Raw genomic sequence first — 288,358 nt, 5'->3', positions numbered from 1 at the left:
TTTTGTTTGAACCTTCTCACCGCTAAAGGAAAGTGAAAATGTAACAATTCCCTGCAAGCAAATGAAGGCAAATGCCTTGCGTTGTGACTAAAGGCAAACTCATTTCAGGCAGAGTTTTTCTGGCAGCAAAGCATATATGAGTCTTCTTCCTCTATATTTTTTTATCTCCTTCTCTATATTAGTTCCACTTATCAGTGAAAGCAAACAGGGTTGGGGGTGTGATGGTGAATTTCTTCATGATGGGGGTGGGGAGGACCTGGCTCAGGTTGCCACGGGAGGTTGTGGCTGCCCCATCCTTGGAGATGTTCAAGGCCAGATAGGATGGAGCCTTGGGCAGCCTGGTCCAGTGTGAGGTGTCCCTGTCCAGGGCAGGGGGGTTGGAACTAGATGATCTTTAAGGCCCCTTCCAACCCAAACTATTCTTTGACTCTGTGGTGAGCATTTCAGTAGCTGCACCTTAGCTGCAAGAGGATGGTCACTGCTGGGTGTGATCCTTCAGAGCAGGAGCTGCCGTATGGGCACAAGGTGCATTGGGGTGGGAGGATTTCCTTGTAATAATGCTGTTGGTGCACCCAGGTTCTGAGCTGCTGCTGCTGTCGGTGTGCGGAGAACTGAGACACAGGGACTTGCAACTTGCAGATACGATCCTTCTGTTCGCTGCTGCAGGATTTGCAAAGGAAGTAGGACAGGGTGGCTTAGTCCCATCTTGCACGATCTGTGTGCTGCCAAGGGAAGAATGGAGGACAAGCATCTCTTTTTAAGCCAAGAGATTATTTCCTGGCTATCTGCGTTTAATCAAATCTAAGAGTTGCTGCTCGAAATGGAAAAAAACCCTTTATGCCAGGGAGATGGTGTCATATCTCCTGGTACGTATCTAATCCTACTGCTAGGTCTTGGTTTTTGTTTCAAATTCTTAATGAAATCAAAGCATATCCTGGGCCTATCCAGGGAGTGGCTTAGTTCGTGTAGCCGAAGAACGATCACAGGACAATTTTCTAAAAACAATAGGAGATGAAAGAGGAAGTTTAAACCACTTCCCAGTTGAGAAAACACAATTCTGCTGATTCACATCTATGCAGAATGATAGGGTTTTTTTTCTATTGCCCAGTCGTTCTCAGATCGCCAAGATTATATTAATATGCGAGTGCAATAGGACACTCCCAGATGTAAAGTAATCAAACGCAAATTCTTTAACTATAATTATCTCTTCAAATTTCATCTTAGGTTTCAGTTCTTAGCTTCCCCTCCTGCCATACTCTTTATACAAATACCCGGGTGTTATTCAAGGATGCTTGGGCAGAAAAACCACATTTACTGATGCACCACAGATTCTGAAAGGGTGTATCAACAGCAGGGATACCATTCATAGTTCAGAAATTCAGCCTGTGCAGGATGTGAATGTTTAACTGAAATAACCTATTAGTTAAGTAAATTGACCAGGGCTGCTGTGAACAGACAGAGGGACTTTTTGGCCTTTATAGGTTAGCTCTTGAGTCCTTCATAAAAGCAACTGCTGGCCAGTCTTTGTCCTTTTAACCTAAGGAGACAGGTCACAAAAAGAGAGTTTGAGATGTAATGAAAGCAGCACTTTCTGTAGAAGATACACCCTCCATAAAAGAGGAACCACAGACATTTTTGCTGTCGGGTTTCATAATACTGAAGAGGATGGAAAAAAAATTCAAATCCATCTGGCCTACATAAAGAAACTGAGACGATAAATAAGCTTTAAAGTCACGTTAATTGATGGCTTAGGATTCAATGTGTAGCATCTGGAAGGAAACACAATCGCATACATTCTGATTTGTCTTGGCTGATATCAAAAGTAAAAATCCCATTCACTCTACAGGGTCCTTGTTCTTTAGTCTGAAAGAAGAGCCTGCTTGGCTCCTGCTATGACTGGTGCCATACTGGGAACCAGCACAGAACAGAAACATGTACTGTGCATCCTGTTTGCCAGGAATGGTGAGGCTCTGCCAGGGAGCCCTGAGGAGCAGCTGAGTTACTTCAGCTATGGGGGTTGTCTCCAAGGAGGACCAAGTCCCTCTTGGATTTCTTCTGAGCAAGGAAGAGAGACTCTTGCACAGAAACTCTTGACCATCTCCCATGTTTTGCACGGCCATTTAAGTTTTATTTAAGGTTTGTTTTAACATAGCACTGCTATCGGATTTGACACCTACTTGGATAGCATAATTGAACATCAGAACCTCTCAGCAGTTGCTGAAAATCTGCAGAGGCCGAGAGATGGGACTGGAATAGTCCTTTCTAAGAAACAGCTTTGAAAGCCATTGTATTGGTTTCTATGGGGACTAGCAACAAAAATATTGGCAATGAACCTATCAGGGGAGTTTATGGGAAACACTTGATACCGTGGACATGACTTCCTTTCTTTTTATTTTTTTTCTTAAATAGTTGCAAAAGCCAAGCATAAAAATACACTTTTCATGAGTAAAAAAAAAAAACCCAAAAGAAACAGTTTGCATTTATTTTAAGTTACGTTATTTGACTAAAAAGAGTTCAACAGTTGCTGCAGGAACTCAAGAGTCTAAAACTGCTACTTTTTGCAGGCGTTTCTTAATATAGCTGTCACAGCTAATATTAATGTTGAGGGTAAACATGAATCAGATTATGCAGCAGAGAATAAAAGTCTTCACTGACTTGCAACATTTCATTCAGAAAGAATTTTTTTAACTCATATCAATAGGAATTACAGTAAATCTAAGAGATGTGTAATACTGAAACCCTGGAACATTATACGAGCTTGTGGATTCCTATACCTAATAGTCAGAATAAAACGCCAGTTGTATTGTTGGTTACTACTGTGCACTCAGCACAAACTATCCATGTTTAAACGCTGCCAGATCGTGCTGTGTTGTGACATAAACAGGGCCAAACTTAACGTACAGCTTTTACAAAACCAAGATTTGGGAATTTTTAATTCTCCAGGAGTTCTATAGGAGCTGAGGGAGCCAAAATAATTTCTGGCAACTTAGATTCATCCTGACATAGGAATGATGTCATTAGCTTGAGTCCTGGGAGAGGTTCTGTGCTCCATGCTCTACTATTCGTGAGATTCCTTTACAGATATCAGTTGTGCAGAGAGCCAGGAAAACAGTTTAGAACAACTCGAGTCCTCCTTTTGCCTCAAAATAGAATTCTCTCCAGGGATACACGTCCATATCACAGTTGTTGGTCAAGATTTTTAATGCACAAGGCTATTTGCAGGACCTTCTGAAGGCTTCCAGTATTTGTGTAGCTTTTCTGTATCTCTGTGCTTTGTTATCTGGGTGTTATTTTTCCTTTCTTGACTCAACTCATGCATAATGATCAGGTCTGCTGCTGGCCCTTACTGTCCCTTTTCCACCGGTTTCAAACTTAAGGAGTCGTGGGCAGTTCGAGTTGAAAGGTGGGAGATGTTCTGGTGGCTCCATTGGCCTTTGGCTAGGACCAAAATGTATCCAGAGCCAAGGAGTGAAAATTAGCAGTAGTTGATCTTCTTGGGAGACAGAGAAGTCTGCACCTTTTTGTGGGTGAAATAGCTCTTTAGTTTCAAAGAGAGCCTGGTTTTGTAACCTATCTTACCTAATGCTAGTATGAGCTGACTAGCTGTCACCTAACTACTAATTTGTGTGGCATTAAGGTAGGATATTTTATTAAATGAGTCTTTCAATATGATATTCTGAGAATAATATCTAAAATGCATTGTATATTTTATGCTTAGTGAAATTATGTTGTGTACTTTTTCTAAAAGAAGTTGGTTTTTTGTTTTTTGTTTTTTTTTTTTTTTTTTTTTAGACTAAAGGGGAAGATGAAATTTTGCCAGTGAAATTCTTTGTGTAGATACCCTGGTGGATTTTTATTTGCTTTTAATAAAACTGCTAGGATATGTCTTGGCTCTCATGAAGGTCTTCCAGACTGACAGATCTGGAGAGCAGGACAATGCAGGTATTGTCTGTGATGCTACCCATCCCATTTGCACCTCACCCATGCTGGTAGAGGTTACCAGTCAGTAAGGGACTCTTGCAAACTTCAAAATCTCAGTGTAATATGGTGTTTATTCAAACTGGCCCCCAAATCTGCAAATGCATAGTGGCTTTGTGAGGGGGATGCTCAGGAGCATCCAAACTCAGCAGCAAAGAGGTTAGCATTTTATTTAAGGTCCTATCTGTACAATTGAACCAGAGTAACCTCAGCTCACTCGGTGCTTATATGGCACCAACACCCCTGGAGACAAGTCTGTGTGTCTTTATGAATATCTGCTCATAACAGTAATATAAAGTCCAAAGCTTTTGGGTTTGGATAATGAGATTGTTTTTCTTACCCAGCGGATGCGATACAGTAGTGGATAATCTCTCCTATTATGGCATGGATCCCCATGCTCGCTCTAAAACGCTTTGGCAGCCCTGCTCTTGCAAGGCTCTGGCTACCTAGCTGGAGTGTCAGAGCTGGAAAGTGGTTGACTCCTCAGCAGAAAGGGAGAACCTCATGCGGGAGGTGATCCCAACTCAGGGGAGGTCGAGTTGTCTGTATGTTTGTCTCTTTCTTGTCACTGTTTTTTTAAATGTCTCCATTTTAGAATGGCTCTTTTCGTAGTGAAAGCAGAGATAGAGGAGTTGAAAAGTCTGGGCTTTAATCCTAATGGTTTCCTGTTTGGACAAATCACTTGTTCTGTGTGCATTTCATTTTGCTTTTTGGTTTTCTGCCTTGTTTTCTAACTCACCAGCAGTGCATGTTTAGCTCTGAAGGATGCTGTTCAAAGCATGGAAAGATTTTAGTAATTTTAGTCTCCAGATGAAATAATCTATGTGATCGTAAAGAATTGTATTTAGCAGTTAAAGTTTATTTAGACAGGAAAAAAACTTTATTTAAACTTCTGTATGTGCGGTTTTATATAGCTGTTGTAAACCCTACATTTAAAACAAAGGGGGCTTGTTAGTTACTTTGCCATTGATTTTCTCTGAATCTGATCAAATCCCAAATGGTAAGTGCACTACAAACACCCACGTTTTCGTTCTTTGCTTGTTGGACCTCAGCTTTCCAAGCTTCTGAAGCTGTAATTCTCTAAATTGAAGTGCTTTGTATTCTCATGTGGTCTAGAAACTAAGTGAAAACTGTACAATAATTCAACTTCTTTTTTTTTTTTTTTTTTTGTGAAGATGCTTGGTAAGTACACTGGAAACCCTAGCAAAATTTCTTCCTGTGCTCTCTTTCTCCACCTTAGCCTTGGTTCCCAAATTCTCAGCTCAGGTACTAAGTCCTGCTGTCCTTACGTGCCCTCTGTCCGGGCCAAACTCCTACTCGCAGCAATGGCCTTTTGCTTGCTGAAGGACAGAGTGCCCAAGCCATGAGACAGGGCTGGTTTGCAAGGACGCTGTGATGGATCCTAGCACTTTGTGACAGCAGGGCACGCTGCTTGGGCTCTGCGGCTGAGCATTCTGCATCCCACAGTTGTTCTGCACTTTAACAAAGGTGGCAATAAGTTTGGCAGCGAGATTGTTGTCATTGCCTGGGTGACACGCTGTATCTCTCTGCGTGGTCTCGTTCTTCAGGAAGCATAGATTCCTCTTGGCTGAGGTTCTTGGGCTAGGGAGAAACAATAAAAATGCTGGAAAATGCCTGGTTTGACCAGTGCACAGTGCGTTAACTTTCTGGTCTGATCCAGGAGAGGGAGCTAACTTTCTAGCCATCACAGCTGGCACATTGTGCTGGAGGAGGGTTTCCACAGCTGATATCCTATGTCTGACTGATTATTCACATATGCTGTCCCCAAAGGAGAGTCATCTTGGGAGTGTAAACCACCCTCTCAAAACATTGGTTACCTCTGTCCAGAGCAGTAAATATAATTACATGACATATTCTTGAGAGGGGAATATTTATTGTTACTGTACTTTACAATAATTTGAGCACTGTGATGTATTGTTTGCTCTCTTCCCCCACTCTTCTGCCTTTTGCCTGTTAAGGAATATTAGCAGGATCTGAATTTAGTAGTTTCTGTACTGCAGAAATGCTGCTCCCTGTTGCACTGCAGGGAAGCAGGGCAGGTTTGAGAGCTCCTATGCTTGTAGCTTGCTGCCAGCCTTGGTTTTCATCCAGATGTGGGGTGAAATGTATGGGAAGCAAAGCACACTCACACCAACCCCCAGCTTGTGGATTCCAGCTGAAAGAGTGTGTCCACGTTTCCAGGCAATCCTACAAACTCCTCCTGCAAAGCTTCTGCCTTGGTCTGCTATCACTGCAGCCTCTGGATTGGGCTGACATGGGACAAAAGAAATCCCTGCTTGTTAAAATAAGTTAAAGAGGTAGCAAAAGAAAGAAGGAGGATGGGCTGGGGTGTTTTATGGGCCCACAGAGGTGAAACGTGCAGGTGATTGAGTCAAGCATCTGCAGAGAGCTGTCCTGGGGAGGCATTGGCCCCGGGCGTGCGCATGGTGCTCAGCCCACAGTGACGCGTCCCCCACCATGGGAAAGCCCGTCTCCCTCTCTCTGTGTTTGTTCTCCATTGCTATCTCCCTCTATCTCTCTTTCTCTCTGTCTTCTTTCTCTCACACACAAGTTTTAAGCTGCCATTGTTAAGCAGAAGACTTTGAAAACCTGCCATGTGTGCAATAGAAAAGATCAGACACTAGAAGGAAAATGGAAAGAAAACTACAGCACTGGGCTCTCATGTGTCTGAATTACTTGATGACTTTGATCAATAATAATTAGTTTTCATCTAACCTTGTGATTTTGGGTGCTTGAGGTTGGAGAAAATTTGGGCTGGGAAGAGAGGCTCTTTTTGCTCTCTGCAGAGAGCCCAGCATCTCTCAAGGCAAAACCAACTGAGTGCAGAGCAGATGGAATCATTTTTCTGTGTTAGTTGTTTTAATACAAAAGAATATGGGGAAATTAATATGGAAAATAAAAATCAATTTACTGCATATTTAAAATGAGCAGAACATGAAAGTTCAAGAGAAAGGGGAAGAACTTTTAAAGCCTTTGAACATTGTCATGCTTGTTTCACAACAGGCTGGTGTTAGTAAACAAGCAAAACCAAGGGCAAGAGAAATTCTTCATGTCATGTTATTCAGCAAGAAATTTTGGTCCAGTTTAATGAGGAGTAGGGAAACACTGTGGGCTTGGATGCAGCAGTGTGGTATATTAGCACAGAGGTGTGTATAAGTTAAGTTGATAACATAACCTTGAGCTATCTGCGGCAAGAAAATAGTGTGGGGAGCTATCAGTGTTCTAGATGAGCTGGAATGGTCTGAACTGTGACAGCAGTTGGCTTGGAAACGCATCCCACCTCAATGGAAAGTGGTAATACTTTAATAGTTGTCTTGAAAGCTGTATCTGTGAAGAAAGGCACTTTAAAGCTTCGTGGAGTTAATTGCAGCAAACAGTTTATTGAGCTAATTAGACCACTTTTTCTGTTAATTATCCAGGAAGACTGAGCATTTTGCTGAATTATTTATTTGGAATTATTTGATGAATAGGGTGTGCAAGTGTCTTTCAACCTCGAATTACCTCCCATGGCTGCCACTTTAGGATTCACTCTTCATGCTCTTGAGAGAAGCGCTATGGGTTTGTTCTGCTACAGCTACAGTCCCCAGATTTCTAGTTTTCAGGAAAGCTGGTCACATACTGAAGTGAATACATTCCAGAGAGGGACCCACATTCAAATGAGAAGAGCAGAACAAGGAAACAGTCTTATGTTTACTGCCATGATGTTTTGTGCCCAACTATAGGTGGGGAGCTCCGCTGATGGCAGTCGTGGGTAGCCTTTGTTGGACAGACCAGAACAATTCCTCTCCTGAGTCAGAATGTTGGACTTGGCAGTTATTTGATCATATGTGTCTACTTTGTGAAGCCAACCTTGTCACTCTCTCGGCTGTCACATCAGTTGGAGTTTGAGATGCCCTTTGCTGGGCAGCTTTTTTCCAGGTGAGGGATGGTAATGAGAGGTGTTTATTGTGAGAGTGCGACTGTAAGAGCTGTCTAATGCGAAGGCTGCTGCTGGCACATGAAGTAGGTGGATTTGGGCACAACGGTAGAGTCTGGCCCAGGGTTGTTAGCCTGTGCATCATCCCCACGCAGCACTGTGGGTACCCGACTTGAAAATCTGCTCTGCGCTCACCAGAATCCACCAGATTTCACTGCCAGTGTCGCTCTATCGGATTCTGCCCGCTACATCACAGCTGTGAGGCTGAGGGGATATTTTCTGGATTATTCAGTCGCATAACTGGCCCTTTAAATTAGGCAATAGGATTCCAGACACCAGTTATGGCAAAAACGCACGATGTTCATCTCCATTATCTCTGTTATTTAAGGCTTTCAGAAAACCACTAACCTTAACTCCTACACTCGAACAAGCACACACTAGCACATAAGAGTTAAGCCAACTTTTTAACTCCTAGTCATTAAGGATGTCAAAACATTCTGATATATGATATAAACTCATTATGACTGGATTTTGTTTTTATTAATGTAAGGGTTAGGTTGTGAAGAACAGAAGATTTTTTAAGCCTCTTACTCCTTAGAGACAATATGATTTGGTGGTTTAAAATTGTAACATTTTAAAGGGCTCGTTAAGCCCTAATCAGAGTACATTAAGCGCTAACATTTTTAAAGTGCATAATAAGACCTAAACATTTTAATAGCATATTAACTTGTAACATAAACCAAACACAGTTGCACTGTTGTCTTTTTCCTAGTGTTTTTCCTACAACAAATTCAAACAAATAGCCAATACTTTCAGTTAGAAAGTTGAGGTTTTTTGGTTGTCCTCTCTGTTGTTTTTTAACAAAAAAATCAGGAAATGTCTATATAAAAAATTTTCTTTGGAGTGAAATTTTAAAATTAATGCAGAAAAGTTTGCTTTGAGGGTTCCTGTTGCTAAATGCTCACACATAAAGAATGCTGCCAGAGAAAAGGATTATTTCCAGTGAAATTATGTTTTGTACTGGGAAAATGGTTTTGTTTGAGAAGTTTTACTCAGATCTGATAATTTGGGAGTCATCTGTGAACAATAACTGCGGGATGGGCTCTTGTCAATGATAAAGGTTTCTGGAAAATCTGGAGGGAGGGGTGTATTTCTTTGATTTTTTTTTTTTTTTTATTAGATTTTAAATATCATTTCCTGCGTGTGATTCTAGAAAAGAGAACCAGGTTCATTGATACCCCAGCGCAGCAATTTCCTTTGAGAAAAAAATAAAAGGAAAGTACACTGTAGCCTGTGAGTGTCTCTTCTTAATTGGTTAGGAACCTCTTGATGAGTGATTCCAGGCGCACCTTCCCTCCAGGGAGCTGAGCGCACCACCTCTGCAACTATCCCAGCCCCTCCCAGGTTATGGCAAGGCATCTGAGCCACCTTTTGGACCATCATCTTCCCCGTGGTGGTGCGAGGGGAAGTTGTGGCTCAGTGATTTCAGCTCAGGTTTGATTGCAGCTGCTCCTGCTTTCCTACGGTGACTGTGACCCCGATGCCTTCTGTGGTGGTGGCAGGAGGAGGATGACAGTCCCTTTAGAAAACAGTTTATAAAATGAGTTTGGAGACAGCTGGGTGAAGCTGACTGCATGGTACTCAACCGATAGTGGGCTACAGCCTCTAAGTCACAGCGATGAGGTCCATAAACCGCTGTATCTGTGCGATTGCCTCTGCTTTAGTGTCCTCTTACCATGAGAGGACAAGGTACCTTGCCTGGAGAAGAGGAGGCTGAGGGGAGACCTCATTGCTCTCTACAACTACCTGAAAGGAGGTTGTGGAGAGGAGGGAGCTGGGCTCTTCTCCCAAGTGACAGGGGACAGGACAAGAGGGAATGGCCTCGAGCTCCGCCAGGGGAGGTTTAGGCTGGACATTAGGAAAAAATTCTTCACAGAAAGGGTCACTGGGCAGTGGCAGAGGCTGCCCAGGGAGGTGGTTGAGTCCCCTTCCCTGGGGGCGTTTAAGGGATGGGTGGACGAGGTGCTAAGGGGAATGGTTTAGTGTTTGATGGGAATGGTTGGACTCGATGATCCGGTGGGTCTCTTCCAACCTGGTTATTCTATGATTCTATGATTAACTCAGTGGCCTGAAGATGAACGCCTCCTCAGAGCTGTACATTGCTGCAGTGCCTCTCGGCGGCTCCCTGTCTGCAGGCAGTGAGTGAGCTGCTTGGAGGGTCTCTCCTTCAGACATACGGAAACCTTAGCATAGAGTTGGCAAATGTGAATCAGCTCCAGTCTAGGTCTGGCAGGTAGAGTCTCACAGTAGCTCTGAGAAATGGCACTGGCAGACCTGGACACCCGTGGAGGGGAGTTTTCTCCAGCAGCTGGGGAAAAGCTGGGCAGTGCGACAGCAGCCAGGGACTTGTCTGCAAGGGAACCAAGTTCAGGTTGAATTTAATACGCAAAGAGACTAAGGGAGCGACGTGGGTTTGCCTTGTGTCTGGGCACTGCTACTCTGATACGAGAATATCTCTTTGTTTGTCTGTTTATTCATCCCATGTAGGAGTTGGAAGTAGTTAAAATATAAAACCCCATCTTTATTCTGGGGTAAGAGTGACCACGGGGAGGAAGAAGTAATTCTAATGTAACTACAGAGGTTTTCCTACACCTGTGCCGTTGGACCATGTAACTGGGAAAGTGCTCCTGCGGAGACAAAATCCAGTTAGAGAGAGGCAAAATCTTAAAACACTGTAGACATCATCTGTAGAAATAACACTGTATAATCTCTAATAACGATTAATTTTCTTTTAGTAAATAACTTGAGTCATCAAAATGAATAGGTTTCGTGTTTGCATGAATGTAAATGAAATGTTTGCATCCGGCATTAAGATGACTGATATCTTGTAAAGTGTGAGAAATCTGAAGAGGGTGAACCGGGGCTGGGGATGTGTTGCTCTGCTTGTGTCGTTGTAGCCCATGATTTGGGGAATGATGCAGAGGATGTTCTTCAGGCCTTTAGCCCTTTGGCATACAGAAGGGAAAAGCAGTGGAGAAAGTCTGAGAGTGAGCTCTGGTTACACCTTGGGCTACATCTATTCTGTTTTTTCTCCAAATCCTTTCCTCAAACCCATCGGTTTTGCCTGTACATGTCCAAAGAAAGAGACATGAATCTTAGTTTAGCTGTGGATCCCTTGTATAATTAAAATATTGCTATTTAGACTAATCTGGCTGGGAACTACCAGCCTAGGATCCCTTGGCTCAAGGGAGATCTTTGGACAGGTCAACTTATGTATTTGTTCTGCTGCTCCTGCTGTCCTGCCAGGGGAGGAGGAAGAGGAGCAGGTAGGTAGTGTACTGTAAGGGAGAACCTTGTTTGGCAGGGGGTCACCTGTGTCAGTGGCACCACAAGGAAGTGACAGATAGGCAGCTTGAGTCATCAAGGATTAACACTGACTGGTGGCTGAAGGGAACTGATATCTGATAAAGCACTGGTGAGGGAGCGGCTTGCTGATTTCCTAAGTGACACTTCTAAAATGTGATAAAATCTGCACTGCGTGTTCATCCTTTATTATTTGTCACTTTTTGCTCTGAAGCAGTGTCACTATGGAGCAGTGGATACTATCTTCATGTCTCTGGAAAAGAGCCGTGTCATTCTAGCATCACAAAATTGTTGCAGTTAGAAAGGAACGTGGAAGTCACCTCATCCAAACTCCCTGCTCACCTAGGGTCACCTAGAGCCAGTTTCCCAGGCCCATATCCAGACAACTTTCAGATATCTGAAAGAATGGAGATTCCACAACCGCTCTGGGCAGCCTGGTACCATTTATGAAAAACATCTCAGCATGACCTGTCCTCTGACAGCAGTGGAGTCCACAATGTGTTGTTACAGCAGGAGCCACAGGTCATCTAATCCCTGCACCCTGGGGGCTAGAAGGATGGCACTCTTCGTATCAGCCTTGGCCCATGGCAGCATTGCGTTGCTGCTGCTCAGCTTTTCCCATGTGTGTAAGTGTGTTTTTTCCCAATTACTCTTTGGTTTTAAGGAAGACAGCTGACCTATGATAGGATGATATTTGTAGACTCATTCCTGAGATGATCAGATACTTGGAAATCATCTCTGTGTGACTGCAGGTCTGCTTTGGTGACTTAGTCTATAACCAGAGCCTTAAGGGATGAAGCACGCAGGTTCTAGATTCTCTGGCATCTGATTTAGCCCGTTCCACATTGAAAACCCAGCAATTTGCCATAGTTTATGGTTCCTGAAAAACTGCGTTTTTGGTTTAGAAGACTTGAGGCAGACTATGCAAAGACTATAATTTGTGGACGATGCGAGTTGTATATCTTTTAAAGGCTGGAGATGTGGCTGCATGAGGTGGAAGAGACTCAGTTGTGCAGAAGTGTTTGTGAGTTCCTGAGAAAGAGGGTTTAAAAAGAGAGAGTGTGAAAGATTAGGAGAACCTGTTTGAAAACCCAGCTGCTTTCTGTACGGTGTATGCCCCACTGAGATCATAAAATTTCTAAGCTGCTAAACTGAGCAGAGTACCTGGAGCACTTTCCAAGTCCGTAAAAATCATCTAAGAAAATGCTCTAAGTGAACTCCACAGGGACTGTGGAATAGCATTGCACATGGTGCATGTACCTGGATTAACTGTACTCTTGAGGATGAGCCAATCGTACATGCTCATAGCCCTTCTTACTTCAATAGGAGTATTTGTGGATGCGGAGTGCTCAGCCCGTGTTTTGACAGGTATTGCTTCTATCTCATTGCATAGTTGCCTGCAGGTTACAGGTATTGTTTTTGTAGAACGCAGTGGATATGCCTAGCAGAGAAGAAAGGCTCACACACTCTGCTGCTTGTTCTCTGAACTAGCTGGATGCGAGTACAAACACATGAGCGTGGTGCTAAGCCCAAGCCAATATACCTGCCTCCTTAGCTGGGCTTAACTCGGGTTCAGGACTGTGCTGAAGTGTGTGCCCTCTAAAGCTTAGGTAACGTCTGAACAGCAAGGAGAATCAGCAGAAAATTCTTATGGCTGTTAATCCACGAAGACCTCTCCGATAGCTGAAACACATGAGGAGACTGAAGTGCTGTTATTTAGACAGCAATTGGGAGGCATTTTTGTTTGAACTCTGATTTCATTTGAAATACAAGAATATGTTTTTGGGTACTTGATTAGCTTGACTGCAAGAACTGATGAAACGGAAAAAGGTGCAGAGAGGGGAATAACAAAAGGTTTGCCAGATGTCTGTAAAGTCTAAACTTTGGAAAGACCTATATAATTGTCTTGCATCAATATCTTTAGGAACCCAGTGGTTTTACCTAGCTCGGCATAGAATTGAAGCTTTCGGTGGTGGAAATGAAACCGAGATATGATACTTTCTAACAACATGTATGCTTACAATTTGCTATTGTAGACAAAAATCACCCTTGGATTCTTCAAATTTGGCAAATGAATCTAGCTTTTACAGGCATCGCTTACTGAGATGAAAATGTGTGATCCAGCATAAAAAGCGCGGAGGCTCTGGCATGATATTGAGTGCTGAAGCTTATACACCAACTTAGAAGCATGTTTCACACCAGGTTGAAGAACATGTTTGAATCTCCTCCTTCCAGTGCACTTAAATATATAAGGGCTTTTGACAGAAAGAGTTGATGGGTAGAGATGGAAGAGCATCACAGTTCTTAATTTGTGTCAATAAGTTGCTTCTTTTATAAATAATATAAACATATAAAATGTGGGGAGTTTAGGTAAAGCATGCAGCGTATAGAACTGTAACAGCTTTTAAATAGAGTGCAATTTCTTTTTTTTTTTTTTTTTCTTGGAACGAAAATGTTGATGTGAAATTGAGAACTCCTTTCGGGTGCCTGCTGGGCTGGCAGGATGACAAGTTGTTTGGCTTGACTGTCTCTCTCTTTTGCTCCCTTCACATTGTTTACAGACAACACACTCCAGCTGACTGTATTTAAATATCAACTAATGATGTGCAAGAGGATTTGTAAAAGGGCACCACAGTAAAGAATCTCCATGTCTTAGCTGGTTAGGAATAGACCTTGCTGTGGGCAAAACACACAGTACTGTCCTAAGCCGAGTGTGTGGGACACAGAGAGAGGAGGTAGGAAGAGACAAAAAGTGCTTTCAGCCAGTGCTTTCTGGTATCTGATTAGAATTGAGAAAGTGGGTGACTCCCAGCTTTTGCCTCGGGTTGTACACACTGGTGTGAAAGGTCTTCTAGATGCAAAGTGTTTGCCAAACTCAGGGAGGAGGAGGCACTTGCCACAAGGTGCATTTTAGAGTGCACACTGTCAACCTGGATCTGGGCTGCATTCATGGCTTAGTCCCTTTCGTGTCCCTAGATTTAGGTGTTGAGGTGGTTTAAGCACAGATTTTGCTGATGTGTGTGCTTGTCTTAGCCCAGCTTTGCCTGTAGTGTGGACTGGAACTTGTGCACCTTGTAGGGACGCTAAATCATCCCAGGGCTGTTAGTCCTGCGATGCCTTTGCCATGGAGTTCTTGGAAGGAAGGCAAGTTCTGCAGCTGGGCCAGCTGTCTGGGAAGGACTCCTCAGTGTCTCAGCTTGAAGTGCTATAAGATATGATCTCAGACACGGGTAGCTGTGAAATCAATAACGTAAAGTGCGTATGGCTTTGAAGAGGAGGGGCTCACGTTTAGGCCAGGTAGTGCTGCTTACATAAGTACCTGGGTAGGTCAGCACGGAAGCTTGTGGGAGATTCCTGGCCACTTACAGGTTAGGAGTTACAGTGTCGGCTTTGCTGCAGCCACCATAGAGGAGGTTAACCCAGGCAGAAGCTTTGCTTTGGTATCAGCCAAAAACCCCTTGATATTCCTTAGCTTTTAAAATATATAAAGCTTTCTCTTACTGATGGCATGTTCTTTCTTTCAGTTATATACCTTTTCCCGTCAAATTTGGGTTAAGTAGTGTGATAGGGAAGGTAAATAACTGGGAGTCCGTCAAGTTTTTACCTTCTGTTATCCATGTGATGTGGCCTTCTGCCTATACAAAGATGACTGATGACTGAGCGTGACCTGGATTTTAGTGCTTCATCTAGAAAATTCACTCAGTTTTGCAGATTCATATCGGATTCTCTAGCTGTTTGGAAGAAACACCATTAAGAATCTATTTCTAGTAGTTCATCTGCTTAAGAAAATTATGTGGTAGAGGAAGGAAAATAGAAGAGTTGGATCCTGTTGCGACTAAGGAAATCTTCTCAGGGAGCCTCGTCTACCAAATGTGCTTATCAGTTGTCAGGAACTGCAATGTGGTTAGTTTACAGTCTATTATGCAAAGTTGCATGCAATGTGTTAATGATATTGGAAATTTAGTAACTGTGTTCTGCGCTAATTAGTAGGGCTGAATATCGTATTGCTCATCCTGGATCACTTTCAAGGCTGGGGCATATTTTTTCAGTGTGTTCTAGCTCTTGTCATTAAAGCGTGTATGTACAAGCCAGCATACCTTGTGAACTTTGGAAAGAAACTCAAAGCCCCCAGTGTTTTATTACGTCTGTCACATTAGGCAAGGAAACATTCTGGTGGTTTGATAAAGAGATTATTGTGGAAGGACAGCTTCTGTGGTTTAGGGAATAGAACTGCCTAGAACCCTTTTCCATCACCTGTGTTAAATTTAGGATAAAGGACAATGCTCTGTATTGGGAATAGAGCTGAGAGAGAAGGTTTTGGCACAGTGAATCTAGCTATACCCTCACAATTAAATGTTTTGGTCAGAGGTAGATTAAATTAAGGGTTATGTACTATAAGATCTGTCATATGTATTTCTATTAAATATTTTTTTCTGGTGTTAAAAATGAAGCATACCTGTCCTTCATGAAGTGGCTGAGTGGGGAAGGGTGGAAAAGGGTTAGTATCGCAGTAAGAAGAAGCAGCTATTTGGAAAGGGTCTTACCTCAATATTAGCTGTACAAACTAATGTCAAATCTGTTATGTGCTGGGTTCTCTCAAGACCGCTGTGAAATGCAGATGTCTTAGCAGTTAAGCATCTTTTGGGAGTTGGATAGATACTTCACTTAAAGAACTAAGAAAAGTCTTGTTGCCTGTTCCAACAGCTTGAATATTAATCTAGACTCCCCAGCCTTTTATAAAGTACGTAGGCCAATCTAGTGTAAGGATTGAACAGCCCCCTGGGAAGAACCCTAGAAGCTGAGAGGAGACTTGAATTGACGTTTCAGATTAACAAACCAAACTGGATCACACAGAGACTTTGAAATACTTACAATATCTGACGCCAGATCTTCATGTGATGCATGCTGTGCTACAGTATACGAGCAGAGCCTTTTTGACCTCAGCATGTAGCAATACGTGTAGGGAAAACACATCAACTTTATCGGTTCTGAACGAGTTACTAGCGCTTGGGCAGAGATTTGGAGGTTTTATTAACTAATGCTGTAACAATTTTAGCTTCAGCATTCAGGAACAGTTAAAAGAACAAACGAAATATTCAGATTTAGAGGAACAGAGAACATGTCAGAGTGTATTGTTATGTCACTGCGTAAATCCCTGATACATCCACATTTTGAACCCTGTGCAGTGTTCACTCTCATCACAGGAAGGAGAGAACAGCTGCAGGAAAGCAAAGGCAGAGAATGGTTCACATAAACAGAAAAACCAAAGCGCTTAGGAATTAGCAGCCTGGTTGTGTAGGAGGCAACTGAGGTCCTGAGTGGCCTGTAGAGGTAAATAGGGGGTAGCAGTCAATGTTGAAGAAAGAGACGTCAAATTAATTATCAAGGGGCATGTTCAAAGCAAACAGAAAGAGCTTCAGCACAATATGGAACCCTGTGATATGAATTGCGTTGGATGCCAAAAGCTGACAGGTTTAAAAAGTGTTAGAGAAATTTATGGAGGAAAGACCCACCCAAGACCATTAAGCAGGAGGATACTGCTTATGGTTAGGAAGCTGGAGCAGTGACTGTAGGCTGGGAGGCTGTACTGAGGAAATATCACTGTGCGTTCCTCACTGCTGCTGGAGCCTGGGTACAGGACCTTAGTTTGATCCAGTAACATTTTTCTTACATCCTATAGCAAGTAAATACCTTTCTATCATCTGCAAGACCATAGTCTGTCCTGTGGTATTATAAACCAGTAGTATTTATTTGCTGATAGTGGAGGTGAGCTGACTGGAGGTGCATTTTTTTCAGGAGCAAATGTCAGATGTTAATTTGATGTATCAAAAAAAGAAAGGGCCGGGGGGGCGGAGAAAAGGTAGCAACCAAAGACTTGGTGACTTGTGACTTGGTGAGCACAGGCTGATGCGCTGCCTGTGAGCACGGCCTGATAGGCTTGTCTTTATTCATCACTGTCTGTGGGGCAATCACTTGGATGAAAGTGTCTGGAGAGGCAGAGTTCTTAATTCTTTTATCTCCCATTACATCTATTGTTTTAAGTGGATAAACCCAGAAAATAGTTCCCCCAAAACAAGTATTAATGCATACCTGCTGTGTCTCTTGACATTCACAGACTACTATAGCGCTTGAGAGCTTCAGAACTATTAGGATCAGAGTCGAGCTTCAGCAGAGCCAGAGAAATGTATTTTGCTTTTGACCACCTTTTTCCTGAGCATAAATACAATGAAACTACTCTACAAGATTAAAAAAAATGCAACCCCAAAGATTTCCCCTGGTACAAGGGAATTCGGCATGAAACAATGTCACACAAAATGACTACTGCTGGTGTATGGCCCAAGGTTAAACAGTCATTTAATTTTATCTTGTGTAATAAGTTACCAGATAGCAGTTAATAATTGAAGAGAATCCCATATTTCACAGCAAAAGGTGTATATATATATATATATATATAAAAAAAAAGGAGAAAAAGTAGAAATAACTTCTGGGGAAATTAGTACATCTTTTTCATTGACCTGTGAGTACATAAAACAATGAGCTTTTGATTCCATATGTATAAAATCTATGGAAGTGTTAACAGACGCTTTGGGAAAAGGCAATAATGAGGAGAACAATGCAACAGAGTGCGCTGTGCGGCTGAGCCCGAAGCAGAGTGGCGCAGGGGGGCTGCGCTGAGGGAAGGCTGGGCTGGCCTCTAGTGAAATCCCTGGCGGTTTGTCAGGCAGTTTTGTAATTCCCTCCCCGCCAAGCTGGTATAACTCAGCTGTGTTTCACACTTGCTGGGCAGAAAAGCAGGCAGCTTTGTTGGTTTTTCACAGCAGCCATCTCGGTGAGTTTTCATGCTACAGAAATAGGAGTGGACCATACTCAACAGGCTCAAGCTCTACCCTGAAAATAATAGGTTCTAGCTGTTGTCTGGAGCATGAGGGCTCAGGCTAATTCACCAGCTGAGGTGCTTGATGTCCTCATCTAAAAAACCCCCAGTGCCTAGCAGGTACTGCTTGCAAGGAGTAGGCAGGAATGGGAGATCAAATTTACCCTTTACACTGCTCCCCATGCCACAAGGATTGTCATGGGAGACTCCACACATCTCTTCCTTGCTCTTCCAGTGTCTTTTTCGCGACTGGAAGTGTGTTGGGACAGTCTATACCATCTTACTTTCTTCTCCTGCTCTGCCTGCTGCTCAGTCGGTCCTGAAGAGCCTTCTGAAATGTCCAGGGTATTTCCCTTTATTTTGCTTGATAGATCCTGCTCCCCTACTACAGGATAACCCTGTCTTGTATATGCTAGTGAGTTCCTTCCAAGAGGGTACACATGATGTTTCAAAATAAATGAATAAATCCAGATTCTGGCAGATTCTCAATATTCAGCAGTGATTTTTCATATCAGAGTTGTTCTGAGTTTGGGGCATTTTTTTTTTTCTTCACACCAATACATCTGTTCCAGTAAAAATGTCATCAGATCCAGGGTGGGGTCAAGTGAGAGGAAGAACTCCACCCAAGCTTAGTGGTTAGGACACTCATCGGAGATGTGGGAGATCCAGATTCAAGTCAGTTTTCCTGGTTCAGAATGGGGACTTGAACCTGAGTCTCCCACAGATCAATGAATACTCTTACTGCCAGCTGTTGATTTGGGGATGCAGGGCTTGGTCTCCAAGGATATTTGAGAGTTCTTGGTTTTATTTTGTATTGTGTTGAAGACAAATTTCAAACACCGGAACTATTTTGCATGCAATGGAACAGCTCTTTTCCAGACAGCCCTAATTCCCTACATGGCAAACTTGGCCACGGGTCTGAGAAGTAGGCATCTGTCATGGCTTTGGAAACGAACATCCGGAGGCAAGGTCATAATCGGGCCATTGTACGTTAGAAGAATGAACTTTGGACTGTGTGCGTTGGATGTGCAAGGAAAGCTGTCAACTGCTGGCCTACTGCACATGGACATCGCTCCAACCAAATGCCACATGTTCACAGACCATGAGTTGCCCCCAGTGTACTTAGTGCTTTTCTACACTGCAGATATTAAGCTGCTATTTTATAGAATCATAGAGTGGCTTGGGTTGGAAGGGACATTAAAGATCATCCAACTCCAATCCCCCTGCCATGGGCAGGGACACCTCCCACTGGATCCAGTTGCTCCAAGCCCCATCTAGACTGGCCTTGAATCCCTCCAGGGATGGGGCAGCCACCACTGCTCTGGACAACCTGGGCCAAGGCCTCCCCACCCTCACAGGAAAATATTTTTTCCTAAAATCTAATCTAACTCTCCCCTCTTTCAGCTGAAAACCATTCCCCCCTTATGCTGTCCCTGCACTCCCTGATCAAGAATCCCTCCCTGGCTTTCCTTGAGTCCCCTTCACTACTGGAAGGCTGCTTTAAGGTGTCCCTGGAGCCTTCTCTTCTCAGATGAACAAGCCCAATTCTCAGTCTGTCCTTGTATGGAAGGTGCTCCAGCCTTCAGTTCATCTTTGTGGCCTCCTCTGGACTCACTCGAACAGATCCATGTCCTTGTGGCTTCCTGCCCCGTCTTTCTTCTCTGGATCAATGTAATTCATAAGTGATGGAAAGTCTCTGCAGTGCTTTGAGACACAAGTACACTGAAATGGCCATTTAAGCAGCTTTGCTTGAGGCTTTCCGGCAAGCCAACAAATAATGTCAGGAGCCGATTGAAAGGTTGGTTGCGTTTGGGAGCTAAAAGCAAGTTTGTTGAACAAATATAGATACTACCAGTTCTGTGAAAATTTCATCTTTGACTAAATCTGTTTAATGTCCGACAGTGGGGTTTATTCTTTAAAAAAACCCAATAGTCCTGTTTCATTCTGGTGTTTCTAGGCAACCTATACCTGCTTCAGACAAGCTTTCTTACATGTGACTATGGGTTTGGTTTTTTTTTTTTTTTTGAACAATGAAGGAAAAATTCTACTTTACCTTTACTGAAAAAACAAACTTGCACAAGCCTGTAATCACACCTGGAGTATTTTCTAAAGAAAAATGTTCTGTTTTGGAACTAAACTAGATTTTGCTGAGCTAACACTTCAGTTTAATGTATGTATTTTCAGTACTTGGTTAGTATTTAGTAAGAGAAACTGTTTTCATTTCTGAAAAATTATAAAAGATTCCAGGTAAAGGGAGAAGAAATTATAATGTGATGAGAGACATTGAGAAAGCACATATAACTTCATGTTTGTAAAGCTGAACTATAGAAACCGAGTGACTGCTTACGTAATAGACCCAGACTCAGCTGGGGAATGGCAATCCGTCCCCGTTTATCTTGAAGATCTATCGCTTTTAATGAGGGATAATAGCACTCACAACAGCCACATACATGCCTGGAAAAAGCCCATGTGTGTAGGTGCAAAAATTTGCCTCGCCTAGGGCAAATACACTTGAAAAATTGAATGCTGTGGTTGTAGGTTGGTTTTGGCAGAATCACGAAGAATAGAAACCACCAAACAATATAAATATCTTGTCAATTATAATGCTGTATCTCTTTAACCCTTTGATTTGTTTTTTCCAAAGTTTTCATTGTGTACAGCACAGTCATCTTCTGACTGCTGTATTGGAATTGCAGCCAGTTGGAATCATAGAATCATAGACCAACCAGGCTGGAAGAGACCCAGTGGTTCACTAACCCATGCCCCTTAGCAGCTCGTCCACTCGTGCCTTAAACCCCTCCAGGGAAGGTGACTCAACCCCCTCCCTGGGCAGCCTGTTCCACCAGTGCCCAATGACCCTTTCTGTGAAAAATTTTTATCTAATGTCCAGCCTAAACCTCCCCTGGCGGAGCTTGAGGCCATTCCCTCTCGTCCTGTCCCTGACTAAAGGCACCTCTTGGTACTATTTCACTTTTGTGCTGCTGAAGTTGGGTCGGGCTGGGGCTCAGGCAAAGGTTGTGCAAGAAGTCTGGGGCGGGATGTGAGTCTGGCTGGGCAGCTGTGCTGTCCTTCCTTGCAGGGAGCGCTGGCACTAGACCTCGTGATGTCTGGGGGAGAGAAAAGGAGAGACAGACACTTGCCAACAGCAACTAACCTAGGGAATCTCTGGTGAGAGGCACCTCCCAGACCAGTTCCACACCACCTCATTAGCATCATATGGCCATGAGGTCTGTGAGCACATCCCTGGCTGTTCAGCTTATCCATCAGTAGTGGAGTGGCTAGGAGTGTATCTGTCTGATGAGATGCCGAGACATGAACAGAGAGGGAAGGCTGATGGTGAGCATGAGGCTATGGCTTCACCTCAAATGGCCACCAAACAGACTCCCCAAACCTCCAGCAGTGAGGTTTTGCAAGGTGATGCAGCTGGGTGCTTTGCTTAGTCCCACCTATTTGCCTACTGGAAGAGGGGACAAGGGACAGCTGGCTGCTCTGTGTGATTAAACTGTCCAGCCCTGATCTTGGAAAGAGACTCTTTATTTGCCTTCAATGACAGTCAAGTCACTGCAGATCTCTGTAAGGCTGACGTCCTAGTTGGTGCCGGTGAGCACAGCTACTCGCAAAAAACATCGTTACTGGCTCTGGCTTTAGCAGGATGATGTGCTAGCACAGCAGCGCTCTCTGAGGCTGCTGTACTTTAACAGATGTACCTGCTATCTCAGTTTTCTACATTTGTACAAAGCGACAGTGCTGAAGGTTTGGTTGCCTTCTATTTGTCAGTTTTCTATCACAGGGATTTCCTCTATATGTGGCTGGATTGATACTTCAATATCCAGAAAGGCTTTTCTTTCTGAAACTGCCCTGTGAAAGCAAGTGTGTTTCTTGCCTCCTCAGCCAAATAAACTGTTAAATAGCTAAATCAAATCTGAGTGTTTGAACAGCAGCAGCAGAGAAGCAGGGTCTGTGAGCCTGTTTGCCTCGAGAGGACCGTGTCCTGAACCGGGCTGTTTCACGACTGCACGAAGGGTTTCTGTGACAAAACTTGTTGGGAGAACAGACAGATACACAGTGAGAGATGTAGCCCAGTCAGGATGTTTGCCTACATTTCAGATGTGTTTTAAGCAGTTTCCAGATCAAGTTTCTCATTTTCAGTTGAACGCTGATTTTTAACCTTCCCTCTCTTTGTCTCAGTTACTGTACTTTTCTATGGAAAGGCCAAATGCAGAGATCATATTTGTTCTTAAAACGGTCTTTTTAGGGCAAAAAAATATTCCATTTTCTGAGGTTTGCGTGTTATTTCTTCTGGAAGCATCTGTATTTTTCCTTTCAGTAAGGACAACTCCTCTAACAACCAATCCATTGTCACAACACTGCTTGTGACAATGGCAGGTGACAGCTGTAGGCTTGATTTGCTTTTTTTTGCATATCTATATTGACGACAGCTATTAATTAATTATCTATATCTAAGAAAACTGATAATTAATTTTGCAGAACAATGTGAGAACAAAACACAACATTTGTTAGCGTGTGGGTTTAGAGAGAAGAACTTTTGTGTTTGCTTCTTGTATAAGCCAGAGCAGTAGAAAGCTTTTCCACTCGAGAGCCCCTGTAAGTACATTGTATTTAAGACAATTTTGTTTTTTGTAAGATGGTTAATTACTTTTGTTTAAAAAAATACATAAACAATTTAGCTGGGTTATTTAAAATCCATTTGCTTTCATTATAGGAGATGTTTAGCTCCTTGCCATTTACAATGTATTTCTCAAAATTGTTTTCTCCTTTCTATCTCCTTGCCAGCTGGATCTTTATTCCAGCATTGCTAGCTGCCTTTTTTCCTGCCAAAGACTGAAACATTTTAAAATTACATTAAAATGATTTAAAATTAGACTATATGAGTATAATTTGGAAAATGTGTCATATTGATTCAGCCTAATGTATCAGGCCTATATTTTAGATACATTGAGTATATTGTAATATTTTATCTGACTGTCAATAACTCAATAGAGCTAAGAAAAGGGGAACGAAAACAAAAAATGCTCCAGTGGAGCAGGATAAAATCGGAATAGTGTAAGTATGGGAACAATTAGGAGCTGATTCTGCATTATTTTTGCACCAAAATTTCTCTTTATTTAGCAAAGGTTTTTGCAGATACAGCTTTACCTAGGTAACATTGTCCTCTCAAGCTAAAGAAACAAGTTTATTCATTAGGGTTTCACCTCGGAGTGGAGATTTCCATTCCTTAACACAAACCGAGGAGCCACGCTCTTGCGTTCAGGACTGTTTACAAAAATGGACTTATAAGAGAAAACAGCTTTCTCATTGTGGTTTTCCTTGTGGTCAGCATCTGCACGAGAGAAGGAAGGGTACGGAGGAAGGGTAGGCACATTTCAGCACAAAGACAACAGAGCAGATCCTGCGCTGTTAGGTGGGTGTAAAGAGAGCTAACTGCCAGTTTTAAATGAGTAGTTACAAGATCATAATGCAGAGAAGAGGATTTGGCGCTGTATAAATAAAATTATTCCAGGGAGGTGGGAAAAAAGCAGTGTACTGTTTGTGCTTGTAGATTTAATCTGCTCTTGCAAGGCATGTCCTGCAAGAGACAATCTTGGGGATAAATCTTCCTGTGTGACTCTAAGCCCGCTAAAATAAGATTTACACCTCTGTAGCTCATCCAAGGCTTGTGTTCCAGCTGCCAAGCCCTGAGAAACCTCCTCATTATTTTCCAGGATGGGTTTATGCACCAGTTTGCCATTACTTGAGCTAAGATTATCAGATGCATATCTCTCTAGAGAACCTGCATCACGACACATATGGAGAGCAGTGAGCTAAGACTGTACAACTGCTGCTCTGGCCCCTTCTCAAAGGGTCCTTGGGTCAACAGATGAGGGACTAAATGTAAGAGCTATGCACAAGACGATTCTGTGGCCCCTGCAGTATGAACTGTATGGGATTCCACCCATTTCTAGTGAAGGGCGCCTCAGAATCCCTCTGTCTGGAATGCAGTCCTGCAGGACAGGTATTGGTGAGGGGTGAGGCCCTTTGCAGGCTCCTGTTTGGATGAGTTTGGGGGTGAGTGAAGGGCTGGGGCAATTCAGGGGGGCAGCTGGCAGGTGCTGCTGCCTTGTATCACCCACAGCGTGGTGGGCACGCATTGCAGGGCCAGTATCAGGGCACAGCAGCTCCTTCCTGAGTTTGGCAGCAGCAGGTTGCGTAGGCTGAGTTCTCCCCCTGTATGTGCTGTGAGGGGCTCGCATGATCAATAGAAAAGTATTGATACATGTGAAAGGCCTGCCATTGCAAAACATGAAATTACATAATACTAGATCTTTTGGATAAATAATTTGCAATATTATTTTACCCAAAGGGCCCTGTCTTGAGCTCTTTTGCCTCGCTTAGATTCCCACTGACATTGAAATTAGAGTTGAGGCAACTGTGTTTGGAAACTTTACAAAGAAAACATATGTATCCAGTTTGCTCAACATGGGTGTCTGAAGAAATGTTAAAAGGTGTCCAGATGCAAATGTTTGTTTATGAAACACTCAGGAGAATTTCACAATGGCATAAAAGAGCAACCTAATTTTCCATTTGAACCTTTATACATCAGATAGACACGGTGTGGATATCCACTCAGCACCTGTCCTGTCATCTCCTTCCCACCAGATGCTGCTTCATGAGGTTAGCATGACAGCAGAGCCTCATCGCCTGCAGCATCGTGACTGCCTTGTGCTAATCCAGGTGTGGGTTCCTCCCGAGAGAGGTGTCTTCCTGGCTGACCTGCTCCATCTGTGTTCACCAGTGCCTGTGGACCGATGTGGAGAACACAGGCCAGCTGATGCATCAGGTTGATTTTCACGTGGATCAGTTCCCAGGTCTGCCCCTTGGCGCAGTCACACAAGGATTAGTGCTTGCACAAGAGAGGAGAGAACATGGTCAGACCTACCCCATGCAGCAGCAGCCCACGCTTGCTGTTCATTGAAGCTACCATGATCTTGGCTTGGTGTCAGTGCAGGTAACACTGGAGCTAGGGTTTAGCACTCAATGCACCAAGAGGTAGCTTCCACTCTGATGATAAGAACTTCATCAGTGTAACTTACTACAAAGTGTCTGAAGAGGACATGATGGCTTTTTCATTGCACCTTAACTTTTTCTCATTGCTAAGCCCAGGGAAAAGCCCAAGAAGCTGGCACGCATCAAACCTAAATAAATTCTGACAGCTTTTTGCCACGTTGTAGGAGAATTATTTCTTAGTTTATCTCTGTTCTTTTTTAGAATGTGGATCTAGTTGCAAAACTATGATACTGCACTTCAGCACGTATTGCAGAGTTTCCGGGATCACGTGTCGCTGCAAACTTTCACTTCATGCCAATGTGCTGTACTCCAATGGGTGAACTTTCTAAACTCTATGTACTGAAAGCATGGAGATATTTTGAAATAAAACCCCAGTGGATAAAAATAATCCACTAGTATTTTACTCCCAGTTAACCTTTTGATGACAGAGGGTATAGAATTGGGCAGTAAAGCTGAAAGTCTAGTTAGTCTCAGGAATATTCAAGGAATAGCTCCTCTTCTGTGTTAACAAATCAGAGTCTGCCCCTCAGTAAACAATCTCTAGGTTCAGGGAATATATAGAAGAGAGCCGTAAATACTACACAGTCACAGGTCAAGGCAAGTGGACGTTTGGTGTGCTTCATAGTTATTGAACTGTAGCTAGAGTCCTAAGCTTGCAGATGCAACCGAGTTCATGTATTCTGTAGGCCACCTCGTATTTTACTGTTAGGCTGGAAAATAGTCTCTTTCCCTGTCCCATCCCCTCTTTCTGGCTCAGTCACTGTTTAATGATTCAATGTAAAGCTGAACAGTGGCTCCCAGCAGAGCTGAGAAAGCCCTCCCTCCAGTGTCTTTGAGGTAGCAGGTACATCCCTGAATTTCACAAGTGGATTAAACCTGTTTCCCTCCCACGCTACCATTTTGGTTGGATGCTGTAGCCACTGAGCTGTTGGCGAAGATGGAGGGTGAAGACAATAGTCTTGTAAGAGGAAGGTGACCATCTTCTGTGGGAAGACTGCTCTGTCTGCAGGAAGCACTCAGTTTGCTTTCTTGCATTTTGAAAATACAGTTGTATTTTTAAAACTCTATAGGAGATGTCAAAGCCTCTCCTCTAGGGACCTTCTACCATGGTACTGACCTGTGCAGGACTTCATACATGAAAATACTTTTGAAGGACCAGATCCTGAGCTGGCGTGTATTTGCAGGTAGATGTTGAACCCCCACTGTTGCATTAAGCCTTTGAGGCTTATCCAGTGTGACCTCCAGCAAACTGGGAACTGGGGTGGGAACCTCCCAAGAACATGTTTTCCTGAGAGTGCTTCTGGCCTTTTGGATTCCAGTGGAGTATGAAAATGTTAGAGGCAGAGCTGATCCTCCTGTCTTGGGGCAACTCGGGGATTTGTTTTGGTAAGCTGCCAGTAAGAGGTGAAGGTGAAAAAAGAATTACAAGGGACGTGATGAGAAATCAGTTCTGTAAAGGCGGGTGGACTCTTTTTTTCTCTGTCAGTTTGCTGCCCCTGCTATTTGTATCATTTAATGCAAAAATCTTCCCAACGATCTTCTGTTTGGTGAGGAAGACAGGATCATGGACGTGCTTTGCTGGGCTGCCGATTCCCCTGACTGTGCGGGTGCTGATAGGATGTTGATACCTGATGTCCCAGAGCAGCGTGACAGTTAAAATCAGCATTCACCAAAGAGTTTATTTCCTGTTCTAATCAAATATGGTATCACTGATGTCTGATGACAATTGCTGTCTTTCTGATAATTCCCACTGTGGAAAGCCTTGAGTACTCAGTTATAGTTGCATTCCTGGAATCATTTATTCTCTGCATAGAGATGCAGTAAGACGTTTGCTTCAGTTAAGCCGAGACTGAACCGTGCCCCAGGGAGTCAACCAGCCAGCTACTGTATCTTTATCAAACTGACACTGACAGCCTTCATCCTTGGTAGGGAGAGGGAATACCCTTCTCAGGAACATGATATTCTTTCAGCATCACCGTGTAAGGTGGAGCATGCAGTGTCTTGCTGGCTGGGCATGAAGGGATGGAAGCCTGCAGCCCATCACCTCTGGCCCCACCAGCTGTGGCACTGCAACTGTGCTGCAGGTTCTAGGGAGCACAGGGATGTATTTGGACAGCTGGAGAACACGAGCAAGGGGAAGAAAAAGGGCTGTCTCCAGGCAAACACGTCCTGATTTATAACGGAACTATATTTATGCTAGTTGTAACCACATTATTCAGTGTGATTGGGGTCAAGAATTGAACGAGGCTAAAAGAATGCAAAAAATAGTTTCAAAATTCCTGTTATAAATAAAGACCTGGTTTAGAGGTTTTGTGAGAACTCCAGAAGTTGAAAGGGTAGCTAAACCCTAGTGTTTTCCAAAAGCCAGTGCCAAAAAAACCACATGAAAATTCCTCTCAGTGGAGACTGACTACATTCAGTTTATTTTTTATTTTTTTGTGTTTGTCTGTGTTTCACGCTGCCCTCGCTATCATTTTATTTCGTGCTATGTATGTGCCAGCTCACCAGTTCAGTATTAGCATGTTGTAGTACCAGTCAAGAGCAGAGACTTGCACTCCGTAGTTGCCAGGCGTGAATTCCCTTCCCGTGCCCCAGCAGCTGTCAGTCAAACAAACAGATGACCATTCCCTCCAGTCTAACGCTGTCTGTGTTAGATTTTTGCTGGAAACGTATGTCCTTCCCCTGGCTGCATTTTGGGAGACTGGCCTGGCCACCTGACTATGTGCTACCCCAAGGCAGCTTTTGTCTGAAGCCTCCCTACTCTTTGTCTAATTTTTCTTTATCTTCCTTATTTGCTTGTGCTCTGTCTGCTGTAGGATAATACTGAGCCCATAGTGAAACCTCTGCCTTGGCCTGCTTTTGGGATGTGAATTTGACTGTGTTTAAGGCTGTCAAAAACCATGTTTCTCCCATCAACGAGCGCTCTCCTGACTTCTCTTCAAAGTTTCTAAGTGAATATGAAGTCTTCCTCATTTTCCAAGACTTCTCTTTCCACCTACTCCTGTCTTCTTCTTCCATGGTTCTCTGAAACATTGACAAATAGTCCTCTATGATCGACTTCTTATGGCTCCATCACCATAACTAAAGAAGTTGTTTCCATTTTGACAAGAAGAATCGGAATGTGGCTTGTAAGCTATAGCAAAGTGACATTTTCTCTTATAGTTAACCTTTGCTCTTCAGTTAAAGCTGTATCTCTCACCTAAGCCAAGGGTCATAGATAAAACATCCCTAGGTTTTTTTCCACCTCTTAAACTGGGTTGCATCAGTGAACCATTAACTTAGTAGATTATTTACTGCTAGCTTTATGGAAGAAATGCATACTGTACTTTTCCTGCATTGCTTAGGTTTGATTTATGTATGGCCTCAGTTCTATAGGTTCCCCACCGAGGCAGGGCCTTCATACCAGAACAAAGTAAACAGGCAGCTGAAACTTGCCTCAACAGTAGTCAAAACTTACAGTAATTCACATACTTTTGCCCTCATATCTTTTCTGTTTAACACGCAGCACTAACAGTCCCAGTTTGTGCTGGGGAAAAACTAAGTACAGCACCATTAGACTTGGATAAGTGTTAGCCCCAAGGGAAGCTGCAAAGGCTGGATCTGAGTTGTGCCCAGATACTACGGGAAGATGTAGCCAATTAATTATAGCTCCCCAATCTAAGGACAGGTTACAAGCTGGCCCCAGCACTGATTAGAGCAATATTAGAGAAGTGATTACAGCATCTTGGGGGCTGCTGTAATCAGGACCAGTGGCTATTGGAGCCGGCTGGACCACGGCTTGTGTTGTCCTTCTGCTCCTCGGTGGCCTTGCAAGGGGCTGCAGGAACCGGCTGCACCAACTCGCTGGCAGGAGAAAATGTCCAGGCTGAAGGCGAGTGGGTTCTTTCAAAGGAGGCAGCATATGGAGTGGGGAGGCCGTGAGCTGACTAAATCTTCATCCCCCCATTGCGCAGCCCAGCAGGAAGAGATAACAAAACAGGAGACATCCGCTGGCAGTGACCAGCTTTTCTGCTCTCCGACTAGCAAATGGAGCCTTCCTGGCACGATGATTTTCCACTTCCTCCCAATCTCACCAGCCTATCTTTGAGAGTTAGATTTTACAGAAATTTCTGGGAGGTGGACTTCCCTATTTCTTCTTCTGTGCGCTCCTCTGCTGTTGCCAGACGTTATCTCCCCTCCCAGCGTGTCGGAGCTCCCCAAAGCAAAGGGAGCGGAGTGTGAGGAAACCAAGGGATTTGTCTGACTCAGCTTCATTTGGTCTTTCAATCAACTAGAAACAAACGTGATATCCCCCTCCACTCCCTATTGACTGCGCCTATGTGTGTAGGTCAAGCATCTGGAGCTGGATTTTTCCAGTGGTTGGGAAAGAGCTTAATCTGTAAGAGGAGATTTGGAGGGAGGTGTGAAATGAAGGGAATGGGTTCTTGATGCCCTTACAGTGAGAGCCGGGAGGGGTGATTCACTCAGCTCTGCTTGTAGGGTTCTACTGCTGCTTTTTAAAGGAGGCCAGAGCTCCTCAAGAAGGGGCAGTACAAGCCTGCTATGGGCGCCCTTATGCTGCTTACATTGACTTCAGCTGATTTCTTGACAGAGCAGGGCGTAGTGCTCCTTTCGGTCATGTTACGGGGAATTATAGGCTTAATCTCTTCTGACTAGCAAGTTGAGTTCTGCACAGCATTGCTGTTTTGCTAATGGGGATAGCCGGCTCTGTTTAAAGGGCGCAGGGTAGGAGCTCAGCTCTGCTGCTCTGTAGCACACGGTCTGATGATGCCATAGAGGCTCCGCATGCTCTGAGCACCCCCAAGGGGCTCCAGCCCTAACTGCTTTCAGAAGCAGATTCCCTGTGGCAGCAGACAAGTCTGGGGACAGCGCTGCCAGCTGCTATCTTGCTATATCTAGCATGCCAAAAGTGGCACAATTTCTGAGGGCAGAGTGAAGGAACGGATGGAGAAAATGTTGGGTTCTCTCTGTTTTCCTGCCCTGCACAGCTGCCTTAAGCACATGGCTGCTGTGTGTTGTGCAGCACTGTTCAGCTGGAACCTGGGGTGTCCAACTGTGTCAGGGCTGTCGCTGCTCTGTCTTTAAGCAGCAGATTATACTACAGAGCCCAGAGGCTGTCGGCAAGCTAAACTTTGTCTGCTTTCCTTCCAGCGCCCAAGAGTACACCACCCTCTTGGATGCAGATCCAGGATTTCACATCTCTCAGCTGTATTGTTTTCTTGCCTTCTGGCCTTTGACTAAATGCTGCTGCCCAGACTACTCAGCAGCTGAGTAGAGTCTCATGTCCTTACACCCTCCAAACCTCCTGAGACCTCAGGAGACATCTCAGGAGCCTATCTCCCTCATCCTGCACTATCAGGACGTAGGCATGCACTGCTTGGACACCCCTTCTCATGTCCTGCACCCCATGTCCTGCACCCCATTTCCAGCTCCCTTGCCAACAGCCCCTCTCTCCCACTTTTGGCACTGTCCAAAAGCAGTGCAGCCCCAGATACTCCTTCCAGACAGCTTAAGAGAGTTGAATGGAAGGTTATAATCTGAGGCTAATTTAGAGTGCTGTATACATTTCCTTTCCCCACCACTTCCAAAGGATTATCTGCACCTGGCTGTGTGGGAGAAGACATTGTGCTCTCAAATCCCAGTCCCCCTTTGGCCACCCTGCGTTGTGCATGGAGATGCTGTAGTACATGAGGTGGAGAAAGCTGGCTGAGAAGGGAAACAGAAGCTCTTCAAGTGTATGACAGCTTCATTCAATAGAGCTTGTTCCAAGTCAAACTTAAAAGTTCAATTTGTTGAATGGATGTAACACCCTTCTCTTCCCTCTCCCAGATGAGATACTCTTCACACAATATATGACAGACTGTATCAGCGAATCTTAATCTAGCTGTGTGCCACAGTGAATTGTTAGGTGACTTTTAAGAATCTTAAAAGTACTCAGTGGATCAACTTTAAACTAATTTTAGTTATGCTAGTGTGTTTTTGTGCATGGTTTCTGTATTTTGGTCCCAGTTTGTGCTTTGGTTCTGTGCTTCAGCCCTGACCTTGCTCAGCTGTGCTTGTTTGTTGCTTTTTAAAGACTCCCCAAGATGCAGCACTTTGTGTCGTGCCGCATGGCTTATGGTGAGGGCGTAGAGGAAACAGTTCACTCCTTTCCTTCATGCTCACAATGTTGTTCGTAATCAGTGTCAAGATAAGAATCTGCTAGTGTTTTTCCAAAGGAATGAAGCTATAATTTTCCTCTGCATGACTTTAGCACTGAAGAGGAGTTTGTTTTGCTCCTTATTACAATAGACCATTGCCGGGTTGAGCAAGAGATGAAAACTTTGAGGTTAGGCAAGGTCAGGAAGGGAAAGCCTACGCGACCTTTAAGTATGCTTAACAGGTGTATTTTAAGTACCTTTTTCCTTCTCTGGAAAACACAAAGAATCATTTTCTTCTTCTCCTGTGGTTTTAAACTTCCCATTATTTCTGTTGTTATTGTTAATATAAAACAATTCTTCTATTACTAATAGACAACATAAAACAAGTCTTCTATTCTGTGCCTCAGCGTGTGCATTATTTTTAGCTGCTGATGATCTCTTTTGTGAGTGTACAATGGCATGAAAAGTCTTCAGCTGGAGGACAGGACTGAGGGATGCAGTAAAAGTAACATCTGTGTTGGCAGCTCTGTTCATGGTGGTACTGTCCTCTGGCAGCTCAGGTCCCTGGGGTGCATGTGTAAGAAGTCCTTGAGACTCCAGGGTAGCTTTTGGGATAAAAGCAGGCTAGTCTTTGCACCATTCTTCCTGCAGGATTCAGGGTATGGCCTAGATATTTTCAGGATTTTTCTTCCAGAATTTTATAAAAGGAGAACATTGGGTTTTTTTTCAAGAAATCTGATGCTTCGTGTTGACCCTCACCTCCCACAGAGGATTGGGCTGATCAGATTAATTGCTCAGACTATGCAGGCAGCAAACTTCACTGTGTACCATGAATAAGCAATCTTAGACTCCTTAAAGCTTCTCCTTATTATATTTATTGACCTTCAAAAGTAAGGATGTAAATCTGTATTGAAAATGCAGAGTTTAAAATTCTGGACACAGCGTTTTTCTTCTATGGTTTTAAATTTACTTTCATTTATAACCTGTCATTTCCAGTGAAGTTGGTAGATTTTACCCTAATGGAGAAAAACACACACACAGAGATTCAGGATTTGCACAGAATTCAGTCCTTTGTAGTTTTTACTTTAGGGACCGCAGTGATCTCTCTATGTCAAAGCCAGGAGCACTGCGCATCATCCTTCAAATACCTACTCTCCTGAAACAAATGTCGCTCTTACTCTTGGAGGCCAGTGGCTTCCAGTGGTCCTGAGCTTTCCTTCTCTGCTGCAATTTCTGCAGTTTTTCTTCTGTGGAAACTTCATCATTTCCAAGCTCACCATTTCTCTCAGTCACTCACTGTCTGTCTTTAAAAATAGTTTCACTTACACATTGCTCAATCGATGCTTTTCTTATGTTCTGCTATTTTTGGAGCTGGAGTTTTAGACCTGTGAGATGGCTCTGAGTAGGGACTATTGCTAAGAACCAGTGAGTTTGCAGTAGGTGAGCTCACTCATGCCCCCAAAGCGGGCTTGGGTCGGGTCTTAAATGCTGAGCACCAGCCCTGGAACTGCACCAAATACTCTGAGAATCGATTTTTCAGTATGTTGGTATGTTTTTCTGTTAGTTTCCATTTTTCCTAGGCTTGGAACTATGGCAGAGACGGTAACTGAATGTAAAAAGTATGGTGGGAAGCCTCAGACTGTTCGTGTAGAGGGCACCTAGCGTGCCTGAGCGGCAGGAGGCACGTGTGCAGGCTGAAGGCTTGAGTGCAGAAATCCTTTTGCGTATGTATGTGTGCCACGCCTGGTTAGCATGCAGGATGGACATGAACGAAGAGCATGCCCTTGTCTGCGTGTCTATTGTCCCAGGGGTCGTGTCATTTAAAGCTGAAAATGGTTAATAATGTTTTCTATTTTATTTTGGTATAAATAAGGAAGTGCAGTGCGGAGCCATCTTTCCAGTCAGCCATTTTCATTTCCCCTTTTTTCCAATCCGCCCTTGGACACGAGAACTCCTGTGAGTGCATGCAGCTCAGGAGAAATCCATGGTCACTTCAGAAGTCGTATGAGTCATTTAGTTGACCAGATTTTACTGGAAGACATTGTTCTGATTTCGGTAACAGAAGTGTGCAGATAATAGAAATTATACGTATTTGAAATATCTTCTTTTTAGTTCAATTAACAGCAGGATCCATTTTAATTTTTTTTTCTGCTACTTTCACACAATCTTTCAAATAATTCTTTCCAGTTCCTTAATTTTTACATTTCCCTGCAAATTTATTGCTATGACTCTTACCCGATTACATTTGGAGTCAGCCTGTTGCAGTGGTGGGATTACATCAGTTATAGTAGAAAAAGCGGCGACTCTCGATGCAGCGATGAGGGGCAGAGGTGGAAACAGCACTGAAAGATGAGCTGCATCTCAGCTGGGGCAGCAGGACAACCGCTCAGCTCTAGAGCAGTTCAAAACAAAGGTTAGGAAAGATGTGTTCAGTTATTGAATCCCTCTCACTGCTTGTGTGACTTTAAATAAGTCATGGACCCCCGAATGTGCTTTTGCACAGGATGGGTTGTGCCTCATTTTATCGAGACCCACATTAAAGGTGTTTATCTACAAAGGCATGTAGTGATAGGGGTAGGGGAAATGGCTCTAAATTGGAGAGGGGCAGATTTAGACTAGACGTAAGGAGGAAATTCTTCATGCTGAGGGTGGGGAGGCCCTGGAACAGGTTGCCCAGAGCAGGGGTGGCTGCCCCATCCCTGGAGGGGGGTTCAAGGCCAGGTTGGATGGGGCTTGGAGCCCCTGATCCAGTGGGAGGGGTCCCTGCCCATGCTAGGAGATTGGAATTAGATAGGCTTTAAGGTCCCTTCCAACCCAAACAATTCCATGATTCTATGATCCTGCACTGCTGACGCTGAAGGAGCAACCTGCCTTTAGGATACAGGGCAGTGACCTTCATGGGAAGTCAAAGGTCCTGGCTGGAGAAGGGGAAGTGCGGTCATGAAGAATGACCAATGCTTGACTTGAATTCCAGTGAATTCAGCTGCATTAGCATAATGCTTCATTTAAGGGAGAGCATGTAACATCTTTGCAAAGCATTGGAATTTCTTGTGGCCTCCAGCTGCACTAGATGAGATCTACTTCTCTCCTTGTAGTGTTGCTGTATTGCTAATAGTATGACTCCTTCAGTTTATTTCCTGGAGGACCAGATATTTTAAGCTAAAAATCAGGATTCAAATCCAGTGAATAAACCATCTGGTCTTTCCTCAGGCAATCAGATGAATAATCAATGATGTTAATCAAGCGAACAGATGCTGAAGGATTAGATTTATTTATTTATTTCCTCTGGCAGTACAAAGATTCCTTCTTAGCATGGCAAAGTGGTTTTATAGTGCCTTATTCAGCCCTCAGAACAACATGAATTGTTCTTTCCACGCGCGGTGAGCATACTTGCCTATGGTATGCTCTGTGTTGTGCCTACTGAACATCCCATTGACTTTTCCCTGTGCGCGGTAGTTGTGATGTTTCTCAGCTTCAGGTCGTTCTGGGCTAACTTCACTAGAGTTGAGCAAAGTTGAATCTTGGCCGTATTTCTCTCCATGTGTTGTAACAATCTCTTCCTCTTCCTGCCTGTCATGTCTCCTTGCAGGCTGTGACCACTGGCCTCAGCTGCTCTGGAGCTCATTTACTGCGATTTTGCAGCTCGCTGACAGGCTGGGTGCAGCAGCAAACTGAGGAATATGGCAAAACTCAGAAGAGAGAAACCAGGTTTCTTTGAGTTTCTTGCTTTAGTAAATTTAAGATCAAATATAATTAAGAATGATAAAGCTGTTGGCAGGGCAATCCACGGTGAAGATGCATTTGTCACCAAAATAATTTGTCATGTTCTGGTCATTCTTGGTGACAACAGCAGTCAGCTTCTGACTAAACTGGCAATAATCAACAAATAACACAAGGGCTGAACGTGGCTATGTGATGGCTTTCACAAGGATAGAAGGTACAGTTAATACTAGAAAGTTTTTATTTTAAAGTTTTTCACATTCTACACACATTTTGTTCATCAGTCTGGGTCCAGAATTCTCTGTTATGAGGTCCAAATTAATGGTGACATCTGAAAGAAGCACTTGTTAATTTTTACAAGGTCTTAATTATATTCTCAAAGGAGTAGCCACGAATAGGCACAACCTACACAAATGGAGCATAGACCAGTGTTAAAGCTGCACTGGTTCTGTTTTCATTGACTACGCGGCCCATTCAAATCTATTGGAGATCTGAGTTCATTAGCAATTGCTATATCTGAACTCAACCACAGTAGCCCGAACTTCAGATGCCAGAAGTCAAACCACAGCCAGACTCGAGAACAGAAAGTACAATACATAGAGAGGAATTTTGAAATGCTGCTTTAGTGAACTTTTCATGGCAGTGCAAATGATGTAACCATTTAAGGAGTTTGAGGTACGCTATGTCAGTTGCTGAAATGCTTAAAAATAACCCACAGCACGCTCATTTTCACCGAGTGGGAAATCAAAGTGCAGAAAAGTGAAAGAGCTTGGCTGGGGAAGCACAGTAGCCTCTAGCAGGTCAGGACCGTATCCCAGTTGTCCAAGGCCCGGTGCTGGTGTTAATCAGTACAGCCTGTTGTGTTCTGCGCAGCGTCACTTCTTGGATAATAATTGCAGTGTGTTGTCGTTTTTCTGCTTTTTCTCAGCTGGGAGGGCTGTAAGAAATAACTGTTTTGCTCGCGAGGTGACAGTTTTCCTTACTTCTCACTAGGAGAGATGAGTTACCAGAAGTGCCCTGCAGAGAGAACAGTACTCGTTGCTGGGAAGTTACACTTTCAAGTGTCCAAGCCCAAAACCACAATGTACTATTTGCTTTAGACAGTCATGCGATAACGCGCTTCTCTCTGTTGTAAGCCATTAAAAATAAAACAAGGATGCAGAAAATCAGTGTTAGAACAGAAGGAGCACCCTGGCTTTCCACATAGCTAAAGCAGCAGGGTGGCAGCCCCTGGAGCTGAACTAAAGTATAATTCAGGGATTGTTTTCTTTTTGCCCAGCTTTAAAGATATCGTCACACGATTTCTCTACTTTTTAAAAATTAATTGCTAAATCAGTTCTGAGTGTCCTGTTGGATGCTGATGTGTGACTAGGAAGCAGAACTGCAAAACTCTGCTTGGCTCGTGCCTCCTGTTTACCTTCCAACTTTTGGTCAGGTTGAAAGCTGAGCTTACAGTGGCCGTTGTATCATTGGGCTTGATCTGCAAGTTCTTCAGGGCAGGGGTACTGAGCTTGTTGTAATTCAAGTGAAGTAGGATGGCTAAGGGCAATTGATGACGAGCCATGGTTTCATCTGTATTATGGCATGCTTGATGTGACAGTTACCATCCTGGACAATTATATCCTAAAAGCAATGGTTTCTTCAACTAACATTTGGTGATCCAGGCAGCTGATGTGAAAGACTTCTGCCATTTGTGTGCTGGAAGTAGGGAAGGAGTCATATAAGGGTCATAAAAGGTGGTTATTTCTTGGGATTAAAAGAGCTCTTCTTTGGGTACTGTGAAATAAATCATGTCTGCTTCCCAATAAGGATGTAATCCAGTGAATAGTTGTCAGTAATTTGAAATAGGAATGACTGTCTTCAACTGCATAGAACCTCTCTCCTCTGGATAAGAGCTGTGCACTGCAGGTACTCTTTGTTTTGCATATTGGGAGTACACTTCCAGAAACGGGCAAGTTGCCTCCTCCTCCTCATGGGGCTATGAACACGTTTCCAAGGCAAATGACTGAAAATCGTGTAGCTCCAAAGCAGCTTCTAAAAGGATTTCACGCTGTTTGCGCAGATGGAAACTGCCACGGCCACCACTTCTGCTCTGTGGGCCGGCGCGTGTCGATCTGTGCAGGGACAGAAATTACTATCTCATATTACCATAACTTTCATGTGACCATGAAAGGGGCGGATGCTGCAGCCCAGCAGGTGCAGAAGATTCCACGATGCGTTATCTCTAGCCACGGACTGTCCTGTTTCCAGGAACACTCTTCTGATGAAGGAGATAAGAGCCTGCCAGTAACTTCTCTTATGTGAAGGAGTCAGTAAAAGTGTCTTGGTCAAAATGGCTTTGTAATTGCATTAATTTCTAAGAAACACATGAGGAAATATAGATACGGTTGCATCTCGCATCCTGCTGTTTTGCATATTATTCTTAGGTAATTGTATCGTGTTTGCTATGTAGCTGATAAATTAAATGTAGTATGAAACGGTAAACAGATAAATCAGTCCTGCAAATACAAATGAACAAACTCCCTGAACCCAGTGAGATACTAGCAGGTGTGAAGGTGGTCACTTCTTTTCAGGGCTGAAAGGATTACCTTACAAAAAGTTCAGTTTTTGCATGATTTGTATCTTTTTTTCTAGAGCAGGATGGATGGAAGGGACCTTACAGTGTCTGGCAATTAGTGTACATTAGGAACTCCCCCACAATCGAACTCAGATCAGCACAAATATACTGAAAGAACCATTTATATGTTATTCTTTAAAATAATTGGAAAAGAGGCAGCTTTTAAAAATTTCAAGCCCCATTCTTTTGTGGCTATCTCTAAGTTTCTGGCGTCTTTCCAGGCTGGAACTGAATGAATGCTTGGGGTTTTGCAAGCAGGCAAGTGTGGAAACTGAGGGATCAGGGCCTGATCCAAAGGCCATTTTTTTCAGTTGGCCTGGATGATTTTCATTGGGCCAAAGTAATTAAAGCCATTGAACCACCCACCAATGTCCAGGCAACACTGAGATCTTGCAGCATGCAACTAAGCAGATTCAGCTCTTCCCAACAGCACATTTTGCTCTGGCAGACACCTCCAGTGCATTTGATGTTGTCCATATCAACCTTGTGGGGGAATATGGTGCCTGCAGGCATACAACTAAAGAAACCCCATTTTTTGAGTTGGGATCCACGTAAGTGAATGGAAGGTCATTGTTTCTAGACCACATTCCTGAGCTTAATCTAAGCAGGCTGTGTTTGGGGGTTCTGGGGTCAGTGGGGAGTGAGGCAGGGGGTGTGCTGCTCTGTGGGGACAGGTAGCTGTGGGAAAAATCCAAACAGGGGATTAGTGTTGCAAACTGGTGTTCAGCCTGCCTCAACTCTAGTGTTGGTTATCACTCCTTATTCCACTTTTCTTCTCTTGGATTTCGCTTGTGGTATTCCCTCCGGAGCGCATCTCCCAGAGGGAGAGTCTGTCCATCGCTTTGGCCCCTGGTTGGAGTTGGAATTTGTTCTTCCTATCTGTGCTCAGCTCTAACGCCGTGGGTTGGGCTGTGTGCTGCTTCTGCTGCTCTTGAAAGCAGAAATTCATCTTGATCCTGGACATATTGCACTTCTGGGCCAGCCCTTGCAGAGGATTCTTGCTGCCATATGGAGTGATGGGAAGGGCTGGAGAAATAGCCAGGGGTCTGAAATACGCAGCCAGGAGGCTTGCCAAGATGCCTGACTGCTCCGGAGGGACAGGCTAGTCCAGGCTGTCAATGCCTGACAGCTCCTGAGTGCCCAGACACTCATCCCGTCCCAGAGGTGCTGGAGGAGACCCGAGAGTGGCTACAGCCTTGCCGATCAGCTGGTTCCGTGGAGGACAGCCACAACCCCCAGATCCTGCTCAGGCCACATACAAAAGCTCTGTGTGTTGCAAGAGGAATACAGGCCACCCTTGGGAACCCCTGATGGAGAGCTTCCCGGCCTCCTGGCCCCACAGCATCACCCTGAACTCATCACTTTTGCTGGGCCAGAGGCCTTCCGTGAGTTAGCCTGAAATGCTAATACTTGTTTTCCTCTTGCACCAAATAAGAGATGGACAATATCTAATTGTCAATACCCCTCCCTTGAGAGACGTGCAACAGCATCGCTCCTCAGGGCATACTCCCCACTGCTGTATTTAGAACAGTTTGAAAAGACCAAATTTTAAAAATAACAATCTTTCCAAACCCCTCCCCGCCCACCAGCGCTCCTCTGCCAAATTTCGGTTTGAAGCAAAGGGAAAGGGACAAGTTTCTACACTCTGAACGGGAGTTCAAAATGGAACCTGAGCATCATAATTCTTGCAGATGTACACTGATAACGGAAAGCAGGGGTGGTGATGGCATCATGCCCAGAGGGGCCCTTTGTTGTAGATGCTTGTGTTGTTGCTTCTTTTTGCAGTTTATTTTAAAGGTGAAAAAGTCTGCTTTCTCCAGTGTTTCAGCCTGCTTTCCTCCTCCTCAGCTTATTGATGGAAATTTTAAATAAAGCTACACATCAGTAAGTCTGCAATATTATTAACTGCAAATCACTTGCACAGCGAGTTCGGCTGGTTTTCTATTCATAAAACTCCCATTTTCTGTAGATGCTACTTATTAGCATTATTTGCTAACATTTGCCACAAGTGGACAGTTGTCAGACTTCTGCTTCTATAAGTTTTTGTAAAGACAGCATCATCTCTCTTCCTGGATTTGATAGACAGTGTTTGCCCTGCGTATGCATACTAATTCTAAAGTGAATCATAGGATCATGGAATGGTTTGTGTTGGAAGAGACCTTGAAGCCCATCCAGTCCCCCCCTTGCCATGGGCAGGGACACCTCCCACTGGATCAGGGGCTCCAAGCCCCATCCAACCTGGCCTTGAACCCCTCCAGGGATGGGGCAGCCACCCCTGCTCTGGGCAGCCTGGGCCAGGGCCTCAAATACTCTTACTGTCTTATAACCCTTACTTTAGAAAATCAAAGGAGGCTGAGATGCCATCATTTTCGTGGTAGTGTTTGTGTTTCTCCCAAACTTAGGTGATTAGGACTCTTCTGTGCAGGTTGTTCCAAAGGCTCTGAAGGAGGCTTGAAATTGGGTAGAATAAGAATGGCTTTGAATTTGCGGGTATGGATGCTGGGTTGCAAAGTACTCATGCCGATCAAATTTAGTGATGTGAATTCTGCAGCTTGGAACCAGCCATCCTTGTGCAAACTCCACTTTTGGACTGTAGTATTTATTCAGCTCAGGTGCAGGCAGTCGTTTCTAAAGGTTGTAGAGTATGTTTGTGCCACCATGACATCAAATAATAGATATTTTGCCTAATCTCATGGCTAAACCATTATTGCAGGTGAATTCTGGCCTCACTGAATCCTCTGCAGCACCAGTGAAATCTATGCACTTCAAGGCAGAACTGAATTTTTAGATTCTATAAGGCTACAACAATTACCTTTTACCCATGCACATGAAATACTGCATCAGGCAAATCTATAATTAGTTAAAACTAAAACAAAGTGCATTTCTATTGTTAGCAATATTGCATAAAAGCATCAGTGCCATAGCTGAAAAATCAAAGCCAAGATTCAGAGACAGTTGCTGCTATAAAACTTTTGACCTTAGTTACCGAATGTACATACAAACAAATAAACTAACCAGACAGAGAAAGTCCCCTAGGAGCAATCATGATTTGCAAAATTTTGGGGGCTTTTAGCCAACCTGTAAATTTGATGATATAAAAAAGTTTGCCTGTGTATGCCAGCTCATTAATCAGTGCCCTTTTCCTCTAGCTGAAAGGCTGGTTTGTAGATTTGCCTCTACCCAAGGCATTTGTTTTTGCATCCTTTCCAGTAAATATTGGTGGCTCGCAGGCTCCAGTGCTTTGCTGAAGCATCACGGACAGCACAGTGTATCTTGTAGCGATAGCTCTGTCGAAGGTCCCAACTCCTTCCCAGATGTATTCTTCAGATACTACTATTCTCTAGAACACCTAGAAGCTTTGTGTTGGCTTAGAATATTACTGTGCTTTATTGTTAAATTTGGAACCCCTTGGATAATTGGTTCCAAATACATTTTTCTAGTAGTGTTAGAGTTCTTTGATGATAAGAGTTGCTTGTTTGATGGGTCTCAAGTACGCCAAGTTAGTTCTCAATATTCCTATGTTAATTCTTCTGCTTATTGTTAACCTTGGCACATCTCACTCGGAGTCCTGACAGTTATCTTGCTGAGGGTTTGTATTTGTCTGCATCATTCGAGTCTTCGTGCAGTCAGCTGCAGTCGTGCACCAGTGATCAACAGAAGTGGTCATGATTGAACCTCTTCTTTCATCTGCAGCATAGATTTTGTCTTGACAGCGTGCTCGCCCTTTGACATACATATTTGAGGCTTAAGCTTACTACAGGCTAGGGTATGTACTGACACATGCTGAGGACAGTTCACAGTAGAATGTCAGAGAGTGAGAACGCCTTCTTAGTGTCTGTGAACATACATAAGACATGTTAAGCTGCTTTCCAGAGCTTTGTTCCCAGCTAGCATTGCCTACCGCCTCTCAAACCAGGGCTTTGTGGCTCTTGGCATGAGCCCTTAAGCTGGAGAAGAATCACAAATGTGAGCCTCAGTTATCGGCCATAAAGCACCTACGCAGCGCAGCTGAAATCAGAGCTGTGGTGCCTCCGACATCCCTCTTCAGGATGCCTGCCGGGGTTTGAGTTCAGATAGCTATATAACATGCTGATCTTATCCCATTTCAACACACACCTACTCAAAGGATATTGCAATTGGCTTACATAAGAACTAGACAAAACATTGCCATTTAAAACTCGCTTACGTTGTTAGAGTGTGAAGAGAATGATCCCTTTATTCACATTTTAATTCAGATGCTGTGTCACAGTGAGACACAAGTAATGAAATAGACAAGTGGATGTTAGGAAACCAGCTCAGCATAAAAGAGTTAACAGAACGTCTTCCCGTGTTTGGGGCATGGAGGATGGTGTGGAGGATGCACATGTGAGGCTGCCTGTGGCTCTAGACCCTAATCACTGGGTGTAGAAGTGACGAAATGTAGTGAGAAATGATGTGACTGTGGGACAGTCTGAGGGAAGACCTTATTGCTCTATACAATTACCTGAAAGGAGGTTGTAGTGAGGTTGGTGGTGGTCACTTCTCCCAAGCAACAAGGGGTAGGATGAGAAGAAATGGCCTCAAGTTGCACCAAGGGAGGTTTAGATTGGATATTAGAAAAAAATCTCTTTACCGAAAGAGTGGTGAAGCACTTAGTAAGCTTGGGGGGAGTAGTCCCACATCCTTGTAGCTAGTTCCTATGCCCTGGAGGCAAAGCTCGAGAAACACAGGCTTTATTCTGGAGCAAGAGCAAAGGGCCATCTTCTGGCCTTTACCCACTACTCTTTATTTCTTGAGTGTTAATCTGTATTAAACCTTTTCACAAGCTATTTTTGAAACAAACCACCTCACCAAGCTTGAATATGGGAGCCCTGTGAGCTAGACTTCAAAACAGCAGATTTCTATGACAAAAGGTTAAAGTGTCACACATAAGAACAACCCTTTGCCTTCAGAAGATGAGACACAAAGCAAACTACATTTTGTCTGCCTCACAAGCCACACATGGAGCTTACATCAATAAGCCTTTAATCGTATGTGTGTCTTTGCTGGCTGTGCTGCAACTCGTTTGGGCTGTATAAACTCTTCAGAGCCCCGTCCTTGTATATTTGTGTGAAATGTCTTGCACACCTACAGAACTGTATATGAAAAATAAATCCTAATCCTCATCAATAATCAAAGGAGGGAGCAGCTGCAGGCTGTACTTTGGCTGACCCTGGCCCAAGTCAGCCGAAGAGAAGAAAATAAAACCCCAGTATATGGCGCGGCGAAGCAGTAGGCAAGTGCCTCGGCTCCTCTCTGAAATGATCTCCGTGCCTGCAATGCTGCAAAAGCACAGAGGGTCTTTCTTCCCATCAGCAGCAGGGTGTGGTACCAAGTGCCCCTGGTTCTGTGGATCCTCGTGGTCCAGGCAGCCTGGGAAGGGCTGCGGCAAAGTGTGTGATTGGGTAGGGCTGAGGGCAGGCGCTGGGACTATCTCTGGCCCCGGAGAGGAAGAAGCAGGCTGGCTCCAGAAGCGCTCCCATCGCATGATGCAGCTCTGAGGATGTGTTACTCCTTTCACATGGGCATCACTTGGTTGAAGCCAAACTTCCTGTACAGCCATTTCCACAGGCTGCTCTGTGGGATGCTGGCGTTCTCGGGATGACGCAGGGTGTGAAATTGCTCTACTTTGTCTTCACTGCCTGCCAGTCTTTGGCTGCTTTCAGTCCTCACAGGGACAGTGGATATGCACAATTTCACATGTTCCACCACAGCTGAATTTTCCATACGAATCCCCACTTTACAGCTCTCCTGTGCTCTCAAAGAAGAGAAATTATGTTCTTGCCAGTTCGACCCGTGTAAACTTCATCATAAGCTGAGTTTGGGAGAGAATTAATAAATCCCAGTGCATGTTTCCTGGGAAGGAATTCTAGTCTGTTTTCAAGGCGATGATGCAATCTCACTGATGGAGCGAGAATAGCTTTTCCTTCAGTCCTTACCTTGGGCTGCACATTAGTTACGTAGAACAAGTGAAGTATTCCCAAGAACACCGACAGAAGGCCAGTAATTTTCTTTCTCTCCTTTTCCCACCATTCTTAAATCTTCTCTGCTCTCCCTTTCAGCTTTTAAAACAGCATGTACCACTGTTTTAAAATCTAAATCCTTCCATCAGACCTTTTCTGCTGGCTACGCGCCTGTCTTCCTCCTGCCTGCTGTGCTGAAAAGAACGCTGTGATCACGCCAGCAGCCGTTGATGGGGGGGCGAGTTCACAGGACTGGCAGCATAGGAACACTGAAATTGCATTGCTACCCGAGAAGCAGTGCAAACTAGCAAGGACTAGTTACACTTGTAGAGAGTTTCAAGGTTTACCAAGTTTTCTTTATGGTATCTTTTCCTGTGCACTTGTTTTCCATTTTCCCTAAGTTGGAGGTAGTTTAGCATTTATTTCTTAAGGTTGCATCCAAAATGACACAGATCTTTCAGGACCCAAGGACAATCCATTTCCAGTTAAAATAAGGTTTTTTTAAAAAATGGAAATAGTCATTCTTCTGGAACTGCTCCTCAAATACATAAGGCAGTGGTGATATGAGAAAGTAGGTAGATCGCACTCACTTTGGGCAGGGAAGCAGTTCAACAGTAGCGTTTTTAACTATTTTGGAGTTTTGGTGGTCTGAATGTGCTTGGTAAACTTTGTATTGAGTACATCAGTGGTGTTAATTAGCTGTTCAAGCTGGAAAACTACTTCACAAGCACATAAGCACTATGTGACATCTCTTTCAATGTGCCGCAGGTTGTTATTAGTGACTTTGTTGGCTTTTGTTCTCTTTACTGTTCGTTGGTCTGACCTGTGGACTGGCTCTCACTTTGGGATAAATCTGCATCGCAGTTTTAGAATATAGAATTAAACTCCGTGTCTCATTTGGCTTATTTCTTTGTTGTGCAGCAACCAGTACCTCACTCAAACTGTAAATGTACATTGTTAAAATCTGTATGGAATAACATACGATTTAAGTGCTTTGAGATCAGTATTCCCCCTCTGGTCTGTCCTTGCTGCCTCGCTGCCTTCTAATGCTGCTCACTAACTGAAACCCCATTTGGGTCTTAACTCGCTGTTTTGCTTTTCTCATGTAATGTCCCGGGGATGCAGGTGGTCAGTGAAGGACAGCTCAAAGCCAAGTCTAGCAGAAGACTTCTTTGTCTCCAAGATAATCTTCAGATCTTCATTGTCGTTTTACCGCAGTGGCGAAGGCCAACTGGCCCATTTACAGTAGAGGGGGGAGACAGACTCCTGTCGTGTGGGGCTCACTTTATCTAGGAAATACAGGAATTTTGTAAAAGCAAGTGGAAGATAAAGAATTCACAGTTGGAACTGATCTGGAAATGAAATGTACTTTAATTGTTAATTTTGTACAAAAGGCTGCCTGCAGCAGCAGGCTTTGAAGCAGACTCTTCTGAGGTCAGCCTAAACCAGCTCATGGGCCTGATCAGAAAGGGCCTTTGCTAAACATTCCACTATTAAACTGAAGCTTTAGCTGGTTTAACTGACCTTTGTGTGTAGATGAATGTGGTGTAAAAGTACAAGACAGGATATCTACTGCTGCTGTACGTATGCCGTCACTGGTAGTTGAGATTGCGTGAAAACAGGTTTTTGAAAAGCATGTCTGAGTTTTACTTTCGATCCTCATCCATGTTGCTCTTTCTTTTTACGCACCTACCCAGGCTCATAAAGTTAAGAAAAAAAAAGAAAGTCCTTTGCATGAAGTAACAAAGCTGGACAGCCAGCAGGCCTTGGAGAGGCTGCTGGGTTGCACCTTGTAGCTCATTAGAGCTCAAATAAGAAATGGATTGAAACAGAAAAAACGCTTCAGAATTCTGGGAAAGGAGGAGTTCTTTAATTGGAATTATAGGAACAGCTTTGTCTGGTGAAGGAGTGCTACCAATAAAAACGCTCACAGCATATAGTTCTACTGAGAAGAAATTTGTGGCAGTGTTCGTGCCCTTTCTGTCATTGATTTGTATGATTAGGCTGGTGAATAAGTGTATTTTCTTGGCGGTAGAGGTCATGAAAACCATAACCAAATGTCTGGTGAGTTGCTAGAAGTAGGTTTCAAAGTGAGTAAAATTAAAATTAGGGTGACAATGGGACTTTGAATCTCACATTGTGTGCCTTGCTTTGGGTGAGTCCCGGGGAATGCACAGTGCAGAGTGCCTTAGTGACAGAGCAGCACTAAATAATCAAATTAATTTGCCCAATCTCTGAAAGCTGAAATCTGCAAATCTAATTTCCTGTAGAGGATTTCGGTATTGTTTACAGCTGTACTGTAAAGCCTATATGGATGTACAACAGGAGAGTCATCTGGCCTTAAATGCAGTTGATGGTTTGGCTCAGGAGTGTAATAAAACTGTCAGCCAAATTCTGCCATTGAACATTGAGTTATCTGTACTTGACAGGAGCTTGTCAGTGATTTCCAGTAAAAACTCCTAGAGGCCTAATAATTGTAAAAATGCTGAAAGAGAATTTTCACCCTCATTAAGAGTCAGAAATGAGTTGTCCCTACAGCACAGAGCTACCCCTCTGCTCTGTATATTCCTTCCCATCCCATCCCATGTCCATGATCTACCTGTGGCACCACCATCTCACTGCTGTTTCAGCCAGGAGGGTGTATTGGGAGCTGTAAGTATCCTTGTTTTAAGTAGCAAAGGGTGAGAGCTGTAACGAGTCCCCCAGAATTGCTGTGTTACCTGGCACAGGCACTGCTGTTGCTTCTGAAGCTCTTAGCTGCAAGGACACCCCAGAGGAAAGGCGCAGAGTGAGCTGGCTGGCCCTGGCAGTGTCTCTTCTGGAGTATGTCCCCACTCAAGACCACCAGCTCTGCTCCTGAGCTCGCAGAGGGCTCTCCCAGGCTCCCTCTGTTACCTGAGGACTGGATGATGCATGCACCCACAGGGACAACTCCCTTCAGGAAGAGGAAGGAAGTGGCTCCAACATCCCACATCTCGGATAAATGTTGTAACCGCTGAGCTAGTGAAGGGAAAAACAGGTGCTGCCTCTGCCAGGTTTGGCAGAAAGGGTCGGTGTCATTGCAGAACCAGCCTGCAGGCAAGGATGTGGGTAGTGGGCACTGCTCCTTTGCAGTCCGCAGGAAAGGACACAATATGGTTAGTGTCAAAGATTCATCCTTCTTGGCATTTGCTATAGGCTAATTTAGATTTTTGTCTTCCCTGCACACTTGTCGTTCCTTGGCGTCTGTGTCTCTAGAGGCGTACAGGGAGCTGTACTCAGGGCCACAGGTTCTGCTGGATTGTTGATCCCCTAAAAGTTGGCACTACAATGGTCTTTTGTGGATCTAATCTTTGTAAGCGTGAGCCTTGTTTGCAAAAGCAATTTAAATGATCAAGTACCTAACAGTGCTCCAAACCATGGGAAGAAATGCTTTTTACTCAGAGCCTTTATAAGCACCTGTAGCATATTTACTTCATGAGAGGGAAGAATATTCCTATTCCATAGAGCTTAATCCCAGCAAAGCAGACAACAGGTACTCAAGAGATCAGAGGGGGGAATCTGAATTTATTTTACTTATATTTATTTTCTTTTTGTCCACATGTGTTTGCTTCTCAAAAATTTAAGGCCATAATTTAGAACAATATAAATGATAGAAGCACCAGTAATTTAACAGCCTTTGCTGTTGTCATCTGTTTCTCAGTTAATCCTCAAGACTCCCTTCATGCTGTCCAGTCAGCCTCTGGAAACAAGATTTTAAACTTGACCAAAGAGCTTACAAAGGAAGTATATGCCTTCAAAAGAGGCTGAGCCCCAAAGTATCGGCTGTGTTTCATTAGTGTCGTAGAGGCACATAATCAAGCTGATGAAGACAGGGAAAGTTTCCATAAGAGCAGCAGTACTCAAATGAGACTGGAAGAGTCGTCATCATTGTTTGAATCAGACACAGCCCCTGAGCAGATCACTATTATTTTCTAGACTTGTTGCACTGCTTGAGGCATTGTGCGACTCACAAAGCCTCTCAGCCACCTCTTTCCCTGCAATTTCTCCATCATTGTGGAATTTAAATAGCTTGTTCTTCTCAGACAATAGATTTGTCTTTCTTCCACCAATACTGTATTTGTTATAAATGACATCTTTGCTTAAACAGAAGGGTCTTGATTAAAAAAGGGCAACAGTCAAATTTCCTTTATGAAACAAAATAGAATTCATTTTAAAGAATTAAACTGGGTAGATTTCAGATATTTGCATTGCAGCCAGACTTGCAGACTTAGAGGAAATTCAGTAATTTGAGGAAGAAGTTAGTTTAAATGCAATTGCTACTCATCTGTCTACCCACCTATCCGTCCATCTATTTTAATTACAAAGTATTTTCTAAGCATGGCAGGATGGCCACAGCTTTTATGACCAGCTTCAGCTGCAGCAACAAGGCACAAAGTTTAGTGGCAGGCTGATAAAGACCATATTTCTCAATCTGGAAGTGCTAATCTTAACTTGAGATACACTAGTGATTCTGCTGGGAGGTACTTGGTGTTTTTCTGAATCGCTAATTGCATGTATCCCCTTGATGATTCCAGCAAAGAAACAGTTGGGAATCTTTTCTTGAGTTGGGCATTGCGTTGAATTGAGTTAAAGTTAAGGGAGTGTTTTGATACCTCTGTTCTGAGGCGTGTTGGCTAACACACAGGGATGGAGAAATGGCAGTATGTGCTTTACAGCCAGCAGTCTGTGGTTTACGCCCCATAAGCTGGAGATCACCCACGTTTCTGTTTGAGGCAAGCCTCAGCAAATTCAGGCTTGCAGGATTTCTTTGTATGGTGTGCAGTTCCAACGTGCTGAGTCCTGTTGGAGTGTTCAGGCTCATGTGAACTAGGAAGTGTCCAACTGATGTCAAAAGGAAACAAAAATAATTCATTTGGAATCTGATTCAAAGTTTGGTAGAGCCTCATGACTTCAAACATCCTTTTGGTCAGATGGATCTTTCTACTGTAACAGCGACATTCAACACTACTGTTTGCCTAGATGCATTTGTCTCACCTAAGTCAAGCAGGAAAGATCTTCCCAAGGCAACCTCCTGAGCTGTGAAGGACTGCGGTAGAGTTTCCCTTTTCTGTTAATTTTGGGGTGACCAGCATCCTAGAGGAACATGCCAGAAACAACCTGATAAAGCACAAGCTCAGATGAGCCTGTGGAGGACACTGTGACAGTGCCAGCTGGAAGACCCAGTTGAGAGTAGGTGTCAAAGCCTTCAGAAGTGGTAGCAAAATGCAGCTGCCAAGACAGAGGGCAGGAGAGAGAGGAGCTGCCACTTGCGCTGACAAGTGCGGAGTGAAGGTGCTGGCTCCAGCTGTTCATCAGGAACTGGGGCAGCTGATGTGTGTGACAATAGGAGTGTTTGAAGAGGGGCTTAGCAATGCTTCAAGGTAGCAGGAGGAAAGGTTTAGGCTCTTTTGTCTAATCCCTCATTTCTTAAAACCTCGTAAGCGTGCTTGTTGGTGTGCTCCTAATGCCCTTTGCAGTGGCTGGTCCCTGTCCCACCTCCCCCTCCAAGAGCACGCTCTGCACCGGCACGCTGCAGGCCTGTGGTTAAGTGCTGCAATCTGGTCCTGTATGAAATACTCTGCTCTTTAGGTTTGTGGTACAGCAACTTGAGCAATCCCAGCTATGTGCGTCTTGTCATATGGTGCTTTAAAGTAGGAACACACTTTCCTACAGTTATTTTTCTCCTGTAACATAAAAAATATGCTAGATCTGCCGCTAGAGCTGAGGGTTTTCAGGCTCCCTGACGCTGAGGGGCAAATGCATTAGATGAGGAAAAGCTTTTTGTTCCCAGGAATATTTTGAAGACGTTTTTATGTAGTTAACATGCTGCCAGGATACATAGGAACACCTATAATAAATACCAAATGGAGGAGTCTTCTCTAGGAATGAGATTTTTCTCTATCACCTTTTTTTTAGTTTGTTTTGAAGCAAAATTATTCTCTTTGTACCTGCATGTCTACTTTTTGAGAGACTGATCCTACTGCACTGGAGGTGAGATCTGCGTGACACTGTGTGTATCGATTTGCTCCTTGTTGTTTAAAATTACAGATGAATTCAACCAAAAATTAATGGAAGAGACATGAATATTTCTGTATAATCTTTGTCAGTTGAATATGAAGCGTTGATGTTTGTTGGCTTGCTTCTCTCTGATCTGCAGAGGAGAAGGTTAGGAAATATCTTTGGTCTCATCTTTCCTGTTATGATAAATAACTGATCTGTGGTCAGAGCCGTAAAGTTCATAACCTACCCAGAAAAAACTTAGGAAAAAACCACTGCTGCTGCAACATTATGTAAAGTGGAAAACCTATTTTCCTGGGGAGGGGTGCTGCTTAAAGATGATTTCACAAAAGAGGAAGCCCTTGCTGTTTATCCTGCTTGATCCAAATGTGCAACATTTCCTGTGGCCAGATCTGCAGTAGAATCAAAGGGGGGAGCAATTTTCTGTGGTCTATTGCTTCCTATAGCATAGACATACGAGAGAGAAAGAACCTTACCATTTGTTATAAAACTATCCCTAACTCTCCTTATCTACTTAATCAATTAAAAAGAATGATGCATTGGTATTCATCCCACAATGTCCAACTGGTAGTCTGTTCTTCACATCTGTCTAGCAGAACCGCTATTTATTTTAGGTGACAGAAAGCAATTTTACATATTCTGCAAGATGGAATTTGTCCTTAAGCTTTTGCAAACACAGAGAGTAGACAGCAGATAAAATCTTTGCTTGCAGGAGGTCATCAAATGCTTGATTGTGCAAAATACCTAAATCTTGGGGTTTAGAAAATCAACATGACTATGTAGAGCACTCCAGAAGTTAGGAGCCTTGTCAATAATCAAGATGCATGATTGAATCTTGCAATCCTGTGCAGTCATTCAGGAGTGTATGTAGTGCCACACACACACAATTATATGAAGAGAAAATTGCTTAGGTTACAAGGTCAAACACAGAGCAGATGGTAAATGGTATAATGAAAATTACCTTGTTTCAAGGTCTCGGTGTATCTGAATAAAATTACAGTCTTTAATTTGCACCCAATGCGGTTTATCTGGGAGGGCTCCTACCTGGGCCATCCCGTATTCAGCAAGGCAGGAAAAGGCAGACTGCTCTCTAAACGGACTGGGTTACCTCTGCAGATTTTACCAAGGAAACAAGCCCTGCCTCGTGCAGTAGAGAGCTGGCTTTCTCCTTTGTTAAGGACTGAAGTTGCAGTCTGTTGAGGAGTTTCTTTACAAAGTCTATGTGTGTGCAGTTAACCACAGCCATGTGCAGGGAATGTAGTTCTTCCCGTTTCCTTGAGCACTGAGGTAACTGTGCCTCTGGATCCTGGTGACTGGCACCCCCTAACTACTGAAATGATTGATGAAATCAGTTGCCAGCTAGAGTCCTGGGTGGGTAATGCAGGAGACAGAGGCGGGATTCCTGGATTCCTCTTGTGTCTGACTCAGTGTGTGATCTTCAACAGCAAATGTAAGTCAAATCAGGGCATGCTCTGATCTGTCATGAAGGCAGTTATGGGATTAATGAATGTTTGTCAAAGCTAGTTTAGTCAATACTACAAAATGCAGGCACGAGGAGCTGTTGGATATTGGGTCCCATTTTATTGGGGACAGGCTGACTGGATGCTGCAGTGCAAGGCAATGCTATTGTTGGTCTGCTGAGAATGTATGTCCCTTCTCAGTACAGGGCTTGCAATACAGGTTTTTTTTGTCCTCCTTTTCACTTAATTGGCCACCACCATCCATGGTTGTCTGGTTTCATTCCTTGAACCCTTTTACTTTTTCAGCTGCATCCTCTAGAGGTCATCTCTCTTGGCTCTGGGTCTGCATCCCTGCTCCACACCTCACACTCTGAGGGATGGACCCAAATAATCCAGGGGTAGAAATATAAACACATGCACCAGCTACTTTGCGCTAAGTCCAATTCTTTTGAGACAGGTCAGATTTACTTTTCGTGCTCTGCACGGCTTACAGGACTGGCACCACATTTCTAACGTTTCCCTGAGGCATCAGACTGACTGCCGCTGTGCAGAACAATGGGGTAATCAATGCAGGCACAGTGGGGCTGTCTAATTTGCCTGGAATTGAGACAAAATCCATGAGAAGAATTGGGCCAAAACACACATTCTCAGAGTGAGCATCCACAACGTGTGGTCAGTCTGGTGCTCTGGGAGGGCAGCAGACTTGTAGAGCAGCCCGGCATGGGGAGCTTCCGCGGGGCTCCTCTGCCTATGGCCCCGCAGCAGCCAGGGGAAGGGAGCTAGACTGCTTCCTTCCTTGGGTTCTCAACAGTTCCAAGGAGGAAAAACAGAAGAAAATGCTCTTTATTGGATACTGCCTGCTCAGTGGTTATGGGAAGAGTCCGAGAGGCAGAATTTAGTAATGAAACGAGTGTGCAGGGCATCCCACAGCTGGCTTGTGTGCATCATTGGCTCCTAAAATCCAAATGCCACCTTCCTGCCAAGAAACAATATTCTCATTCTGAAAACATAAAAATGCTGGCAGCAAGTGTCTAAATCTGAGACAGCCTAAATGTGGATATGTTTTGCAAATTGTCAAAGAAAAAGCATTTGGATTTCATTTAGATATTGACCCTTTGCATTTTAGAATGTTTCTTATGTAACTGTTTTCCCCTTGGTAAAGCATTTTCAAATGAAAATGAAACATTTAATTCCAAAAATGTTTGCATGGAAGTTTTGAAATAGTAAAACATGGCAATATGTTTGGAGTCCTGAAATAAGTGATGTAAAGTATTCCTATAATCAAAACTATTCCAGAACTTAGTCTGGTATCTGTATGGATCACAGTAAAACTGAGCTGTTTCTGTATACTATTCCTCTGCCTTTCTCACTTACTGCTGTTGCTGACATTCATCAAGACGATTTGGTGTTACCTATTTTACATTAGTTAACTCATCAGTTGGAAGTAGGTCAGAGATTAGGAAACATTATGAAGTTATCAAAAAACTGGCATGTTAGGATGAAATCAGTTAATCTTTAGCCTCACAGGATGGAAAGAGGAAACGTAATTGCAACACTGAACCGTGTTTTACAGTCATTATCACTTAGAAAGCCCTTCAGATAATTCTATAATTAGCATGGGACATGTAATGGAGGGAAAAATACCTGACACAAGAGGAACTTGGTGAACGTTTTCATTCACAAGTGGGATTTAGCTGCCACGGGAGTGCAATCTGCCAAATCAAAGCTCCTTTGGGTAAGGAGTCATAGCTCACGATGTCTTAGGGCGGCAGACGCCTGGACCTTGGCTGGGTGGCATCGCTCAAACGGCTGCTTGTGCTCATCGCTGAGCAGCACGTGTGACTGGCTAGGAGCAAACTGGAGTCATCAAATGTCAAGTGAGACTTGTTCCAGTCAGGCAACTGGCTGTGTTTGAGTCTCAAAATACCTTTCAGCACAATTACTGCTTCAGTCGGATCACTGCATTAAAACTAACTCGGTTTATCGCACATGTTGATGTTTATATAGTGCCTGTCATCACTCACTTAAATGGATAAGAATATGGATGGAGATTAATTCCTGCTCTGTATTTTGTCTTGAAATATAAACAGTGCTTTTAACTACTAATTCCTGAAGTGTGACACTTTGTGAAAGATCTGTCTAAACCTTAACAATAGTCACTGGTGCTTAGTTCAGGATTGATTTGCTCCAACATTATTTATGCAATGAACAGAGCGTTTCAGTGATTTCATCTCTGCTGAGGAAACTCAATTAAGTTTTCAAGTGTTCAAAATCCAGGTTCTAATGCTGAATTGTGTAAATAAAAGGTGGCAAAAGAAAAGATGGCTTCGTGGTTTTAGCAAGATAAGAAAACCACGTTAGATTTCTTCTGCCATTTAAGAACTTCAGGATGTGCCTGCCTATAGTTTTCATGTGGAAAACTGCTGTTTATTTAAACTGTTGTGAGAAAATTTCTGTCTTTGTAGAAAATGTATTTTTTTTTGTTGGAGAAAAAAAAGATGAAAATCTATAAATGGGAAGTAATTATTGTGTCTGAAGGATGATAAAAATAATTTTCAGTATTAGTAGTCATATTATGAACTTGGGCTAATGGGTACAGGTTGAAGACTGAGCAGCTCTGGGAAGGGGAGAGTTTGGGAGTAGCATCACCACAAGTGGCAGATCATACTTGAAGTTTTATTATACCAATGTAGGGGCCTATATTTCCAGAATTGGATACCTTAACAAGGGCTTCTCATCCCTGGGCTGTGAAGAATGTGTACAAGTGCCCAGTTCAGACTCCAGATCATCACCCTAAATTCACAGATCTGGGGTTCAGAGCTGTAGTTGTTTGTAATCAGGCAGCCAGAGAGCTGGAATCATCCTTCTGAGCCATGTCTGGGCAATGCCTCTGTTTCCCATCTCTAGGATATATTGGTGGGAAAACTCTTCAAGTCTCATTTCCGGCTTCTGCAGGGAACTGTATCTTCTAATCCTCCTCACGTTTTTTCTTTCCTCTTGTCTTACTAGCATCCTGGTCTGGTTCTCATCTTCTCACTACTAGAAACTTTCCTTTGGATATTTTATACCTGTTTTGGATTTTTTGGTTGTCTTAGTTTCAACAGCTCTTGCAGTATCTCCTTCTGGAGTACCTACAGGGAGTTGTAGCTTTAACTTAGCTCAGGGTGGGGGGAAATAGAGCCAAACTCGGCTCAGGATAGCAAATATAATTCAAAATAAGGCCACTTTATCCTTCTCACCACCAAGCCTCAGTCACTTTGCAAAGTGCTGCCAGCTTCGCTAGCTGCACCACCTCCTGCTCTCCAGCGGTAGCAGGGATCCAGGTTGGCTGAGGAGGTGGTATTTCCTGCTTGTGAAACATTCCAGTGTAAGGAGGGGGCCCTCTCTCACATAGTCTTCTCTTTAGCGAGTTATATCAATAAATTCCAACCAGAAAATGCCAACTGCATACCATTATGACCACAATCTCTCCAGCTAGAATGCTTGCCATGCTGCCAGAGCGCAGTGGAAAGGCGATGCTCTCCACTGCTGCATCAGCCGTCCTCCCCGAGCTGCTCACTAGCATATCCTCTCATTCAAACACTGATGAGGCGTGTTTCAAACATAACAGGAACCAGATGTTGTGTATTCATTGTATAATTGCACAGCTGAAAAGAGGTTACAAATTGGCTAGATAGTCCTAAGCAGTAACCGCGGGAAAGGGTTCTGTGGAGTCTCTGCGGGACCGGGTTGGATGTAACCATTCAGGGCTGTGGATTTGGCCATTTGGGATAGGTTAACCCTCATTCTGACTCACCTGTAAATCTCTTAAGTGATCTGTAGAGTGTGCCCCTACAAGATGCTACTTGACTCTCCAGGTGAGCTGCACGGGCCCCACAGCTATTTGCTCCCTGACCACGTTTGGGGTTGATGCGCGCTGAGCACACGCTGCGTGGCACGTACAGGGACGGGCTTTGGGCATGACTAGCTCTCCGGACAAACCCCTCCAAGAGTTGTGGTCGCATCTAACCTCTGGAGCTGTGTTTTCAATTCACGCGTTTGTGTGTGTCTGTAGACAGGCAGATGGTTGCAGTGCTCGTATCGGCTCTGCGTTCGAGTGTGTTTGTTCTGCCAAAATAATAGTTTGTCACCAATAGCAGTTGCTGACAGTGTCATCAGTAATCTAACATTATTGGCTAAACAGGATTTTTGATTGCAGGGTTTTTTTTCTCCCAAAGATTAGCATTTTAAGAATAGGAATATTTATTCAGTGTTTGATACCCAGCCAGAGCAGTTGAATTTTCACTAGAAGAAATAAATCCAGCTAACACTGAGCAGAGATGCTTTGTAAACTGCGCCAGATAACTCAAAACCTTGACCAGTCCCAAAGTGCAGATAATTTATGATTTGAAACCTCATGCTATCACCATAGGACCCAGGGAAGAAGTTCAAGGGATACAACATATTTCTTATTAGAAGCAGCATAAAATGACTCTCTCTCCGCTGATGACGTTCTGATGTTTGTTACCCATCCAGATAATTCAATGAAATCTTTGCTTGAACTTGTTGACAAAGTTGCTTCAGTATCTTCCTTTAATACTAATTGGACAAAGTCAGGGCTGATGCTTGTGAATGGTGTTTGTTCACCGCTAGCGATTAACCGTTTAATTCCTAACTGGAAGCCGTAGGGTTTCACGCCCTCAAAGTATTCGCTCGGTGCAGCTGCTGAATGTCAAGGTTGGAAGGGAGGTGTCAGCAGATTGATTTCCTTTAGATTTATCTTGGTGGGGAAGACTGGCAACTAATAAGATTCTGATTGTTCCAAAAAAACAATTACGTATTGAACACGCTGCCAGTTGCTATAAATCCTGGAACTTCTCAAGAGATGGCTCCATTATTAGCAATGTTTTTGTGGAAAAATGAGAACCACAACATTGGCGCTGGGAAAATCCTGGAAATTGATAAAAGCGAGCTTTTTGGTTGGAGGCGGAGTATCATTTTGGTTCTCACCTCCTGAAACTGAAAGAGGCCCTGTGTGGTTTTACCCAGAGGAAGCTCAAGCCCAGCCTTGTTTATTAAGAATTGGAGCTACAATGTTATCTCCCCTGAAGAATCAGGTTCCACGCTGGCATGATTCACCCCAGCTGGAGCCGGAGGGCTGGCTGCTGGCCTCACTGGGTGTAGCTCTGGTTTTGATGACATAGGCAGGGAGTGAATCTGCCCCGGTCTCCCAGAGTTTCACAGGCAGCGCTGCTCTGGAAGCAGCCCTGAAGCTCAGGGGTGTCCCGTGGGCACCGTGAGGAGGGGCTGAGCGAAAGGCAGAGGCCAGCTCTGGGTTTTGCATCTCTCTCCTCCTGCTCTCCTTCCATCGACAAGTCCCTCTTCATGCCCGGGGTAGATGCAGAAATGCTTTCTAGAAAGGTATTTAGGGAGCAATTCACTGATAGTAATTAGAGGAAAAATGGATTACGCTCCGAGACCACACGAACTGCATTCCCAACCCCTGAAAGTGCCCACAATACGATGGAGCCTTTGAAGCTGATGAGCTATGAGAGGTCTCTGGAGTAGACTGCATTTTCCCATTAGATCACATGCACAGCATTGATTCTGAGTGTGTCCCACTGGGGAAAATTGTCTTTTACTTCCATGTCTATAAGAATGCTCAGAACATAAGAAAATGAAAAGCAATAAATATGCAAACAAGCCTGTTAGAGCAGTGAAAAAAAAATATCTAAAATAGCAGTAGTTATTCCATAAAATGCCTGGCATCTCCGGGATGACCTCATGCTTTTGTTGTGCTGGAATGACCTGCATCATTCGCTTCTGGTTGTGCGTCTCAGGGTAACCTGGTTTTCTCAAAACCACCTCCAGATCAGAGAAAAGTCCTGGCTCCATTGAAGTGAATGGGAATTTTGCTACACGCAGAATCTTATTCCCAGATTTTCAGACACGAGGAGATGAAAATTTGGCTCTTAACTCCCCCTTGGGATTCTTGAATTAGTGGCTCAACTTCCAAAAGCTCTGACACCCACTGATTTCAATAGGAGCTGCTGGAGCTCTGTGAAAAAGAGGTTCTTCATTTCCAACACTAAATATGGATGGTGGAATCTTCAAATTAGACTCCTATTTTTGAAAATCTTGGCCCAAACCTTTATTAATACCACACTACCATGTGTCCTGCATCTATTAGCAAACATAACGGCATTCAGATCCACATCTGCTGTATTCTCTAAACGTGGGAAACAAATATGGTCTTTTAATCAGATTTAGATGAAAAGCTCTCTCTGAAATAACGATAGCCAGTTATGGATAGTCCTTAATTTGCTATTAGTTAAAATATTTCCCAGCAGCACAGGGGACAAGTGGTATGTGAGTGTACTGTTCCCAGAGAGCTCGGGTAATTGGTGTAATTTCAGCAATTCCAATTTTAGAGGAAGTAACTGATCCCAAGCTGTTACCTAAAGTAATTCTTACTGACAGTATTATAGGCTTGAAACATTTTCTGCTATGCCAATACCACAAACTAGCTGTGCAATTACAAATGTATTTGTCACTTCTGTATTTATGTTATTAACACTGGTAGTTTTTTTAAAAAAAAATTATTGCTTAGGACAGTCTCTGCTTTGGTCCAAAATAAAAATAAAAGGGAGTTTGATATGTTATTAAAATCAGCATTAAGTCAGACCTCCTCTGATATCATCTCGCTAGAATTAACCAGCTAAATAGGGCTGGCTCTGATCTGAATTTGAAGGGGAAACCTCGTGGTGTAATGTAAACGCTGGGGAAGCAGCATTACTGGTTCTGTAGGTGGCCTGAGTCAATGCCCCACGCTGCTTTCGTGTCACCCTGGGCCACGGAGGGCGCTGGCTGTGCTTTTAATAAAACTTCTGTGGGACGTTTTGCAGAAGAATTAGTCCAGATGTTTTAGCTGGATGTCAGTTTGGCTATCCTCTGCTTATCTCTCTAGAAACAGCAAGAGTTAGGGTTGCAAAATGTTTTCCATTACAATCCTTGCTTTTAGCTGGCTCCTATTTTCCTGAACTGTGTAGTTCTGCTTGCTGGAAGTCCTCGAGTCCGGCCTCCGTTGTGCAGGGGGGACAGCACTCTCTGCTGTGGTTGAGCAAGAGCTCTGCAGCCACCCCTGTGTGAGGAGAGGAACTTTTACATGCTCCCCACTGTAAAACGAACCACCTTGTTGTGAACAAGCTCCGTTGTGAACAGGGCTCTAGTAAATATCCTCCCTCCCTCCAAACTGGCTGAAGTGTGACGTTTAAAACCTGGCACAAACCAGACTGTTGTGGCTAAAAGATGATTGGAGCTGGATCTTTATGCCTCTCATTTTATACGTGTGTGAGCAGTAACCACAGGGACATCCCAGGACCTGTTGGTAGCACGAAGTTGCGCGGCACGGGATAGGGCTGTTAGGACCTGGCTCTGGCCAAAGGAGCTGCCTTCGGTGTCTGCTGCCTCAAAAATAGCTCCACTTTAGTAGGATTATTGCAAAGTAGCACCAGGACTGTCTCCTACATCCCCTAGGAAGCAAGAGACAGGGGCAGTGAGAAGGAAACCACACAAAAGCCTTGTTGTATTGCTACATCAGCTTTCTGCATTTTATTACTGGAAGCAGGGTCTGGCTCCTCATCTGCTTCTCATCAAGGCTGAACCCTGTGGTACCCTTGTATGTTTGGGCCGTTTGAGGCTACCATAATAAAAACAATAATAAATAACAAATAAGCAACTGGAGTCTGAAGCTGTGGGAGGAACTTCTTCCAGGTCCTAGTGGAGTGAGTGGTGAAGTCCCAGTGGACAAGGAGAGCCCTGGTGGCTGCTCCAAAAGGCCAGAGGCATCTGCAGGACTCTGTCACACGGCACATTGAAGCACACTGTGTGGTTCCTGCTCAGCACCAGTGGCTCAAAGCAGGATCAGACTATTGCTCAAAGCCAGCTGCCCCACGACATTGTGTGCCCCCGCTTCCTACCCATGGCTTTGGCCCACACGTTGCAGGAGATCTTATCTCCTTGAGCTTTCTTTCATAAGACTGCTAACTCTTTCACCTTCCACCTTGTCCCTAGCTTGCAGGGAACTCCCAGTGTTGCTGAGGGCATCCTTTTGTATAAATAATGTATGTGCCTCAGTGGCTCCTACATATTTCCGACCTTTTATTGTTGTGGTGTGATGCAGAGAGGAAGCATTTACAGCTCAACCTGTATTTCATTTCAAGGCACCGAGTTTCCCTGCTGTTTGGTAGTGAAATGCATTTCGGAGCACCGCGTGGCACTGTGTTTGAAGGTGACTGTGACAACAGTCTTCGCTTTGAGGTGTTGGAGTTCTCCTTTTGGGACAGAAGGTGGGTTCAGCTCTGAGATGGGGGCTGCACCCGAGCACGGAGCTGGGTAACTGGCAGACTCTGCCAGCAAGAGCAACAAGGGACCCGAATGGAAACGAAACCTGGAAGGTACCTGACAGACTTTTCCTTTGCCGCTCAGCAGTGGTCAACAGTCAAGTTTGGAAGCTATTTGGCAGGTTGAAAACCTAAAAACCAGAGGCCACACCTTTAATGGCAGTTTAGAAACACGTATAAAGCATCTGGTTACCCCCGTCTGGGAAGCTGATCCACAGAGAGCTGAAAGTATCTGGCAAAGAAACACATTTTGCCTTGGGCTTGATCTGGGGAGGGGAAAAAAAAAAAGTAATATTTCCAGTTTTTTAATTGGTCTTTGGCAGCCATGGAGCACTGCCTTACACTATTAGTATGATTATAGGCTACTGCGTGCACAGCAGATGAGGACTTTTGAATACCTGCTCCATGCCTGGTTGGTGAAGACAAGCAGCGTGCTGGGCTTGAGCAGAAGTGAGGGCCACGTTTATCTCTCTAGTATTTCAGCTATAAAACATAGGCACGTTCACATTACATCAGTACATACCATGGTGATGTGCTATTCATTGGGTGACATCGTATTCTAGATCCTTGTACCAAATTTCTCAGTGGTAATAGCAAGAGTGAAGAAGATGATGAGGGATTTTTAATATATCCAGGTGGTAAATAGATAAGGCCTGTGTGAAAGATGGCTTTTCAGTTTCTTCTTGCTTTACCAGTGCCGATTCCTTTTCTCAGCTTTTTCCATTTTAGAGGTCTGTTATTACTGGATTTTTGCTGATGGAGCACCAGTGTAAGTGGAGGTAATTTTTTAAGGATTCAATTGCTTATGAACAATTTTCTACACACTTTTAAAATGAATTATGTAATGCTGTACATAGATTATCATATTTCAGGGTTTCTGAGAAGCTGAAGGCAGAACCTTAGCACTCAACAAGTGGCTTTTGAAAGGAGCCTGTCGTTGGCTCAACCCAAGCTGGTTTGTACATTCTGCCCGTGTGGTCCTTATAAAGAAATCTGGGAGGCTGGGCAGGCATTCTGAGAGGGCTTTGAGCTGATTCCTTTGAATGAAAAGAAACGAAGCACCCAAGTCCCATCGGTGTCCCGAACGCTGTGCCCTCCACGTGCCCTCGATGAACAGTCCGTATTAATGAAGGGCACATGTTTCTGCTACCCACATCAGCATCTCCCAGAGACTCCCAAGGGGAACTTGTGCAGGGGAAGATGCAAGTGAGTGAGATGAGTCTGACATACAAAACCAGAAAAGGTTATGAAACATAGTTTAGGGCCTCTGAAAGGTTTCCTCACTGAGAAACACAAAAGCAGCTCTGCACAGTAGCGTAATCGTAACAGTTGATTGGCCATAAGCCACAGCTCCGTGCTGTTGCAATGTGTATGTTCTGCTGTTGAGACATGCCATGATAGGGAGCTTTGACATAGCCACCAAGTAACAGCACTAGACCTGGACTGGGGTCCTTCCTAGCTTTGAATATGAGGTAGAAGCGGCTGGAAACAGAACTGCCATAAAATACAGAAGAACAGCGGGCTGGGATGAGAGGGACCATGGCTTAGCAGAAGAGGTCTCCCTGCTGAAAAGAATAATAATGGATTATGAGTAAAAATCGCCTCAGAGAGACACACAGTGTCCACAGGGCACTCACTGTTGAAGCAGCACACATTCACGTGTCACATGCCCAATTCATCATTATTTTAAAGCCATTTCACAATTGTTACTATTATAGCCCACTGTAATAGGCTTAGATGAGAACTGTGTATGGCATATTCATACTTGAAATGACCTGGGGAGAGAAGAGCATTGACACATTACAGTGAGAGTACAAGGAATGCTACAAACTCCAGGTGAGGTGGAGGGCAGTATGGAGTCCTCTTGCAATTGCTAAGCCCAACACAGGCGGATGCAGTGCCAAATCTTATTTTTAGTTATTTTTTTCTGGGAGGATGACTAAGTTATTATCCCACTGCTGCATTTCACCTTTCGAGCAGCCAGTTCTGCTTGAATGTATTAGCACTTGGGAACTATTACTTCCTACTGTTTGTCGGCTGTAGTATCATGTGTTGGTGGTTGCACCCAACATTTGATGAAGACACCAAAATATTTAAAAAAAATACAGTTAGATTATAGCTCACCCACACTCTTATTCCACTTTGTGTAAAAGGCCAATTAAATACCATTAGGTCACATCAGGAAAGATATCACAGCTTGAATTTGCAGCCTAGAATTAGCCAGGCTTCCATTTTGTGGTCAACTCAAATTCTGGGTCCAAAAACTTTGCAGCTGAAATGGCGATTAATGTCAGCATAGTTGCTGTAAAGAGGCAGAAATGAATAATCTCATTTCTAGAAATAAGGACTGGATCGTATTTAGGAACAATGCCTCTGTATGCCTTCTACATATTTGGTGAACGCGGGGCTACCAGGCTGTTAATCGGGGATGGTTCTGGAGCTGTTGATTTACTTAAAGCATCATGACACTTACTAATGCAGTGCAGATCTCTTTTTAAGGCATGTGATGTTTTCCAGAGCTGTTGAGCTGCTGTAGTTTCTCAATGGCATCAGAGAGATGCAGGGAGCTAGCATTAATGTCCAGCGCTATATAGATGTATCTTCATAGAGGGTTTAATTAATGTTCAAATTAATCACAAAGTACTTTGTTTTTTCGTGAACCCGTATGTATTACATTTCAATAGTCCGATGGGAAGTGTTCCACTTTGTTTCTCGTCAATATGGTGTATTCAGATTTTATTGTCTGTGATAAAAGCAGCTCAGCCTCTTTATTATCCCAGGGTTTTGGTGACAGTAGGGAATGTATCACAGCAAAGCTAAAGCCTAGCTGAGAGCAATTTTACTATTACAGGCGCAATTACCATCCATTACAAATTCCAGGAATGAGCGCAACCATAACTTTAATAGGTGACTATGTTGCAGCAGCATAAAAAGAAAAAATGGCATCTCTCCCTCCCTCTGCTCAGAAGAACAAAGAAATAAATAAAAGACTTTTGGTTGCACGCTCTGTATGAAACCCAGGCAGTCCTGAAGGCATTTGGCTCCTCAGTGGAAAGCAGCCCGGGCTCCTCCGTCTGTTGCAGTTTCACTTGATTTAGAAGACTATTTAAGGCCCTGGTGTGAGGCAGTTAAAATAGAAAGAGGCACCTGTGCGGAGCGCTGTTGGTTTCAGTGACTCCGCTTGGCATCTCTGGGCTCCGTTCCCACAGAGGAGCCGGTGTGCCAGGGTCCCGCCTGACCCTGTGCAGCCCCGAGAAAGGACAGAGCTTTGTGTGGAGACTCGCGCAGCTCTAGACCCAGAGCATAACTGAAATTGAAAGGTATTTGCTTTTGTTGCTGTTTAAAAAGCAGCAAGTGAAGCTTAACTGAAGTTGTTTGCGTTTACTTTCTTTCCATAGTTCAATTATTGCTGCTTTAAAGAAAGCAATTTTTTTCACTAGAACTGAAACTGGGAGCAAGATCCCAGTTCACGAAAGCACTTCCCTGTCCAGATAGCACCAAAGTACGTTCCTGATTTTAAGCAATCACCCAAATATCGTTGATTTGCCATCTCTTAAGAGAATTGTTCAGGTGCATGGATAAAATGAGTTAGAAACAAATATGAAGTTGGAAAAAAAATCAATAATTTACATTGCCCATAACTAGAAAAGAAGCAGAAATGCTAACTAAAGAAGAGAGAAAATGCTGGAAGTTCAACTGATTTTCTTTTTCTGCAAAACTCTTTAATCTCAAAGTTAATTAGTTTAAGAAGTGCGGACACAATACTATTCATATTCTGTTATGAACATCTCCTCATATCACACTCATGCATAAAGAGTACAGAGAGCAAGTTACTCAGTGAAGTTTCTAACACCTCACTTGATGAGGATTCTCATTCTCTTACAACTCCACTAATTAATCCAGCTATTGTGCGAAAAGGGAAACTGTCTATACAGGTTCTAGACGAGGATTTCCATACCTTCATTTTGTAACTTTTTAATTAATTTGTGTTCTTGAAGTAACAATATTAATTTAATTTGTTGCAGAGATTTAATCACATATGACACCTTAGCTACCCAGACATTTGTATTTGAATAACTGTATAAGGTTGCTCATTACAGCAGGATCTCCAAATATAACAGACTGGTTTTCCTTCCCAGACATCTGTCCTCCTGTCCTCAAGTAGCCTTTTGTGATTGTTTGGCACTGTGTTGAATTTATGGAATTATGACCATGTGAAATACAACAGCGTTTCTGAAGGAATAATGGAGAAGTTGCCTTCTGTGCTTGATTTTCCAGTAGGGAACCAGCAGCTCACACAAGCTCTTTTTTCCCTAAGGCATTGTGGCTGTGAGTGGCCCCGGGCAGGGGCTGAGTGTGCAGCTTGGATGAACGGTCGTGCCAGGGATGGATGTGGGCACCAGCACTTTGTGCTCCACACAAAACCGTGCCTCGTCCTGGTGTCACTGCACACCTCTGTCCTTAGAAGTGAGCTCTGTGGCCACTAAATACCATTCATGAACAGTATGAGAACAGAGAGTTGATGGTTGAGACTCCTCACCATGCTCACGAACATGTTGTCGTACATCCCCGTCTACAAACCAGGGGTATCAGCAGCCACTGAGCTTGGCTGAAGTGAGGTGGTGTGCTAACGTTAGAGAACGTGGTATATAACACAATAATCAAACCTGTGCAAGAGTCTGGGGTCACTGCCCAGGGGAGTTGTGGCTGCCCCATCCCTGGAGGGGTTCGAGGCCAGGTTGGATGGGGCTTGGAGCCCCTGATGCAGTGGGAGGTGTCCCTGCCCAGGGCACGGGTGGGATTGGATGATCTTTAAGGTCCCTTCCAACCCAAACCATTCTATGATTCTATTACGATAGGCGTTCTCTGAGTAAATGACACAGAGACGTAAATGGTGAATTTTGATTTGTTTCTCATTCAAAGTATTCAATGAACTTTGCCTGAATGCATTTGCAGGCACTCTGCCTGTTGTCAGCATTTACATCTGTAAATGTGAAAACCCAAGGCGTAACTCAGTGGTGTTAATTCTTATTTCACTTCATGGGAAAAGAAACAGAACAAGGAGTTGAGGGCTTTTTTTTTTTTTCTCCTCCTGTGTCAATAATCCAACTAGTTTAAATGTATATTTATTTTATGTTTGAAATAATGCAAACTATTCAGAAAGCTATGAGAGCTATGAAAAACACAGGGCTTGGAAAACTGGCAGTTTTTGTGGTTTTGGGGTTTTGAGTAAAGTTTCACAACCAATCAGCCCAGAATAATGTCCGGTAAAGGCATTTCTGCTTGTTAGCCTATTTATTTATTTACTTTGGCAGTGTGAGCTGAGACAAGACACATTTGGAGGAAGGTCATTGAAAATACTCCTGATCTGTCAAAGGGTCTGATCCTGCAGAGAGCTGAGGACCTGCTGTCACTGGGGAGGTGCTCAGCACCCCTCGGAGCTGGCAGCGTGTGCTCAGGAGCAGGCTGGAGCACAACCTGCTTGCTTGGGCAACGTGGGTGCTCGCAGCCTTCCCAAGGAATTTGCTCAGAAATTAAACCAATGTTGGATCCATTTGATGCTTTACTTTGGCGGCTGCTGGTTTCTGTGTGTCTCCTTCTCTGCTGGTGGCCCTGATCTCATCTGCTTCACTGGGGATCTACCCTTTGCTTGATATTGTCCATCTTCCAGCAGCTTCCCACCCCAGCGCCCAGCCTGCCCCAGCGACGGCGCCTCAACTATTAACCGAGCGCCGGCAGAGGCTTCGCAGGGACTGGATGCCGTCTGTGGTTCCTTGTTCCCCCTCCCCAGAATGTGCTAACTTAGTGCGTTATGATATTTTGCTCTTGGGTTTAGGTCCCTGGGATGTCAGGATGAGTTGGGTTCAGGAGAGATCTCCCTTGGGGAACATGTTTGCTCAGTGGTTTGCTCAGCTCATTCTGGGAATTTCCAGTGGGAGAGGCTCCCTCTGCTCAGCCATGGAGGGCTGGAGGATGGTTCCAAAAGGACTGAGGTGCTCCTGGGGAGTGCAGGAGGCCCTGGGTCGTGGGGTCAGTTGTAACCCTGTGCTCCACCTGCTTGTGTCTGCAGCCGTGCCGGTGCCCCAGCACCACAGCTTCCCCACACACGCTGTGTTTCGTCGGGCTGGGACAGGGTGTGCAAGGTCCAAATCAGGAGCTCTGCGGCTTTCAGCCGTGTCCCTGCACGTGACAGACCTGTCACAAATATCCGCCAGCAGGAGGTCTCTAGAAGGGAACGAAGTTTTGAAATGTAAAGGCTGCTTCCCCGGTCTGCGCGGTCTCTCCGCCCTGTTGGTTGGGTCCCCATGGACGTTCCCGCAGCCGTGGGCCAAGGGAACAGTAGCATCCCAGTGAAGATTTGTCGTTCCCTTGTGCCACCACCAGCCTTGCCGTGTGGTGCATCCGTGCTCCAAGCAGAGCACACGAGGCGTAGGGCCTGGCCGTACTGTGGCCATGACAGGCTGTGCCGAGCCAATGAGGCAAGAACCAGCCACCACTCTGGCTCTGGAGGATCCCAGAGGAGAAGCTGGCAATTTTCTGAGAGCACTGCCACCTTGTGTCGGTCCATCCCGCACTGTGTGATGCCAAGTTCTGGCATGGACCGGCAGATATGTTGCTTGCAGAGAGATCAAGAGGTCGTTTCATGGCCTGAGGCAGCTGTTGGATGCTCCTGACTGTCCTCTTTAGTTGCGTTGCTCTCATAGCTTCAGGAGCAGAGCCTCTCCCACGTGTAAGTCAAGGGCAAAGCAACCATTCCCTTTGTATCCCGAATGCTTATAACGCAGGCTGGATATCCAGACAACAAAAAGAGTCTGGAGTGCCATCGGCAGCCCCATCTGGTACCTGACTGCTCTGTGCAATATGCGAAGAGAGGCCAGATGAACTTTTTTGTTGGTTTGTTTTTCTTATTTCTAACCTGAAAGGTCAATTCTAGTGTTCCCCATCATTTCCTCTGTGCACAAACAGATTGTTGGGAGCTGCATGCTTCCATCGCGCACATTCTGCACTACATTAGTTTAATGGCACTGTCACTATGAATTGCAAACTTTCTCAGCTCCCCCCTGTGCTGGTGAAACATGGTAACATAAGGAACATCTGTTCCCTTGCCCTTTGCTGGAAATGGGAAACATCATATTGCATTTTTGTTATTAGCCTTATTTGGATGCCAGTGGTTTTGTTTCTAAACACATCAAGGCAACTGAATAACCTTAATTGAGTACTACAGAAAAAGCATGGTTTCATGCAAATGCAACTGCCAGCATAATTATTAGGACAATACTGAACAACTATTCCTGAGATCGGTTCCAGTTCCTTGGTTTTTATATTGCTCCCTTGCTGCTGAATTTCATTATAAACATCTCCACACAAACCTATCTATAGTTAGGCAGTAAACAAGTTAATTTTTGACATTAAAAAGCCAAACAAACCTAATAAATACAATGCGCACTTGAGCCTTTATTTATACACACAATTAATTACCTAATCTTCGCTAGGAATCCCTCCACAGGTAAATCTCTTGTCTTGTATGACTTCAAACAGTCCCCAGGACTTCTAGTATGCTTCGCAGCAGACAACAAATTCCCGCAGCTCCTATAGAAAATGACAGTATGTGTAAATGGAATCAATTAATAAATCCCAGATTTAATTATAATAGATTCATTGTTATTGTGTGACCAACCACAGCATGCAATGGGCAATTAAGCAAAACATATATGCAATTCTGTAGTCGACCCATTATATAGAATCACTTATTATTAAGCTTGAAGGCAAGTCAGAGACCGAGCATACAGCAAGGGGACAAAGAGTGGCACAATCTATTCCAGCAGTTTTGCCTGCGTCGTCCTGCATGGAATGATGTACATCTCCTTCATGGCAGACACACTTTTAATGAGCCTTCAGGAAAATCTTTTACCTTTATCTTATCTCCTTTACCAGCTCACTGGAGCATTCCAGAAAACTGCTAGCCAGGTGGGGCTTGCTCAGTTTTTGGTAGGTTTGCCTGGATTTGAAGAGATCTTATGTGAAGCCTGAAAATCAGGCTTGTGGTGGGGAAAGATGGGGGGCTTTTTACCTTGCAGTAATTAAGTTTTAATTAAGTTTTATTTTCTTTTTAAACTCACAACAGAATTTAAGGCTGCTTTGAATTGCCCATGAAGTATGTTTGGACTAATTACTAGGAGAGATGTGCTCATTGTCGCAGAGCAGTTGGCTCTAGTGTCACACTGGTAACGGTTTCTCTTTAAGAAAGGCAGACTCTAAGACCAGTAGAGGTTTTGCAGGTCGGGATTGTGTTGTATCAGCAGAACTTTTGTGGGGAAGCTTGCACAGCACGTGCCTGCCCTGTCTGGCTTAGTTTGTAGTCTTTACAACTAATAACATTTGCTCCAAATTTAAAGAGGCGCAAAGGTCAGCGGCCAGATTTAGTCTGGGGGTATCTTTACTGAAGTTGGTAGAGGTGATAAACATGGCCTGATATTTGCTATTGTAGGAGCGAGTATGAGAGCAATTCTTCAAGTGTTTATTTTCATTTTTTACAGTCACAGAACGAGGCAATTTGCAGCAAAACATTGCATGCAATTCTGCTCTCAGAACGTAAGTCACAAAGGATGCCAAGCTCAGTTTTGTTTAATTAATACGGAGCTTCCTACCAGGTTTGTGTTCTCTTCCATCTCCCCCAGTATCTCCTGTCTGACAAACACACTCCCTGGATATTATAATTGGTCTAGTTATTTGAAGTGGAAGCCTGTATAGATGGTTTGTACTGTAGCAGTGGTGGTTTATACTTTGGTCGTGCTTCTTAAAACTCTTATTCTGCTTAAGCTTTATCATATCCCTAGGTATTACTGTGCAGGTCTCCCAATTAGTGTGGTTTCATACTCATCTGATCTATTAAACACATACCTTGACCCCAATGCAGTCTTGTCTGTGCCTCTAACAATTAAAACAAAGGCCAAACTGCCTGTCAATTTTTGGATGAGTTGATATTAAGCAGGGTAAAATTTGTGCATGTGTTTGAAAGGAGCCAAAGAGTAGGAAAATACAGAGTGAGTGCCATCCTGTCGAGGAAAGATTGGTACGACCGGGTTTGTTCAGCGCTTTGCTTGATGTATTTTATTCTAACAAAATTGTGTTAGTAGTTTTGCAGTGGTTTGTAGTTGAGTACAGCCTGTGCTAGGCTACATTTGTGAGTTGTTATTAGTAAACAAGCCTGAATGCACCAGTCGCGGAGCCGAGCGTCTGTTTTCCATGCAGTTCAGCATGGTATGTTCCCCATTGCCACATTTGGAGCACACAGACCCGAGTCCTCTTGGAGTTCAAGTCTGCTGCCATCTGCTTTACAAACTGAAGGGAAACTTCAATGCAGCCAAAGCACCCCAGTGTCCTAGACACTAAATTGTTGGAGAATCCCCCATTTTTTAAGTCTTTCCAAGCAGATTCATGTCTTGGGGATGGATCTGAGACGCTTTCTCTCCTCTGACCAAGCCAAATCCTGAGAGTTTGCCTGGAGTGTGACTCATGTACTTACAGGCCAGTGTCACCACTTGCTCTACGTGACACCCAGGACATCCCTGAGTTCCCCAAGCCAAACAGGGGGGAGAGGATTCTCATGGAGCAGCTCCCCTGCCCCGTGCCAGGCCGGTACCCCAGCGCCACGTGGCTCCTTTGCAGCCCCGAGCAGGGGTGCCAGGCTGAGCCAGAGTGCCCCAGTGAGGGTGGCTGCCACTGCCAGCACCAGTTACTCCACGGTGGAGCGGGGAGAGAAGAGGAAACGAGCCGTGACTCACAGTCCCCACTCTCCCTGCTTTGCTTTTGAGGCAGCAGAGCCACACACAGCCCCTCACTCGGGGCTTGCTGCTCTTGCACAGGCTACTCCTTGGTGAAATTCATTGCATCTGGTGCTGTTCATTTCCTTTTGGTTTTTATCTAGTCTTTCTGGGCTTCCTGTGAGCACCTAATGCCAGTCAGGACAGCACAGCACTTGTTGTCTGCTCAGAGTTTGCTGTGTAGAAACCAATAGGAGCTAGAGGTTACAGCAAGGGGCTGTGATCCAGCTCGTGTGAGTTTTGGGGCATTCCCCCTGTGCTTTGCCATGTTCTTGTTCTCCTAGGAGGAGCATTACTGGGGAAGAGCTGGGGCACTGAGGGACCTCAGTGAGGTCTGTGAAATGGATCCTGTGTTTCTACAGGAAAGGGCTATGGGAAGCAAGCAGCAAAACCAAGAAAGTCATTTGTAAAACGTGGATTCTACATTTTCTTCTCTCTGGTCTCCCCTTTTGGTTATCTTTCGCTCATGCTGATAGAACCATTCACTTAAATATTTTCAGCTTTTGCCAGGCCTGTGTACTTTTCTTTTTATAGGGCAAGATTGTTTGCCAGGCAGGTTTTCCTCAAACTCTCCCAGTGCCAGTAATTAAGGGATTACTGTAATTACCTCACTGGTGCAGATATTGAGTATTAGCACTTAGGCTGCATGTGCCCACTTTGCTTTCTCTACGGTGACGCTGGGCAGGCTGTGGCTGAACTCTGCCCTGAATGAGCACAGTGTCATTAATGACAGCACTCCCACAATGGGCACTTTTGTGCTTAAGAAGCTTTCTATACCTTAATCCAACCTGATGCAAGCTCCACATGCAAATGTACTACAGGTACCATTTACCTCACAGCATTAACCAAACACAAAAAGAGATTCAGATCGCACTGTAAAGTGTTTAATGAGCTGTGGGTCAGGTCCCTGGAGCTGGCCAAACTCCACCGGCGGCAAGTCAAGCTGTAATGCTCTCCTTTCCCTGTCCTGTGCCTGGCACTAGTCTGAGTGCTCTGCTCTTCCCAGTCTTGAGAGTTCTCCTCGTTTACACCAGCCTTCGGGGGCCACAAGGAGTTGAAAAACATTGGAGACTCTTTGTGGGTCCCCTTTCTCCAGGCAGCTGCAGCAGGCGTGGCCACAGCAAAAGCACTGGTCTGCCACCCCGGGTGGGTACCACACACCTGCACACGCGAATCCTGAGCAGAGGACTCACCTTGGAGCGAGTGCTGGGAGGGAGCAGAGCAGCTCTGCCGCAGCCACTGCTTTCTGGTTCAGTGTATCCAGCACAGCTGCCTCTCCAGGCTGCTCTCAGGGACTGCTGTGCCTTCCCACATCTGGTTCTTTAATGCCTGGCCTGAAATGGCCTTTCTCCTAATGGCAACTTTTCCATTGCACGCAGGCTTCTGAGGTGATGATAACATTATGTTTCCTTGCAAGCTGTGTGTGAGAGGCTGTGTCTTGTTTTGCATTTCAGCTTCTATAATTAAGCTGGCGATGAAACCGTTCGGGACCTGAATGCCCTTCTGCTGAGGTCCATACAAAGCTCTGACATTCATGGGAATGATGTCTGGTCCTCAAGTCCCCCTGCAGATCATTCTTCATTCTGCTTTTTGCCCTGCTCCCTTTCTAAACCAGCTATAAAAGCATTTGTGCTGTCAGACAAACCGTGCCTCGTTCTGCACCAGGAGAGAGACCACACTCTGAGCGCATGTTCCTCATTCGCAGATGACCAGCCCAACGCAATAACGATGCCTGTAGAGAAATAATCTCCACCATTTCTACAGCCTTTAATTTTGTGTTTGTCTTTCAGCCATGGAGGCTGTATGTTATGTATGCCATCTCTGCTTGCTTCCTGTTCCTGGCCAGCTGTGGATTGATGATAGCATCTTCAAGTTGTTGGACTTCCTCTTCTTGTCTTTAATCTCTTTTGGTTTCAAAATGGCCCCCACACTTACAGTTACTGACCACAGCAGGCAGATAGCAGCAGCTGGGAGCCAGCAGACAACACACAGCACGTTCTAAAAACAAAGACAGATCTGTTCTTTAGGTTATATAAGAGGATTTAGTGCTAAGATTTAGTGAAACTCAGAGTAAGTTCTGAAATGTTTGGCAGTTGATGCCTTCAGCGTGCTAATTCCTGACATTTTCAAATTGGTTACAGCTTGACTCAGCTGTACCTGTAGGAAAAATGACAGTCTGTAATGTATTTACACTGCGTAGTGTATCATTTCAAAAGAGGATTTTGTACTGCATGAACTTACTTGACTTGCAGTAGACTCCCTCCTATCAGACCACGCGTGCCCTGCCCTCAGTCTCTAGGCTGCAAAGAGGAAAAGCAACACATGTTCTTTAGTTAACACCTGTGCTCAAAGCCAGGCTAAACCAAGCCTAATGTAACCTTCCACTTCTTCAGAAGCAAAGCCACAGGTGATTTTGCTTCCTCTTCCTTTCCTTTCCTTCTTCATTAAAATCTGGTTTCACAGGGCACAGAGCCTGGTTGAGCTGCAGAGCAGATGTTTTGAAGAGAGTCCTGGCCAGCAGCCACTTTGTGTCTGTTGCTGGTTGGGTTTTGTTTAAGATAGAGAGGGAAATGCACCTTATTATGTGTAGGTGTTCCAAGATGCATGAAAAGTAAGAACAAGTCAGGAACTGCAGAGTTTCTTCAGTCAGGTGCTACAGCCCTCGCCAGCTGGGACTGCAGCCCATGTACCACTTGCATAGCTGGAGCATCCACATGTATCAAGGTCATGAAGATAAGAATCGATCAGTTTGCTGTTAGTGTGCTATTATCTGCTGTTTCTTGAACTGATATTTATGTTACACTCAAGCGACTCTGCTAATGCAGTTTTAATTTTACATTGTTATCATCAGAGTCTAAACCTGGGGTGGTGGCAGCAATTTTTGCTTCTGAGTCTGCGTATGAGATTTCCTTAACCATTACCTATCAGTGTGTTTTCAAGGCACTGTAGGTTCTGGCTTTCCTCTCTCCAGTCACAATCTCCGATTGCAAACTCGTTTACTTACATGTTTTATTATAAGAGTTTTATTTAAAGCTGCTATTATATGCTCAGTGTTTCACTGGGAGAGAAGCTGTGTTTGTGATTTGGGAATCGTGACCACAACCAGGAGATCTATATTCATGATGTTCCCCAGGTAGTTCATCTTAGGCCTCAGCCCTGCAGGGTCTGAGCGACTTGGGCTAAAGCCAGTTGGAGGCTGGTGTGATCAGTATCATGGACTGGTGGAGGGTGGTAGAGGGGTTACCTCCTCTAATTTATCTCCTCTAATTTCTTATCTCCTCTTATCTCTTGCTTCATTTATAAAATGGGGACTGTGTTGTAAAAGTTCCTTTATCAGCTTGGCTTTAGGGTTGTTCAAGCAGCTTTGGTCCCAGCCATCTTCTGCTGAAACCCTCATACCTTCTGGGCTCCATCCCAAATCCAATCAGGACAAATCGGGCCAAACTCTCTCAGATTTTGGGGAGAGGCTGGGAAAGATTATGCTGTGCAATTCTGAGGGCTAAGTTGTCCTTAGATTGCCCCAGAGCTAACTGGCAGCCGCAGCTGGACCTCCTGCCCCAGTGTGCCTGCAGCATAGCCAGGCACAGGATGTGATTCATCCTGTGCAACTCTCAACTCTCTCCTCTTTTTTGCCTCTGAGAGCCAAGATGCAGATTTTCCATCCTACACTACATTTTGACTCAGTGGGCGCCTCTTGTCTAATGCTGCCTGCTGACACAATAGCTCCTACATTGATTTCCCCTGGTTGTGCAGAGCAGCTCACCCAGCAGGGAGAACGTCAGGATAGGGAGATGCCAACCAAAGGAGGAGGCAGCAATGGACAGAGAGCTCAGCCTTGTCTCATTGGGCTGATAAATCCACTCCCCCTGCCCCAACCTGGTCTCTGTGACCTGCTGATGCAGAAATCAAATTGTCGTTGGCAACAGCCCATGTTGGCCTGAAAGCCACAGATTAGCTTCTGAGAAAGCCTGACGTAACTTTTTGTTCCCGTTACCAGGCCTAAAGGGAAGACACCCCCCATACTCCTCCTCCCTCCCCTTGGTTCAAGGATTTCAATGAAGTAGGTGGTGGTGGTGGATATGATACACGTGCTTGAATGGACACAGTTATACATGAGCCAGGGAAGAGCTGGTCTCCTTTCCAGGATGCCTCCTCCTTATTTCCCATTGAGATTGTCCATATGCACACTCTGTCTTTTCAGAGATGCTGAACCAGTGGGAGCTGTAAAATCTCAGCTTGCATTTGCGCGCATATGTACTTTGGTTGCCACTGAATGTTGCATCAGAAAAATATTTAATGGTAGGGAAAGAGAGAATACCCCTGCTCTGGTAAGAGCAATGTGTTCTCAAGAGCTCAAATCTGCTACCTTTGTTTAAGCTAAACGGTGTTGTGTTGTGTCATGTTGTGTTGTTATCAAAGGCTGAATACTGATTTTTGCCAAAATGGTTTAAGTCCAGCCTTTCTGTACTGGCTTGGGGAAGGCAATCTGGATTTATCCCATTGATTGAGAGTTTCAGAGCAATCGCAGCTTCACACTTCCAAAGCCATTGCATTTAATCTCATTAATAAGAAATGAACATGCGAGCAATGTAGGCCCAGGACATATAAATCACTTTCTTTTCCAGCTCATTTAACCTTGGCCAATGGCTTTATGCCTCAGTTTGCTCCATTTCCAAAAATGTGTCCCATTCCTCTCTTGATGCATGGCTTAGGCTCTCTTCTATCACTGACTGTCAACTGGGTAGTATCCCAGCCCCTCCTAATTGTGTAATTCTGCCTCAGTTTAAATATATTATTCCCCTTTTCCTTTCAAATGAGTTATCTAAGAAACAGCATTGGCACCGTGAGGTCCCTTTAGCTTTCAGGTTTCTGTGTGACTTTTGTAGAGGAGTTCTAACTTTTTACTAATTTATATCTCCCTCACACTCGCCACCCAACGTGTGCAGCTGCTGTTAGAGCCCACAAGATGCACATGCAAGAGGGAAGGAGGGGTCCAGTTGCTCTTTAATATGAAAAACCCAGAGCTCAGTTTGCTAACACTGAGAGAAGCTGCAGAGATGCCTCCAGCTCGGCCTCGTGGGTTGGTGCTGGGGGAGCGAGGCACCTGTGGTCTCCTGCTGGCGTTGAGGTTTCAGATCGAAATGTGGCAGAGGCTCTGCCAGTGTTGTCATGTTTGTTCTTTGGTGGCAGCTGAGAGCTCTGAGCTCAGAAATGTCAAAGTGCGTTTGATGGGAACAGCAGGAGGGTGGGCAATGGGAGAAAAGTGTCTGTGACCAAAGAGACTTCTGAGATGAGCTGCTGGCATTGAGGCTGTAATGACAGCTTGTCATAGCTAGGCTGGTCTAGGGGTGTGAATGTTTCAGTATAAAGTCCTTAAGGGATTTATTACTGTTAAACCAGCCAGATTGTTGAAAATTAAACCCATACACTGTGTAAAGTGATGCTACCTCCATAAGGAGATATCCTGTGTCATGCTGGGACTCAGATCCTCTGTGAGTGGGTCATGATGCTGCTGTGGAGCCTCCACATGTGTGCGGAGGGGAGGGGAGAGAGATGCATTCCTCTTGGTGCTTATTCTTGCGTAGGAAGTGTGAGAAGATGCTATGATTAGTACTAATGTGTTTTAAATGGAGCCCAGCCTACCTGAGGTGATCAGTGCACATATTCCAGCGCAGTGGGCTGTGTGGGGTAGCTGGCATCATGCAGCGTGCAATTATGCAGCTATGTAGCGTTCCCGTAATGTATTGCTGCTCTAGAAGGCATGGTATAAATCTCTGGGTTTGCTGCAAAAATGTCCATTGTTGCTGTTGCTGCCAGCTTGCCAGGCTGTTTTGTCATCTGCTCAAAGCTTGTTAGAGCCTCGGAGTGGTGTGCAGCAAAAGCTCTTGGTGAGATGTGTTGTGTGAATTACAACCCCGATAGTTATCAGAGGGTGCATGCTGAGGTGTAGCATTAATACTTATATGGGAACAGCTGTCTTGGCTATTGGCCAGGGCGCAGCCTTGACGTGTTGGATGTTGGGAGGGGAAAAAAAAAAAAAGTTGTCCTTGTCCCTAAGAACTCAGTTTCTATATAAAAAATATTAAAAATATTAGATATAATTTTAAACGCATGAATGATTTAAAGGAATAAGTAGAAGAAAAGTGTGGGTGGAAGGCAATGCTGTAATAACATTTTTCCCCTGATCTTAGTGAAACTTTGCCAACCAATGGCTGATTTACATATTCATTCATAGCTGGGTTTTAAGGATCCTTTTTTATTCCAACTTTTTACACAGATAAATCTTAGCTATAAAGTAATCTCCTTTTGTTTATACACTGATAAAATGTTAAGTAAGAATTCTTAAAACGTTTTCGTGCTCTGTAGAGACAGGGGGATGTAGCAACACCTTATTTATAAATATTCTTCCCTCTTCCTGGCAAGACTTCTAATTCCAGTGGAGCATGACAACATCTCCTTCTGCTTTGATAATGTCATGCGTGCATGCGCCTGCCGTTAGTTGCAGGACAACGACTTCGCACCCAACACAAATAGGCAACAACTGGCAAAGCCAAAAATAAGACTCTGTTTACGTTGATAATAGTTTTCCTCTGTGCTTTGTGTGCTCCTTCTGGTGGAGGAGCTGATTCCAGCTTTGGACCAGTTTGCAGCTGATCATCTGTTCAGGATGGCTTTTGAAGTCCTGGTGTGCCATGGGGTTAGAATACATATGAATTCTCCCAGTGCCATTTGCAGATGTGAACAATAGCTGGCTTGGCAGAGGTTTGATGCTCCAGAAGTTCTGTGATGGCTCCTGTGCCAAGTCCTTGTGATGAGCACCCAAAGGTTAATCTACGCACTCTTCTGCATCCTCTCTTTTCTTTACATGTGCAGCAAGATGAAGCTTGCCTCACTATTTGCTTTTCTAAATTAAGATCTCTTCTGGCAGGGCACCACTCAGGAGCTTACAAGAACACCTCTTGAAATGATACATGTTGGCTGTGAGGAGCCAGAGACTGATGTAGACACCATCTCTACACGTTAGTGTCAGCACAGGAGAATGTGGAGGTACTTACGTGAACCCTGTCCAGATTGTACTATTTCTCTGAGCAGCAGACTTTGACCTTAAGGATTAGAAGTGAGACAAGGAGTTAACTGTTTCTAATGAGTATCTGTGGAATATGCAGATAGTGAAAAAAAATTGCCTGGATTCCCATGAGGCTCAGTCCTTCACTTTGGTTACCAGGTGAGGAGAGAGTGAGAAAAATCTTATTACCTTCCCTGACCTTCTCCCTTTACACCATGAATGAGGGATGAGAGGAATATCAGCCTTCCTTTGATTTGCCAGAATAGTTCATCTTCCCCAGAAGAAAGTAAGTGCCATTTTTAAGCTTGTAGCCGTAGTAAGCAATCTCCAGTAGTTTTGTTCCCCAAGCAGAGCAGCAGTGGGTTCTGCACGTCAATGTTGTTGACAATCCAACAGAAAGCATAGAGAGCAGAGGCTTGACTCATTGCCATGGGTGCAAGAGCTGTTCTTTGAACCCACTGCACTCATGGGAACAGCTTTCTTGGAGAGGTGACTCATCACTGGGGAAGTCCAGGATGAAGTACGGACACCGCCTTCCCAAAAAGGACAGCTGTCATCTCTTACACAGACTCCTCCCCAGGCTGTCATAGCCCTGGAAATGACTTGGTGCTTCTGGGAATGAGCCACGTGATGCAGATCTCAAGGACGTCTCTCCTCAGTTAGTTCTGAATTACTAAGACTGGACCCTCGGAATGGCGTCTTTGCCAGTAGGGGCTTCAAGACAGTTTAATGGGTCTTTCTTAGGAACCAAAAGAATTGCATGGGGATTTCCAGAAAGACCTAAGGCTTTTGTCTTTTTCATACTTTGCAGAAAACTGATGTACATTTAATCTACTTAGTTCAGGAGTGTCACATTGTCCATGGCCAAACCTTGGTTACGTAAGGTGACAACAGCAGAAAATTAATCCATCCCTTCTCATCAACAGTCATGCTGCAAATAAGCCAGAAGACATTGGGGAAATTCCAGTAATCCTCAGAGATTTAGGGGGGAGCACAGGTAAACCTCAGAGAGAGACACCAGCCTTGGACAGAGAACCACAAAAATGAAGAGTCAAAAAGAACTGGTGAGGGCAGGGAACCGTGGAACAATATGTGTATCCTGGGACCAAAGCTTTTTGGGAGTTTGTGGCATGGAAGAGTCAACTTTCAAGTGGTGGACAATCCCTGTAGGTGACTTTGAGCTTTAGGCATCTACTTCATCAGTTGTGGTGAAGTTAGAAGGATGAAGAAGAAAGGAGGAGCGTGTAAGACTAAGGGTGGAAAGTTCAGGTGAATGGTACAGAGGGGCGTGCATCCACCATGAAGAAGAGTATCTGGAGGGCAATTAAATAAGAGATCAGGAAGAATAAATCTTGAGAGAGCACAAGGCCTGGGGGAAGCACAAGGACTGTTGAAGGATGAAACCCAGGGCAGCTTCCAGGGCTCTAAGTATATGAAAACTCACTTGGCTGCAGAAATTCTAATCTGGAGATGGTTGGCAGCTGGGAGATGGAGAGCACTCAGGGGAAATATTGTATGTGCTTACCCTGTGCTCATACTTTTCCCCAGGCATTTTGCTTTTGCCCACTGTTGGAGACAGGAGCTGGATGGACCTTTGGCCTGGCCCAGTGTGGCTGCTCTTATGTTCTTGTGCTCTCGTGTTGTGAAAGAGTTGGAGCCCTTGTGGTAAGTCTTGCGTTCTTTAGCACACGCTGCAGGACAAACCGCGCTTATCACGGCGCCGTTGCTGAGTCAGAAGGGATCTTGCTGACATTCCTCATTGCTTTGCGCACAACATGCGGAACGTATTGCAAGGAGAAGGCTCTGTGTTTCCCAAAAACAACAGGGCTCTTCACCAAGATGACTCTGACATAGGTACAGCAGATCGCTGCTAGCATCCCTGTTCCCTGCAGCCAGGCTGCTCCAGCTCTGGGCTCTGGAAGGGTGGCAGCAGCTTCTGTTGCTGTTTTGGTTCAGCGCCCAGGCTGCTGGGTTGCTGGGGCTGCCTGGGGAACCTCTCCTGGGACATTCCCACACCTCTGGCCCACTGCAGCCTGGTAGCCTCCATGCTTCAGGCTGCCACCCACAATGTGCTTGTGAGGCTGTTTCAGTGCCCTGAAAGGATGGAAGGATTGATAGATCCTGTTGTTCCTCTCTCCTTGCTAGCGTCTCGGAGGCTGGTGATAGGAGAGCTTCCTAAGCCTCCTCTTGGGACCCTTTGGCTGCCTCACACCTCCCTCACTTCTTTGGCCAGGTACTCGGGACTATTGAGGTGGCAATTATCTCTCATGACTAGTGCTGTCCTGCCTATCAGGGCTGGCATTACCAGCAAGGTCTTCATTTTTCCAAGAAAACTGTGGTGCTTTTAAAAAATAAGTGTTTCCCAAGGAGGTGAAGGTACTGTTAGAATCTTCTCATAGTTCCACTCATCTTTTCCTTTCTCTTTTTCCTTGTTTATTTATTCCCACGGTAATAATGACAATATTTCTGTCTATTAACAGGTAGGAACAAAGCAAATCTCTTTCCAGAGTGCAAGGAGAGCCCAGGGAGTGTTTATACACATATACAGTGATTTCTTGCTTGATGTATGCACACACATGCACTTGAACTGCATCTATCAATGGTACATTTTGTCTAAGGTCAATGTTTTTCTCTGCAAAGCCCGGACCCTGCTTAAGGGAGAAACAAGCCCTGCCAATAGCTGGATTCAATTTATAAGAAACTAGGTGGAAATAATGATGAGGAAATGAGAAAAATAAGCTTTTGATGAAATAATTAATGGCTAGTTGTGACACAATCTCACAGCAGCAATCCAAGGCTCAGGGAGATCAGAGGAGCCCATCTGCTGCCAGACAATGCTTACCACGCTAAGCCAAGTAGCCTCCTGTTTGCAATTTAAATTCATAACCATATACACGGACTGCAGTTGGTGGCGGCTTGTTTGTTTTAAGTTCTCTCCTGACAAAGTAGCAGCACTCCCTTCGCCTCGCATCTGAAGGGGGAACGGGCCGGCGGGCTCCAAGCAGTTATGTAGCGTGTAAGACAAGTCCAACTCTAAAGCAGCTAAAGCCAGGGGATGAACGTTTCAACATGTGTGAATTATTCTTCTTCCACCAAACTCAACAGAGCTCTGCTGCTCTCAGATCTGGTCCAAAAGACTGAAACCAGTGATTCTTAGCTGGAGATGTCTGGGGAAGGGAGGGACGTCTGAAGAGCCTGCAAAAGGTGCAGAGGAAAAGCAATCCTTTTGTCGACAGGCTTGCATTTGCTGTCACCAAGTCCTCCCCCCCATTGCTGATATTTTTATGAACCCACAAGCGGATAAAGTTGAAAAATACTTGGTCCAAACTATCTTTAGCAGAGGCTCAGTTCTGCTCTTTGAGCTGATGTCTCCTGCGCGGAGCTGTGGGTGAACTCGTGGCAGTGGGTTGGTTCTGCTCAGGAGCCACATTTGAAGGAAACCTCCTCATTGTCCCCACTCACCCGATTCTGCTTGCGCTGCAGCGTGGTCTCGGTGCCGCCAACGGGATTGCTCTGCCTGAAAGCCAACGGGCAGCACACCAAACGGGCTCCGACTGCTAGCTGGGGGGTTCAGTCCCTCTGGCCAGCCTACAGCAGGTCTGAAACCCCTGAAATCGCTGTGATACAGGTACAAGGATGGCCACACCATCTATTTCACAGCATCCTTCTCTGCTCCTTTGTGAGGTGTTGCTAGCTGAGCTGCTGCCACCGTCCTTTGCTCTGCTCCTGGGTTGAAGGCAGGCTGACCCCGGCGGTGCAGAGTCTCTGTCTCCCCGCTTGGCTCTGGGGTTACCTCCTTTCCCTGGGCTGCTCTGTGCGTCTACCAGCCCCAGCAGATTAGTGGGGGAAGGCATGATGGGAGACAGTCCACCCCTAATCACTTCCAGAGGTCCCGTTTCCAGCTTGGTCAAGGCACTGCTGAGTCATTTTCATGCAGCATGAGTTATGGTTGTGTTTAAAACCTCTTTACTACCCTTTAGTAAGCCAGAGCTCAATCTCGCATTTTTAACATTGCTCTTCTAAAGGGCAGATTTATATCTAAAACAGTTTACACTTTGGTTTCCTCCTAAATAATAACTAACGTTGTTCTTCTGAGTGCTTTATAGCATCAGCTAACTGGTCCTGACAACACCCTGGTTTTCCATATGCACAGCAGAAACCTTGGATGAGCTTCTTAAGTCTGGTGGTTTCAATTCTTGTGATTTTATTGTGAGTCTGGGGTGGGCCTTTTCTCCAAGGCTCAGCTCCTGGAAGCACACAATCACATGACTCTCTCACTTTTCATTATTTTTTTTTTTTTAAACAATAAATTTCTGATTCTTCCCGTTGCAGGGAAAAGCCTGACAGTGTGATCCAAAATGCACTTCAAGGCTTAGAAGCCAAATGCCAAACAAGAAGACAAACCATGTTGCCATATTTATATTTCTGAAGTTTTAAGGCAATCTAAGTGTGCCCTGGGTCTTCTGAGCGTGGAGGGGCTTGGCAGTAAACAAAGCTTCACATTACAAAGAGTCAAAGGCAAATAAAGTCTTCAGGGATGCTAATATTCTCCATCTCCCCTCCCTTTCTTGCTTGTTTCTGATTTTTGTCCTGCATGTGCTTTGCTTTCCACATTGTGAGTAGTCACGTTCCTCACAGTGGTAAGGAAAAGCACACAAATAAATCTTTGCTGGAACAGAGCAAATGTTAAATCAAATCAAAATTTTACAAACAAATAAGATCAAAGTTTTAAATTCTTCCATCTGTTACTGTGTGCTGGTGGAGTGCAACGTGCAGCAGGGCGTACAGTGTGTGACTCTTAGAGCTACTGTAACACCACAACCATTGCTGCTGCTGCCACTACTAATAAAATAGAATTGTTGATTGTTAAGTAGAATGTGTATTTGTGATCATCTGCTTGGAAAGGTGGAAGAAAGCATGCAGTAGGCTTTTCTTGCACTGCAGTGCTGCAAACCAGCTCTTCCACATCATAAAAGGAGCTGGATGACAGAAAGTGATCAGCCTATTGATTTTGTATCATAGATTTTTTTTCCTTCTATTTCCTTATTGGTTTTATAGTGACCCATTTAATTCCTCACATTATTTCTTGCTGACAGGGTCTTGGATCAGAGACCGTAGCTCTCTGATCTCAGGTCAGAGCCTATGGGACAGCCACTTAGCTTTGTCTCTCCAGGTTTTTAGTCCTGTATAATACTCACTGCTCTGAAAGTGCTATTGCTATTTCATTTATTAATTCTGCATGGGAATCTAATGCTATTTTAATTACTGCATGCATGTATTTATTCTTTAGCTATTAGAAAATCTCTGTTAAACTTTGAAGTCCAGAGCTTCCCTGAAGGAAATATTTCCCAGCCTGCAAGATCTTAGTGATACAAGATCATCTTGATATTTGTTATAAAGCATATTTTTCTTAATTTTCTCCCATGGCTTCAAGACAAATATTTCTGTGGCTCCCTGAACAAATCCCTTGTCCCTCCAAGCTGGATAGTTGCCTCCCTCTTGCTTATCCTCAGCTGAACAATATCTTCTCCTTTCAGTATTTTAATCATGCTTGCTGCTTTTTAAACCATTCTCCCTGTTTGCTCACATGTTTACGTGCTGAGTAGAAAAAAAGCATTTGAGGTAGACTCAAAAGCAGCAGTGGTTTCTGTCTTGTGGTGCACAGTTAATGTGTTACCGCACCTTCACATGTCAGAGCGCCAGCAGAAGCCGCGGAGGAGCTCTCCACGCCAGCCCATGGAGCTCTGCCATGGCCAGGCTGTTGGGAGAGCTGATGGGAGAGCCAATTGCCTGTTTCAAGTGTTGACCACAAACTCATTTAGACAGGTTTTGTCTAGGAATCCTGGGATTCCTGTATTGCCATCTGCCTGGGACCAATTCTCTTGCCCACTTCCCTTAGAATGAATCTGCATGAGTAAGGTTGCTTTAATTTTGTAAATCTTTATTTTTCTTTCAGTTTGGAGTGTTCCAAGGCAAATGGACCCTGGTTTACACTTGCTGTGTCAAAGGCAGCCCGTGCTGTGGGCAGAGCAGAGCGAGACCAAGCAGAGTGCTGCTGGCAGTCCACTCTAAAAGAAACAGAGAGCAAAAATGTGAGAGAACAACCAGGACATCTAAGGGGAACTTTTCCAAACGCGGGAGCAGAGGCATGGCAGAAAGAGGAGAGCCTTAATATGTGAGTAAAAATCAATGAATTATTCTAAAATGGCTGTACTGAAGTTTTACACTGAGGAAAGTGACCGAGACACTAGTCTTGAGTGACACCAAGCTGAGACTCTGGTCATTTTGCTGTTATCAAACCAGTGAATTGCTATCAAGTACATGAGACCTACCAATGGGTCCTTCCTAGCTGGGAGGTGGCTTTCTGCTAGAGCCTTTCCTCTCCACTTCCAACAGTGTCAGCTCCCCTTCCAAGAGGGAACTGAGCTGTGTTAGTGCGTCTACCTGGTGGTGGTGTCCGGACTGCAGAGTCAGCCTCCGCGCAGGAAGCAGGCTAACATGTCTCTTGGACAATACAAGGCAAGGAGGGAGTAAATTTATATAGGGATTGTTTATCATTAAAATTGGGTATCTAATCAGATGGGCATTTTTTACATGCATTCTAGCACAGAAAGAAAGATGGGGTATTAAGTCAGAAGGCTGTGGTTACATCATACGGACTGATAACAGATTTATGAACTGATAGGTGCATGTTGAGATGCATCAGATAAGTGATGGCTCATTTTTATATTTGTATGTTCAGCAAGGAGTACGCAGATTGAAAAGACCAGTGGATGGAAATGTTTTCTCCAGTCCCAGGCAATCATTCAGCCTTTCAGGAAGGAAACACAGAGGGGAAGACTCAGCTGAAGACAGGGCTGGTGTTTAGCTGCCTGCGTTTTAGCAGCTCCCTACCTGTGGGCCTCAGTTGTCTGTATAAAACGCGGGATAATGGCACTTGTGTACCTCACAGGGTTTCTAGAGACAGCTGTGTAAGGGGTGTGAGGTACAGGGGCAGTGTGGTAAAGGAGGTGGTTCGTATGTACAAGGTAACAGCTAATGCAGTAGGGGAATGGTTCCAGAAAATACCTCGCTGAACTGAATCATGGGAAAGGGATAGATATGGTACAGATTCAACTGGCTGTGCTCCGCTGTGTCATTCCTTGACAGATTTACCATGCAGTTTTCATTTGTTTCCCACTCTCTAGCCCTTCAGAGAGTGGTTCCTGTTGTGATGATTTAACACACACAATGCAGCAGCTCAAGACAGCAGATTGAGAGATTTATGTTGCTGATTCTGCAACAAACGCACCCCGTGCCAAATGTGCTTTCAATAACTTCCAGCGTTGTGCTGAGATAGTTGGTCAAAGGCATCTCAGTGCCAGACAAGGACAGCTCAGTCATACCTGGGCATCAGTTTGATCCACTGTGTTTCATCCACTTTTATTAATTGCAGAGGCAGTTTGTTTCACTTAGAGCTTTACTCCTCCAACAGCTATGGAAGCAGTTTAAATAAGCTGCACTCCAGTATTTGGACATTGACCTGCTTTTTACTTGTTTGTTTAGTGAAACTGCCACATAACTGACCCAGCAGAGTCAGGAGTTATAAACAAACTTTGACTCCAAACTGTGTGTTTAGTTCAGCTTTCACCTTGACACAAAGCCTTTGCTTTCTGGAGGCACAGAGACGCTCTCCGCTGCACATCAGCAACTGCCTTCCAGTAAAACACAGCTAGAAAGAGGCAGATAAAAACCCGATGGCATGCAGATTTTTTTTTTTTAAATAGAGCGTGTGATTAACTTATAATCTATTTCTGTTAATTAATTTAAGTATTAAGGCTCTTCGTACCTTTGTGATGCATAAAGCAGCTGTGAACAGATTGGTCTATGATGTCATTTGTGTCACTGTAAATCCAAAGTAACTCCCTTGAAAACAGTGCTTACAGTAGGTTCCATCAGCGTCCCTAATAATTAATTTGTTTTTGTTCTTTATATGTGAAAGTGCAAGTCTTGTTTGTAATTTGTGATTTTTTTTTTGAGGCAGAATTATTTGCTGAGGCAGTAAATATTTAAATCCATCTAAATATTCTAGAATATAAATTCTCTTCTGTTGAATATTTTCATCTGAACAGGCAGTGCCTACCTTGAAAATGTAATATAAAGCTTGGAATCTCTTATTTAAACTTTTAAAAGCAGTCCAAGTAAAACTAGTTATGGTACCAAAACTGTGGTCTCTGGCAAATAAGTAGCAACTATAAGTGAATGATGAATATCAAAAGCAGGAAATGACCATCATCAACTGTCCAACGTTACCAATGCCTTTCAGAAATCAGTCTTTCAGGAACTTGAGGAGGCTTCTTGTATAGGGGCTTGGAGGAGCTTCCAGTGATGCAAATGTCTACTTGGACAAATAGACAAATCTTTAAAACTGTATGTTTGCACCAGTAACTTCATTCAGAGACTTTTTTCCTAAAGGGATTCCCTGCAGGGGAGCTCCAGCCTGAAACTTGAGCTGGCCAGAGAATGGAAATTATGTTTCACAGACCATTTTGAGATTTTGAAATTTGTTTTCATTCCAATTCAGAACAAAACCTCAAAATGTTGAAATTATCCACAAAGGAAAATTCTACAAAAATAAATAGTTTGGGCTTATTTAGATCATTACAACTTTAAAAAGTGTGTATATTACATAAAATCAAAAATCTAAACGTTTTATTCCAAAATTTCATTGACATTTCTCCTTCAAAAAAGGTTGGTAAAAAGAATAGTTTCACAACGCATTTTGATTGTGACAGAATGACATTTTTGAAGGAAAGCTACTCCATTGAATAATTTTCCATCTGAAGTTCATTAAAGTTCCTGTTGCCGTGTTATCCAGACCTTTTGGTGTAACGCAAAAACCTCTACGAACAGCCTAGTGCCCAAGCCATGAGCTGTAAGAGAGCTCTCAAAGTGTGAGAGGATCACCTTGAGGTTGCTCTTGCTGCCACCAAGCCCCCCTACGCAAGACATCCTCTCCCTGGTAGGAGAGCAAACAACCAACCCAGCAACTGGCATCAACGTTGGCTCCTTCCACTGAGAGGAAATGACACAGATGAGGAAAACTGTCACTTACGGAGCTAAGTCCATAGTGAACCGACTCTAGGACTCTTTAATAGATAGTAGTGTCAATAGCCTGTATTTCAGAGCTCAAAAGAGATGGGGGAGGGATGTGCTTTCAGTGCTGCTGCTGACTTTTGGGAGACTTGTGCTTTTCCAGGGTTAGCTGAACAGAAGGGAGTTTCATTTTTTTTTATCCATGTCCAAGTTCGAACTATTTGACACCCTGAATAGACTTCTCTAACTTCTCTTCTTCTCTAACTGAAGACCATCCAAGAGGAGCTTTAGATAATACAATAAACACTGGCCATACTGCATTGCATCAGGACAGCAGCAATGGAGAGAGAAGCAATGAGGATTGCAGCGCATTGTTCAGTGCAAAGGCAGTGGAGGCGAATGCCCACCTGTACTGCTCGCCCTCCTCGGGAGCCTGGACAAAATGAATGGAGCTAAAAGACTTCACGGGTGCTGCTCTAAATCTGATGAGTGAAACATATTTGGTGTGTGTCACAAGCAACGACAGTGGCAAGTGATGAGGTTATTGGATGACAAACCTGGTCGTGCAGGTCTGGTGAGATTCTTGCCCTGAATGCTGTGCCTGACGAGCAGGAGCTGCGTTTTGGTCCCTGTCGTATGTACACAAAGTCAGCATGTTGCCTGCAAGTAGGATGTTTGGGCTCAGAGCTTAGTTCTGCAATATGTTTTCCTCCTTGGGATATTTCTGAACTGCAGTCAGCATTCTCCCTGCTAGAAAGTGAGATGTAGGAGCCACCCTCTCTTGTTGAAAACTTGGTAGAACGCCTGTACAACATTATGGTCACCAAACTATGTCTAAGCCTAATTGGTTGCATGTGGGGTTGATTGCTTTAATATAAAGAACTGAATACACTGAAGACCTGCTAGAGGTTGTGGAAAAGATCAAAGAAGGTCAGATAAAAGGCTGAGTATATCTTCAGTGAGAGCAATCATAAATGCTGCGCTTCGGTGGAAGGGCTCGTGCCAGCTCAGAGCTGTGGCAGCGATCGTTCCTTGGGTGCGTGGAGATCGGCCTCAGCAGGGCTTGCACTTGACAGTGTTTCAGTCCTCTGGGAAGTGAAAACCCGCTTTTTGAGGAATTCATAAATTGAATGTCTTGAACAATTGTCAAAGACTCTGTAAAAGCACCAGGAAAAAGGCACCGACCTTCTTGGTGGTGCTGCAACTCACCTGTTTCCCCGAAGACCAACCACTGCAGAGCTGTTACTGTCGTGTTGTACCCCCATGCAACAGCTCCGCTTGAAGGCCAGGAATTCACTGCCCTCTCTGCAGAGCTACACGTTACCTGGCTGAGGGTTTGTACAGGAACCAATGAGCTTTTACAAGGCTCAATCTGTGAGATGAGGAATGCAAGATAGAGCTTATTAGACAACACAAGGCAAAGGATCAACTCCCATACCTGGGCTTGGTCTCCATTTAAATTTTTGCAGCCGTAGCTATGATGGTCAGCAAAGAGAAAGGTAGCACACCTCTACACAGTGTAGCTCTACTAGCAAGAAGCCTTTTGTAAATAGCTGAGTCTTCACCGCGCTGGCAGACTGGGGGTGTCTTTCTGAGCCTGTCCTTTCCAGGCTGGCACCTGCGAGCTGGCCAGGTTGTCCCCAACGGGGGCAAAGCAAGGAAGGGTGACCAAAAACTGGAACGGCATCGGGCACCCTCGTGAGGAAGCTTGCCTGCATCTCTCCTCCTGCCTCACCAGCAGCCACCAGTGAGGCTGCAAAGAGGGAAGGGCAAGGTGCAAAAGCAGAATCTTGCCAGATGCCAGGTTTGATCTGCCCCGGATTTCCAAAGGCTTTTGGGGCTATTCCCATCTGTGTGAAGGACTCTGTGCCTGGCCCTGAACAGTTTAGAGCTGGTCTTCTGTGATGGGCTCAGGCTGAATTATCTTCTCCTCTTACATGTACAAGGAACTCTTGAGATGTGCCTAAACACAAGCCCTGTAATTATGGTGCGTGTGTTAGCACATTAGACTAAACTGAGCCAAAGGGCCTTGCTGAGGTACTAGATGATGCTGCGTTGTGCTCTTGCATTCTGCAGTGGCCCCGTCAGAGAGGACACTGCCACAAAACGAAAAGCTTGGCAGCACGCATAGAGAGCACCAGGCTGTTCATAGTGTCTACGTCCCTGCTCAAAGCCCCTCCAGGTCCAAGGGAATAAAGGTTGGATGGACTAAGGCTGTTCAAACACAAGCACCCCCGATTGAATTCATGAGCACATTTTAAAGCCTTTTGTTTCCTCAAATAACACTGTGTATTTAGGTACCTGGAAAAGACCTGTGCCCACTTGGCACTCAACAGCCCGCAGCAGCTCATTAAGGGCCCGCCTGGACTCCTGGCAGAGGCCAGGGCTGGTGCCAAGCACTCCAGAAATTCCTCTTAAACTCCAATTCTGTTTGTTCTCTCGTCTTTGCAGAGCAGGCCATCTACAAGCCGCCTTTTGAAGGGCCCCTTATTAAAAACCACCGAATGCTCCATGGCGCTAAGTGGTGACTCAAACTGGTGTTATTTTTCCCCCGTGAGATGCTTGAGGAAGCTGAGGTGGTGTGGCTGGAGTGTCCCTGTGACCTGTGCTCGTGATTTGAAATGGCTTCGACCTTCTCAGCACAGGGCAGAGGTGCCAATGCCTCTGAAGTGCCGAGCGACAAGTCCATTATGAGCAGAAGCGGTGAGTTATTCAGCCCTTTTTGTTATTAGCATTTCATTAATTAATACTAATTTAGCATAAGTGCCATGATTAGCTTGATTAGGACTAAAACGGAGGGGAAAGTGTGGGATACTTGGGGGTCTGCTCTGGTTTAAGAGGGGCTGGTGAGCTGCTGTGTGGCTGGGAAGGGAGCTGCAGCTCTGTTGCTCCCCTGGGGCTGGCCGGGGTGCGTGAGCACTGAGCAGGCTGCTGCTGTCTCTGCAGAAACTCTCTCTTCGAATCCTCAAAGGCAGCGTCTTTCAGGCTGCCAGCCCTTTGCTTGAGAGCAGAGAGGTCAGGGTGGATCAGTGTTTGTGTAGAGCACGTTGAAGAGGCGGGCAGAAACCTGCTGGAGAGGAGACTCTTGCTTTTCATGGGCCAGGGGAGCCTGAGACACCGTCATGGAGCTTTTGGCTGTGGTGTCCCCTTGCAAACGAGCAGTGTGCAAGATGGGCTCCTTCAGAGACTCTCACGGCAACTGCAGAGTGTCCCAGTGACATCCCTCGTCCCCAGCTTCTACCTGCTGCCATCAAGTGAACACCCTGGAGGTGTTCAAGGGCAGGTTGGATGGGGCTTTGAGCAACCTGGTCCACTGGGAGGTGTCTCTGCCCATGGCAGGGGGGTGGATCTGGGTGGCCTTTAGGGTCCCTTCCAATCCAAACCGTTCTGTAAGATCCTTGTCTGAGCTTTTGACACAAACACCAGGTCCTCCTCTAGCCCCCAGGGTAGAAATTTAAGTACCACAATCAATTTTACAATGGCCCCTGCCCACTGGGGGCTGATTAGAAAAAAGGGCAAAATCAAAGTGCAGGAACTTGGATGCATCCCCTCTCCAGTCTGGCTGGGGAAACCTGTCCCTGTGGCTGAGGTGCTCCGGGCACCAAACAGGGGAGCTGAGCACTGGTACTGCTGCTCGTAGGGTGGCCCAAGCCCCTCCAGAGAAACGGCTCCTCCAGTGCCACTGTCAGCTCCGCTTGGGCCAATCCTCGCGTTTTCATCAAAAAACGTGATCACCACTAAGAGCCGTTCGGCTGATGCTGCATTATCTCGTGGTGTGCTGCAAAGTCCAGTCGAACTGAGAAATTGCAGGCTGAAGTAGCGGTCCAGGGGACGCAGCAATTATGGATCTGCTGTCTGATTGCTGCTTTCTTGCAGCAGGGATGACTCCTTGACATTAGGCCTATGGAGTCTGCCCGTTAATAGTAGTTTTAAATGGTCAAGAGGTTACGGCAGTAAGGAATGTTAGTAAAAAATGTCTCTGTGGAGTTTAAACAACCAGTATTTTAGGCAGGGCTTGGTGGGTTACTGTCCCTGCACAAACAACTAGAATGTGAGAGTCTGGGCTGGGAAATACTTAAACTGTTTGGAAAAACTTGTTTTGTGCAGCTTGAGAGTGTCCCTGGAGGCTGTGGCCCAATGCCATGGCTCCTGGTAAAGGCTGGGCTGCAGTAACAATGAAGCTTTTATGGGGAAGCTGGAGTACAATCAGAAACTTTTTGGTCCCGAGGGATTATGGGGAGGGGAGTTCCTGGGTTCAAGATGTCTGGCACATTATGCACATTTCCACCAGGATTTGGGGGTGTTCTATGGCACGCAAGGTATGCAAATTGCTAAATGTGTTTTCAATTTTGCTGTGCTGTGCTGTCTTTGTTGGGTGATCATTTTTTCTTGAGTGTCGCCAGAAGACAAGATGGGTTCATAGCACGAGAGGAAAAGAGTAGCTGTCTCACAAGCAGTATTGACCTCTGAAGAGCTTATATTTTTGATTCTCCAGCCACGCTCCTAACTGGGTGGCTGCAGATTATTTGCTGATTAAACTCACTCTAGAAGGAAGTGTCCTGAACTGAAAAGCATCTTTGATGGACCACTCCTTACCAAGGTGGTCAGATGTATGTGCGTACAAACTATCTCACTCCTTGTTGCTATTACTAAACCTTAATCATTTGCCTACCCAATATAGCAGATATAACCAAGAGGTCTAGCAAGAAGCTGAAGTATCCATTCAGGTAGTGTTATGACATCAATTCAGATTTTCTTCGAAGGCACCACTCTGCTGCTAATTAATTTGAGGGTTTTGTTACAGGAGAGAAGGCTATTCCTATTAAATATAGAATTTCATTACTAATGGTGCTAAATGACAGTTGGTCTTGATGATGTTAGACTCCCCCATTTCGTGTGTCTTCCACCTTCATTTGCTGAGGTTTAACCTCAGACCTGCCTCCCGTTTGGAAACACTGAGTGGCCCTTAATGACAGCAGCATGAACAAAAACCTATAAAGGTAGGATTTGTGATTTACATGGGGTTAATTACCACAACAAGCATGTTTATTCACTTCTCTAATAAATCCTTGGGACAGGATCAAGTACTAGCTTGACTAGATTCAACCTGTGCGTATATTTTTCTTGCAGCCATTTTTGCAGATCTGTATACGCAGGATGGAAAGAGACAAAGTATCTCCCATCACTTAGGTGATAACTCACGGTCTGTGTGCTTTTCTGCCTGTAACGGCATCAGCATTTACTTCAGATCTGATACAAAATACTTTTTATCATGACTTTTGCTTTCTTGCCTTATTTTTTATGGGCGATGAGATCATAAATGCATGTTAACTGCAGCAGTGTGATCTATTTCTCTGACACGCGAACTCTAGGTTTGCTTCTGCTGAACTAGTAAGACCTCATCATTATATCCATGAGGTTAAAAACCTGCAGTGGCAGGGGCTGGTGCAGGCCCAGGCCTGCAATTTGAAGCTGTGCCTCGGCGAGGGTCCTACAAAGTCCATAATTTGATTAAATTTTACTGGTGGCAGTAAGTTGAGGATGCAAACTATCAAATAGTGTGAATAGCTTGGTTTCATCCATCTGATTTACAGAAGAGGCAACTGATGCAGAGAGGTGAATGGTGGCTTTGGGATCCTCTGGGTTTAGCTGATGGATCACTTGAATGATATTATGGGGACCAATGTTATTTAACACTGCCCCCAGTCCAATTGCATTTGGATATACACTGGATGCAAAACTTTTCTTCCTCTGTTGATGCAGCTTAGCTTTAGCTGTCTTCCAGGGGTTCAGTGGCCACATGAAAGGGTTGACTGCAGTGTCCCTGATTTGCTAGAAAAGTATTTGCAGTGGCTCAGCACTGTTCCGTACAGAGACCCCCTGCTGTTCCCTAGGAATTTGTGTCAGACAGAACATTTCGTACAGTGCAGAAGATTTTGTCACCTTGATTCGAAGGAAGTTGTTTGTGTTAATGCTTAAAGGTAATGTGAGACAAGGCAAGCTCTTTACTTCAGAACACACGTTGTGCCATTGATGTGCACAGTACAGTAAATAATACAGAGAGTCCACGGTGGTATTTACACTCACCACAAATGCATTTGCAAAATAAGGTTATTTGCAATCCAATAAAATAACCCTGCTTTTAGGCAGAAACCCTGTGTGTTCAGTGAAGTGCGCTCCTCAACTTTTCTTACCATTTATCAACCCAACGCATTCCTCCCCATTTTTTTAATGCCTTCCATTTATAGTTAAGAAAAACCTAGGGAAAACAAACACTCTATTCCTGATTGTTTATTCACCAGTCTCTTAGGAACCATAATTACGTCTCCCAGGAATTGTGTGTTTTATCATACTGTATATCTTAAAGAGCCACTTTAGGTAAAATAACAAGGAGTGCCTTATGAAGGAAAATTGGATTCATTTTAAGACTTTTTTTTAACCCTCCAAAGAATGGCTCTTTGTTTACTTCTTTGGTGCATGTGGCAACTTGCCCAAGTAAATACTACGCTGCATAAATACCAGAGATTGGTATTTATGATATTACATAAACATACTCTGAATAATGACTCATTGTTGCAATGAAGAAGAACACAAGCAATATAAGTTGCAGTCAATGCATTATTTCTCATCACAGCATTAAGTGCTGCTGAAACGTTGTAGTACAAAATGATAGTCGGATTGGAGAGGAAAAGTCCTTGAGCAGGTGTTGAGCACATTGGAGTTTACTGACCAACACAGAAAACAGCCAAACCAGGAATGAGGATAAGAAACACGGTAGATTAGTGATCGATAGGCAGGAGTGGGAATCAGTGGTAACGTATATTTTGGGGTTGGGCAAAGGGTTTATTGCTCTTTAAACTAAAACCTCAGCCAGTGCGTTCATGTCGCTGTTACAGGGAGCCGAGCCCTCCGTGTTCGTTCTCCTGCCTTGCAGTGATACCTGCGGCCGCTTATGGCAATCAGGTGTTGGTATCAGTTCTTCATTCATGGAGCCACGCTGTCAAGCAACTTTATTTCTTAGAATCTTATCCAACTGCAGTTTCATTAAAAGTTTACCTGCATATCAGCAAAATTCTGTGTGACAAGGAATGGTGCGAAGGAAAATGTCCCTGTGCCACGCTTTGCACCACTGCCAAATGACGGCTCCCCTGCTGCATGGGGTTCAGAGCTGAGAAATCGAAATCACAAAGGGAAGACAGGTATGCCAGATCTTCTCTTTTAAAGACATAGGGGTCTTCACAAACATTGTTTTTCAAATCCATGGTTTCATCTAAACAGTAAAAATAAAATACACTCAAACGCTCAAAGGGCCACTGAACCACCCCTTTAAAAAGGATGGTGAAAATTGTCACCTGTAATAATGCACTAGCCTAGAAGAGTATTTTTTTTTAAATTCTCCTTTTTCCCTGAAGCAGTCAGAGCCCTTCAGGAGCAGCAGAGAAACCCCAAAGGCAGAGCATGTCCACAAAGTGAGTGGTTGATCTCCTAAAACGCAGAAGTTTTGGGGTTCTCTGTGCTGGGTGTATCCTGCTTTATGAATGCAGGTTTGCACGTTGTGACAGAGGGGTGGCTTCTCGTGTTTGCTGTGGTTTATCATCATCGTATGACATTTCCTCTCTGGGTGTTAGTAAAGGGATGTATCGAGGAATATCCCTTCTTTCCTCCTGCTCTCCCACCTGAGAAGGTAGGACTGGATGTTCCTCGCAGCCTCTCAGAGTTCATGGTTTTATGGAAACCCCTGCACTACTGCATGGTTAGTAGCTATTTATTGCGGTTATTAAACTGTACCTTATTCCTCTAATTTTTACTAGTTCCTGGTTTTACTTCTTTAGTCAAAACCCACCATGTTTAAGCAGAGCTGTGTTTTGGTGTTGTCCTGGGTGCCGTGTGCTAATCCATCTCGTATGCCAAGTCTTACTGGATAAATGCAATGCTCACTGAATTTTCCTTCTTTGTGCTTCACATTTTTTGTACAGAATAGGAGAGAGCACGGATGATGTGAGAAGCGAAGGCTGCCGGTCTACAGGGAGCAATGTTTAGAGGATTTGTTCTGAGCAGGACCCAAACTCATGGCAATAGTTTGCTGAGGCTTTGCCAGAAAACCTGGGAATGACAGCGATGCCCTCTGTGTCGTTCTGGATAACAGAAGGTTTATGCTTGGGCCACTTGCAGATGGCTGCCTAAAGCACCACGGGGCCGGGCAGAAAGCTACATCTTTAAGGTTTGTCCTTATTTCTTATTTTCCCAGAAAAAAAAAAAAAAAAGCAGTAACGCATACCAGCAAACTCGAGAGAACACGAAATATGGTCAAATTTCACATGCAGTCACAGGTCTATTTTAATTTTCTTATCATTGAATCAGTGGCACTGCCCAAAGCCTCCAGTTTCATGGTGTTTGGTGCTCTTCAAACATGTGCTGGAATATCATGCCGAGACATCGCTACTTTATTTGGATTTTGAAGCTGTGCCTCACTACCAGTTGTCTCAAAACACATATGGGAACCTGTCTCAGGCAGCTTTAACCTGAATTCTTTTCTAATGTTGTTTGGGCTCTGCTGTTCTCTGTTCCCGGGAGATGAGACGGCAGACTAAGGTCAGCACCAAAGCCTGATAACAAGCGAGCCCCATCCAAGCCCCACAGAAGTCAGTGGGAAGGCTTGGGTGGACAGCTGTGGTTTTGACTCAGACCCAGAGATGCTAGAAAATAACAAGGGGGACAGAAGGAAATAGCTTGGTCAGCTTTGGGGATTATTCCTCCTGTCCTTTGAAAGGAATAAATATATGGTTTTTGTTATGAATTTCTCTGAATAGTTGTTTGTGCTCCCAGTCAGCCATGTCAGAGCAATGTTCCTGTGTGGTGGAGGCAGAGCAATTCTGAGTTTGCAGGTTTAAACATAATTTTTCAGTATAGTTCAATGCAAAGCACTGTAAGTCATCAGTTTTCTCTCAGCCATGCTGGTCTGCTCTGCGTGAAAGCATCCACACGCTGTGCAAAAGTGTGAGGACCAGACTGACAGAGAATGCTTAAGTAGCTAAGTTGGTTATTTATTCATTTCAATGTATGTGGATCAAGACATTTTTCTGTGATGCAAGGCGGCTGCCAAACCTCTGATTAATTTGTAACTCTTATTCTATCTTGTCTCAGTCTTCTGTTTCACAGAAAAGGATGCAGACACAATTTCACTGCCGGCTGCCTTGAAAATCACAGCCCTCCGGAGCATCTCCCAAAGAAGAAAGCAGGTAAGAGGCTGCATTTCATTGCTTTAGTTTTGCAGGAGTAAACTGCACACCCATGTGCCTGTAGAAATGCACAAGAAAAATACTGTCCTAGGCAAAATGTACATACATGGGCCTTGGGCACAGGCAGCACCAACAAATGAGGTCAGGTTTATGCTTTTCAGAAGTCTAACTATCTAAATAAGGCAGTTACATTTTGGCCCCTTCTCCTAACGATTGCAGCACAAGTGAGTAACCGGGTAGACGTAGGAGGGAGAGAAGGATGAGGCAAAGCCAGCATGTACCAGTCATTGAAATGGCTTAGAAAAGGATCTTACAGCTTGAAGACAGTATCGCAGCCGTTCAGTGGGGCTGCTTCCTTCTGCCACTCCCCACACATGCAAACAAAGCAAATTCTATCTCCCGATTTCACCCCTTGTTGTTTGTTCAATGACAGGCGTTGAAAAGCCTGCTGAAAAGCACACTGAAAAGGTACATTTTTAATTATTTTTTCAAAGACCATTTCTATTATTGTTGTTGTTCAGGAAGCAATAAGATAAATAAGTCTGCAAACCAGAAAACCTCAGGTGTTAATTAAGTTATCTGGCAGGTGAGAAGTTGACCTCTTTTCTTGGCCAGTTCTAGCTGGGCCGGGACCCCCCCATCCACCACAGCTCACTGAAAACACCTGGCCTTAGCTTTGCTTCTTTGTGGTCTCATGGCTCCTTTTCTTTCAGCCAGTTGTCTGTTTGGATGTAGGGATCAGAGTGTCTTTGCCTGGTAGGTAAAATAAAAATGCACAAGAGAAGCTTCTTGAGGAAAGGCAAACTGAGGACTGTGTTCTCTGTTCTGTGTACGTATGCGTGTATCTGTATATCTGGTCCTGACATTCCTTCTACTTGTTGGGTTGTGATAGGATTGTGCTCTTGAATTTCTAAATAGAAATATGCTGAAAAAAGTGCTTTCTCACTCAAGCTTTGCAGCTTGTCCTTTCCGATGCAGATGTCTGTGAAATGACTTGCGTACATTTTAACACAAGACCAGATAAAGGTACACGTTTATATACTTCCACACTCCACAGAAGCTTCTGTTGCTCTACACCATCAGCCCAACACCACTGTGCCTGCAGGCAATTAGTGTGTTATCCACAGAATATTTTCTTTAACGGTGTAGAAGAGTTTATCTTAGGAAAATAAGCCCCTCAGTGTTCTCGTTGGATAACTCCAAGTGAATCACTGGTCATTCCTGCTCACCGGAGAAATTATTTCTTTCCTATCTACAAGTGCTCTAAACTCACCCTGTGATGTGAAGAAAACAGGCAGCGTACTTTCGTTTGTTTGCATCAGCATGCAAATGTTCTGCAATCGTGTTTTATCTGACAAGATGATTAATTGCATCTGCACGAGTGCAAGTGGAATTCAGATCTATCTCCCATCCCTGAACTTGGCTGTAGTAAAGGGGGGATGTTGGTTTGGCTCTGAAAAAACACAAAAGCTTGGCTTCTGTCAAGTGTGGAGCTTCAAACTGGGTCTATTGATCGAGTTCCATGTTTTACCCCTTTGCTCCCATAACCTTAACTACCTTTTTTTTACAAAAAATGAGATGAGCCTCATTGATGATATTATGTGAGTCAGGGATGTGTCAGAGACCAGAAGTGTGATAGCTGTTCTCCTGCCACCGCAGGCATCCAGCTACCATGATTTATGTGCCATCGACAACGGGGCATGCTCAGACTTGAAGGACTAGTGCTGACCTTGCCTGGCTAATCGTTTCTACACTCCTTGTTTTGAGTGCTCCACCTTAAGGTTTCTCATGACTCACTTTCTCTCTGGAGTGAACAAATAAATCCTGAAGGACTCTGTACACTTCCAAGTCTGTAACCTGTCCCCTTGTACTTGCCTTGTTCCCAGCAGCAGAAGCTCTCCAGGTAGTAGTGCTCTTTGTTACGGTGTGACCTCAGCTGTAGCCCTTGCAGAGCTGAGACGATGATGGTGATGAGGTTGTTTTAATCTCCTGCTGAATGGCAACCCAACACTCTCACAGCTGCTACAAGGAAGGGATAAAGCTCCTCTGCTCTCTGGAGACAGGGAAGCTGGACATTTATAGTTCACCTACCAAACAGGGAACCTCAAATGTTCAGATGGAAACCTTGACCATAATCAAAAGTTTATTGAAGCAAAGTAAAGCCTGATTATATCTCATAGGGTTGCATCTACATTGTATAGATATATCTTGGGATATACAGATATATCTGGCTTGGGATAGGCCAGCAAGGGTGAGGGACACATCAAAATGTCATCAGAAAGAAGAAGGGAGGCCTGATCTAACATGCTAAGAGCATTGCTGCCCTAGTGGTCCCTGGTAGAGACACATCTAATGGGATGGAACTTCACCACAGCAGTCACAGGGGAGCAATGTTAGAAGTAGGGCACTATGGGTTGGTCCAGTGTGAGGGAGTAACTTCAACTGCAGGGCTATGATGCAGAGAAGGATGTGGTTCTTTTAATTCCTTCCCCTTGTCCCTTTGTTTCCTTCCCAGGCACACACAAAATCTTCCTCTGCCCCACCCTCCCAGCTCAATTTTTCTACTCTCTTCATCCTTTCCCTGTTGTAGAGACTAGCTCACCAGTCTATACCCACACCCTGTGCAGGAGGAACTTACCCACATTGAGTTAAATTTGCCTCCTTTTGGCTATTTCTCCCTATCTGGGACCCATATGCCGAGCAAAACAATTGTAAATGGGGTTAGTTCATTCCCTTGGCATGGGGTGGCCGGAGACAGGGCCGGGAATGGGTTCTTCAGAAAAGGTTGTATTTCACAGCTGCGCCCTTCAGTTGTGCCGGAGGGACTCATTGTCATGAATTTACAAAGCTGGGTCGCACCACCAAGCTGTGCGTGGGAGCCCAGGTTATGAGTCTCTTCTCCATCAGACAGGAGGTTGCTAGGAAGGTCTGGGAGTCATGGACACACAGAGCACAACTGCCCAGGACATAAAGGACAGGACCTGTCCTGCCATTAGCTTTTAGAGCCAAAGTCTCCTTTGCTTCAGATGACTCTTTAGGTGTGTGTAAGGAACCACAGAAAGGTCAGGGCTAGATTGCTTCACACCACTGAAATACGAATTCATACATTCATCCTAGAGCAAGGCTTGTGCAACAAGACAAAATGGAATAACATCAAAGCTGGGAGCAAGATCACCACAGAACATACCCTGACAGCCCCCGGGAAGGTGATGCTGAATCTGCCCTCAGATTAATCAGGGATTTTTCGTTTTTGGCACTGACGTGACCTTAAAGCTTTCCTTTGCATGCTAAAGATGCCACCGTTGACACCAAGAGGTGCAGTGCAGGAGGACTACATCTCTGAAAGGAAGTTCCCAGGCGATGTGCCAGTACTCTGCAAATAGATAAATTTATGGTCTTTCAGGTACAAACAGGCATGATTTGTGATCCAGAGGAGGATGTGGTTCTTTCCATTCCTTCTCCCTGTCCCCTTCTCCTTCTGAAGCCCATGTGAGCATGGCCCAGTGCTGTGATCGTGCCGGGGCTGGTAAACAATATTCCTATTCTGAATTACTTGAGTAGCTTCACCAAAAATTAGTATAAGCCCCAGAAGCACAGGCTGTTAATCGTTCTGCAAGATACTAAGCTGACTTCACTGCTATAATTCAAGAAGCCCAGTAACTGTAAGGCTTGCTCAGATCTCTCTGGCTGAATCTCTGCTCTTTTGTTATTGACTCCAGTTTAAAATTTCATGAACACTAAGCAGTTTGTAAACTAGGGAAAAATTCCTCTTTCTGAATTTGCAGTCTCTTTTCCCATACTGATCTTGCACTGAAACAGGCTGTGTTTGGGATGGGAAAGGACTCTCAAAGTTCTTGTGCTGTGCTGAAAAAATCCATCTCCCCAGACAGGTGCAGACAGCCCTGAACTTGCTTTGCCCACGCTCTGCGATGTTTGGCTACGTGCCGGCTCTACAGCCGTGCTGCACGGCACAGCGCCGGAGCCTTGCCATGCGCTCCCAGTGAGACCAGGCACCTGGAGAACAAACAACATTTTTCAGCAACCTCCTTGGGTCTGATGGTGAGGAGCGTGACAGCTCTGTGGTCGGGTGGTACCTGTGACACTGTGACCGCGCTCAGGTGTGCAAAGCCGGCTGCCATCCGGGTTGCAATATGAAAAAGATTACAAATTAAAGGCTCGTGATGTCCAGCAACAGCCCCGAGGAGTGCTGGAGCCGGCGTGCCAAGCGCAGTGATTTATAATGAAGCAGCAATTTATAGCCCTCTTCTTCTGACTGTTTTCTGTCAGCCAGCTCGAAGAGGAGCGTTTGGCAGGTTCTCGTTGGGCCCATGGTTCATGGTGGTGTTTCTCAGGGACTGTAAACAGGGAAGTGCTTTTCATATGAGTTTGGCTATTAGTTAGGTGTTTTTTCCGCTAATAAGAATACAAAACCTCTGCGTATCAGGGAGCAAGAGAGGGAGATGTGGAAACTGCTGTGTGCATGATAATTCGTGATGTCTAGTGCTCAGGTGTTTCTCTACCTGCCTAGGACTGCACTGTACGGCTTTGCTGGCTTCCTCCTCTCAAGCATCTTAAAATGCCTTGTAGACCGCGCCTTGTGGGGAACAGAAATACACTTATTACACCAACTGATAAACAAACGTATAGATAAATCAACAAACCTGTTTGGGGTCTGTTTCCATTCTAAAGTAATCATCTTCAGCAGAAGAAACAATTTTCAATGGTAAATAAGGGTTAGGAGGTTGTGGTGCGCTCAGGTAAGCAGAGCAGCATCCTCTGGTTCTCCCAGGCTGGGGGAGGCAGCTGGTGCCCCATCGCTGCTCCAGCCGGGCAGGCCGAGGCACTGCGGGTGGGTTGGCTTTGCCAAGGCTCTGTGCCAGTTTTGGAGATTCAGAAAGCCCTGATCCAGGACTCCCAGTCTTCACTAATTCCATAAAAACCACGTTTTCTCCTCTTGTGGCCAGCATTGTCTCAGCAGTATTTGTGATCGCTCTCATACAAAGCCATGTTTTTCCCTGGGCTGTTAATGTTGGCATATAGGTGTTTTCTATCAGCCTTCTCCAACAAATTGAAGTTGTTCTGAAAGTAGAATTAAGTAAGGAAGATTTACTACAGCTTAAAAAAGCCAGTACTTGCAAAGTACACCCCCAAAGGGATGCTTTGGGATCCAAAGTCTCATTGCCTATCATTGTGCTGAAAATTCTTCCATAGTCAAAGCCTTTCCATGTTTCTTCCTAAGATATTAACATGGATTTAATCATGCATTTAAACAGCTAGCGAGATAAAACTTGTTTCTAAATGATGAGTTGAGTAGAAGTGCCATCAAGTTATTTACCTTGCATTTTCAGTGGTATTTTTTTGGCCATTGATAATTATGCAGGTTTCCTTCCTTCCAATAAGAAGGATAAACTTTTGAAGTCTTTCACGCTGGTCTTGGGAGAATAAGAACAGTGTATGTTGTATGGCTGTATGTTGTTAACCTAAAGATCATTAGAGACAGTTGCAACGTGGCTCCTAAAGCTGAGTTAGTGGAAGTAAGTGACACTTTTCCCAACTTTCTCAACAGGAACGCCACTTGCCTTTCCCACAGCTGGCTGTGTCCTTGAACTGCAAACCAAAGCATCCCCTGGCATCCCTCTCCAAAGCCTCCTGAGCCACAACTGCTGTGGCCGGGGCCGTTGCTTGGTGGGACCAAGCTGATGAAAAGCTGCTCGTTGTTATCCTGTTGTACAGGTGCACCAGAAGCTGCTGTGAACGTGGGAGGCTCTGAGCCCCATGAGAAGCGTGAGCGTGTTTGGGGCAGGATTGTGCCTCAATAACAGCCACACATCAGCAGTTTGTGGCCCCCTCCCTGGCGGTGCCCTCCAAATTCAGGGGACTCCTGCGATCCTGGCCAGGATGGGGCTTTAGATGTATTTTAGAAATACAAGTTTCAGATTATGGGTTATCTCAAACTTGTTGCCCGCTGCAGACCATCCTAAAGGGTGGGCAGAGCCTCCTTTGTCACTGCCCTCTGAGTACACAGAGCACTTGGCTGGCAGGAGCGAGCCCGGGTCCCGCACAGCACTGCCACTGTCACAGCGTCCTAAGCTCTTCCAGGGCTCCTCTGTCTGAACTCGGACTGAAGTTGTGGAGCAGAGTGAGCCAAAATGTCATTTCAAGGGACATTTTGACTTCTAAGTGACCTGCTGTGGCAGTAGCTTTACTTGGAAAGCCAGCTTTTTACTTATGGACTTTTTTTCCCCTTCTTTGTAGTTTAGTTAAAGTACTTGTGAGTCTAAGTGGACAGCTGCCTTCTGTATAAGCAAAAATCACCCACTGTCAGCTGCAAGCAGGAGGCTGCCTGGTCTGCGCTGCTACCCAGTGCAGCCGGGACCAGCTCACCTGCAGAGCAGCGCGTCCCGATCCTCAGCTTCGCAGCAGCCATCTGGGGTGCTTTGTGCCGTCCTCAACGCCCTTCAGCCGCTGCCAAAACCCTTGTGAGCCCGGTGTCGCGGTGAGAGCCCTCGGGAGGGGGGTCTGGAGGCTCCTGGCGAGCTTCCTCGCGGGGCAGGCATCACCTGGCCGCTGGGCGCCCGCTGCAGAGGTGAGTCGGGCAGGGAACCCTGCGAGGCCTTGGCACTCGCCGGCGCTGAAACCTGCCGCCTGCCTCTGCCCAGCTCGCCCTTCCTGCCGCCTTTCCCCCGGGGTCCTAACTCCCGACTTTGTTGCTCTATAAACATAATAACAATAATTATTCTCTCATTGGACACATAGCCATCTTCTTTGTTTGCAGGCTTAGATAAATATCATTCAAATCGTGGAGTCTGATTCATGACGGTGGCAGCCCTCCAAAACCTCCTTGCCCATGGAGAGAGTGTTTGTGTGAGAGAGATAGAGAGTTTCACTGTACGAAGTGCAAGAAACTGGAAGCCAAGTGAATTAAATACAAAGCAGATAATTATGTGTAATTCATTTACTGACTAATGATTGCACCTGGTACGGAGGTTTATGAATTCATTTGACTCTGCATAAGTTCTCAAAAACAATCTCCCTGCTACAAGATAAAAACTAGGCTGGTATTTCTGACCAGACCGGCATTTACATTAGTGTTATTGTAAGATTCTGCCTTTTTGGCTCATTCCTTATTTTATCTCACGACGTTGTGCTTTTCCTGGGTTCGCCTGGTGTCTCTTTGGCAGTGATGATTGCTCAGTGCTGGTCGAGGCTCGGTGACCCTTCAGAATGAAGCCATCACTCTGCTCCTGAAAGCCGCCCAGTGCAATTAGCGTGGCCCTGATCTCCCATCAGCTGCAGGCAGAGCTTGCCACGGAGACTGCGCCTTTGGCGGGGGGGTGGCAAGTTACGGCCCCCCTTCCTCTCTGCTGGGATCACCAGCAAACTGGTGCTCTTGCCATGGTGTCACCCGGTTGTCAGCGCAGCCCAATGCCATCAGTTCCTTCCAGCTGAACACCAGCAGGCACTGTCAGCATTCACCTGGGTTGATGTCAGCTTGAAGGCCCATAGACAAAGCCTTTTAATGGGTGAAAAAGCTCGTGCTAACCCACTGGAACCCAGCGGCAATGTCTCAGAGTTGATGTCAGCCTCAGGACAGCAGCCGCTGTGACTCCGTTTGCTCCTGACACACTCGGTCCCTGCTCCAGAGCGTAGGTCTGAGCCGTGCTGGGCAAAGCAACCTGCCCGAGGCCTTGCAGAGTGCTGCCAGCAGCAGAGATGCTTCCTGAGGTGATGCTCTTAGCAAGGGGCGGAAGGGAAGGAGCTTCAGGAGCCCCTCTCCTATACCGTTAACGTGATAATGGCAGCTCACCTTAATCACCCCCCTCCCCAATAACACTCTACACTCAGCGAATTGTTCAGGTCCTCTCTGATGGTTGTTCATCAAATCAACAGACCACCGACTGTGTTTCCTACCAAACCTCTCCTGACCAGCATTTAACTGGGATTCATTTACGTATTCGTCAGTTTAAGCACAGGGGCTATGAGAGGTTTTGCGCGTGGGGAGAGGGCTTCATCCGCAGGCACTGGGTGAACGCAGGTTTCCAGGAGATGCCATTTAAACTGACTTTGGGAAGGGAGCAAAGCAGGAATGACATATAGGTGAGAGGGGAAGTGATTTAGCAGTTTGAATAGAGGCTGTTTAATAAGTTATGAGATGATGACACTGAAGGAAGTAAACTCTATAAGGGTATTCCACTTGCATAAACTTTCTAGCATGATTTGCCATTGAGTGTTTTATGTAACACGGTGAAGCCGAGCTTGTGGCTGCCCATAAAATAGCTGAAGTGTCCGATGTTGCTCCCGTTGTTGCAGGAACGTGCGCTCAGAGGTGCCTCCTTGGAGCTGTCTGAGTCTCGGTGCCTGCTGATGTTGGGGAGCAACCCGAACTTACCGTGCACTGAGCATCCCCGCACACAGCACCGAGGCTGTGGGCTGCTTTCTCCATCCCTGGCAGCCAGGTAAGGAAAACATCAGCAACAACAACCAAAAAGAGTAACCCCGTGCTCTGCTACTTTTGATTTGAGTGATTTCTAATTAGAAAAGCCCAAACCAGCTCATCTTGTTCACACGAGCATTCCCATTGACTAAAATGCAGTCAGCACCTGCTTTAATTTTGAGCCTATGCAATCCTTTTCCGATGAGGATCTGGCAAGCCAGAACAGATTGCAGTTTATGAGAGACTTGCAGTATGATAGTATTTTACATGTAGGTGGGTCCTCATTTTAGATAGCGAGATGCAGAGCCAGTGAGCCTGATTCATAGCTGCCTTACTCCGGTTTTTCAGTGGAATAACACCTCTGAATCATCAGCAAAGTTGAAATAACAAACGATAAAATGGGGGCATTGTCTCTAAGTTTGCAGCATGTGTATGGAAATGACGAGCTCCTTCTTGCAGAACCACTAGGCTATATGGATTTTTTTCAGTTCAAAAACCTATAAAGAATATGGCAATGTGTCTGTGCGCTCAAGTTTTACATGTCAAAACCCCAATTAAAATCTAATATAACAGCTAGCGTGGGACTCCCACAGTGTTTCGATTTGGTTTTTTTAGTCAGAAAAAAAGGATTTTTTGAGAAGAGAGCTTACGCAGCTTCTGAAAAGATGCAATTTTTGGTGCAGTTCATTTCTATGCACCAGGTGAGCACTGTGCAAACCTCAGGAATAGCGTAAATTAAAAATCTAGTCCTGGTTTCATGTGAATCTATGAAGATGCTCTCTGAGCAATTGAAAAGAACAGAGTAATTGCAATCTTTTTACAAATAATGCTTTGGAAAAGGCAACTGAAGGCAGTAAGCAAGCTTGCAATTAGTAGTTCTAATTACAAAGTAAAAACAGTGTAGTACCGTAAGTAAAGGCCAAATTGAAGTGATGCAATAGGAACAGTAGAACAGCAGCTGAAGACGGACAGATGATCCAGCAAGAGAAGTACTTCTAAATTATCCATATTTTCCCAATAACAGCAACAAGAAAATGGTAAAGTAAGAGCTGTGCTTTGCTTTGTTAATGTAACTTTTACAGTAACCCCATCTCACTGCCACCTGATGCTTGTGCTTCTTTTGTAGACCAGAGTCTCCCTTGGATGACAGTCACAGTTGCAGCATCAGGTTCAGAATTGAGCAGCTGGCAGAAGCACAAGCTGATGTGGGAGCCTGTGGCTCAGACACTGGGCTCAGACCATCTATGTCATTTGGCTTTATCGGGGGGCTGCTCATGACTCCCTACCCTTTCCACCCCTGTAAGCAGGTATTGAATGCCACAGCCTCTCCTTATTTTTGAGCTGGAACCCATGTGCTTTCAAGGTAAGGCAGATTTATGTTAGAGGCAGGTGATGAGCTTGAACAAGGACCAACTGAAGTACAGCACAGGGGACTGTGCCCAGTCATCTGTGGTGAGTTTTGGTACGCACACGTCCTTAGCTCCATCCAACTGTGACAGTGGGAAATGTGGAGCTCCAGCTTATGGAGCAGCCTCGCTGTAGCTCTCCTCCGAAGGAAGCGTGGGGAATAGCAGAGCAGGAGTTCATGCTGCACGCCTTGCAGAACTCTCAAGGTCCTGGATGCAGCTACAGAAGATGAAGAGACATAATCCCCGAGGGAAATGTTTTTATTTATTCTTCTTGGGTGCACATACAGCAATCACCCGTGCAGCATGATCGGGGATGTTGAAAACCATTTCATTATGTTCTATAAATAAAGGACTGATGTGGTTCAATTGTATCAATTATGCAACTCTTCCAAGTGGTGTAGTAAGGGGTAAATGCAGGCAAAGGGCACTCAGGGCGCTCCCTTTGTACCCACTACTACTCCGGGCACTTCTGGTGCTTACCTGCTCCGTGCATACCACAGAGAGATGAATCTTCCCACTTTTATTTACCGCTGCACCACTGACTCCTCTTTGGTCAGGAGCTTTTCCTACGCACAGAAAACAAAATGAAACAGAAAATGGAAGTCAAGACACTGCTGTGTGTTAGTCTGTTGTGCAAGATACAAGTGTGGCTGTACAGTAATTTCAAGCAAAGCATCGGTTTTAAACAATGTTTAAACTGACACCATTATTATGCAATATAATTAATTATGGCCAGAAGGGCATTTAAGGTTATTTGGCGCTACCTTTGTCCATTTTATGATTACGCCAAGAAGAGGATGACTAAGTCGTGCCTAGACTAATTGTATCCATTTGGTTTTATCCCTCTTCTCCACCGTCCTAAGCCACTTACGTTCTGAACTCTAAGGTTTTTTGCAGGATTTGGGTGCATTTGTGCTGAGTACAATGGAGCTCAATGCTGACCGGGCAGCCTCAGGTGATATTGCAATAGAAGCACTAACAACAGCAGTAATAATTACAGACAGCCAAAGGGGTTAAGGACAAAACAAATGTCACTTTTTTCCTGCCACTGTTACAGTTACCTGTGAGAGATTTATCCTTATCTGCTCCTGCTCTGTGTGATCTAGGATGTATTTGTGCAGCTGGAAGATGCTGGGTGACGTGATGTCCCCCAGACATGCTGTGAATCCAGCAGACACCTCCAGGGAGCAGCTGAGGAGCAGCACCAGGCCAGCAGCAGCCACCGCACCACTGCACTGGTCGGGGGGGTGTCTGTATTTAAGGGATACACGACACAGCTCAGCTGCCCGGGCTGATGGAGCGGGGTGCCCCAAACAGCCTCCTGCTCTTCAGCTTGCCCTGGTTCCCACAGAGCCCACTCAGTGCTTTGTGCACGGTGCCTGCCAGCGGTCCCCAGTGCAGACCAGTGACTGTGGTGCAGATGTGGCGCTGTGTGAGATGTGCTCCTCTGCACCAGCAGTTTGCTGTCAGGTCAGAGCCGTGGCAGGGATGGCAGGTTACCTGGTCTCTGGAGCCAGGCTGGTTGCTGTAAGAGCCCAGCTGTGTCTGCATCGCGCCGTGTCTGAGCTGAGAAGCTGGCCGGCTTTCACACACCAGCCAGAGAAGCTGCCCCCGGGTAGTGGCGTGTAAACTGGCTGCTTTGAGTGTTACCTGGCAGTGTCAGGATTTAAAACAAACAAGGAAGCAAGCAAACAAACAAACAACAACACCAGAAAACCAAAACCCCAATGACAACAGATCTACCCCAGAAAGGAATTTGGTGATGCATGGTCTTGTTTGGCTACAACAAAAGGCTCAAGTCTTCAGCTGATGGCTGGAAACTGGATTGCACTTACATAAAATAGAACTGCCTGCAAGGGCTGAATGCTGTAATTAACGGGCAGTTTTAGAAATTATTGGCTAATGCCTTTTAATAGAAATACTGCCAACTATTGTTGTTAAAACTCAGTTTGTTCCTTCGGTAGTAATATAAAATGACTCAACACGGCTTCACTGGGAAGAGATACCTTTGCCTGTTACATATCATTACCTATGATTTTAGAGTGGTTTAAGATACAATACACATTTTGAAATTTAAATATATTACCATAAACTAACTAGAGGGCCACCTGCCATCACGATGGTGGTGGTACAGCCAGGGCTGTTCTTCGTAACGTGGCGTTGCTGACCCAGTCCTGCTCCCAGGGCAGCCCAGGCAGCTTGGGCCACTGACAGCGTTTAAGCAGTCATAACCATAAAGGTTTCTGTAACTGGAAAATATGTTCCTGTAAGCCTGAGCAGCTCCATCTGGAGCATTTCACTTGCAGTGTGTGCACTAACACCCAGAGAATTAATGCACATTTTCATGTGGAGAATGAATGAATGAATACCATATCACCCAAGAACATTCTCACCACGCTGCAATAGTGACCAAAAGGTTGTTTCTCAAACCTTGTCACCCAGAGGTACCAGCTGAAAAGTTTCTGTTTGATTGCTAAAGAGAAGAAAGCAACAAATATTGGCAAATCGTAGATGAGGCACCATGTGGATGTTGCACTCCTCAGTTCAACACACGCCTCCACTTCAGGAAAAGGAGAAGCCAGACCTGCAGACACACTAACCACATCCCAGTTGGAGAGTTCCCACTCACCTGTTTGGAAATGAACTCCAGAACCTCACTGCTTTCTATTTACTGCACTGAGAGCCAGTAATCGTTTTGTGCTTCCAAGGAGTCATTAATTGCGCTCCTATTACAGCATTTTATGATGCCTTTTAATATACGTATTTAAAAGAAAAGGCAGCCATGCAAAGATTGACCTCCTGACACAAGAAGAGGAGGCAAAGTTGTCTCCCTGTTCAGCAGGGAGTAGTACAAAGGTTAGAAACTGCTTAAGTCTGGGAGGGCTCAGGAGCGTGGGTGTCTGACCTGCCAAACCAGGGTCACCTCACCTTTCTTGCAGCACTGGGCTCTTGAGGGCAAGGCTCAGGCAAGCAGTCTTGGACAAACACAGAGCTCCCAAAGTCTGCTTTCTGGCTTCACCCATCATCAGGTTTAAGCACGGAGACTCTCTGCATCCTTTCAAGGGCAAGAGGCGATGCCATCCTGGGGTTTCTAAAGGCAGGGACTTCAGAGCACATTGACAGTTAGAAATGCTGGTGGTCAGCTCCCTCCAGTTGTGCCTGAAGTGAGGAGGACAGGCTTGTTAACATTACCAAAGGGATTTGGGTACCCCCCATCCCACAGGCTTGAAGTCGCGCTGACCATGCTTGGAAAGGTGGTGAAGCTGGTATATCAACAAATAATACTGAGTGTATTGACTTTCCCTTCCTGCACTGCTGTTTCTGCTCCATCCCCTCCACTGATCCAAGCATTGAAAGACAATTTATTCCCTTGTCCAGACCCCAGGTATCGCTGTACCGGGAGTGTTCTTGTACACCAGCTAGGAACAGTGAAGATGCGAGCACACCTTCTCTTTGCAAATGTTACCGTGTCCTTCCACACCTCTTTCTTTGCTAGCTCCTCTCAGCCAGCAGCTGACACTGCAGCTCCTGTTCCATAGCTGTTTATAGGATCATTTGGATACTACATCTGCTCCATAGATGCAAGCCCCCTGGCTGGGTAAGCACCTTGGGGTTTGCTGCTTGCTCCATGGAAGAGCTCAGCACTGCGATGCCCAGGGACTCCAGGACCTCAGGACTCAGCCCAGTAGAGCCTACAGCTGGTCCTGGTGAGGAGTTGGGAAACATCCCCTGGGACGATGGGCTCCACACAACCTGAAAAGGAGGAGATGCCTGAACTCCCCAGGGAACCCTTGGTTCCACCCACAAGGGCTCCTGTGGGACCTCTTGCAGGCTGTGTTGTGGCTGGAGCTCCTGCTCCTTCTCCTGGGGCCCTACAGGCCTGGCCTCGCTTCTCTTGAAGGTTTTCCATGTTCCACCAACAACCTCCTGTGAAGATGGAGGATGCTGAGTGAACAGAAAGCTGGGTGGGGGACACTGGTGCAAAAGAGGTTTCCAAAGCTGAAGGGAGGCAAAGTTACCTTGTGCTGGCACTGGCATGGCTCAGTCCTGATGCCATAAATAAAAGGAAGTGCCTCGGATGTTTTATCTTCTTGTGTGGTAAACTGCACAGGTAAAGTCTGAATAAGCCTCTTTTGTCAATTTTATTACCTTTCTGATATAAAAATACATAAACTTAAGCAAAGAGGGTGTGGAGATGTGCCAGGCCAGCCTGATTCACTGAGAGCTGCACTGACAAGGGAGTCATTTTCTCCTCAAGCTGAAGGGATAAAACAATAAGCTTCCAGAAGTGCAAAGCCCCTCCAGAAGGAGCTGGTTTTTACACAGGAGGATCTAGACTAAAAGAATTAAAACCAGGACCAAGGAAAACCTAAATATGCCATAAAAGCTTTGTACCAGAACTACTTTCTAGTTTGATGGGAAGGTTGCATGCAAATAACAATGGAGAAGTAGGAGCGTGGCAGGGTAACAGCAATTAGGAGCATTTTAATGATCATTAAAAAAAAATCACAAGTAAATGATACGGTCTATTAAGTAACTCTTCCTAGGCTGAATATAAAACAGACAACAAGAAGCCAAGCTTTTACTTTGCAATCAATCTCAGCAGTGAGTTCTGGTCTTACCACTTCGATGCCAACCTGGGAACTTCCAGTGGGCAGCAAGAAGTAATTAGCGTTGGGCGGAGGTGAATCAACCACTTTCCGTCATGAAGCCAAGGAGAGACCCTCAGACCATCTCCCAGCGGTGAGTGGGTGGGTGAATAAGAGTGTTACTTTCTTGCTAGACTCCAATCGGGGCGCCACGCCTTGTGATAGTATCTCTGTAATAAGCAAACAGCTTTAAATGATGTTGTGTCACTGCGAACGAGGCCGGAGGGTGACCCAGCAAATCAGGTTTCATGAGTGCACGAGGGACTGCAGCGTGCAGGTACGTGTACTCACCTTGGGACCCAGGAAACCTGTCACGGAGGGGGTTTTATGAGGCTTTGACCTAGCAGCAATTTAGAATTTATTGAGGTAGCTTAAAAAATTAAAATGTGCAATTTTGAATAATGCTTAATTAACAAAGCGATTCAAACTGGCATGGTCAGTCAGGCTCCTCACGACTCAGCAGGTGCCTGTTGAGAGGGACGACACGTTTGAAGAGCATATTTCACTAATGTTGACAGGAGGGACGTTCTGGCCATAGGTTAACCTCCGTATTTTTGCATATATATCCGAGCCTGTGAGACCTTGCAGTAAGTATAGCCTTGCCACTTTTTTTGAATCTGTAATCAAGTTGCTGTTTCAATTATAACAAATCTTGCTGAATCACTTTTTAAATCAGCTAACGATTAAGGGCTTTTAAAAATCACATATTTTAATCTTGTGATCTACCTCAAACTATTAATAAATCCTAAATTTAATATTAATAAATCCGAGAGCACATCAACCTGGCAAAGCAGCATTTGTCCCGCTCTGGCCCCACAGCCCAAGCGGGTGGCTTTCAAACCATTTATAATCTTACTTCCTATGGCAGGATTTACCCTCAGTCGTACTCCAGACCCCACGGAACTCAGCCTTCCGCAGCCCAACACAATGTGTGTTTTGGCGAGAGCCTGGCCCTCCCTGCTGACTGAACGACTCAAGCTCTCTGGAAACGACCGTGCCTGCCCCTCGGACTCCATGCAGATGACCTTACCCTTTCTTCTTTCTGAATTTTTCTTTTAACTCAGACAAACTGAATCCTTGCCAGTTGCCAGGATCCAGTGCTGCTGGACTCTACTGTCCATTAACACAGCAGTCTCATTCCTCCTCTTTTCCCATTTCCTTCCCTCAGAGCTCCTGCCCTCAAGTAACACAAAGGCCATGGCAATAATGGCAGGAAGATTGTCCTTGGTGGCGAGGCTGGGAAGAAAGAAATTCCCAGCAGAAAAGAAATAGGTGTGTCCGGGTTCGGTTGCTTCTGAGTTTGACCTGCTCAGCCACTCCCTACCAAAATTCCCTCATCCAACACTGCAGGCTTAGGCTGAAAATCTCACAAACTCAACACATGTAATCAACAGGCCACTTCTGAAAGGGATTAGACAAAGTATTAGCAAAGATGAAGATGTCTTACATAAGATAGCAGTATATTTTTTCTGGGAATATTACGAAGCAAGTCTACAGCGAAGCCATGTTCAGATATGGGAAGGTGGCTAGGAACAGCCAGCTTGGATCTACTACAGACAAATCGCACCTGGGCAAGGTGGTTGTCACCTGGGCTGGAATGATGGGCTGGAAAGGGGAGACAGGGGAAGCAGTGGATGTCACTCACTTTGTCACTTTAATGTAGCCTTTGACATTGTCTCCCATATGATCCAAACTGGGGTAGTGTTATCTGAATGGACGCAGCACAACCTGGTTGAAAAAAGCTCACAGCTGAGCCAGGAAGCTCAAGGGACTATAATGGTCAACAACTAGACATTTAATTGGCACTAACACTTGCCATTCCTCAAGCGACGATGCTAGGGCCAGTCTGCCAGCAACCTGGATGACAGCAGAACGGTTCCTCAGCAAATGCGTGGGACACTGAATCGAGCCTGCGGGTCATTATGCTAGCGGACAGTCCCATCCCTGAAGATGTCAAAAAAGGACAGACAAAGCCTGAGCAACCTGAGCTGATGTTGAAATTAGCTCTGCTTTGAATAAGCTGGAGGGCAGCCTTCCAGATGTCCCTTCCAACCAATACTATTTTGTGGGTTGGTTTGGGTATTTTTTTTTAATAGCTGTTGATCAAGGAGGCCTGGCTAGAGTTAATGATTCCTCAGAAGGAATGGAAGCTGTTATCTCTATAGCATCTCCTGCCGATTATTTATTTATAATACGAATGAATTCTGAGTATGCATCACAATTCCAGACAGTCAAGAGCCTTTACTTCAGATATCACATGTTTAAGAATGAAACAACTGATTTTTTTTCTCCCAGATCTTCAAATTGAGGAGAAAAGGGGTCCTGCCATTAACATGCAGGAGTCAAATATGCAAAAAACTCCTCAGAGCGAGTCTGAGAAAGACCATTTCTTGGCTTTATTTTGGATATGTACAGCTCTCATGCATTCTTGTGGTGGCAGCTTAGCATAGAATCATAGAATGGTTTGGGCTGGAAAGGACCTCAGAGCCCATCCAGTCCCACCCCTGCCATGGGCAGGGACAATTCCCAGTGGATCAGGGGCTCCCAGCCCCATCCAACCTGGCCTTGAACACCTCCAGGGATGGGGCAGCCACCCCTGCTCTGGGCAGCCTGGGCCAGGGCCTCCCCACCCTCATCGTAAAGACTTTCTTCCCAACGTCTAATCTAAATCTCCTCTGTTTCAGCTTAAAACCGTTATCCCTCATCCTATCACTACACTCCCTGAGAGTATCTCTGCATCAGGTTCTGTGACATCAACACAAAACCTGAGCCAAGAAGGGAAAAAAAAATAAATGAAAGCAAAAACCCAAAAGCAAAAACCCAAATGGATTTGCAAGTGTCTTCAGAAACAAACAAGTAGAACCTCTTATCCAAACAAATCATGTGAGACCGTGTTTATGAAGGTTTCGCCAAGAAGCTTGCTTGGAGAGACTTCTCCAGCCTTAACATAACACTACCAGCCTGGACAAGTGCTACAAGAAAACACCTCATTAAAATGCTGTTGTGGTGTTTATTTATAGATAGAAATTACTATCACACCCACCATACACACTGATCTGGCAGCTGTGATGGACAAATTGGACTCAGCACTCCCTGCCCTCAGCCAAGTCCCCCCCAACCGCTCCCTACGTGGCATCTATCGGTGTGACAGCAGCGTTGCTCTGTATGAGCCTCTCTTTGCACTTACCCAGCCTTGCAGCGCTCTGCCAACATGCAGGTGGGGTATCAAAGATGCAACAGCCCCATCAAGAGCCAGACACGCCTCTGCGGGGCTTTGTCCAAGGTATTCTTGGGCATGACCATCAGTCGCTATAGAGTAGACAGGCAGCTGGAGTCTGCGTTTGCCGACGGGTCCAAGTGGCCTTGGAACGTCCCAAGGATAATGCCTCCATGGATCGCAGGCATCAATGCAACAGCCAGCGTAATAACCTTACAAGAAAGCATAGAGTGCGTCTCTTCAGGGGTGCAAAAGGGAAAAAAGAAAAAAAGACTGGCAAAAAAAAAAAGAGGTTAGATGAGGTAGCTGGGACTGCCAGGGGCAATCTGAAATCAGTTTACATTAGAGCAGGTTGCTCCTGATTTTGCTACAGCAGTTGTCATGCTTGGTAAGAATAACAAGCTATTCATACAGCAGCAACCATTGTGCGGCTCAGTGGAAACGAATCCAAGCAAATGCAGTGGCCAGGATGGGACTTCTTTTTTTCAAAAAAAACCCCCACAGATAAAATGGTTATATAAATAAGTTTTCACTTCAGGAATGTGTGAGAACAATTGTTTCCCTGTATGAGGACTTTGTTTCCGGAGCACCTGATGTTTTACCCTAAATCTGGATGTTGGATTGAAATGCTGGCACATCTATCCCATTGCAGCTCCTACGTCCTTCGTGCTATCTGGCCCCTTCGATCTCCAGTTGTTGTTTTTTTAATATTTTCAAGCTCATCAGCTATCTGGAGTTCCACCTTTGTGCATGCCCAGAGCTGCCCCAGTCCTGACAGGGCCAAGCAGCTCAGCCCAATTCACACCTAAGTCTGATCAGGATCCAGAAACTGGGCGTTGCTTTGCCTGAACCCCCTGAGGGCTTTGATCAGGGATTATATGTTACCTGGTGACTGTTTCATGTAAAATGCATAAACAGTCCTGGGAGCAGAGTCCAGAATCTCCAGCTCGCATGTGAATGCCCGAATGAGGAGGTTAGGCAGCCGTGCTCCCCCACGTGCACTTGCTCCTCAGCCCAATGATTCAAGGGCGCGTTGCTGCCGAGCAGCAGATCCTCAGCAGAGTCGGCGTGAGGAGCGTCCAGCTCCCGGCCTCGTGGTTTGGGTGCTCTGCTTAAGGGCGTAGATGGGAACAAACACCCCGAGGAGAACAGTGACCCTGTTCCTTACCTCCTGCCTGCTTAGACAGTTTGCAGTCACAGAAAGTCTGTCTGCATTCGCTTCCAGGGGAGCTGTGGGGCTGGGTCACCGCAGCACTGGCATTTAAGGCTTAAAATTTCCCTGTTGGCCACCACAGTGAATGCTTTGGCCCTTGTGTGGAAGTGCCAGACGTGCCTCGAGCAAACTGCTGGCTCTAAAGTCAGAAGCTGGACACTGGGAATCCAGAAACACAGCGCTGAATAGTGAGACATCAAAGTAGTTTGAGTATAACTTCAAAAATGTATAATTGCCAACAGCAGCCCCAGTCACACAGCCGGGGCACTGAGGTGTCGGGGCACACACACCACAAGGAGTTTCAGGAACTGCTCAGGGAAAGCCAGCGGGAATATCTGTACTGCTGCTATCGCTACAGAGGAGCAAAGTCTCCCCTACTCCAGCAGCACAGCAGCTCCCTCCCTGCTGAGGCTCATTGGTGCATTTGGCTCATCCAGGACCTTAGATCACTAAATAGCAAAATGCTTCCAATCTCTATTTGCATTGCTCACAGATACTAGAAACATATTCATGAGCTGAAGAATTATTTTATCATCAAAATGCTAAACTGATGACATTCCTCTGAGGAAACATCCAAATGGACAAGCTTCCCTTGGAACCAAACTCGTTACACTGTGCAGCTCCGTCTGGTTGCTTTCCATTTTTACCACACAGATTATATTTGCAATGGTAGAAATCGATAATTCTGCCCTGGAGCAAATACATTGAAAAAATGCTTTGTATAATGCCATATTCTGCTCTCAAATGCAAAGTAAAAGTTGTTTCTAAGTGTCACTTGCTGCAGGCGCTGTGCCACAGTGAATTTCCCCTTTTACTGCAGTGCTCAGAGTTCCTTTGGAAACCACTCAGCGTGCCCACTACACACAGAGAAAACACCAGGAGAGAGCCACAGGCCAAGCCACTTCTCACTTTCTCTCAGGCTTCTTTCTGTCTGAGGTGCCAGGACAAAGAGCAAAGCTCTTCACATTGTCCCCATGCCCCACGATTTGGGGGCAACACCTCCTTCTGACACTCAGAAGGGTGAATAAAAGAAAGAGAATGCTGGAAAAACACCTCTGAATTGTGTGCTTCAGCCAAAACGAGCCCCACCAGGTTTTTACCACGAGTGCCACAGCTCACCTTCGGATTTCCTTTGCCTTCGCTATCGCAGGTAACATCAGGGACTCTCCAGCTAAAAGCAGGGGCAGCACCAAGCGAGCTGCAGGGCACCCCTGCTGCCGCCCCAAGGGGCTCCTCCACAGCTCCACAAAGCAGAAGCAGAATCACAGTCACTGGTGGGTCCAGCCCCGAGACCACGATTAGCTCTGGAGGGCCACGGACACCGCAGGGCTGGTGCTCGTTGCCACGGAGGGATTTTTATTGTGCTGCCCGTGTGTACGCAAGGACCAAGGGGAACAGCAGACGAGGAGAAGTCTTAGCACCCGACTCCTGAAGTAGCACAGCCTGCGTGGGGAGATCTTTGGGCTCCTGAAGCACAGCTATATGTCCGAGTACCTCCAAATGTGTGCAAACATGGTAGTTTATGAGCAAGTGCTCTCTTATGAGAGGAGCTACAGGCTCTACAAAATATACAGAAGGTGGGTATACAAGAGGGCTCACCTCTGCCATAGGTGCAGCGAAGTGCTGTGTTTATGGGAAAACAGGAGAATTTCTCTGAGGCTGGTGATCACCGGGCCCACGAAGCTGAGGCAGCGTGTCTCCATGCTATTTCCCACCAGGAAAGCTGGCTTGGTCCAGCCACAGCAGCGCAGAGCTGCGATTCACAGCACGGTTTGCAGGGCATTAGTATGCCACCCCATGCAAATCAGTCATGGCTTCAGGGGAAAACTAACAGGTGGTCAAGGGGGAAAGCTCCTGAGGATTATTCCTCCCCTCCTCCTCTGCAATAATAGGCTACCTATGATTTTCTGAACCACCTGTGTGTTTTCCCTGGCATTTTGGCTCTGGGTTAGAGCAGAGCATGTGTCTCCACAGTGGTGTTTGCTGCACTGGGTTTGCTTTTCATTAAACACCTCTCATCTGTGTGCAAAAGACTGTACAGTCCAGGAGTTCACTGTCATGGTGCCGTTGAGGAGTGATATGGCAGCGATGACTAATGCTCGGGATGGGGTTCAGGGAGTACTTAACACTTTCTAGCTAATCCCACTGCTTCAGGAGAGTCACCTGATGTCCCTGTACCCCAGTGTTCCCATTGCTGTAAGGGGGAGAAGTAAATCCTCACTGCTCTTTAGAAGAAGAGTGCGGCACATCAGTGTTGTTAAAGACTCCTGCAACTCACTCAGCATCTCAGAAACATCAGAACTTACCCAGAACAAAGCAAAACAAGAGGGAATAGCACAGCAGTAGGGACAGGAGCAGAGAGCTCCTCCACCCTGGGTGTATACGACTGTCAAAAGTGAGTAACCAACACGTGCATCTGCATGTGGCATCACCAACCTGCAAAGGCTGCCAGCTACCAACACATAGTGCTGCCCCTGCCTCGCCGTGTGATGTAGGACATGGCCATATGCTCCTGCAGAGCACCGTGCAGGCATGGGATCTGTGACCGTACGCTACCAACCTCTAAACCTTGCTTCAGCTAGAAGATATTTGTCCAGATAACCAGCTTGGCCAGATTTTATTAACGTAAGCATCAGCTCCACTATTACTGCTGTTCTGGGATGAACACCTCGCGCACACCAGATCAGTTCAAGGATCTCTGTGAACTGTACTGCTTGCCAAGAACCTGGCTGCAGCCCATCGTGTGGGTATGGACACACAGGGCAGCACCAGCCACGCCTGCTTCCCCAGGACACCCATGTGTCCTCCACTCCCCTCCTCCCCTCCCCTTCTGTCAATAATACAGAACAGTAAGGCAAACACGAAAGCTCTGGAGCATCCAAAATATCCCTCTCCTGTTAACTAGGAGCCCCTGGTGCTGCCTTTTGATGTGCGTGAGCACTGAGTTGCATGAACCCTCTTTCCATCCCTCTACAAAGACCCCGCAACAGCTCCCAGATGTGTTTTCACTGTATATTCTCCTGTTTGCTCACGTTGGCACCTGCTGCTTAGCCTCATCACCTTCTGTTGGTGCCAGAGGGGCAGCTCTGTAGAAAGCCATTCTATATTTCTACAAGAAATCCATTCCCCACTTCCCCACTCGTGTGGGGCTGCCTTGGATGCTGACGGGCCCTGGTGCCCTCTAGGACTACAGAGCTCAAGCAAACTCTCTATATGGCCCTGGCACTGGAAAGATGCTCTGAGCTCACAGCCAAACACATCCTGCTCCACAGGGAAAATCTTTCCTCACCAACATCTTTCACTTGCCCTGGTTAACAGGCAGTTTGGGCTGCTGGAGCAGAGGTTGTTGATTTGTTAAAGGATCATTGCCTTTCAAAACTGCCTTTCAGGAAGCTAGGAAGTGTAGTTTGCAATCTGCATGGTTTCTGTTTCCAAAGGTGACCTCATGCACACGCGTGTGTGCCCCCTCTGCTGCCTTCCTGCAAGGAATAAGGCCAAACACCCTCACAAACTGGTGCTGCGGCTGCAGGGCAACGGTGCCGCACTGTCTGCATCACATTCTCTATTTCGAGGACTGGATGTGTGACATCTGAACTGCCTCAGGCTGGTACAGTTGAAGGACATGAACACCAGGGGTTACAAGCGAGAAGCTGTGGTGAGCTGGCAGCTGGCACAAGAATTGCTTTTTTTGATAAGCACTTTAATTGGCTCATTAATTGCGAACTCTTTTCTAAATGAGTCCTACCTGCAGCCAGCAGAGGAACCACGAAGGACGGAGTTGGGCCCTTTTCCAGAGTTCTGCTTGGTGGCTAAACACAAGCGTTGCCTGGAAAACGACCATATTTTGCAGGAGAGCAAAGACAATGACAGGGCAGGGGTTGCAACCCATGATGTGCACATGTGCTCAGTCACTTGGAAGAAGAATCATCTCTAGCATCCACGTTTGAATTTTAACCGTGGGCCAGGTTCAGCGGTGACGTAGGTGGTTTTGTAATTCACACCAGTAACTTAGTGGGGTGGTGGTAAGCGAGTCAGCTAGGCCACAGCTCTGGACTGGCACAATTCCATAGGGAAGATGAGCAGGTCTGAGCCTAAAGGAGAATTTCCCAGGAGATAAATAATGTCCTATCTGATATTTCGGACTTGGTTGCCTACAGTGTCCTGAGACAAACCCTAGCAAAAATACAAAAAGGGATTTTTGTTTTGTTTTTGCTGTTGTTTCCCAGTTACAAATCCTCTCCATAGATTTGGAGATGTTGCAAATAATCTATGAGAATGTGGATTACTTTCAAACTGGCATTTTAGTCCAGAACAGGACTGGAAATAATGGTGATGGCAGAAAAGCTGAGCCAGGCTGATTCGTTACAGTACAGTTCTGTTGTACTTTAGATTACTCATTAACACACAGCAAATGGGCCTCTGCCTTGACCTTTTTTCATTTGAGCAAATATACTCTTCCTGCCCCTTGTAAACAGCAGTTACTGGTAACTGAGCCATGTACTCCCCTCACAGCACCACAGTTAGGTTTTTTTCATCCGCAGCAAGGATTTTAGTCAAACTGAATTTTGCCAGGCTCACTAAGGCTATTAGCAGTATTATTAGTCTTAATAATACCATCGGTAATAATAAGACTCTGGATAACCTTAAAGCTGAAAACATCTAAGTACTTCACAAATATTAATTAACAAAACTCAATAGAAGGTCTGAGAGACCAGCAAGAATTGTCAGCCTCACTTCAGAGCTACAAACAGAGCTACAGCAAGCAGAAGTGGTTGTTTGCTTGATGACTTTCAATTAATGGCTGTTCCTTTGGTGTGGTGAAGTGCCAGGTGCCTCTGGCAAGGCTGCAAGGTTAAAAGCAGCAGCCCACCGCGCGTATCTGGAGCAGGAGAAGTCACTAGTAGGTTTAGGACCTGGAGTCACAAGGATAGGTTCTGGCTTTCAGTAGCTGCACTACTCAGAATGGGACTATCTGATATGCCCTAGGTGTCTTGTGCCTTTGGATCCATAACCTATGGTCCCTTGGGCGCTTTGGAAAATCCCACTCCTCATGATCTGCAATGAAGCTGAAGACCAGGAACATGCCTAGAACCTGCGCATCCTGACAGACTAGGGAGTCCCACTACTCTGTCAGTCTTTACATTAAACCTTTTTGAGTGGAGGAGGCAAACTCTGACAACCACAAGAGACCCCAGTGCAATAGCTGATGACTACTTCTCCTACCTAATTATTTCCCTGACTTCTCTCTACTGGTATTAAAGCTCCGGTGGTGGCCAATCATGACAATGGCACCAAGGAGCTTTCAGTGTTCATCTTGGCTATAAGTTAATTTGTCCTGCAGGTATCACCCAAATCCACCCTGAACAATACAACATCAGGCAGCTGGTAAACAAGGTGAAAGTTTCATCTAGATTCTTAACCAGTGATGTCTACGAGCCCTTGTAGCAAGGGGCAATTAGTTGTATTAATTACAGACTCCTCTGAGGTACATTATGCCACACAGTACAGAGGATTGGGCGTACACATTGGAGTATTTGGGTAAAAAGAAATACTACTGAATCTCTTGTGAAGCTGTTGAGTTAACTCTGAGCAGTGAAGCATTCAAGTCTCAGATGGATAAGGTGAATATATCAGGAGTTAGTGCTGGAGGCAGAATTCTCCCCAGCTGCGTATCCAACCATCTTCAAACCTACCACTCTCAGCGTATTTGCAAAGTCACGGTTTGGAAACCACTGAAGAATGAGCAAGAGCCTCTGACATTCAAGGTCCCTGAGCTGGGTCTAAGCATGGATTGGAAACAGAGGTTAAGCTGCCAAATACTGCACTCATCCATCCCAGACGGGCCACAGCCACTCCTGTCCCATCACCAGAAAAGCTTCATTTCCTTCTTCCTCCCCACAGCCATCATCAGCACCTGGTTTTTTGCAGATGATTTCAGCTTTAGCTCTACTGCCTTCCCTCCTTTCTTTTCTCATTGTGCCCTAACAATCTGTTGTTGCAGATCTACTTTCCCATGGATGGTCAGAGCCTCACCAAGCAGGGCAAAGCTGTGGTCAGTGAGATCTCCTGCCAGGGCATGTTATATGACACCACTGTGGGCAAGCGGCTGCCCCTTCCTCCCCCCCAGCTACATCTTCCTCCTTGTGAAACCACCCCCTCAGAACCAGAAGAACTCGCTCTGGGGTAAGGTGCCTGAATAGGGCTAACAGGAATTGGCCCTGAAACTTTGTTATTAGAGCTGATAGAGGAGCCCAAAGAGGTGCTGCTCAGCTGTACCTCCCACTAACGTCACCAGCATGGAAGGTGCTTTGCATGCCAAAATATTAGCCCCAGCATTATCACAGGACAAATCATAACCATCATAATAAAATTTTGCAATAACCTCAGTTTAATTAATAGTAAAGAGAAAAAAGTCTTGCCAGGCCAGATGGCAAACTTCTAGTTTCTCACGTGATGACTGTCAAAATACCATCTCCGCAAAAGAACACCACAAAACATGTTTAATAAACCTTGGAAGTGTTTATCAAAGCAGCAGTAAAGATCCTGGCTGATCCGCCAGGATCTGTCCACATAAAGGGGCCAAATGCAGAGTTGGGTTTTAAAAAGTCAACACCAATGAAGGGCTTAAATTCATAAAACTAGACTTTAACTGAACTCAGGCACTGAAGTTCAGACTCACAAAGCCACCTGCATTCTATGGTCTCTCCTTGATTCACGCTCAAGTTTTCTGCTTCCGCATCTGCCCAGAACAGCATCTCCAAGGAGATGCACTTGATACTACCCTCCACAGGCATCCAGAGACAAGGCTCCTCTGAACACCCCAAGACATGGGGTCTTGCAAACCTGCTCCAAGAACACCAAAGGCAGCCTGAAGCTCCTCACACCACGAAGCTCTGATCACTTCACTCTAAAGCAGAAGCTGCCCACCAGCAGCAGGATGGGGAGAGCAAACATCCTGTTAGTGGAAGACACGGTTTCACTCTGAAGAGCTTCACCAGGAATAGCTGATCGACAAGCAGTTAGACAGTCTCACGGGAAGTGAGAGACAAGCACTCTCAGATTGAGGAACGCAGTGAACTCAGGTCTCCCACTTCCTCAGTGAATGCTCTAAAATAAAAGAGAGTGACTTAGAAGACAGACAGCAGCCAGAAGGAAGGAGCACTGCTCTTTCACTTCCAAGGTATTGCTGGCACTGTCTTTGGGGAGAAGACTCTCGGAGACCTTGCAGGACTCAAGCATGAAGTCCCAAGTGAGGTGTCTGTGCTCTGATGGGATGGCATGGATGCAAGGGTGGAAGAAGATTTCAGAAACACCTGCATTTTCAGTCTGCCTTCTAGACATCAAACATGCCTTGTCTGAGAGAAGCATCTCAAATGTCTAAGTCAGGTCTGGAAAGGTAGAACGAGGGGTTTCCATTTCACCCCTGCTCTTTGGGTGAAAGGATGCGGTTCACCAAAGCTTAATAGGTCTTTCATCTAGTGAATGGGCATGTCCTACAGGAATTTGTCTGGATCTTCTACATTTGTGTCTTCTGGTGGGACAGGACACTTTGAAAAGTTTTCTCTCCTTTGTAGAAAGCAGGAAAAAAATGTCTTGATGCTTTCACACTGCAGTAAAACCCTCTCTAAAGGGTACTAGGTTCTGCCTCATCAGGGTGAAAGCGCATTGTACTTTCATGGCCTTATGTGCTATCTTGCAATAATAATAACAACAAGAAAACAAACCTTCCATATAGAACAAAGCAATAAAGTGCATCCGCTTCAAATGCTGGCTGGTAATTCCACATAGAGTATTGTCATGAAAAAAAGGCAACATAACACAATTTTTCCAAGCTGTTTCTCTTGGCAGATGGCATTTCCATTTCAAGCCAAAAGGCTGAAGTGACTGACACCACTCCTGACTTTAGCTGAACCCTACCGGAGCTGCTGCAGCCACTGCCGAGTTCTGCTTTCATGTTGCTGCTAGCACAGGGAGTTTCAGAAGAATTTTGGATTGGCTGGGATACAAGCCTAGCAGGGTGCTACAAATAGAAATAGCAGAAGAAGGTAGTAGAGTAAAAATACGCAGCGCAAGATCACAGGTAGAGAAGCCACACAATCAGGGAGCCAATGAAAGGGACGGGCGCGCTGCTGCTCCCCAACACTTGCTGTGGTTTGGAACGCACTCCATTTCCAAATCCCTGACTGAATTCCTCCTTGCGTTAACCTTGCCTCCTTTTTTCATATTGACATTGGTAGCCATTCTGGATAAAAAGGCAGCTGCACAAGGCAGGAGAATGGCTGCTTTTAAATCCCCCTTTCAAGGCACCCCGTGCGTTGCAGAGTAGTTCACACAGTCACCATGCTAGGAAATTCCACCTCACAACAGGTACAGAGGGGCTGAGCAAAGAACCCTGCACCTGAACCCTCCTGACCCTTGGGAATACACGCTCCTAGTCTGGGCTCAACCCCTTCATGTGGTCGCCCCGTGTCTAAAACCCCGGGTGCTTCAGGCGGGCTCTGCCGACGCACCCGATGCCTGGGCTCGTATTCCAAGGTGCAGACCACGTCCAGCTCTGACCGACTCCCATGGGATTCGTCAATCACATTAAGGAATTTGAATATGGATTTAGGAGCCTAACTTCTGGTGCTTGGGGTGGAAAACTGTAGCCAATAAGACTGCACAATCCTATTACCATGACAGCTCGGGAATGTGAGAACTCAGCAGTTTGGAATAAGGCACCACATTAAAAATAGATTAAACTGCAAACAGCGCTTAGGGCCTACGGCGCCTCGGACAGGCGTCTGCCAGCTCAAGTGCCTCGTGGGTAACCGCTCGCGAGTGAATCAGGTGCTGGCTGAGGGTGCCCACAGTTGCCTCAAGACACAGACAGGTTTTTTTTCTTCCAGAGACACGGTATTATCTTTTTTTTTTTTTTTTAGCACCATCTGAAACTCAGCAGCTCCAACCCTAAGGGGATCCATGCAAGCCTCCTGCTCACTCTGGTTCCCATGGCACTCACATCCACCGAGTTTCACTTTGAATTTTGGACTCGCAAATCTCCAAACTCAGCCTAGAGTGATAAACTGTGCCAAGCCCGGGCTCCAACTGTGGAGCAGGACTGTTCCCCTTTCTTTTAACACTGCTGGAAGAGACAACGGAGGAACCGAGTTGCCCTGCTGTGACACAGGAAAAATATGATCAGCACCCAGTGCAAGGTGTTGGGGGAGCTTATTTCCTGGTCTGTTTGCAGCCTGAGGGTGAAACAAAGGGTGAACCCATTTCGAAGTCACTTGTCCCTTTGGTTCTCTTCGATATGTCCAGCAATGACCACAGAGATTTGCTGACCTGCCAACGGTCACTTCTGGCACTTGGTGGGGTTGCATCTCAGTGGCTCTGTGTTTTCTTCTCCGACAGCTCCCAGAGGACAGTGATGCTTTTATGCTTAACGTATGCTGTCAGTTTGTATTATATCTTTTCTTTGGAAGTATCTTCATAAGTGACCAAAACAAAACACAGTCCCAAACCCCAAAATGCAAACACCAAGGAAAGCTGAGGAGGGCTGCACACATGACAAATGAATTACTGCTCCTTCAGCTGACACGGAGTCAAAAGAAGCCATAGCCCTACCTGCTTTCCAAGAGCAATCTGCTGTGGAGTGGCGGTTACTGGTCATGAATATTACTGCCCTGCATTTCTGCTCGTTTTCTTCTCTGGTCCCATGATGTGGTGAGGCCCTTGATGGAGGCTTTTGCTGCTGTATCAGCATTTGTGGCACAAAAACAATTGAGACAATAGAGGAAACCTTCGGATTCCACAGCTGGGTTGCTTAAAGACATAAATGACCAAGCACAACCCCAGCGCCTAACTGTCCTCCTCCTCCTCCTCAATCCATCCTCCCATGCCTGATTCATGCAGCAGTCACAGAGTGACAACAAGGGTTACAAGTCTTGTGTACAGAGCTGACAAATGTCTTGCCCAAAGCAGACTGGATGTATTCTCATGTAATGGCTCAGTGTGCTGGAATAATATTACAAGCATGCTCTGCCCAATTTAATCTTCAGCTGGGTATAGTAACTCACCAAATATTGCAATACCTTTGACAGATTAAGAAACTTTTTTTTTTTATTATGTGGCTTAATTCCCTACATATCTCTCCTTATTCTCCCTGCAGGATTGTTTGGGAATGACTTACACTAATAAGATCAAGAAAATAATGGTATATGCTAGGTATATGAACGACTAACTCTGCTCCACCATAAAAACAATGCCAAAACTTTGGGGGGATTTCAGAGTAATTCCATTTACGGAGATACAGAAAATGTCATTGGCCAGGTTCTGGTAGAATAAATAAAAACAAGTAAACAATAGATGGGGATATATCTCCCCTGAGCCCCGAGTTTTTCCAGAGACACCCCCTATTCCCTGTGTTCTCCACAATCCACACATTTTAAGCTCCAGAAGGCACCTTTTTTCATACGTAACTTTAAAAATTTACACTAGGCTTTATAATCCTAAAATACCTCTGTGGCATGAAGCCACATATGCAATACGTGGGTGGAAAAGCTGTCAGCATAGCGGAAAAAAATATTCTGCTGAAACTCAAAACTTTGCAGAAACAGCTGAGTCACCCTTTCGCAGTTAAGGTAGCCTGGGCTTGTTCCCCTCTCCGGTGCCTCTGGATGGTGCCTGGCACACCCCTCCAGCCCCTGCCTGCCATGACTCCAGCACACTTCCAAACAAGCCTCGGAAGGACTAGGCTGATTTCCCTCACACAGTGTCTCTTGTCATCCACGCAGAGGGACGGAGCAAATCCTGAACCTCCTGGAGGCTCAAAACCCCTGGGTGCACGCGGCAGGGCAGGCAGACCCGCACTGGCCAACTCATACACACCAGCTCTGCTCTGGGGTGCAGGACGGCACTCAGCACTATCGCCAGCGTATGATCCCATCGCAGTTCTCAAGGCAAACAACGTTTTCCTGACCTCCTGAGAATTAATGCTTTTTTTATTAAAAAGCACGAACATAGTGTGAGATTGAAAACCCACCTCAAGAGCACAAAGCCAAAGGAGTGAGAGAACAACTTGATAGAAAGTTCTTCTCAAATTAGTCTTCTCCTTTTTATTTTCTTTTCCTCCTTTTGTGTTTTCTTTGGGGTTTTAGGTCTCCTGATTCTCCAGTCAGCATTATTGTTTTGGCTGAGAAGAGGGAGCTGCCTATGAGCCATTTATTAGCACATAAAATTACTGAAATTGCAAAGGTCCAGAAGTCCTAACTGCCAACAGATTATAGACTCTACTAACGCAGTCACATATGAAATCTATAAAGCTCATTTTAAAAGGAACTCTAGCACAGCCTATACATTTTGATCCCCAGAAAATATAATTTGGCTTCAAAATCTTTTGATCCTTTGACCTGCATTTAATCTGAAAGCAAGATTTTCCTGAAAACTTGCAGTTGTGTGTCCAAATCAGAAAAGTCTACGTACACATAAACAACAGCTTAACTTGGATGTGCAGCAATGTGCCAGACTTTCAGCACGTAAGAATAATTTCCCTGCAAACTGCAGCAACAACACATACTCATCCGCTGCACCGTGCGCACACGGCCGTGCAGGCGCTGTCACTGGGAGTCGCAGTTGCAAGGTTGCAGCTGTAAAATGGCAATAGCAGAAGGTAACCTGTGCATTTTAATCCCTGTGACGACAAGCACAGTCTCACTGGCAAACCTTCCGTAAAAGCTTATCTCCTAGTTTCATGTTACGTGCCAGGATAGCTGCTCGCCAATTTAACTTGTACCCCTGTGCTTCCTCCTGCAGTGGGAGCAGATGTTCCATATCGTACATCACCAAAGGCTATCTAGGATGTACACAAACCCCAGATTGAATTGTCCCCTTACTCTGCTCTCCCATCCCACTGGAATTACTGGGAGGGACACTTGTGATGGAAGAAATGCAGGGAAGTGTTCCCCTAAGTTTCAAAATTTTCTGAAACTTTTCTCGTTGTTCTCATATTTCACAAAACCCAGCAGTCCTCCAGCAAGAGCACTTTGCTTTTCACGGGAAATGACTCTGACTGGGGCAAAAATATGCTTTTCCAAATAAACAGATTATGTTATATAGCATGAAAGCTAAAAAAAATAAAGTCACCTCAGCCCGCCTACGCCCTGCCTGCCATCACCCAGCACACACACACACACGTCCAGGATTTGGCTAGATACCATTTCAAGTGCCATGCCCTCCAAGAAGAGACGTCAGACAGCTTATTCTCTCTCAGGCTCTCTCTTTCCTTCTCCTGGGTTCATCTCCTTGAGTATTTGCCCCTAGTCCAGTTAGACTTCATTCAACTTTTGCCACTGGCAGAATCAAACTTGGAGTATCCTCACTTCTGCATCCTGACTGCACCCTTTATTTCTTTTCGCTTCTCTTACTTTCCCTCAGCATCACCCTTCCTTCCGAACACACCGCTCCGTGTCTCCCATGGCCTCGTTTATACTTCCACTCACCGGTGGCTGCTCGCCGCCGGCCTGCAGTGACCTGAGCTGCAGCACTGTGCTGGTGAAGGGAACCCTGCTCATTGTTCACGTTTGGTGCACACGGCAGCACCAGAGACAGCATTGCCAGCCTCATGTTAGAGTCTTGCTGTGCTCATTTGCTCAGCCCTCTCCCTCAGTTAGTGCGGAGCACGGTGCCTGCTGCAGTGCGAACAAGCAGAGCTCGGACACCAGCTGAGCTCCTGTCACCATTGGCTGCATCATTATCATTTGCAAAAGGGAAGAGCGGCCACAGCACTATGCAAACTTTCTCTCTGTACCCAAGAAAGAAAAGGTGGACACAACTCGGTGTCCTTCCACCAGTAATGCCCAGCAAAACCAGGGAAAAGGCACCCGTAACCCGTACTGGGTGTGGAGCAGGCATCTGGCACAGTAGCATGCAAGCCTTTAAAAACCATTTCTCAGTTATAAGCACAAAATGCAAACACCAAAAAATATACCGTTCAGCTGAGCCCCAAATGTTCTCATTGCTTGATACCTTCTCCTACTGGCTACCGAAAGGGGAAGAGCAAATTTTACTTGATTTGAAGAGTATGGGAAAACACGCTTTCTCTCTCAGCCGGTGGCTCATGAGATCTCGCAGGGATAATCCAGGTCACTGACGTGACGCTGAGGAATATCCAGCTACTGAACAACAACGGTCATGACGAACACCAATCGTGTCAAGAAACATCTGTCACTGTTTAAAATTCTGAGGTAATCATCCATATACAAATCAGCTAATAAAAGTTACAGTTATATGACTTATAGCTAAAAAAAATCAGATTTCCTGCACCACTTGGTAATCAAATTACAAAATAAATTATGTGAGCTAAATTAAAAATGTGAGTGACATATTTCACATATTATATAGTGACCTATATATTGTTACGGGCCATGGGGAAATATCCACTTGGAAATCACCTTAGCAAAGGCCACCTTTAAATGGGTTTTATCAACTTGGAATACTTGACGTGATATTTGCAAATGTTATTGCTCACAATGCAAACACCAAGCAGTATACCTAGAGCTTTATTTATTTACATTACCTACATGTTCACTTAAAATCAGAACTTGATGCTTTCATGTGGTAATCATATATTGGCTTTTTCAAATAAATGTTGCCAATAGAGTTATTACATACATTCCTTGTTTGGCAAGCCAAAAAAATACAGTGCTATTCTTAAAACTGTGGTCTAGGGAATCAAATCCTAGTTTTATGGCCATCAATAGCAACCCCCTTTGCCTCCAGAAACAACTGGAATAAGCCAATTCTCTAGCCAATAACAAGATAGGTCAAGAAATTTTTGGTATGAAAACTCTGGCAATCCCATTCTTTTGATATTGAACATGAGTTCCAGTAAACACAGGAGGGTTGCTGACTGGAATGAAGCAAGCAGCACTGGCACATCGCCCTCCGAATTTTATATTATTTTATGAGAAGTCTAAATGCTAATTTGCACAATTATGAATCAACAACAGACACTCATTTCAGCCTGACTCTGTCATCAGGGTTTTAACTGAACTGGCACGTCAATAAAAAAAATGTGAAAATCACTTTTTTAAAAGTTAGCGAATATACTTTCTCAGTCACCAAACTGAACTCGGTTCCACCAAAGCAAATTAGACCCTAACGTATAAATGACAACACAACGAAAGTAAAACGCGTGTGTGACAGATGACTCTAAGCTCATATTTATAATAAAAGCTAGAATGTGTGACACTTGGTGACCCACAGCAGGTCTGGCATTCAGCCCTGGTCTCACAGTTCCTGGTTTGGGTGTACTCACTGGTATTTGCTCGCATCGCCTCCTCTCCCCGAGGGACCTCAGTACAAATCACATGGTGGATCCAACACATATCAGCAGCCTAAGATTTATTCGGTTCTTGAGGCAGATCCACAGCCAGATGCATTAGAAGCTGTGGAGGGAACACCCAGAGTGAGAAAATAGAGGTATGAAAGTTCCCTGTTATTCTTAAAAGCTCTGAACACATTTTCAGGCATTTATTCAGTCAAGTTATTCAGTCAAGTCTTTCCCTGAATCCGATGGGATTTTGCTAGAGAAAGTGGTTTGAATGCCTGAAGTGGGGTTAAGTCCTTTATTTATTTTAAATGCAAGTAATTAGAAATCACAAAACGGTGCTCAGAAAAGGTGCTGTGCTAATCCCTCTCCACCACCACTCGCTACTCAGTGGAGCTGCATGCGGAAAAGCATCTCGCTGCCTGCTACTGAACAGCCTTGCATTTTGAAGGAGGAGACGAGGCATCAAACTACTGAAGGAAGAGGAAATGCTGAAAACTAGGGGAGGTCTCATATCTCTCTGTGGACCAGGAACTGCTCTTGAAGTATGTTTCCCTGCTGCACAGAAAATAGAGTCAGGCCAGGTAACCAGAGCCAGCTTCCACCGCGTGGGCCCAATCCTGTTCCCACCGAAGTCAGTGGCAGAGCTCCAACCTGTTTAATGGGAACGGCAACAAGCTTTCTATCTACTTCATATAAATGGCGATACACATCTCCTCTTTGACATATTTTGGGCTCAAAGCCATTGGCTGACACTTGTTTGGTTCTCTGCACGTATGTGACTCATGGGATAATATAATGCCTGATTTCCATTCTGCCAGACCTGTCTTTCTCCGCGGTTAACTATTAATTTCAGAGGCAAGATGCAATACTGCAGTAAAATAGGATGGTGTTAAACTAAGAAAATTGCACTTAAATATTTAGAGTAAATGAATCAGATTCCCTTTTGTGAGGATTCCCTTCCAATTAAAGAGGTACACCCATGTAGTCCTCAAGACATCAGCCCATTGCTCCCACATAGAGAGGGAGTTTGTGGACATCTCTAGTGAAGTACTTGGCAGGCAAGGGAGTGTAAACACGCTGCCTTTGCCCCGCCAGGACAGCTTGGAGAGAAACCTGATAATGGAAATTACACACACAAAAAAAAGTATCTGTATTCCAGAGAGCTGACTTTTGTTTCAGGCTACCTACACAGAGCCAAGTTACTCTGGATATACAGGTACTCAGTAAACTGTGAGCACAGGCTGAGAAAGGTGGAAACTCTTCAGGATAAGGGCTGACTTTCTCTCTTTGGATCCACAGCCTAAGTTTGACATAGTAAGTAGAACCATAAAAAAAAAATTATTAACAATATAATCTGGTCTGGAAGGAAGTATCTCTGCAGACATTCTGATTCTTCTGAAGTTTCTTGTGATATGCTTATCATTACTAAGTACTGTCTCGGCTTAAAAAAGCAGTTACCTCAGATACGATACAGCAAATCAAACTGAAACACAGGTATTTCCATGCAAGGTGTGCGTTTGTATGTGATTTCCTTTGTATAAACAAGATTACATTACTGGGGAAGAGAGAGACGTCCAGAAGCAGATAGGTCAGCATGTAAAACATTATTTTTCACCTAATCTATGACACCAAGAGAGGGTGGTGGGCCTGTTCCTCCACCCTTTCCTCAGACATTTGCCATTCTTTTCACCACGGAACTGGGTCAAATCCAATTCACCCAGTAAGGACAAAGCACTGAGAAGCACTTGCTTTCTCCTAACAGCATCTTCCACCTCTTTCAGTGCGGAAATTCATGTCGAATGCTCCAAAAACTGTTCCTTCCCTCCACCCTCTGACAGAAGCCAATGAGGCCGACTCCTCAGGGGCAATTTTGCCTGTCGCATCGGGGAAAAAAATACCATCACTGAGCAATCCTGATGCTCCTTTGCCACCCCTGACCCGCTGCAGGACTCCGCCGCGACTGCGAGCAACCTCTCAACTCTGTACCCAGCGCTCACAGACAACTGCTCCCTTCCTCCCCAACAAGCCATGACTCGCTCGGCCTTTCAGTCGCTGCCCACCCCCATGTCTCACCCCCTCCGTGTCCCCAGCCCTGCGTCTGGGCCTGGCGAGGGTGGAGAAGGAAGAGCTGCCCAGCCACCCTTGCAGAGCAGGGCAGGCAGAGGCTGGTGGTAAAAGGAACAGGCTTGGTGGGAACCTTTCAAAAAGCCACCCCGCGGTCGCGAAGACAAATGCTGCTGAGGATCTACACACCCACAGCACCCTGCCCAGAGCTGGGGCTGCTCGAGCCCTCGCCCGAGCCAGGATAAACAGCCGCAGTGTGGGCTGCGTGTGTGCGGGGAGGCGTGGGGGAACCGCACTGCGAAGCCAGCCCCGCCACGCTTACCTGTGCGTCCCCGGCACCCGCAGCAGCACAGCCTCCCCTGCCAGCCCCTCCGGCAGCACCAGCAAGGGCTGGCAGCCCATTTCACAGCAGCGTGCTGGGAGAGATGGTCCCCAGAGGTCCCTTCCAGCTCTCCTGTGCTGCTTGGAGTAGTGCATAAAAGTCCTTCACAGCGCCCAGCGCGTACAGGGCCCACATGCCGAAACAGGCCGGGCACGGGGCACAAATGTGACCGAGGCGCTGCAGCGCGGCTCGCTTTGCCTCTACTGCTCGGGCAACCAGCCCTCAACTTGCCGCCCTGAGAACGTTTTTCACCTGGGCAAGGACTTAGGGACTTGGAGGCTCAGCTGTGCGCCGGGGGAAGGGCTGAGGGGAAGAGAAAACGCAGAGCTGCAGCTGGGAGGGCTGGAAAGGGGCTGCCAGAGCAAAACACGGGCTGCAGAAAGCACAGAGGCTACAAAGAGAGCTGTGCTGCTAGAACTTTGTTCAGGACGTGGCTGGGGGCCTTGTCGAAGGCTCAGCCCACAGCTAGAGACTAGGGGACGCTGCTCGCTTTGGCACCGCGTTTAAGGCAAGTGTCTCTAAACTCTATTCTGCTATCAATAATTTACCTTTCATACTATCCCAGGGCATGCTGTGTTTATACAACTATTGAAACACCTGTGTGGTAGATCGGTGATCTTAATTTTGAATCACAGAATGGTTGATTCTTCTGCCACTGAAGGAAGACTTGTTTAATCTACAGTTCATTTAAATTAATGGAAAAATCTGCTTTGTCTGAGGCCATAAATGATTTGCTGAAACTACACACACACACACACACACAGAGTGAGTCACAGCTCAGAACATAACTCAAACGACCAGGACTGTATTCCCATGCTCTAACCACTAGATTACAGTCCCTCCCACATATACCCTGCAATAATCTTTGCTCAAATGATAACAGCATTTCCCCACTTTACACGTTAGACGGCATTACTCAGTTAGGCACATCATACCTGACAGAAGAGCAGCTCCGCAGGGCTGGGGGAGGAAGGAAGCACAAGTAAAAGTCATTATTTTTGCCTGACACCACTAGCACTTAACTCTTCCCTTGGAAAATTACCAGCTCAAAATTCCCCCATTTACACCTAACTGAGAAATAAAAACCTTTACCCTTCTGTTACTGAAAGGGGAAAGCTGAGAGGGGCTCTTTATCAGGGACTGCAGGGACAGGAGGAGGGGGAACGGTTTGAATTGAAAGAGGGGATATTTAGTACAAAGAAATGTTTTGCTGTGAGGGTGGGGAGGCCCTGGCCCAGGTTGCCCAGAGCAGGGGTGGCTGCCCCATCCCTGGAGGTGTTCCAGGCCAGGTTGGATGGGGCTTGGAGTCCCTGATCCAGTGGGAGGTGTCCCTGCCCACAGCAGAGGGGGAGGAACTGGATGGGCTTCAAGGTCCCTTCCCAATCAAACCATTCCACGAGCCACACTTACCTCTTACCCACCCCAAGTAGTGAGTGCTCGCAGACCAGCTATCCCCGTGGATTTTGGAGAAGCAGCCTTACCTTTCTTCACCCTTGCAGAAAGGGATGAACCCCACCTGGAGGAGGCAAAGCCCCTCAGCCCCAAGCTACATCTCGTGGCAGGGTGGCTGCCAGCCCAGGGCACCAAGCGGGACTCACACGGTGCTTGGGGAGCCCTGGGGAGGGAGGACACAGCCTGGGCACCTCTGGCTCAGGCACTTGTGGCTCCAAATCTCTCTGTGGGGCGTCTAATGCCTGTTGATGTGCCAGCTGGGTGAGTTCAGCATTCCCAGCTGGATCACCCTCCCTGGGACGAGGCAGACGCAGGTGCTGCTGAGGGCGATGAGATGAGGGGCAGCTTTTTCCTCACAGGCTTGAGGCAGCCAGGTGCGAAGCCCTGGTGGAGAGGAGGGTGTAAATTGCTCCTGAGGAGATTACTATTGGACTCCAGAAGGAAATTTTTCCCCATGAGAACAGTTAAGCATTGGAATAATTTCCCCAGGGAAGCAGTGGACTCCTCTACAGCTCACACAGTGCTGGGCCATCTCATTTAAGTGATTTATCACCCAAAAAGCCTGGACCAGGTGATCCTGGAGGTCCCTTCCAACCTGGCTTCTGTGACTCTCTGAGGAACGGGCGGGACAGCACCAGTAGCTCTGGGTGGTTGCAGGTCTGGGACGGAGCCTCCCCTGCTCCCCCCAAGTCTGAGCCCTTGCCTTCCTCATCCCTCTCATCCCTCCTTCCAGCAGTCCTGGGCAGGCGGAGCAGGGGTGCAGCAAGGGGTGACTCACAGGCACACAGCTGGCACCACCAGCAGTTAGGAAATTGCCCTTCTCTTAAAGGCAACCAGGTATTTATTTATCTCTTTGGGGCAAAACCCAGGGAACTGGGCTCCTGTTTGCTCTGCAGGCCTGGCAGGGGATGCAGGTGCCGGCGGAGAGTGGGACACATCATCTGGAGAAAATGGATGGCTTCCACCCTTCTGCTATGGAATAAGGACTGGAAACACACAGCAAAGGGGGCAGTTACGGTAGAATATATGCTGTTTATTTATGAAGGTAACCAGGACTTTGGACAAACTTTATATGCAGTTCTCCCCCCGCCCCCCAATTAAAAAACCCCACTGATGTGTGTGCATATACATACATGTATACATACCCAGACACGCACCCCGCACACGCAGACACAGGCTTTCAAACAGCTTCACCTCTCCACCTCGACCTCCTCTCCCGTCACAACTCTTCCAACCAGACGAATTCTTCTGCAGCTACGACACAAGGAAGAAACACTCTGCACGCCTACCCGCGCTCCCTGGAAGGGGGCCTGTTTGTTTGTTTGTTTTTCTCTCACCCCGGGAGAAGCTCCAGAGTCCAAAGGTGCTGCGGGCTCCTCGCCCCAGCGCGGGCGTCCGGCAGCCCCGTGGCCCTGCTTGGGGTTGGGAGGCAGCGGCCAGCCCTGGGCACCACGAGGAAGCCAACACACACTCACACTCACCCACACAAATAATAAAATAACGTTGCAGCACAAGGGCATAGTCTCTGTCACCAGATAAGAAAGTCGTGTGATGGCAAAGATCAAAGTAATGCAATAAAAATAAAGTGTAGCTAGTATACACAGAAAGGCTTTCACATTACATGAGGCACAGCTTGGGCAGACAGGGACGTGGAAACGAGCTGACTGTCCTGGAATAAAGCAAAATACACTGGAAGTTCATAGTAAATACCCGCATCGATAGGTATTTATTCATTTGTGCTTCGCCACGTCGTGACATACAGTACAAGACACTGTTGCTCTTCCTTTTGATGGAGGGAGCTCGCCACCCTCCCTCGCGAGTCCCAGGCTGTCCGTGTGTCCAGCAGGGCAGGAACAGGGCTCAGCGGAGGCCGCCCGGCCAGGCTGGGACAGTCCTGGCAGCAGTCCGGCAGCTGCCCCGTGCCTCGGAGCTCTTGCAGGCGTCTGGCGCCGCACGCCTCGGCCTCGAGCCCCCGTCTCCTTGCCAGTCTCCCCACAGCCGCGCTGCAGGCCATCGGCGGGTCAGACATCCCATCCTGCACACCCACACGTCCATCGCCCCTTTCGCCTCACGCCCTGCCAGGCTGGAGGGAACAGAGAGCCCCAGAGCTCCCGCAGCCAGCTTTTAAGGCACATCTGGATGGCCGTCCGTGATTTATTACTATTATTATTATTATTGTTATTTACCCTGTGTAGACACGTGGGCTTTTGAGTTTCCTCCTTCCCCTCGCCTCTCTCCTTAAAAAAACCCACCGCGCTCTCAGCTTATTCGTGCGTCATCCCTAAGGCACAAACCTCTCAACACTACAGCTGCCCGGCTTCTCGCATCGGTCGTTAATCGTCGAAAAAGCCAAACGAACGGAACGAAACCGAACCCAACCAAGAGAAAAGGAAAGGGCTGGAGCCACCGTGCTCCCCGGCCCGGGCCGGGGGCGAGGGCGCCGGGGGCGGGCGGGGAGCGTCCCCGCCGGGCTAAGCGCAGCTGCCCATGGCCTTGACCAGCGAGCTCTCGGGCAGCTGCCTGAAGATGCCGCGCAGAGTCTCGAGCTCGCGGGTGAGCTGCTCCACCCGCTTGCGCAGCCGCTCGTTGTCGGTGGTGAGCTCCAGCACCTTCTGCTGCGTCTCCACGTTGCGCTGCTTCGCCTTGTCCCGGCTCTTGCGCACCGCGATGTTGTTCCTCTCGCGGCGCACCCGGTACTCGTTGCTGTTCTTGTCCACCGCCTTCTTGGCTTTGCCGCGGTGGTCGGCCGGCAGCAGCTTGAGGCCGCCGGGCGGCGGGTGGTGCGGGCTGGGCACGGGCGTGGGGGGCGGCGTGGGGTGGCCGGGCTGGAGGTGCACGGCGGTCTGCGCGCAGTGCGCGATCTGGTACTGCAGGTGGGACGGGTGGTGGTGGTGGTGATGCTGCTGCTGCGGAGCGTGGTAAAGCGCCGACAGCGCGGCCGACTTGACCGCCGCCTCCTCGTCCTCGCGGGGCTCCTGCTTGATGACCAGCGGCCGCAGCCCCGGCGCGGCGATGCGCTCGTAGAGGGGGTCGAGCTTGCCGTCCATGTAGCCGGGCACGCAGCCGAAGAGCGGCTGCGGCGGGGGCTGCGCGGGGTGCCCCGGGGCCGAGGCGGCGGCGCCCGCCCCGTGCATGCCGTGGAAATCGAAATCCCCGGCCAGCGCCGCCTTGGCTTTCTCCTGCTGCTTGCTGTGCTGGAACAGGTCGGCCAGGAACTCGTCGTTGAAGGCGGCGGGGTCGATGTAGGCGCTGATGTCGATGGAGTTCTCGTTGTCGCAGATGTCGCCGAGCTCGGCGCCGCCCGCGGCAGGTGCCGCCGCCGAGGGAGCCTCTCTGTAGCCGTAGGCGCCGCCGGGAAGGGGAGTCTGGAGCTGGTGGTGCTGCCCGCTGCTCATCGGGGGCCGGGAATCGACCTCGTAGAAGTTGGCTTGCTCCATGAAGCACCTACAGTCTGCCGGGCATGGTGAAGGGCTCCCGCGATCCAGGGTTCGGGCCGGGCGGCGGCAGCCCCGGAGGCTGCTTCCCTGTCCCCCGCCCGTCCCTGCCCGGCCCCGCTCGCCGCCCGCTGCCCCGTCCTAGTGGGCTGCCTGCCTCCCGCCAGCCCTACTTATACCCGCCCGCCGCGGGGCCGGGGATCGCCCTCTAGTGCCCGGCCTCCTGCTGGGAACCTTTGACCGCCGCGCGGGGCAGGGCCGCCCTCCTGCCCTCCTCTCCTTCTTCCTTCCTTCCCTCCTTCTTTCCTTCCCTCTTTTCCCCCTTCCCTCCTTTCCTTTTTTTTCCTATTCCCCCCTTCCCTCTTTCCCCCCTTTCCCTCTTTTCCTTCCCCGCTTCCCCCGTCCCCCGCGGCTCGAGGAGGCTCCGCGCTGACCGGCGCGAGGAGGTTTCCCCGGCCCCGCGCCCCCCCGGCTGCTCCCCGCTCTCAGAGTTCGGCGGCACTCGCGAATATTCGCCCTCGCCGCTTCACCGGCCGTGGCCACCAGCCGAGCGAGCGGGGCGAGCAGCCCGGTCCCGGAGGAGCCGCCGGGACGGAGCAGCCGGGACGGAGCAGCCGGGACGGAGCAGCCCGATCCCGGAGGAGCAGCCCCGCTGGGATGGAGCAGCCCGATCCCGGAGGAGCAGCCCGATCCCGGAGGAGCAGCCCCGCCGGGATGGAGCAGCCCGATCCCGGAGGAGCAGCCGGGACGGAGCAGCCCGATCCCGGAGGAGCAGCCCGATCCCGGAGGAGCAGCCGGGATGGAGCAGCCCGATCCCGGAGGAGCAGCCCTGCCGGGACGGAGCGGGCACATTTAAGCAGGGCTCTCCCACCACGCGCGATCGGCAGCCCCAGCGCCGACACGCTCCCGGTTTTTCCCGGGATAACGCGGTGGGAACCCGGGCGTGCACTCCTGGAGCCGCCGCCTGCCTTGCCGGCCTCCCTGCTCTCCCGCGGGCTCCGGGAAAAGGAACGGCTATTCCCAGGCGGCGGCACTGGAGAGCGGGGAACGTCCTTCCAGCAGCTCCGGGGTGAACCCGGCTCCCCAGCAGCCCCCGTTTGCAGAGGGTGAGGGCGCAGAGGATTCCCTCCCGCTGTGGAGCTCACGCGTCGCCTCCCCACTGCACCTTAGGAAGCCCCCCCGGCACCTCGCACTGCTGGTCCGCACGGTCCCTTTTAAAGTGGCAAAGAGAAGGGACGCGTCAAGGCCATCGGAGCAGGCACAGGCCTCAAATTGCTACAGGAAGGTTTGCAGAGACAAAAATTCAACCATAGCGAGGGCTGGGAAAAAGAATTCCTGTAAGCCTTAGTCCTGGGTGTTCTAGCAAACCAGAAACTCACAACAGTAAATTCACTGCTCAGAAAGGGCTTGACAGATTCTTTGCAATTAAAAATAATTGACAAAGTTTTAAACGGGAAATAAAATTACACTGTGTCAGGAATCATGCTTTCATATCACACAACGCACACACAAACCTGTTTCATGAGCAAAAGCAAAGAGTCCGTTCTCTTTTGCACTCTAGTACCCTCTTGGGAGAAAGGACTCTTTAATTACAGCAGGGAAACACATTCATTTACAACTCTAGAATGTACTCTTTACCTGCCGCTATCAACAGGAAGAAAAATCAGTCCTAAATTATTTTTATCTCCAGTCAGTGTTTTCTAAAAAGGTAGGAGCTGGCTTTGGCACAGCAGTGCCTCGCAGGGCGCTTTCAGTGGCCCACGGGGACACGTAGCACCGTCTAAACAGCCCCACACCAGTGAGAACAACTCTGAACAGAGTCACGATGCAGAGAAAAGCCTGAAGCCTGAGACAGAAGCGAGTTCTGGAGGCTTCAGAGTGGAGAGTAAAACATCCCTGATTGCACCCAACTGTTTGGATTCTGCTTGTTCTACTCAAGGGAACCCATTCCAAGAAAAGGGGCAAACCCAGAGCTGGACTTTTTGCCTGCTTGGAGAAATATCATCTGGAATAGTAGCTGGCGAGTGGTTTATACTTGGAGCTTTCTAAGGGCCTCATCCAGCTCTGGAGCTGGCAAAACCAGGAGTAGGCCGTACACATTTAAAATAAAAGGTCAGTGCTGCATGAAAGGGCAGAAGCCTATAACTCAGTTTGTAATTTAATAACAATACCTACGCCTCTGTAGTCTTAAAACATTCTCACAATTTATAATCATTCTGAAATTAAGGCCTAACCACATATTAAAAGAAATTCAAAGTAAATCAGAAAGTTTAGGATCAGATTCCATTCCTAATTACTGTAATTAACGAACAAGTCCCCACAATTTAAGGACTGGTTTGCTCGGTATTTTTTTTTATATAGACCCCTTTTATCTAAGTTAAGAACTTTTAAATAATCTCTTTTTACACAAAAACATAAATTCCTGTTCAAATTGTTTTAACATGGTATAAACCGAGGTTCCCAGACACAGGCAAATAAGACAATTCTTTGTCTTTTTATTGCCCCTCCTTCTCTGAAGGCAAATAAAACATTGAGAAGCTGATCATCCCTCACTTGAGCACAACTGCGTATTTCCATGTTCACACCAACAGTGACTGCTACCAAGTATTTCACATCTAATGTCAAGAGAAAACTTTTGTTCTCATTGCTTCAGTTCTATGTGTCAGGGAGTGAATTTAACTACAAGAGAGAGGAAGGATGTGTTGCACGCTATGGATCCCTGAAGCAGCACTGTCAACTCTTGAGGGTGCTGTTCTCCATCTCAAAGCAGATCTCGACACCAAGAAGCTAAGGGAGGACTGGAGAAGTGCTTGACAATGCTAAACAGCACCAAAAGTACAATAATTGTCAGCTGTGCTGGTGCCGGCTAGCAGGGAAGGAAACTGAATAGCAAAACATAATCGTGGATTATGTTTTTATGGATTATGGAAATAGCCACTTTATATAAATGAATTTTGTGACTGTTAAGAGCTTTTGATCGCACAGGAATGCTGAAGTGTCTTCATTTCCCCTTGGTTCCTGTGTTGTTCTCAGACCCTTGACTACCACAGGCTGCGAAGGGGCTCCCTGGCTATGAGATCCAGGCTGGCTTTGAGGCTGTGTGGGCAGCGCAGCACTCTGCTTCCCGATCCAACCGTTCAGAACATGTCATGTGCCTACCGCCTTCTGCCCCCCCGTTAAGAATCAGAAAGCTGTTACACATTTATTTTACTACCTTGTTATTCTATTGCTACCGACGACGTCCTGTCTGCACGCAAACCTTGTTGGGGAGAATGCCGGCATGGCCCAACCTCTCCTCTCTCCCGCCCGCAGAAGGGGGGGACGTTGAGAAGACACCGACGGGGCCAGGGCAGGGATGGGCGCTAGGGACAGCACAGCTGTCCTGGGGTGACAAGGGGACACTGTCCTCAGCTGGGCATAGTGCTGTGCCCCGTGTCTTCAGGGTCTCTATGACCATGTCCTCCATCCCTGCTGTCCTTGTGCTCTGCTGATTTCTGGCTCCTCTCCCAAGAGCTCACTCCTCTGCAGTTACCAAGACGGCTGACTGGGGGCATCTTTTCACTTCCATTTGCCTAATTACTGCTCACCTCCATGCAAATGGCGCTCATAACCCAATCAGTTTCCAACTTGTCACCTGCAATCATGTACGATCAGTCTGTGCTGCTTTAAGTGGTTTATCCATTCACAATTTTTGCATGGTAACAAGCCATTACACACACAGTTCCTCTCTCACTGACCATATTCATAGCACCCAGAATATTCCAAATGCTTTTCAGATACAGGATTAAATTCTGTTACAAAAACAAACACTTGAAATACCACAACAAAAGGATGTGCTGTTCACCTCTTACCATACCGTTTCTTCTGCAGTATTAGGCCACCACCTTTGCCTCAAGACTTCCCCGATCATGTTTACAGTTCTCCTACTGGTATGCACCCATTATCCCTTTGGCCTATCCACAAATCATCCCTTCTCTCTCTAGTCTTTTACCTCAGACTAAACAATAACCTCCCTTCTTTCACGCCTGAATTTACTTTCCAGTCTTCTACCTTACCAGCTTCGGTGGTTTCTCTCATCATGAATAGCTCACAATCTTTAATTCATTCACGCTTATATCCCCCTGGGAGGTGGAGCAGTGTCGTTACTCTCTATTTCACAGCTAGGGAGGCGACAGATGGAATGACTTGCCAAGGCCACACAAGAAATAAATAACAAAGCAGAGAATTTAATCTCTCCTATGTCCTGTGGTAATATCACAACCAATGAGCATGCAAAACTACTTCCCTACAAATGAAACACTTTATTTTTCATACACTTCCTTGCTATTTTTATCTTCTTTTTTTTAATGGAAAAGTTAAGTTATATCTTGAAATAAATTTATTCCATTATATAACTGCCAAGATAATGTTATTCTTTTCCTTTTTTGATTTTTGCCATTATATCCTTAAGGGAGCCTATAGGAAATACAGATTTATTTTTTTTTTCTAGATTCTATCCCTAGTCTATTGAATTGAAGACTCTTACTGATCCGAGTAGGAACTGGTGCAGCCCCTTAGCTGGCATAGAATTTATGCAGCATAATAATAATAGGGCAGAATTTCCTGACTCTCCTAAGACTAACCACTGTCCAGGGATGAGACTTAAGAGGCAGCTCCCACTGACAACCTGGCACGTGGTGCCGATGTTCCCAGCTGCAGCACGTTGACCCTGCTGCAGTGACTTCCCTTCAAGGCTGACTATGCAGCATCCTGGGGCAGCACCAGCTCTTCCACGGCCACCGGCAGTGATGGCAGATTCGGACTTGATTCCCTGCAGGAATTCCAAAGGTCACTCGAGAACCTCCAGCAAAAGGACCCAGCACTGCTACCTGCTGAGATAACGCCTATTCGGCTTCCTAAGCCTTTGTAGAAAGAGAGGCTGCACACACGGTGACATTCAGCATAAAAATAAGGAGACATCACTCACTGCCGAAGGAGCTTCACAAGACCTTTGCATTTACGTTTTATGCTTTAAGTAAAACAAGTCTTTATCTTAAGGGCAGTAAGAGTGAATCACAAACCAGGTGAGTCTAATGATCAGTAGGTGTTCCCTGAAAGGATCACTGTCCCATTAACACCTAGAAACTAAAGTTGGGAGGTTACAAGGACAAAGGGTTTTAGAGGAAACAGGACTTGCTAGCTCAAACTGTGATACTTGAAACAAACTATTTCTCATCCTTAGTTTTTAAAGGCAGCTGACAGTTGAGCTGCTGAATGCTTTAAATATATATTATCAGAATTCCTATGAATAAGCCCAGAGGACTGCTTTTGATGGGACCCATCATCTTTGTAATTCGTTTTATGGAAGCATAAAAATGATATTTTGTTTGCAATAATGTTACAGAAAGTAAAAAGGCAGTGACAACGCTAGGCTGTTTGCAAGATGGTTTTGTATCTAATCCTCGTAAAGCAAGGCTAAAAAGGCACTGCCCTTCAACCAGGAGGTAGCAACAACATCAGGAGACTTATATGGCCATGTAGTTAATAGCGGAGCTCGGTATGATCAAAGCCAGTCATTCAGCAAGAGCCCAGGGCTGAGAGGTTTCTCATTCCACACAAGAACTCCTCGCAAACTACTTGTGTTTCTAAGCGAAAAAATGAACTGGCTATGCAACCGGGTTCCCATACTGCAAAAATACCTATTATTTTCCTTCTGTTGCTGTAAGCAAAGATAAGAACTGGTAATAAGTTTTTTTGAGTCTAAATTATTCACCCTGAATAATTCTTGCAGGCCTAAACAATTAAGCTTTATGCTAATTTTATGCAATTTACAGGCAATATCTTAATATCAGCATAAATACCACATTCCTCAACAAACCCCCACGTCCTGTTCACAGGGAATATGAGCAGTACAAACGGGTCAAATTTATGACATAAACATTGTACATAGAACATAAAGTGAAATTTAGCATGGCAAAGTAAAATTTAATTTAAAAAAAAACGAACCCTCCTCTATTCTTTAAAAGCAGGTAAATTTCCAAATTTTCAGAGTTGCACCATCCTATATAGAATTCATGCAAGACATTTTAGTGTTGAGTGCTAAAGTACTGGATTTTGTTTATTAAAATGCATGATTTTAAGAGGAAGATGATGATTTAAAACCCCGAATGCCATAGAACCCATAGCACAGGGAGGCAGAATCCTTTTCAATACCATGTAGGAAAGTATCTGTGCTGGTTGTCTGCAGTCTGACACTCAGCTGTCAAAACAGAAGGACAGAAAAGTGTAACTGCACAGAATCCTGCTGCTCTCGGTCAGAAAGACAATTGCTGACAGTCACCACAGCCAATACAGCTGGTATTCAGGTTGGATAGGACAGTACAGCCGATAGCAGGTCGGTATCTTCCATTAAAAAGAGAGCTGTTCCACACCAGCATGAACATACTGGAGCCTTTCAGGAAGGCTTAGTAGATAGAAGTATTTATATAACTAAGTGCAGGGCTTGTGGATCATTTACATTTAACTTAAGTCATCAAGAGATCATTTGCATCTATGGTAGTGTCCAGTCCACTTGTGAATTAATCTTCTCCTTTATTAATAAACTGAAATAAACATCACTTTCCTAGCTCAGCAGCTCGCTGATAAAAGTCTGAGGCTCCTGTTTCCTTCTCTTTTATGGAAGTGCAAGACACTGTGGGTCCCCTAACTCTTGCTGCCCCTTGTACAAACAGCTCTGCCAGCTCAGCTTCTGATTCCACTGCATATGCAAAAACTGGTACCTGAATTCTATGAAAAACAATAAAATCCTAAATATCTGTGTCCCTGTGATAAGAAAAGGCTCAGTGTTCAAACTGTGGGAAATGCTGGAGGCAGAGCTCAGATCTTCTGACAGTCTACAGAAAGCCAGACTTCGCTCTCGTGCCCCTTGCCTGTTTGTTCAGTGGGCTCAGAGCTATTCAGGCAAATCTCCCTTCCAGCACTGAACTGCTACTAAGTCCTTGGATCTACATATTTTGGTCAAGGCTAAGAAAAAATCCATCTGGTTGTAGAGTATCAGAACATGTGACATGCATCAAACTTTAAGACTACTGAAAATCTTTCCAGAAATCTATTTAAAACCACTCAGAAAGAAACTGCCCAAGGCTTTCCAGTTATTTATGGCACCAGCAAAGCACAACATCCCACCTTAGCTTGTTAGTGGTAAGGTAGTCTCTCAGGGCTGGAATTCTCTGGGACTGGCTGCCTGTGTGTGTGTTCCTGCTGGGAGCATCCATGCACCTGGAGGCACTCATCCTGTCCTCATTTAGTTCACAGGAAGGAAAAGACCAGTACACGTGCTACACTCCTGGGCGAGTCCCTTAACGTCAAAGGGGCTTTACACAAGAGGAAAAAGAGGACGTGAGGTGAAGGTACACATAAGCAACATACCTCGAAGAATTTCATTTCCTGGTAAGCAAAGTCCTTTTCTCCAACTGCCAAACCACACTTCCACAGGGACTGTGGGTGACTTCAAAGCAACACCTCTACTCCTTGGAGGAGGACCTCAAAAACCTGGAGAAACGATTGTGACTTTAACCACATCCATTGTGTGTTTTGAAGGTTTCTGTGATTGTGTACACCTTGGTAAAGTCCTCTTCAGAATGTGTATGTTCAGCAAATATTGGGCATGCAGAGAAAGAGCCTTCGAGGAGGCCACAGAGTCAGTCTCAGTATCTGCCAAGTGGCTGCTGGTATTGCATCGACTGCCAGTGCACAAACAGCACTCTGAGTCTGTGAGAGCAGGTTCAATCTGTTTTGCAGCGTTCCGTGTTCACATCAACTTTTTCCTTTGCACATTACTTTTTTTTCTCCTTTTTTTTTGCACACAGACTGTTCCCCTCTAAGTCACCAAAATCAACTTCATCATAGAATGCTTTACAGCTCATCCAGTCCAACCCTTCCCTGCAGAACGGGGACAACTTTAACTGGCTCAGGTTGCTCAGAGCCCCATCCCACCTGACCTTGAATGTTTCCAGGATTAGGGCCTCCACTTCCTCCCTGGGCAACCTGTTTGTAACACCTTTGTTATAATACTGCTGATCCCAAATTCTTTTCTTGGGCAAAATTCCTGATAATTTCAGTTGGTGTCTTAATTGTGGAAGAACTTCTGACCAACTAAATCACACTTGATGCAGGAAAACCCCACACAATGGCTTAGAAACTCAGAGCAAGGAGCGTTTCCTCTGTACAGAGATCTGAGAGTTGGTTTTTAAGGCTAGTGAGGTGCAGAAACATGACCTGAAAGGACTTGCTAGCAATGGGAGCGTAAAGCTTCTCCTGACTGTCAAGAAATCTGATCCAGTTACTGCTGGGAGGAGAGGAAACCAGGTGAACCCTTCCCAGTAACACTTTTGTCCCTAGGACAAGCTACCAAATTGACTTCTTTCTATAAATTTTGCTGCAGTTTTTATATTCGATAGAAACCCAACCCTGGCTTGTGTATGGTGAATTCACTATGACAGCAAAATTTAGGTGCCTGCAAGTGTGAGCGTAATTGCTTTTTTCTTCTGGGAGTCTATGGTGTGTTGGGAGATATGCAGAGTCAAAGAGCAGAGCACTGTGCCCCACTGTTTCTTTGGAATTTGCTTCCACTTCAGGAGGCAGAAACGGAAAAAGCAGTTACCAAATGCAGAGATATCAGCTTTCTGGAAGGAGATGGCACTGTTGAGGCAAGAACTCGTTTTCTGTTTGGGACAAGAGCAAGACTCTCCTTCCCTGACGGAACCATCACTGTCAGGAATTACCTAGCACAAAGCTCTCCTCGATGTCAGCAGCAGGAGGTCAGTGACAGACAGGCTGTAATCACCAGTAGACCACCTTAATTTGTCCTCCCACATATTTTGTGCCATCCAGGCAGAACCAACTCATTTTCCACTCACTTCGATGACGCAGGCAGAGTAAACAATCAGGTGGATGATCCCCTGCCAGGTGACAAGCCCTCAGTTTCTTTTTTCTTTCCAAGAGGCTGTTCACTGAGCTTTTCAGGGCATTTCAAAGGTCACACAGGTTGCAGAGAAAAATAAAACCATCGATAGGAAAGAAGTTTGTGTCCTCCTTCTCCCAGCACTGTGAGAGTGAAGAGGAAGCAGAGCTGTGCCTCTCCGGTTTCATTGCTTTTCTGGAAGGGTATTTATTTTAGCCTTCTGTTCTGAAGAACCACTTTCAAGTCTGGATAAAATTCATCCCTAAAACTACTTACTCTTCTTGCTATCATGTGAATAAAGCAAAGTTCTTCACTAGAGTATGCCCTGTGACAAATATGCCCTGGTAATTATGGGTGGGGATTTTCATGCGGTGACTGATGATGCCTTGGAAAAGAGCCATGGCACTGTGCATTCAGAAGCTAAGCTATCTAAATCCTTGCAGGCCTCATTTATGCTTTTGGGAATATAGGACAGGTGTGGCAGTTACTAAACCTGGATACTTGAGAATTCGCCTCTTATTCCCAGGTGTGGGCCATTAATTCTCGCTCAGACTTGTTCAGTTCTAACGAGTCTCTTTTGAACCAGATTTTATATGTGCACACATACACACACGATACACGGCATTTTCCTTTCAATCCATTTATCTACTTTGTTTTTACTCATCTTTAGCTATGCAGCCTCACCGCACCTAGCATTTTACATACACATGGCAGCAAACCCTGGTATTGATCAGTACACAAATCCCTGCCTCACACTGTAGATACGAGATTGCATTGTTTGGTACAATTATTGACGAAGTTCACCTACAGCTCAAGCCAAGCCCCAGGGAAATTCACAGCAATGGCTACAGCAATTTTACGTGGATCACTAGACACCAGAGCAAAGCCAGAGAACACTCAAACACAAACACGGGTTGATAAAAACTGCAAAATCCTGTAAAAAACACCTGTAAAGATACATGGTACTCCTTTGTTTTGTTGGATGCTGTTCCAGAAATCTCGACACTTGGGGATAGTGTGACATACTTGGAGCCTCCTCCCAGCCCAGGCATTCTTCAAGGACACACGTGATATTTTCAAACTCAAAAACCTACCAGAAAGCCTCCAATTCCTTATTCTGATATTTCTTAGAAGAAATAAAACATAGGTGTTGGAGAACCTGAGCTAGTTTGTCTTGAAGCACAAATTCCTGGCAGCATGAGTGATAAACATTGTCTGGGTAAAAGTTTCACTAAAACATAAATCGTCAACACGTATTTTGTAGCTAATAAAGTGAAGCCTCTGATATTTGCCTGTTAAAGAACCCAGCCTGCTAACAGAATAACATACAAAAAAGTAAAACTCGCAGAAATGGGCACAGCACTCCTTCACCTTCACAACTCGCTAAGTCTAACAGTGCCAGCTAGAAGTTTCTGATAATGGCATGAAATGCAAATATGGCAATTAAGGAATTAAATCTCAAAGTAAACCAGATTCTGCCTATGAAGTACCAATCCCCCACCTAAACCTGCAAGGGAAATGGGAACAACTGTAGCTGGAGAGAAGTGTGGCACGAACACCTACATAAGTGGCACCTGGGGTTGCTAGTAAAAGTGAGCATCAATACATTAGCTTTCTCAGACACTAACACTTCTGTGTTAGCCTGATTCCTTTTGCCATCACCCAAGAGCCCTCTGAAGATGTAGGAGAGGGAGCAGTTGTCTACTTTTTTTGTCATCCCCCCATATGAGAAACTTGCCCTTTATTCTGCCCATGTAATTGAGTTCATATCTTTTCAGGAACCGGTATGAGTAACTCAAGATATCTGGATAACTTCAATATTTTGATAAGTGAAAAAAAGGGAAGTGGTACTGGAAGATGCAGAACTAGAAACTGGAAATACTTAGTTGTGAGACTTATTAGCTGCATAGAGAGAAAGAACAAAGCCATTGGATTTTTCCTGTAAATGAACTCCAGGCAGTGTTACAATAAAATGGATGTTTGCTATTAGAACAGAATGGCTCCTTTCTTTACCCAGTCTTTTCTAGAACAAAAGCGCTGTGACTTTCCAAGGCTGTAGCGAGTCAGGGCTAGAATTAGAAGTACAATCCTGAAACAGAGGTCACCACCAAGCAATGTTTCCTCTGCTTTCTCTTCACCTCGTCTAAAAGGCTACCTCTGACAAATCATCTATTAATAGACGAGTTTCTATCATATTCCCTATGGACATATAGGTAGACCGTTGCTATAGGAACACACCCAGAACCAGAGTGAAAAGGTCCCCATCCCAGCAGGGACCAGCCTGTTTGTGACACCAGACTCCAGAGCTACTGCACAGCTCACCTAACCTGTAAATAAGCAGGTAAAGTGTGTATTTCAATGCCATGTCTCAAGAGCAGTTGCCCAGAGATTTTGGCGATTACTTTTTCCATTGCTTCCATTATATTCTGTATTTTTTTTACTGTAATGCTGTGGGAAAAGAAAAATGTCCTGCAAACACTACAGCGCACTATGTGATAGTTTCCCTAAAATAGGATACAACGCCAACCAAGCGCCTTATGCACACGGACTCCTGTTTGAGCTTTAATGCTTAAAATAATCAGACTCTATGAGAATAAGTTGGTCTACATTTTATTTTCCTCAGCTTTCTTTGATGAGGATTAATGAATGAATGGCCATAAAGTGCTCTAAAATCCTAGGAAAGCACTCTAAGAGCACACGCTTACTTAACTATTGTGAAGAAAGGATAATGTTTAATGCTTACCTGGAATTTTGCTCTAGCTACAGATGGATGAGTCATTGTCACAGAAAATGTAACAGTTTCAGCTGAGAAAGAGAAAAACATTAGAGACGTTAAAGCAAATAATTGATGACTGAGGAGGAAAAGTATCTTTGTGGTAATGAGCTGAGTAAAACTGCCCTGACTAATCCTCAGGATTCTTCTGCAAATGTGGTTTATTTTCCACAGGGCTCTACTAAAATACCGCCCCCCCCCCCCCCCCCATGCAATATCAGACAGCCGCAAAAAAGGCAAATACCAACAACCATTACCAATATTACCAATAAATACCAATACCTACACTGCTGAGCTCTACAACTGTGCCTACAAATCTGATTCTTCATGCTTCTTTTGTCAACACAGAATGTTTCAACACAGAATGTCAGCACAGGTCTATGTGCTAAACTGGAGTAGCAAAGACTGGTACTTTTTCTTTCTGCATTTAAACGAAACCTACTTTCCCCACTGTCCTCACTGCCTGCTTACCTAAACGTGTCCAAAACCTGCTTCCCTTATAAACCAATGATTTTCAGAACTGCCTACTGATAATATGTGCACCTTTGTACTGAGGGATTTCCCACGTGAAGAACTATAAACACATCCTACACACGCACAATGTAAAAATGCAAGCATTAAACTTAAAAAAACGCCTGGAGAAGAACAGGTTCTGGGGAGACCTTAGAGCAGCTTCCAGCACTGAAAGGGGCTCCGGATCAGGGAGCGCAGGGATAAGATAAGGGGGAACGGTTTTCAGCTGAAAGAGGGGAGATTGAGATGAGATTTTAGGGAGAAATGTTTTGCTGTGAGGGTGGGGAGGCCCTGGGGTTGCCCAGAGCAGGGGTGGCTGCCCCATCCCTGCAGCCCTAGGGATGTTGTTTAGCCTGGAGAAGAGGAGGCTGAAGGGAGACCTTATCACTCTCTACAACTACCTGAAAGGAGGTTGTGGAGAGGAGGGAGCTGGGCTCTTCTCCCAGGTGGCAGGGGACAGGATGAGAGGGAATGGCCTCAAGCTCCGCCAGGGGAGGTTTAGGCTGGACATCAGGAAAACAATTTTCACGGAAAGGGTCATTGGTCCCTGGCAGAGGCTGCCCAGGGAGGGGGTTGAGTCACCTTCCCTGGAGGGGTTTAAGGGACGGGTGGACGAGGTGCTGAGGGACATGGGTTAGTGATTGATGGGGATGGTTGGACTCGATGATTCAGTGGGTCTCTTCCAACCGAGTGGTTCTGTGATTCTAAAGTGCATCTCGGACGGACAGAGCATTCGCCCAAGGGAGAGCGCATCCCCACGGGCACAGACCGTGTCCTCACGGCGTCAGAGCTCATCCCCGGGGACCGAGCTCATCCCAGGAGGACAAAGGGCATCCCCAGGGGAGAGAGCTCATCCCCACGGGGACAGAGGCCATCCCCGCGGAGACAGAGCTCATTCCACGGGGACAGAGCGGGGACAGAGCTCATCCCACGCTCCACTCCAGGGGGACGGAGCGCATTACAGGGGCACAGAAGGCGCCCCACGGGCACAGAGCTCATCCCAGGGACAGAGTGCATCGCACGGAGACAGAGGCGATCCCCACGAGGATAAAGCTCACCTCACGGGGAACAGCGCTCATCCGCACGGGCGGAGAGGATCCCTGGGGGGACAGAGCACCCCTCGGTGCCCCTCACGCCCCCCTTAGGCGCGCGCGCCGCCCGCCTCGCGCTCATATTGGGCACGCGCCGCCCCTTCCCGCGCTATTGGCCGCTTGCGCCCGCCTCGCGCTCCCATTGGCCGCTCGCGCTGCCCCTTCCCGCGCTCCCATTGGCCGCGCGCCGCCTTCCTCGCGCTCCCATTGGCTGCTCGCGCCCCTTCCCGCGCTCCCATTGGCCGCGCGCGCCCCTTCCCGCGCTCCCATTGGCCGCGCGCGCCCGTTCCCGCGCTCCCATTGGCCGCGCGCGCTGCCCGTCCCGGCGGCGGTTGCGTCAGGGCGGCGGCGGTTGGCGGCGCGGCGCGGGGCGGGGCGGGCTCCGCGCGCGGGTGTCGCAATCGCCGCTCGCCGCGCGCCGCACGGCACCGAGCGAGGCCCGGCCCGGCCCGGCCCCCCCCCCCGCCCCGCGCGCCGCCAACCGCCGCCGCAGGTAGGAGCGGGGCGGGGGGGGGGGGGGAAGGGGGAGGATGGGGGGGCGGGAGCGGAGCCCGGGCCGCCCCGGCTGCAAGGCGATCGGCGGGCCCGGCCCCCCCCCCCCACCCCCGGCCCAACCCGGCGGGGTCACGGGGCGGGGCGGGCGCTGCCGGGCACACCCGCCCGCGGGACCGGCCGCGGCGCTGAGGCCTCCTCCGTCACGGCCCGGCGGCCCGGAAGATCCGCGTCCCGGCACGTCCCTGTCCCGACAGGTCCCAGCGGCCCAACAGATCCCCGTGTTCCCGCAGCTCCCGGCGTCCTGAGAAATCCCAGAGTTCTGACACGTTCCTGCGCCCTAACAGATGCCGGCATCCCAACAAGTCCCAGCATCCTGAGAAATCCCAGTGTCCCAACAGATCCGTGCCTTGACAGATCGCTGTCCCAGCGCATCCCAGCGCCCCAAAAAATCTCAGTGTTCAGACAGCTCCCAGCCTTCCAACAGATCCCAGCATCCTGACAGACCCCGGTGTCCCAAGAAATCCCAGTGTTCCAACAGATTCCAGCGTTCCAACAGGTTCTTCAAGGTCCCAGCAGGTTCTTATAGCTCCACACTCATCTTTGCCAGCACATCCGTATCCCAGGCTGAATCCAAAGCAGCGTGGCCGGCGGGGCGAGGGAGGGGAGTCTCCCCCTCTGTTCTGCTCTTGTGAGACCCCACCTGGAGTCCTGTGTCCAGTTCTGGAATCCCCAGTGTAAGGAGATGGAACTGTTGGAGCAGATCTAGACGAGGCCTTGTTAAACCTCACGGGGTAAAACATTTTCACAGGGCCTGTAGCAATAGGACAAGGGGGAATGGTTTTAAACTAAAAGAGGAGATGTTTAGATTCAATATTAGAAAAAAAAAATTCACTCTGAGGGTGTTGAAACACTAGCCCAGGTTGCCTGGAGAGGTGGTAGAAGGCCCATCCCTGGAAACATTCGAGGTCAAATCGGATGGAGCTCTGAGCCACCTGATGGAGTTGAAGATGTTCCTGCTCCCTACAGGGTGCTTGGGCTGGATGGGCTTCATGGTCCATTCCAGTCCGAAACATTCTACGATTCTATGATTTAAGGAGTTTGTTCCTCTTTAGAAACAGCTGCCTTTGTTATATTCCAAAACAGAATCAGACTGATGCCTCTTGGCATCTGGGATTGTTGGTGATTCTGTCATCCACACTGCTGGCCTGCAATTAAAACACATTAGATGTTCTGAGCACCTTTTTTAAAGGATGTTGGAGTGCATTTTTCTTGTAAGGCATATGGAAAAAACAGAGATCGTGAAAAAAATATGGGAAGGTGATGTCAGCTGTGGTAACAGTTGATAGGTTAGAGCTGAAAAGTTGTTGCCTAGCAGTATCCGAGCGCTACCCTCAGCTCTTACAGACTTGCTTGTGGGAACACGCAGCCCTCCCAGTATTCAGAAAACGTATGTGGGGAGTTTTATAGTGGTGTTCTTTGTACAGGGTTATCTGGTTTTAGGTCCTACCGGGGCATTCCTGCTGAAGCCAAAGAGAAGGGAGGACAGCTATTGCTATGCAGGTTGGGGCTGACTTTGCATTAGACAAAGGCAGCTGAGTGAATCTATGCAATAAAGTCATCCTGACTGCTGCTCAGATCCAACACAGCCCCATCTCGGGAGCAGAGAGAAGTGCTTTCTGTTTTTTGCTGCTAAGTTAAAAAACCCACTGATTTAACTAACGAATTAAACCACATCTTTTGTTGGTTTTGTTTTTTGTTTTCCCCAAAAACAAACATTTGGAAGTTTAAGGTTAATTTGTTGAATTCTTTTTGCTTGAAAGCAAAGGTAATGTAGTCCTGGGAGTTTCTGTGGTCCCCGAGGAGCGCTGTCAGGCACTAAGGACCATCTCTGCCTCTGAGGACACCTCTGAGTTACCAGCTGTGATGCTGCAGTGGGTGGCCAGTTGGTGGCCCAGGGAGAGATCAAGGCGGTTCTGACTGGCCACTGGAAACACTACCATGTGCTGGGTGGGACCAGCCTAGGGCTGCTGCTGAGCTCGAGCTAACGAGCAGCTTTATTGGAACAAGATGCTCAGAAACTCAGTTGCCTCCCCGAGGAGCTGCCTCCTGCAGTGCTGGGGCTGTTGCCCATTCAGAGCAAACCAACCTGTTTGCGGAGAGGAGCAGAGCAGCTGTGTTTGTGTGGCACGGTGTCTGAGAAACGAACTCCGAGAGCCGTCTGCCTCCTTACCCTCGTAGCCTCTCCCAGTCGCTGTGTCCTTCACCTCACCCTTCCCGAGAACCCCTTCCCTGTGCTGTAATACCTGCTGCCTTTACATCTTGCAGTATTTCCTGAAGGATGCCCCACAGCACCTGTTGCTATCCAGGATGTCCTTCCTTCTTGTTCTGTTGAAGGACTGATAATTGATAATAGGGATCTGGCCTCCAAATAACTAGGGAGAAAATGAGGGTTCAAGCCTCAGCCCTGTCTGCTCTCGCATTGTCTGTGATAGGGTACAGTTAGTGCTGCTTGCTTCGCATCAGTATTGGCTGGAGCAGCACAGGAATCCAGGTGTTATCTCTCCCAGGTAAGAGTTGTGATCATCAGGCCAGAGAAGAGCGTGTCTCACTCAAGAAATAGTGATTCAATACAAAATGGATCAGTTCCAGTGGGAAGGAACTGAGGGAGATCTGTTCTAGCAGGGCTGGAACGCTTGCTTGAGGGGTGTGACACTGGTTCATCTCTGCTCATATTGTCTACTGCCCAACTAAAGTATCCCATTAAAATTAATTTAATAGACCAAATAATTTTCCCTTTGAATTACAGGAGAATTTGATAGAGATCTGTTAAGGCAATGTTAAAGTTTCTATAGCATGGAGAGAAATAGCAAAGTGAAGAAACTTGTTACAGGTGGGGTGGGGAGCCTCCGGGGGCAGGAGCCGCCCCTTCCTCCGCAGCATCCCATGAAGCACAAAAGGCTGATGGTGAAAATGGTCTGGGTTACTTAATTGGGCTGTCCAGACAAAGTTAGCAAGCACTGAAATGTGTTGAAATAGAGGGGACAGGAGAGCATTCTGTCTGACTTTGAAGATGCCAAAAGTCAGTTGAAAAATCAGGTTGTCAGAGGTGATCTCACAGAGCTGTATACTCTTTGAGAGGTACAGAAATCCTGCGTTTAAAAACAAAGCTGAGACAAAGCCAGTAGATGCTCCAAGAGAAGCACAGACTTGGATCTGCACTAAAAATGTCTGTGTAATCGCACATGCACAGCTACTGCAACTGGCCCTGTCAGTCTGGTATGTGTGCGCAGGACCATCTCGTCAGCTGCATGTCCCGTTGAGCTGCTGCACCACAGGGCTGCTTCAGTCAGAATCCAGGACTTCAGTGTGGTTTGCAGAAGCTGCTTCAAGAGTTGTAATGGGGAAAATGCTAAATAGAAAGGTTAGGCATGTATGTCTATAGATTTAGCTGTACAGGTGTCAAAAGGAGACGATGGTCTCTTTCTACCCTGAAATACGAAAATGAAAAGATCTCTTGGTAGGAGGGGTGTGGGTGTACCCACACATCTTCACTTGTTTTCAGCAAGGGGACTTGCCGGTGACAGAGAATGTTAGTTTTGAATAACATTCAAGCCAAATTTACTGGGCTTTTCCATTACTTTTACTGAACCATGCTGTGCAGCTGCATCTTGTTCCAGCTCCCTCATTATAGAAGCAAATTTGCAATTGATCTTGACAGTGGAATTTTAACTGCATCCTAGCAGAAGATAAAACAGCAGCTCAGTCTGCCGAGAAAAACAAACACACAGGAGCAGTAAACAGCTGATGAACCCAGTGACACACAGCTTGTGTACAAACACCACACCACATCCACTCCTCCATCTCTGGGGCTGTGCAGGGGTTGTCTGTTGCTGTTCCCTGCACTCCTGTCCCACCTCATTGCGGCACCGCTGCAGGCTAAACGCATCTTACCCTGCTGGTGGCTGAAGAGGCTCCTTTAATGTCACTCAATCACACTTCGCAGCACGCTGCCTTTTTCCATAGAGCATTTTTTCTCCACTCAGTACTAGTGATAACTTAAAACAGTCATCAGTTTGGACATCACCTTCAAAAGCAAGTGCTCTGAGATCACTGAGGAAAGGTGGGCAGGTTGAGCACCCTCGCTCCAGAGAAAAGAGACCAGGAAGGAATTTGCCTCTGTGAACACCCAGAGGGATGGTCTGAAGAAGGACAAGGATCAAGTACTCCTGTTGGTCAAGAGTCAGGCTGTTAATAGGTTTAAGCTGCAGAAGGAAAACTCTAGTCTGAAAATTAAGAAAATTATATAACTGGAGGAAAAGTTAGACAGTGGAACCTGTTGCCAAGACAGAGGTTGTGAAACTGGAGATATTCGAGGCTAGGCTAGACGCTCGTCCATCAGGGATGGCCTTGGAATAACTGAGTAAAGCCATGAACAATGCAAACAGCTTGACTAGATGACCCAGTAACAGTCCCTTCCAATCCAAATACGTTCGAGAGGCTTCTGAAATGTGGTTGGCAGTGTGTCCCCTTCAGCACTGCTGTGATGTGTCATTGCCAGCTGTACCATCGATACCTTTTGGTAAAGCCAGGGATGTGCGAGGTTGTATCTAAACCCAGAACCTTTAATAGCTTTTTCTTTCCCTACCAGGTTCATCTTGCCCTTAATCCATGTGAAGACCTGTTGGAAACACCTTGTAGAAACGTAACAGCTTTCAGTCTCCTAATAAAGTCTGTGGTGTCCAAGAAGAGCCTGTCCAAATGAGCAAGACATCCCAACAGAACAGTGCTACCGAAGCCAACGGAGTAAGCGTGATTCACAGCCAAGCACACACCAGTGGTTTGCAGCAGGTTCCCCAGCTGGTGCCGGTTAGTCCTGGTGGCGGAGGCAAAGCTGCACCTCCGAGCAAACAGGGAAAGAAAAATTCCTTTGTGGATAGAAACAGTGATGAGTATCGTCAGCGCAGGGAGCGAAACAACATGGCAGTGAAGAAGAGCCGGTTAAAAAGCAAGCAGAAGGCACAAGACACGCTGCAAAGGGTCAACCAGCTCAAGGAAGAAAACGAACGTTTAGAGGCAAAAATCAAGCTCCTGACCAAGGAGCTGAGCGTACTGAAAGACTTGTTCCTCGAGCACGCGCACAATCTCGCAGACAACGTGCAACCTGTTGGCACTGAAACCACCACCACAAACCCAGAAAACAATGGGCAGTAGACACTGTTGCAGCTTTACGACACGAACTCTGGAGGCGCAGCTTGTCTGCAACACCCGTGCAGTAGCCAAGCAAAAACTCTGATCTATCGTTTTGTGGAGATTTTCTTCTTTTTAGGTTTAACACTGAGGATTTGATACAATTAAACCAGAAACTGCTTAGGGTATTTGTTTTAAATATTTCTCTCCTCTAAAAGATACATCTAGTAAGTGCTGACCTAAATTCATAGTCAACAAGGGGCCTAGAATAGGGAAATAGCCTTTTCACAGAAACATTCACTTACCTTCTTACAGCTTGCACAATTGGTGGAATCCAGCAGGATGATTCACTGTAGTATCAGAAACTCATAATTGGACACAATGGCTTTTAAATACCTTTTCGTGTACTTCAGCCCTTTGTTTTCTCCATTACGTATTACAAAACTGCAGAGGCTGTGGAGGGCATTTGCTTTCCTGCCTGGTAGGTGACTGTAACTCTGTAGAGCAAGTCTGTAGAGCATCTCTTACCTATAACTGGACAAGAAAGACCTAATGTGGAAGGTGTAGGAATAGGGAGCGGGGATGCTTATTGATGTTTCCTAGAAAATAGCGATATGCTCTGACGATACATACGGGCAGTTGGCTCCAAATGGCAAACGAGTCTGCAGCGTCGCGTACAGCACGTTAAGCAGCACATGGACAAAGCCTTTTACGCCTGCGCTCACGTTGCTTACGTAGGGACTGGGGCCTTATGAGAACAGGAGTTTAGTTTTCAGAAAATGTCAAAATGCTGCCAAACCCACGCTCTGCACAGTCACATTCTTGCCGGGCTGCAGGCATCGGGGAGAATACGTGGATCTTGACTAAGCAGTGGAAGGGGTGAGACAGCATCTCCTCAGCCAGGACGTCTGGATCACTGCATCTTGACGTTTGTCTTCATTTTCCTGGCTGTTCAGATTTGCAACCAAGATCTCGCAGAAATTCACAGCGCTTTTAAAAAGAAATGCCCCTAGTGAATAACGCTGGGATTTCTGTAGCCGTCGTACAGCTGTGCAGAGGACTATCTTCAGTCTGGCTTTATTTTCATAACAGTTTTTCTATAGCAACTTTTTTAATGCTAGTGCTCAGTCTTTGCCATGATCTATAACATAGTGGTATGTACCAAACTGAGGATTTCAGCAGTAAAAGTAAAGCAGGAACTTTGATGTAACATTAATTTATTTTCATTTTAAAATATTTCATTGACAGGATGGCTGTGTTACATTTAACCTGTGTGTCTGGCTAGTGGATTATCACACTGTTTTCATTTCCTGCCTACACTACCTTTTTCCATAGGTTATTTTGTAGGAAGCTTGTTTGCCTCGTATCTGTATGTAGGAAGAGGACTTGGATATTATCTCTATGAAGATGCTGTTAGAAAATAACACCTTGAAAAGTTCTTTCTGAATTTAAACTTTTAATACAAAGGTAATTACATGCGAGAACCTTTTATGGATTGTCTTTTTCCAAAGATATGATTTTTTGGCTCTAGCTGCAGCTTAAGTAGGTAGGGTTGAAATAGCAGAAGCTAATAAAAACCTTTTGCTTCTAGTGCTGGCCTCGTTTCTCCTGTCCCTTTGGTATTTCCATTATATGTGAAAGTGTCACCTTGAGCAGCGGTCTTTGAGAAATCAGTGCCACAGTCTCCAGTCCTGTCCTCCCCTTGGGCTTTTACTTAATGGAAAGAATCAGAAAATCATTACAGTTTTGGCTGAATTGCTGATCTAACAACAAAAAAATGAAAGTTAAGACTGAAAATGTAGTGTGATTAAGGGTAGGCAGAACAGAATGGCAAACTCTACAAGGAAAAAGCATCCAGTTTGTTAACTGTGCAGGTGCCAAGGCCAGAGCTGGTCTCTTCCCCATTTCCCTGCTCTGTGAACTGAGACGCCGTGGGCTGCAGTGGGTTGACAGGCTGCTGTGAGCTCCTCGCCCGTAACCAGAACAGCGACCCTAAATCTGGGGTATGTTTTGGTGAAAATGATTTCTTAAATCTGAGAGGGAGTGCTCCTCTTCCCGATGCTCTGGAGGGTGACTTCTCCACCTGTCACTCCTGACGGCTCCATCTCCACTTCCTTGTTTAAAACAAACCCACTGAGTTACAATTACTCCTTTGTTTGCACACCACCATCCCTGGCTTGGCAGGCTCCACGCCTGCCGTTTGCTCAGGGAAGGATGTAGGCTGCGTGCAGCGCTTCACCTCAATATGTGAAGCCATGGACCCAAGATTATAACATATTGTCAGCTCTCAGTGTGAGTGTGGCTGCAAGAAAGACACTGTCATTCCAAGCCCCCTTGTGCCAGAATAACTGGAGCAAGGGCAGAGGCAAAGCTTTCCTCTGCGCTCCACGGGGCAGCAGCCTCGGCTGGGTGACAGCAAAACACTGCGGTCTCACCCCCGCTGTTTGGCACAGGTGGTGACTGGGACGAGTCGCTCTTCTCCGGAAGGAAGGGCTGCAATAAATACACATTTACACAAGAGAACTGGAGCATCACTCCACCTTAGGTTTTAATTTTGAGCCCTTTTTCTTGACACCAGCTCTGGTCTGTGATAGCATGTGGTGCCCATCACTACAAGGAACGTTACAACACTACATGTTTCACCAGGAAGCCTCATTCCCATTTTCTCACTACCACAGAATCACAGAATGGTTTGGGTTGGAGGGGACCTTAAAGCTTATTCAGTTCCAACTCCCTGCCGTGGGAGGCAACCTCCAGGAGCTCAAGGAGGCTCGACCACGGTAACGATACCCCCAAGTTGCAGCAGCATCACTAAACCCGCAGTGCATCCAGCCCTAGGGGTCAGCTGCAATTAAACCGGATCAGCTCAGAAGTGCTCAGGCCTTTATAAACACACCATCTTGTTTAACATAATGCACTGTTTCTGTTATTTTCGTGCAACTCCGAGTTTGCACCAAGGGGAAAAGGCATTTGGGAAAACACGATCACCAACAGCCTAAAATACCCTGATGTAGTCAAAAAGAAAGTTTGTTGTAACCCATATTTGCTCTCAATAATACATCTCAAGTGCATTAAATATCGCTTTGCCTTTTTTTGAAAGGCTCATTTCCCCCTCGATACTGTGCTAATGTAGACAGAAGTTCTAATTCACTTTTTAAGCAGGTAAAAATGATCACGATTGCAGAACAGGCCTCTGAAGGGAGGACAGAATTCACAGTCGTGGGACTGATTATGAAGGAAAACGGGAGACCCAGACCGCCCTGCGTCTGCCGCCCGGGTGTGCAGAAGAGCGAAGCCGGAGGTGTGAGCGCTCGCTCTCCCCCAAACCCGCGGGAGGGTCTGTGCGCAGTACAAGTCCAAGCAGAACCAGTTCTGCCTCGCGCAGCAGGCGCCGCATCGCTCGACCTGTTCTGCAGCAGCGCAGCCCGCTGATTGCCAAGATGAATCACAGGCGGGAAAGGCCTCTTAACAACACTGGTTATGGCTCAGCTGAAACAGTGCCAAAGTGCTCCTATTTAAAAAAAAAAGAATCTGTGAAGTGTTGCTTTAAAATAGTAACTGAGCCCAAGCAAGGGCAGGTTTCGGAGTGCCCGGAGCCGTGAGCGATCCCACGGCTGCGTTCAGAGCGTGCCACGGGAATGCACTTGGACGCAGTGGGAACAGCGCTGAGGCCACGAACATCATCTCGCATTAAAGAAACCTCTGGAGTTTTAGGGTGAGACAAATCTGGAGCGGCGCCAACATCGTTCCTGTGTTCTCATACCTGCAGAGCTACCGAAGCCTGGTGCCCTCTGCACAAGTGGGACCCTTCAGAGCCACGAGATTGCGGTCACTGCAGAGTGAACTATCCGCACGGCTGCACCTACGAACTGCTGAACGTCCTGAACAAACCTGTCCCTTTCACAGTTGATATCTCCCACACTTACCTCTGACAAACCAGCACCAAGCAACCTTTAAAAAATGAAAATAGGCTCCTTTGTTAATAAAGTGACATTAAACACTAGGGTGAAGTCCCCTGGATTATTTCACAATGCATTTCTTCAGACTCCAGTATGCGGTTTCCTATTTAGCAATGGGTCACCGAGCCATCTGAGTAAAAACCAGGTTCTCCTCACACAGATCAACCCAATTAGCAAAAAGAGCTCCTGTAGAGCAACACATTTGACAATTTTTAAGGAAATTATTCCAGACATAAGCCCAGTCCCAGGTCAGGGGCACAAAGCAGCGCAGGAGTTCCTGACTCATCTAAGCGCTTGTGTCGTACACCCCATGTACAACAGGCACTTATGGGCGCCCAGCAGCTCAGAGCTGGTTCTGTCACCTGCAGGCCAGCTCCACGATGTGAGTGACAGAACCCAGATGCTGAGATGTCAGCTGATCCCTTCACAGTGGGAAAATCAGCACCTGGCATGTGGGAAGAGCCAGAAAGGCCTGGGCATCCTGCTGTGACTCCAGTTCCCGCCGGCAGGGCTGAGGAGTGTTCTGAAGTGGCTTTGCAGCCAAACTGCAGTGGAGCCTGAAGACCAAACAGGAGTTTGGAGGTGTTCACAAAGCCAGCAAGATTATTTGTCTGTAGTTACAGCAACCAGTGCTATTTTATGATGCAAGAAATGCATTTATTCTCCTGCAGGCCAGTGAACACCTATAGTAAAAGAGAGGCTTTTCTGAGCAATTTAAAACTTGCATGAATGGAAGAGCATTTTATGATCATTATTAATCTGTTCGTATCCAAATAAAATTGATACGATTTCATTTTGAATCAGCTAACACTGGACAGTTAAAATACCTGTCATTCTGCACAGCATCTGCTGCTGAATGACCCTGATCCCTGCAGCAAGGATGCTCCTTCCTACCATTTCCAAGGCTCATGAACACCACAGCAATCTACGTCTTTAAGGAACAATTAGATGGATCCATCACTGGGCTGTCCGTGAAGGACCAGCACGCGCTACCCAGAGCAGAAAAACCTGGCTAATGAAGGGTCAAAGTTTCCAGAGCACAAATTGGAAGAAAGGTCAGATAAACAAATAGGAAGGGGAGCGGAAGAGACTAACGAACACAGTTGTGAGCATAAATGATGCTAAGGGTGAATTTTAATACAAATTTCATTCTGCTTCCACCATTGACATTGAAATAAGATCCATAAGAAAAATTTGTGTTGTTATAGCCACTGAGAGCAGCTGATATCTCTTCTGTTTTTTGCAATACTCATGGTGAAGTTTAAGAGAGGACTTAGATCATTAGAAATGCTGACAGCATTTCGATTTAAAGAGTCCCAGTCTTACAAATTCAGATTTAATTGCAAGACATGTCTGAGCTGAGCTGTGACAGAGATGTAAGCCCCACGGATAACCAGCAAGGTTATTCAGGTGGCATTTGGCAAGCAGTGGCCCTTGAATTACCTGGGTATCAAGCAGCAGAGCCTTCTACCTGCATTTTTAATGGCTGCATCACTCCAGCTAATAGCCCGTCCGCCTCTCTTGTTACTAAGAATTTGATGCATTTTATTTTATATGCTGCAGTATTAAATCAGAGTGATGACTGATTAGTGTGAGACGGCAAGTATCACCCCCGAGTTTACTGCTTTTGGCTGGAGAGGCAGTCGAAGGTCTTGGCACCGCTTTGGCCTTCTGCCATGAAAGCCTCTATTTCTTCAACAGTGCGTGGGACGCACGTTAGCAGCTCCATTCCCGTGGCGGTCACTGCGATGTCATCCTCGATCCGGACCTGTTAGAAAGAACACGCAGTTACCAGGCTATTCCAGCTGAGGATGGGAAGCACATCAGGCACAAGCAGTGAAGGCACAAGGCGTGGTTCAGGCTGCGGCGCGGATGCACCAGGCAGAGCGACAGATCGCAAGCACCGGACTTGCCCGTCACCACCAGCACGCGGCACGGAGCCCTGGGCATCCCGTCCCACTCGGGCTCCACGGCCCCGCAGGTGGCTCTGGAGGAGCCTCTGCTGCCTCACGTACTCACAGACAGGCTGAGCGAGATGCTGCCTCGGTGAGCTCACGCTGCAGAATTACACAGGGCCAATAAATCCCAACTTCCTGACATCAGGAGCAAAAGGAATGCTCTCCCCTGGCTTTGCCTCCAGCGTGGCTTGCTAGGGACAGCTCAAACAGTGCCTCCTGATGTCTGTTCTCCTGTCGCTGAGCTGCACTCAGCTGTGCTTTGCACTTAACCATCACACTCTCTAAACACAATAAACCTGCAAAGGAGAAACTGCAACAAAATATTTCGTAGCTGATACTCACAAACATTGCATTTTGAGCGGAGGAGGAAGCCCTAAGCAGATCAGACGTTCCTTTTCAAACACAATCACTACATTTCAAATCAAGCAAAGAAAAAAGAAGCAGATTCTCTCAGTTTTCCAGCTCTTGTTCTGTTAAAATAAAAAGTAGGCTCCGTATCTGTTTGACTCTAATCTCTTCTTACCAGTAAATATGCCTACGCAGTCATTTCCCGTTATCTTATCAGAAAAATGTCAGTAAGTCGCTCAGCTGCAATAAAAGCAATTTTAGTAAGGTGTAAATCCAAGAGAACACAAACTCGGGGGACTCCTACCTTACAGTTGCTTTAATTGTTTCTGACCTCTTGACATTTTCAGCTAAAAATAAAGCTGGTTAACATTTGTACTTCTGATTGCAAAATAATCCATTTGTTCAAACAAAATGAGTCATCCAGTCCTTATTAAACTGTTTAATGATGTCTTTGCCAGATTATTTCTTATACTTGGTATCAAGTTAAGTGTATTATAAAGCAGAATTAAATAAACAAACTCCATGGAGTTCACACATTTGATTTGGACAGCTGTGAATTTGAACACCGCGAGGCTCTTTATACTCAGTGTGCCCGAAGGGCTGGTGCCTCCCTGCAGAAGGGGAGATCAGCAGCACATCCAACGACTCTCTGTGCTTGAACAGATTTTGCCAGGGTGGGTTTTTTCTGATTCATTGCTTTGGATTTGGCCAAAGCTGAGCAAAAAATAAGCCAAGGATTCAGCAAGATGGTCACATTGCATCTAAAGGTGAATCATCTCCCCTGCCTCAGCAGCCCCAGTATCTGTCCTGGTGGCTCTCGGGTCCGGGCACAGCAGCAGTGCCAGAACCCAGGGGACAGGGCGGGATGAGGTTTTGAGCAGCCTGACCCAGCAGGAGGTGTCCCAGCCCATGGCATTGGGGTTGGGACTGGGGGATCTTTAAGGACCCTTCCAACCCAAACCATTCCATGATTCTATGACAGATCTGGTGACATGGAAAGAGCCAAAGCACCACAGTGGCAAGCACAGCAGTGCAAATGGAGCGGGCACAGCATTGATGGGGAAAGGAAAACTCAGCGCAAAAGCTGAACCTTGTCTATGGAGAGAGACTCTTCCAGAGCTGCTCCAGCTTCACAAAACTTCACCTGCTTGAGCTGAAATTCCCCAGTGCGTCTGCTACAGAGAAATATCGGCCACAATGAATCTGCTTAGCCAGTAAGAAAAGGGGGGCGAGTGGAAAAAGGTTGGTGTTTTCCAGCTGCATGGCTCCTGCTTTCACCAATACCTGGGCAGTCTTTGAGAGGATGGACTGACTTGGAAGCAGAAGAGATGAAAGCCACGCTAAGAGGTGGGACAAGGTGTTTGCCAATGCTGCACTCCAGCTCTTTCTCCAGGACTTAACCGTTCCTCTGCCTGGATGAATCTAACCTGAAATGGGTGCTTGCTGCAGCAGAGAATACAGACTTGCCAGTCTCAATGTATATTACTTTTTGAGAATCACAGAGTCATTTACATTGGAAAAGATCTTAAAGATGACTGAGTCCAACCTCTGCCATGGATCCAGCCTGTCCAGATGCAGAACCTTGGCCCATCAATCCAGGCTGTCCAGATCCCTTTGTAGAACCTTAAAAGCAACGCAAGTGCAGAGGAGCACAGGTTCTCGAGGGGGAGGAAATCTTTGCATTTGATCTTTTCCTTCATACCCTCCGTGCTTCACCCTGAGCTTAAACTCAGCAGCAGCAAGAAGCAGCTCCATAGGACCTGCAAAACCTTCCCTACAGGAGAGCTCGGCATCTGGTCTCGTCCTCTGTCCAAATGGACAAAAGATGCTGGATCTGCCTGGCAGGGCTCGCTGCCTCGGGGCTGCCTTTCCCAGTGGGTTATGAAACTTGCTCTCAGAGCTGTCCCTGTTTGCAGGCTCTTTGTTCAACAGTGCTGCTTGTTTCAGGGCTACAGAATGGTTTGGAATCAGATACAGCTTAAAGGAACAGCAAGCCGAGGTGTGAAGTTTGCTACACCAGCAGCTTTCAGAGCACTCAGCAAACACCCCAGAGGAGGCTTTGTTTTCTTGGTGTGAAATGGCGTGCTTCAAAAAGCACTCCTGCAAGGGTGAAGTGGCTAGGAATGCCAGGACTGTCCCTAAAATGCCTTTTTCTTATCAAGAGCAGTGGTATGATCTGTCTAGATAGACCTGATTGCACAACCACCTAATGCCAGCAGCAGACCGTCACGTGGCACAACTCAAGGGACCCAGCTCTGTCCCCAAGCAGGGCCGTGCGGGCACAGCCAGGGACAGCACAGCAGTTAAACACCAGGGCTGCTGTCAGCTTTGTATCCAGCCTCGCACTTTGTCCTGACTTACTAATACAGTCTTGCTCCCCAGAGCCTCCCGTGTTATCTTCCAAGGGAAGGGGGTTGTAGCACTCATTCATTTCTTTTGGATGATGACATATATAAAAAGGTTTTGAGAATCAAGAAACAATTTTGGCCAATTAAACAGTCCAGATCTGCATGATGACAGATCCCAGATGTGATTAAAAAAACCCTTCGGAGACATGAATCTATTGACCATTTGGTTGATTATGGCTGTGGAAAGCAGCAATTGTATCGCTGCAAGATCTTAGAGTAGTGAGAAAAGATAACAGGACGTGGGTCACGCATCCTTCCCCACAAAGAGAATTAGCACACACGCCTGTCTGGCTGAAGGATCCATGTGTCTTTTTATAGCTGGAACCCCACAGAGGCAGATGGATGGAGCCACAGGGACTTCTTTCCACTCAGCCATCAACTCACCAATAATTTCTGATAGAGCAAACTTACCATGAGCAGGGTTTGACCTCTGTATTTGAGGGGGGCTGGTTAGGACCCAGAGCTACCCATACTCCAAACCCAGGGGCAGGCAGGAATGCTGCAGGGCTGGGGACGGGACGCCCCTGTTACCACGCTGCACAAAGAACCAATGTCAAGACCTTTCCTATCGTGGCAAACAGGCTCTGTGCTGCAGTGACTCTTATCCCATGCTGCCAGCCTTCCCTCTTACTCACAAGCAACTCCTCACGTCAGGCACGCTTTACTTTAAAAGTCCACATATGAACATTTTATAAATGAGGATCAAGATTAGTAGGGCGAGGCTACGCATTTTATTAGATCAACTGATAGGGTTGGAAAGAGAAGCTTCAGGCACATAGTCCCTTCATCCAGGCTAAAAAAGCAGCAATAACCTATGAGCTAAATACAGGTTAGAAAGAACTCTTATTTTAATCTAATTATGTTAATTAGGTAACTTAAGAGAAAAGGGTTAAAGAAGGTTTATAAGCACTAGTCACTCGTTTTGGGTTGCCTACAAGTTTCCCTTCTCCTATAAGAACTTAAAGGAAGCTCTATATTTCATTATGACAACTGCTTTTCTGTGAAAACTTGTTTAAATACTGTGTAGCATTATCACTGCTGCATGATATCAAACGTTAAAAACCAGATGAGCATAATATTTATTGCCCAGTAAACTATTTCATTCCACAACACATCTCCACCATAAACCCAGAAACAGAGCTCAGCCTTCTGAAGAGTAGAAATTGGGGCAGAGACAACTGCACGGCTCTGGGAACCAGACGTAGAAGCAATTAAATATCCTGCTTTTATTTGGTTTAACATTTGTTCCCGAGTAAGTGAAGATCTGTTGTTTTGAAAACACTGTAATAATAGCAGATCTTCAGGGTCCTGGGCTTTGTAAATGAGAAAAATATGTCAATGAAAGCAAGCAATGTTTAACATTTAGCTGTCTTCCAGCATTTTCTCTAAGTTGCAGAGTTATCCCACATTAGGTCTAACGCTAGTTCTACAAATCCTAGGGAAAAAATAAAGCCCGAGCAGAGACTGAATATTTAAGGCCAAAAAACCAGATTGAATGGTTTTACTGGGTCTTTGAGAAAACATCATATGCACTGCATGAATCAGGGATCAGCTTATGAAGAATGGGAATGTCAAACCCTAAAGGGCAGCCTTTGGAGTCGGCGTTTCCCTTTCCCTGAGGAATCGGCTGCTTTTCCTGAGCCATATTTACAACCCTACCCCCAGCCCTCTGTTTGCACATCCCTGTTTATTTACGAGCGTGGCGTGGGCAGAGTCCAGGCAGAGCAGAGGTGCCCTGGGCCGGGCACGGCGCCAGCGGCAGCCCGCGCCCCACGGAATCTACGGCCTCGGCAAACCGGACCTTCGCTTTGCAGATGGAGAACCGAAGAACACGAGCGAGTGGCTTCCCGGAACTGGCCGAGGAAGCTTGGGAAGGACTGAGCTCAGCAGCCACCAAGGAAAGAGTTCAGGGCTTGAGACGGGGCAGCCCGTGCTCTCAGACGCAGACCCCCCCGTGAACCATCTCGCCTCCCTCCAGCGGGATCTGTGCTTCACCCGCAGCAGCTCGTCGGGTAAAAGCCCGACTGGCAGTGTCGCAAGAGCCCTGACGCCGGGGCGTCCGCGCGGCAGAGACGCAGGAGGGCTGAGCTGCTGACGGACCCATCCCGAGCGCAGGAGCCGTGCTGGTGCCGGCAGCAGAGCAGAGCGGGAGAAGGAAAACCTCTTGTTTCTCGTTCTTTCCTGCTCTCGCATCTTTTACAGCCTCTTCATGGCCAACGCCAGGCAGCCTGAACTACAATAGACAGCCACAGTCTTGCCCTTTTTGGCACGGCAAGAGAGCTTCTCTTCGCAGTGCAGAGACTTGTCACAGGCCAGAAGATTAGCCAAAGCCCAAGAAAGACACGAATTCAAGGTGAATTCATTAAAATCCACAAATCCCCTGCGCAGACAGTCTTACTCAGAATTACAGTGGTGTTACTTTGGTTAATGTAAGTTCATTTCTGAAGTGAATTGAACTAAACCAAATTAAGAACATTTTAATTAGTGCTGAGCTCTGCAGAGGGAAATGGACTACTTATTGCCTTTTGTATTTTTCTTTTGAGCTTAAAGGAAAATGGGACTGGCTGTAGCGAGCTCTTAAGCTAGAATTCGCACCACTTCTAACCCCTGTACTATTAATATTTGTCAGTAAAAAACACTGGGCTTCAGAAGATCGTTTTCAATCACATAGGGAGAAAGTTTCCTGACACACTTTTGAGACAAATTCTCACTCATTCTGGATAAACAAGAATGAACCAGCATGCAGAGAACTAAGCACACTACACAGCACAAATCACAGCACCTATTTATGCAGAATCAACTCAGAATTATAAAGATGGAAAAATTGATTTTGATTGCATTATAATCCAGCTTTTGTGTAGAATTCATAAATACTCGGGTGTACTTCAGCCTCAGATTTGATTTCCATTCTTCTCCTGGACAAAATCAAGTGACAACATCTGGCTCAGGGTACGTGTGTATTATTATTTTTTCTCTCTAAGTAAAATGTATTGTTCACAGGGGGATCGGAGATTTAGGTTTTTGCTCAATCCTTTTTGGGCAGCTCCCCTTTTCAGCGACGTTTGTTGGCCAGCTCTCCTTACAAGTCATCATTACAGGAAGCTAAACAAAAAACAGGGGAGAAAGTTCGACTTTGCTTGAAATCTCTGGAACAAAAGGGCCTGATGCAGCAACTTCTTACCAAGGTGAAGATCCTGAGCTGTCCCTCCTGCTCCACACAAACAGGGCAGCAGGTGAGCACGTGCTTGCCTCAGGCTGCAGCGTGGGCATCCACAGCAACGCATGCAAAACCACCGGCTTTGCTGAGCAGTTCCAGAGAAAGCTTATCAGGAACCAATTCAACCGCTTGAGAAGCACAGGAATGGTTTGGGTTGGAAGGGACATTAAAGCTCATCCAGTTCCAACCCCCCTGCCAACTCCTACAAAGTCCGTACAAGGGAAGTAAAGACAGTTAAACCTGTTTCTGTTGTGGTGTCAAGCTACGCAAGTGCAGCACAGTGTTCTTTACCATCTGCGTCAGCGTGCGGTGCCACACACAACGTGCTCACAGGTAGAAAATGCAGAGTTAGCTGCCTGCCATTCACAGTTGCTGGCAAGTCTTGGTAAACGAACAACACAGAGACAGATAACATCCCAAACCTCAGCAGCGAATTAAATACCAGCGAGGGTAAAGTCCGGTGTCTCTCGATAAGGCTGCGCACACATCGTACAGGGAGGCTTCGTGGTGGCTGCCCGGGAGCCTGGCAGGCTCACACGGCTGGTGACAGCACCCACAGCTCTTCCGTGAGGGCAGGTGATTCAAAGCCAGCTCAAACCAAAAGCATTACAGTAATTACCCTCTCATGGCTGACGCTCAGTGATAAATTAGTCGATGGCAGCAGCAGACAATTCCTAATGAGTGACTTTTCATACCAGAAAATCACCGCCGTTGCCAGCGATTGTTTGCGTTGTTGAGACTTAGGAGAAAAGCCATGAGGAGGACGGGGCACGGCAGCTGCCTGCTCTGTCTTCTCTGCGCATGGATACGGAAGCTCAGAGAACAATGCAGCACCCTTCAAATATTCGTCTCGCTAAAATGAAAACCTACTGGAAGCCACAGCAACTGCTAAACGCTCTGCAAGGGTGGTGGCTTTGAACGGGGAATGTGCCCCAGAGAGCATGGACAAACAAGACCCCCAGACAGGCCCAGCCGCCAGCCCTCCTGAGCCCATGCTGTTGCCCGAGCCCGCTGCGCGGTACCTCGAGCACGGGTGCTCCTGAAGGCCATCAGTCATTCCTTTGGAAAACAGGGAAGCCTTTGCATTCACAAGTTTCATGCCGTTCCAGCAATAATCCGGTAAGCAATTATTGCTGGTTTTCTCTACTGCCTCTCCAACTTAAACAGCATCAGGCTCCTCCACCCTGGGAGGGAGCACTGGACTGTGCTGCCATCAGGGAAGCTAATTCTGGGGTATGGATCTCAGTCTCTTATTTCATAACACACACATTTCACATGTGAGACAAAACACTTACCTGGAAAATCACCGCACAGTGCTGAGAGGGCATCTCAGTCATTGGAAAAACACGGGTCTATCGTTAATCTGATACTGCACATATAAAACCATGCCTGAAAGTAACACAACCCCCCTGTTTGTCTGCAGAGTCAAAAGGCCTGAGATGCAGCTTCAGGAACAGCCCTGTGTGAATACGTTACAGCTTCCAAAAGATGTCCTCTCAAGTAAGGGTGAACAAACAGAAAACCAGTTCCAGAAAAACACTCAGTCAAGAGTTACTCACCCCACCAAATCCTCTAAAACGCTGCAGGACGTCGTTGTTGATGAAACAGGACTGAGCAGGATCCCGGAGGGCTTGGTCCAAGAGGTGGTCGATGAAGTAGATGCCCGGCTCGATGGTCAGCACCATCCCCTGCTCCAGGCGGCGCGCGGTGCGCAGGCTCCTCAGCCCCGGCAGGTCAATGCGCTCCACGCCCTGCGGAACAGACACCGGGTCAGAGAAAGGGATCCCTGGCTGAGCTTTTATCCAGGCCTTCCTCTGCTGACTGCTCCACAAGGCACCCAAACCACAAAATAATCGGGCAGCAGAGGACTGAAGCGGTACAATCGCCTCTCTCTCATCAGTTCCTTGTTCAGCTTTCAGAGCGATGACCAACTTTCAACTCAACACCCAAACTGCTTTTTGCACCGCTGAGATCCTGGTGTTGGATGTGCTTGGTACTGTTACTCTTTACCTTGGGAGAAAACAATAATTCCTTGCCCTATTTCTTTCTATAATCTCCTGCAAAATACAATATTTTAAGCTAATCTTGAAGTGCCTGCTCCACGTCACGGCTGAAACAGCTGAACTATGCAGCAGAGAACAATCTCTCCAAGGATATGCAAATGCTTCTTCTCACCTAATGTTATTAAAATTACACATTTATAATCTTGATTCAGGAGCAATGAGTCTACACATGACCTCATAAAAGCAGCCCATTTAAAACTAAACTTTTGTCAGATTCAGACTTTCAGGCAACATCACGCTGACTGATATTATTAAAAACTAAGTCAAAACAAGTCCTGACTAGCAAAACATTCTCTTCTTCCCAAAAGCTAGTAAAGCAGAATGATATATGAGGACGTGCTTAGTCAAGGAATTAGAAACACTGCAAAGACTAGTTCAGGATATTAATTTTCTTCCCCAAAACGTGCCAGGTATTGCAACATTGGAACAAATATATCTCATTCCCATTAGCTTTTTGAAAATTCTTTGCAACTGTAGCAAAAACTTCAACAACAAAATAGGGTGATGGCCAGTAAACAGCTCCCAGGCGCACACTTGCAAACACGCGCACACACTTTGCTCATGAGAGCTCTTCTGCTTCAGCCAGCGAGTCAGAGGTTAACAGGTCTGCCAGACCAAGGCATTATTTATCTGGTTAAAGGTAGCTTTCTCCAAACTCGGTTTTGGCCAAAGGCACCGTAATTTTACTTACTGGCAGAACGGGCAACTCCTTTCAGCATCACCAGCAGCAGGACTGGTATCACAAGGATGAAACATCCTCCTTCTCCAGGACAAAGTGTGCTCCCCAGCACCACCCTCTGTGCCCGGCATCGCGGCCGCCATCCTGTCCTTCTGCCACCCATGGCAGAGGGGCGGCGGTGGTAGAAACACACCCTGCACATCAGCTACATTTTCATCTTACCAAATCACTCCTTCTTCCAAGGGGATAGGGCCCCACTGCACTGTCTGCTCTACTTTTAGAATCATAGAATGGTTTGGGTTGGAAGGGACCTCAAAGACCATCCAGTCCCACCCCTGCCATAGGCAGAGACACCTCCCACTGGATCAGGGGCTCCAAGCCCCATCCAGCCTGGCTTTGAACCCCTCCAGGGATGGGGCAGCCACCCCTGCTCTGGGCAACCTGAGTCAGGGCCTCCCCACCCTAATCATGGAAAATACCTTCCACAGAAAGAGTATTCCACAGAAAATCCGCTTGCAACAGCCACTCAGCTGTGTTCATTTTATTCTCACTGGTCACTCAAGCAATTCCAGGGTTGCTTTTTTCCCCTTCCTGACTTTATTCTGTTCCAATGCCCAGCGCCTCTGAGCAGCCGAGATTTCCAAGCCAGCCTGCCTGGCCATTGCGGGTGGCTTTGCACACCTCTCAGTGCTGCAGAGCATTTGCCGTTCTCGACGCCCTCGCAAGCCACTGGGAGCATCCTGACCGTTTTCACTGTGTATTCGACATATTTTATTTCATATATTTGGTTTGAATTTTACAGAGCATTATATTACACTAAAATAAGAAAGCACGATTTTGTATTACTGGGGCTAGGAAACAAGAATACTCTGATATTAAGCAAAACACTCTGTATTTATGTTCTTATCAAAATCCAAAGCGAATCAATATATTTCTAAGCTTGAAACAACAACTGCACTGAAATGGAGCCATTTTTCTTTCCGCTGCTGCCCCATGGGGTTTGGCATCTCACACATTCATTGTAATGCGTAAAGGAAATAAGGACATCCAATCTTGTGGATTAATCTCTCCATGAGCTGTAAACAATTAGATTAGTGTCTGGACCTTTTGGTGTCTTGCCAATTATCTATCGGTTGCTTCACAACAAACAACCCGTATTTGGCTTTTAAGTACACTTCTCTTCACTTCTACTTGTAAATGCCTTTTCTTGGGCAGTCAATCCAAGACAGATGTGAGAAAGATGAATACGCAGTGAGGAAAACAATGGCAAACATCCTCTGAAGGCAGCCCTGGCACGGCACCTGCATTTTTTTGCCATTTCTTTAAACAAATAAGGTTTAACACCAGGTGTGATGATCAACCCTTGATGCCCACTTCATTTACTTCTGTACCAGCGTTAAAGCAACCCTTAGATAATTTGTCTGGACTGCTTGCAGGCTGATTCTACTTTTAGTGCTTCCTTCAAGAAGCTAGCAGCACATTTACAATTTCAGAGCAAGACCTGGGAATTCACATTTGGAAACCTCCTTCCACAGCGCAGGCTCTCCAGGCTCTCAGCAACGCTGGGAGGGCTCCCAAGGCACCTGAGCATCACTGCTCGCCCCAAAGTGACGTTTCAACTTCTCTAGAAGGAATCCACAAACTCTTTTTCTTATTTTCCCCATCCTACCTCAGCTCTAAGGTGTATTGGCTCTTGGTTTTATCTGCAGGTCTTTGGCTTTTGCAGGCACTAAAGTCACTGTAAACAGCAGGAGCTACAGCTCTTCCATGAAAACATTTCTAATGGGCGTTCGGAGAAAGAGGAGCACTGCTCGGCTTGTCGAAACCAGCAAGCAGGACACCAGTGATCACCTTGCAGCGAGGAAGACTATGGTGCCTTTTCACAGGTGCCAGCAATATGTTCACCAAGAAACATGTGAAAAGGATGAAGAGAGAGACAGGTTCTGGCTATTGCATGTGCACAGCCACGCAAACCCTGAGTGAGGGACAGCCCCACTCCAACTTGCTGTGAGGCTGAAGGACAACAACACGAGGAGAATAATCTACAAAATATTTATTCCTAGGTTTGTTTAGCCTGGAGAAGAGAAGCCTCCGGGGAGACCTTAGAGCAACTTCCAGTACTGAAAGGGGCTCCAGGAAAGCTGGGGAGGGGCTCTGGATCAGGGAATGCAGGGACAGGACAAGGGGGAATGGTTTTAAGCTGAAAGAGGAGAGATTGAGATGAGATTTTAGGAATAAATGTTCTGCTGTGAGGGTGGGGAGGCCCTGGCCCAGGCTGCCCAGAGCAGGGGTGGCTGCCCCATCCCTGGAGGTGTTCCAGGTCAGGTTGGATGGGGCTGGGAGCCCCTGATCCAGTGGGAGGTGTCCCTGCCCGGGCAGGGGGGACTGTATAGGCTTTGAGGTCCCTTCCAACCCAAACCATTCTATGGTTCTATGATGAAAAAACAGAATCCCAGTGATATTCTGGGAAAACTACTTTTTGAAGAAGTGTTTGTTTTCCTGTACACTGCAACAACAGATTATACTCAAGATTGTTTTCTGAGATCGATCTTATTTGGAGGTTCTGCTCACATTTTAAAACTGAGACACTCCCCCCACAGCAAGCACAGATGTACGACACTGTCATTTGCGACTGTACTCCTGCCAAGAACATCAGATTCCAATTAATGGTTCATGTAAGGTAACAAACCCCAGCATGTCTAGGCAGTAAGGACTGTCAAGGGAATGAGAGAATTATTATGTAAACTGATTTCATTACTATGTAAGCAAAATAAAAGTTCAAATTAAGTGTGCAGGAATATAAAATACAGATCTATTTTTGGAATAAGTTGGGATTAGGAAGCATGCAAATATGCATACAGAGGGGCCACAAAGATGATCCGAGGGCTGGAGCACCTCTGCTATGAGAACAGGCTGAGAGAGTTGGGGTTGCTCAGCCTGCAGAAGAGAAGGCTCTGGGGAGACCTTAGAGCAGCTTCCAGCACTGAAAGGGGCTCCAGGAAAACTGGGGAGGGACTTTTTACAAGGACATGGAGTGATAGGATAAGAGGGAATGGCTTTAAGCTGAAAGAGGGGAGATTTAGATCAGACATTAGGAAGAAATTCTTCACAATGATAGTGGGGAGGCCCCGGCCCAGGCTGCCCAGAGCAGGGGTGGCTGCCCCGTGCCTGGAGGGGTTCAGGGCCAGGTTGGATAGGCTTTGAGGTACCTTCCAACTCAAACCAGTCTGTGATTCTAGACTCAGAGCTGCTCTGCATGGAAATGCTATAGAATTGAAAATCTTCACCGCTGTTGTTCTTGCCTGCAACTCTGCCACATAACCATACGGCCCTGGATGCAGGAATTCAAAGAATCAAAACCAAAGTGATTCCAAGGGACCCGTAAAGCAGAAGCAAGCAGTTTTTTCCTCCTAATCTTTTCTCATGGTGTACGATCACTTCCAGGAACAAAACCTTGAGCTAGAACGGGTGAAAGGCCTTTGTACTCTTTGATCCCATAACCGCCCCCCCCCCGAGGCTGCTCCCTGTCTGCAGGTCCAAGTGAAGCCATTCGCATCGCTGGGGCTCCTCAGTAAATTCACCTCATCCTCTGCTTCTTAAAGGAAAAAAACATTAATGCATCATTTATGACGCTAACCACAAAGAAAAATCCAATCTCTTGCTTCAGCATGAAGTGGGATACATAAGGAAAATAATTTTGGCCAGAAAAAGCAAAGGAACAAGATTATTCCTGTTTTCTCTAGTGGGTTTGGTGACCTGAACCCCCAGACAGTCACCTGGGATCTGGGAGTGAGCTCAGTGTTAGAGCCAGATGCAGGCTGAGCACCTCTCCGAGCAGCAGAGATGTTTCCCAGGCGTGCTCAGTAAGGGAAGGACAAGGATAATTCCAGAATGAAACCAAGCCTCTACCCTTAATTTGCTGATGCAGAACAGCAATGACGGGATCAGCTTTTTATGAGAATAGAGACTTGAATTAGAACTTTAAACTAAGGTAGATTTTGTAATTTTAAAAGACAAATCAAAATGAAACTCAATTCACAAGATGTTAAAATCACAGTAGTTATTAACCTAACTTCAATTAACTGGCTTACTATTATGGAAAGCCATCAAATGTACTTAGCATCCTTTAGAGCCTTACAGTCAATTAATATAACATGAAATTGAATCAACTCGAGCATCTAGAGACGCAGAACGTAGATTTAAATGAACACTGCAGCCCCAGCTACCTCTGGGTCTTAAAATTTGGGATCACCTACCACATCTTCCCCACTGTAACAGGAACAAACCCTCATTTATATCCCATATCGAATTTGCCCAGAAACAAATGAAGGACTGTGGGAAAACCATCTCCATGATTAAATTTTAGAGCTGAAACTAAGCCCAGCGGAGTTTTCCCCCTTTGAAGCTGGCTCTGTCTGACTGAGGGCCAGATTTTCTGAAGTGATTGGTACCACTGGGGCTGGATTTGCAGAGCTGCTCAAGCTGTCGTTAGAAGAAGAAGATAGATTTTCAAAGAAGTGTTCGACGCTTGGTTTCCCTGCAAGGAACACCATGGTGCACTGCAGGAGACCCGATTCCCGAAGGAGCTTGTGACTGCCAAGTACTTCTGAAAATCAGGACACTTACTTACGTGCTTCAAGGGGAAATACTGGTGGTTACTGCCTTTTAAATATCTTGCCTTAAACACAGTTGCTAAGTTGTGTTTATTGCTGGTCAAAACCTATTATTCTTTATTTTGGAAAAAAAAAAGAAGGGAAATGTTATATTTTTCCAATATTCCAGAGTATCCTTTGCAGAAAATGTGCAAGCTCTTTACAGTGCTTGTCAAAGAGGCAGAAAATGCTTGTTTGGTGCTGCATGTGAAAGCAGCTTTACTGGAAAAGATGAAAACTTATTATTGCCAATTTTGAAAAAAGAAATCTTTGGCTACTAATGAATAACTAATCTAAGCTAACAATGTCTGGAAATAGTTTTTTTGGAACGCACAAAACTCTGTGACGGATAAAAATTAGGAAATGAAAACTTATTGTATTATTCCAAATGTAACTGTTTACACTTGAGGAAAAATAATGGAATAATATCCACTTGGAAAGTTTTGATTTTTAAAAAATCCTTTGTAATACTCCCAGAAATTCCCTCAGCCAAAAGCAAATAACTTGCTTCTCAACCAGCTCAAAAAAGGAGCATGATACTACAGGGATGGGCTCCGTGCACAACAAACACACACAGGGCTGTCTGAAATTCCTTGTGAAAACCTCGCTAGCTGGGAAACATTTAAAGCGCACCAAAAATCACTCTGCAGTGTACTGGATGTCTTCAAAATGTGTTTTCTCATGAAATAAGGAGATGCAGACCACAAGCCCTCTCGCATTTAATACAGACACAACTCTGACTCCGGGGAGCGGTGCCCAGCAGCTCACGTTTCAATCTACCTGGGAAAAACCACATTGCCCCAAGCCTCCCCGAGCCGTCCCGGCTCCGCAGCCCCGTGGCTCGGGGACCAGCCTCCCAGGAGAGCTGAGCCTGGGGCAGCTTAATAAAGTTCACCCCACTGACAGGCTTTTGCTGCGGATTTGCCACCGTCAGGTGCTCCCACACCCAAACACAAATGACCCAGCACAGGGAACCCCGTGGCTTGGGTCAGAGAGAAGTGATGGGTCTAACAGAGGCAGAATTAATGCCCCAGAAACAGTTTAAAGGGGCTGCCCTTCTGCAGAACCCCAATTTTTTTTAACTCAGCTGACACCTCCCCTCTATCTCTATGCATGTTTAGGTGCAAACACAGGACTGAGCTGTTTGTTTGTGAGCTGACATACATGCTTCCCCCATATTCAGGTAATTCACTATTTAGCATTGGATTTTGAAAGTAAATTAGCCCTGCAAACTTTCTTAATGTAAGAATGCAGTTGCACATCTATACAAGCAACTAATTCTAATCTTTGCAGGTATTTAATTCTCTATATGTTCCGGCATTTTTACACATTAAGTATGAAAGTGGGGAGCCCAGCTTATTTGACCATACAGTCCCTAAACCCGTTCTTTCTATAACAGGTTGCTCTTTAAAAACTGTGGATGGGTTGGTCTGTTTTCAGAAAAACAATCTTTAAATTATATAATAGATCAGATAAGTTATAAATTAGTTTCAAATACCGACGTTGTAGTTCAGAGGCCACACTATTGAAACCTGCCGAGACAGAAGGTGTAGAGGGTCCGCTGCTCTGTACTCCCAGCAAACAGTTGTAGAAATCTCCCTTGAACCTAAGGTACTTTCTCCAACCTTCAAAGCACGCCATTTCTAAATAAAACCCCAGCCTGGTGCTTTACACTCTCACAATTCTTCTCACTTGTTCTGAAAATTTAGTTCTCTCTCTACCCTACGAAGTCCTGAACGTGAGCTTCAGCTCACACAAGGTTCTTCACAACCCAAGCAAAACCAATCTCAGCAAAGGCAGGTAACACCAGGGTCCTGGATTTTGAAGTCCATGAATTCTCCAAGTAATTACATCCCTTGTTGTTTGCTGAATGCCTCTGTGCACGGCGAAATTGTACTTGGAAGAGACAGAGGGGCAACAGCCATCCTTTCTGTATTAGCTAGTGGAGAAACCTTAATATCGGAACAGGGTTTGCTTTTGATTGTTGTTTCATTTTTACATGGACAATTCAGTAGCTGATGCCAATATGTTGTCATCGCTATATTTTGTCTCAACAATAATTACATTGTGAACATAACGAGTACCCTCAAATACTACATACTGTTTCTTCCCTGTCGGCAAAGCAAACCAGCAATAGCAGCTGTCACACAGCGTGTACATTCAGCACAAACAAGCTCCAAAACACATTTAAACTTAGCTAGAAACATTCTTAGTTTCTTTTTCAGGTTCTTGTAAAAGAACGACTCACATAAGAGAGAAAGCAAATGATCCATTTTCACATCATATTATTGAAAACCCTTCAAGAGTCAACCTCATATAACCAAACCACAGAAAACCCTTCAGAAATCTTTCCGAAGCTGCTGTAAATTTCCTTTCTTTATTCAAACCTTAAGCTTAAGTCCCCTTAGAGATTTTGTTTTAGAATCATAGCAAACATCTCATTGGTTACATTATTTTACCCACGCTGCTTTCAGACCACAGTCATGAACCATCATGTTATCCACGCAAAAAGGTACTTACAGAAACATGAAATGGTTTGGGTGAAAAAAAATCCCATCCAATCCCACCCCTGCCATGGGCAGGGACACCTCCCACTGGACCAGGTTGCTCAAAGCATCATCCAAGCTGGCCTTGAACACCTCCAGGGATAGGGTATCCATGAGTGCTCAGACTACAACAAGTTATGCTTTCACATTTGGAAGACTTGATGGATGTTTTTAAATTTCTATCCTCACTCCAGGTGCCTACCTTGGTGCCCATGTAAACCCTGGAGATCAAATTTCAAGACAGGGATATGAGCCAGGTTGTCTCCATATGACACAGCCACGAGGACTTACTCACCCAGATATGGTAGTGTGCTCCCACAGCTGTCTCACATCTGGAATGGAGCAAGTGAGTCTCCCCACTACGAGTCTCAGGTAGACTGAGGTGCTCTCTGTCACAGCACAGCACGTGCTTGAGTGACCAATGTCACAGCAGTGACCCACAGAGGAACAACACAATACATGTATAAACTGAACAGATTAAGAATGACCAAAGGGCAGCATCTGTTGACTTCTCCCCCTAAGCAATTTATGTTTTAAAGAACTAATAAAGTCCCTTAAAGTAAACTGCATAAAATATCACATCCAGAAAAAGGCACACTTAAATGCACATCTGCTCCACCTCCGAGAACCTGCAACTGGCTAATCATGCATAATCAAAGAGAAATGCTGATTGAATTGAGAGGGGTTAATCTGCAAGGCAGTTGAGAATGGACTAACACAAACCTCTGGGTAGCCTCCAACGTCGTGCACGTCGATTCCAAGTAGATGTCCAAGTCCGTGTGGCATAAATATTGCACCCAGATGAACCTTCACCATGTCATCTACATTGCCTTTCAGAATGCCAATTTGAGTCAGCTCCTCCAGATGGACTCTGTCAGCCAGACGGTGCATATCAGGCCAGGCGACCCCTTGGAGAGCAGAAACAAGCAGCTAAGTTAACTATTGCTAAAAGTTTTTAAAGACGACTCTCAAAAGGCAGATGTAACACATGTGCCCTTTGTTTATATAGAAACAAAGGTGGAAAAGAGCAACTGCGTTGCACAACAATACTTGAAACGAGGCAAAATTATCTTAGCATGCACATGAAATATAGAAAACTACAAACAAGAGAAAGAGCAGCACCTTGTAATCCAGATCCACATGAAAAGCTGTTGAGATGCTGTATCTAAGCATGGTTATGCAGTGAGTTTTCTAAATGAATGTAACTACAAAATGCAGTTATTTAAAACACAGAGCACAAAATCTTGCTCTCCTGTCATTTTCGATAACGATCATATCCACTGAGAACATCTGGGATGGACGGTGCTTTTCTCTGTACGTAGGAGATTTAAAGCCCACATCTTTCTGGGAAAGACATTCTCCAGAAATTAATGATTCCCTTGTGTTAATGGGCTGTGTATAACACAAGCCCTCTAATACACGTACCGAAACAGCATTACAAAATCCTGTTGGTTGACCAGAGACAGAGTGCCAGGATACATTAGATTTCTATTATTTTGGTATAGGATGCAATTTTGTTTGACAAACTGCTGGGGGGAGGAGGGAGGAAGAAAGCAGCTCTTTTGTTAGTAACACTGTCTTAATTAGTTCACCATGGCTTTGAGTCATCATCAACAGAGCGGTTGCAGAGTCAAGACAACTAGGGCTAAGGTACAGTAGAAGAATATTTTCCTTGTTCAATTTTGGCATGATTAAATAAATAAAAAGAGCAATTTTTAAGACCAAAACCCCATCAAGTTCCATTTGCTTTAATCCGTGTAAACACGCAGCTCTAGGGTGTTGTGAAGATGAATGTCATATTGTAATTACATTAGCACTTTTTGCTGAAAGTACCGAGGCTTCAAAGGCTGAAATACAATCATCTTAGGGGAGTACTTAAATAAAACTCGGTTGTCTTACACAGCTCTGATATAAAGGTCAGAAAAAAACTGCAGAGCAAGTGGCTGCTGCATCTTGCACAGGGTCCACACACAAACTGATGCACCTTTGTGCTCCCATTACGCTGACTGGGAGTCATCCCTGCATGTAAGTTAATGGGCAGCCCCCCGTTCCCCACTAGATCACCCAGAGATCAAAACTTTTAGCCTGTTGCATGGATACAGCTGAAAAAGCACCTTTCTCACCCAAGACAGAGGTGTGTGGCACAATGCACTGGACAAACTCTCGGCTGCTCTCTCCTCACAAAAGCCAATAGTGCCCAAGTACATGATGCTCATCCACAAAATGGGCAGTCTTGCTATTGAAAATGTGCTACTTTTGTGTTTTCTCTCCCTTAGAAAGGAATTCAGATTTTCCTTCAGTAAGAATTAATAAAACTATGACCAGTTGGGCTTGGACAACTGCATTCAACATAGCTGAACTTTAACAGAATTTATTCTTTGAAACACTGACTGTATTGCAATTTTCACTTCTCTAGATTCACCCATGCTTCACAGCTCCCGTAACAAGCTCCAGTCTATGGCATGATGAATTGAAATCATTGCAATCTATTGCCCTGACATTAGTGATACCAAACTGGAAACACTATTGAATCACAGCTGGTTTCTTGCTTTTTTTGTAGTTCTGGGAATGCAGAATTTCTGTCTGTAACTCCCAGTTCAGCTTCTGCCCTTTGCAGTCCACTGTAACTGCTCTAAAAGTCTTTAGTATTCTTTCTGGGGACACTAGATGTTCTTTTAAGATCTCTCTCATGATTTCTTAGCTGAGTATGACTATGAGTCTTCTGTTTTCATTCCCATGACTACAAAGCCATGTGCAACGTCTGACCCTGGTCAACTAGTTGAAGCCTCATGCTCTTTTGATATAAATGAAGGTCATAATTCCGTTGCTGTAAGGCAAAACACAATCATATTCCAGATGCTCTGAATCAGCTTCAGATGAGGTGCCTGAGAGCAGAACTGAAGACAAGGTGCCTGCTGTTTGTAATCCAGCTCCCCTCTACAGCTGTGCTGGTATTGTCCCAGTCCAAAGCCACTACAGAGATACAGCGAACTTTATCAGACTAAGGAAAAGATCCAAGGATTAAACTGATCAGAAATGGAACTACCAAAGTCATGCATCCATTTGTCGGCAGAGGTTTGATACAGTTTGATACACAACATCACTGCCCTGACTGAACCGACCGCTGTGGCTGCAAACCCTGAGTAAACCCATTAGCGCCCCTTCTCACCTCCCCTCTAGCCTTATCTTTTTCTCTCTTTGAGAAAAAAACATGACTATTTTCCCCCTCCAGAGCTCTCTGTTCTCTATCTGTGCTGGTTCTGATCCACCTTATCAACTTCATTAGAGGATGAGGACAGCAAAAAGTTCCATTGCAAAATAAATCATGACGCTGGATGGAAAGCCTGCAGCTCCGGGCTCTCTCCTGGAACTGGGGCAGCATTTTGGATAGAGCCCAGAACCACCACAGGGCAGCGTCTGCAGGTGTTAAGTACAACAACCGACTAAACAAAACTGAATGAGCAACATTTTGTACAAGGAATCCCAAATTCATGACGGTTGCTTGACGTTTGGGGACTTTGGTTTTTCGCATTGACCGTGGTGGGGTGGAGAGCTCAAACCCCACGTTAAAATTCTTGCAACGAGACAAAGCAGTTAAAAAACAACTAAAGCCCACAACTAAACAAGTTCCACACAAGCAGCTCTCACATCAGCTCTCTGAGTTCCTGCAGGGGCTGTCTGTTTTACACCAGCCCGCGCTCACCTCCCACCACCAATCACCCACCAGGATCTTGCACTGAACCACTACCCAGGACTATGATTTTTAATCTTTGGAGAAGTTTATCACAGTTGCAGACACAGTTTTTAGTTGCAGACTAAAAGGTTAGTTCCATTATTATCTTTAAGCCAATTTATAAACCAACTATACTCCACTGACAGATGAGGTTTAGGAGGCCAGATTGGAGGGTCCTTGGACTTTGACAGCTTACACCAAAAAAAGTCTGCACTCAGGAAAATCTGCTGATGATGTGTCTGCTCCATTCTTAATTCTCTGCCAAAAGAGATACTGGGTAACACAGGTCACTGAACCAGCACTGGCTCCCCAGGCAAGCTCAGTTACCAGGGCTCATTAGGCTGCAATTCGCTACCTGCCATGCAGCGCGTGCTCGGGCGAGAGGCCAGGACAAAAAGCACCTTTTACAGCAACAAAAGCTTTTGAGATCCCTTGAGATACAGAGGGAACTACCGAGAAATGACCAGACAGTGGCTATGTCCGATAATTAAATGTGACAGAACATGGATTAATTAACTAATACGTTAAATACAGAGTTTCCAAATACCATGCTAACAGTATAGACAAGGTCTACAGATGTGTGAGGCGTTTAAAAATGGCAAACTTAAGGCATTGAGATAACTACAAGGTTCTTTCTAACACTCATTTCCATCAATCTTAATGTTATCTGATATTCTTACATACCAGTATGACAGAAAATAAAAAGATAAAATGGGTTTTGTTTTACTGCCTTGAAAATATTTCCTCTCTAATTATCTATTTGCCAAAACCATTAAATACCAGATAAAATATGTTTTAGGGACTCAGAGACATCATATAAGGATCTCCACAATAATCTGGGATCTCTTTGATCACAGTGTTGATAGGGAAGAGTTTTGTTTCAAGCAAAGAAATGCTTCTAGAGAAACCAAATAGCGACAGCATCCCTATCTTTTAATGAATGTACCATAACTTTTTGAAAGGTAGAATTAAAAAGATGAGTTGTTATAACGCATCACACTATAAACTGCTCCTCAGTTGTCGTTAACTCACTGATATTCTCATTCCAGCGCTTATTTTCTGATGTTTTATTAGAAGCTACCAGAGAACATAAAGCAGAAACAGCACACAAAATCATTTGGAATTACTGTGCAGTGTTTTAGCCTCTTTGGTTGGAAAGTGCTCTGAAAAGGCCTAACAGGATTTTTTTGGCCGCTACTTAGGGTACTTTGTGGTTGTAATGTGACAACGATTAAACCACAAATGATTTAGCAGTTTTTTGTTGCTGTAGGGTGGGTGGTTTTTGTCAGCACAGATGTCACAATCTTACTAAAAAAACACGAGTATGGCAAGGTTGTAGTAACTTCTCCCCAAATTGTGCTAAGGTTAAGTTCCATTTAATTTGTGAGTGTCCACAGAGAAGGGCAAAAGGCCCGATGTCCCCTGGCAGTGTCACTGCAATGCAGACATAACATGCAATCCCTGCCCTGCCAGCAAACCACTGGAACAGATTAAAATCTGCCAACACACAGGGAGCATATCAGACATAAAACAATAGCTCCTTAAAATTTCCAATCAAGCCCAGTTTAAAAACCAAACAAAACCATCATTTAAATACTAAATCTCATTATTTCTTTCCTCTTCACTAGGAAATCTGTTGTATTTCTGATTTTCCTTTTGGCCCGCTAGATGAAACACCCAGTAGCTGCTCAGTTTTTGAGCTTGGTTTCTTGTGGCAGCAGGTGAGACAGCTCTGCTACAGGGCGAGGAACCAGAGAGTGAGAAACCAAAACACTGTACTCGAACACCGGTGAGGCTGTTCAAAGCTTCACATGCTGTGTAGGTAACTATGCAAAACTGGGACAGCCTCCTTCAAAAACCATCCCGCCATCCCCCAGTAAGATCATAGAATCATAGAATCGTTTGGTTGGAAAAGACCTTTGAGATCATCAAGTCCAACTGTACCTGTCCTCTACTAAACCAGATCCCCGAGCACCTCATCTACCAGTGTTTTAAACAGCTCCGGGGACGGGGACTCCACCGCCCTCCTAGGCAGCCTGCCTGAAAGGAGCAGGAGTTTCTGAAGGGATGACCCCACATCGCCTCTGAAATTCAGAACTCTTCTTGAAAAGGCTGAATAGCGTTGTGCTGTTGAGCTGCATGGTGATATTCCTTTTGTATCATTAGTTTTAGTGGTAAACCCATCCTCCCCATTACAGACCCTGCAACACCAGAGACAACATCACGATAAGTCTGCCATGCTGAAACCTTAAAAAAAGCAATTTGAACAGATGCACGTGTGGAGCAAGAGGAGGTTTTTTTCCATGTCTGGAAAGATCTCACAGTGGGATTGAGCAGCGCTGGCAGACACTAAGGATTTCACTGCACATTCCTTCCAAATAGGTGTACATCGAAAAGATGAGGAGAAAAAAAGATCAGGGGAAGTAGGGAAGTGCTTGAGGGGAGTGATTGCGGTGTGGAAACTTATCAATATTTGAAGCTTAGAAAAGACTCTGTTTAGATAAGATTCAGAGCAAACAGTGTAATCTATGTCTAGGAGGTTTGCACTCTGACAGCTACAGCTGATACAGTGTCAAGATTGAAGGGCTCTGAACTTTGTACTTCAACTCAAATTACAATGTAGAATGAGTGCATTTCCTGAATACTGAGCTGGGAGAAAATCCCTGCACATCAGACCATCTAAAACCTGGTTGTTTCCCCCGGACTCACTGCTAAGTGCAGAATTGTACAACATTACAATATCACAACCTGCTGCAATTAGGAAAAAGATTTTTTAATAGCCTTAAACTAAAAAACTGCAGCCACTTTAGGCTCTAAGTCTGTAAAGACACCTAAATGTATTTGCTCTGTCAAGCAGCACCTCTGAAGAACCACTGCAAGCAGTGGACATAGGCTGGGAAGGTGCAGGTTTGCCCCTGAATCTCCTGCAGACGCCATCCCAGAAGGGCTGCTCAGAGACCTCCCCACCAGCGGGACTTTGGGGCAGCAGTCCCAACTGTTTTAAAAGCTTATACACTTGGAACCAGCTCAGAGCTATTTCGGTCGTCCGAGCGGCACAGTGGTCACTGTATGCATGGGTCAGCTCCTGCGCGCTGGGCACGAGTCGGGAAGAGCAGCTCCCAGAAGGTTTGCAGTGAGCTCACAGTCTGGAATCCTGCATTTCAACAGATCCCTGCTTGCACAGAGGGACTGCAGAATCTGCTGAATTTGACAGAACATATTGACTTTGTCTTTTTTCACCTCTTGTCACCGGTTACTGCCATTCTGGGCAGGAATAGGTTACGTGTCCAGCAATGAGAGCTCCATAAATCAATGCCACCTTTTTTATTTAATCGTGTCTTGCGAGAATCAAGGATTGCAACACGATTGTCAGCATTGTCTATGCATCCTTTAGTTCCTTCAGCTTTTATTTCCTAAGTGGTGGCTTATTCTTCAACCATTTACACTGACAAAAACCGAATTAGCTTCCCACAGAAAACTCCACTGCCTTCCCTGAGCCAGTCTCTGAGAGCTGGTGGTCAAAGGGAAACTTATTTATGAACATTAATGCTGGCAAGAAAAATCCAGCCAGCTCTATTCAGTAGAGAGCAGAGAGAGCAGACTACAAATAGCTTTTTAAAACATATATTGACAAGATTTACTTTCCAATCTGTCTTTAACACAATAACACATTCTTAACTGCAAGAGGGGAAAAAATAACACTGTGGTATCGTTCAGCAGGACTGTGAGTATCAAGTACCAGTTACGACATGCCCTGAAAGCATTTGTTCTTCACAGGAGTTGGTATAAAATCTCCAGCTTCTGTCATAAATGTTTGATTTCTGAGAATAAGTGTTTTGCTTCAGATATCACAGCAGATTAATAACGATCAGCAGCGCTTTGCCTAAAATATGACAGTCTGAATGGGAATAATTCATATGGGTATTCTGAAATTATACAAACTGTAAAATGGACTCTGCTCCCACACCCTTCCCTGTTGTGCTCTTGTCAACGGGTCCAGTTTACAGTCCAGTCATTTTCTTCCATCTTCTTCCAAGTGACAGGGGACAGGACAAGGGGCAATGGCCTCAAGCTCCGCCAGGGGAGGTTTAGGCTAGATGTTAGGAAAAAATTCTTTACAGAAAGGGTTATTGGGCACTGGCAGAGGCTGCCCAGGGAGGGGGTTGATTCACCTTCCCTGGAGGTGTTTAAGGCACGGGTGGATGAGGCGCTGAGGGATATGCTTTAGTGTTTGATAGGAACGGTTGGACTTGATGATCCGGTGGGTCTCTTCCGACCTGGTTATTCTGTGATTCTGTGATTCTTTTCCTAAATTCATCAAAATTAGCTACTGTTTTTGTACAGCACCACAGATAAGTGTGCCCACATGGTGTCCTACCAAGTACAACTACATGAACTAAAGCTCCAATGACTTGCATGCTAAAAAACACCCACTGCATGTGAGTGAGAACCTTGTACTTAACTTGGAAGGAATAAATATTAATAACAGTTACAATTATTTTCTTTAGGTATAACAAATGTTAATCCTAGCTGAATACAGACACAATTACTCTAAAGCAGTATTCAAAATAGCAGCAAGCAACCCCAAATTTGAATTCTAATGAAGTTCCAAAACTGTCATGGACAAAAAGAAGTGGTAATCTGTGAAGTAGCAATTTTAGAATTTGCATATGTTCCTAAGCAAAACTCTGTTCATCTTAACAACAGAAACAACTGCCAGTAATAGGGTCTGCTCTGTCAAATACCCCAGCTATTAGTTTCTAATTAAACAGTTCTTTAATTATTTGGGTTATGCTAATCCCTGGTCCTACTCGAGTTAAATCTCTACTATTCTTTCCTTGTTAGAGATGTTATTAGAACATAGACGAGGGAATCATACTGCTACTTTGAATTCAAATCACAGCATTTTCTTTTGCATTAAATAGGTTACTTATGAAACCAGTACTTGTTCACTGAACCTGCCTCCTTCTGACAGTCTCATAGAAAGAATTGTGCCTCAATATTTAGATACTAAAATGTTTTTGGGAGTACAAACCGAAGAAAGTTTATGTTCTGCTGTATAAAACTACAGACCAGTCACCCTCAGGAGTTCCTGGGCTTATTCTGCCTCCATGAGCTTTATTACTTGAATCCTTTAGCAGTGGGCAGACAGGGAGGAGGGAAAATAAGGGAAAACAAAGCATCTGCTTTGGTTTGTCCTTCTAATTGACAACATTCCTTGGAAGGATGTACATGGGGAAGCTAGCTAAGGCAGGTCCCTCCATTGCAAAGTGGTTAGGAAGCTACATCGGTGAAAGAAAATTGAAGAAATCAGGAGGATGGAACAAAAAGCAAGCATAGGGTTTCACACAGCAGCTCAACGCTTGTGCAGTTAGAGCTGCCCAGAAGACAAAAATCAAAACCAGGTGGGATTACCTTTGCTTAGCATGCTGCACCTACAAGTTCACAAGGCTTTCGCTGATTCTCTGCCACCATGGGGATTCTAGAAAGAGGCCTGGCCAATGCACAACTGCAGCAGCACCTTAAACACTAACATCCTGAGCCCAGCGCTAAGGTCGTGTATGGCAGGGGGTACACTGGAGTTGTTGCGTTTCATCCAAGTAGGCTCCCTCCAAGGACCTTTTCTCCTGGTCTTTAAAGGAAGGCCTCAGAGTTAGACTGACAAAAGTGTCTTTAAACAGTTCTGCACCTCACACAGTTTGACCCTAAATTACTGAACGCAAGAAAGAAATTACATAGTGGAAAGGTTACTGCTAACTTGAGAGAAATACCTTCAGACACCTCAACTGCAGAACACAAGGCTCGACCTGGTGAGGCAGCTGGAGCAGGGACAGAGGAGGGACCATCAGCTACAGAGAACTTTCTGCAGTCCAAACCAGGCAGCTGCTGGCCTGCACTCACTGGTTTGCTCCAACCCTCTCCCCTTGGTCTCTTTACCTCAGGAGACCTTAGTCTTTTGGGAACTACTTCCTGCTCTGCATTTATTCAGCACCTACAGCAGAAGAGGACCCACTCCTGGTAGGCTCCTGCATCAGCTGACACCTACATGATTAATAAAAGCATGTTTTATTTGCTTGATACGTAGGTTTACATCTTTGCCTGGAATGTTTCTGACTGTACTTGGTTTTGAAGTGTACTTGACTGTACTTTCTTGCTAGAAGATTATATGGCAATCCTGGCATCAACCAAAACTGCAACGGCTGATCTTTGATCCTAGAAGAAAGGACTTAAGAGCTTAAAGACCTCATGTTTGCACAGGAAACTTGGAATCCTAGGAAACCTATAAATGGGCAAGGAATCTTCCAGCCCCACCGTGGAGAAACCTCCACCTTCCATTATCAGTCTTGGGATGGAGACTTCTTTCAAGATGTTCCTGAACAGCATTTGTCAGAAAAGCGAAGGACTTGGGGATATAAATAAAGCCCTGAGCATGAGCTCCAAAATGAAAAACGACAGAGATACAAACCGTGTAGGAGATGCTACAGTAATGTCTGCATCCCGAGAAGGAAAGCTTTCACGCTGCACATAAATTGACTTGGTGAACAACAACTTCTGTGCTTATTTGGAACTATTTTTTCATTTTAATTTCATTGAAACAAACAAACATCAATCAGGAAATATTCCCAGCAGTACAGCTAATGTCTGAATGCAATTTCAGTTCAATGGGGATTTTGGATATACAAGCTTTTTAAATTATATAAATGCAGAGATAGGGAATTGAGTGGCTGCCAATCTGGCCTTACTCAACTGTTCCTTGGGAGCAGTTTGCTAGACAAAGAGATCTTCTTTTTACACTGGAATTTAGGCAACAGACCTTACAGATTGAGGTGTTTTAGTTTTTTCTCCCTCTCTCCTCAAAAGCTAATGTGTATAACTGAGAGATGGAAAAGTTTTTCTGTTTGTTTTTTCAAATGTACACAAGTTTTGCAGTGGTACCAAGAACGCTAAGCACAACGAGCTCCCGTCCTTCCCCTTCTCCAGTGACTTTCCATTACTCTACAGAGAAGACGGGGAGGAATGTCCAGAGGTCTCAGTGTGCAATTGCAAAGGGATGAAAATGGAAAGTATGTGATTGCTCCAATATTTAGCTCATTAATCTTAAAGACTCTGTTTATGATCTAGTGGATTAATCCAAAATAGCTTTAATTGCAAAGCCTGAAGATAAGCATGCTTCCTTTTTATTTCTTCTCAACACAGTAGCAGATTTAATACATTTGAGAAACTTCATGTTTCCATAAATGGAAACTGTACATAGAAGCTTTCTACATGTAGAAACCAAGCTGTCCTCATGAACTAGGAATGAAATTTATAGAATCCTAATTAATATTCTCTAAATGTTCAAGACAATAATCCAAATAATAAATAGCAGAAATCATTCAAAAGGCAGGACGTGGTATAAATGTACAGTCATGTGCTAAAGCATCAAGGACTCCAGAGTTAGGCAATATCATTTGATGCTGGCTGTGCAAGCTCTACTTGGACCTTCAGTGTTGACATGTTACAGCCCAGTCCTTTAGTTACATGATCATCTCCTCTTTTACATGGAATTTCAGCAACAGCAATGCCTTTTTGACGCTTCTGCCTTCTTCACTCCTGCAATACAACTTTCTAAACCTTCCAGAGACATCCAATGACACCTACCAGAGGAACAGACCCAGTGCTGTGTTTCGTAACGTAGGCAGCCAGATGAAAGACAGAAGACCCATAACATCCACTCATTGCATTCCTACAGACAGGAGAATCCACCTGGCAGAGAGCCTCAGCCCAGCGGAGCAGCTTCCATCAGACCAACCACAGCTTCCCACCAACCATAAGGTGCAAATGCACAGGAAGCCCCACATTTATTCGGTTCTAAGGCTAGCTTACTTCCAGCAGACTCTTAACTCCATGGCAAGCACAGCTTCTGCTAGATCATTGAAGATACCTGTTCCTCATATAACTCGCCTTCCACCTTTTGCAAAAGCTGAAAGCGTGCAGGAAAAGAAACTTTAGAAAAAAGCCAGCATGGCAAACCCACCTGAATGTTGCCACTGGGAATTCTAGCGCCTGTTCTTGCCTCAGACTCGGACTCCCCAGGAAACTCACTTCAAACACTATTTTTTTATCCTTATTTATTTATTTAACATTTGTTCATTAATCATTTTCTTTCATTTTCCCAGTGCCTGGCTTGACAGTCTGGAGGCTGATTTGCAGCAAGGCTGGGCACTGACAGCTGCAGCAGAGGTCAAAGCAGCTGGGGTTTGAGCAAAAGCAAGTTCAACTCCTTTCAAAAAACTCTCCAGGCTGATGAATTTCAATCTTGCAATCCTGAATGAGTCAATAGCTTTTACACCAGCTTCTCCAGCCCGTCTGCCACTGCCCGCAGAAGGGGAACTCCTGCACGCTTCCGCTTCGCTAAAACGAAGTGCAAGCGACCTTACTGCCTGCCCAGCACTAACCTCACTGTTAAGAGAAGCACTCTGAGCAAAACTGGTGAGGATGTTAATAGCTCTGGATTCAGAGCAGGTTCTGAACAGTAAGCAATAAACAGCTCTGGGCCATGCAGGGAACAAAAGGTTAAAATAAATTACTGATTAGCTGCTCATTAGCTCAGCCCTTCCTATTACATGCACTGCACAAAGACTGCAGAGGGAGAAACACTGGGATATATCTACGAGAAGATTTTAATTCCAATCATCCTTAAAGGTGAAATCTCTTGGTTGCCCTCACTTACTGTGTTTTGGTTTACACTGTGGAGTGTCCAAGTGTATGAGCTGAATTCATTTCAGATGAAAGTTAACCAGGAGATGTGCTCCAGGAGGGCGCCTATTGTGCCTCAACCACTTCAGTAAATCTAATGAGATTAAAACCAATGCAGAGGTGTGACAAATCAGGACACTAACTTCGGGAATACTCTGTGGCACACTCGGCTTTACAATTTCCTTGTCTTTTAACTATTCTTTTTATGCAGAACATCTATGTAAAGGCAAATTGTTTCTCAAATCACTGTTCTCAGCCACCAAAGTGAATGGAAGTGTCAATATTCTCCACATCCGTCCCTGCATGTTAGTTCTGTGGAAAAGTAACTTAACCCAGATGGACTTGAAGCAGTAAGAATATCCCCTAAGCACAAATGCAGCATTCCTCTCTGACATTTTGGATCACGAGCCTGACTTTGTAGGGAAGAGACAATTCTCCCACTGCCACACAAGCACGCCTTTCTGACTCTTCTGCTTCAGCAACAAGCATCACTGTCTTCATGTGAGATCCATGTCCCTTAGTTTCAAAACTGCTGCTTGTGCAAGACTGAATACATCTTTCTCCCTATTTATTCTAAACAGATTTGGTTTGTGGCAGGAGTTGTAACGACTGCACTGAACTTGGGCTATAATCCCACAGAGAGCATTTCTTAACTTTCAGAATATATTATTTGGCTCGCAGAAAGAATCCTGTTCTTTCAGTTGGAAGGTAGGGAGACTCATATACATAATCAGAGCTGTTTGCTTGTTTGGACCATGCACAGGATGCACTCAGATGAGTGTTTTTCTACAATAAAATACAACATTTTGGAGTATTTTTAAAATTATGACAACTGTTTGTACACAGAAGTATAAAAAAATGTATTAGGAGGTCTGTGATCTCCCAGAAAGTAACATGCAAGAGTCAATTAGGTTCACATGACAGCCAGATTGAAAGAGAAAATTCAAATCTCTGAACTACATACATCTATATGGAACGTTTAAGGCTGCCTGCAAACGCACGGCCTTCCATAAACACAGTGATGTAACCCAGTGTTTGGATAGTGACGCTCCCTGAAGTACTCGCTCCCTATCTTGCAACGAGAGAGACTCCAGGAATCATTAACCTTCTCAAGACAACAACTAGATGTCTCCTGTGACCCTCTGCGACAAGGTGGAATTAAGACCTCGATTCTGCAGTGGGACAGAAACACCATTTCCTACAGGTGCTGACTCTGCTGCGCAGACGCTCGCTGCGCTGCCGGCCCCGTGAGCCGAGGCTGGGCTGCCTTTGTTCTTAGGAACTCTGGGAAATGAAGACAAACTAAACTAATAGCAAAATGGACAAGGGCTCCGGAATTCAGACGATCTGACCAAGCCATGATGTTTTACATTTAGTGCCTCTAGGCCCGTAAGCTTTCCTGCCTCCTTTTTCAGAGACCTAAAGCATTAACTCTTCTATGAGGGAGAAGAGACACTTAAGAGGTGAATTCATGTCATTCCATCCAGCTCCCCGCTGTGACAGCACCCAGGAGCGGATCCTGGTGCTTCTGTCAATGAGCTAACAAATCTGGTTTGTTCAACAAGATGAAGGAGGCTGCAGCCTCTCCCACAGAAAGTGTCTTGGAAGCAGTAACACCTTCAGTTTGTGTGCACCCCATCGAGGTGCCTGTCCTTATTCTCTGATGCCGTAAATAAAGTGTTCAGTAGATGGAGGAATTCTCTACACCACAAGTACAGCGGCAAATTAGCTCGAGTTCTGATGATGGTCTACAGCCTATTAGCATAAGACACTGCCAAAAACTTTACATGAAACAATTAAAGCCAACAATGAAACGCAAAGCGAACTACGAAAAGAAACAAGAACAAGATTCTGTATGGGAGAAACAGCAGATTATGGAGTACACACACTGCTATTGAAACGGCCAAACACCCCGTCTCGTTTTGCAGATAAGCCTCAAGTGTTATTGCTCCCTTCCAAGCTGTTCAAATGAACAGAGCTGCTGCCAGCTCGTCTAACAGGAAAATTACGTATGTTCTGACTGGCAATCCAGAAAGCCCCTGCACTCAAGGCCTGATGACTGAAAGTTAATACAGTAAATTTAAAGGATAAGTGTGCTTTGTGCATTAAGTACATTTTTCTCAAAGCTGTTCTATTAGTAATGCTGAGAAACGCTCAAGTACCTTCGCCAGCGTAATACTCCAAATCACAGCAGCTTAGCTCTAAAAGCATTTATTTGCTGCCCTGAAAGCAGAACTGGAGAAAAATAAGATTTTCATCAAGGCAGGCAGTTGTTTCAAGTACAAAAATGTATTCTTGATGAATTAGTTTGCCTGCAATTTAAAGGCATACAGTGAAGTGCCCAATAGCCAGTGCTTTCTAAAGCTTTTCAAGGCTAGTTGAGCATCCTTCCCGAAGCTGCACACTCCATCCTCTTTTTTCAACAGCAGATTTCTATTGAGCTTACACGTAAAATAGAGTAAATGCTTGAAACAAACTGAAGCACAACACACGTGCTCCCTCAAACCGTGACTTCAGCCTCTGGCATAAGCCTCCTGAAAAAGCAGCTGCCAGTGTAAACACACACCAGAGTAACAATTGTCACCACTAGATTAAAGGAATTAGAAAAATAAGAAGTGGCAGATTAAAATTATCTATTAATAATTGTTTATGTGCCGTTTCTTTAAAAGTGTTGTATGGAAAGTGTTGTGTGTCCCACCTCTATCCTCCATTGGGAGATGTTTAAACATGGAGATTAAGTTTGTCACCTCATTCTGAACGCTGCCATCAAGCTCACCAGTTCCTGCAGACATCAACGATCTTTACCTGGCTTGACTGCTTTCATCACAGCCCGCGATGACTTCAGCACCGCTTCGTAGATAGCCCTCTGGTCAGGGGTGAACTTTCCATTGGCAGGGAAGGTGCAGGTGATGTCAGAGCCATAGCAGTAATACTCTCCTCCCATATCGAACAGGCTAAAAAGGAAACAGAGAGGGAAGAAATGAAAATTTCATTCCAAAGAAGTAGTAGAATGGAAAACGTTTATCTTGTTCTGCACTTAAGATGAGCTGCACTTCGGTAGCTGGCCATGTAAGCACCATTTGAACGCTGGTTTTAAGTAAAATGAGACAACAGTCCTTTGGAATCTCCTAGCAGGAGGACATCTCCATTACATACGGCTTAAACAGACACCGTAACAGCCTGTGCTGGTCCTGGATGAAAATGCTGAGAGAAGGCATGGAGGAAGACAAAAAGCACATGAGGAATCCACTCCAAGCTCTTCAGCTCTAGTTTCTAGAACCTCTTCTCATAAGGAAAAAATACTTGTCCTTTTATTCTTTCCTGAGAAATTCTAGCACTGCATTAAGGGTCTAACCTCAAAACTTAACAGAGACATGTAATTAAATTACGGCCTTTTGTATCTAAGTGTCAAAATGCATCTGATGGTTTAAATAAAATGTCCCCAATAGAAGTTGACTGCCACTGCTCACAATATAAACTTTAAGACAAACTTGCCTAACAGAGCTTAAAGAAACAAGCATTATGAGGAGATCCAACCAGAAAAGAACGTTTAGGACAGTTTTCTGCATCAGAAGTGGAAGAAAGAAAACCACCAAGTACTTTCTTACATGGGACCTCCTCTCTCCTCTCCAACCCCTCAGTTTACACTGTGAGAAGATTATTCATTCTATACATGAAACAAAGATTCACCACTGATTGTTTAGCTGCCAGAAATGGATCTACAAGAACAGCAAGTGGGTCTCTACGCCCTTGTGAGAACCAGGTTAGACATCTGCAATGCTGTGCTTCTTGAGCCTACCAGATAAAGTACAGAACTGGTTTCAGCAGGCTCAAAAATTAGCAAATAACCAAACAACCATTTGGACCAAACCATACTTGAGCAAACAACCCCCTAGTTCATCATATATTGATCACAAGAAGGCACGTCTTACATATAAGACTTTGGTCTTGACACACAGTACTTGTGTGACCTCCTGATTTCTTCAGGTAATGAAGCAGAGCTGAAATTTGCTAACATAAGACTTCTTACAAGCACCTCAAACAACTGTATGAGACTGTTATCATCATGGGAAATGCAATTTTCTTTGCTTGAAAACCTTGGAGTTCTATTCCTCTTGCGTCTGCTTCACAGCAGGATCAGTCAGACAACACAAGCAGAAGGAAGGACGGCCCAGTGGGGCACCCTCTCTGCCATCCAGTCCTAATTACAGCAGTAATTAGGGAAACAAGGCAGCACAGCTCTGTCCCCATACATGACTAGGTCAAGATAAACATAAGCTACCGCAAAAAGTGCTACCATACTCAGCTGTAAATGTTCACCATTTCCAACCTAACTGCCCCTGAAAGCAATGGACAGTAAGTAAATGAAGGCAATTATGATAAAGTTCAAGGCCAGGTTGGATGGGCCTTGAGCACCTGGTCTGGTGGAAGGTGTCCCTGCCCATGGCAGGGGCTGGAACTGGATGGGCTTCGAGGTCCCTTCCAACCCAAACCATTCTGTGATTCTATGATTTCAGCAGGGCTGGGATTCTTGCTGCACGGCACACACAGACAAACACACACAGATGAAGATTCACTCCAAGAAATTTTAAAATCCACCCTACATTTTCCTCCATGAACAAATCTTTGCACTGAGCGCAAGCCCTGCTGAAGTCATCGCCAGCCTCCCCAAACTGGGCAGGGTTCACCTGCAGAGAGACTTGCAGGACTGGAACTTCAGGAAGGAAGCTGAGGGTTGACAGCAGCAGAGCTGCACAAGGCTTAAAGTTACAGGAGCAAACGCCTTAGGAGAATGGTGGAGAGAATGGAAAAGTTACAGATGTGCAAGCAAAGCTAATACAAACACTATATACATTCACTTAAATATGAAATATGGTGTGTTAAACCAGAAAGTTGCTAATTGAACAAAAAGACAAAAAGTAGATAGCAAATGTCAGACCCACAGAGTACAAAATACATGATCTGACACCAACACAGCAACTGTAAACCAGCTCAGCCAAACCTCAGAATCAGAAACTCCGTCGACACTCTCTAAGCTTTGATTTTATGGTTAGACTCGCTTCTAAAAATAGCTACTGCTACACACAGAAAATTTAAGGATACAGAAAACTACTTGCAGCCACCAAGAGTCATGTAAAAGGCTGCTACATGCTCTAATGTGCCAACAAGATACACATTTCACATTAGTTATAAATCTTTCAATCTATCCCATGCTGAATCCTTTCAAAATCACAAATGAAGGCTGCTGGAGCCTTGTGGGATTTGCAGCAGTCTTGTGGCCTCCCTCTGCTCCCTTCACAAGTGCCTGTTCAGCATGGTGACAGTGAAGCTGTGACCAACAGCTTCCAAACTCCCTGTCCATGTCTACTTAAGGTTGCTACGCTTCCCATATTTCACCCAGAGAAAAGTTATTCTGAACTTACCGCAGGCAAAATTTTAGCTGTTTCTTTAACCTTACACTTATCAGCACTTTCTCAAACCCATTCATCACTTGGTGGTTGTTAAATAGTTTTCTGAATTACTGGAGCACTAAGTAATGGAAAAAACCCATCACCAAGCGGATGGTACAGCAAAACTAGGCTCACGAGCTAGGAAGCATCATTTGTTCAGGTTTCTTGGCTTCCAAACAAGAGGAGACATGAGGGAAGATGATCTTTCAAATTCCACCTCCGAGCAACTCCCCACCATCCAGCCTGTACGCTCCACTGAAAAAGCATCCAACCCAAACCGTACGTTTGGGAGAGATTTTGGCTCTTACTGGGAACTCTCTTCCACTTAACTTCAGTTGGGAACACATCCATTAGTTAAAATGTTGCCCAAGACATGGAAATAACCCAAATATTGTAGTTATCCTGAGGAAATAATGGGAGCTTGAGAAGATCCCAGTTTCACATCTTTGCTTGCCAGGCAAAATAAGTGGTGAAGCACATTTCAGCCCAATAGAATGCATGTGAGCTACTATCCTCTCCTGTTGACTAACCAGGGTAAGTGTCTAAAAGCAGGTTACTTAGAAAAAACACATTATTTTTACCCTGAAATTACAAGGTAGAAATATTACTGATTTATTTTAGCACATTTTCAAGTGTATGTACAGATTGTCTGCCTGATAACATAGACTTGCAAGGGTCGTGTACAGAAACAACTGGTTCACATCAGCTGGACTGTTATCAAATGCAGCAACAATCTAAACAAATTAAACACACAAATGAAAACAGGAATTACAGGCATCTCGATTGATGGCATACCTTTTAAGAACTGTTCAAAGTAGACTAACATATGGAATAATATAACAAAGTACCTCCAAACTCCATTTATTTATCCGAAAGGCAAATGTAAGCGCTGCACATTTAGCAGACTGTATCTGTTGTCTATTACAAAACTTAATTGCGAATTCAGTTTTCTATTGAATGAAGAAAAATTTCATTCCAGAACAACCCTTTCCCACCCCGTTTTCAGCAAGGATGCAACTGCTAATTGCTGATTTCCATGAATCCAGAGATGATGTGCCTGAGGTTGTCGGGTTTCCGGGGTGTCTCCAATGGGAAGGAGGCCAGAGCAGGAGAGCTGCTGAGCAGAGACTTGCACGCAGCTCTGTGTCAAAGTGCTCACTGATGCAGCCTGAAGCTGATGAAGTCTTTCATTGCACAGCTCAATCTCCTTCAAACCTTCCGAGAGAGAAGCTAATCTTGTTTTGCATCACTTTATTGGGCACAAAAGCAAGGAAAACCTCCCTGGCTTCATTTCAGAGTAAAAAGTGCACGGTGCATAAAGCAGATTTAACAGTAGGAGGACCTACGTGTTCTCTAAAAATTCCATGTTACTGTTTTGATTTGTTTTCTAGAGCGAATAGGAAGCTTTACCACAAGATGCATATCAAAAATATTCCAAACACTTTCTTGGAAGCATGGGCACAGCTCCCTAAAGGGAGGCTTCAGCTCTGTGTATATACAGAATCCTTCCTCCCAAACACATTGCAAAATACTGTAAATGCTATTAACTAAAACTGAACAATGTAAAGTATGAGACAAATCAGATAACCTGTCAGTTGCTCTACTGACAGAAGGATTTGCTGACCTATCTTTAATAGGTTAGCCAACAGCACCAAAGAAAAAGTGGGCTTCTGCATATCTTTTAGAAGTCACCTTCAAAAATGCCTGAGAGCATTTCGTTCCTTCCACCTGGAAATGGGCTGACACTACAGCTGAAAATCATTTTGTACACAAACTGGTATCAATCTGAAAAAAAGCAGCAACACATGTCCCACGCCACAGCCTTGCAGAAAGGATTGCCCGGACCTGCCTCTCCTTAAAGGAGCTTCTCAGCCCTTCCCAACACCTCTGACAGCGACAGGGCTCTGCACCCTGTGCAGGAACCCAGGACGGGAATCTGGAGAAGGTATTTTCAAGTCCTGTTGATTTAAAGTGACTACAGGTTTGTAAGTCTGTGCTGCAACTGAAACACGACACGATGAGCAAAAGCTCTTCTCCCCTCCTGTCCCTCTGAAACCACACAGACGAATAAGCTGTGGCTGTGTTACTTTCACAGAATAATGGCACCACAAAACGCAAATCTATAGTTACATTTTTGGCTTTCGAGCCATAAAAGTAATAGACATTTTGATATCGATTTTAGCTTTCTTAACCTCTGACTGTGAAGCATCACAGAACACCCTGTCCAACAGTGCAGGTTTGAAAGCTGCGCACTGTAAACCACCGTGGTTCTTTCCTTCATAAAGTCACTGCATACCATCTTTTCAAAAATAAAGCCTCATCTTCCTCTAAGCATGCGTTTTACTTTTATAGGCTCACTGACACTTTTATTGACAAATAATCTGAAACTGTCAGGTAATGAGGCAAATTATGGTCAATATCACAATAGGAAGCAATGCTTTATTTGGGATATTGGAGCCATGAGTATGGATCTTTATGGTCCAACCACCAACCCAACCCGAAGACAAGCTCTCACAGGCATTTCTTGAGAAGCCTAGAGCTGCTCCCATGAGCCAACACATTAAGCTGTGACCTTCCTGCTCCACAGATCTGTACACTCGGAACTGCATCTCCTCACAAAAGCTACAAAATCAAAGTATTCTTCTGCAGTTGTTAACATCACAGAGCGAGGACCATGGCGACACCCTGCTGGATTTCCTCCTGCTGCCACGCACTCTGGCACGGGGTTGTACTCAGTGTCACAGCCCACATCCTCCCCAGCTTCTCAGGATAAAACCTTCCCTTTCCCCGAGTGGGTTTGCAAGACCAGCAATTAGAAAACTGCTATTGCCATATCTCACCGTGCCCTCCTCGTACCTCAGGTTAAAGGTATGGACAGTGATGCACTTTACTCAGCGACGTTTACTGAGGTTTTAGAGTTTTGAGCCATTATTAACCAACATAACTATGAGTAACCACACAGATGAACTGCTGCCAGCCCAGTCCTAGGACAACAGCAATAAAGGTACCCACAACCTTTTCCTCCTCATATTGCAGCAAGAACAAGTCATCTCCAGCTGGAGATTTTATTCTGTGTGATCTTGCCATTCTCTGCTCCGAGTTCAGAGACAACAGAGCACTTCACGCAGCAATGAAATCTCACTGTACTCATGCACCAACAAAACCTGACCATTTGTTTGCTTAAACACCTCTAAGGCAATTTCAAGCTTAAGGGGACTAGGTATGAGCATTTCTATGAGATACATCCCTGGAAACACGCCAAGTGGTTTGGAAACAGGGCGGTTTAACAGCAGACCACAAGAATGAATTATAGTAAATGATATGACAAGTAAAAAAATGGAGAGTTAAGTGACACGCACTTTTTCATCCTCTTGCATTCTGACTAGCCAAGAGTTATCAATTTAAAAAGCAACACTGCATAAGATAACACCACAAATCCCAACAACACAGTGTAAAGATCTACCATGCATGGAAGGAGGTTGTCCTTTTTTTAAGAGGTGCCCTGCTGCAACCAGCTTCAATCCGATATGGTATAGAGCGAGCTTGCGCTCTTTTTAATTGGCATATTTAATAAGCAACAGCACTCTCTTTAGCACAAACAATTCTCTGCTGAAAAGTCAGCCTAACAGAGATGGTGGCAAACCCCAAGTTCTGGCCAGTTCCTAGCAGTTCGGAGCCTCCCCGTCGGAAAGAAGGTATCGGGGCAGTCATGGCTCCAGCTGACTTGCTCAAACCGAGAGCAAGGATATCAGAGCAGCAGGGAAGAGAAGGGAGGGTGCAAGGAGAAACCTGTACAGGGAGCAGGGTACTTCCCAATCAAACTGAGAAGAGTGATCCTCATTAGCTTCTCCCTGGAACAGGAGATGCCAGCACCAGGCAACAAGAACACAGCTGTGTTTTCAAGGTACTAAAATCTTGCAGTTTATTAAACCATTTCTGGATGAGTACTGAGAAGTGGAAGGTATCTCCTGAAGGTGGGCCAATGTTCTTAGCTGCTAGCATTTGGACTTAAGAGCCTTTGCTTTCAGCAGTTGTTTTGTACACTGACCTGTGTTCCCCAGCCTGGACAAACAACCACCAGGGATCACAGGAGTAGGTGAAGTGTCAGACCTTCCTGATTGATTTTTTACTGTAAATACTGTCAAATTTTCTTATGTGTGTATGTGTGCACTCACACACACACGTCCATGTCAGTAAACACTTCCAAGTTTTTCCATCGTGAAAACGGGGCCAGTGTCCGATGGTGCAGGTTTGTTTCGTTATTTAGACAGACAAGACAGTTGTTAGCCTTTCCATAGACTGGTCCAAGCATTCAAGCCAAGTGCACAGTAACGAAGGCAGCAGCTAGTATTTCAGAAAAGGAGGCTGCCCATTGCCTAGCCAAGCATGCTATTTTGCCAGTAAGAACATTTAGTTCCTATTCAGAAGAAATACCTACTCGTCATGGCAGCACCTCAAGTCAAAAGTATGTATGGCAAAGTACAATTGAAACCAGAAATGTTCTTGTCCTGAATGGGCTCAGCCCAGACGTGGAGCACAACAACACTCCAAGGACTCCTCCTGAGGCCCTGGCTTTGTAAGATCCTGCCTCCACCATGGGGAACAAGCGGTTCTCGGAAGAGACACAAGAGAATCCACAACACTACCTTGAACATCTGGCTGGGGGGGATACACAGAGGGTGCGCTGGAGACTGACTGTCCCTCCCTTCTGAGTGTTTTAAAAGCCAGGCAGACTCCCTCCAAAACTGTGTTTTGGCCTTTGCAATTGAGTTCCCCACAGCAAGGGCAAGGAGAAAGATTTTGCTACTGAAATCCATCCAAGGTAAGCAACATCCATCAAAAGTACTTCTATACTTCTCGTGTGCCTGTACTAACAAAGACCACCATAAAAACTGGATTGCAATAAATGGCATTTATAAATGACCAATGGTAAATCAGCTGCTATTAAAAACCCCAAGGTTTTACTCTGCTTGTTTTCCTCGAAGAGACAAACACCCAAATCAGTCCAACAGCAGCCTAAGCAACTTCAAGCTCTCGTTTTTTTTTGGACTACAGCAGATAAAACTCATCTACAGGTGACAATTAAGAAGACATTTCACATACACTATAAAAAGCATAAAATTAAGAGGCAGACCATAACACAGCACTTAAAGAAAAGCTAAAATTTGTTACAGCAAACATGTTATTAATACTTAGCAACCCCTGCTTGGGTTAAAAGGGTTATAAATTTCTGGCAGCAGGCAACCTCATAGCCTGAATTAATCACTACTAACAGAATGCATCTTCAATTAGAGCAAAATTATTGTTAATTCTAGCAAATATATTTTTCTCTTTTTAATCAAATTCAATTTTTCAAGATTAGCATAAAATTATAGGTATAAGAAAAAGTAAAATACCTACACTTGATGAAAATAGTAAATATTAATCAAACCAAAGGAATTGAGCCAAAGGAATTATTTAAGAAATGGATAGCCAGTTGATTTTGCAATCAGCCAGTAAGTAGTAGCAATGTACTTTGGATTATTATTAGAAACAAAACCATAACTAACAATAAGTTGTTTCAAAACTGTAGACTGGAAGGTTAAAGCTAACCATCATTTTTGCATATTATTACAGCACCAAACTTCAAAATGCATGAAAAATGCACAAGGCCAAACAAAAATACTGGTCTCACCCACACAAAATAGTCGAGCATTTACATCTGACACATTAATATCCTGGGATCTTAAAAGCAGTACTTTCAAGAAGTAATAAACACAATATTTTGTTCCGTAGGATAAATTGTTTTAATAGCAGGCAATGAAGTACTTGGGGTGGAAAAGGGAGGATTTCTATTATCTGATGCAAAAAGCTTGGTCAGTTCCTGCTTTTTAATGCAACATTGCCCCCACCTGGACAAATGAATTTTGGCTTATAGGTTGGCAATAGCGTCGCAGAACTTGATAGAACAGTGTAAATTCCAAAACAGAGTTTGGAAAAGAGTCACAGCACACTGCAATCATCTTTTGCAGTGAACTTTTTTCAAGCTCACCTAAGTCTTTTAGCTGGCATCTTGAAAGTCTTCTCAGCACTTCCCCAAAATAAATGATAGCTGCTCAGTACTCATAAAAAGTCTTTTTATATTACACACTTACTCATTCCTGCACAAGAGAGAATACTGCACTTTCTACAAAAAATACCATATAATATTAAGATAAATATGCTGATACAGTGTCAATGCAATATGTGCACTGCACACGCATATTGAGTGTACATAGAAGAGATAAACGCACAGAGTATACACAGCCAGGACAATGGCAAATATTTTGATTGGAGAAAACCATATATTATTATTTCAGATCAGAGAAGTAAAATTAGCAAAGTAACTTCTAGTTTACCTAACAAGAGGCTTGACTTTCATGAATAACCATGAACTACTGAATCTGACCAGTCCTTGCAATAAGTAACTTTCTTTTGCAGTATTATTCACACACCTCAGAGTGACCAACAACTCCAAGAAGCCTGAAAACTGCCCTTCCTCTCTGTTGAGTAATTAATAAATAAAAATCCCCAAGCACTGAGCATCTTCCCTCTCTCTCACCCAGAACCTTCCGCAATGACCCATACTTGCAGTCAAGAAAAACTCCCTATGATGTACAAAGCTTCCAAAACGACAAAAGGAACAGCAGTAAAAGTTGAACAGGATCTCTGGACAGCACCAGAAGTTATAATAATAGAGAATTTAAAGGTATATACAAGTGCCAGACAGAAGGAAGCAAACCCAAGCTTACACAACTTGAGCAGAACGCATGTCAGCACATAAAGGCAGCTCCTGGAAGGCTGCTGTGTCTTTGCAAGTGCAGCACGTTACCAGAACTGAAACACAAGCCAAGCATCATCTCCTTCAAGCCAGCACTGATTTTAGTGCCCCCTGCTGTCAATATTATTCTGATGCCTTAAATTTAAATGAGGATTAAGAAAGACATAGAAACAAAAATACTCCTCAGAGTTAAATCATTCTGATAAAGTCTTTTTGGAATACTAGACTGCTTCTCAAGTCCCTAACTCTAATATTAAACTCAGCAAACAACAACACCTGTTAACATAGCCAAGATATGTAATCTGGAGTTACTAAGACTGCACTTTTATGATCGGACAGGTTTGACTTTGCACCATTAACAAACTTCCCTGCCGCTTAAATTCTGGTACCTGAAAGCAATAAAAGCATTTTCAGGTACAACTTGGTTTACTGCCAGCCCCAGCAGGTAGCTGTGAGCTGCTGCAGCAGGGAATATCCTCCTTCTCCAAGGATACTGCACTCTTCTCAATGCTTTCATTTAAATCTGAGGGTGTGAAAATGAAAGACATCATCTGATGATCCAGCCTGCTTCCATGCAGACTTCTGAAGTTAGTTTTATTTTATAAATAATAGATAGGCCCACTGTGAATACAAGGTCAACGGCCCCTCTCTCTGAGCATTGCTGCACTTCACAAGCAGTTGTTGCAGCTCTCCCCTTATTTATGCTTTCACCCAATCCCTCTTCAGAAATTGCACCCTGGCCATCGCTCCAGGGAGGACCAGCATCCCCCGTTAGTTGCCCTGGACCCGCAGGCGGATGCACCAACTTCCTTGGGATGCAGAGAGAGCCCAGCCACTGGCCAGGACCTTCCCGTGTGTGAGCAAAGGAGACCGTGCTATGCATCCAGCATGGCTTTGCTAACATCGTGACTTTGGAGGATATTTCAAGATGTTAAAAGTGCTGAGCACTTCAGCAGAATAGACGGTGGCTTTCAGTATTTTGCAAAGCCAGAATGGATCAACTAACTCCCAAAAATGTCATTGAGTGCTTGGGGGTCAGTGACCCTGCCAATAAACGGTGCTCAGCAAGCGCTGAACTTTCACTGAGACACATTTGTCAGATGCCTTAGAAAGACCGAGACCTGTAACTTGTGATGCCTGCAAAACCCTCTCTCAGATAATAATCATCTCTATTTCAGTGACATCCAGGGTCAGGTTTACTACCTCGCATTCCTATTATTTAAGTGTGAGCCTCATCATGAAGAATCAGTCTTTATTTTAAGATCATAGAAGCATTTTCTACTTGTCAAACATAGCAGGAGCCCTGCTGATCCACTGCAATAAAACAATCAACTCCCAACGTGCCTCCGGTGCACAGCGATGCTGGGAATCCACAAAAGCAGCCTGTGTGAACCGCTAGGCAGCAAATCGAATGCAACAAACTCATTTTCCTGAATACCTTCTCAAAATCAAAATGTAAAGCACACACTTTGGGTTCAGCACCTCCAATGGTTCCTACAACAAACCCACAAAGGTAAGAAAAGACGTTTGCCGTGCCACAGGCATCTGCTGCTGCACCTTCTCTATTTTGATGGGCAGTTTTCTCCTTCCCTGACAGCCCTGGTAGGGCAAGGGCAGAAGATGGGAAGGAGGACCCAAGGGGATTTGTTTCCCTAACTTTTAAGAAAGCAGATGCTTTCATAGTAGAAGGCAGATGTCAGTTTGTTGAGACCAACTCGTATCACAGAAACACATCAGCCTCGACTGAACTTTTCATGGATGCTATTTCCCAGGGTCAAGTTGTAGCTTCCAGCCCAAGTCAGAGATCAATCTGAGGAGAGCTGAAACCAGAGGTTTCTGTCTCCCACAAGGGCCCTCTAACCACTGAACCAGTCTCTTTCCCCAGTGCGAACAAAAGCAAAATAGCTGCAAAAGAAGAGATCGCAAGGATCATGAGACACATGCCCAGGTGAACAAGTAATGCAGGGGAAGCTGTTCTGTGGACAAGAGCCTCGGGTGCTGATTTGCTCTGAGTTTATGCATAGCAGGAAGTTGGATCACTGCTCCTTGAACTTATTTGGATAGTTTTCTTCTGGAGTAGCAAACTTTAATTTCATTCTACTCCCCACCAAACTAAGAGCTTTGGTTATCCAAACTGGCCTGGGAGGCTGGGGAAGGTGGCTCAAAAACCCCTGCAAAATCTGGCTTGGTTATGTTGTGGCTCTGGCCTTGATGGAGGTTCTCATGTTACGGGGCAGAAGACTGCAAACTACAAGCCCTTTCCCTTAGGACTCCCCTTTTCATAACACAAAACGCAGTTACAGCGGCACTGCAGAACCAGCAGGTGTCTTGGCACATGATGAGTAATGCAATTCCTGGGGATGATGCAGTAAACCTCAGCCTAGGGTTCAGTTTCAATCCAAGCTGTCACGGGCTTAAGGTGACAGAAGAAAAATCAGTATTTGTTCAGCAGCCTGGCTGTACATCATCACTGCAGGCTGTGATTTGCAGCGTTCCTGGTAGAAGATTTAACTTAGAGGTAACACCGAGTGAAAGGGTCAAGTGCCTAGAATTGCAATTCCTAAGGGTGGTCAGCCTACCCACTCACCTGAGTGACCTTTTTGACCATGGAGACAACAGCCTCTTGCTTAGGAATACTGTTTGGTTTAGACCACATCAATCACAATATTTACACGTTCACCACATGGGTGTTACAGTACAGGAATTATTCACATAAAGCAGTCTTGCTGTTACTGCAATATTTACCTTTAATATCAATATCAGTTAAAAGCACACATCTACTTAATACCTAAACTTCCCTAAAATATTGATTTCTTTTATGTCAATCATAACGCTTTGTGTAAATTAGCTATGTTGTTCTTAATATTTAGCAGGCTGAAAATGACAGCCCTGCTTAGCAAGACAGCCCATGCTAACAGGGGTCAGGAATTCTATTTACAGCCCTTTTCTTGCACTGAGATCGTTCAGTACAGAAGCTGTACCAAATCCTCAGAACTTACATTTTTAAAAAAGCAAACAATGCAAGCACTTGAGCGTTTCAAACAAACAAAGCATTAATCTTCCAAATGTGTTTTCTCTAATATTCAGGTGCTTTGTTGACTTATTTACTGACACCCATTGCACTGCACTGCTTCGTACATAAAAAACCTGAACAGCACAGTGCTGCAAAACCCATGGATGTTATTCATAACCTCTAAATTATGTTAAGAAAAGACAAGAAATTCTATTAAATAATTTAATAAAAATCATACCAAGTACCCAATCTTCCAATTCTATTACACGCAAGTATAGGAATCGTTAAATTAGATTTATACTAAACTACTGGCAAAAGCAGAAATAACCCTTAAAACACTCAAACCAAAAGTAAAGCCATTTTTCCCTTATGTTCAGGACTTCCTAAAATCATCCAACAGAGGGCTCCCAGTAGCTATTAAAAAGCTTAATTGAGAGCCAGATACACAAAGTCTAACAGAGATACAAATCAGCATCCTGTCATTTTCCTATCCCGTTCTGTATTCATCCACACCTGGTTTAGAAATCTGTAAAAGCAGACAGTAACGCCCCAGACAGTGCCGTGCCACGATTTGTGCTGCTGAAGGACCCTAGCTCAAGATTTTTTCCAAATCACTATTTTTAAGTGTGAAGAATGAGTGTCTTTTACATAAATGAAATTCCTTTTTTTTGCCAAAGCCAATACAGTGTCGTGTTGGTGTGTCCCGCCTGATTAAAAATCCATCATGGCCTATGATCTAGACAAAGACAACAAGATAATAAGTCAAAGCTATTTAGACACCTCCCACTGGATCAGGGGCTCCAAGCTCCATCCAACCTGGCTTTGAACCCCTCCAGGGATGGGGCAGCCACCACTGCTCTGGGCAACCTGGGCCAGGGCCTTAGCACCCTCACAGCAAAACATTTCTCCCTAAGACCTAATCTAAATGTCCCCTTTCAACTGAAAACCTTTGCCCCTCATCCTATACCTGCACTCCCTGATCAAGAGCCCCTCCCCAGCTTTCCTGGAGCCCCTTTCAGTGCTGGAAGCTGCTCTAAGGTCTCCCCGCAGCCTTCTCTCAGGTCTCCCCGCAGCCTTCTCTCCTCCAGACTGAACAACCCCAACTCTCTCAGCCTGTCCTCACAGCAGAGGTGCTCCAGCCCTCTCATCATCTCCGTGGCCTCCTCTAGACCTGCTCTAATTCAGTAAGTTCACCCTGCAGCACCTGCAGATGTGGCCAGATCATTAGACAACAAGGCATATTTTGTTACTTCCGAAATTGAATTTGTTTTCCGTAACGGCTTTTCAGCTTAACTATGATAATACTAATTCACTTTCCTCCCCATCTTCGCATTCAACTGTGAAAATACATACCTGCGCCCTTTTTGCATGTCCTACAGAAGGATTCAATAAACATCCTCCATGGAATGTCAGTGATTAACTCCTCCAGAATGAGTTCTTTACTTTGTTAAATGCTGGCTTTTTGACCAGAGTCTTAGGAGGCGAAGAACAAAAGCTGTATTCTGATATGCTACACACCACACTACTAGGTTCGTCTTTCCATTTCTAACAACATATTTGGTGCTTTCATTCCCCCTGCTTTTACCTGCAGCGATATTATAAAGCATGTAGACATGTAATTTATGGTGTTTACAACTGTATCAAGCAATGCTAAACTGTAAGCAAAATCTTTTCAGAAATACTGAATGTACAATACAGAACCAGAAGCGCCCTGCCCTAACCTGAACCGAGATGAGTTTGAACCCCTCACACATTCAAAAGTCTACTACTTTCAGGCTGGGTGTCTGGCTGCACGTAAGCATTGGAAGATCTCACCCATATTGCAACTTGAAGCAATTCTTTAAAAGCAGTTGACACGTTCTCAACTCTCCACCCTGCCATCACAGCTGAGGTTTGGATCTGAGGTTCAAGACCAAATCCAGGTGCCAATTTTTGCTGCCCTTGTACACAGAATACAGCCACTTCTTAACCTGAACTGTAAGGGCCTTTGGCACAGAAGTGTTTGAAAAAAACCTCTTTTCCCTTTCAAGGTACGCAGGACCTTTGGGAGAAACCAGACTAGTTTGGCACACAAGATCAGATGCTAGTCTAAAAAGACTTAGACTTCAATTATTATGCAGCCATCATTTTACTAATTAAGTCCAAGAGTACATACAATGCATGTATGGAAACAGCAGTAGCGTAACACAAATATCAAACGAACCCTAATCCTTTACTTACCACAAGTCTCCGTCTTCAATAGTCTTATCATTTGGGGCTCCAGCGTGGCCGTAGTGCAGAACAGACGAGTTTTCCCCACTGACAGGAGAAAAGGAAATACACAAAATTAATGGAAGAAGCAGCATTAACACACAATATGAGAAAGAACATCAAAACCATCAAACATTATAAACATCAGGGCATTCCTACACCAAGTCTAAAATTTTGCAGTCCATGAGAACTGCCACAGGCCCTGCCCTGGTGTGGACTGCAGGAGCAAACCCTGCAGCTTGCTCAGCAGAAATGGGTATGGAATGGGCATTTTCCTCTTCCAGCTGTAAGAGATGACCTTTCTGCAGAAAGAACTTGGCACAGCTCATATAAATATTTCCCTCATCTATAACAGTGTTAAGGAAGCAATTATGCAAGAGTAATTTTTCAGCGTATACCTATTTATTACCTTCTGGAATTCTTTTAATTACTAAGTGATATGTTCCCCTATCTGAGGTTAAATATTCTAAGGCATCAAAACCTAACTTTGACTGCAGTAAAATCTGACATGTTTGAAATGCTCTGTAAGTCACTGGGACTGGAAAATTTCAGCTGTCCACCTCTGGCACGGCTATGCGTGATCCCTGCTGGAGCAGAGACAGCGCACGCTGCTCGGGAGCATTCACAGCGACCACACCAGCAGCAACAACAGGCACAAGGACTGTCACTCTAGTCTTATTAAAAATCATGTTACAAAGAAAAGATTCCTATTTCTGGAAACCTTTCAGACTAAACTGCTGATTCACAGGAAAAAAAAATCTCCAGAGAAAGATGGACCCGTGGTCTGCACTTCCAAAGCTCCACAATCCACGTGGTGACCCATATTTGGCCTTGACATGCTCTCTTGTCTACTGATGGAACAGCTTCATATCTTAGGTGAAAGGAATCTACGGCTCAATTTCAATGAAGGTTTCGTTGTATCTGGAGTAAACGTGCCATCTGAACACCTCCCGTATTAGTCTTCTGATATACGCAATTACACAAACAGCACACCTGCACTGTACCCAAAAAGACATCACCTTCAAAACACATTAAGTATGTGTGATCCATTAGGTGTTTAACAGTTCATTGGTCATCCAAACGTAATAACTCCATGAGCAATGATTATGGGTAGAAAGTAGATGCCACATTAGGTTTCTGAAGGCTCTCTAAAGGGCTGGATCACGTTAACATTTTGAAAGCAACAAGTTTTGATTGTTAAGTACTTCTTAGTATTTAGGAATCACTATGTAATAAGAGAGTGAAGGACAATATTTCAGAATCATGAAAATTGTTTCCAATACAAAGCACTTTTCTTAAAATTATACACACTCCAAAGAGAAAAAATAAAGTTCTTAAATCAGAATTAAGGCTGCAACAAATTTGTTTTGTGATGCTGGCCCAATGGCTTAAGCAGAGTTTTACAACCGGCTACTCCCTGGCTGCTTTTTACTGCCTAGACTGGGAACCTATGTAATTGTGAATATAACTAGAACTGGTTCCATAAAGCCTGCACACAAGATGAAGACAGATGTGAGCTTCTATCTGAGATGTCCTGGCTCCTGAACACTAGTGGAACAGTTACTTCTGGCCACAATTCCAGTTTTCCACGCAAGGATACTTTCAAACTTAGTTTGCTTAGTCTGAAAACAAAATCTATAACGGGGCAATGGAATGCAAAAAAGAAAAGGGCCCTCTGTGCCAGGCACCTCGTACAGCAGGAATCGTGTTTCCAGCCTCCACCGCCACCTTTCCCGTGCAGGTAACAGCAGCGGAGACTGCTCCTACCTCTGTGCTGGACCATCAGCATGACGAGGGCAAGCAGCATCGTTTCCTGACTGGAGAACTCTTTCCCAGGTGGGGGGCTGTGGTTCCGCGGAGGCAGCACTCAGCAGCAGCTGGAATGACCTTGGTGCCACACATGATGCTGTTTGTGAACCCACATGCTTGGTGTTCAAGGCAAAACACAAAACCCCAACACCTGGCCTGCATAAACACGCACTCCAAAGCAGTTTGCCAGGATTTTAGTGGCAGATGCTATTCCTTATCTCCCTATAAAAATGTGGATAAGGCAGGAGAAGCAAACAGCACATGAATATATTTATGATCAACTTTTAAGAAATTAGCATGAAGCTTGGGGGCATGACTCCACGCTAATAGATTGCAGATGGCTCCTTTACTTATCATCATACGCTGCCACCCTAGCTGTCACAGAACACACCGGCTGCGTAAACAAGCCATACACTCAAATACAAGCCCTGCACAAATGCCTTCAACAATAGACATTGCAAATACAAGGACGGGGAACTACTTTTGCACATTTTTAATGTTAAAGTTTTCGTTTACAAAATATTTCTGTAAGGTTTGGCACCAACTGTTACAGGAGATGCGTGGAAAATCTGGTTTTCAGCTCCGGTGGTGAAGCAGCGAGCAGCACACAGTCTTCCCTGGCATTTGAGACTCCTTATCTGCCACGCACATCTTGGCTCTGTCACGTAAATGGGATCGTACTACAGAGAGCAGTTGGTGCTGAGGACCAGATATACACATCGTATGCATTTCAGGTTTTTTGTTGGTCTGGAGTGGTTGGGGTGAGGAGGTCTGCTCACCTGGGACCAGGTCTGAGCAGCTCCCTGGGCTGAACATCCATCAGCAATCAAGGTGCAGCAGACCTGCTCCTAAAAGCTCTCTCAGCTGTTTTTCACCCAAAAGAAATCCAGTACTTGCACTCCTGGAGTGATCCTTGGCTCTGAGCAAAGCCTCACAGCTGGGGACCAGGGGGAGATGTCGCTCCAGCCATGTACTGCTGGGCAAACTGAAACACTGATGTGGAGACACCTCCAGTCTGTGCCTGTCAGAGGTGCAAGTCCAATCCTCTTCTTAGGAAGTGTCTTTCCCATCGTCCCAAGATAAATTCAGGAAAGACACAGATCTGTTAGAGTGAGTGTGGAGTAGGCCATGGAAGTGATCCATGCCTTCAGGCAGCCAACCTGAAAAATTCTCCAAGAGATTGCTCTGCACCAATTTTTATTCCTTTAATAGTTTGCCTCTAACTAGTGCCAGTGTTTGTTACAGAAAGACTTGCACAAAGAGGCAGAAAAGCTGCAAATTAACACCACTGAGAGTGCGAACAGTAGGAAGAGATTCAGATTACTATGAAAGGAAAGATGCCCTAAAATACAGTTTAGATCAGAAAACACCCTGAAAACAAATGTTTAGAAGAAAGAGGAGGAATGTCAGCAGTATTTTAAGAACTGGGCTAAACCAAGCATCAAAATTTACAATCTATGCAGCTATTAGCTCTGCATCAAGAACATGTAAAGAAAACCCACTGACCATTAGCTAAACCAGCAAATATTTCCATTGTGATTTAAATAATGAAATCTCTAGTATCATCTGCTGAGAGTTGCCATCTGCTTGGAGGCTCCTGTCAAGAAGATCTGGTCCGGTGGGAGGTGTCTCTGCCCATGGCATGGGGGATGGAATTAGATGATCTTGGTCCCTTCTGACCCAAACCATTCTGTGATCTTACACCACAGTATCAAGTAGCAGCTGACCGTGGCTTCTGTGGTGGTTGCAGAGACACCGACGCCTACACCTCCACCCAACTCCAGCTGGAAACTCCGCGCCTGGTTACCAGTGGATGCCATCCAGCACAGGGTCACCGGATGCACTGTGCACATAACTTAACCTCCATTTTCCCCCGTCGTAAAAGCGGCTACTTGCTACACCAAGATATCGCAATGAATAATTCACTTGCATTTGAACACCCCTCAGAAGCCAATGCTTTGTAGATTAGTGCTAAATATAGCCAAGTACATTTATCAAATACTACCGTTCCCATTCAATCGCACTTACCTGACGCCTGTTTGCACTTCAAACCACTTACACGCTGACAGTGCTTGAAAGTATCACTACCTACAGGCCTAACCTCGCTACGTGACGACCCGTAATCCTAATATAGCTGTGTTATTATTCTCAACTGATTGGAGAGCGAATGCACTCAAATGAACACATAAGGCATATTTGGTCCCACCAAATATTCATTTATCATCTCCTGAGGAGTGCAATGCTGGACAGAACAGCCACAAACACACACACTCACTGTGTGCCAAGTGATTTATTCCTGTACTGAAATACAGTATTGATTCCTCTTATTCCTCTTGATTGCCAGCTTAGTGAGCATCTTTTCTAAAATCTGAATAACAAACTTGCTTTTCATTTAAAAGCATGATTCTCTTCTCTAGAAATTATTATTAGGCATGTACTGAAGAAAGGAAAGATCCTGTCAAAATATCACAGTTTTAAGTGTCAGGAAAACACCAAAACTCAGCATGAATGGAATAAAACATTACTATTCAAATATCCTAATTGCAAAAGCTATTTTTAACTACAAGTGTAGTTAAATGTAATTTTTACAATGCATGACATTTTCATAGTAATAAAAAGTGCCTATTATTTTTGCATTTATTATCTTAATTGAGTTCATCTAATAGGCCTGGTTACACTCATTTTATTAGGACCTAGCTTAAAACTATTAGTATTACTCATTCTTACTTCATCGCTCATGGTCAGAACACAGCAAACAATGGACAAAGGCCTTTGTATCCTGTATTATATAATTATAATTTTTTTTAAAATCATGTTTGCCTGCACTTTTAATTGTACTGGTAGGACACAATGCCAGCTCCCACAGTGAGGCATGATATTGTTAGGACCTGGCCTTTCCAGGGCATCCCTTCTCCATGTTTGAAATCCTCCAGTGGTGCAGAGGCAGCACAAACACTGCTCCCTGGCTGAGCCCCTCCAGCATGGTGGGATGGGACAGCCAGGAAGCTCCTGTCATCACCCACTTCTGAACTACTGTTGGGACTTTCTTCCTCCTGGGTTCCCTGTGTCATCCAGTGAAAGCCCTGGGTTTTTCAGTCCTGTGGAGAGTTTAGCCCATCCCCACAGGATCCCAAGGACCCACTATACAAGCACACAGCAGGTGTTTCTATAGGTTTTGCCAAGCCACTGATGTTCTGGGGCAGCCTGGTTCTGGTGGGAAGTGTCCTTGCCCATAGCAGGGGGTTGGAACTGGATGGGCTTTAAGATCGCTTGCAGAACAAACCATTCTGTGATTCTATGACTTTCTAATTCTCAACCAGATCCTGGGTTGTGATTTCCTGCAAGTGAATGTGAAGTCTGTAGGGCTTTGAAAAACCCTACACAGAGACAACCTGATTTTACCATCACAGCCTGCGACAACACCACAGAGATGGAGTCTCGTTTCTATGGGATGTTAATTCTCAAGTCACACAATGCAGCTTAAAACAGGAAACTTTTCAGACAATTTAGATGCACAATTTGCCATAAAAACACTCATGCTACTACTGCAATTTTGCATATAAATTGGAAAATTGTATTTACAAATAAGCAAAGTTTGAGTAAACAGCAGAAAGAAACGAAGATGCTAATTGTCCTTATTGCTTCTAAAGTAATAAAATATTGTTGTCACTAATGTAAAAGTTATTTTTTGTAAGTGTATGTTACTTCAGTGCAGGGTAAATGTTTGTGAGCAGCAGCAGATCTACAAGTGGACAAATACCAGCATACATACCTAACTGTCACAAATCATTGATTAGATTAATTCCACTGGCTAAATAAAATTAATCTCTGCACAAAGCGCACAGCTGTCCTTAAACATGTATCCTGCACTATCCTGCACCGAAATTCTGCAAACTAAAAATATGCATTTCTTCAAATGCAGGGAGAGCTTTTATAACACCTTCCCAAATACAACACCTTCAACACTGGCTGTTCAGCAAGAAAAAGAGAGAAAAAAACATTTCGCAATTCCAGAAAGATTAGTTTAATCACACCCTAACCTTTGAGGCAAAGAACTCTGAGAATGATATGAGATGCTTAAGGTGTATTTCAAAGAGAGTTATTTTTGAGCAACAGAAAATAGCTCTAAATCCCTTCTCCATAATGCTATTTAATAAAAAAGCCAATTGCAGCACAGATGTGAGCATAAACATGATCTTGGCAGTAGCAGCAGTCACTGGGGAATCTCTTGAGTGCAGCAGAATCTGTAACTGAGTTATTTCTTTAAGACACAGCGCCAGCCACCTTTCTGTGGCTTTTCCAGGGGTAATGGCTCAAAACTCACTCTGGTGGCGCTTGCAAACACAACATGTGCCTAAACGGAACACTTTTACAAATACCCAGTGGGAAAATGACCATAAGGACTGCAATAGTTGAGAAGAAACCCTCGCCTTACCTGCCACAGATGCAAGTGTAGGAAGTGTGGCGCATGCCACCTCGAGCGTAGCAGTAGTGCTGGAACAGGCTGCAAAAGAAGGAAGGTGGTGATTAATAATATATTCAGAACCACCAAATGACAGTGAGAAAAGCAAGTCTTGCTTGAGTACAGCTGTACTGGTGCAAATCCCCGTCTCCCCAGCGAGGCCCTCTACCCATTTCTGCTCAGCTGAGCGCTCAAATTCCCCCACATCCCCAGCTCAGCCGCCCTGCGGAGCATCACGCGATGCCCACGAAGCCCATTAAGCAACTCTGCAGCAGAGGGGCTCAAGTGCAGCTCGGTAACTTCAAATGGGAAATTGCTTTCCTGAACAACTCAACATAGAAAGGCAAATTATTGTTGACAAAAGGTCACCTGATCATAAAACAAACAGGGTGGAAACAGTTAAACGCTGAAGTGGAGCTGAGAAAACCATTTTGGATGTACAATCTTATTCAAGTTCCTTAACTTCAACCCTTCTGCCTTCAGTCTGTAGGTTCAGCAAAAGTGAAGTCTAACCAACCCTTCCCAGGGAAGGAGCTCGCCAGACAGAGCAAAGCTCCTCTTCACAATAATTTCAGCACAAGTTCTCTGGTTTTTACCACCTCACCCTCTGCTGAAAGCTGAACTGGATATCCTGACATATGTGTGAAGCCTTAATCACATCCAACTACACTGTACGCACTCCTCTCCAGACAAGCCCACAGCACTATCCTGTTTCATTAAGCCAAGCACTTTCTGCTGGTGTCACAGCCCACGCTGGAATGGATGGACACGTGTTTTCTTGTCTGTGGCACAACAGACACATACAAACCACACGACTATCCAATTTCGGGTGGTGGCACCTAAATACATCTATGATCTCCCCCTGCCCAAATCCAGAAAAAGATTGATACCGACTCAATCCCAACAGCAAGAAGATAACGTGGTAATATTAGGGTGAGTCCTCAACAACTCAACATTACATCATTAAACTGCTTTTTTTGTGTGTGAGGGAGAGGGAAGGGAAAGGAGAGCAACCCCGTGCTCTCCGACAACGCTCCTCTTGCGATGTCGTCCTGCTGGAGGAGCTGTTTGGCCTTAAAAGCATTAAAACATTTTCATCTTCACTGTCAAAGTCCCCTTCACATGAGGGCAGATGTGCCCAAAGCACAATTAATACAGGATTAGGTGCTTGAAGAGCTAAGCACATATCATGGATCCTTTTATTCTTTCTGAAATATGCTCTAATTACAATCCAATTCCCTTTAATACTGAGTGAATTTCAAAACCTCATTTGTTGTAATACTGAAATCATTTCATTAAGACAGAGCGATAATGGTGCTATTCAAAGAATAGAGATGTTGTGATTTTGTCCCTCTGCAGCAGCAACCACGGAACACAATTCAAATTCTTTGAAAGATATTAAAGACATTACATGCTTGTAAATCCAAACCAGATTTTAAAATTATACAAAATGACAGTATTTATAGAGAAACAAACCAAAACATACAAATTACTCACAAAAGGGAAAAGAAAACCTGCAAGCAGGGGTTTAAAGCCTGCTGTTAGCAGGGAGATACATTTTGCAAGATCTCTTTTCTTCTGAAAACGCTGTAGTTTTACGAGGTAGAAATACTAATTTTGTGTCGCCCCCGCAACCAGAAATGGCAAAGAGTAGGTCAAACGACAGAGGAGCTAAGGAGGAACTCTGGCATGGGGAGAGCACAGCAGAGATCTCTAAACGGAGCCAATAAGATTTATCCCCCAAGCTGTCATTTGCTGTGATGCGGACATATTTTTACTGAACAACGTTTCATACAGAAACAAAGTTAAAGGCCTGCTTGTCCCTAGCACGCTTGCAGGCAGGGTTTACTCTGTAAGACATGACGCTACACACAAACCTTTTATACAATAACATATCACACTGTTATACATCTATAGTTACATCTTAGGGAACAACTTTCAGTGTATTTTATAGACCCTTCACTTTAAATGATTGAATAAACTATCTCCTCTAGACAGCAACTTTCAGTAACCTTCTAAAGAGCTTTAAAAATGAAATAATGAAGGTTGTAAACATCTTTCCATCATCAGTGATGCAGGAATAGCAGGGTTTATTTTTCCATATGACAACCGATCACATATTCATGGTTGCAATTTATATGAAACTGTGCAGCCGAGTAATAGTGTTCACCTTTGCCGTACTCCCCGATTAGCAGTAAAAAGTGCCAAATAAATTAAGACACGCTTCATATAATCCAGCTGTTGCCTGAACTTTGTTTCTGCTTTCAAAAAAAAAAGGAACCTGATGGTTTTATCAAATATTATGGACCTTCTTTTAAGAGTAAGAAGTGGTTGTTTATGTGACTGAGCTGAAGGAAGCACAACTTTGCCAGGTAATCAGTGTGCCACCAGTAAAACTACTCATGTCAATTTTTTGCGCTACAACTCATTAGAAGGATGTTCACGCGGTTGAAAAAAACATCCAACAGTTCTATCACAGACAGGCAACATCCTCGTATAACATGTCTTAGGTAAGTGAGGAATAGTATATCCCTTTAATGGAAAATGCTGGCTTTTCTAGGCTGAAAAATGTACATATAAAATTAAAGAAGCTGCTGGTACTTTATAGTTAAAACCCTGGTTCTGCTGAAGTTAATGCAGATTCTGCCACTACTTCACATCAGCAATTCAATGTCTGCATAGTGCAAGAACTTTTATCCAAAATTGTGATACAAAAGTATAACGTCTGAAATAGCTGGATAGAATCTGACTTCTTCCAGCATTCCACGTGTCACAAACAGCGCATCTCGAACTTTGCCTGCACTTTTTGACTGGAGGATACGTGTGTTTAGGCAGTTTTATGTTGGTGTCATCTGCTTTGCTGTGAGCTTTTAATGCAACCAACACAGATACAAGTGTCAAACACTTCTTTCTCTTCTTCTTTCATGGGTTTCAAAGCCTCCCATCATGTTTTATGCAGTATTTCCCTGGAGGTGTAAGTATTACTTATCATTCACGCTCTACCTTGGCAGTGTATACAGACCAGCCAGGGGTGGATTTGCATCTTGGATGCTACCTTTCAAACACACAGAGCTCTGTTTGGACTGACTCGACGGTTGCATTGCTTTTGAAACAACTTTATTGTTGTTTAAACGTAGAGGTACATCTTGGGTTTGGTGTTTTCATATTGTGCCCAAAACGTCAACTTTTTAAACTGATTATGGAGAGAATGAAGGTCATTTTTAATACCTCACTGGTTTTTCCATTAACAAAAAAAGAGCTGCCATCAACTCAAATAAATCCGACACAAGTGTACTTGCCCCCAGCCTTGCAAATCTGCTGAGGCACAAGGTAGGATTATCCCCACTGCTCCAAGTCCTGACCACCTTATTGACCACACCAACCTGAGAAAAAACAAAACTGCGCTTTCAGGTCCTTCATCACTACAAATAGTAGAAAAAACATTTCTCTGCTATTTTTGAGGTCTTATGGAGCACTGCATATACCCAAACAAGGCCCCAGAACGCTTAAAAATCTCAACTTCAAAACAGCCTAAAAAAGCCATTAAAGTACAGTCTGCTACGGATTCATCTTTCTGACAAATTACAAGAGCCGCTCCAACAATGATGCTAGTGTCTTACAATCATCTTAGCCCAGTTTCTACTGGTATCCAGTGCACACTGACAAAGAGATCTGTGCTATGGATATACACGGAATTAAATAAAGAAGTTCAACGTCAACAGTTTTCTTAAGTGGATTTACAGAATAAAGGCACTTGAAAAAGGAGAAACAGAAACTATCCACAATGACTTCCCTTGCTTATTTTCAGATCTTCCCATCACTGGAATACAACACATCCATACACACTCAGCAGAGGGTGATTTTTATTTCCCCAAATAAGTAAACAAGTAAATTCTAATTTGAATTCTTGCCATCAGCTCTTCTTGAGTTATAACAAATATTTACAAGAAAACCACATTTTGTATTTCTCATTTATTCATCCCCCAAACCAAGACATTTCTAGATCAAAATAGTTTAATTTCTAGATAAAAATCCAATTGGGTATTTTGGCCTCTGTCTTACAAAACAGGTAAAAGCTAATTACAGAAAACACTGTAATTACGGAGAAAAGAAAGAGAGGGAACAAAAAGCGGCAAGAATATCCAACAAAAATAAACTATTACTAACTTCAGCGTCTTTAACACTGCCCAATACATTCTGCAGTGGCATCTTCTGATGTTCCCTTTGCTCAGTCCCACACCTCAGCACCGCAGAACGAGCGCATATCACTTTGGGATAGAGGAACAATTACTCATTCCAGAGTTTCCAAAGGAGGAGGACCAAACCCACTGAATAACACTCTTCATTATTCCCGGACAATAGAGCCACGACAAGAACGTTTACTAGATACTGGTAGTTTAGGAACCAGATTTTCCAGCTATGTATCAGAGGGATCTGCTGCCAAAACCACAACTTGCCTTGTGAGGCATGCAATGTATGCAAGACTCAAGGACATTCATGGGTCAATATCTCATTAAGCTGTTCATATTGAAAATATATCGATGCGAACAAATTTTTACACTCACAGGTTTGAGGACGTTTCAGATCCACAATAATTTCCTCAGTGCGCCTCTGAGAAAGTTGCTTCCTAATAAAAAGAAACCTTTTCACACTTCAAAACCAGTATTCTTTGAACACGGCCCTTGAGACTTGCCTTGAAATGTAAGCAGGTGGTTCCAAGCTATAAATTGGAAACCACCGCAGCTTAAGGGAATTCTGTACAGAACAAGGAGGGTTTTCTGTAGCTTCTTCTTTTTTTTTAAGTGAATACGCTTTTTAATTACAACTAGGACATGCCCTTATGCTTTTGTACAGTGTGAATATCAAGTGTAGCCAGGAAGGAGGCTAAAATCCAAAGTTTTTTTAAAAAGAATTCACAATAAGTCAAGCTTTACAAAGCTGATCTCTCTACACCAGGACTTAAAGTCACTGTTTTGATCATTTAGACACATAAATACCTTCACATGAGAAAGCTATAAAACCCAAACACTACAAAACTGTTAAGCTATGTTATTAATTGTTAAGCTATATTATACACTCTATGTATAATTTGTCCATAGTGTCTAAAGTACTTCTATTTAGAATCAAACTAGGCTAGAAGAACAATGTGCATAGGAAAGAGGAGATGTCTGTAACAATCCTACAATGTGTACACTGTTCTCATTTTGGGTGTGTTTTCTTTAACTAAGTTATTTTTATTTATATGCAGGGAACTCTAGATAATAATAGATCCTTAGAAGAGAAAAGTTATTGGAGTAGTTCTCCCTAGCAGGGATGGAACTGTAACTTTAACAAGCAGACATGACACTTGAAACTGGCAGCATATTAATGTAGCTACAGTGCAGAACATCTATTATGAAATAAGAAAAAGCTGTGTAGAAGCAGCATAGAAGCGATTGGCCTCACCTCTGTAATCAAATATTCATGTTGCTATTTCTAAATATGCTACTTCTCTACTAAAACAGACGACAAGGCAGAGCTGAGGGCACAAACTGAGGGTAAAATTACCCCAAAACGCAGCTATATCTTTAGAATACAAGACAATACGATCAGAAGGAACGTCATACCTTTAGAAACAAAGTCCACCAAGCCAAGGCCATTTCTCCAGCCACTAATGCCACCTGGACACCAGAGACACATGAAGCGGGAAGACTATAAATATTGCAAACCTCAGCACTGTCACATATGCCATTTATGAATTGCAATGATTGAAGGTAATTGATAATCTCAGTTCAGGAACAGAGAGCTTAGGTGAGGGGTAATTAGCATTTTAATTGCATAATTGGTAGTTATGAATTACCTGCTTTATGTAAAGAATAACTGAAGAGATAATATGACATTAGCAGATAGTTCATCTTTTCAGCTAAACCACATGGTCTGGTGAATTTAGAGAATCTGGAACTGCATTTTCCTACCTCACACACACATACATTTTCTTTCTGGTTTTTAATTTCACTGCTGTCCTTCTATTACCACTGTTAACTATTCCCCATGAAGCAAGTTTTCCTCCATCATTTTGCAAACCTAAAAACTTTGAATAATTCTTGGGACAAAGAATAAAGAAACAACGTGCCTCTGTGATACCACAGCACACTAGGAACGCCTAGAGAATTACCTCCCCTTCTCCCTCCCAGACAGATTAATCTAAGTTTCTTCTAACAGCTCTGTTTGAGCTTAAATCTACTTTTTACCTCAGTATGAGGAAAGGGTAAGCTCTAACAGATACAGTTTTAAAGTGGTGCATATACTCACTCTCACTTGATTTATCTTTAACCCAATTCTACACAGGCGTGACATTTCTCTACCTCAGTCTGAAATTCATCAAATTATGCATTTTCACAGAGTTCAGCTAACCCCTTTCACTCCTAACGTTCAAACACAAACAAGAATTATTGAAGTCCACAACCTCATCCTCAGCTGCTGATTTTCCAGAAGCTTGGCAAGGTGACTGAACAGGTACCCTAGAGGAAAGAGAGTTGCTAGGGTGCTCTGTAAATACACCTTTTCAACAAGCCCATCTTTAAAATGACATGCAAGAAGCCTTTTTAAGAAAGGGTTTTATTATTATTTTCTCAAAATAAAATTAAAAATTTTTAATTTTGGTTGGAAAATTAATCTATTTGTCAGAATTTTTTGATTCATCTGCACAAAACCCTACTGACTTAGAGATTCAAATATTGTGACTACTGAATTATTCAAATCCTTATAGTGACTGTTTCATAGCAATTGAGCTGATTAAGACAGTCATAACATTACAATCTTAGCAGGTTTGCGTTGGTTCTGCCAAACCTGCAAGCTGAGGTCTACCTCACTTTCTGGTTTTTTGATAGGCAGAAGCTCAGTCAGCAGCAAGCGCATGCTCCACCAGCAGAGGAACGTGCCGCTCCCTGAGCTGCTCCCTCTGCCACGGGGTTGGGACGGGGAATACAAAGAAGGTTTGCCCAAAGGATTGCAGCAGAGCTCTCGTGAGTCAAAGAACCCCATGAAGTACCTGACAGAAAAAGCATAAATAGTACAAGAAATTGCCATTCCTGAGACTCTAGCTGCGATTAGACCGTTGCAAGTTGAGAAACAGAACTGGGTGCAGTTCTGGTGCCCACTGCCACAGTGAGCAAAGCAGTTGGTGTTTAGCTGCTAGGTGGCTTGATGTGGGCACCAGGGAACACACAGTCACAGAGCACCTGCTGTAAGGTGGGAACTCATCTTTCTTCTACACCTTCCGCAGACTGCTTCATGCTCCAGCCTGCCCGTCAGCCTGGAACCCTCCATCCACTGGACCTGGGTAGCTCACAGAGCAGCGGGACCTTCTCCACAGCTCCTCCACAGCACTGTGCCAGCTATAAAACCTGGAATCCAGGATTTATTTTCATCCGTTTTCTACAGCAGAAGGATTTTTAAATGAGTTTTCAATCGTCAGCAAATAAATCAATGGAAAACAGATGCCACTGCCACACCGCAAAGCAATAATCATCATGAAGGGTCTTTGTATTATCTCTTCACCAACTCTGAACTCCACTTGGAGTCATGTCCATGAGTAGCAAGGCAGAACTAAGTTCTGTACTGCTCTACATTTTGTACTTAATCTAATATTATAGAAAGAGATGGCAAGAATTTTTCTTATACTCACTGCTCCATCTCCAGCTCCAATAATTCTAGATCTCAACTGGCATATTTTAAATTAATTTTTTTGTAGTTTAAACCTATTTATCAACAGCTAATTAATGAGGTCTAAATCCTTTGATGACAGAATGATTAAACTGCGTTTTAACTAATCCATCTTTAATTAAAATGCTGCCAGCAAACCATTTCTGGGTGTGTAAAAGGAACACTTTATAGATGCTCAGTCTTTAACTATGCATTATGTAAAGCCAATAATTAGAAGAACTCATGATTTCAATTATATTTTAATTACTGTTACATATAAAACATGCTTTAATAGATGTAATGCAATACATTTTCTTTCTTTACAACCCGCTAATCATTCCTATTGGGGTGACAACCAAATAAAAGGAAGTTTAATATATGCGCTAGTTCGAGAATCTTGTTTTAGCTTTGAGCCAATTCTCTCTCCATTTCTTCTTTGCAGCAGAAAGGTACTTAATTATCTCCAAACCTAAACTGCAAATGAATCCCTATAAATCCCTGTTAAAACTCTAAAAGGAGATTAGCGGTAACTGACCATAATAAAGAGAAATACTTTATCCTTCCTATTAAACTTGTATGTCTTCGAACTTCTTCAACTCAAAACACGAGGCTCCTAAAGACCTGCCAGCTAAGGAAAAAATATAAGGTGACATTTGTGCAGTGTCCTACTTCTTTCCTTTACTAGTTTTAAGACACGGCTTAAGCGAAAAGAAGCTTTAATTATTGCAGCAGCCATCAATTTTCATTTATTTAGGGCACCCCTTTACCTCCCTCTGGGAGGGGAGGGTGGTAGGTGAACACAGCATGACAACTGCAGGCAACTCCCCATTACCAGCATTAATAGGCGACTGAGAAATACAAAAGCGATGGAGGTTTAACTGTTCTTAACTATAGAAAGTCAGTTTTTAATGCAAATATGGAACAAATTATTTCTTTCTGAATCACACAGAGCACAGATAGCTGGTTAGGAACACTCAATATCCTGTAGCAATCCAACCTTTAAAATGGCATAGATTATTTTTTTGTGCTGAGACAACCTAAAATGTGATAAATTACATTTATTAAACATGTTTCTAAACTCTGCATGTTCCAAGTAGTTATATAACAAAAAATTTTCAGTCTTAGGGTTTCACTCATTTCAGTGATCTGAATCTGGCATGAGGAAACTAATAGGTTCCAGCAGAAGCCTGTTTAATTTACCCAATAAATTGTACTTTACAAATATTCAGAAAGGTGTATTATGTTACTTCTGCTGACTCAGATATGCCAAATGTAATTTTCATAAGCTTATTTCTACTGTCCGGATAGATAAATGAAATTGCTGATATTTTGCTTTATTTCAAGTTTTCTCTATAACCTATTTAGCATTTAACAAACTCTGATAGTAAAGATGCTTTCACAAAACACGCGCCTATGATCAAGTCCTGAACATACAAATATTGAAATATCTGCACAAGACTTAAGCCGCTGCATATTTTGATTTATATAAATCCTCTCCTGTCGCTTCCCTTTCTATCTACTCCTGCTTAGAGAACAAAACCTTGGGGGCTGGGAATATATTTTACTACCTTAAACTGCACTGCCCATTTATATTCTGATTAAATATGAAGAACAACAGCTTATTATGAAGAGTATATGAATGATATCTCCTCGGGAGAGCATGTCTGGAAAGGTCATTTTGAATATTTAAGTATTCACACTTAACAGATGTCAAGAATAAATGCTGATGTGGCAACGTGCTTTATCAAGGTTTATTGAGAACACCCTTACTTTTGAAAAAATTACAGCAGATCTACCTTGAAAAGGAAAAAAACCTCAAATCTACTACGTATGGCAAGCAATTGCTGTCCCACCATGTCATGTGTCTTGTAGTGCCAACACAAGTGACAAGCAGACAAGTGAGAGGGTCTGTCCCCACATCACCTGTCCTCCCAACCCTGTTACTGCTCCTACTGTTCTCTTACGGTGCCTCCCAGTAGGAGGCCAAGGACAAATATGTTTAAGGACTTGCTCAGTAATACTAAATGAGAAGAAATATTCAAGTAATATCTAGGTGTTATAAGTGCTGGGGAAGGACAGTAATAAGGCCAATATCAGAAATAACATTATGACAGAAGCCAAGCAGAGATGTACAGATGAAAGCAACAACTTGTCTTACTTTCAATTGAATTTCCTGTATTTAAATGCTAGCTTTTGCCTTAAGATGGCACTTTGGCCAGCAAGTGCTACAATTTCCTTCTCTGTTGGCAGAAACTTTCTACCAAAGCAAGGCCACAGCACCCAAATGCCAGCTGCCTACTTGCTTTCATGCTGAGTGAGCCTAGAGCACCGGAGTAATGCACGAAGGGAGAGGTGACTAACATTTTCTCAGAGGTATACTTTTTTGGACGAGTTCATGCAAGACTGTTCTACTTCCCAGAACACAGAACTACGCAACTTCACCTGGATCTCTCATGTGCTTTCCGAAGTAATGCAGCACATTGCTGCTTCCCTAGTAGAGAATACACAACGAAAGAGAAAAACCTGGTTATGTATTTCAGAATCATCCAGTTAACTCAAAAACACTATCCATGCTCTTCTTCAAATTGCATTTTCCCTACCCTAGAGTAAAATGGTGTGTTTAGAAGGGCCTGCTCCCAGATACTGTATCGTCAAACAAAAAGTTGTCCTGGCTTGTGCAGATAAATGACAGATCAGAGATGTCCTCCTCTAATCTTTCTGACCATGTTTCAAGGGTCTTGGTCATATAAAATAAGTGAATAGCTGCCCAGAGGACTACACCATTTACCACAAATTACTTCTTTATGGAAGAATCAATTTTATAGTCTCCTGAATTTCAAACACTTGCCTCTTCAATCCAGTGGAACTACTCTTCCGAGAGCCAGGCCCGAGACAGATGACTCCAAGGATCTACTCTTGGGGCTATGAACTATCCGTTATAAAAATCTAGAGAGGACTTATAAGTCTTTGAAAAAGACTCCAAGTAAAGAAAACATGTATCAACATTTTAACATTATATGGCTAAAAGTGTCCAGATTAATCTGTTGAGTCTCCAAGAATCTTTTGTCCCAATGGGCTAGAAACCTAAATTCAAGTCAATCTAACGCAACAGAGCCAGAAAGCATTTTCAGTGACAGAAGAGGCTACGCTCCCCAACATGCTGTCCTGTAAGCTCCAATAAATGCAGTTTCCTCCTCATGCAAGCAAAGCTGAAATCATGAGAATGAAGCTGTAAAAACATATTAACTCATTTAGACTCCTAAAAAGACAATATGCAACTTTCAAAACAAATACCATTGCAAGGCATGGGGAAGAAAATAAAACGCATTCAGCAGAGACGATTCCAACAGCTCTCAAGCTCCTGCAGTCTCCAGAAGAAATCCATAACACTGATTGGGGTTCCCATCATCCACACTGCAGAGTACAAACCATCATTCAGGTGAAGGCGAAGGGAAAGTACACCCTCAACAGAACTTTCAACAATTCAAGCTGTCACGCAAGGCCTGACAAATCCACTTGCCTGCTCGTGGCACACAGAAAATTGCCCAGCTCAGTGCTCATCAGCTTCTGCAGATCTATTGCTTTTATTAGAAAGAGATAAAACCCTAAGTATGACACCAACCAACTATAAACGAGCCTAATGTTTCACTGCATGCCTAAAACTCCGAGGACGCTTCCGCATTGCGGAGCCTTCACTAGCAGCAAAGAAAACAAGAATTCCAGTAGAATTTTTGGATCTGTCAAAAAAATGAAAGAATAAGTTTTGTCCTGATGCTGCACAAATACTTAGGGTTCGAAACTGCTTATGTCAAGATGCGAAACTGCATAGCATAGCCATATCTGCCGGGAGGTAGAGTCATGTTCTTGCACCAAAATGGCATCAACTGTTCTCTGGGTATAGAAGATTTGTTACCCACCAACCACAGCTCCTTCTCCCTAAAGGAAGATGAAGGCACACAGGAAAACAGAGCAACATGCAGAGGCAGTACTTGCAGGACAACAGCTTCCAGACAAGCAATCGCATCCCCAAGGACAGGACAGCAGAACAAGATCTACATAGTCACGCTGCCTTAAATCATACCCCAGAGGTTAATGCCACATCCAAGCAGTAGTGGGAAGATTCTGAAAGCTTGTTTCTTGTCTTGCAAATCTCTGCAACAGGGATATGAGCAGCTCCAACAGACAGACCAGGAAGCCTACAGGCCATAGATCCTAGCTCTGCGGGGAATATAGAGTGTTTTAAATACTCTGATTCATCCTGCAATTACCTTTTCAGTAGCATATTATACCCTTCACATCCCTCTGGAGCTGCCTACACACAAAAGAGGTAAATCTCTTTCACTGGACTCAGTAAGCTTAAGAAATATAAATAGAAATATGGACTTTATTTGCCACTTCTGACCAATAAAAAAGAGTTACCACATGAGCTCAGTGCTGGAACCCCATAAGTGAGTTATAGGAGCAGCCATTCTTACTATTTGACAGGCCTCCACAAATACAAGGCAAGAAGATGCGGCTCACGCCCCAAGAGCTGGACAGAGGACCAGGGGGAAGCCAGAAGACCACAATGTGTTGTTCAAAGACGATGGCACATGAGTGACCAAGAAGGGCTGCCAACTTCTCTGAGTTTAGGGTAAAGTTTAGGAAAGGTTGGCTGCTGGTTTGCTCAGCCACACATTTTTCACACTTGACTGACTTAAAAAAGTGGTTTTGGAAAGAAGTGGAACTCACTATTTCCTTTCTTTACGGTTTATGTCTTATCTATGTACCTCAGTATCTACTCAGGTTTGTCAGGCTTCACCTTACTAAACATGCGGGGGCTTTGTGTTTAAGTGGCCGAGTAGCCCCCAACAGGACCTGTCCACTGGTTAGGTTGTTTCAATCTTATTGAAGTTAAACACAAGATACTCTTTAAAGGATTGCCCCTATTTATTTATCAGAATTATTATTCTTGGATAATTGAGTGTGTAGGCCCTCTTATTTTGCAAGAAAAAAAAGTGCTCTTTGCATCACTTTCAAAATGGAGCTAACATTAGAAGAAGAGCTGTGACTTTCTACACAGACATCAGCCACACAAGCACTATAGAGAGATTTAAAAGACATTACCTTGCAGTTGATTCATTCTCCCTGAGGTAATTAAGCCTTTGTTCTGATGTATATATAAAAATCTCATTAGCTGTTTCTGAGAGAGTTTCACTTCATAGAAGAGATGTTCAGTTGTTTGCAAACTCTCAAGTCTAAATTATTTCCAGATTATGAGCCTAGTGCTCTCTAGCTTTCATCTGAATTCTTTCTTCTTAAACTTATGACCTCTCTCTTGTCTATATTAAAAAACATTTTATATTAACAAGCTCGGCTGATCAAATGATACAGATCTTGCTGCTCAACCTTCCCATCATTTTGATGACCTGCTAACTCTCAAAGGTCTACATCTCTGTGATTTATGGGGACATAGAAATTACTTCCGAGAAGTAAAATACCATTGGATTTAATACCAACTCCTTTGTAACTCCACTTGTGAAAAAAGAACAAGCATTAGAAGATGACTCGTTCTTGACGACTACTTCTGTCAGTTAGCCAGGTTTTGATCCATTTGATGTGTACCTTATTAACAGCATATACGACTAATCAGAATGTTGTGTTATAATAAGTCAAAGGCATTACCAAAGGCTAAGTATATTACAGCCATGGAGTTAACTTTATCAGCTAAATGTAATCTAATTTTAAAAAATTAAATCCAGGTTTCTTTAATGAGATGTCCTTCATAACACCACATTAACTCAAATTAATTAAATGCTTGTCCTCCATTACTGGAACCTCATAGCGGCACTGCCATAGCGGCCAAATGAGTTTCCCTCATCAGGAACTGAGCCTGGCGTCTCCCATAACTCCAGCCCAAACCCACTGGTTGTTCCCTTTCCCCCTGCCCCATGAGTAAATCAGAACCAGAGGATCTGCTAAAATTTAGACCACTTTTTAGATCCTCTATATCTGCGTACATATATGGATATTAAAATAGTTAAGAAACAGTAACAGCAAATAAAGCTGATTCATTTTCTCATGAAACAAAGACGTCCAGTGTTTTACTCTACTACATCCACTGGAGAAGAAATAGAAGTGTTTAATGTGATCTATCTGCATCACAGACTCATGTAGTAAAGTTAATCATGAAATATTTTTTATATTCAAGAACATAAATATGAACTCTTAAAGCAGTTGATAACTAAAAAGCTAATGTTAATTCTTTACTTTTGAAGTATATTTTAAACAGTATTTTTTTAAAGGACTACTTATTTACCTACAGAAGTCAGCTTGTAATTCTACCAAACAAATGGCTTTTCCCCTTCATTTCTAAGTTCAGTTACTTTTATTTGTCCCCGAGTATTCAGCAGAAACCAGCTACATCAATAAAAAAATGTCAATTTTGATCTGCCTCATGAGATGCAGGCACTCCAGATAGATTTTCAGTCAGCAGACAGGGTGACTAGAACAGCTATTATTAACAGCCATTAGACAGAGTGGCAGGACCAGAAGACAGTTCCCTAGATTTAGGCCGGATTACGCGGATACTGTACACAGCCAGACCTTCAAGCACTGTAAATAACTTTAAAACTCTACACTGTGGTTGAACTCTCTCTGCTGTCAGAATTGGTTAGGTCACATCACGCAAGACAGTTTACAGCAGAGTGACAAGCACTTTGCTAACCAGTAAACTGTGTATGGCTTATCATAATAAATTAAAATTACTTAATACAGGTACTTGAGCAAAGGCCTACAAGAACAAGTAAGGTAAAGGAGATCGTTTGACATCAAACTGATCAGAAAGGAAAAAATACAGCAGCTTTGCAAGAGATATCACTGGCTTTTAAATAACATTTTCTGCTTCTCCCCTGCGCTATCAGATCATGCTCTGGTTTCATGCCATCTGTACTTAAAATGGACCAGTCAAATAGAAATAATTTGTAGTTTGGCCGATGGCCAAGTTTCATGACAGATAAAGCATCATGGGTAAACACTCGCTTTTCATGAGCCAAAGACAGAACAGCAGCATTATTCATATTAAGAAAGGAATCAAAGCAAACCTTTGTAATTGTGATATTACACGGCAGTTCCTGATTTGGTTTCACAAAATGTGTAGTGATCCTGATAGCGTTTAACTTTCCTTTTCCTTCCATACTTGTTTCACTTTGTTTATGACAGATTTGGTCCCATCCAGCTCAAAAAAGAATAAACCCAAACCAAACAAACCTCCATAAAATACTGAGCAATATGAAACTGAAAAGGATATCAAACCCAAATAAACTGAATCCAAAGTGGCTTTAGACAAGGGCTCAAGTGATAGAATCATAGAATATTTTGGGCTGAAGGGACCTTAAAGATCATCCAGTTCCCCGCCCCTGCCATGGGCAGGGACGCTTCCCACTGGATCAGGGGCTCCAAGCCCCATCCAACCTGGCCTGGAACACCTCTAGCAATGGGGCAGCCACCACTGCTCTGGGCAGCCTGGGCCAGGGCCTCCCCACAGCGAAGAGATTCCTCCTTATGTCCAGTCTAAATCTGCCACTCTCCAGTCTATACCCATTCCCCTTCATCCTATCACCACAAGCCTTTGTAAACGGTCCCTCCCCAGCTTTCTTGTAGCCCCCTTCAAGTACTGGAAGGTTGCCATAAGGTCTCCTCGAAGCCTTCTCTTCTCCAGGCTGAACAACCCTAACTCTCTGCTGTCCTTGTATGGGAGGTGCTCCAGCCCTCTGATCATCTTTGTAGCCTCCTCTGGACTAATTCCAACAGAAACGCTGCCATTTCTTCTCTATGATGATGTCCAAGGTTCCCCTTAATGCCCTCTGTCGCTCCAAGTTCGTATTCAACAGCACTGCATCATTTGTAATGGAACAAATAATGGGAAAAATGCTTTTACTGAAGTATTTCATGCTTTTATGCTAATTATCTCTATGAACTTCAAGAAAGACCAGTTTATGCAGCATTCTCTGAGTGCCAGAATGCCGCTCAGGACAAGAGGCAGGAGCAGTTCCTCCTGGTGACCTACCTTGGCCTCGGAGCTGCTCCACTGAATCGGTGACCTGTGTGGTGAACCCATGATGCTGTTCACCTGTTTCTGTAATGCGGTACTAGGGAAGAGGACAACAAGCAGAGACCAAACTTCTGCCGTTCCTTTACAACAGAAGCATCTCTTTATGCCCCTCCTGGATTATTAGGAAGGGTCTTAAATCAGCTCAGACAATACAAGGTTATTTCAGAAAGCATCTAAATATCTTGGAAATTTAAGCCCATATTCCCTAAAATACTAAAGCATCGATTCACCTTCTATCCAATAAAATAAAGTTACCTTTAAAATCCCAGCTTCTAAAAGCTTAAATTCTACTGAAAAGGCACCATGGAAGAGGGACCACAGCACTGTTCAAATTGAAAACAAGGTCTTTCCTTACATTAGCAACAGCTCCCTTGATAATCTAAGCTGAAAGGAATCCAATATATTTTTCACCTTACTTTTAATTCCCTGTTAGCTTGAATAACGAAAACAGATGAATCCGTTTCACTTGCAGCTTCTTGCATACCAGGTGAGCTTGCCAGCCCAGCGCAGCCCAAGCGAGCCTACCCTTGGGAAAGCACAGCTCCCCCAGGCTTTTCCAGGCAAGGGAACTGAACTACATCTACCAGTCTTCATTAGAAAAAATGGGAAAAGAGAAGCTTAGGGATAACATGTAACAATCACAGTGACCTTGTGGGAAGAATAGGGATTTTTAATTTCTCTTTTTGAATTTCTAATAACTGCAACTGAAACCTGACACCTTTGTTAAACTGCACACAATATGGAAATAAGCTGCAGTTCTCAAAACTATTTTGTTTACTTTCCTACAAAATAATCAATGCAATAAAAAAAATGCTTAAAAATGCTCCCCAGCACAGACTGAAAGCTGATGTTCACACTCCAACCAGCATTGCCATGCAGGGTCTATAAGCATATCTCAGAGAGGCACACTCCTCGGGAGTTTAGCAGATACTTTATTGTAACCATACAAATCAGCAAGACTAGTGGCTTTAAAAAAGTATTCTTGTTAGCAGTATGCTGGGCAAACATTACTTTTATCAAAACCATGTGCCAACTCACCCTACAAATAAATTGCAACCTCATAAAATTGTCAAAATTATATCCCTTAGGAACAACAAAAGTTTGATTCACGTGCGCTTTCTGCATTGTAAAATATTTCATATTTTGTTTCTCCTATGTAAAGCGTAACAGGCTACATAATTTGATTTATACTTTGGGGATCTGGTACATCTATTAACTATGTAAAAGACAGAGCACCAAATATTTCACAGTTTACGCTCCACGTTTCAAATATTCCTGGTACAGAAATAATGAATGTGTGCAGGCAAGAAAGGACTGGGGGGGAAATCCAGCAACAAAAAAAGAATAGTCTGCTGACTGTTGCCAGCCTAAATCATTACAGGATAAAGCAGGAGCCAGAGTGAAGAAACATTAAGAGCTGAGAGACCAGAAAAAAATATTTTTATAACAAAGCAGTAGCTTTCTAATAGTGGGGTGGAGAAACATTTCATTCATGCCTATATCATAATTTACATTAGAATAAATATTCCTGTGTGAACTGAAAAAAAAATTCATTATGACTAAGACATAATTGATTAATTTGAAATATGAAGAGGAAATAATGCTAGATAGGGTATTACTACGAATTAAAACCTTACCTCAGTTCACAAATTACTAACTGTGTAAATGAAGATTATATATGCAAGTTCATAGCCACTCTTCAAAAAAGTCCCCCACAAGTCCTTACAAGTCTCATCAGAAGAGTCTGTCGGATGCACTAAACTCACTAACATTATGTGCACATTAACCACTCTGATTTTATGATGAAGATAAGTTTTCTAGATCTTAGCAAGAAAAAAATTGTTCTGGATAGTGGAAACAACTGCCGTAAGTGTACGTATTAAACCTTTAAGATCAGAAAGGTCATCTCTTCACGATGTCCAAGTTTTACTAATGTACCCACAAAAGCCAGTAACTCCCCAGAGCCCCAAACAACAGTCCTGCTCTCAGCTATAAAAGTGACAAACTCCATCCCCAGTTGCAGTACACCTGAACTCTCTGACGGCTCAGGCTGAACACCGAGCAGTGCATCAAGGCAGCTATTAGTCTTGCGACCCAAGTGTCAATGTCAAACAAATTAACAACCAAGCAGTCTCAACCAAATGGTGTCTTGACAATTAGAAACTGCATTTCTAAATCCAAATTCCAGCACAATATCCCCGAGTAAGTTTTCTGGACTTCACTGATTTACTCGAGTAAAAAAAAATAAAAAAATCCTGCTGCACGCAGTCCTGAAATATTCTGCAAGCTATCACATCCACTTCCACATTCAATTCTTTAATGAAAGACACATACTGGAGATGAAAGAGAAGGAGATCAGAGCAGGAATTTGATGTACAAGAGCTGAAAGTTACATCACACGTGCAACCTTTGTCAAACTCCTCCAACTACATCCATCTACCCATAATCTATAGCTAAGATGAAACTGCATATTCTCCAGGAATCAGCGTCACGTGAATTGTATCTCAGCTTGAAGCTACAAAGGAATTGGCCAACGGTTGAGAATTTTGCACACTATCATCCACTTTCGGTACACACTCTTGGAATTAGAGAAGACAAGTAAGCAGTCAGGAACAACTAATTGTATCTTTCCCTTAGAGGCTGATTTTTTTCTCTTCAAAGCTCTATGGATTGATCGTAAAGCCATGCTGTAAATCAAAAGAAAGCCTCTACTCATTACCTAGTTAGAATTTCCTGAGCTCTTACTGTGAAGCTATTTCTCTGCTGTTTGATCTCAAGGCCACCAGCAACGTCTCCAAGAGCACTACCTATCATGGCAGCCGATATGCGTTTTTTCCCAGCTTCCATTTCAGCCGCTTGACGAATTTCCAGCTACTTCCAGTTCTAGAGAGAACCACCAAGATAAACGATTCATGGGTTCAAAATAGTTGTTCAGGTTGAAAAAAAAAATATATGTAAAACCAGCTAGGAGTGACTCAGAGTTAAAGAAGATGAAGTGCACGGTCTGCTGGTAGAGACCAATGTGCCCAGCTGTGATGGCCCACAGTCCATCTGAAAAATAAAGGAAGTAATGCTTTTTTTTCCAGAAAATTAAGATTTAAAACTACCGTTGCCACTGTAAAAGTTATCTCCCATTGAGGAAAAATACAGGGACATATGCTGCCTGCTCATCACTTCTAAATTTCTTCCTGGTGTACGAAAGCTGGCACGGAAAGTTTTATTTTTCTGGGGTTTTAATCTTTGAAATACCAGGAAAGATCAAACCTTTTCTCTCCAATGTTGCTGGAGGGCACTGCTCAATCCACTTCTCTTTTCCAGTCCTTCACTCAGGTTCTTTATGGATAAAAGCAAATACTTTAAGCCAAGCCTTGATCACTGCCAGCTTTGAGAGGCCCCGTGCCTCATGTTCTGGCATAAACAGTCCACCTAGCTCCAAAGGGCAGGTCTCACCCCAGCAGCAGCCCTGGTTGGAGGCAAGAGAAGATACCTGCAGGAGTCTGAGCACATCCCTGGGACCTGGGGACTTGTATGGTGCCAGGTGCTGGATGCCAAGAGGGCTAATCAGCAGGTGTGGAAGCAGTGAAGGAAGATGGATAACACTTGGTAATAATCTGGCATTTATTTGGAGTGTCAATGGTGACAGCTGTGATTTTGATGATTTGTAGCTGTGAGTTGGAAGCCTGGAGCCCCACACCCTGTTCTGATGTTAAAGAACCAACGTGAAACCACCAGCAGACCATCAAGATGAAGTTGGTGCAGAGCACTGGCTGACATGGAGGAGCAGGACCCCATACCTTAATTTCTGCTAGCACTAATGCATGTGTTTGACTGATAAGACTTAAATAAATGCCAGAACTAAGGATGTGGAAATGCACAGGTTGTACCTCTTCCAAAGGAAGCATATTCTCCTGAAGGCAAGCATCGGCTCCTGGGATTTCACCCCAGATTCTACCCGCTGCCTCCTGCAGACCAATGGCTGGAAGATGAACGTACTCCACTTGTTCACCAAAACATTTCACTCATGCATACTGAATATCAGATGCTAACCTGTGTTCCTAAGCAACCTCACATCCTCATGCCACATCTTCCCTTCTCTGCCACTGGCAGACAAAAGGTTTTAATCATCAACCCACGCTGCACCCAACGTGCAAGTATCCCAACACGAGGGGTTTGGGTGCAGCATCAGGCAGCTTCAGCCTCTGTTTTGTCTTCACCAAGGCATGCAGACTATAACTAAAAGACAGCACTGTTCCTTTTGAGTTGTTTATAAAGACAAGTTTTTTAAAAAAAATCCTGGCTTAAATATAAAATGCTTGCAGATACAAGCTAAAAATTGATATTCTTGCCAGCAGGTATGGAAACATTCTTTTAGAGGTATTGAGGGTTAAACTTTTTTCTGACATTTATAATATTCAGTGCTGGAAAAAAATCTCTGCAAAGAATAATTGCTCCCACAGGGACCAATCCATGGGTCACAGTTTTTTGCACTTGACGGCAACAGAGCCTTGAATGAGATTTTCTATAAAACCTAGTCTTAAGCTTGCAGCATAATCACAATGTTTGCCCTAGCTCTAGAAGCTGCACTAAAGCACCACTTCTACAGTGTAATTATTCCACATATGTTCCAAAAACCCATGGGGAAACTTTATTATTCAGAAGAATAAATAGGGTAAAAATAAATGGGTTTTAATTTTAGCCAATTTTTACACTCCTTATGAATTTTCATTTTTCTTATGCAAGTTTAAGTCTGTGGGAGAGAGGATTTGCCTTGAAGAAATAATTAAACTTTCATCTTCAGTTATGCTTCTTAGCAAATACACAGCCACCCACATATCACAGAACACACAAGTGCTATTCAGTGTCACAGAAAGCCAACATAACCACCAATGCTTCACAATCTTCCTTTTGGTTTCAAACTGAAGATTCGAACTTCTCTTGAACAACACAGAGGAAGCAGAAGTGCAGCAAGGGCTGAGGTTAGGAGGCGGCTGGGGTCCCAGTACAGGGCTTAATTTGCCCTCAATACTTGTCTGAATACTTAAACTATTCTTAGAGAATAATGCAGGAATCTGCCATATGGGATATGAAAACCTACTGCCTTAAGGCTAATAAATGACTATAAAACTCATTTTGTGATGACAATGTCTGGACACAATCCTAGCATCTAAAACTTCTAGGTACACCTTGCACCCAAAAAACCCCACACAGTCTGTTAACCACAGACGTAAGAATGCCTGCCAATCTCTGCCATTCAGTGCTGACCAAGAGGAAACAGCAAATTTTTTTCTGAAATAAGAAAGCAGCAGAAATCTAATCCAATCCTCCTGAAAGATACAACATTTAACAAGAAGATTGTACCAAGTGAGAAGTGATGGCAACTGTAGCTTACACTAATGGATTAACTTGTGGAGCCTTCAAATGTCACATATCTCATTGGTTCTTTTAAATAGACAGGTTTCAGTAGATGAATCGGAAGACACGGAGTCAGTTGTCAGCAGAGTTCTTTGTATCCCTCACTTCCCAAGACTGCCTCAAGGCTCAATTTGATCTACTCGGGAAGAGCTGTTGAAACCAAAATCCAAGCAACCCAGAAATAACATTGGGTTTTGAGGAGTCCTCAACAGGGGCAAATTCCTCTTAGCAGAAACATCACCTGTACTGTCTAATACGATTCAGGTTCCTGCTCAACCCTAAGTTTCACTGCCTGGCAGTTCAGCTCTCTTCTGCCCTGCTATGTGACTCAACCTTAGTTGTACAGGCTGCCTGCAGCGCTGCTCGGGCAGTAGGAACACGGCACAGTCAGGCACAAAGACTTCAGCGCTAAGGCAACCACCTCCACCTTTGCCCTTTGCTACCTTCATTGACTTCACATACATAGATTTTTTCAATTACTGCTTGTAATCTCAGACCTTAATAAGCATCAAGTGACCTAAGCACACCATCTCTAAGCAACGCTTCAAACCCCACCACCAAGACCTAGGTCAAAAACATTACAACACTTGAGAACACAACATTCTGCAAATGAGACCAAACCCATCAGCATGGAGAACCACATTAAAACAGATCATGACACAGCATCCCGTAATTATAATCCTGACCTTGTGTTTTTCAATACTGCTGATAATGGGTACACTAAAAAAGCTACCACCTGCCAAAAAGGTAGAGAGTTCTGCACAATTCTTCCCCTAGAGAGATGATGCAACAACAGAAAACCAAACAAATATCAAACAAACAAAAAAAGGAACCATCAGGATCGACATTAGAAAAGCTGCTTAATAAGCTGGAAGGTGGAACTTGCACACTACGGCAATGAGGATGCTCCAAGAACCAAATTGGAAAAGAATTTATGCAGGGGGCAAGCCAGCAGCTAGGAAGAGAGGCTGTTCATTTGCTTTTCTTCTGTGTAAAATGGTTTTAATTTTCAGAAGGTCAGTGTGCGACATCAGGTTATTAATGGACAGTCTTGGTATTCTACCCATTTCCTCCAAGCTGGGCTTCCAGTCCCTGAGCACGCTCACGTAGCAATTCTGCTTATCAAAAGATGAGGGCCAACACACACAAAATTCTGATCTCTTTTTTCGACAGTAATTAGGAAGACTTATTGAACTAAAGCTCACAATGCAGACAAAGCCTCACATATGGTAGAATCTTTACTTTTGACTTGTCTGAACAAGCATGAACAAAATCCACAGCAAACAATAATCAGTTCAGCCTGCTGTCTTTTACTGTGACTTCCATTTCACATATCCTCAGTCTCAGCTTGTCATTAGTAATTTTAATTAGTTCACTATCTCAATGCCACGCTAGAGTCAGTAAAAACTGAGATCATTGCTAATTCATTGCTGAGATCATGCTCTACAAAACACCCACGGAAATTGATATTGTTTGGAATTTTCAACCAGATTATAAATTTAACTAAAAATTGTGAATACTTTTGATTTCCATAAAGGTAATGAAAGGGTGATTACAAATTGTCACAGCACTAACTAAATGAACAGCCCTGGGAGGACATACAATGACACAGCATTTAAAGTTGGGGTATATCTTCAAGCCCAGTTCTGTAGGCACGCACGTTTCATACACCCTTCCACTGCTCTCCTTCTGAAGGGAATCGTTTTCTAATACTAGCACGGTAACTGTTCTTTGGTATCTGCGGGCTGATAGAGGGTTTTCTGTTAAACTTCTCATACAGTCCAATTCCACAACTTTTTTTGTAGAAGATAATACCCAATTATGCGGAACTTCAATCACAAGTCACAGAAGAGACCTGTGCAATTAAACAGTGTTCTTCTACACAAAGAGCTAATTAAAGGGACATCCAGGAGGTGAACCAAGCTGTCCTCTACTGAAAAAGAGAACATATGAGCTTGCTGTGAGACCTGCACAGGGAAAATGCTGAGAGGTTACCGCAAGTATGCTGGAACTGTTCTGCTCCCTCCCAGCAGTGAACAGAGTCCACCACCAACCACCATGACCACACGGACCCGTGTGGTTTTGTCACCTGCAATGAGCGTTCTTATTTACTATGCACACACACTTATGGGAATGGCTCACAAAGGAAATGCTTGAGCTGGGATGCTAAATACAGAAAGCAGATCATAAAAAAAACAAAAACGTTTTTACAGGTTATCTGCTGCAGGAGTCAGTGACTTTCTCAAGAACATTCAAAGAGCAAAATCTATCAGGAGAAGGTGGCAAATCCTGATTAGCTAAAGTAATCAGCGTTTCAGTAAAAGGAAATACCCAAAGGAAAATGAAATTGTTCTGGCTATTTTCTCTTTTCTAGTGAAATAACATGTACATTTTATTTTCAGTTTGTTCCTCTGGCGTAGAGGAGAGAGAGATAAATGAAAGACGAGAGCCACAATCCACGAGAGCACTCTCAGCCTTCCACAGATAGTGAAATTTAACATTGACAGATATGACAGCACCTCATCTTGGAGTCTAAGCTCTGTTTTGGAATTAAGGACAGTATGGAAAAGAATAGGGATAAAGAACTCTTATCAGCTGGTAGAGAGGCAAGATGTAAAAATAGTCTGTAAGCATTGTAAACCAAGACAGAAAAGCCTCTGCAGCCACCTTGTTGCTATTTTATTCTTTAATTGTTGCTGTTAAAGCAAAGCTGAGTTTAAGTTTAGTATTAATCACAATTATTTGTATGGTTGCACAGACCTAAAAGACTCCCTGCACACACTACATATATACTGAGGGGGCAAGGAGCTCCTGTCCTGGCTGGCACACGCTCTGAATAAACTCCAAGTCCCCCCCTCCACAACCACACCTAGAGAACCAGTATCACACGCAGAACCTCTCCAGCTGACGGGTGGCTGTGAGATCAAATGGAATGGATACTGCCTTCCATCACTTGTACCTTAGCACCGAAGCATCCCAAGCCCTAAGAAGGGGATGCAGGCAAACGTTACAGTGAGGAAAGAAGACATGGAGTGGCTTCTCCTAGCAAGCCAATAATAAAATCAACCATGCCTGAGCAATGTCCAAAAGCTACAGGATCTGAGCACGTATGGTCAGATTCTTCTTACTTTGCTGCTTTTACTGATGGAAATAACACACAAAGTACTGTAACCCACATCTGACACCACACATCACACAATCTGCCCTTTATAGGAGGTAATTGCTCCTGTTTTAAAGGAGCACACTCTACAGGAGTAGAATCCAAGGTTTCAGATCCTCAAGAACCGAATCACAGTTATTTGCATGGTAACACTAAGGTATTCCTGTGCTCTGCAGCTGCAGAGGGTTCAGGGACAGTCAAATAATCAAGGGAGATCTTGGACAAGGGAATGAGGCCTGGCTTAGTGCTGAATCCAGCATCATTAAGGCAGTGGTGATTTATCGAATTCAGGACTGTGCACACACTCCCATCACAGAGCATTCAATGCTGCTACAAACAGCATAAAACCCCACCAAACTGTGCAGTAGCTTCATGTCCAACACCACATATGTAGCTGTTGCTCTTCCGTTGCCATAGCGTACGCTTCCATGTCATTCCCCAACCACATCAACAATCCAAGCAGCCATCCTGATCTCAAAACTAACTGTTCTCATCAATAAAAAGGGAGCAAATGAGAAAACGCACCCGAGATTCAAAACTTCACTTGCTAATTATTAAGGAGACAAATAGGCACCACTCTAGAAATTGATAACCACTGATCTAGAGAAGGTATCTCCAGTGCTTTAGAGCATCCTGAAACAGATTATGGTAGGTCCTAATTAGCACTATCAATGTATATAACTATACATACAGAAAACAGTTCTGTTCATATACTCATGCTTACAACAACTTAGCTGAATCACAGATTTTTTTCACGTACTTCTCAAGCTGAAGAGATTTCTTTTATCATTTTGCTGTATTTTAACAATATATCCAACTACAGAGCAGTTTCATAATTAAAAGCCTTTAATTAAAGAAGATTAATTAAACATGAGATAAGCATAAATACTAAACAAACTACTTCAGAGAAAATCCAGAGTCTGACCTAGCAAAATGACTTTATGTGCAATTACACATGCTGTGAATTACTGTTTGTAGATAATTGCCTTGGCTGTCTCCTTAAAGTCAACCGACCACGTGTTAAACTTAAATAACATCAAACCAAAAATAGAAGTCAGGGCTGACTGGATTTGCAGTTAAATGCGTTAATCTTATATATAAAAGTATTAATGCAGTACCAGTTTACAATCATTTGCCACTGGACCTTAATCATAAAGAACATTTCCAGCATATTTCTGAAGCGAGCTTTCAACCCTCAGAATAAAAGATATCATCTTATCTAGAGATTTCACCATAATTTCCTTCAAATTACTTCTCAGAGAATAATCTCAATCCTGGAAATGTAGCTTTGTGCATTGTTGACCTTTAAATACATTTCCCCAAGTATTTTAACATGCTCTTGCTGCATGATACAGTAGAAATAAAACTATTAATTATTTGAAGGAGACTGCTTAACAGAAAGGGGAAAGAAAAGGCAACACCCGGCTTCTACATGTAGTAATGGGAAAGTTTAATTGCTTTTGGGATCTCTGGCATTATTCTTCCTAGCAGAAAGGGTCAGGCCTGCTTTGAACACAAACCCACAGATGCTGTGGGTTTGTGTTCACAAACCACAACACCAAAGAATGGAGTAAAGCCATACGAAGGGATGTTCATTGACCACATTTCAGCAGATATCTAAATACATTTCAAAAATTCAGTGGGGACTGCAAATGCACCTGAGGGAAGGGGTCACAGAACTCAGAGAGCTTTCACAAAAGGAGTGGAAGCCCTAGAAACACCAGAAAATGAAAAATTTAATTAATTTTTAATTGATCTCAAATACAAGTGTGAATACTTTTGATAAATCTATACAGACTATGATTTTTGGTTCTCTGCACCATTAGATTTTGGATGTGCCAAAGCTGTGGAATGCAAATTATCCAGCCCATTGACAAAAATAAAAAAATTTAAAACCCTTTGTCAGTGAAAACTGTCTATTTTTGGATATTACCTGGTTTTAGGTCTTTGAAAGTTTCCCTCTTAGACTATGTTAATGGGTTTATCTGCATACACAGCAGAGGTTTCCCAGACTATTTTCTAACTGCACTTACAAACATTTCAACTGCACATTTCTAGCCAGAAAGGTGTGGAAATGACAGGTTTACATTTTTAGGACTCTTTTCCCCTTAGTAATAAGGGAACAGAAACTGGAGCAGGGATGTATTCCACCAGCAGCAGAAACTGATGCTCTAATTATAGTCTCCAAGGCAGACACCACAGAGGTAGCCTGCCAAGACCTCTCATCAGTGAAACAACCTCAAACTCTTTCAAGAAATCTATCAGGACATATGGAAGAACAGAAGGCAATTTTAAATAGGTTTAACAGACAGCTGCTTAATTTATTTATTTTTTTTAATTGAAAGACATAAATAATCTTTGCAAAAGGTTGCTGTGTGTGGAAGAAGCTGGCCAGAGAGACTGGAAGTCCTGGAGTGCAAATGCAATATCCCTTATGGAGGCACACAAGAGTTTTTCTCTATGTATTTGTTGCATGACATTTAAACCGAGCTGCCAGGATTGTGACATTTAAAAGCACTTGAGAACAAACTCTGCTCTATGGAAACTTTCAATTCCTATCGACTCTCAGAGTTAAACCGTCGCTATGAGCATGTAAAGCGTGGGCAGCGAGTAAAATGAACACAAACACAAGTTCATTAACAAATTTAACAGAGGAATGTATACAGATTTTTTTACCCTGTTACATGGTTCTACCTAACTGCTGTTTGTAGCACAGTCAAATTACAGGCACGAGCCTAGAGAGTCTACAAATTTAAACTGTTTAAATGCAATATTAGTTATTCCATATCGCATATGTTATAAAGGCATTATCCGTTTCAGGACCAACCTTGAAATCCTGATGACAAATACTGAGGTCACTATTTTCCCATCACCAGGTGTCGAATTAACTGCTTACTAATGTTTGAAAAATTACTGTCAAGAAGCAACAGTGACTGACATGGGACTGTTATTCGGTACTTCTTCATTACAGATCATTTCAAAATTGAAAATACTGTGCATGAGCTAAAAATAAACGAACTTGGTAATCAAACGCACACTTTACAAGACAGGCTGCTGCTGATCTAATGTAAATTTAAAAGAGGAGGGAATGTTTTCCTCATACCTGGGCACATCACTACTGTATTCAGTTAGGAGCAGGCAATCCTTCCTATATATGCCTGTACAAGATGCTTTCTTCAACGTGAAGAGATACATGCTGTATTGTGATTGACTTCTGAACAGCTGTAGTGACACCCATTACAGTGGATTTAGCACAGGTAATGCCAACTTGTAGTTGCAGGCAAAATGTAATTGAACACAGCCTTTTACAAGGTTCTTAAACACTCATACATGCAGTCCTCTAAGCATAACAAGCATAAGGGCAATGTTTATCCATAACCACCGTTTTATTGGATGGCTTCAAACCATAATAACAGCTATTTCGCAAAGCTTCTGTAAATTACTAAAACTCCAGGAAGAGAATTATGCTACACTAAACCATCACCAGAAAATAATCAACCATCATCCAATGTGTTTGAAACTGATGAAATACCACCTCAAAATCAGGCTTACAACAGTCTTCAAACTGAATCGGTGCTGCTGCTTTGCCTCAGCTATTGCTCAGCCCCACTACAGAGAGATTTTCTCCTTTTTATTACAATTAGTGAAAGAATTCTTACCTCTCCATCTCGTATTCTTTCATACCTGCTTTTACTGCCTTCATTACCTGTAAGATACATATTAACATGGGACATTCGCAGCAGGAGGGAATATCATATTTATTAATTTATGACTTATCACCGAGTATCTCCAGAGGAACTTGTATTACAAAAATATCATCTGCACTTTATTTAAATTTACATCAGTAGATGCATTTTAAAACCACATTAGAAATCAAACTCATTTTAATCTTTATAAATGCCTGCAGTCTCCAGCAATAAAGCCATTTTAATTGCCCAACTACTATATCCTAATGAAGTGCAGCTCATCAAAATACCAATGCTTAATTCTGAAAGCTCGGGTGAATTTGGCAGCAAGCCCTTTGTTTTACTTTTATGAAACACCAGCAAAACAAACCAGTGGACTGCAATACACTACAAAGGGAGATTCTCTTTCATGTTTTGCAACGTTAATCAACAGAAATCTACTGGACTTAACACTGTTTTACAACCCCAAAGTCAGACTTTGTTCTTGGATTTGCTGAGAATCTGCAACAGTTTTATTCCTTTGCCTGTTTCCGTATTGTAAAAGTTCTAGGCAGCTGCTCTACAGAAGAAATTATCTTAGATTTCTTATAAGATTATTCAAGGACAATGAAGGACCAAGGAGAACAAATGCAAATGACTATCCCCAGACTTTGCAATTTTACAATATTCGCTATAAAATATTATTACACTTCACAGTTCAGAAACTTGAGGAACAGGAGCAAAGAGGACAGTTGAGCCAGTAACCTCATCAGCTACTTTTACCTAAAAACTCCTTCTGGTCAAAGCTTAGAACTCAAGGCATCTCTAGATCACAATACAGAGTGCAGGACTGACACTCAAGTTAATTTTACAGTCAGTACCAGTGCAGCACTATGATTCTACCGGTACCATGCCGATGAAACCTAAGTAAACTTGCTGAGAGCCTGGATTTCTTTGCCACATTACGTCAACAGAACAGCATCACAAAGCACTGTCCTGCGGGACATACCCATCGCTGAGGAGCAACCTAAGGGATCCTTGCACTATTCTCCACTGTGGGAGGAGAGTGAGAGTTTGTAAGGATCTGGAGAAAGTCTCCTGCTAGTTAAACTTCTTAGAGCTGCACTTGCTGACATGGGCCAGAAAAATAATCTTCTTGATCTCCTCTTTCTCCATCACTGACAGATTGCAAGCAGGTCACCTTCTACGGAAGTTCCATCTCTTATCCAAACCACACTTCATTTCTCACACATCACAAATACACCAGTGAGTTCAAGGACAATGCGAGGCATATTACTGGGCTGTAACAGGAGGGATATTATCCTCTTATTTCTAACCAGCCTTTCCATTATTTTATTACTAAGCAATTCAGGGTTGCTGGGAACATTTTCTGAGTACCACTGCTATACCAAGAGCAAAAATTATTAACAGTAAAGGATCCATTACCTCTTTATGAGCTTCACTGGAGATTTTATTGGTGTAGCGCAGAACTTCCAACTCCATGTCTGTCTTAATCACACGACTTAAAGAAAAATAGAACAGAAATCAGGTTAGGTTGCAACTTCACAGCTTAAGAATATGAAATAGAAAAACCTGAAAATAATATGCATCAGCTACGGTAAAATCAGAACAGGTGCACCTTGAGAGGGAAGAGCTGTTACAGTATTCACGAAAGCAAAGTTTTGTTGGCATTGATTCATCATTAGCAAAACAATCTTACACAGGGAAGTTGCAAGCATTTCAAACACCACTCTGCATTATTGCAATACTAATAAACAAGTGATCCAACCAGCATTTTTTCAGCTCATTCTGCAATACAACAGGAATAAAAGCAATGCATTTCTGTATTTCACATGGCTCAAACATCACTTCAAGCAGAACGTCTATGAGCATACTTGATTTACTTTTTAAATACAATTTGAAACTAGTTTGCATAATGAAATTCCCAGAGCGCCAGAATTTCTGTTCAACATAAACCCAGCTCTCACAAAAAGGCAGGGGGAAGAGGTATGTGTGAAGAAATGCTATTTCTGTTTGGTATTAAAACCCTCGAAACATGAAATTCAGAAACCACAGCAACTGTAATTGCAGCCATGATGTCCATTCTCTTCCACGTGCTTCTGGAGGTAAAAAAAAAAACAACTCAAAACCCCCATCCTGCTCTTCATGCCTTATGAGGCACTGAGTTTGTGTCTATTTATGACCCTCGATACACTGTTCTGAAGTCATCTGAAAAACTTACCATTAAACTCTTATCTACTTACACTGCTTCCTACAACGTATTTCAAATAAAAGCAGCTGTTTAGTGTGCCACGAACAGGGAAGCAGAGATAGTTCCACACCGTCTATTAAAAATCACCTACCCTTTCCACTGCTACACATGCTGATTTCCTAATACTTCTCACGCCCATCTCAAAGGCAGCTGTGAAGTACGTATTTATTGTTTACAAAGAACCAACCTACTTTTACTGAATTGCATGAAAATATTTAAATTGTATTTTCCAGCTCCACTGCAGAGCTTGCAGCAGTTACAAATACAACTGTTATATTTTGTAACTGCCACCAAAACACCTCTTTTTTTTTATTACAACATCCTCCTGCTCACACTGCTGTAGAAAACTATTTACTGCATTTCTGCTCCTGTAGTTTGTTTTAATGAGTCCAGAAACAGGTTCCTCAGCCATCAGAGCCTCTGATGTGCGATAGGAGTATTTCCCACAGACAGCGACCGCATCGCTATGCAGCACAGCCACTCCCTTCAAACACAACTTCGCCAGCAAGAGGCAAGGTACCTCTGTGAAAATGTTGATATCAATCAAACTGCTCTTACAAACAGAGACACAGAAGAGCGGAATGGATTGACATCCTTAGTCAATTGGAATATAACTCAAAACAATCATTACACGCACCAAGAATGAGAAGCACAAGGTTTCAGAACGCAGACTGAAGTGGAAAACATTACACTAGGATGGTATAATCTGCTCACCATGGGCGAGGAAACAAACTTCTGCCTTACAGCCAAGACATAAAGAACAGCACCTCAAATATATTCATGTTATAACAGAACGAGGTAGCAAAGGCTTATAGATTTTTTTTTTTCCCTAATCCTGTTCTTCGGAAGACTGAATGTTCTAGCAGGATAATTTTAATACTTGTTTGATGTGCCTTTATATTACTTTCAATATACAGTACATATCCCCCATCTGCAAGTCCCTGAAATATAGCTGTTTCATAATTTAGTTGTCTAATCTCTTCATTGGGATCCGGTAGTAATACAAGTTAGTAACTGCTCCACGGCAAGTGCAAACAGTATTCAAACTCAGCTGGGTCATAAGGCTTCAGGGTCAAGGTATTTATTCTAGATCATAACTTCTCTCAGGAATCTCTTTGCATACACAAACTATGCTCAGCCTCAGACAGGCATTTTATGGAATGCATCACCTTCATTTACACAAGGTCAAGCACTGAAATAGTTTACAGAAAATGTTCAGACATTTTGAGACCAACAAAATCCACCACCCAAACAGGGGAGAGAGTGAGGACGAACCATTGCGCAGGGAGCACCATCAACTTCACTTTCTGCTAGATACTGGCAGGAATATATTGGACTCGTACACTGGTGCTGTGGCACTGCTGGAGTTCCCACCAGCACATTGGGGTAGGAGAAGGACACGTACTGTATTTCGTCACCTTCTCACAGTTTTGATGGCATAAGAATAAGGTTTCCCGCACCAGGTTTAAAGCAACCTAATCAAGCGCTGTGGTTAACATCGTACAGCAGTCGTGGAGGTGATGAGTGGTCCACAGGTTTCATGATGTAGCCTTTCAATATTTAAATGGGGCTTGTAGGAAAGATGAAGAAAAACATCCAAGGCCAGGTTGGAGGGGGCTCTGAGCAACCTGGTCTAGCTGAAGCTGTCCCTGCTCGCTGCAGAAGGGTGGAACTGGATGGGCTTCATGGTCCCTTCCAGTCCAAAGCAGTCTATAATTCTATATTTTAACTCTACTTCCAAGATAAAGCTAGGAAGAAAGTCCCACCTTTGTTCAAGAATCTGTGCTTCAATCTTCTATTAAAACCACCTCTTGGACCAGCTGCACATTCTGCATACATTTGATAATATTTAATGGGAACAATTAATTTCCAGGCTCCAGGTAACGTAATTACAAAAGTTTACAGATTCAGCATGTAATACCATTCTCAGATTAACAGGCGAGCCACTCAGTGCCATCAAGTTAAAACAGAAACACAAGTCTCCTACTGTCAGGATTGATCCATAACTTTTAACTTCTCTCTTTTTTTTTTTTTTCAGTTTACCAGTGTATAAACATTTCTTCACTCTCACTCTCCTCTTTTCCATACACTTTTATTTGCACTTGCCATATGAGCAGGTGATCCTCTCATGCATGTCAGTCATCCAACAGGAGAGAGAAGCTTTAATACAAACAAGTATCATTTTAGCCCTGAAATTAGTTTGGGCATTTTAAGTGGCTGGATATCAAATTTCACGCACAACCTGTTTTCCATTAATCAAGTGGTCGAGCACACAGTATTCGAGGCAATTATGAGGCTGAAACTTGCATAACTCAACATTTTCCTAAACCAGGGCCCTCCTCAATGTTTCAACAAAAGTTTACTTCTCTATGTGTATTCACCATTCTGATGTCAGAAGCATTTGTTCCTGGTTATCAGCTCAAGTGTTTGTCAGCTGTCTTGTTTTGTTGGTTTTTGTACAAGTGTGAAACCTTAATGCTGCTTTCTGTGATGTGCATGGAAGACACCTGGGTACACCCATTCCTCCTCGTCCTTCTGGAAGCATCACATTTACCGACCACCTAGTAAGCACAGACATGCCCACGCAGACAGTCTCAGCGGTCCTGCCTTGTCTTCACCCTTTTTCACGTCTGCCGTTACCTTTGCACATGTTATTTATAGAAATTTCTCCATCATAGTTGGCAGATTTATGCTTTCACATAAAAACCTGCTAACTCAGTTAGCATCAAAGCCAATAAACCTAGCAACACACATATGCAAAGGATAAGCATCACAGTACAATTCTGAAAGACACAAACACCAAACACGGGGGTTCATCTCGAAACAGTTCGAAAAGACTTCAAGTAGTTTGAAACATAAATATTAAACCATGTGAAAACACACAAAGCATATGCCCAGCTTTAAGACATTAACACACAGATCACTTCCCCTGAAGAAACAATTGGGCAAGTAATGCAAAATACAGAATATATGGAATCAACCACACAGAACTATCAAATCCCATTTTCATTGAGGTTACGGGAAAATGCAGTATATACAGGCAAAAAATGAGCTGTACATTACGAAATGCTTTTGCCTTCTAGCACCACCACAATTATGGTAGAGAGATACTGGTAAAAAGTAACAAAAGGGCTAAGTGTTCGTGTAGGATAAAATCCTTCTAATTACTAGGGGGATAATTTGGACAAATTTGGAGTTTGTCTTCTGTTAGCTGGCATTTTCTTTTCAAAAGACTGAAATCAATACTTAGCATGTACGTTCAGTATCAAATTTGAAATGGGAGCCCTGAAATGTAAAATTAAAGCGTTTAAATGTGTTGGGAAACACATTCACACAATTGAAAATAAACAGGTAAGTGAAAACACCCTCTTCAAAGTGCTGAAATGCAGTCTAAGGTCGAACACTCCTACATTTTATCCTTACATTTCACAGCAAGTCAGAAAATTCCGAGATCTTGAAAAAGGATGAGTTAGCAAGAGAGGCAACAGCTCCATAACCACAAACGCTTTGCCCCTTGTCAGTACTGAATCATTTCCCTTGCATTTTATTAGAAGTCTGTATAACACTAGAGTTGCCTTTTTCAGCTCATGGTTCTTCCTGGCTGGTTCAGAAAGCTCAGCCATTCTGCCTCTTGCTGGCAGTTTTGACAGCATGGTGGAGATCAGAGTTTTTCTGACAAGTATCATGTAAAAACAGAGTAGTTCAGAGCTTGCTGAATTTGAAATGATATGCATGCACACAAGCACACGATTCAAATGAAGCCATTTCCTACCCTAGAATATAAACTCCCAAAAATTCATCTTCCTAAAAGAAAAATATTCTTAACTCTAAAAATGTTATTGCTTTGCAAAGAAAGTTTCTTGGGTAATAACTTGACATTCCAAGGAAATTTCTACTTCATGAAGTTTTAATACACAGAGCCTGTCATTTATGTATTGATTTCACCAGACACTTAAATTGTAACAATGGCCTTCAACATACTTCTGACTTAAAGTGAAAGCCACCAAACTTAATAAAACCTTTTCAAAACACTTTTGCATGCAAATCTGAACTTAGAATTCCCCTTTCTTGAAAGCCAGGTGGAGGAAAGGTGCATACCAAGCATCTCTCCCCTGTGAGATTGCAGGGAGGACAAGATCAGGACTTCAGGCTGGCATTCACAATTCACAGAACAGACTCTCTCTACACCAGATGAACAGCTCCATGGGCTGCCTTTCTGCTGCCTCAATGCTTCATCTATCTCAGTACAACCTCAGGGAACTGACTACCACACTCCAGAACCCTCCACAACTCAGTGATGCACAAAGGCCTGAGAAACTTTCCCCACTTCCCTTGGACAATTTTTTTATGTCATGTTAAGCAATGAAGATTGGCTGCAACAATAGAAACGTGACCTATTAACAATTCCACGTGATTGTTCAACAATTCCACGTGATTCCACCTCCACAGTTTTGAAGCTGGCAATTAAAGGTAGATGAAGACAGCAGAATGTTCTCTGCATATGTGCTAATAACAAACATTAAAAATAATAATATGTGGTAGTGTATAACACAATAAGCTACAACGCTGGCAGTCAGGGTACACTCTCCTGTTTGTATTTGAAGATTTTGAGCTTATCAGTCTTAAGCAAGGATTTGCTTCCTCATTTCTAGATTAATACACTCAAAAAGCTTAGATAAAAACTAATTTATTAACAAAAATCCACTATGTTGTTTCTTCAGTTAATTTACTAAATGGGAAACTATGGAGCAATCCTGAGGACAAAGGCAGTTAGGAGAGCCAGTAAAATGCAGTAGCTTTGTAAGGTACAAACATGCTTGGTCACACTCTCTAATTTTCTATGTTCTAGATAGGCTACAGCAGAATTCCCCTAGAATCACAAAGTATAGTTACATGAATAATAACTCAACAAAATTAATGCTGTTAAAATAAATCCTGGCAAATAATACCTTATCATATATTACCTGTTCACACACGGTTTTCGTCTTTCTTTGATTTTCATTGCTAGAATATGAATTATCCTCCGTTCTTTATCTATTCATGCAAATTCACATTTACACAAATGTGACTTAACTTCTAACTCATTCTATTAAAAAAACATATATCTTGACACAATGAAATCAGGAACACATTAAGAAATGTTACATAAATTCTTCACTTTTCAATGCTGTTACCTAACCCTGTTTTGACCCTTTCATATTATTTCTATTACTTCGAGTTATATTCCATAACATGAAAACAGCTTAAAATTAAAACTTAGATAATATAGTAAGAGGCTTCTGCTGAGGGAATTTCTGAGGCAATGGTACAGATCCTAGAATAGAATGCTTTGGGTTGGAAGGGACCTTAAAAATCATCCAGTTCCAAACCTCCAGCCAGTACTGAAAGAGAAAGTTTTTATGCTACTCACCATTCTGCAATTTCAGGATGAAGGATTTTGTTGTTCACATCAAATCTACAACAAACAAAAAAACCACAAATATTAAAAGCCAGCCTGGCACACAGCAGCAGAGACGACATATTAACTTTTTCTTTTTCCCTTAACTGTGTCTTCTCCAAGGGTGTGAAAGCTTCTGAAAGCAAATAATGTATTGGAATTCAGTATAGAACTGCACAGAACCCAGCGAGGGGAACGCGCACACAGAGCTTCACTGGGCAAGTACCTAATTCTGAAATGCATGAGGCTAAACCAGGCACATCAGTTTAAGCATGTGTAGGAACCAGTCATGGTGTGTTCCAGACATGTTCATTGAATTTCTTTTGACAAAGATAATATTTTATCAATTCACTGCTCTGAGTGCGGGCTGGACCACATAAACACCCAGAGGCCGTGCCCAAATGGTTCTGTGATTTGTAACCTTGCTACTCAAACACCCTTCGGTGAAATTAAACACAATAATTGCTAATTTCATCCTTTGGTTTGCATCTCCTGATTTTTATGCGCACAGAACCGGCACGTGCTAAACAAGCTTGCTCAGAGGACTGCAAAAAGGAAAGCAACTTCTCCTTGGCTTTTCTGCTCTACAGAAGAGGCGAAGCAAAAGCTTCCACCTCACCTTGGCCTCACGCACTCAACTATTTTTCCATTTATTTTCTACAGCAGCAATTCTTGTATTCTTGGGACTATTCTGAGGCTCTCTAAACAATAACATTACAGTAGCCAACAGAGTAAGAAGCTGACTAATTAAGTGGAACACAAATGGATTTTCAAGCATTGTTCAAGGAGTGTTTTGCTTACAATTCAAATCCGTTCTGCATCAAAGGTATTTTTGTCTGACTCAGGACTGCTGGCTCTTCTGTTCAGGCATTTAAGAGAATTAAAATGCTCCAAGGCTCCCAACCGAGCATCAGAGGAATGTTGTAAGGTAACAATTCACTTTCCCACATTTTTGAAGAAAAAATTAAATCTATTCCAGGTTATTAACCATTCTTCATACCTCAGAAGGGACCAACTAAGGCACAAATCCAATTAAAAATATTATTTAGAAGTCACTTCTAATTGTACCAGGGTCTTCCTGCATCCACAGATAGCATAAAAAAAAGCCCTATATTTCTTTTTTTTCAAAAACAAACGCTCATAAACTTATAAAATCCTAATAAGGTGAAGGTTAATAGCTTCGTGTTCCTACTCCAAGACAGAAAACAACAACTTATCACAACATTCAACAAGGACAAGCTGTACGGTATTCAGTATTGTCGGCATTGATTAGAAACCTCTGGAAAAGTGACGCCACACAAAAAGCCACAGGTCACAGAAGAAGGCAACAGTACAGAATAAAGTTGGTCACTTGGAAACAAGAAAGTCTCCTAAAACCAAAGAAGAAGGGCACTTTTTCAATTTAATCACCACCAACAATTGTTACCTATGTACACACATTCAGAAATAATTCTGGAGTGGAGGAGCCAGTTAAACACCAATTTATACAGAAGAAAATAGATGAATGACATAGTAAAATCACTCTATAAAAATTCTAAACCCTTAAATGTTTGAGCTCCCTGTTTGGCAGGAAAGAGTCCCCGCACCAACCGACACCACTGCAGAAAGCCAGGACGTGGCAGAATTAAGCTGCAGCTGCAACAACCGACACGAGGCCTTTCAGTCCTTGTCATCAGGGCGTCAGACAGAAAACAGGTCAATGAAGGCAAGCGTAAGGAGACCCTGCAGCAACACAGAGAGCTCCAACAGCAGCCCCACGCAAACAGGACACAAACTGTAACAGAAGAAAACAAAAAGTAACAGAAGAAAATAAAGGGCAGGGAAGGGCAGGTACAGAAGGAGCTGACTTAGACTGAAAATTCACGTGTCTTCTCTCAAGAACCTGATATGCCCGCTTTAACCACAAGCACAAATGGATGAAACCAAGAGCAAATCAAACGATCTAAACAGTAAAACTATAAATCTCACAACAGAGGAGTGCCTCATCTGAGTGTTAATAAAAACAAAAAGGAAAAGGAGGGATTTGGGGGAGGCAAGGGAATTCTACAATAAGCATCAGCTTGTAATACCTCTTTTAGAAAAGCAATGTCCGCCAAGAGCTGTACATCTCTGTCACAGTCCCTGGATTTTACCTTTCCTGGCCTTAAAGGCTCTTCTTGAACTGTCTTTCTGCTGCCAGCAATGCAAGTTTTACGTTCTGACTGGGATCAACTGCTGCGTGGCAGCTCCTTAAAATTCTAGTTGCTGTCAATTGTGGAAGCTAATTAAACACAGAGAGAGTCAGCCAGATTGAAACAAGAGGGTGCTGCGGGGTGAAGAAGAGGCAGGAGGTCATCAGCCAAGAAGCAGTTTTAACTCTCGCCTAATAGACAGACTTTTTCATAAAATGCTGAGCATAAAAGAAGATCTTAGACCTCTGGGACACAGCATCAATTCCGGTTTGGAAGAGAATCTGAACTATTGTATAAAGCTTTTTCAAGGAAGCCACTCATTAGGGATTGAACTGTCTCAACTCCGCTTTGTTTGTGGCAGCCGAGAGTCCCGTTTAGGAATGCTGGACTTGTAAAGCCAATGACTCAAATTACGCTTCCTTTCTAGTTGCCAATAAGGCAGCCAGCAAACTACAGCCTAAAAGTTACTGGTTAAATAACAAGCCCAAGGGGAAGAGCTTGTCGTCACCAACAGGAGTACACAAATGCTGTTTAATTTACATAATTTGTGCAAAAAGTCCTACATAAAATCATCCTGCATTGCCCTCCCAGCAGTTTTGATCCTGTGAGACAATAGACTATTTACTCTTAAAAACCACGTGCTGCCCGAATGTTAAGAGGATCATGTAGAGCAACCCAACACACATTTTCCTGTTGCAATCTGTAATGTATTAATGCTCCCATTTAATCCACACAGAGCTAAGAAATACTACACTGAAAGGCATTTCATACTCAGTTGTCCTTTAACATGCGAGACAATTTCATTAGTTTAAAAGAAAAGACAGAATTCTACACCTCCTGTATAACAACACCATACAATGAGACTGGTTTTTTACAATTTAACAAATACAATTTGTGTGTATGACAACAGGGAACGGCTTTAAATTGGAAGGGGTTAGATTTAGATTCGACATTAGGAAGAAATTCTTCACGATGAGGGTGGGGAGGCCCTGGCCCAGGTTGCACAGAGAAATCGTGGCTGCCCCATCCCTGGAGGTGTTCAAGGCCAGGCTGGATGGGGCTTGGGGCAACGGGATCCAGTGGGAGGTGTCCCTGCTCGTGGCAGGGGGTGGGACTGGATGAGCTGTAAGGTCCTACCCAAAAACATTCTGTGATTCAAAAAGTAAGGCAGGGAAGCAACATCATTAAGGCAAGAAAAATGCAGGTTCTGACAGGAGCAGATGAACTGCCTGCAAAAGAACACGATTCTGGTTTTTCAGGAAATGATACATTATTTCTATTATTGTCCACCGCAAAAAACAATCTGCACCAGGGCACAGTCAATCTAGGAGATAAATGACAAACGGGATCAGGAAGAACACAAAGGGGCCCTAGCAAGGAAATACATCTTGGCCAGGTAGCCAGAAAATTGAAACAACCAAAACTCGGGAATAAAACACAGCATCACAGCTAGAGCAGAGCCTGGCTGAGACGAGGAGAGTGGAAAGAGCCGACAAGGCGCAGTCATGGGCAGACGGGAGGGAGAGCGTTCTGAAGGAACACGTCCCTTTTGTACAAGCTCTGTGGTTTTAGTCCTGTCGGAAGACATCAATACATCCAATATAGATGCAATTCAGTTAAAGGAGGAAATACTTGATATGAGAGAGGTGAAGAAGCAGGAAAGCAGAAATGCTGAAATTGGTTTGGGGCTGTGTCAAAATGGATACAAAATGGACCGATTTATATACAGTTACAAAAATCCAAGGAGAGGACTTTAAAAGGAAGCTCGTTCCCTCCTCTGCACCCTCGGTTAGCAGCATTCACACTCCACATGCCTACAGCCAGCACACAAATCAAGCACACTCTCATGAGACATGAAAGCCTCAGAGAAGACAGAACACCGAGTTCGGGAGATCAAGGGAAGACTGGAGTGATGAGTGGTTTGAGGGCACCATATCTGTCAGAAGAGGGGAGTGGATCTTCAGCTCATCCAACAACAAAACCAACACGCGATCTTCCGTGTCATGAGCATGGGAGGGGAAGACACCAACCAGATCTGTCAAAGGCAGCCAAATGAACAACTTGGTGCCTGGAGGTGGAAAGAGATGAGCATATTGTGGGTCTCAAAAGAGAAGTATCTGCTAAACAGCTGGAAATCGCCCCTGAAGAATGGAGCAGCGCTCCTCCCAGAGCACAATGACAGCATGTTTACCTCAAACTGGGAAGGCAGCGATAAAATATCATTAATCCCTTTAAGTGTAGCAGGAGACATGCCATTAAAATCTCAGATCGAGTGCTAAACGGAGTGGCTTCCTACCTTAATGCTGACAAGTAATAGAATGTGTTACTAATTAAAACCCTAGTGTTTAGTGACATTCGGGGGGAAGAAAGGGCTTTTTGGTACTTCAAACAAACCTTTGTAAATCATTCCCAGAATGAACTACTGCTGGAGTTAATAACTGTTTATATTTCATGTGGAGGTGTCTCAGAACTGGAGGTATTGCTCCACACAGGTTTTGGAGTCCACCTGTATCAGAGAACGTAAGATAAGTGGTCAAAGCAGCAGAAAGAACCTACTTGGTCAAAGCAACAGAACATCATGCTGCTGTATAAGCAGAGAGGACATCAAATATTCATTAAAAATGGCTTGCTTATACTCTGGAATATTTTATCTTTAACTCACTGGCCAGCCAAAAGCATCACACATCTGCACCTTGGTCCCCAGCATCCCAAACAGAATCATTAACTTTCCATTTAGGTTGCAGAGGGGAGAACAAAGTAATTATGGAACCAATAGTACAGATTTCAGCTCACATGACAGAAAAAAGATGACCCCAGCAGAAAGCATCCTCTCAGACTACACAAATGAGCGTGCAGACTTGCAGCAAATTCTGTGCAATATGATCATGACTGTATAATTAATACACTGTCAACAAAGGTGGAGGGAGAAAAATACAGTGGGGTGATCGGAGTCAAGGATCATAAAAAAAAAAAAGGCCAGGTACTTAACATCTCAGCCTGGGAGTTCATTTTGACAGGCTTTTTAATGGGAGGCTTTGTGCCTTTTTTGCCATACACTTGAGCTAAAATGGAAAATGATCTCATTTTAGGATATCATAACAGAATAGACAGTTGTATTTCATTCAAAATTGAGGTCATCATCCTCACTTCCCAGAGCATGCGGTGATGTATTGTTATTTACTGCCTTTTCAAAATACTGCATGCAGGAGGACATTTTCACCCCACTGGCAGCCGAACTTCATAAAAAGACAGCATCAAGGGACACTAAAAAAGCACATCTAGGCAGAAAGGTGATCTTTTATTTTATACCCGTAATGCAACATCTTTACAGAAAACTGTGCATACCAGAATCTCCAATACTCACCTTAACACCAAACAAGGAAGTCACTAAGGGAAGCTACTCTTAAAAATTGATTTTTCTGAAATCTGAAACCAAACATTCCAATCCCAAAAGTGGAAATGGAAGTAAAGGGACAGGTTTGCTTGGTTTTAGATATGATGAGTCTGTTTGGTTTTAGATACTTAAAGCAAACACAAAGAAGGAGAAATACTAGGTGACCTTGCGTGCAAAAGAGATTCCAAAAGAACACATCAACATAGACTCAGAAACAGGTCAAACGTTTTATTTCCAAAGGAATATCAATACATTTGATACATCATTACACATCCTGTCATTAGAAGAAAGCATCATTTAATGTTAAATATAAAAGGAACTCAATATAACAAAGCAACAATTAATATGTAAGAAAGCCTTGTCACTTACTGGCTGATTCCCTCAAATGAAGCTTCCTTGGAGACGTTTCCGCTATCGGTGTTAACACCACGCTAGGAGAGGAAAGATTAAAAGGACCATGATTCCAAGCCAAACACAAGTACTGAAAAATTAAATGACAGGGAGAACCTGACTGCAGTAAATCCTTAGGAAAACTTATACCTAAGTTTATTTGAATCACCAGAAATAAAAAAAAAACCAAAGCCCAAACTGTCTGTTGAAATTAGAAATTATTTGTTTCATAGGAGACCAGCACAGAATTCACATTAAGATGTGTTCCTTAAGAAGGCGGCAAGCTTTGATTTCTAATTCCCTTATGTCTCGAGAGGCAGCTAGGAGATCTATGTAATAATAAAGGGCCAGGGAATAACAATCAGGCAAGATTTCTTTTAAAGTAATTTCATTTCAAAATAAATTACTACACAGTGCCTTGGCAATGCTTACTATCAAAACTCGCATGCTGCTCCTCTACAGGTTTTCATTCAAGCAAGTAGCATTAGCAAGAGTATTTTGGCTGCTACACAGCTCATGAACGCTTCTGACACATGTCTGTGATACACTGTGGAGCAGCATTACAGTTCTGTGTCTGGAATGAGACCACAGGAGGAGAGGACCACATTTCTGCTCAGCAAATGGATAGAGAAGAGCTCTTCCCTTCTCCGTAGAATTCTTTCTGGCAGTAGGAGAACGTGAATGCACCACAGCTCCATCCGCTCAGCTGGGATACTTTTAGCAGAGAGAACACGGACTGGAAAGCCAGAGATTACAAGTTGTGAGACCACGGAGGAGCCAGAAGACTAGGTGACTATACAGGTGGCTTCAAATTTGGCAAAGATTGGGATGAAAAGATAGGGAATGACAGCACAAAGAAATAATGACTAAACTGATTTCCCCATTGAAGAAAGGTGTTCTTCAGGGTAATGTGACTCACCAAAGTAAGGAGCACGGCAGGTTTCTTTGAAGCCAAGACACTGGATATCTAAAAAGAAGTTTCAGATTGCTATTATTTTTCTCTTTTCCTTCATTATAATCACGTTGATACCAACTTCATCAACATCTGCTGTACACAAAGTAAACGAGCTGCAGCGACAAAAATGCTCCTCTGACACCTTTCAGGTGGTGCAGTGTCACCTGACACTTGCAACAAGGGTCAGCAGATCGCAAAATATTCAGACAGAAGCACAGTGCCCAAGTTCATGATGTCTTTCAAAGCCATAAATATCAATTATAACTTAAAGAGTGAGTCTATTGTCATCATTTGAAAGACACAGGAAACATGAGCCAAAAAGCTGTGATGTCACACAGAAATAAGGACTAACAGGGTACTCTCTATCCTCAACACACTATTGCACAGAAAACAGGCATGAATTAATTACAATGTACTAAATACTTAGTAATGACTACTTAATAACTTTACTGTTATTCTCACTGGGTCGTCTTTAACTGACTCATGCTTCCATCAGGCTCCTTCAGCATCTTACAAACATTTACAAACTGAGAACAAAACCATTTGGCTTGCAGAGAACGGGGCTTGCAGAGCAGCTGCAGAAAGTTGGGCACTGAATTACACAATCCATGAGGCAATGAACAGATGATCTAAGTCCATGGAGCACAGTTCTACGAACTTTAAAGCAGTTCAATAGCATGCTAACAATATTAACAAAAGAAAGCATATGGCAGTGAAGTATAAAAATACCAATTCTATACTACTATTTTTTTCTCCCTGTGAAATAATAGGATTGTGTAATTTTCTCACACAGTTTGGTCATTTGTCGACACAAAACTATCCTGCAAATAAGGCCCCGGTGTCCTGATGGCAGAAACCAATCCCTTGGCAAACCAGGCAAAAGTTAACAGTTGTGCTGCAAGCTTCAACAGCTTCTAACTTCAACCCATGTTTATGAGACTGTCTCTAGTTCATAACCTTAGTGTTCAGCTCAAAATGGCAGGATTTAAAAACAAAATAATAAATTACAAGTGCTTTATAAGAATGAAGGACGCTTTCCAGTAACTGGCGGGGGTGAAGATTCCATCAAGTCAGGAGACATCCCATAAGCAGAAGACTGAAATTAAGCAAAATCATTGCCACGTATTGATTTTGTATTCATAAAAAAACATTCAAAGACACAGCCAACTCACCTCGTTCACATAGTGGACTTCATCCACCGCGTATTTTTCCTTGAAGAATTCAGGGGGATGAATCCTTTGGAAAACAACAAAAAGAAACATTTAGGTTTAGCTTTAGTGTTACATTTAATAAGGCCACAGACAAAGAAATTTTGTCCGCTACAACCACAGCAATAGAATCAGATATGAGTAATTTTTTATTAATCTTATCCTCGACTCCCTTTCTCAAAATCGGAGATTACACGAAGTTGCCACAGCTACAAAAATCGGTATGAAAAATCCAGAGTAAAGAAGACAGGGGGGACACGTGGATGGAAGAGCCAGAGTTTCGAGGATCCTGTGCCTTTTGCTTCCTGAGAGAGAGCAGTTTTAACATTAGACTACAAGAGCACAAAGACCGATTGTGGAAAGAATAAATTAAGCTGGAGACTGGACAGTATTTCTAACCCTTGCAGAGAGAAACAGTAAGAAGCAGTAGGACCAACTGCCCAGCCCCTTCAGCAGGTGCTCAGTAACAAAGGTACATGCCAAGGTTGGCCACACTACCAGGTGATCAGAGTCTGTTCACATTTTTCCAATCCTGTGCACTCATTTTTCATTTCACAGTCCTTTCTGCTCCAAGCAGTTACCAGGCTGAGGCATGAAGAACAATATGAGAACATTTATGGTGTTCTCAAACAGAAAAGCACAGATCCTTTCTTTAAATTATATTTATCTGTTAAAGTACTACTCAAAAGTAACACAAAAATATCTCATATGTTCCCTTTTGCAATACTCCTTTTGTGTACTCTTCCCATCACTGTTGCAGACTTCAAAGCAATTATCATTTATCTTCTCTCCCTGGCTAATTTCACATATAATTAAAAAAAACCCCACTCCTCTTTCTATACCCTGTATTTTATAGTTCCCTTACCTCCAACTTTTGCATATTCTGTTTCTCCTCCAGGCACCTCCTTTCACCCCTCCTTCATTCCTCACACGTTCAAGTACTTTAATATTCCAGAAACAGCACGAACAGATTTAGCGCTTTCCATTTTTGTTCTCTTTTACAGTTTCAACCAATTCATCTGGTATCAGAAGAATCCCAGCTGTAAAACCAGCTAATTTATGGCCAATGGTAATTTATGCTAATACATGCTCTTTAGAGCAATACCTCCACAGCACCATTTACAATTAGCTGCATTGTCTGAACAGAAGAACTGTTTCTTATAAAGTAAATATTTCTTAAAAGTATGCCCACAAATGTGCTGAATTTTATTCACCACATTTAATGCCTTTTAAGTAAGAGCGAGTATCATTTTCCAACACACCAGTAAGAAAATTCTGGTCTTTTCAGAAGCTCTTTTTCACCTCCTTTGGTGTCGTTAGTAGCCTCCTACAACTGTGTGGTCTACAACACACCATTGCTAATTTAATTCTTTGGTTATGGTTAATAGTAATCCATTATTGATTCCATTCTGGCTGTAATCCCTCCAACATCTCTTCTTATGCACGCTATATCACTCGTTTGAGGAACAAAAGCAGCTCATCTTCCTTTCAAGGCCGAGGATTTTTTTCTCTACTTTGAGAGAAAGAAAAGAAGCAGCTTCACACAATCCTCCATCCTCTCTCTCAGTTATTAAACTAGGTCATCCTGCCGGTACTTTTGTCTCGCTCACACCTACTGACAAGCTGCCACGTTTCCCAGATGTGCACCTCCTTGCTGGTCTTGTTCTTGCTCAGAAGTCGGCATGACTTTTAGTACAGAGTGACAGACTTCCCAGCTCTTCTCGGAAGCACTCAGGGCTCTGCCTCCCTTCTTTTCTTCACTCATTTAGCACCTCTGACTAGATGGTAAAACAAATTCACACACAAGAACTACCGTCCCCTATCCATCCCAAGGAGCCACGCAGCTTCAGTGATGAAGCCACCTCTCCCACTGGGAAGATTCTGCAAAGAACTATCATATATTGGTGGAAGGAAAAACTGCACACCGAAGCCCACATTTGACTGGAAAAATTCTGCACTGTCACATATAGAAGGCAAAACAAAAGCTCAAGGAGAAAGAGAGGCAAAGATGATCCTCACTGAGACCTTTCCATATTCTCTTCAAGCTCTTCAACTTTTTTCCCCGTTTAGGGGGGATCTTTGAACGACTATTAAGCACCAGCACTGTAGTTACCATAAAAGCAGGCCAGTGCAGAGCTCCTTAGCAGACAGCACGGCTCAGTATTCATTTTTATCCAATTTAAATGCAAAACAGGCTAAAGTCTAGCACTGACCATCACTGTCACAGTGTCCCTTCCACAAAATGCTCACTAGCCAGCATCAGAAACATCAGAAGTTACATTCAGTTACAATAACCATCTGATACTTCACAGAGATGAGGAGCACTTCTCCCTGCAAGGGACTGGTAGAATAAGTTAATCAGTTACAATTTTTAGGTTTGGCTTCCTCCTTTGTAATGCTGCTATGGGCTGCCAGTCTCAGAATTCTGATTAATCACTGCAGAAACTACATGCAAAACCCTCACAGCAAGTCATAAATTAATTAGAAGGATCACCCAAGTGGAAGATATGATCCCAGATATTATTGAATCATGTCTCTCCCTACCTATCAAAACAAACCCACCTTTTTGTAAATGGATGTGAACAGAAGCAGTGGCCTAATTTTTACAGGCTTTGGAAGGAAGGGGATGAAGTGCAAAAATTTTTAGATCCTCTGGCAACATAAATTAGCAAAAAACTACAGAGAATGCACTTCAGCCATAAAAAGGCTCAATATCCTTCCCCTATAGTTTCATAACTCCAGCCAAATATCAGTGTTCATTAAAAATGTCAATAGTTGGCTTCCAGAACAGTAGGAGTCATCATTTTGTCTTATAATGGAAATATGCAACACTGAACTCCTGGAATTGCATTGTGCCCAAGTAGCCAGGCAAAAATCCAGCATTTCATTGTTTATGGCCATTAGAAAGAAAACACAGGAGTCCAGCACTTCTGTTTATTGGGCAACCTGATCTAGTGGGATGGCCCTGCCCATGGCAGGGGGCTTGGAACTAGATGACCTTTAAGGACCCTTCCAACCCAAACTATTCTATGATTCTATGATTTATTTAAAAGAAATCAAAAGGGACCTAAACAAGGCATTGTCTCTAGTTCATCACTTACAATTCATCACGATTTCCACTCCAGCAAAAAGCCGGAGTTATTTATGTGAAACACCAAAGCTGTTCACATTCTTCTGATGCTTCCTATCTAACTCTTCCATGCCCTTCTACTCAGTCTAGTTTACCTACTTGGTTTCTTACTTTGAAGATTTTCACAGCAATTGGGAAATGCTGAAGATGGCCCAAAGATGTGAAACTATGTTTTTAAGAGAAGATTTGAACTCTGATGCACTGTTGCATTTCAACAGCCAAGGTTTGATTGAAGCACCAACTACTGAAGATTCACCTTTCAATCATAACAAGTGACAACTGTATTACAAGCAAAATTCTACTGAGGTAGCAATGGAAAAAAGAAGAGGAGGAAGAGTAGCAATACTTGCATTATAAAAAGACAGTGCGGAACATTAAGTCAGACAATAAAGCAACGCCTCACATTAGCTATACCTCATTTCTCTTCTACATCGATCAAACATGAAAACCATCAGCAAAAGAGTAAGAGAGCGTGGTAATAAAAGCTAGTAACAAAGAATCCCAGTCAGCTGGTCAGCTTAGTTAAAATTTCCAAGTTTAGAATAAACTTTTCCATTTGGTTTAACTAAATTCACAGTGGTACGTGATGTCACATGTAAAAATCAAGATGTTTCACCAAATTACAACCTAATCACGCCAGTGTGACCTTTGCCACCAACTTTGACATATCACAGTATTACTACTGGCTCCACTTCAGTGCTATCTTCTGAACAGGAACTCCTCCACTTATCCATCACTAAGATGAACAGCTCTGACAGCCTGACTATAAATATACCAGAAAATATATTTTAAAGTTTTTAATACAGTTGGACAAAATTAAAGCCTCATTTTTTTCTGCAATATATTATTAATCATGTTGTGTTTCCACTTTAAACTGAATAAAAACTTGGTCTCAATGTCTAAAATCATTTCAAAGCTGTTGTTCAGTACATTGCATAAGAATTCATAACAGCAAATCTTAAGAGATTTGTTACAAATTTGACATTATCGTAAGAATTCCATTAAGCAACATTTCTTTGTATTCTAAAGGACTCTGGAGCAAAAGCCTCGTAATACCAACATGATAAAAGAATGTTCTAGTTTTCAGAACTGCATTCTGAAGAGAGGTACAAATGAGATGGATCAAAATCACAAATGCCAAAGAGAAACTGTGAACAGAATTTATAAGAGCTGATAGCTATTCCTGAAAGAAACGTATCTCAGCCAACAGCTAATATATTTGCAACCTAATTACTGATACACATCCCTATGTATAAGTTTTCATTTGCACCTTAGCGTTCTTCCAGACAACATTCCATATATTTAACAACTTCTTCCATTTGGTCACTTTGTATTTGCGTTCTTTAATCCTACTAGGACAGATTTTTCAGTTTCGATTTTTATTTTTTTTTACAGCGCATCAGCTCTAAAATGAATTTCAGCTTTTCCTGAAGTAGTCCAATTCAGCCTTTCTTCAGCATTCCAGCTAGAGTTCCTAACTCAAGATTACTTCTCTTACTGCACACTCCAGCCATACTAAAGACTATCTCCTGCATTAAAATACAGAACCCACCAGTCTTGTCCACTTCTTACTGACAATCATACCCACATCAGCAAAGCACGTAGAGCTGAAACAAGAAAAGGGATGCAAAAGCCATGTTTTAACGCAGTCAGAAAATCACCAATAAACTCCCTCCTCATTACAGTATCATCACACTAACAGATGGCAAAGCATTACCCAAACACGAGGGTGGCAAGAACTGCTAGAAAGAACAACACAGGAGGCTCTACAAGATACCAGCAGATGTTCCTGGCTTTGTCCAAACAAAAAAAAAAAAAAAAGCAAGCACCTAGGTATACAAAAGGAATTTTGCGCTCTCAAAGAAGATGATTAAAAAGTGTCAAGGCAGATTTAAAACAAAACGGTACTAATGGGCTGGCTGGTATCACAGGCAGGCTCCAGCAACATTTTGACTACCTTAATGCTACTCCCTTTACGCATTTCCTAAGATTTCTGTTTTCTCCTCTGAAAGACAGAAATAGCAGCATACACGCAAACTCAGACTTCTCGTTCCTTTTGATGCGATTCAGAGTAAGATTAATTTTGAGCAAATAACAATTTAAAAGAAACTGAACTGAAGATGAAGAGTCAAATTGAACAGTGGAGTCTACATGCACAACGCCGGATGTAGGATGCTGGGTACACGATACTGGACTTCCCAGTGCTACATGCAGATCATGCAGAAGAGGAATAACTATGAGCAACATACACAGCATCGGACTTAGAAAATCAGAAATAAAGTATTGAGGAAACTCTTATAGTTCTTCCTAGCAAAAGCCAAGCTCTAAACTATCTATTTCATCTACTTCAAATACACAGCCTCACTGCTCCTGCTTAGCTAAGCCCACCACAGGCATTCCCAAAAGGTGGAAAGTTCTTTAGGCTCTCTATAAATTCTATACCTCCAGAGGCTGTGCTTCAATTAGACATTTAAGAAATACTATCAAAAGCTTCCAAAAAAACCCCAAAAACACAGAAAAGTTGCCATTGGTAACCTTTGCTTTATTCCTCTCTGCAAACAAAACTCTTCCTTGGAGAGCAGGGCTCTGTACTAGCACAGAAAAAAATGTAACAAAGGAAATGTTTATACACTGAAATCCCTGCAAGATTTGCTGTAGCAGAAGACCGCTGACAAATACTCATTAGAAACCTCACTTCCCCAAAAAAAGAGCACAGAAAGAATTACAGTGGTTAAGAGGGGGAGTATAATTTCTAGGTCACTATACAATAACAGTCTCAAAGCACTGGACTCTATCCACGCGTCTTAACTGAGACAGTTACGCACTGAACCTGCAACAGGAGATGTTCTGCTTTTACACTGGAAAAATGCATATACTGAGGGGGAAATGAGCAATATTTTACGTCCCACACACAAAAGCACTACAGCAAGCTTTGGAATGTGTGCAGCACGCCCCACAGCTCCTAACAGCACGAAACGAAGCCCTACTGATAGTTACAGCAGCATTAAGATAACCTAAACCGCTTTAAGAAGGGAATAATATTCCCATCTTCCAACTTGTAAAGAAAACCAAACTACAAAGAAATCAAAGGAGTTGGCCACAAAAACTCACTGGGCAGAAAGAAAAGGCAGAATGTGCCCATGCCAAGAGTGCCAGACCCCCTGTGCCACGCTGCCCCTGTCAGACAAAGACCAGGCATCTCCCAGGAGCAGGGTCTCAGCCACATTCTGACACACACGGCTCCAGCAAGAACACAGGCAAAGGCATACACGGCCAGCAAACCAAAATCAGCCTGGTTTTCACTCACTGTGAGCTCTTAAGAAACATTAATATTGAATACACTTTTCCCTATCCTATTTTAACAAAGCAGTTGGGTTTGTTTTTCCTTCTCTGCTCCTCCAGACAGACAGTGCTCTTCCAGAGAGCCCTTCCTGGCATACAGACAGACACAGCGCGGGTCGCAGGGAATACAAAACCTGAAGAAAACAGTTAACAACAAGAGCTGAGAACAGGAATTTTAGAAACCAAAGAACAGAGGCACAGCAGTTGGTATTTCACTTGAGGGTGTTTCCACTAAAGCACCTTGTCCAATTGAGGCTGAGGAGCAGCAGAGCGCTCTGCTCAAACCGGGAGCTGCGCCCCAGAAGGCAGCGTGGAGGGGCACAGACTCGTTGGAGCGCTGCTGCAAATCCCTGCGGGCACTCCTTCGGCTGCAGCTCACCCTCCTACCCACAGCCCTGCCCTTGGAGGAGAAACACATGGCATGCCTGATCAAAAGAAAACTTGGACTCCCTGCTATTTCAAAACGTTATCAGGAGCTCGCGCCGCTGAATTCAATGCTAGTGCATTAAATAAAGTATAAAATAAGAAATGCCTGGTGAGGGTTATCAACATTCCCCCTCACAGGCAAGACTTAACTTTCCCATGAAGCCACATCAGGATACTAAAAACCTCTGGTGCAGCACTGTCAAGCAGATTTACTTAGTGCTGGCTCTATTTCTCAATACACCTACATCAAGAAGACGAGAGGAAAAAGCAGCACTTTTAAACACTTACTAAATCACCAACTCATGCATCCAGTTAAAAGTGTTTGCTGGTAGAGATTGCAAATCAATGAACTGATATAAATCACTATTATTGCTTAAAAACAGAAATACAAGGGAAATTACGCAGTTACAATGCAAAGATTTATAAAAACAGTTACTGAAGTAAAAGTCAAAGAAACGATACACATTTATCCTGGACCAGCAAGGCTTGTGGACAATTAGAATGCTACGACAATGACAAAACGGATCATTTGAGAAGTCGGAGCACTCGAGCAGCACTGTTTAGAGAAAAACAATCATCAGTGAAGTGGCAAGAGCAATCCAGATACTAATTAATCTGTAAAAGTAATTTTTATCCACAGAGAAATACCATTTTAAAAGAATGGGAGACAAGAAACGGAAATCAGTGTAGTATGGAGAGAATGTGAATCAGAAAACAAGCAGCATAGGGAATTACATGAGTAAGCCTCGTCAATCAAAAGCAGCCAGCTTTATTGTACAGTTTTGAAAAGATCAGCTGAAGGGTAAAGCAACAGATGTACTATCTGAATAATAGTAAAATATTTGATAAAAATCTCTCTCAAGACTGTTGCTCTCCAAAATCAACTCAAATTGGCTTGGAGAGAAACACTATGATGTGACCTGAAACCCAATGACTAGTCCTAACAAAAAAATGAAAAGCCTGAAGCAGGAAATAAGAATAAATAAATAGATAAAAAGATGAGCTTTCCAAGGGCTAGGAAACCCTCCAACCTCCACACTGAGAAGTGCTGCGTCAATTTAGGCTGATGTTCTCAGAAGTTAAAGTAATAAACAGCAACGAACTGCAAGTCTTGATTAGCGGGATACTGCAATGACTGAAATTAGCTCTGATGCTATTGAGAAACAGAAGCAGGACTGAGTATGTTCAGGAGATCCACAGATGGCATTTGCAGGTGGTAATAAACTTTGCAGATAAACTGCAATTGCCAGTTAGTAGGAAACAGGAATAAGATCACCCAAAGCGACTACAAACTGATTTTTAAACAGCAAAATAAAGATTCAGTGGGTAGAGGGAAGGGACAAATGGCAGGAAGAGATCAAACTAACAGGTGTGGATGAGCAAATACTACACATATTTCATTTTACCGAAAAAAATACAAGAACAAATAGCAGGGAGTGATATGGCAGATCGGTTTAGAAGGGAAACCCAAAACTCCTTCTAGGCTGCACTACCTGAACACACAGCTCCAGAGCATGCTGCAAAGAGGACCTACACACCTCATCAACTAAACTCACCTAGAAAGAGCCCTTCATTCCTGCAAATTCTGTATCAAGAAGAGCGAACAGGATGACTTAGACTTTGTTCCTTATAGCACTCACATACAGCACGCTCCCTTTCCTAAGAGTTGCCTCCAATTTCAGCTTGCCTAGAATGGGCTGACTACAGCCCTTGCCTCCTCGTAGCCAAACCCAGAACTACTGAATGAACCAGACTCAGCCACTGGGATACACTCAGATAAACACACCATGCTGTAAACAATTTAATACTCACAATTATTTGAAACACAGATGCCACAAAATTTAACCAACCCCCATTAAGAGAAAGAGATCAAGAAAGCTATTTCTTAGCTTCTAATCGTCGTGGTCACATACAGTCTATTGTAAGGAGAAGGTTACAGCTCAAATAGTCTGAAAAGCTCTTTTTCTTACAAAAGAGTTTGGGAGTGAAAAAGCAAACAAACAAACAAACAAAACCAACCACAGACTCCTGCACTTATTTCCAAAGGCAGTAAAACTCCTCAGCTTTGCTGAAGTCAGCCAAATGTAATCACCAAAACCAAAGGTTGATTTTGGTTGTAACCTATTTAGAAAGTGATGACTGTTTTAAAAAGCTTCCTCATTGGTCACTGAGAAATTATTAACTTTTGCAAGGCATTTCAATGTACTTTATTACAGTTCCAAAGGGTCATGCTGAGATTCAGCCCTGCAAATGCAGATAGATTCCAATCAAATCCATGGAAAAATGTTACTGACAGTGGATGCAATGCTAGATTCATGTTTTTATACTTACCAGTCAGCTGTTAGGGCTTCAAAGAAAACACGGTAAATTGCACATAAATATTGCTCTGTCCCATTTAATTTGTATTTCTAAAGTTAGGCATGAAAGCGTTAAATATTTTTGTTTTCCATCAAAAACACTCTTACATGGCAAGGCAATTAAGTTACTTTGGCATCCACTCCATACAAAGCAGCTGCTGTACAGTATGTTTTACTTTATAAAGTATCTTTAATCAGCACACTGACTAGGTCTGTCACTTATAATTAAGGAGGTAACTGGCAGGTGCAGCATTAATTAGTGAAATTGAAGTCTCTGTGCAAGACACACAGTCATACCAACTTAATCCTTCCTAGGAATAGAAAGGATTGCTAACAGCTTTGCACCACAAACTTGATTATGTGAGACCGTGCCAAGACAGAGGGTAAGCTTTCAAAGCTTTTACAACCTCATATTTCCACATTCATTACTTAAACTCTTCTTCCGAAAGTAAGAACACAACAATACTTCAGGAGTGCAAAATACTCCCCACAAAGCCAACCCGTCAGAGGCTTTATCTCTGCCTTAGAAACAACAGGCAGAGGGGCAGGCAGCAGATATAGGAAAAGGTCCTCTTAGCTGAAAAGATTTTCCCAGCCAACACCTAAGAAGTAGGCTAGTCAAACATCTGGAGTAATGCCCACACTCATCACTGAAACAGAGCAACTGCTGTTGCAATCCTTCCCCAATGTGAAAGCAGGACCCCCAGTTCTGCGACTGCCACCTTAAGAGGTTGTGGGTTTTCTAAGAACATCCACAGTACGCAAGTTCAACTAAATCTCTTCTCCCTTTTAAAACTGCAGAGGTTGTTTCAGCTTGAAGGACATCTGAAAGGTAGCCTTACAGCTATTTACAGGTCTTTAGGACATACACATTCAGTAAGAACTCCTACAAGACAGAGGCTGGCCACTCTCCACGCTGGTACCACGTAGTGCTGGGTCCTCAGCAGATGCACGGCCAGGGGTGCAGGCATCACCCCTGGGTTCACCCTTCTGCAGATTGCCCGGGCACCACGTCAGCACACAAAACTGCTCACAAAAAATAGTGCAGTTGGTACGACTGAAATAATTGTAGTGTTCAGCATCTCACTCATAAATGTATAGCCTGCTCATCTCCAAGCAAAGGCTTTCAAACACTCCACTGGTTTTGGCCAAACTAAGATTGCAATTTGAAAAAGCCCAGATGCCCCACTTTTGTATTAGTTCAAGGCAAAAAGTCTAAACCTCCTGACTGCAACATAACCTCAACTACGTCTGAAAACCAACTCAAATTTCTTAGGAAGAAATGTTTTCCTGTGAGGGTGGGGAGGCCCTGGCCCAGGTTGCCCAGAGCAGTGGTGGCTGCCCCATCCCTGGAGGAGTTCAAGCCCTGGATGGGCTTTAAAATCCCTTTCAACCCAGACCATTCTATGGTTATACGATTTAGTAATAAAGAGGTAGTAAAGCAGTAGTAAAGAGCCTAAACTCACACAGGAGATTCCCACATCTGTCTTAAGTACAAACACCAAGCAAAGCAACTGCCCTCTATTCTATGAGCTGGAATACCAGCTGCAGACCTCTGTAAAATACCCATCTCTCCAATATCATACAAGGCATTGAATTGGTTTGTGCTTCATTGACACTAAATAAATGTTTCTTCAGTGGGCAGATAGTGACTTCCACACACACAGAAACAAGCGCTGCCAAGGCAAATGCTAGCAGAGAAACATTAGCAGATAGAAGGAAAACTTATTCGTGTTTTTCTTTCAGAGCTAATTTTGACTTAAAATTGAGTCTTCTGGGAAGGAATACAATCCCTAGCTGTGTGCAGGACCCCCTGCCAACCAACTTATGAAGCAGAACTGCTACTGACTCACAAATGAGTTATTCATCCATCCTCCGCTTGACAAGCAGAAAAAGTACATGACCGCAGCTGACAGAACAGAAAACCAAGATCCGAACAGAGGGACTCAGGAAGGGTAAGGAGGAGGATTTAGAAAACAAGGATGCTGTCATAAAGACAATTTGTTACACTCTGCAAGAAGACACAATGACAATAAACCACTTTTAACAAGACCTGCGTAAATGAAACAGTAATGAGCGCTGCACAAACACATCGGAAAGGCCGCCACAAAAGACACCACAATATTTGGTTTGAAAATGCAAAACGAGTCGGTGGAATTTCAGTAACACTTTTAAGCCATTTCAGATTAGGCATAATCAGCAGAAGAGAACTCAGGGGGAGGAAAAAGCTATGTCTACAAACGGGAAGGAGTGTCACTAGGAACAGTCTCTAGAGAGTACACGTGGGGTTAAACAGAAGCTGCTCTCCCAGACAGGTGCAGCTCGCAGCTGAAATATTTCAGACAGCACCTATTCACATTTTTATGCTATTACATACAATTTCTGTTCCCAGGCAGGTCTAAGACAGTGATATTCATATAAACTTTCTGAGAAGACAGCAGCCATGCCCTACCATATGGTCTGGCACAGTTCAGCATATGGGACTGGTTGTGATTGTTTTCCTTTTCCCAAAATTAGCATTAAAATATAAGTGATAGCTTCAATTAGAATCAAAGCAACCTGAGCTCAGCATATTAAATTAGAAGTTACCCAATGTTCTGAGACAACGTAGACCACAAAAAAATTTATAGTTTGTTAGAGTATAAACATATTATAATTAAGACTGAGACAAGAAATGAACACATAAATAAATCAGTTCCACCATTACTGTGGCACTGAGCAATATTTACTACCAATGTGGATGGAAAGAGAGATGTTTATGGCATACTCACAGAACAGAATTAAAATCATATTCCCCAGTCTGTCAGTTCATATCAAAAAGAGTATCAAAGAGGCTAAACTACCTTCTGCCATTCAAAAAGCTTCATTAGCTAAGGCAGCTGCAAACTGGTAAAGCAACTTGAAAAAGCCTGCTTTTCTATTTAACTCATTTGGTCTTAACACTTTTCTTTATGGTTCAGCTTCCCTTCACGGACACTATGAGAACCACAGGTTTCAATTCTACAGGCATTCTCTAACAAACAGTGGTGGATCATTTGATATCATATAATCAACACCAATTGATCAAGTTTTATGTCATTTTATGTGCATATCACTACAATTCACAGCGAATTGGAACACAGTTAAAAGATGCATCTTACTTTCCCATCCAAACCGCATAGCTTTCAGGGAGTTGTGGAACAAAAAGCATGGATCTTCCAGTATCAACATCTACTGCTCCAAAGCAGCCTGCTTCAGTTACTCCAAAAGTCCAGTGAAAGTAAGATTCCTAGGTTAAGACAAAATATATTCTTAAAAGAAAACCCTCGCTTCCACCAGCTTTAAAAACATACTAATTAGTAGATACTAATTCCATGTATCTAAAAGACCTCTCTTGTTTTTGGGGTGGGCAGGTAGTGGTTTAGGTCTAAAGCTTTTCAGACTGATTAAATGCAGGTTACAATAATGAAAACCACCCTGCTGGCAACTAGAAAAGATCAGAGATCAATAAGCTACCATAGGAAATAAACAGTGCAATGAATACACCCCACACAATAAAGCACACTCTTCCAACCTAGAATTAGGGAATGGAGTATCAGGAAGAATCGATCACATACATGAGAGGAGATAAGAGCACAGAGCCATTCGCTTGAGATGGCAGAGGCTGTAAGCAAAGACCCAGGCGCCCTCAAGTAGAGGAATGACTCCAGGAATGGCCTTTAGCCAAGAGTCAGTTTAAGAAGAAGCAAGCAGACAACAAAAGACCTAAGAATACAGTGATGAATTTTGGTAAGGACAGGCATATGCCCCGACACCCTGAAAGGTGCATCTCCCCTAAAAGCAGGCCAATAACTACAGAAGATATGCACTAACCAAGATTAAACTTACTGGTTTAGTTTCTTTATAACATACAACAGCTCAAGTAAATTCACAAAACAAAGTACTATGGCAGCCATGCAAGGTATGGGGGAATGCATAATCAGAGTCCTGTTATGCTAGCTTCCCCAAAGACTAAGAATGCATTCAGCATGACACTAAGAAATTATTAAAGTCCTATTAGCAAGGGAAGAACACATAGGTAGTTCAGGAAGACTCTAATTTGAGAAGACACATGCTGTAAATTCTAAGTCGTATCCTGCTTTGTGGAATATACTACTAATAAGAGCTTGAAATATGCTTTTCTATTAATTAATTCAGTTTAGTTCCACTGTAACATGTTTCACTACAGAAAGAAGGTTATTTTTTGGGTCACAGGCAAGACTGAAAAGAACAAGAAATATTCCTTTGCTGCTTTTAATATTACATTAAACACTGACAGGCAGTAGAGCCTTGAACAGGTTTAGGCCCTTTAAACCAGATAATGAGCCTGCATACTACAGGTGGGACTTGATAATCGCAAAGGTCTTTTCCAAACAAACAATTCTATGATTCTATATTAAAGCACTGAAAGAGAGAGTTAACTTGAAGCTGAACAGGCAATGTTGTGAAGCAGCTGATTTATTTAAGTGAAGCAAGGTAAGGTAACGCACACAGGAGAGATAAAGGGAAAATAATTAAAACTCATTTAAAAATTGATGCAGTTGAAGAGCGTTTCTTAATTTGGTTTGAAGTTTTAGTTCAGCTCTTACCTGGCGAAACACAATGCCAGTATCAGTGCAGTATCTCTGGGTTTCTTCTCCACCCTGCAGCAGAACAACTGAATTCTTCGGGACATCTTTATTCTGTCTCAGGCGATCGCACAGCCGTCTTCTATTCAAGGCAAAGAGCGCTATAGGCACTTTCAAGGTCTCATTTCCCAGCCAAAAGGAGGGTCTAGAAAAGACATTTTTAACCAACAGTTAATGGAAGAGAAAGACAGTGGTTGGCATGATTCAGACACGCTGTGTTTGTTAATTCAGTCTGGAACAGAAGTTTAGTTCAACTCTACACACAAGACGCTCAAGGGGAAGAAATGTTCTCAAGCGATGATCAAACATTGCTGACACAAGTACCAAAGGAAAAAGACAGCAACAGGAAATGGAGTGGGCTGCAGCTCTGGCCCACAGCATGTCCCTTGTGCCATTCCTTCAGGTAAAGCAATACAAAAAATAGAGGCAGAAAGCGCCAACAGCTTAGGTTGGCTGAGCAAAGGCAAAGCAGGAGAAAAGAAAATGACTTCTGAGTTACTGAAAACAGAAATGGAAGGTCATGTTAAATCCAGAAAACTTCAGCAAGTCCTTCTGGGAAATGAAATGGACTGTAGAGAAATGATGCTAGATAGCAAACGCAGGACTACAGCATCTCCCATACTCACACAGTATCTGCCCATGTCTTTTCTGTGTATGTCTGTTCAGTCTCACGTGCAAACCAGCACGTTCAGCAACTGAGGTCACACACGTGGCTGGAGGAGCACCTCCCAAGTACCACTGACCTCCTGCCATACATCACCACCTGCCCCTAAGGCAGCATAAACCTGCTGAGACAGCCCAGAAAGCTTCGCGAAGATTGTACGCAAGAGAGCTGCCTGTGGGAGAACACAGTTTAAAATAAACTGGTTATTAAGCAATTTCAGGTGTTTAAAGTACTACAAGAATATATTGGAGATCCATTCACACTTGTTACAGGTTCATGCCTGGAGTTTTTGAAGCTTTACCAGCAGAAGCACAGTAGCTTTTTTTTTAAAAAAAAAAAAAAGATGAGGAGAGAAGAATCTAAGAGCATTCTTTTTTTTTTTTAATGTTTAAGATTGCTGTGCTTTGGAGCGTCATTATTACAGATGAATACTGTTTTATCAATAAAATCCTATGACTTAAGTCCAGGTTTTCCCTCCACTCCAACTTCTCTCAGCTCACTGAAGACAGGCTGCTCATTTTCTATCAGATACTCTTACAGAGGAGATGACAGAAAGATGCAGTTAAATTGTTACTGCATCAAGATGACAAAAAATGAACCACCAAGGGACTTAACCTTAGAGAAGCAGAGTTCCACATCTTAACTACTACATAGTTATCACAGGTAATCTGAAAAGTAACCTTTGATTTACAACTGCGTAAAGCAACCTCCTGAAAGACTTTATCAGCATCAGAAATGTAAACCCTATAATTTCTTACTGCAGACACAGCACGAAAGAGCTAATAAAATATTTTATTTTATTTGTTTATAATGACTTGATACAATCAGTGTAAGTCATTTCAGAAGGTGAAAGACTGCTCTTGCTAATCCAATTTTCAAACTACCTGTCTAGGAGTTCAGCTGATGGTGCACAAAACCCAAATGTGTTTATTATTACGACTTCCCGCACACACCCGATAACCCAGCACCGTGGCAGGTGACCATTATAAGGGCAGCACCTCAGCACAGCATGGAAGCACAGCACAAGCTTTTGTTTTGGGGGACCCACACCTGCAGGGAGAATGAAGCAAGTTCATACAATCCTAGCAAAAGCTACGGGAAGTTTTAAATCAAACAGTGAACTTTAAATACGGGCAAGGCTTTCCAGGTGCCAAGCTGTGACTCAGCAACTCAGCAATGCCCACAAACATTGTTATCCAAGCAAGATCACTGCCTGCAATAACTCCATGCAGGGACCTGGAAATCCTCTGCTTACCTTACAGCAAGCATAAAAGGGAAGGGATAACATTATCAGATACCCTTATGCCATAGGTTGCTCTCAGATCTTTGTATCTGCTGATAAAAGAAAACAAAACCAAAAAAAGGCAGAGGTGGTAGCATGACCTGTCTTATGCTTTGCTTCAAAGGCAGGCAAAAAAAGTCACCTTTGTTGTAATTTTACGCACTTCACAAGTTATTTTTGATGTAAAAAAAACCAAAAAACGAAATTGACCTTCCCCTCCTTCTCCCAGCCTACTCCTTCTCCCTGGAGCTCATAGGAAGCTGCTACAAAGGCACATCTTAATCTCCATTAAGTTTACTATTAACGCTCTTAAAACTTTTGACAACCAAAATGACACTCAAGGAGAAATAAAGGTGTCAGACAGCAATTGCTACTGGCAGTCTCACTAAGCCACTCTAAGAGTGTCTTTCGCTGGGATCTTAGCACTCAAGCAAAAATGGTTCTGCCCGTTTTACCTGAGCCCATGGCAGAACTGCCTTCCTTATACATAACAGATCCCACTTTCACGCTTGAATTTCACTCCACAATCTTCATCAACAGCCCAGTCTGGCCCTGAACAGTTGTTTTCAATTTGCACAAGTTTTTCACAGCCTTGGTCTCTCTTTCAAGGCCACTGTAACCTGCAAGCGCCACAGGACACAGAAGGGCTGGGCTGAGTGTTGCTGCAAATATTGCTGTACTCTTCAGGTTCTCTGCCGAGCACTCGTGTGTCAATCCACGTCTCGCACAGTATGAGCTTGCCAGGCAACAGACCTACTTTCACAACTGAAATTCTACCCAGAAAAGCAGGTTTCAGAGAAGATTTGCAGAAGTTTGCTTCCTCCACAGGCGTTATTCTCTCGTCCCTCCCGCAAGCACTCAGATGCCGAACTAAGGGGACGGATGGACCAACACCACAGCAAGACACACAGGTGCTGCTTTGCCAGCAGAGGGTGGGTCAAGCCACACACACGAGCCCAGAGCGAGCTTCCCACAACTCTGCCTACACGGTTCTGTCTGTGCCAGGACTATCTAGCGCTATATCAGTTTCAAATACAAGAAGTCATCGCTATGGCATGTGTAAATTGAGTGGGTACCCATATATCACTGCCAAATGCGTATCAACCCTGCTAATACACACGCAATTACAGTGTAATTGGCTTTAAACTCTCTGTTCTTCACCACCAACAACACGACCACAAAGCTCCTTCTAGACAGGGAATTACAAGCTTCCAATGCTCGTCTGCGATCTTTAAGCACTATGTTTCTACCACACGAGGCACACAAATATCAGAATATAATTAGTACAATACATTGACTGGTCCTTCAAGGTCTGTTTCTTCTGTTAGTGTACAGACTCTCTCATCTCCATCCACAAACTCAACTCAAAACTCTCATTAGATAATGAAGAGCATTTAACGCAAGCACTGCTTTGTGATGCACGTCTCTTTGAAGCCAGGCAATCCTCTGCAAATAAGCATCAGAGCGTGCCAGAAATGGCACTTGCAAGACCAGGACAGGACAAGCAAAGCTCAGCTTCCTTATTTTCTCTAGTTTCATACTAGAATCCAGCCACTGCTCAGCCTGGTAAAGGCCTCCCGCAGTTTCCCTGCTGGTTGAATTTTTACAATCACTTAGGCCCAAGCCCCAGAGTTCTTTTATTAAGAGAAATGTAGGTAGGAACATTAACCTACATCTGATTCTTAAAAGGATATTTTTCTTTTGCCCAGAACTGTTGATTCTCAATACCTATTTCAGGAGTGTTACATCTTCCGAGAACTTACATTTTGTTACTGTATGATCCATCTAACATTTTGGATTTGTTTTGATTTAATAGCCAGAACACACTGGTAACCAAAGCTCCTATTTAATTTCTGGTTTTCCCACTGTTTTCCAGTTAACTTTTTGTACTTCTGTTTTTTCAGAAGAAAATTCACAGACTGCTGCTTCTGTTCTAGTGAGGTCACGAAGACAGAACCCAGATTTCAATGCAGATGAGAAACCACTGAAACTACTTTTCAGGAAGTTCCCATGTGTTTGTTGACTCAGCCTTATTTACGTGTTTGGTTTAAGCAGCAGAACCACCAGCATCAGCCTGCAGCCCAGCCAGTTTCTAACACTGTTTTCACATCAGATATGGGACACGCTAAGAGCAGCATAAGTGAGTAAGCGACACAAGGAAAACCATGACAGCAACCACCGTGGTTAAGGTATTAACTGGACGTCTTTTTCATGGCCAGCTCAGTGCTCTTTGTGAATAAGTCACCAACCTGAAGCCTTAGCCCCATTCAACATCCCACCTACCCAGCCCAGACCAACTCAGCAGGAGCATCCGTGCCCCGGGAATGCCAGGCAGCGCGAAGGGGAGTCAGGGGCAGGAGGGGACCTCAGACAGGTACAACCTTCACCCAAAGGTGAGGGCTAAAGCCAAGTTATAGAAACATTAAGGTTGGAAAAGACCTCTACACTTATCTAGTCCAACTGTCAGCCCAACTCCACTGTGCCTACTAAACCCTACCCCAAAGTGCTATGTCCATGTAGTTTTAAAACACCTTCAGGGATGGAGACTCCACCACTGCCCTGGGCAGCATCAGCTCTTTTTGGCAACTACGACAAATTCCCCCTCATTCTGATGCATTTTTAACAGCTCCTGCCAAAAGGCCTGCAAGAAATGACCCAGTTTAGCTACGAAATGGGACAGAGACCTCATGCTGAGTAACCCACAGCCAGCTTTCTGTATGACCTCCCACACCTAACATGCCTCAGGGGACATCCCATGCTTGGGAAGGCCCTGCTGGGCAGCCTCCCTGCAGGTGCCCCCAAGACCCTCTTTTCACCCTGTACTCTCCCTCTCCAGGGAGCCCCTGCTCAGCTCTAGTGAGTCCCAGCGCCAGCTCCAGCACAAGGAGCCCCAAGCCCAGCTCCAGCTGCAGAACAGGAGCCCCAGCTCCAGAAAAAGGAGCCCAAGCCTCAGCTCCACACACAGCTGCAGCTCAGGAGCCCCACGCCTCAGCCCCAGCTCCAGCTCAGGGAAGCCCAACTCCAGCTCCGGAATGCGAATCCCAGCCCCCTAGGCCCCAGAGCCCCCCCACAGCCCCAGGGAGCGCCCCCTCAGCCCCAGGAGCGCCCCCCTCAGCCCCAGGGAGCCCCCATTCGGCCCCAGGGAGCTTCCCCCCCTCGGCCCCAGGGAGCTCCCCCCTCGGCCCCAGGAGTCCCCCCCGCTCAGCCCCAGGGAGCCCCCACCTCGGCCCCAGGGAGCTCCCCCCTTCGGCCCCAGGGGGAGCTCCCCCCTTCGGCCCCAGGGGGAGCTCCCCCCTTCGGCCCCAGGGGGAGCTCCCCCCTTCGGCCCCAGGGGGAGCTCCCCCCTTCGGCCCCAGGGAGCGCCCCTCCCCCCCCTCAGCCCCAGGGCCCCCCTCCGGCCCCAGGGAGCTCCCCCCCGGCCCCGGAGCCCCCCCTCAGTCCCCGCTCCTCTCACCCCGTGCGCGCGGCCATGCTGCCTCGCCGGCGGTCACGTGACAGGCCCCGCCCCTCGCGCGCTGTGAGCGGGCGGGGCCGCGAGGCGGGGCCGGGGCGGGGCGCGGCCTCAGGGCGTTTCCCGCCTCCACGCGTAGAGGCGACCCCAGAGCCCTCAGGACTCGCTGCGATGTCCCCGCGGGCCGGGGAGCCTCTCCGCCTTCGAGCACATCAACGGCTCCACCCAGCTTAGTGTCCGCTTTAGCCTAGCCCACACTCACCCCTCTCCGCTCAATTTTGCTCCTATTCACACAGATTCCTTCAGAACTCAAGTTGACGTGTTCATGCCTCAAAATTATAAGCTACCAGAAGAAACCAACAATTCATAGAACAAGGTTCATGCAGCCAGTAACTGTCACACAGTAGCAAAAGAAAATAGCCATAAGCGTGAAATATCAGACAAAGAATGGGAGAGAGACCCTCTGCCCTCCGACCTGAATACACAGTTTAGCTGCTCCACGCCTCAACGAGAGAGTGATGAACACTGCTCCGAGCTGGCAGCACATCACAAGGGCTGCTGCCCTCCCTCCCTGCACGGAAAGCACCAGTCCTTACTTCTCTGCTGTTCCAGCGCTGATCTCAAAAGAGACAACTGCGATACCACAAAACACAGAGTTCCACACATTGACTCCAACATTGACTCCATTGAGAGTCTGCTTCCACCCCGAGCGCTTGAGGAAGAGAGGAACGCAGGGCAGGGAGAAGAGCAGGCAGGCGACATATCATAAAATACATGGAGATTGAAGTGTTCGTTTGTTACAGCAAATCAGGGCACTGCTAAGAAACAGGCATGATTAAACCCCTTTCTTGGTTGGCCAAACTGTCCACTAGAAGTTGGGGGAAACCAGCAGCTACTCATGCACAGCTGGTGCTTCAGCGGTGTCTGAAAGCTGCAGGGCAATGACAGGGAAAGACTGTTTTCAGAAAGTCTAGAGAGGAGCGCGTAAATCAAGAAAGCTAGAAAAGGCAAGGAGTCATCCCCTAGCTGTTTACACTTTTATGCCCAGTGGTCACAGACCTTTACTGCAAAATATATAACGTAAGAATCAGAATCATAGAATAACCAGGTTGGAAGAGACCCACCGGATCATCGAGTCCAACCATTCCTATCAAACACTAAACCCCTCCAGGGAAGGTGACTCAACCCCCTCCCTGCCCAGCCTGTTCCAGTGCCCAATGACCCTTTCTGTGAAAAATTTTTTCCTAATGTCCAGCCTAAATCTCCCCTGGTGGAGCTTGAGGCCATTCCCTCTCGTCCTGTCCCCTGTCACTTGGGAGAAGAGGCCAGCACCCTCCTCTCTACAACCTCCTTTCAGGTAGTTACAGAGAGCAATGAGGTCTCTCCTCAGCCTCTGGCTAAATCTGGCTAATCTAGCTTCCTTCACAAACTGCCCATTTGCTAAGGAACAACGCTTATTTTTGGCTCCAGGCTATTGGATAAAGCCCCATTTTAGGCATTATTGTTGAATTTCAAGGAAGTTCCTTTACTTTATGCAGACTGAAAACATTTTTTAATGTAGACTGGAGCAAAACATTTTGCCACTTTCAGTCCGCTAGTAGTGCTCTCTTCTACATAGACTCAAGCAGAGTTAGTGGGAAGAGGCAGGGGAGCTCACTTTGCCTTCCCCTCTCCTGCTGAGAGCGGAGAGAAAAGACTAAAGTCTTCAAGCACTCTTCCAAATGCTGGCATTAATGGCTTCCAACATTCATCCCTCCCAGCTCCTCTTTGCCTACCAATATACTTGCCCTCCTTAAAGGAAAGGTCTCCTGCATTGTAATATCTGCTCTCTAAAATGGATTTTCTGGGTCTCTCTGTTCTGGTTATTTTAATCTCTTCCCCTTGGTCATTTTACACTCCTTCCAAAACCTATTGCTGAGATTTAGAAGAGTTACCTACATTGTGTTAAATCACAGCAAAAAAAATAAAACTACACTCTCCATGGAAAACAAGCACGCAAATATGTTTTATTTTATGCTGTTTGCTATCTAAAATAGCCTGTTCTTCTGTCTCGGGATTGGAAAGAATTAAACTTCTGCACTACGCACAAATTAAAGTCATTTGCACGTGGCTATACTGGCAGCCAGTTGAAATGCCACCCACAGGAATGATGCTGGCAGCCAGACTGGGAGCAAAACCAGTTTTATTGCACATACAGATGATTTTGATTCTCTCTGCATTTCATTTGACTACGCAACTGAGATGACGCAGGCATAGACCTTAGTATCCAAGAAGTTACTTTAGAGCATTTCCCTCTAAAACAAGGTCTGACTGACCATTCCTGTCATTTATCTCCCAGCGGGACTTCCCTCCGTAGTCAAGAACATTCTCAGGCTGAAAGCCTGCTTTTGTCCTTTTTGCATCTTCAAAATCTACACCGTAGCAGTCTGGGTGTACAAGAGATGCAACACAACAGCGTGTGATGGGGTTCTGCACTGACTAGATTCTTGTTCAAAAATCCGGTTTAAATTTGCCACATGAGCACACCAGAAACATGAAAAGGGCTCTCAATCTTTAGCCATTATTCAAATATTGAGTAGAATAATGTGCTGCTGAAATACGGAAAATTCAAATCTGCAGCATGAGACAAAGCAAGACAAAAAAGCATTTGAACACAAGCATCCCCTGGCTTGTTGTGCCCTTGCACTGGGGAGGACAACGCAGCCTTGCTCTGAATCCAGCCAGTGTCTTTCTGAATTATATCCAGCTGCAGACAGTCCCTCAGGGCCCCCAGGAAACTTTCCTTTCCCTCACCTCTGAGACTCAGCTGTTTATCTCCACCCTGCTCCTAAGCAGCTTGTACTCCTGCGCTTGGTAGGACCTTCTGTCTCTCCTCAGGCTATGTACCAGTTAGCTACAAGTAACTGAATTGCATAAGCTCTTTTTATTCTTATTATAAAGATTTAAAACAGCTCCAATTTTGTCACACAGATAGAAAAGACCTTGAAAATATTATGGGTCACTTTACTCCCAGAGAGGAAAGCAGTATTGATAAACCAGTACTAGTACTTTTCTTGTGCTGTTCATTCCTCTAAGTGTTTATCCTGCTGTCCAGGCAGAATCGTGGAGCTCTGCATGCTCAGTGAGCGCATTTACAGGTTCTGTTACCCAAGCTGAAACGAAATAACGTTAGGCTAATAAACTTTCCCTTAATTATAGGAAAATTATGTAACTGTTGCAAATACAAGTCAAGCTACTTTCCCCTGGTTTTACAGTACAATAGATGAAAATCCAAAGCTAGAGGGGCAGATGCGCTCCAAACACGAGCTGGAGGAAAGGGGAGAATGCTGCAGCTGTGATAACAGTATGTGCCAGGGGAACATCACCCTCCTGTCTGCCCTCCAGCCCAGGTTGGGTGTCAAAAGAAGAGCTGAATCCTCTCTGACTGCTGCACACTGCTTGAGCTTCTCTCTTGCTTTTGGAAATGCAGTTGGTGTGAGATCCAATCATCCGGGGCTGCTGGGAGGGCTCACGGAGCCACACAGAGCCCATGGTACCACAGCAAGAATCTTTAGCTGCCAGCGTTATGACATGAAATGGGGAACAGGCTCTAATGTCAAGTGACCAAGGTCACCATGGGTCCTCCTTAGTAAATCCTTACTTCAATATGATTTCTCTACAAGTTTCAGCTGATTTCCTAAATAAATACCTGAAAAAGCTCCCATATTATACATGCCATCACAAACCCAGAAATAACAAGCCATGCTGATCTATTAGCACAGAATTTTTTCCAAGTTCAGCTTGACCTGTTTTTCTGCTGATTATTCCCCTAAACGTTTGGAAGCAAGAATACTGCTGGCTGAGATGCTCTGTGACCTTCTTCAGTTGGATGGGAGAGCGCTGCCCAGGCAAAGGACAACAGTTAGAATCTGTAGGTATCAAAGTATTTTATACATTGAAGAATCTGCTGTGAGTCCAAAGTAATTATACAGTTTCCTGTGTTAAAACGTGCCAATACTGTTTTTTTTCATCACTGAATTACTACACAGAGATCCCTACCATTTCATCTCTGGAAGATACACGTGCTGCCTTTGTTTGATATAATGGCCACAAGTCTTTAACTTAGAATTAAGATTACAAGGTCCCTTCAAAGTAACCGATTGAACAAAGGCATCTGCCTTTGGCATTTTCATCGTGAAGCAATTTTGAGTAAATTTTCCCTCGAGCACTAAATGTATACTGGGGTATTGATCTTCTGGATCTTGAAATAAAAGCGTGGCTTTCCCAAAGCTTGCTTGAACTAAATTATTACAAAAGACAAGAAAGGTAAAGTGTTACATTGCTTCATTACTCTTCCCATTGACTTCCACTTCAGAGTAAGAAAAAAGTCAAATTGCACCCATCAAAGATGGGACAGTCTAAGGTGGCTTCTTTGGCTATTGATCCACCTTTACACAACTTTATGTTATTTTTAGGGTGCTTTTCCTGCAGTTCCTTCGTATAGAACGTCATTTTTATTTGAATCAACCTGCCCATCTGTATTTATAATTTGATGCCACAGGAACTATTATCTAATTAAAATGTATTAAAACAGCCCTATCAAAACTGCCTGGGAGACTTCTTTTTAGCAGGGGTTTTGGTTCGTTATGTTTTTTAAGGATTAGTGGCCAACGTGATAAGCACTGTAATGTTTTTCTAATATTGCCTGAAAGAATCAATTTTTGTATATTGCAACATATAGTTTTGCTTCAATAAAAGGAGAGTTCTCAATGTTTTTTAGTCTATTCAGTCATATATTGAAGTTTTTGCTAACTCATGGCCATGAAGGCACACATGATAACAAAATTCTTTTGCAATCCTCATGATTTATTTCCTCAACATTTCTCATTTTCAAATGCACGGCCTTTCTCTACAAAGAGAAGCAGCACACTGGCTGCACCTTGAAGGGCAAAACCAAAGGTGCTTTACACCACTTTCTAGAGTAGAAGCATGGGAAGCCAGTGATGAAGTTTCTGCACAATGTGACTGAAAAGTTTGTCTAACCTGCACGTGTGAACACACAGCCAATTGTACAATGGGAAAGCACCACTTCTCATCCAAGTTCTCCATGGTACCATGTATTTAGCTGAACCCTAGCAATACATTGCACAGTTATAATACAGAACAGGTTTACAAATTTTAATTTTTTGTTCATTAATCTCTGAACAACATACTCTCCACCTGGTGCACAACAAACCCCCAAACAAGCTCATAATACTTATGTAAATACTTTCTCAAAAGATTAACGCCTTCAGGTTTTTGCAGATTATGATTCATATCTTCACACCAATTTAAAGTTAGATTTCTCACTTTTTTGGTGAGAAAATTCTCTTTAATTATTTACTTATTATATGGAAAGTACTTTCCACTCTGAGATCTCACATTAAAATTTTAAACCACTGATTTATCAAGATGTACGTTTTGTCAATGATGAAGAAATTACTTTCTCTTACACAGATGTATTAGTTACCTTAAATCAGGCTTCAAATGAGCAAAGTTTCCTTTTTCTGCCTGAAACAGCCCTACCCTCCTTGCCAGGAAAGACAGACCAGCTTCTGATGCTGCCCTCTCACGACAGAACCCACTGCTTCTCCAGCTCTCCCTTTCCTGCCTTGTTCCGTTGTGTGGCAGCAGATGGGCTATGAGGGCCGAGTGACAGCGAGGTTGCCATGGAGCTCTGTCCGACACCACCGTGAACTCAGCGGTGCGGCTGTTCCTGGCCAAAAGTCATCAGCGTTCCTGTCCCAAACTGACTCCCAGGGTCAACTGTGAGTCAGCTCCTCAGCACCAGCTGCAGAAGGTGGGATACACAACTTCCTACTGTACAAACCACTCATCTCTTTTCTATCTGACTGGAAATTAACCCAGCTGGCTCCTGGCTTCAGTGTGAAACCACAGCAATAAGCAACTGGCCACCAAATTATCCGATCACAGCTCATGTCCTGGGACTGCAGCACTGTTTCAGTTTGGTGAGGTTTACGCTACTCAAAGCTCTCTCCCACGAGCAAGCTGTAACCTGGGAGCTTACGAGGAGCAGAGGGGACTGTGCGATAATAAGCTAGAGGACAGAGAAGATAAAAGCCATGAGCTTATGAATCAGGGAATTCCATTATCTTTTGAACTGTAAAAAAATGGCTGTTTTACACAACTGCTCTCTCCCCAAAAGACAAAACACAGTCTTTCTCCCAGGCGGTGGAAACAGTGCCAAAAGTACAAAGTGCACTAAGGATGTTATATGCCTCTTCGCCTTTTAACGATTCAACTGACTAACACTTATTTTAAAAGTAGGTCATATTTACAGGCATTTTTTAAAGACTACGGGTTCAATAAGAGGAAGACTCAGTTTATTGCAGAGATGATCAGCCCTCATTTCAAAAGCGTGAGCCGTTTGCTCCCTGCCCAGCTGCCCTGTGCTGGCAGTCTCCCTGCAGAAGATACACTGGGCACAGGTATCTGCAAAGTGACTTGGACGCACACATGAAAATTAGGCTCAATGAGATTCAGCTTGGGCAACAAAAATAACATTCACAATCACTGTCTTCTGCTGTCGAGCCTCTAAAGTCAAATGTCATTGTCTGGTTTTAATTTCAGTCACAAACATGGACATCATTTCAGAGAAACAGTTATTTGCCATCTCAAAAATTCTGTTTTACTAAAACCCTGCAGTTCTGTACAAGTTCAGATTATTGTGAGGACGGCTTCACTCTGTTCCCATCAGCATTAGCAGCGTTAATGTTATTTGTGCTAAGGAGATTCAGAAAGGAAGCTCAAAGAATGTGTATGGCTTAATTGTCTGCCTGTGTGCGTGTGTGTTACTTCCAAGCATCCTGTGTTTCAGGTGGCATCTGTCTGCATCCTTGAAAATGAAAAGGCTCATACAATGTCACTAATGTGGTGCTACAGCTGTGCCTTTGCCCCCTTAAGCCCTGACAGGCATCTTTGTTTGTTTGTATGCAGGGGCTCTGTTTGAACAGTTGCCTGGTGTCCTTGCTTTGTATGCTGGCAGGAGAGGTGATTTTTTTGTTTTGTTTTTCAGAAGATGTGGTAACTTTTTTGCTGCTATTAATGTTGACAGCAAGACTCTTCTGGTCCAGGCTGGCATCATGTGACAGCCAGAGAGGAAGAATTCCGCTTTGGAAAATAACATGGGTTCTTGCAGAGATGCAGAACCAGGAGATGTCAAGCAGCAGTCAAGTCACCCCAGGATGCTGTCAGGGTGGAGCAGGCAGCGCGCCCTCCTCCAGCCACAGCTCCCTTCTTAATGTACTTAGAGGTCGATATTGAATATCAGGAGGTAAGAAATCAGCTATAAACCAGAGAGGTTCCAGTATTACATGACACAGCAGTGCTAATTTAGGACCTGTGCGTGTTGTTTTACTTCCTACTAAGTGCATGTTTTAACTGTACAACACCCCTTTTGTGATACCACCTTTCCCCTTTTGCATTGTATGGAATAGGGGTAGATTTGACTCAGATTTGCTTTCCCAAGACTAAAAAGAGGTAATCTTCGCTTGTTTCCAAAGATACAAACAACAAAAATGGAAAAAACCTCTCCAAGCTCAGGTTTCTTTCTGCAATCACATCTTAAGGCATTTTGGTACCATCCACCAGCTCTCCAGCAGCTTGGGGCCGTGCACAGCTCCCTTGCTGTGTGAGGTTTTCCCAGTTTCCCTTCTCCGCACTGAGTATGGGAAAGCAAATCTGAGTCACACCACAAAGTAGGCCCGATGACAGGCTGACTAATGGTGCTTTGACAACATCCAATAGATTTCATAGAGATTAAGGCCTCGTCAGAAATTTGTCAGCAGTAGTTTAGGAAATACTTAGTGAAGATTTGCAGAGTTAACAGCTCTGTGGGTGTTTGCTGTTTGGCTATCTACATAAACAAACAGCTGGTGCAGCTGGAATAAAATCAGCAAAGTTGTTACTAATTTAGACTCTTTGGGCATGTCTCTGCTCCAGGCACAGAAATGACTGCGCTGGAGCGTGCTAGTACCCCAGCTATTTTTAAACCACCTAACACGGTCCCGGAGGAAGCCAGCTACAGCAGCACAGAGCTCATCGTGGATTCATTCACTCAGCTTTTTGGCTCAAATATTAGTGCCAACAGCATTAGCTAAACCCTTTTAAAATCAGAAAAAGGAGATACTAAGGGCTTGATTCAGCAACTGTGCGATTCAGAGAGTAAACGCAGAGTTGCTCAAGCTAGGAGCTGTGACAGGCTACACAGATGAAGACAAGAAGCTTAAACATGCCGTGGTGGACAACGGGGAGACAGGGAGCCGGCAAACACAGTAGCTGCAGTGGGGAACGGTCTGGCCTTCACTGTGAATCCTTTATGTCACTGCAAATGGAAACTGTCACATGGAAAAGAAGGAGAGTTCTATTAATAAAGAGTCACTGGGGTAATGTGCAGTGGAAGAGGAGGAGGGATTGTGTCTGGACTTGTTTATCTGCAAAGAGCTTTATGTCCTGCGAGAGCTCTGAGTTACTGCTTCTGGAAGAGTTTTCTAGCCTCAGTGTCAAAGTTCAGGGACCTTTCCCACATCCCCAGCACTAGCTGGCAGAACTACCTCTTTGTTTGTAATAATTTCTTATCAACAGTGGCTTGTTTTATGCATGTCACTCTTGCTCCTCAGGGGCTGGTCAGACAACCAGGACAGGCAATTGCCCAAGGCAGTCAAATGCTCACTGTGCGATACCTTCTGGCTAAGAGGAAAGACATCATCCCACTTACCTAATAACCTATTGAACTATCCCTGCTCTTGGATTTGTTCTTCTTGCTAGCTTGAGAGTCAGCAAGATTAAAAAATGCAACAAACCAAAAAGGTAAAATATAAAATTAAAACATCCAGTAAATGTCAAACCTCCACCACAAGCTGTACTGCTTGCTGAGATCGCAATCTGTCAGAACAGCACTTGCTGAGAAAAGCAGTTTCTTGCGAAAGATTGCCTTCTTATTCAGAATATTTAGGGCCACGGCTAAGGCATGGATCGGGGCTAGGTCCTCAGAAGACTAAAGCAAAGGCTGAAGAGCTGTAGTTTAAGCAGCCTCCTAAAGCTCTGCCAGCTGAGCCCAAAGGGGATGGCAGTAGAAAACATATCCAACTTTTAACCGGAGAGAAGCACGGTCCCTCCAGTGCACTGAAGGAAGAGCACAGAACGCCATCGCCTCGGCACAGCGCAAGCCTGCCAGGCTCTAATGAGACAGGCTGACTAACGGGGGAAGGATATGGGAGATGTTCAGCAGCAGCAGGCCTTGACCTTGGAACTGAGCCCACGTTCTCTAGCAGGGAGTAATAACGAGAAAGGCAAGATCAAAGGAGACAGCTCTAACAAAGAGGTGAAAGAGATAGGTAAAGACACGCCAGCACTTACCAAGTACTTGGCTTCTCAGTCCTTTGCTTTGGGCTTGACCTCATGTTTTCCCACTCTCTCTCTCCCGTTGTCTTTGTAAGCCCGAGCCTGGTGAGCAGGGACACCCCGTAGGTGAGCTGGTGCGGCACGCTGTATACGCTCCACCTGCTTGATACATTCACAGCCATTATGCATGTGTAATTTTTATTACCCAGGGGCATTTCTCTTTTACATATCCCTAGCTACAATTTTACTGAAATAATTTTCTTTTTTAGTGGCCTCTTACATTGTTAGAGCGCCTGTGATTTCCCCAAGGTTAGATGATGAATGACAACACATAGTACTAAGACAAAATACAGGCTTTTGCCAACTACAAAACGGATTTTTTCATTTGATATATTTCCTTTTCTTGCACAACAATGATAAGCAACCTTGATGGGTTGAACAGTGCAAATAGAAGTTTAACAAGCTCTCTTCTGAATCCGGGATCAGATTAAAAAAGAGATTCAGAAGAGATACTAGATTTCTTCTAACATGGTAGACCTCCAGAAAATGGATTAAACATTTTGAAGATGATTTCAAATATAATCAGCTGGCTTCAACCCTACCATTAGTTGTGCCTGGACAGCCAGGTGGGTTCTTCAGGGATTCCAGTGACTTCAGCAGAAATCATGGCACTGGAGACACATCCCCTTTAAATCTGTGTACTATCAAATGCAGGCTTGACTCCTCAGCAGCTCAGAGGTCTCCTTTTCCGCAGACCTCTCCCGCAGACCTGGTGTCACAGAGACCCTGCGGTCACCTACACACACACAGCGTGCCTCTCTCCCTCCACCCTCCCCTCTCCTTGTGAGCATTTGACAGCAGCAATAGCTCTCAGCCAACCCCATGCAGGAGGCATCTTTGATACAGACAGTATTTTCCTGTTCAAAGGGGTATTCCCAGCTGCTCCCGGAGAACAGAACATGAATATCATCACTTTTCTGGCTGAAGCTATGTGATCTAAGCCAGGCTTCCATCTGACCAATAGGTCTTTCCTTAAAAAGCCAGGGAAGAAGCAGCCAGCAATGTGGGGGGGTCCACCCGGTGCGAGTGCTGCTGTACCTGCAGAGGGACTCAGGGATGCTCCACGGAAAAACAGTATCGATCCACATGTGTAAACAGACATTTCCTCTCAAACACATGCAGACTCCATGGGCAGCAGCAAGTTGGACTAAAAAAAAAGGAACTTTAATCCAGATTAGAAAATTAAAGTAAAAAAAAGATGACTGACACTCTTTTAATAAGTTAGGTGCTTCAAAAAAATCCAATTATCAAAATACACAAGTGAGCATTGTTAGCTGCACTAGCCTGAAGGTGACTGTTTTTCAAGGCCTGATCCAAAACTCAGTGAGGTTCACTGAAAGACCCCAATGGACCCAAGGCTTTGGTTGACCCCTGTGCCCTTCTGTTATGCAAGCTGGAAAAAAAGAGATGCTATTGTTAAAAAAGAGTTACTAGAAGATAAAAAAAAAAAACCACTCAGCAGATTAAAATTTCAAGGCATCAGATGTAGCCAACAAGGTTTTAAAGCAGAAAGCATAAATAACATGTAACCCAAGAAGAGCTTAGAAGCAGGTTATGTGCCTGAACTTTTGAACTCCATCTTTCCCCTGTACTATCATACGTAAAATGACACAACCGATGGACCCGAAAGCTGCATTTCAAATTTTGCAAATGGTATTACATTAGAAAACATCCAAACCATTCCTACCACAATGGAGGTGTTGGACTGATTATACTCTTGGATTAACAGACAGTAACTGCAGATACACAAAGACTTTTAAGTCTGCAAGCAAAGAACCTGCAGAAGAAATAGCTATTATTTGGAAGGGCACTAGAGCAATCTACCTCATAAAAGAGATAAAACTTACAGTGTAATATTGTTAAGGTGTTCAGCCAATGTACATACAAAATGAAAAATAGAGAATCAGATTGCTTAAGGAATAATGGAGAGATAAAAGGACAGACAGTTTTATATTGCGAGGCGTTGGTTAGATGTCACAGGGACTTCAATCACTGAAATGAAAATATATTTTCACTATACCAGTATCGAGCAGAGGAAGAGTAATGTAATTAAAGGTGTACTCAGACACGCAGTGTCAAATCTCTGCTATCTCTTGGAAGAGCCAACACTAAATCAGGCTGTTCCACACAGAGTTGAGGCTGAGGTGCACATCGCCCCATCTACAGCCTCCTCAAAGAGAATGTACGACCAGACAGCACAACTCACTCACCAAGAACTGGTGCTCATCAAGCACTTGCAGCATTCGTGCTCATCACGAGGACCATATGTGGCATCAGGTTAGCACAAAACATATAGCAAAGTATGTAAATACCATGTAACCTGTGCTAAGTTGTTTTAGACGACTTGCAAATGGGAATCTCCAGTGTTTCAGCATTAGGTGGCAAGTGAAGAGGGTCCAAATGTAGTACCTACAAAATATTATGATTGATCTAATGTTTCTATGCTTGAAGAAAGCTTATGTCCAAAGTTCTGCCAATCATATATAAATTGCTGAAAAAAACCCCTATGAAAATCAAAACCTAAGAGTTTAAAAAAGCAGAGTTTTTCTTGAGCGATCATAATATTGATAAACAGATGGGCTGGGTGATAGGAACACACAAGCCTCCCCATACCAGGTGCAAGACTTCTGTTCTCGCCTACACGTAACATAACCATGGTTGACACTCTCACCCGTTTCTTTCATTAAAGCTATTTATTTGGGATTCGCTAAAGTCTTCATGAAAGCACTGCCTATGCTGTGAAGAACTGAAATGATCAAAGTATTTTGCAACAGCTACAACCTTGTTCAGTCCTGGAACAATCAATATTGGCCATAGTATGATCCAGCACTACTTTGACAGACCTATGCTGAGATAGCTTACAGAAAGACAGCGTTGGGTTGGTTCTCAGAGCCAAGAAGAAACAGATACCACTTATTGGACTTTTTGAATCTAGAAAATAGTGTCCTTTTGTTCACAGACAGCAATGCTTCAGAAGTATTAAATGTTGATGTGTTCATCACAAGCATGCTATGTGATTTCCAAAATCCTCCCTATACCTGGCATTTGCAAAAGGAAAGGGAAGTTTCCTGCTATTAAACAGCTTGCACTTATAGCAGGAATCCTCCTGACAAATAGGTGACACAGCCATACAGGAGCACACACCAAGGTTTTGCTTAGAAGGAAGAGCAGCTTCTCTCCTACATGCAAGCTTTGGGAGCGTGACTTTAGGGTACAGCTTTTATTTGTTCACACGTGGACAAATGTGGAACCTGATGAGAGAAAGCTAGCTGGAAAATACCAGCTTAAAATAAGATCCTGATCTTATGTGCGTCAAATGAACCTCTAACATGGGAGATGCAAGTTGGAACTTTTTAAGGGGTAAAGAA

At 44.3% G+C, this 288,358-nt stretch overlaps 3 protein-coding genes and 1 long non-coding RNA gene across 6 annotated transcripts; 2 read left to right on the top strand and 2 right to left on the bottom strand.

Annotated features, from left to right (window-relative positions):
• Positions 1-93,525: 93,525 nt before the first annotated feature.
• On the top strand, positions 93,526-104,763 carry LOC138726477 (uncharacterized). The gene is made up of 4 exons (XR_011338448.1): positions 93,526-93,741; positions 94,665-94,759; positions 103,070-103,215; positions 104,320-104,763. It is a non-coding gene; the product is annotated as an uncharacterized lncRNA (long non-coding RNA).
• A 28,142-nt stretch (positions 104,764-132,905) lies between these two features.
• On the bottom strand, positions 132,906-135,481 carry CEBPA (CCAAT enhancer binding protein alpha). Its single transcript, XM_069868549.1, has one exon. It carries the CDS (start codon positions 135,328-135,330, stop codon positions 134,365-134,367), a length of 966 nt encoding a protein of 321 aa, XP_069724650.1. The 5' UTR covers positions 135,331-135,481; the 3' UTR covers positions 132,906-134,364.
• Positions 135,482-153,898: 18,417 nt separating this feature from the next.
• CEBPG (CCAAT enhancer binding protein gamma) lies at positions 153,899-155,917 on the top strand. Its single transcript, XM_069868516.1, has one exon. It carries the CDS (start codon positions 153,899-153,901, stop codon positions 154,349-154,351), a length of 453 nt encoding a protein of 150 aa, XP_069724617.1. The 3' UTR covers positions 154,352-155,917.
• A 3,485-nt stretch (positions 155,918-159,402) lies between these two features.
• PEPD (peptidase D) lies at positions 159,403-286,093 on the bottom strand. 3 transcript variants are annotated; one of them, XM_069868512.1, is made up of 15 exons: positions 286,029-286,093; positions 270,114-270,297; positions 268,647-268,774; positions 256,216-256,279; positions 255,008-255,055; positions 254,068-254,129; positions 248,107-248,151; positions 241,871-241,946; positions 240,419-240,465; positions 212,386-212,454; positions 206,112-206,189; positions 191,435-191,583; positions 176,881-177,065; positions 167,777-167,968; positions 159,403-160,054 (listed from the first exon to the last, which is right to left on the bottom strand). In XM_069868512.1, the coding sequence occupies exons 1-15, from the start codon at positions 286,076-286,078 to the stop codon at positions 159,905-159,907; spliced, it is 1,527 nt and encodes a 508-aa protein (XP_069724613.1). In that variant the 5' UTR covers positions 286,079-286,093; the 3' UTR covers positions 159,403-159,904. The 3 variants fall into 3 exon arrangements, with proteins under 3 accessions (XP_069724613.1, XP_069724614.1, XP_069724615.1); XM_069868513.1 differs by lacking the exon at positions 286,029-286,093 and adding an exon at positions 275,553-275,595; XM_069868514.1 differs by lacking the exons at positions 268,647-268,774; positions 286,029-286,093 and adding an exon at positions 275,553-275,601.
• Between the last annotated feature and the right edge of the window lie 2,265 nt (positions 286,094-288,358).

Source organism: Phaenicophaeus curvirostris, chromosome 14, assembly GCF_032191515.1.
Source record: "Phaenicophaeus curvirostris isolate KB17595 chromosome 14, BPBGC_Pcur_1.0, whole genome shotgun sequence".
NCBI classification, from domain to species: domain Eukaryota; kingdom Metazoa; phylum Chordata; class Aves; order Cuculiformes; family Cuculidae; genus Phaenicophaeus; species Phaenicophaeus curvirostris.
This window is presented reverse-complemented; position numbering and strand designations above follow the sequence as displayed.

Excerpts from the sequence above, each read along its gene's own strand:
- PEPD (XM_069868512.1), bottom strand. The coding sequence starts at position 286,078 with ATGTGGATCGATACTGTTTTTCCGTGGAGCATCCCTGAGTCCCTCTGC. Across the intron at positions 254,130-255,007 it reads CTGCCGTGCTCCTTACTTTG|CGTGGTGTTAACACCGATAG; the intron begins GTGAGTCACATT and ends TTCCTCTCCTAG. Across the intron at positions 191,584-206,111 it reads ATTGAAGACGGAGACTTGTG|CCTGTTCGATATGGGAGGAG; the intron begins GTAAGTAAAGGA and ends TTTCCTTTTTAG.
- CEBPG (XM_069868516.1), top strand. The coding sequence starts at position 153,899 with ATGAGCAAGACATCCCAACAGAACAGTGCTACCGAAGCCAACGGAGTA.
- CEBPA (XM_069868549.1), bottom strand. The coding sequence starts at position 135,330 with ATGGAGCAAGCCAACTTCTACGAGGTCGATTCCCGGCCCCCGATGAGC.